Raw genomic sequence first — 288,358 nt, 5'->3', positions numbered from 1 at the left:
CATGTGGTCTGGTCACCTGCCCTGATAGATTCATATCACCCATTACTTACAGGCTCTCTGGAAAGTTCTCAGGAAGGCTCATCAGGTGGGAGATAAGCTTCTCCTAAGATCTATTCTTTTCCCTAACGGCTCATTACCCTGAATGTCAAAGGGAGTTGGACACCTAACCTTTCTGTGCTCCTTTGAAAATCCACACTTTGTTGCCTGATGGCCTAACTTGCACCTATCCTTTTGGTCTTTGCTGAAAGAGCGAGGGACTCCTTCTCCTAAAGTGTGAGGGAAGATGCTATGTATGTGGGATGGGAAAGGTGGAGGTGGATAGCTGTAGTGTAAAACAGGAATGTAATCTGTGACTGTTTATTTTGAGAGTGGGCAGGGGAGACACAGATACTAGTCCATATTAGCCATGGGGAAAATAACTCTTGCCTTTGCCTTGTACAGGGCCTGATACAAAACCCCTTGTTGTCAATGATTGAGAGTCTTTTCCTTAACTAGAAAGGACTTTGGATCTGGCTCATTATTAAAAGATGCAAGACTTTGGAGCATACAAGCCATAGTGAGATAAAGAATGATTTGGCCTCTATTTTGTATCTACTAACATGATGAAAACTAATACAGTAGGGGACTGGGTGGTGATGGGAAGTTGACTTGTGGGGAAGTCTTGATCTGATGACGTGCACAAACTGGTCCAACAGATACCATTATCTCTTTAATTATATTGCAACCAATACAATGCAACTCAGTGCTGTATAATAAATCGCTTCACTCACTTTGGTTCATTATCAAATATATTCAAGAGACCAAATAACCAATGTCATTCAAGTTTATTGCTATTAACCAGTAATAATATAGTTCTGGAAAAAGGTTCTGTATGATACCAATCTCCAGGAAGACATCTCATGCAGTCATGTTACATTCACCTGACACAGAAGGTGTACTCCCAAAGTTATACTCCTAAAGCTATCTTTCTATACTCTTTACTTTAGGAGTATAAAACCTTCTGTTTTACTGGCTGGCTGAGAGTCACATCTGACTGCAGAATTGGGGTGCGGGTCCACTGGCTTCCCTACTCCCGCACTGCGGACTCGCTGCGGGAAGCGCACAGTGTGAGAAGGGGATGCTGAATGCTCCAAGGTCAGCCCCAGGAAGGTCGAAGCTGTGGAAGCTTCTTGCCCTGGAGACAGTCTGCTCACAGAGAGGAGGTTCCCCCAGAGTCCTGACTGGCTTCATATGGAGTCGTTCCAGAGCATCGCATCCAGAGCAACTGGTGGTTGAGGTGGGATGGACTGCACCCCATGGATGGAGCATCTGGCAGTAAGTGACAGGGGAGCAGTAAAACAGTAGGTTTATTAGATGACAGGAACATGGTCTAAAACAGAGTTTGTAGGTACAGAGAACAGAACCCCTCAGTCAGGTCCATCTTGGGGGGGCAGGGAGGCTAGAGCCCCATCTGGGCCTCCCTCCATTTCCCCAGCCAGCTCCAAAACTGAAACTCTCTCACCCCTCCTCTCACCTTTTTCTCTTTCCCGGGCCAGGAGGCCACCTGATCTCTTTGTTCTCCAACACCTTCAGTTGGCACCTTTGCAGAGGAGGGGCCCAGGCCATCAGTTGCCAGCAGACAGGGTGTCGGCCATTCTCTGTGCAGACAGCATCACACACCCTTATCCCACGACCTAGATACTTAAGAAATGCCTAGGGGAAACTGAGGCATGCACACAGTATTCAGAGAAAACATTAAGAACATTCCCACTTCGTTGCAATCCTCCAAAACACTTGCAACCACTCCCAGCTTGGTATGGTCTGCAAACTTTATAAGTGTACTCTCTATGCCATGATCTAAATCATTGATGAAGATATTGAAAAGAACTGGACCCAGAACTGATCCCTGTGGGACCCCACTCTTTAAGCCCTTCCAGCATGACTGTGATCATTGAAAACTACTCTCTGGGAATAATTTTCCAACCAGTTATGCACCCACCATACAGTAGCTCCATCTAGATTGTATTTCCCTAGTTTCTTAATGAGAAGGGCATGCGAGACTGTATCAAAAGCCTTACTAAAGTCAAGATATACCACATCTACCACTTCCCCCCATCCACAAGGCTTGTTACCCTGTCAAAGAAAGCTATCAGGTTGGTTTACACAATTTGTTCTTGGCAAATCCATGCTGACTGTTATTTATCACCTTATTAACTTCTAGGTGTTTTCAAATTGATTGCTTCATTATTTGCTCCATTGTCTTTCCGGGTACAGAAGTTAAGCTGACTGGTCTGTAATTCCCCAGATTGTCCTTATTTCCCTTTTTATAGATGGGCACTAGATTTGCCCTTTTCCAGTCTTCTGGGATGTCTCCCGTCTTCCATGACTTTTCAAAGACAATAGTCAATGACTCAGATTATCTCCTTAGTCAGTTTGCCTCTTACCCCTTCTCCCCCAGGGGCCAACTTGAAGGTGGTTCTGACCCACTTGGGACCAGTGCTGAAGGGGCCTGGAGAGTCCCATAAATTGCAATGTGCCACCAGCAGGTTTGATCTTAGCAGCAACTGGATGGCCTGGATCAGACAGGAGGCAGGGAAGGGGTGAAATACCCAGTGAGGGGAATCCCGACAGGGAAAATACAAAAACCAAAGCTGCAGAAACTTCGTTCTGCCATATGCCGCATGTGGGCAGAAATTCCACAAACAATCCAGTACTAGGCACAGCAATGGGATCTGCAACCAGAGTCAAATCAAAATATCTGTCATCAGGTTTCAAATCTCTGTATCCATCTATGATCGTGTGTCCATAAAAACTGGGGCTTCTGGAATATTAAGATATCCTGGGATAAGAAGGAAGGTACTCTCATGGACTGGTAACTAGTTAAAAGATAGGAAACAAAGGGCAGGAATAAACAGTCAGTTTTCAGAATGGAGAGAGGTAAATAGTGGTGTCTCCCAGGGGTCTGTACTGGGCCCAGTCCTATTCAACATATTCAGAAATGATCTGGAAAAGGGGGTAAACAGTGAGGTGGCAACATTTGCAGATTATACAAAATTACTAAAGATAGTTAAGACCCAGGCAGACTGCGAAGAGCTACAAAAGGATTTCACAAAACTGGGTGACTGGGCAACAAAATGGCAAAAGAAATTCAATGCTGATAAATGCAAAGTAATGCACATGGGAAAACATCATCCCAACTATACATAGAAAATAATGGGGTCTAAATTGCCACTCAAGAAAGCTTATGCCCAAATAAATTTGTTTGTCTTTTAGATGCCACATGACTCCTCATTGTTTTGTTTTGTTTTAAATAAGGAAGTGTTATTTACTCCTTCTCATAAGGCAAGAACTAGGGGTCACCAAATGAAAGTAATAGGCAGCAGTTTTCAAACAAAAAAGGGAAGTATTTCTTCACACAACGCACCGTCGACCTGTGAAACTCTTTGCCAGAGGATGTTGTATAGGCCAAGACGATAACAGGGTTCAGGAAAGAACTAGATAAGTTCATGGAGGACAGGTCCATCATTAATGGCTATTAGTCAGGATGAGCAAGGATGGTGTCCCTAGCCTCTGTTTGCCACAAGCTGGGAATGGGAAACAGAGAATGGATAACTTAATGATTACTTGTTCTGTTCATTCCCTCTGGGGCACCTGGCATTGGCCATTGTCAGAAGACAGGATACTGGGCTAGATGGACCTTTGGTCTGATACAATATGGCCATTCTTATGTTCTTATATGGTCATATTTGAATGTGGCCCTTCTCAGACACCAAAGTAAAAATGCACACAACCTCCCAGATAGTTACAGATTCATAGAATTAAAGGCCAGAAAGGAGCAGTATGATTCTCTAGTCTGACCTCCTGCATAATATATGCCATAAATCCTCAACCTGATTAACTGGGGTTCAGTCTAGCACCCTCTTTACTTCAGCATGCTGTGATTCCACTTTCTTTCACCACTGTCAGAGAGACATTCCAGCAGAAGGGCCCTGATCTCTCAGCTTTTAGCACTAGAACCCACCAAGTCTGTCTGTTTTGCTTTTCTTTTTCGTTCGTTTGCTTTTGTGGTTAGTTGAATAATTTTTCAGCAAAAGCTGGCTTTTTCTGGCACAAGGAGCATTTTCCAAGGAGTAAAAAATCTTGGATTAAAAGAAAAAATAACCCCCAAAATATTTATTTTCTGCTTTAAATGATAATACAAAAGGGGGGTCAGTGAGAGAAGGGGGGGTGCAGAATCCCCTTCTCCATTCTGCACTGGGGGGAGCAGTGAGAAAACAGCATAGCCTTGGGGACAAGACTGAAGAGGGGCTTTGGGGGTTGGAAAACATATTTTTTTTCAACTCTGTACCTACATAAATGGCTCGTTTGCACATCGAACTTGCAGGTGCCCTTTGACTTCGCCTCTCTTCTAAAGTCTCCGGGTTTCACTTCAGGGCTGGGCCCCTCAGGCTCCTGGGAAGCAACTGGAGAGTGTCTCCAGGGCACAGAATACAAGAAATTGTTCTCATTACACCTATTCAGCGAAAGGGCGAGTCATTGTGTCACGAGACAATCCCAACAACCCTCTGTGTTTACAAAGGAGCAACAGGAGACAGGAAGACACTGCCCGGTATCACTGTGTGAGAGACTAGACCACAGTGACAAAACCCATCACCAAAGCCAACAGTGGGTTAACATCGTGTTTGTCTCTTAACATGGCCACATTTAAGAAAAGACAGGAATCAACCGGAATTGTCAACACAAAGGCACTGATCTGTGCTCACTTCTTGTTTACAGAATAGAGTAGATGAAATATATAGATTTAGACTGAACCGCCGGAGGATTTGACAAAATCGTTTTATGTTGCATGTTCCGTTATTACTTGCAGGAGCCATTGGTCTGACGCTACCATGGCAGGAAATATAAGCAGTAAGGAAGCACGTAAAGTTGAGTGACAAACGCCCCTGAGGAATGTTATCATTGTTGAAGACAACTAATCTAATCTACCTGCCTACCGGTCTGTCATTTTAAGATCTCTTTTTATTCTTATTGCTCTAACAGCGGGTCTTCCCTCCTTGTCCTGGATCCCCAGAGGCAGCAAGTGGGATCTTTTGGTGAAGGAGTTCCTGGGGATGGCTACACTTGCAGATGTCGAGTGCTGTGAGTTAAACCCGCCTTCGGAGAGCGTAGGAGGGAAAGCGCTGCCGTGTGTTCACACTGTCACCTGCAAGCACGCTGGCGTGGCCACATTTGCGGCACTTGCAATGGCATTGGGCCCGGTGCATTATGGGCAGCTATCCCAGCATGCAAGTGACTGCAACGTGCTTTTCAAATGGGGAGGGTGGGGTGGAGTGTGACAGGGACTGTGTTGTATGTATGTGGGGGGAGAGAGAGTGGGTTTTTTGGGGGGCAGAGAGCATGTCAGCATGCTGTCTTGTAAATTCAGACAGCAGCAGACCCTGCCTCTCTCTCTCTCACACAGCATTCTGCACTAATGATTGCTTTGTCTCAGAGTAGATAAACAGCCGGGTGTCAGAAATGGAGTTTTCAAAGGGCACATCCACATTCCTACAGCTGATTCCAAACAATGACCAGAGTGGCCACTTGACTTAAGGGGATTATGGGTCATTTCCGGAGTCTGATCAGAGCGCAGTAATGCAACACCTCATTCACACTGATGCCCAGGCATTTCAGCCAAGGCACAGCAGGAGTTAATCTTCTCGCGGAGGTGGAGAACCAGGAGTGCTGTAGCCTTGGAGTCAGAGCACTCTACAAGCCTTGCCTGTGTGGACAAGCTGGGGTGCCGGGGGATGCTTTAATGCGCTCTAACTCCCAAGTGTAGCCAAGCCCACCTGTTCCTTATAAAGAGGGGGATATGCTAATAGGGGTGACCATTTACTGTTTATATCGATCTTTCTCTTTGCCCAGGCTGCAGCCGGATTCACAATCAGCAGCCCCCTGGATCTGTGCAGTGACCAGCCAATCCCCTGAGAACTTTCCCCTTCAACACCTGGGAAAATGAAACTTTGGCTCCATTTCGTTTCCTTTGTAGCAGTCTCGGAAGATATTTTCTTTTACTAGTTTCTCTATAGATAGATGGGGACATAGTATTCTTCCCAAACTATTTTGATATGATTCTTAACATGACTTTATTCCCAGGTGCCCGGTCCCACGTCCAGCTAGTGGAGTCCGGAGAGGATGTGAAAACGCCAGGGGACTCTCTCCGCCTCTCCTGCAAAGCCTTTGGGTTCACCTTCAGCAGTTATCTCATGGACTGGATCCGTCTGGCCCCCGGGAGGGGGCGGGACTTGCTGGCTAGAGCTGCTGCCCAGGGCAGCGCCTACTATGCTGACTCCGTGAAAGGGCGATTTGCCATCTCCAGAGACAATGCCAACAGCCTGGTGCGTTTGCAAATCAGCAGCCTGAGAGCGGAGGACACTGCCCTGTATCCCTGTGTCAGAGACACACAGCCAGGGACCTAGGACAAAAACCGAGTGCTGTAGCCACCGTCTGGAGTTGGCTGGTTGGGGTGCTCAGGGTTTTCAAAACTGTGGAAATCTGAGGAAAGACTCAGATGACATTTAAGCACCAAACCCGCCCCACTGGGGGCACTGGCTGTGTCAATAAAGTAGGGAGCTCGGGGGCTTCGAATCACATAAGGATCTAAGGGTAGTTATTATAAAGCCTGCCTAGAGGTGCCTGGCTCCCAATGGAATTTACAGCCTCGAATTAGGCACCCTGACTCTCAGCCCCACTGTGCCTGAGCCAGAGAATGGACTTCAACAAGGTCCATCTTCTACCTCCCAGGGGAGGGCCCAGCCACTGGGCTAGAAGGTTTCCCGGGGGACTCCTCTTCAAAGAGTTGCAGTTGAAGTTCTTCTACTTGCTTCAGAATGCAAAGAGTCTTTGTGAGGAGAGAGCAAGACAGAGTGTGAATGAGAATGACTGAATAGCCCGGTGACCAGGGTGCTCTTCTTGGATCAAGGGAGGCCCATCTTCAGGTCGCTGTGCTCTAAGGGTTATTTGAATGCTCGATTAGCAGGTTTCAGGCCAGTGTGGTTACTAGAACACTGGGCAGCCTGGGTCTCCGGGGAACCTGGCTTTTCTTCTAACAGCCAACAGACCTCGGGGAAATCAGTTTTCTTCTCTCTGCCTCAGTTTATCCACCTCGAAAAAGGGGACACGAAAGCTCACCGTCCGTTCCCAAATCTCCCTTACAGAGCTGAGTATTTCTGTCACCCAAGGGTGTAATCACTCCTGGGCTGTATTTCACAGACTGGATACATTCAGTGCTTCAGATTACTTTGAACATGCTTCTATCCCCTCAGGGTCTCACACCGTATCATGGCATCTCCCAAAGCCCGGGACAAGGGACCTCGGCGAGAAATGCAATGCCAGCCCCTGGTACTCCATTTTAAGAGCACGGATATGCAAGTCGAGTAATTGTATTCCCTGCTTAAAGCCCTTTGGGTTGGGAACCTGCAGCTCCCGGTGTCTGCAGCGATCGTCCCAACCCTCTAGAGAACTTTTCCCAGCAAACACACTTGATGTTTTGGCTGCATTTTCTTTTCACTGTGACAGCTTTCCGAGGTGTGTATCTCTTCGGGGGGAAATGGAGATACCCTTGTTTTGAAATAACGTGTGGCAATATTGGAATCAGAGCTGTGATCCGTAGCAATATTAACAGAAGCATCAATCCGGTTAGCAGCAGCACTGTCATCTGGATTCTCCATGTGCTTTTACACCCCCCGGGGCTGGGGCTCAGGATCCGCTGGTGGAGTCCGGAGGAGGAGACATTAAGAAGCCCGGACAATCTCTGCGCTCACCTGTACAGGCTCCGGCTTTGATTTAAGCTCCCGGGAAGGGAGTGGAGTGGGTCTCCGTGATTTTCTTTGATGGGAGTAAGGAATATCACGCCGCTTCTGTCAAAGGATGATTCACCACCTCCAGGGACAACTCCCCAAACCTGGCCGATTTAGACATGAGCAGCCTGAAGCCAGAGGACACGACCTGGTTACTGTGCAGCGTCGCAGTGAGTGAAACCCGGTCTGAGCTGAGACAAAAACCCGTCCCCTGCATTGACATGAGGCTGTTACTCTTGGTGGCGCTCAAGGTCTGCAAGTTACAATGAGCCCAGCGAGGACAAAGGGAAGTAAACAAAGAAATCAGGGGGTTCATGTCATGTTCTTTCTCACGGGGAATTGCCCAGCAAGCCAGATAAGAATCCAGATGTTTAATCACAGACGTTAATAGGTTTATAAAGACTCCTTCCACCTCCCCTCCCCCTTCCCCCAATACATTGTCTTTGCCCTCCTCTCCAAAAAAGGACAAATCCAGTGATGTTCTGGCTCTGTGTAGCATCCTCCCTCCTATGACCTACAGACCCGGCGCCCTCCTTTGTGTAACCTTTGCAGTGACTGACAGCAGCGCTGGGGGGACAGTCAGACAGAGAGACCTGACTCTGTTGGGTCTTAGAATGAAGTCAGGGCCAAATGCTCCGACTCGCATTTGTGCAAAAGGAATGGGAATGGAGTATGAATCGGAATGGAAGAGGAATATCCATGGGAACAGAAATGGGACGGTGAGCATGAAAGAGAACAGGAAGGTGAGTGTGACTGGAAGTGGAAATGGGAGTGTGTGAGTGAACAGAAGGGGATGTAAACAGGAATGGGAGTGTTCATGGGAGTGGGAAAAGAAATACCTGTTTCAGCGTGAATGGTTACAGGGGTCTGAATGTAAGTGGGAACGGAAATATTTTATTATTAAGTAGTAGTCGAATGTCTGAATATTACATCATACAAAATCTAAAACATAAAAAGGAGAACGCTTCTGCCTGCAGTTCATTACTTATTAATAATTAACTAAGTAGATGATTATGCTGATGATGATTAGCGGTGGCGGAGTTGGTGGTGGTGGGATCCTAGCGCCTGGGGTCTCCAATCATAGTCTAGGATCCCCTATTCCTAGGCACGGTACGAACACAGACCATAACACCTCTCTCTACCCCGCGGAGTTTACAATTCGAGCATAAATGGGAAGTGGAGTGTGAATGGGAGTGGGAGTGTGAACACGGATATAAATATCAGCCGGGCATAATAATCTTCCTCCACTGTCTACTGAATCCTCCCTCTACTCCCTCCCTAAAGCAAAACTCCCAGACACGCCTCTCTAGGCACACAAATGTCAGGGAGGCTCCTCTGCAAAACCTTAACTCTTTCTTCAGACCCCCACCCCCAGCTTCTCCCACCCGCACACACAGCCGGGCCCCCAGACCTCGTCCAAAGTGCATCATTTCAATGTAGCCGGTCACTGCTGGGAAGGGAAAGGGGCTTCCCTCCCAAATCCCTCCCAGTGGCAGGGGAAATCTTCTGTCTCCAGGGGGTGGCCCAGCCCTATGGATCCCTGGGACACGACCCCTCCCCAGACACTGACTCCCCAGACCGGACATTGCATGGCCCCTGTGCGTGTGCAACGGGGCTCCAGAGCTGAGTCCCCCCAATCCCCAATATCACCTCAGAATAGCCAGACCCTCAGTTCCCATGAGAGGAAATACAGTCCCTGCAGGGAGCTGTTCATTCCTCCCAGGGTCCAAAAGTGTCAGGAGGACCCCAGAGCCCTGCGCCCGGCGCTGCACAGACACACAGGACGGGACACTCTGACCCCTGCAGCAGGAGCCCGGGGGCGAGTCAATCCGATCACTGACAGAAGGAGCGTTTGTCTCTTATAAAGCGGGGCATGCAAATGAGGGAGACAGATTCCTCTTTAAATCTGAGCCTCTCTCTGCCCAGGCTGCACCCGGAGACACAATCCGCAGCCCCTGGGTCGGTGCAGTCACCAGCCAGTCCCCTGAGAACTTTCCCCTCCAGCACCCGGGAAAATGGGATTTTTGCTCCTTGTCATTGTCGCTGTAGCAGCTTTGGAAGGTATTTTCCTCCTCTGAAGACCTGGCCGAGTTAGAAGAATATTGTGTTACCGCTGTTCTTATACCGATATTAATGGCCTGTCTTTATTCCCAGGTGTCCGGTCCCAGACGCTGGTGGAGTCCGGAGGGGGCGTGAAGAAGCCCGGAGACTCTCCCCGCCTCTCCTGCAAAGCCTCCGGGTTCACCTTCAGCAGCTACGCGATGAGCTGGGTCCGCCAGGCTCCCGGGAAGGGACTGGAATGGGTCGCTTATATAAGCACCGGTGGGAGTAGTACTTACTACCTCGATGCAGTGAAAGGGCGATTCACCATCTCCAGGGATAACGGCAAGAGTGAGCTGTATCTGCAGATGACCGGCCTGAAGCCCGAGGACACCGCCCGCTATTACTGTGCGAGAGACACAGTGACACCAAACCGGTTTGTGATCGTACAAAAACCCAGGCTGCGGAATCGCCCTTCTCCCGGCGGCCGCGCGGGGGCAGCAGCGACACCCCCCGCTTCGGGCTCGGGCAGGAGACCCGGCCCCCGGGGGAACGGGACACAAACCTCCCGCCAGTTTAAACCTTCCTTTCCCGGGCAATGTGTCTCCCCTTCCTACCCAGAGCCCCGCTGATCCTGGGGTTCAGGGATCCCTCTCTTCATCTGTGAACCCCAATCCGGAGTGAGTCCTGTTCTGAATCACTCTCCGCTCGCAGACCTGGCACCTTGGCTCTCCCTGGCCCACCTCGGTGTCAGACTCACAGGCCAGCGTCGGTCAGTGTAAAGGGGACAAGCGCGTTGGGGTTCGCATCAGACCCAACGGATGGAGCAAATTGTCCCTGGGGCCAAATCCTCCGCTAGTGTAAAGTCACCGCAACTGCTTTCACTAAACTCGAGTTACTCCTGATTTACACCAGGGATGTTTATGACATTAATGCAGTGGAAGGTAATTAGTTAATTATAACCGATGTGGGGCCCCTCCCCGTGGCATCTCTGCCCTTCACAAACGTTTATTGCCTTTATCCCCACAACGCCACCGTGAGGCCGGGGAACTATCACAGCCCCAGGTTCAAAACGTGGGACTGAAGCAGAGAGAGATGTAGGTTGGGATATGGCAATGGGCCCTTCAGAGTCCCGGCGGGGCTGTGGGGCAGACAGGCCGGCTCCCCGTTTTGTGCTGCCCCAAGCAGAAAAAATTTTGGCTGCTCCCCCTTTTTTTGGCTTTTACAAGTTTGCACTTTGCAATTTTTTTTTTGTTTTGACTGTTTAAATTTTTAAAAAATGAAAACAGAATTTGTAGTTAGTGAAATAAAACAATTTCCTACTAGTGTACTCATTAACACCAGCACCCCAGCTCCACTCCTCCCCTTGGAGCCACCAAAGCCTGGCGAAAATGGAGAGATGGCCCAGCTGCTGCTTCCCCCATCCCCTGGGCCAGTGACCCTGCCAAAGAAGGAAATTCAGCTGGTTTGGCAAATCTATGCTGGCTAATCCTCCTCATCCACCAGGTGCTTACAAATACATTTTCAGTAATTTGTTCCAGTCCCTTTCCAGGGATCAAGGTTTGGCTGACTGGCCTATAGTGCCCTGGTGCTTCACTGGTCCCTTTCCTAAAGATGGCATATGTCAAACCTTTCTCCATTCCTCTGGCACCTAACTGGAGGGAAGGAGCAACTGGTCCAGGGGCATCCAAAGCCAGGCCCCTGCAGTTGCTCATTTAAGACCCACAAAAGGGTATCCGGCCATGCACCTCCAGCCAAACTCCACCGGCATGGAGCCCCATGGAGCCCCCAGGGCTCAGAGGGCAGAGCTGAGTCCCGCAGCACCAGAACAGCCAGGGAACATGGATGGTGCCCAGAGCTTGGTGGCGGGCTGGTGTCAAAATACCCGGGTCCCGATGCTGGACCAATCCCAGGCGAGTTGGCCCGGAGGGGGGTGGGAAGCAGCTTTGGACCGGTCAGTCCTGAGTTCAGGGGCAGCTCTGTGCACCAGGCCAGCTGTTTGCAGTGAAGTCTGGCTCAGCAAGGCCAGAGGAGGCCACTCAGCCCCGTGCCATGGGTGGCGTCTCCTCCTCTCGGGGGTGGCTCCGGGCCCTGCCCCTCCCTCTGCCTCTGCGGCGGTGGCTCGCTGGCAGGGCCGGCTCTAGGTTTTTTGCCACCCCAAGCATGTAAGCTTGCTTTGCTGGTGCCTAGACATGGTCCTGGGGGCAGAGATCACCCAGCGCCGGAATAAACCCCGCTCCGCTGAGCCTGGGAATGTGGCACCGCTGGGACTTTCCAAAGAGACTCGAGCATTTTTTTCATCCATTTGACAGCTGGAAATCACAGCCCTGGTGTAAACGGTGCAGCTCAGGATCCTGCCCACAGTAAAGTTCCACAATGTCACAGGTTTCAGAGTAACAGCCGTGTTAGTCTGTATTCGCAGAAAGAAAAGGAGGACTTGTGGCACCTTAGAGACTAACCAATTTATTTGAGCATAAGCTTTCGTGAGCTACAGCTCACTTCATGGGACGCAACTTCATGGGATGTCACAGAGTCACCATGGAGATAAAAGACCCCGCCCCTCAGCCCCCGATGACATCACAGCCCAGCACTGGCCCGCAGGGCATTGGGGACAGTCACATGGCTAAGGGCTGTGGACAGGGACACGGTGGGATTTCATGGGGTTGCTCAGGGGGAGGCGGCTCCCGAGGCAGAAGCAGAGGCCCGTGGGTGGGGGGCGGGAGGGGCACGAGGGTCGCAGAGCGCAGCTCCCACTGACTGAGATACGGCCCCGGACTCCCCAAAGTCTCCCCTAGTGTTAGTTTCTAGGTAGGGATGAAGGGTGAGGCCAGTATTAAAACTCAGGGTTGGAATTACATCCTGGGTAAAGTCTGGTTTTGGGGCTCTAAGTCAGGTATTCATGTAGTTTTCCGGTTCAGACATATATGAAGGTGAAGTTTATCCTCAGGGTCACGGTTAGATGGGGAAGCTAGAGGAGGGATAAAGAAGATGCCAGTTTCTCTCCTTATGGTCGAGTAGGAAGCTCCGACTGAGACAAGGGTTAGGTGCCACAGAGACAAAGCGCCGCCTCTTCTCTCAGCCCCACACAAAGGAACTGAGTCCGGGCTAGGAACTGGCGGGTGTCTCTTATAAGGAGCGGGATATGCAAATGAGGGTGAGAGTTTCCAGTTTAAATCTGTCCCTCTCTCTGCCCAGGCTGCACCCGGAGACACAATCCGCAACCCCCCGGGTCTCTGCAGTCACCAGCCAGTCCCCGGAGAACTTTCCCTCCAGCACCCGGGGAAATGAAGCTTGGTTGTACCTGGTTCTCATTGCAGCATCTCCGGAAGGTCCATTCTCCTTTCCATGGGTTGGATGTACTGGGGAGGCGGGGGGTTACAGCGCTATTGCCCGATGTCCTCATATTCCCCATAATTAATTGTTATTCCCAGGTGCCCGGTCCCAGCTGCAGCTGGTGGAGTCCGGAGGGGTGTGAAGAAGCCCAGAGACTCTCTCCGCCTCTCCTGCAAAGCCTCCGGGTTCACCATCAGCAGCTCCGGGATGAACTGGGTCTGACAGGCTCATGGGAAGGAACCGCCAGCATTTACAGCACCAGCATAGACAACAGTGACTCGGTAAAAGGGCGATTCACCGTCTCCAGAGATGACCCCAACAGCCTGTTGTACCTGCAAATGACCGGCCTGAAGCCCGAGGACACCGCCTGGTCTCACTGAGCGAGAGATCCCATATCTCTAGCACAAGGATACACACCGGCATCTTCAGGTTTCAGGCTGCTTGTGTGCAAATGCACCAGGTTACTGGAGGCGTCTCTGGAGATGTTGAATTGCCGTTTCCCTGAGTCCAGGTCATATGGGGTACCTGCACTATCAATGCTGGAGACCCACTCCAGTCCCTTCCCAGGAACATGATGGATCCAATCCAGCCAGTTGCTACTGATGAAGAAGCCGGAGGCTTTGCAGGAGAGGCAGAGTGAGTCTCCGGGCTTTTTCACATCCCCTCCAGACTCCACCAGCTGAACCTTTGACAGAGCCCCTAGGGGGGAAAAAGTATCATGAATCACATCTGGAATTTTCAAAGGGTACAGTCAAGGGGAATTAGATACTCCATTACCTAAGTCCCCTTCAAAAATGTTAATCAACATTCCAGTAGGCCCTGCTCCAAACCCCACTCAGACCATTGGAAGTCCTCCCCTTGCCTTTAGTGACCTTTGCACCAGGCCCATAATGCACAATATTCCGCAGTATTTCCAGAAAATGTCAGAAACCATCATTCCTTTACACGCACTAGACAGAAGAGACAATTCAGCCAAAATATGCTGTTGATGCTGGATAAAGTGCTCATGGTGTCCGGGCATTAGCTGCACAGACCCCTCCTTGTGTCCTAGCCATGCAGGTGTCAAGCTATTAAATGACTTAGGCAGGGCATTAAGGATATGCATTTGCATATCTTTTTTTTTTTATAAGCCATGTTTGAGCTCGAGCCGTCAAGCTATCTTAGGTTTTTATATTGTCCCCATTACTGTAGTGTCTGAGCATCACAATCATTGAAGTATTGAGGGTAACAAGAAAACATTTTACAAATACATTAGAAGCAAGAGGAAGATGAAGGACAGGGAAGGACCACTGCTCAATGAGGAGGGAAACACAGTCACAAGAAAATGCAGCAATTGCCGAAATATTAAATACCATTTTGTTTAGGTTTTCACCAAAAAGGTTATCAGTAATCAGAGGACTAACAGTGAACATCAGTGTAAATGGGGTGGGATCTGAAATAGGCTAAATAGGCTAAAATAGGGAAACAACAAGTTAAGACTTATGTAGACAGGTTAGACGTCCTCAAGTCAGCAGGGCCAGATGAAATACACCAGAGAATACTTAAGTAACTGGCCAAAGAGACCTTAGCCATTAACAATTTATTTCTGAGAACTCTCGCAGGACAGGAGTGATCCCAGAAGACTGGAAGAGGGCAAGTGGTACCTTTCAATAAAAAGCAGAATAAGGGCAACCCAGGAATTATAATCCAAAAATGTAACTTCTGTACCCGGAAAGAATGGAGCAAATAATCAATTTGCAAGCACCCAGAAGATGAGGTGACAACTAGCAGTCAACATGGATTTGTAAAGAACAAATCACGTCAAACCCACCTCATATCCTCCTTTGACAGGGTATCAAAACTAGGGGATGGGGGCGGGGATAGGAACAGTAGATGTGGTACATCTCATCTTTAGTCAGACATTTCATACAGTCTCAGATCGCCTTCTCGTAAGCAAACCAGGGAAATATAGACTGATGATCCTATTATAAGGTAGGTGCAGAACTAGTTAGAAAATGTACTCAGAGAGTAGTTATGAATGATTCACAGTCAAGCTGGAAGGGAATATCGAGTGGGGTCCCACAGGTATCTGTCCTGGGTCCACTTCTATTCAATAGCTGCATAAATGACTTGGATAATGGCAGAGAGAGTACACTTACAAAGTTTGCAGATTATACCAATCTGGGAGGGGTTGCAAGCACTTTAGAGACCAGGATTAGAATTCAGAATTACCTTGACAGACCAAAGACGTGGTCTGAAATACATAGGCTGCCTCCACACTCACTGGCTGTGTAGCTAAACCCAGTAGCAAAAGGCTCTGGCAGGGGGAGGTAACAGTAAATCCCTTCATGACCCCAAATATCAGGCAGTGGGACCCTGAGCATGTGGGCAAGACCCACCAGCCAGACCCTGGGGAAAGAGTTCTCTGTAGTCACTCAGAGCCCTCCCCACCTTCACTGGCCATTGGGGATATTTGCTACGAGCAGTTGTCGATGTGCCTACAATGGCATGTGGCCATCTCCTCATACCACCACCCACCATAAATTTATCAAGCTCAGTCTTGAAAACAGTTGGGTTTTTCTCCCCTTTTTAGTATTAATTCTGACTGAGATTTAATTTAAAAAAAGCCAGCTAAAGGAATGGGACAGATGCTGGGGCATCCATGGGAACGTTGGTGGCTAAAGTGACCCCGCTCAGTTCGATCTCGAAGGGGGGAGAGATGTGATGAAGTGGGACTGTTCTTAATGTTTCCTCTGAATAGTGTGGGGGTGCCTCAGTTTCCCCTATGCAGTTCTTAAGTATCTAAGGGGTGGGGTAAGGGTGTATGATCATTGCAGAGCCCTAGAGGGCAGGTGTGTGCAGGAGTCTGGACACAGAGAATGGCCGACACCCTGTTTCCTGGCAACTGATGGCCTGGGCCCTTCCCCCCTGCAAGGTGAGAGCTAAAGGGTTGGAGAACAAAGGAATCAGGTGACCTCCTGGCCCGCGAAAGGGACAAAGCCCAGAGGAGGAGGGGCTGGAGGGAGTTTCAATTTGGGGCTGGCTGGAGACATGGATTGAAGGGCAGACGTAGTTGTCTGGCTCACTGCCTCCCAAAATGGACCCAGCTGAGGGGTCCCATTCTCTGCACCTACAAGCTCTGTTTTAGACCATGTTCCTGTCGTCTAATAAACCCTCTGTTTTACTGGCTGGCTGAGAGTCCTGTCTGACTGCGAAGTTGGGGTGCAGGACCCTCTGGCTTCCCCAGGAGCCCCGCCTGAGCAGACTTGCTGTGGAAAGTGCACGGAGGGGCAGAGGATGCTGAATGCTCCGAGGTCAGACCCAAGAAGGTGGAAGCTGGGTGAGTTTTGTGTCCTGAAGACAGGCTGCTCACAGGAAGGCAACTGCCCCAGAGTCCTTACTGGCTTCATGCGGATCAGTTCCAGAGCATCGCCCAGGGACTCCGTGACAACTGGTGGCAAAAGTGGGATCTACTGCACCCCGTGGACGGCGCTTTCTGCAGTAAGTGACTGGGGAGCAGTAAAACGAAGGGGGATTGATGGGGACCAGGTGTGCTGAAGTTTCAGAGAGAGACGTTTTCAGGGGGCGGTTAACCCCTGGAAGTGTGTGACCAGAGAGAAGTGTGTGACCTGTTTTGCAGTAACAGAGTCCCCCGGGAGATTGCAGCGAGTGGTCCCAGGGGCGGAGGAGTCTGCAGCTCGACCCTGGCAAAGAGGTGGTGATCTCAAGAAGGGCTGGCACACTAGGGGTTCTCTCTGGAAACCCTGGGGAGCTGAGAGCACACAGGCCTGTGAGTCCACAACAGCTTGGGAAGACCCAGGAAGGTGGAAGCTGAGTGAGCTGTGTGTCCTGCAGACAGGCTGCTCACAGGAAGGCAACTGCCCCAGAGTCTTGACTGGCTTCATAGGGAGCAGTTCCAGAGCATCACCCAGGGACTCTGTGACAAGCGGGTATTGACATGACACACCATGTAATTAAACTGTGGAATCCATTCTCAAGACAAGTCATTGTGGCCAAGAATTTAAGAATGTTCAGAAAAGAACTGGATATTTACATGGGTATAATATTCAGTGTTATAATACAATTGAAAGGGTCATTAAACCTCAGGCATCAAGCTTTAAGCCAGTCTCTATTCTAGATCAGGGGGAGATGTGCGGGACAGACTGGCCCACTTCCGCCTCCAGAGTTCTTACATCTTCCTCTGAAGCGTATTATTGACCATTGCCAGAGAAAAGGTAACAGTCTAAATGCACCTTAGATCTGACAAGTCTGGGACGCATGTCTCCCAACACCCTCTGGTGTCTGTGTGCCTCACAATCAAAGCTCATTTATCAAAGCCTCTGAGCAACCCACCCCGCAGAGCACATGCTGCAAAATGCATCTCTGAAGGAGTGGCTCAGACCCCTCCATTCCCACTCACACGGACTGAATTTTGACCCTTGCAGAACTGAGCCTTTTAACGCACTTGTGGGACAAACTATTGCAGCCACTTAGCTCCTACCTGCCCCAATGCTGTCTACTGCAGCCGGTAGGCAGAGAAAGCCAGATCCACAGCTAGTGTGAATCAGCCCAGCTTTCCTGGAACCAGCGGGCCAGGCGCTCAAATGATGTCAATAGGTGTTAACGTCAGAGGGTGGCCATGCAGCCAGCGTCCATCCGCCAGAGTTCCTTTGAAGTCCATGGGGCAGTGGTAAATCAGCAGAACTGGATTCTTGCCACTTTCCCCCCAATTGAAATACTTTTCTCAGCCTGATCTTGGGTTTCAAAATTTCTATCCTGCAGCCCGGCTCAGTTGTGTGCTGACCAAGCTCCTGTTCCACATTCAGAAGCTGCCACTGGCAGGGAAAGAGGAAGATTGCGCAAGAATTACCCAGCAGTTTGTACAGCAGCCTATGGCTCTCTGGGTTTGTAGCACTGTGCAGAGGTGGGCAAATACCCAGAGAAACGTCCTAGAGCTGGACTGATTAAAGCACTAGAAAAGCTCTGGCGAGGAGTGCTCTGGGTGCAAAGAAAAACATTTGGTCATTCCCCAGGATCCTCTCCTTGTGTGTCAGATGAGAAGCCCACAGTACAAGGAAAATCTGAATTCTAAATTCTCTCCCTTTTGAATGAATATTAAATCCTCTGTGGAACACCATCCCCACGACCTCCACCTTCATACAGAGAAACCCAAATGATACAAATTAAACTAACTAGAAGTATTTCATAAAGCTGTTGGCTCTCCTTGAAATTCCACCTGTCTACTAGTTGTTAGGCTGTTGGATTTGGAGTCAGGAGACAGCGATTTTTTCCCAGCCTCTGTCACTCACCTGTTGCTGGGCCACTCCCTTCCATGACCTGGGCCTCTATTTCTCCGTGCCCCCCTTTCCTTATTTACCGTGGGATTTTCGAAGCCCAGTAAGAGATCGGGATTCTCAATTCTTATTCATTTGGGCAACCACGTCCCTTAGGAGGCTTTGAAAAAAATTTCAGCCTGGTAAGAGCTTTGTGCAAAGGACGGTCTCACAGGGCCAAGGCCTGGCACTCGGCTGGGTCCTCTTGGTGTTATTGCAACACAAACAATATTACCCTGAAACCTTTTCTATCAGTGACACGACGAGCGGAATTCCACCATTCTGAGCTCAAGCTTAAGTTCACTTTTTCTATCTAGATAATTATATAGACCCCATCAACCCTTTATCACAACACCTCAAATATCAATCTTTATATCCCTGAACCCCTGAAACGCGATATCTCCTTTTTACAGGTGGAAACCTGCAGCACTAAGGCCCAGATTTTTCAAGGCTTCTCTGTATTTGATCATGAGATTCAGGCTCCTAAATTGATTAGGCATTGAACCGCTGAATGAAGCAATGACTGACACCTTGAAAACTCTCAGCCTAAACCCCTTGAACTCTCTGGTCTGTCGATGCCTCAAGAATCAGAAAGGCACCTTGTGGGAAGTTCAGAATCAGATGAGTGCCTAACTCCCATAGATTTCAGTAGAAGTTAGGTTCCATCGTGATCTTAAAAATCTGACTAGCTATTTATCTGCTTCTTCATTTGCCTCAATATTTTAATAACCGGGCCCCAATAGATAAAGGCTGGGATTGGGAGATGCCCTGAGATTTAGGTGTCCAAATCGCACTAAAACAACAAAATGAAATCGGTGTTCCTAACTCCTTTAGGTTCCTTTCTTAGTGTCAGAGATTTAAGGGCATAGTCCGAGCTCCTGCAGAACACAGGCCAGAGGATCTTTACCAGTTTGAGACTCTCAGCCTGTCTGATTCTAGGCTAACAATTGACTTCCCATTGCAAATTATACCTGTGCCATAAACTTTCACCCTTGTCACGACACTGATGTTAACCCTTTGAGGTTGAAGTGCCGGTCTCTGTGTGGATTCCTTTCGGCCTGGTGTTCTATTTCAAGCTTCAGTCTGTAAAGGTGTGAATGAAACAAATACAATTATTCTCCTGCAAGTGTACGTGTAAACCAGCCCTCAGTCCAGTGCTTTAACCACAGCCCCATCCGGTTGCTCTTTATACACCACAAACAAACCATGGAATTTCACGGAGGAAGCCATCTGTTTAAAGCCAAGGCCGCTAGAGACACTTTCCAAACTACACCCCTTTCTGGGTCTAGTTCTCTTCATTAATCATCATGCTCTCCTTATGGAGATCTCTTCTCTTCCTCTCTGCTCTCTCAGGTGTGTTCCTGTTCCCTAGAGTTATATCAATAAACAGTTAGGTTATGTATTGTACTATGCACTGGGTACATTACTGGTATCTTCTGTGTTCCCAGGTGTCCGGTGTGATGTGGAGCTGGTGGAGTCCGGCGGTGGATTCAGAAACTCAGGAGAGTCCCTAAAACTTTCTTGCAAAGCCTCCGGGTTCACTTTCAGCAGCTATTGAATGGACTGGGTGCGTCATGCTCCGGGGAAAGGGCTGCAGTGGGCAGCCAGCATTCGGCAGGATGGGGGAGATAGCTACTATACAGACTCGGTCAGAGGGCGAGTCACCATCTGCAGGGACAATCCCAACAACCTGCTGTATCTGCAAATGAGCGGCCTGAAGACACTGCCGGGTATTACTGTGCGAGAGACACACAGTGAGAAGAAATCCATGCACAGCCATGCAAAAACCCCTGGGGCAGCACAGAGAAAGGCTGTCACTCGCTCACCATTAAGAATGAGATTTTTCCAAGCTGCCGAAAGAAGTTATTGGGGGTTCTCAAACATCATTGCACCGCAACCCCTTTCTGACAGCAAAAATTACACTTCCCAGGAGGGGGGACCAAAGGCTCAGTCAACCCGATCCCAGCTACCCCAGGCAGGGAGGCCAAAGATCTTCAACCCTATGCAGGGGGCCTGTAATCTGAACCCTGAGGCTCAGGGATGAAGCCGAAGCCTGAGCACCCCCGGCACAAGGTCGCGGGGCTCAGCCTATGGCTTCAGCCCTGGGATTTGGCCCCATGCCCCTGCAAGTCTAACGACAGCCCTGGCAACCCCATTAAAATGAGGTCGCAACCCACTATGGGGTCCTGAACCACAGTTTGTGAACCGCTGATTTATATGCGCAATTCGCAATTCCAGATCACATTGGTGGCTTTGAAATTCTTAACCTAAGTGGCCAGCTACAAGACAAGTTGGCATTCTTGGTAACACGACATTGCTTAGTTTTTCTGTACATTCATAGGATGCACACAGACATTCCTAGGTACTTAATACATTGAAGGGAACTCCTGGGATTCATACAAGTGAGGGCTGGGTCAGGAGGTCACAAGCATCTAATGTTACCTCCTGTTTGTATATAACACAGACATATAACATCTATCACCTGTTCACTGAATGTTCACATCAAACCTTCTCATTGCTACCATAAGGAGGAGGGATGTGAAGTCAAACTTCCAGATAACAGTAGCAAAAGGCACTTCAGAAAGAGAAATTTCTTATGAATAGGACGACGGATGCATTTTTTGCAGTACAGTGAAAAATCTCTGGAGGAAGTTAGAAAACCAAATCAGCCTTTCAAGAAGCCTCCCTACCCCATGGTTTACAGGAGACAAAAATAACCAAGTTAGAATAGAATCATAGAATCATAGAATAGAATCATAGAATATCAGGGTTGGAAGGGACCCCAGAAGGTCATCTAGTCCAACCCCCTGCTCGAAGCAGGACCAATTCCCAGTTAAATCATCCCAACCAGGGCTTTGTCAAGCCTGACCTTAAAAACCTCTAAGGAAGGAGATTCTACCACCTCCCTAGGTAACGCATTCCAGTGTTTCACCACCCTCTTAGTGAAAAAGTTTTTCCTAATATCCAATCTAAACCTCCCCCACTGCAACTTGAGACCATTACTCCTCGTTCTGTCATCTGATACCATTGAGAACAGTCTAGAGCCATCCTCTTTGGAACCCCCTTTCAGGTAGTTGAAAGCAGCTATCAAATCCCCCCTCATTCTTCTCTTCTGCAGGCTAAACAATCCCAGCTCCCTCAGCCTCTCCTCATAACTCATGTGTTCCAGACCCCTAATCATTTTTGTTGCCCTTCGCTGGACTCTCTCCAATTTATCCACATCCTTCTTGAAGTGTGGGGCCCAAAACTGCACACAGTACTCCAGATGAGGCCTCACCAATGTCGAATAGAGGGGAACGATCACGTCCCTCGATCTGCTCGCTATGCCCCTACTTATACATCCCAAAATGCCATTGGCCTTCTTGGCAACAAGGGCACACTGCTGACTCATATCCAGCTTCTCGTCCACTGTCACCCCTAGGTCCTTTTCTGCAGAACTGCTGCCTAGCCATTCGGTCCCTAGTCTGTAGCTGTGCATTGGGTTCTTCCGTCCTAAGTGCAGGACCCTGCACTTATCCTTATTGAACCTCATCAGATTCCTTTTGGCCCAATCTTCCAATTGGTCTAGGTCCTTCTGTATCCTATCCCTCCCCTCCAGCGTATCTACCACTCCTCCCAGTTTAGTATCATCCGCAAATTTGCTGAGAGTGCAATCCACACCATCCTCCAGATCATTTATGAAGATATTGAATAAAACCGGCCCCAGGACCGACCCTTGGGGCACTCCACTTGATACCGGCTGCCAACTAGACATGGAGCCATTGATCACTACCCGTTGAGCCCGACAATTTAGCCAGCTTTCTACCCACCTTATAGTGCATTCATCCAGCCCATACTTCCTTAACTTGCTGACAAGAATACTATGGGAGACCGTGTCAAAAGCTTTGCTAAAGTCAAGAAACAATACATCCACTGCTTTCCCTTCATCCACAGAACCAGTAATCTCATCATAAAAGGCGATTAGATTAGTCAGGCATGACCTTCCCTTGGTGAATCCATGCTGGCTGTTCCTGATCACTTTCCTCTCATGCAAGTGCTTCAGGATTGATTCTTTGAGGACCTGCTCCATGATTTTTCCAGGGACTGAGGTGAGGCTGACTGGCCTGTAGTTCCCATAAGTTCCCATATGTAGTTACATAAATCTAAAGGAAGAACAGGGGGAAATCGTTTCTGTGTTTACCAAAGGGAAAGACCCACAGGGGGGCAGCAAAGAATCATAATAGCTTAAAAAGAGTTTCTTCCCAAAGACTGAACCTGGGAATAATCACAAGGAATTATTGTCCGCAGCACCAAAGGCTGGAATTTTCAAAGTCAGGGTTTGCCCACCCACATCCCTTTCAAATCAATGGGAATTGAGCATCCAGCGCTCTTTGGAGGTTTTGGAAATCACAGCTCACATACATATTTCTCCAGTGAAGAGGGCTGGTGTTGATACATTCATTGATAGTGGGTTATTTTGGTTTCCTATCTATTGGGTGTTACACTTTGGTAACCCACTATTAGGCGCCTTAACACACAAGTTTACCAATTATCTGTCAGCTCACACTGAAGTCCCCCCTGAGGTCAAAGTGACTTTAGTGTTTTCCTGGATTGGGGCCCAAATTGTGTTAACATGCTCTAGACTCCTCCAGGACTGTGTCCCTCTAAACTCTCAGGACATTTATTTGGAACAGCGGGTGAAGCTGAGGTTTAGTCAAATGATTGAGCAACGCCCACATGCAAATGAAGTAGGAAAACTGACTGATAAAGGCAAGCAGGCGACCCTCACCGAAGAGCCGCCAGCAGAGGAAGGGTTACTGCTTTGCAGCCCGCCAGGTTGTTGTGGAGACTGAAAATGATCTGTCTGGGGTTCTTCTTCTTTTTAGCAGCTTTCCCAGGTAAGTGGATGAACCTACAGGTGTCTGGTTAGGACGGCTGGGCTAGGCTAGGGAAGATGGTTTTAAAGCTAAGACATAGCAGTAGGATTCAGAGATTCTGGATTCAAATTCCTACCTCTGAACAAGTCACAGTGTGGAATTTTAAAGCCCCCTAGTTGATCTGGATACCAAATTTCCATTCATCTTGAATGGGAAGTAGGTGTCCAAATCCCTTAAACAGGGGAATAACTGTACTTCCCTACTTCACAGGAGGGTGGTGCGGATGATTACATACAAGCAGATCAGAAACGGTTGTGAGGAGGGCAACAGAAGGACTTGGAGAAACCTGAGAAGAGGAGGAAAACAATGGCATTAACTGGGGTTTTTATTGTTGTTTGTTGACAGGTGTCAGCTCCCAGATCCAGCTGACCCAGTCTGGGGCAGAAATCAAGAAGCCTGGAGAGTCTGTGAGAGTGACATGTAAAACCTCCGGCTACACCTTTACCAGCTATTACATGAGCTGGGTACGGCAGGCTCCCGGGAAAAGACTGGAGTGGATAGGATACATCTATCCCGGTAATGGTGGCACTAGCTATGCCCAGGCCTTCCAGGGGTGATTCACCATCACCAGGGACACCTCCATGAGCACGGCCTATCTACAGCTGGGCAACCTGAGAACCGACGACACAGCCAGGTATTACTGTGCTCGGGACACAGTGACACAAACCACATCTACAGCAATTCAAAAACCCTCAGTGAGAGAACCCAAGTCTCCGACGAACACTGCAGCCTTTCGTCCCTCCAGAGAGCATTTGCCCATGTAAACAGACAGGGGGTAATTCCTCCCCAAACGTCTTAGGCTCCTAACTCACTTAAACCTCATTGTAAGTAGATTTTTCTTCTGTTTCCTTAGTGGTTTCTCAAAATGTGGATTCGGCTCCTGTGACAATCACCTGTCACAGCAGCAAAACGGTCCTGGGTGAATGCCCTGAGCACCAGGCTACGGGGTATTTGGGGAGGGGTCTTTCAATCTCTCCTGTTCATGCTGTTCCACCGTGACTTAATTAATACTGATTTGGTCTGAAAGAGAATGGGGTGCACTGCAGGTGTCTGTACCCCAAATGTCAATCTGCCCTTGACAGTCGAAGACGTGGCTCAAATCCCAGCTCCCACATCAGGCAGAGGGGAAGAAAATGACCCTGGCTCTACCATGTCCTAGGCAAGTGCTCTAACCACTAGATTAAAAGCTAAGGGAAGCACCACCAACTCCTTCTCTGGCATAAGTGGTTGTGGGGAAGTGGGAGTTAAGTAATAGCTTAGTCACCTAACTCCAGGAGAGGGCCATGAATCCCAACTGGGGTGAGGCACCTAACTCTCTTTCACTGATGGGACTTCGGACCCAACCCCTCCTCAGCATTTCCTAGTGGGTAGGTCAGACAGCTCCCCGCTCAGTGTGTTTTCTTTTGCAGATTCCCTTTATCAAGCCCCTAAGTCTCCTCTACACATGCATCCTTACCTCTAGGGCAGCCCCACCTGCCCAGATGGGAAGTTACAGGAGACTTTTCTGCTCACATCCCTCTGGTGGCCATTTCTCAGCAGCAAGTGTCTCAGCCAGTGTCTTCTCCAGGTTCTCCCACTGGGCCTCCTAGGTCTCAACCCAAGCCCCACAGCTGTTCAGTCCCATTCCAGGGGGTAACTCTGAACCAAAGGTCCTTCCCCATCCGGCTCAGCTTCACTTCAGTTCCTCCTCTTATGAGTGTCGAGGGCCCCTAGGCTCCTCCCACTGGGAGCCCAAGTGCCCTTTAAACTAGCCTTCTACCCTTCATGGCCTTCTAGCTCACTCCCTGGTCCTCACAAACCCTACCTCAGGGCTCCATCTCACTCTACCCCCCCCCATGAGTTCACCCCACTTCCATAGCTCTGCTTTCTGACCACAGCCTGTCCCCAACTAACTAAACCTTCCTCCAGCAACCCTGCCTAGATCCCCTCAATTAGGCCTCTACTGAGCTCCCAGCTCTATTGAAGCAATGCTCACCTCCCTCACCACCACAGCCAGGCTCAGTCTTTCTAATGAAGCCCCATTACACCCAGCTGGGGTCACTGATGAGCTCCTATGTTCCCAGCTCATCAGTGAGGCTGAGGAATAGCTGCAAAGTCATGGGCAAGGCAGATCCCAGCTTGCCTCAAAAGGCCAATCAGCCTGTGACATCTGCCTCCATGTTTAATAGGGCTGGAGGTGCCTAACTCAAGGGGTTGGATTGCACTAGCGGGCAGGGTCTTAAAGTTAGGTAGTCCAAGATTCAGCCACACTCTCCTTTGTGTTCCAAGGCCCTAGAGGGGCAGGTCGGCACTTACATGGATTTTCACAGGATTGATCTCATGGTCCTAAGTGATTTAGGCACACAGGACCCATTGCAAGTCAAATCTCACCATGAACTTTCACCCAAACCCTTTCATTGATTTTCATAGAATCATAGAATATCAGGGTTGGAAGGGACCTCAGAAGGTCATCTAGTCCAATGCTCTGCTCAAAGCAGGACCAATCCCCACTTTTTGCCCCAGATCCCTAAATGGCCCCCTCAAGGATTGAACTCACAACCCTGGGTTTAGCAGACCAATGCTCAAACAATTGAGCTATCCCTCCCCAATCTTTATGATTTCAGTGCCCGTCTGGGTGTGGATCCCACATTCCCAATTCAAAGTGTGTCCTGCTTCAATCTTATTGCACTTTTGGAAGGTGTGAATTCAACAGAGGAGGTCGTTATTTCACTGTAAATTTGTGAGAAGACCAGCCCTGGCCCCAGGGCTTTAACCACAAGCCCATCTTTTCCCTCTGCGTGCTTGAATCAAAATACTGTAAATTCAGCCTTCTGCTTAAAGCCTGAACTCCTAAAGACACTTTACAAATTACCTCCCCTCTTTCTGTAGCCAAGAATCTATTTCTTTTCATCCATCACTATTATCAGGAACTCCTTCTCTGGATTTCTTCTTTTCTTCCCAGTTCCCTGGGGGGTGTTGTTCTTCCATAGAAATATTTCCAGAAAGAGAGTTAGAATGTACTTATTGTGTGTATGCCTTGGGTACATTACTTGCTTGTTTTTGTGTTTGCAGATGTCTAATGCGATGTAGGGCTGGCAAAGGACTCAAAAAGCCCAGGAGACTCCTTAACAGTCTCCTGCAAAGACTCTGGGTTCACTTTCATTGGCTACTGGATGAAACAGGTACCTCAGGCTCCAGGGAACGGGCCGCCGTGGTTAGCTGACATTAAGTAGGATTCAAGTGCAACCTACTATGCAGACTCAGTCAAAGAACAATTCACCATCTCCAGGGAGAATCCCAACTCCCTGCTCTGTTTGCAAATGAGCAGATTGAAGCCACCGCCCTGTATTACTAGGCCAGGGACACAATGAGACTAAATCCGCCCAGCGCAGACAAAATTCCTAGACAAAAACTCGCTCGGTGCTGCACCGGGGAAGTTTTCACTGGCTGATGTTAAGAATAAGATCTCCACGCTCCCTGAGGGAGTTCAACACACACTTTGAGTTTCCAACTCCATTAATTGGCTTTGAAACTTCGCCTAGGTGGCCAGCTGCTAGGCAAGTTCTCATTGTTGGCTATGGCTATAGTTGCTTGCTTTGACTGTTCATTCAGACAGCAGAGAGCAAGATGTCTGTCCATACAGAACAAACTGAACAGGGCTTCTTCGAGTCCCACGCTCCAAACCGAGAAATGAACATCTTGTCCGATCCCCTGCACCACACCTCTTCCGCGGGTTCAGGTAAAACCTCCTTCCTCTGCTGCTGTGACAGGGATGGCTCTGGGATCCTGAGCTGCCAGATTACAGTGGTGACAGACACAAACAAGAGGGAAAGGGAAAGAGAAAGGGAGAGAGATTTTCCATGGTTTAAGATAAATCCCCAGAGTCACTTTCAAAATCTAAATCAGCATTTAAAGAAAAAAACAACGACGGATATTTTCCGGCTGACAAGACACAAAACACTCTCCAACATTAAATAAAAGCGAAAGCAAGGTCCGGGGCAGCAAAATGTCCTGTGTAAGAACAAGGAGAAATTTTTCATAAAAAGTGAACCCGGAAACACTCAAGAGGATTTTTTCCTCTGATACATAAGGCCGGGATTTTCAAAGCCAGGATTTGGTCACAAACCAAAGCTGTGAAAAGATTGGAAAGTAAGTACCTGGCATTCCCAGGGGGTTGTGGAAATCACAGCTCACCTACACATTTCAGCAAAGAAGGGTGCTCATGTTCATAGCTTCAGGTAGTGCTTTTTTTTTTTCATATCCATAGGTTATTTCAGTCTAGTAACCCAATGTCAAGCATCTTAACATTCGGGCTTCCCGTTCATCTCTAAACTTACACTGAAATCCCATTGAGATCAGCATCTTTCATGCTTTCCTGAATGGGGGCATGAATTCCATGCAATGGCCTCACGATTTCCATGATTCTGTCACTCCGGGTTCTGAGGTCGTTTATTTGCCAAGCTCGGTGCAGCTGCGCTTTATTCAAATGCCTTGGCAATGACCACATGCAAATGAAGTCGGGAAACTTCCTGATAAAGGAGAGCGACTGAGCCTCACTGGAAATCTGCCGGGGCAGCCAGCCAGTTCACAGTCGTTGAACCATACAAGGTGGTTGGGTAGAATTGAAATGGCGTGTCTGGGGTTCCTTGTCCTTTTGGCAGCCTTCTCCGGTAAGTGGAGGAAACTGATAGGCAGCGAGCTCGGACAGCAAGTGTAGCAACGGATGGTTTTCTGGTTAAGATAGAATTATTGAGTGACAGTCTTCTGTGTTTGAACCCTGTATCTGTCACATGTGACTTGAAACCAGTCATGGAATGTGAAAAGTTACCTAAGGGATCTGGGTGCTAAATTCCTGTTGGTTTTACTAGGAGCTAGGTGTCAATATCCCTTAGGCATTTGGAAAATCCCAGGCTGAATCTCTGTGTGACTCAGTTTCCTGTCGGTAAAATGGGGTAACAGCACATCCCTACCTCAGCAGGGTGATGTGGGGATAAATTCATATGTACACCAGGAGCTCAGATAATTCTATGGTGGGGGGAGCAATAGAAGGATAAATCCTTCTATGGGAAGAGAAGGGGGGAAAGAGAGAAAAATTCATCATATTTTTCTTCCTTATTGTTATTCCTTCTCAGCTGTCAGGTCCCAGATCCAGCTGACCCAGTCCGGGGCAGAAATCAAGAAGCCAGGAGAGTCTGTGAGGGTGACATGTAAAACCTCCGGCTACACCTTTACCAGCTATTACATGAGCTGGGTACGGCAGGCTCCCGGGAAAGGACTGGAGTGGATAGGATACATCGATCCCAGTGACGGTGAAACTGGCTACGCCCAGGCCTTCCAGGGGCGATTCACCATCACCATGGACACCTCCATGAGCACGGCCTATCTACAGCTGGGCAGCCTGAGAACCGATGACACAGCCACGTATTACTGTGCTCGGGACACAGTGACACAAACCACATCTGGACCAATTCAAAAACCCTCCAGTGAGAGAACCCGGGTCTCCTGCGAACACTGCAGCCCTCAGCCACCCGGGATAACGGTGACCCCTGTGAACAGACTCTGGGTAATTATCCCCTAGTGACTTAGGAGCAGTGAAAGCTAATGGGATTTAGATCCTTAAGTGCCTAAATCACTTTTCAAGCTAGGACTCTGTTCCCGGGACACAGTCAACATTAGCCGGAGGAGAAGGGGACCAGAACAATCACAGCCCTTGGAGAAGCTGGGTGTGCCAGGAAGCGTGTGTTTGCCGCAGGATGGGAGCCGTTACCGGGGGTTGACCCCCTGCCTTCGCCCGCAGCTCCCGGGAGGGAAGGGAGCCCCGGCTATTAGACCCTGTTAGCGAACCTCGCTGGGAGTGAGAGGAGACTAAGGACCCCCCCAACACAGGCGCCTTTAACTCCGTCTGTGGGAGGAGAGGGAGCCCTGGGGAGAGGGGGCTACCCAGGGAGTGCTGAGGAGGGAGGGCACAAGGGGCGGGTGGGCGGCGAGGTCTTTGGGCCCGTGGTGCCTGGACACCAGGAATATTCCTGGCCCGGGGCCCGGCTCCAGCAATGTCTGAGGCCGGGTCTGTCCCTCGGCCCCGACTTCAGCCCCCGGGTGCTCCCGGCGGGTGATTTAAAGTGGCCCCGGGGCCCCCGCCCACCACCGGCAGCGCAGCGGAGCTGAGCGGGGTCCTGCCTGCTCGCTCCACGTGGCTGCCGGCCCCGCCCTGCGGCCCCTGGGTGGGGTGGGGCGGGTCTGTGTCTTTGCACTCTGCTCCCTCCCCAAGCGCCCCTGCAGCCAATAGAAAACCCGGCTCGCCCTGCCTAGGAGCCCCAGATAAGCGCAGTACCCCCCACCCCCTCCCAGAGCCTGCACCCCCACCCCTTTCCCACACACCCTCTCCCACCTCAAACTCCCTCCCAGAGCCTGCACCCTTCCTGCACCCCAGTTCCCTGCCCCCGTCCAGAGCCTGCCCCCCAGACCTCCTCCCCCCTCCCAAACTCCCTCCCAAAGCCTGCACCCTTCCTGCACCCCAGTTCCCTGCCCCTGTCCAGGGCCTGCCCCCCAGACCTCCTCCCCCCCCACCCAAACTCCCTCCCAGAGCCTTAGGCAGGTGGGTGGTGGAGTTTGTGGGGGCCGCGGTTTGGGGGGGCAGGCTCTGGGCGTTCTGAGCACCACCAAAATGTCTACAAACCTGCCGCCCGCCTCCCCTGAGAGGAGGGGTGCTTAAAGAAGGCCAGGTCCCTGTGTGCTGCCCCAGCGAAGAGAGGCAGCCCCGAGAAAGCTCGCACTGACTTTGGGCTCACAGGCCGGGGCTTCCCTTCTTCAGGAGAACACGGACACCTCAGAGGAAAAAGACTTTGATTTCACTGAGCCCTGAAAACTTATGGGGTCAGTGGGACTCAGAGCCACTGAAGGGAAATCCGAGTGAAATAAACACGCGGGCATTTTTAATAGATCTGCTCCATCTCCGTCTTTATGTTCCCCACCACTTCTGTGGGGGGCAGGGCGTCTTGTTTTACCAGTGAGTACCTGAGAATGGTCCCTAACTCCCTTAACAAATAGTCCCCGAGTGGCTAAGTGTTTTCCCCATGAGGAGAGGAGACACAATCTAACCCAGTAAAAGGACATCGGAGGCGAGGAGACAGGAGCCGTCACTGAAATGTCACACTTCTCAGAGCAGCCAGTGGCCGGAATTGTCAATGGAGATGAAGGGAATTAGGTGCCAAAATCCCAATGAAACCAAAGGGGATTTCGGTGTGGGGTTTTCATAACATCCAGCTGCCTCCGCAGTACAAGTCCTGTTTTCCTCTGCCCCTCTGGAAATCACAGCCAGTGTCTGTCTGCTAATGACTCTTTGGGGCTGAGATTTGAAACCCAAAATACCGTTTCGATCAAGGGGACCCAGCTACACTAATCTACTCAGCAGCTCTCAGAAATCCCTGTCTGTTTAAACATCAGTTATACAGCTGTGCGGACACACTGTGGGGGTCTGTCTCACACACCCTAAGGGCGTTCAGGGCCCCATTATGCCGGGTGCCGCACTTCGCCCTGGGGACAGGCAGTCCCAGCGCTGAAGGGTTCACAATCCAAATATACCAGGCAGACACCAGCAGAGGCTCAGAGAGTTAATGTTACACCCCAGGGTGAATCAACAGGTCCACTGGAAAGGCTGGGAGGAGAACCCAGGGCTGTTCTTCAGATCCCTTGTTTACAGATCATGCCTGAGGCCGCCTTGGCCCACGGATATTGTACAAGTATTAGATTTTGGGAAGGGTTTCTGCAGTGTGTGTGTGTGTGTGATTGTAATAGTTGTATCAATGCGCTCCCCAGGCTGGACACAGGTATAGCTGCAGAAATGTGCCTTATACTGGGATATTGCATTTTCCTTCCCACCCAAGAACAGCCACACCAGCTGAAGAAACTTTATACTGATTCATAGACTCAGATTTCAAGGCCAGAAGGGAAGATCTTCATAATTTACTTTGCCCTCCTGTGTAACACTGGTATGTCTGTGTCCATATTAGGGGAGGAGTGTGTTGTACCCCCTGAATTATACCTTTATAGTTCCAATGGTACACCTTTTGTGTGTAGACAAGTGCTAAGAGTCTCAAAGCTGTCTAGGGGATTTAGACTCCAAGGGATAAATATTCAAAGGCACAAATGGCACTTAGGCCCTAACTCAATTGAAAATCAATGTGATTTTGATGCCCAAGCATTTCTACCTTTGAAATAGCCACCTCAAGTCCCCATCGATTTGGAAGGGAACTGGGTATCCAAATCCCTTGGACAGCTCAGGAAAGTTCAGCCTCTAGATCTGTTTTGTGTTTCCCTTTAAATGCTAATTCTTTTCCTTGAATCCCATTTTGAATATTTTACCTAGATAAACTGCAGCTCACAAAAGAATCCGGGCCTTCTCCTGATGTGCTACTGCAAGAGATTTAATTAAAAATAGATTCGGGTGAGTTCTGAGAACCAGAAGAACGGCAGATGCCAGATCCAAGCACAGTTGATGCGTTCTGATTCCCGTTCAGCTCCTTCGAGCTTTTGAGGCGTCTTTGATGTTGAATATGCAAATAAAGTAATTATACTCCCTGTTTGAAGTTTGCAATGGGAGAAAATCACCATCCAAAGGAGTCACCTTGCTGTGCCAGATGGAGGGTGTTGTAGAAACAACCATTAAATATTTGCTACATTTTCTGTCCCTGCTGGCAGCCTTCCCGGGTAAGTGAATTTCAGAGAGATCTGGGGTGTGGAGGAGAAAGGAGAGCCAACAAGAAGGGTACTCAGACTCATGCATTCTTGTCGGGTAACTGCAGGTGTCTGGTCCCAAATCCAACGGGTCCAGCCTGGTGCTGAGATTAAAAAACCTGGAGAGTCAGAGAAGCTGTCCTGTAAACCATCTGGGTACAGCTTTACTAGCCACTTGCTGTCTTGGATTCAACAGGATTAAGCCAAATAATGGAGGAATTGCCTATGCTACAAATATAAAGGATTATTCACCCTCTCCAGAGACAACTCCATCAGCACAGCCTATGTAGAGATCAGTGGGCTCAGAAGTGAAGACACCACCATGTATTACCATGAGAGCAGCACAGCAAAAGGAAACCCAGTCAGAGTCATGTAAAAACGGTCTGCAGAGGAAACCACAATCTCCTGAGCACATGGGAGCCCCTGGGGCAGCTGGAAAGAGGAGTCTGTATTCTATTTATACGAATCATTGCACCCTATAACTGGAAGTGTATCTGCAGACCCCAAAAGTGAACCACAAGCACTGTGGTGTCCTACAAAAAAAGTGATAGTGATTTTGGGTGCCTCTGTTTTTGGTTGCTCAAACTGGGACACGTTAACAGGGACTGATTTATAGAAAGCACCAGGCATCCATTTATGACCGATTTATCTTATTAATTTGCCTGGAGCATTAGGTGATTAGGCTGAGGCCCCAGGATCTTTAGGGGAGGAGATGAAGGAGCACATCAAGTGACTAAGGTTTAAAGCTTTATTAATAAAATAAAGTAAAACAACAGCGGAGAGTGAGGGGTGCTTTTTACGTTACTGAGAGGAAGGAAGAAAGCATTAGCGCCCCAAGCCCTACCCCCCTTTTATACTTACACACACACTACCTGGGGCTGGCCAAGCCCGGGGGTAACGTAAGAAGAAGAGGAGGAAGGGTGGACGGGAGTTTTGTTCTGTGCACAGGATGCCCAGAGTTCGCTGTTGATCTCTGACCTGCCCTCGCTTTTGGGAGGATTTTTAAGACCTGGGTTTTTTGGGGGGGCCTTCCAGTTCAGGGACTTCTGTCCCCCATGCTTTTTGTACCAGTTCAACCCCGTTTTTCGCCGCTTTTCGACGCTTTTTTAAAACACACCTGCTTTAGGGACGCGAGATGGTTATTTTTTCCTTGCTGACCTTTGCCGTTTTACTTCTTTTTGCAGCCCCTGCAGTTTTGTTTAGCTGATTTATTTTTTTTTTACAGCTCTTTGGGGTTGGAATTCAGGCCCCCTTCTTTCTTGGCAGGCAGCCGAGAGTCGGTTGTGTGCTGTGGCCTTGGGCTGGAGTCAGCGTCTTATCTTCCGACCGAGCGTGAGCCTCGAGTTAACCCATTTCTTTTTTCCTTTCTCCCTCTGTGGCCTCTCATAACTGCAAAGGAACCTGTTACTTTACCCTTACACCTTTACCCCTTCTCAAAACGCCTTGCGATGCCTGCGACAGTGTTAGCAACGTACAATGCTGATTTGCCAGTCCAGGGGCCCCTGAGGGATGGGGCCATTGGGTTGTGGCATTCCCCCCCCCACACCCCGAATTAACATTGTGTTGTGAGGAGTCACCGCTTAGGTTTTTACCCACCCTCTGACACAGTGGCGAGGGTGACTGTTGGTTGGTACATAAGCAGCGATATGTTACAAACACAATTGTCATGGTGGCAACAATTGCATCCAGCGGCCGGGAGTGGCTTTGGGCTTTATTAGTAACGTAGCATAACACATTCCCCGGCTGGCATAGATGCCCCATCCAGATGGCTGTGACAAAGGCAGCTTTTTTTCAGATGAAATGCGCATCGCAACACTGCGAAGGAGGGGGCATTTGTCTGGAACACAATTCATTGTTCCCGGCTGTGCGTCAACGGAAGGAAAACACTGGGCGTAATTTATGAAAAATTAAACACAATATAATTAGAAACATTAACACTGCTTTGAATAACACAGGAGCCTTTAGTCCCTCCAGCGAGCATTTGCCCATCTAAACAGACAGGGGGTTATCCCTCCCCAAACGTCTTCGGCTCCTATCTTACTTAAACGTCAGTGTCGGTAGATTTTTCTCCTCTCCAAAGTCAATTCTCAAAATATGAATTAGGCTCCTGTGACACAGTCACCCGTCACAGCAGCAAAACGGTCCTGGGTGAACGCCCTGAGCACCAGGCTACGGGGTATTTGGGGAGGGGTCTTTCAATCTCTCCTGTTCATGCTGTTCCACCGTGATTTAATTAATACTTATTTGGTCTGAAAGAGAAAGGGATGTGCTGGGGGTGTCTGTACCCCAGATGTCACCCTGCCCTTGACAGTGCAAGACCGGGGCTCAAGTCCCTGCTCCCGGATCAGGCAGAGGGTCAGGAAATGATCCTGGCTCTACCATGTCCTAGGTAAGTGCTCTAACCACTAGGCTAAAAGCTAAGGGAAGCACCAACAAATCCTTCTCTGGCACAAGGGGGTTTGGGCGTGTTTCTGAATGTAAATACCTGGGACTAACTCCAGGACAGGGCTGTGAATCCCAGCTGGAGTTAGGCACCTAACTCCCTTTAACAGGTGGTACTTGGACCAAACCCCTCCTCAGCATTTCCGAAGGGGTAGGTCAGGCAGCTCTCCACTCATTGTGCTGGCTTTTGCCAATCCCTGGATCAAACACCTAACTCTCCTCTACAAATGGATCATTTCAGTGTAGCCGGTCACTGCTGCGAAGGGGGCTTCCCTCCCCATGCGATGGGAACCTTCACTCTCCAGCGGGTGGCCCAGAACAATGGATCCCTGGCACAGGACCCCTCTCCAGACATGAAAGCTCATGCTCAAATAAATTGGTTAGTCTCTAAGGTGCCACAAGTACTCCTTTTCTTTTTGCGAATACAGACTAACACGGCTGTTACTCTGAAACCTCTCCAGACACTGACTCCCCTGACTGGAGGTGGAAAGCGGCTCCAGAGCTGAGTCCCCCTAGCCCCCAATATCCCCTCACAGTAGCCAGGCCCTCAGTTCCCATGCGAGGAAATCAAGTCTCTGCAGGGAGCTGTTCATTCCTCCCAGGGTCTGAAAGAGTCAGGAGGACCCCAGCGCCCTGCGCCCGGCGCTGCACAGACACAGAGGACGGGACAGTCTGACTCCTGCCACGAGAGCCCTAGGGCGAGTCAATCCGATCACTGACAGCAGGAGTGTGTGTCTCTTATAAAGCGGGGCATGCAAATGAGGGAGACAGTTTCCTGGTTAAATCTCTGCCTCCCTCTGCCCAGGCTGCACCCGGAGACACAATCCGCAGCCCCTGACTCTGTTCAGTCACCAGCCAGTCCCCTGAGAACTTTCCCCTCCAGCACCCGGGAAAATGGGATTTTTGCTCCTTGTCATTGTCACTCTAGCAGCTTTGGAAGGTATTTTCCTCCTCTGAAGACCTGGCAGAGTTAGAAGAATATTGTGTTACCGCTGTTTTCATACCGACATTAATGGCCTGTCTTTATTCCCAGGTGTCCGGTCCCAGACGCTGGTGGAGTCCGGAGGGGATGTGAAGAAGCCCGGAGACTCTCTCCGCCTCTCCTGCAAAGCCTCCGGGTTCACCTTCAGCAGCGCCTACATGAACTGGGTCCGCCAGGCCCCCGGGAAGGGACTGGAGTGGGTCGCTGTTATATACCCCGGTGGGAGTAGTACATACTACCTCGATGCAGTGAAAGGGCGATTCACCATCTCCAGGGATAACGCCAAGAGTGAGCTGTATCTGCAAATGACCGGCCTGAAGCCCGAGGACACCGCCCGCTATTACTGTGCGAGAGACACAGTGACACCAAACCGGTTTGTGATCGCACAAAAACCCAGGCTGCGGAATCGCCCTTCTCCCGGCGGCCGCGCGGGGGCAGCAGCGACACCCCCCGCTTCGGGCTCGGGCAGGAGACCCGGCCCCCGGGGGAACGGGACACAAACCTCCCGCCAGTTTAACCCTTCCCTTCCCGGACTCTGAATGGCCCATTTCCCTACCCCAGAGATGGAGGCGGGGTGTGGAAATGGGCCATGCAGGGTCCGGGCGGGGCTGGGGGGCAGAGATCACCCGGCGCCGGAATAAACCCCGCTCCGCTGCCCCGGGGGATGGGGCACCGCCGGGACTTTCCAAAGAGACTCGAGCATTTTTTCCATCCATTTGACAGCTGGAAATCACAGCCCTGGTGTGAACGGTGCAACTCAGGATCCTGCCCACAATAAAGTGCCACCATGTCACAGAGTCACCATGGAGATAAACGGCCCCGCCCCTCAACCCCCAATGGCATCACTCAGCCCAGCGCTGGCCCGCCGGGCATTGGGGACAGTCAGCGGGCTAAGGGCTGTGGACAGGGACACGGTAGGATTTCATGGGGTCGCTCAGGGGGAGGCGGCTGCCGAGGGAGAAGCAGAGGCCCGTGGGGCGGAGGGATCTTTAAAAAAGGGAAGAAGGAGGATCCTGGGAACTACAGGCCAGTCAGCCTCACCTCAGTCCCCGGAAAAATCATGGAGCAGGTCCCTAAAGACTCAGTCCTGAAGCACTGACATGAGAGAAAAGTGATCAGGAACAGCCAGCATGGATTCACCAAGGGAAGGTCATGCCTGACTAATCTAATCACCTTCTATGATGAGATTACTGGTTCTGTGGATGAAGGGAAAGCAGTGGATGTATTGTTTCTTGACTTTAGCAAAGCTTTTGACACGGTCTTCCACAGTATTCTTGTCAGCAAGTTAAAGAAGTATGGGCTGGATGAATGCACTATAAGGTGGGTAGAAAGTTGGCTAGATTGTCGGGCTCAACGGGTAGTGATCAATGGCTCCATGTCTAGTTGGCAGCCGGTGTCAAGTGGAGTGCCCCAGGGGTCGGTCCTGGGATCGGTTTTGTTCAATATCTTCACAAATGATCTGGAGGATGGTGTGGATTGCACTCTCAGCAAATTTGCAGATGATACTAAACTGGGAGGAGTGGTAGATACGCTGGAGGGGAGGGATAGGATACAGAGGGACCTAGAGAAATTGGAGGATTAGGCCAAAAGAAATCTGATGACATTCAATGAGGATAAGCGCAGGGTCCTGCACTTAGGACGGAAGAACCCAATGCACAGCTACAGACTAGGGACCGAATGGCTAGGCAGCAGTTCTGCGGAAAAGGACCTAGGGGTGACAGTGGACGAGAAGCTGGATATGAGTCAGCAGTGTGCCCTTGTTGCCAAGAAGGCCAATGGCATTTTGGGATGTATAAGTAGGGGCATAGCGAGCAGATCGAGGGACATGATCGTCCCCCTCTATTCGACATTGGTGAGGCCTCATCTGGAGTACTGTGTCCAGTTTTGGGCCCCACACTACAAGAAGGATGTGGATAAATTGGAAAGAGTCCAGCGAAGGGCAACAAAAATGATTAGGGGTCTGGAACACATGACTTATGAGGAAAGGCTGAGGGAACTGGGATTGTTTAGTCTGCAGAAGAGAAGAATGAGGGGGGATTTGATAGCTGCTTTCAACTACCTGAGAGGTGGTTCCAGAGAGGATGGTTCTAGACTATTCTCAGTGATAGAAGATGACAGGACAAGGAGTAATGGTCTCAAGTTGCAGTGGGGGAGGTTTAGGTTGGATATTAGGAAAAACTTTTTCACTAGGAGGGTGGTGAAACACTGGAATGCGTTACCTAGGGAGGTGGTAGAATCTCCTTCCTTAAAAGTTTTTAAGGTCAGGCTTGACAGAGCCCTAGCTGGGATGATTTAATTGGGGATTGGTCCTGCTTTGAGCAGGGGATTGGACTAGATGACCTCCTGAGGTCCCTTCCAACCCTGATATTCTATGATTCTATGATTCTATGAGAGACAGGGGGGCACAAGGGTCACAGACCGCAGCTCCCACTGAGTGAGATTCACCGTCTCCAGAGATGTTTCAGAGTAACAGCCGTGTTAGTCTGTATTCGCAAAAAGAAAAGGAGTACTTGTGGCACCTTAGAGACTAACCAATTTATTTGAGCATGAGCTTTTGTGAGCTACAGCTCACTTCATTGGATGCATACCGTGGAAACTGCAGCAGAGTTTATATATACACAGAGAATATGAAACAATACCTCCTCCCACCCCACTGTCCTGCTGGTAATAGCTTATCTAAAGTGATCATCAAGTTGGGCCATTTCCAGCACAAATCCAGGTTTTCTCACCCTCCACCCCCCCCCCCCCCCCGACAAATTCACTCTCCTGCTGGTGCTAGCCCATCCAAAGTGACAACTCTCTACACAATGTGCATGATAATCAAGTTGGGCCATTTCCTGCACAAATCCAGGTTCTCTCACCCCCCTCCCAAAACCCACACACACAAACTCACTATCCTGCTGGTAATAGCTCATCCAAAGTGACCACTCTCCCTACAATGTGCATGATAATCAAGGTGGGCCATTTCCAGCACAAATCCAGGTTTTGTGCTGGAAATGGCCCACCTTGATTATCATGCACATTGTGTAGAGAGTTGTCACTTTGGATGGGCTATCACCAGCAGGAGAGTGAATTTGTGTGGGGGGGTGGAGGGTGAGAAAACCTGGATTTGTGCTGGAAATGGCCCAACTTGATGATCACTTTAGATAAGCTATTACCAGCAGGACAGTCGGGTGGGAGGAGATATTGTTTCATATTCTCTGTGTGTATATAAAGTCTGCTGCAGTTTCCACGGCATGCATCCGATGAAGTGAGCTGTAGCTCAGGAAAGCTCATGCTCAAATAAATTGGTTAGTCTCTAAGGTGCCAAAAGTACTACTTTTCTTTTTTCAAATAAATTAGTAACACCCCGAAAGTTAAAGAGACGGTGAAATAATAAATGAGATTAAGACAGAGAATGTCTGCGAATGAAGGCTCGGTTTAGATGACCAATGAATGGTTAGGGAGGTGCCAGCCTAGGAATTCAGTGTCGCTTGGCTGAAGAAGGCACCAAGTGGAAACAACCGGAGGACCCCGGGGGAGCAAACTGGAATCCACCGGACTAACCCAAAGGATGAGAAACCTGATAAGCACCTGACAGCCACCATGGAGCTGTCATGACAGCCAGCATGATGAAGCAGCGCCCATGGACTGGCATAGGAATAAATTCCTATCAAAATAGACTCTGAGGACTGGGAACTTGGAGTCTGGTTCTGCCACCACCCTCCAGGAGCATCGGATGCGCGTCTAACAGGGCCTCCGCTCCAGTCTCCTGTACAGGCCGCCTGGCCAGGACTCTGTCAGGAGCAGCTTTTAGGCTGGTAACTATAACTACTACGCAGAACTTGCATGAATGAATGTATGTATGGATATGTGGATAAATAAGGAATAGTAGTGATCTAACATTGTGTGTTTCTATCTTTTTATTATATTTACAATAAATGCAGCATTTTGCCTTATCCCCATTTACAAGCTCCTGTTGGTCTTATTTTATTAGTGTAACAAAATGGCAGGGCAACAGTCTATTATTCCTATTAAGATTAATGTGATTTATTATATATTTCTATTCCCAGGTGCCCAGTCGCAGATCCAGCCCCTGGACCCCCAAGCTTATGTGCAAAACCCGGAGACTCTCTCCGCCTCTCCTGCAGACCCACTGGGTTCACCCTCAGCAGCTACTTATGAGATGGGTCCGCCAGGCTCCCGAGAAAGCACTGGAGTGCATAGGAGAAATATACCGAACTTCAACTACCGTCAACTACGCACAGCCCTTTAAGGGACAAAAACACACACTCGGGGAAACGAAAACAGTTAAGCACTAACTAGTAGGTGATTTTTACTTGCTTCTCTCAGGCATGAGAGAGTAGTTCCTCCTCCTGTTCCAAGTAAAGTCAATTGTTATTTTGTATTATGACCCGTAGGAGCCAGGGTCATGGACCAGAGCTCTATTGTGCTAGGCGCTGGACAAACACAGATCAAACAGCCCCAGACAGCTTATGAAGTCAATGTAAGACAACAGATGGGAAGAGACACATGGGGGCGGGGACAAGGAACCACTAAGACAATATTGATCAGCGACCCCAGCAAAAGAGCCCCCTAACAGTCAAGTATTTTTCTAGGCTTCATGGGAAAGATGTATTTTAGGGGAGCTTTGAAGGGAAACACTGAGGTAGCTTTGCCCAAGTTCCCCCCTCCCCTCCCCTCCCCTCCCCTCCCAAGGCAAGGGGCAGCCGCGGGGGAAAGCAGAACTGTCCTTGTTTAAAAAGTTAACAAATGGACAAAGGAGGCTCAGGTAGGAAGATGGGAATTGTCACAGTGGATGAGAACAGGCACCGAACGAATCCATTCCCCTGCCTCCTCTAGCGGTAAACACCAGCTGCAGGAACGTTGCAACGGGCAGTTCTGGAATAACCTGATCACAGGAGAATTTTCCTCTGGACCTCTCCATGCTTGTATATTGGTTTCTGCCATAAATCAATTTAATCTGAACAACGCAAAGCCAATGTTATTAATAGTGGCATCTTAGACCAAGACAGAAGGGGGGGGGGGGGAGCATTACAGTGAAACCTAAAGCTAGATCTAAAATTATCAAATGTTAGAACACTTATGAAGATTTTTAAAGGGTTATTCGCCATTGGCCTTTCCCTTATTTTAGCTCATGCGCACAGAGCACCCGCTGGAGTCGCAGGGACATGGTCAATTCTCAGCAAATGTTTGGTGTTCTGAGAAGTCAAGAAAGAGGCACTGGGGACGAACCCCGGAGAGCCATTTGGACCTCAAGCGGCAACATAGATTGCACGGTCATCACTAATGGGGAGGTCTGTCACCTGCCCTAAAGATCATGGGCAGACACAGTTACTGTGGTCGGTGACCCTGTCTGGGCCCAGCTCCGAGCCAGCTGCATGGCCTGCCAGTGGATTGAAAGGGGAGAGTCGTGACGGCCCGCAGCGAGTGATTACAAACATTCTCTAAGGAACGGGCATACCCACAGGTCTTGTAGTAAGAGCGGAACAGCTGAAAGAGAAACAGCTGCCAAATCCAGGTGCGTGTCAATAGCCACTATTGCCACGCGATTAATTTAATCTAGGAGAGGTGTTTTAAGGGCCGCATCACCTCGGTATCTCTGCGTCTCACATTCATGAGCGAATCTTAACGTAGAGAAATAAAATTCCCATTGGACAAACGGGGAAACAGTTTCAATGAAACTTTTCAATGACCTGAGAGCCTAAATCCAATTTTTAGAAGGGGCTTAAATTTCACAGCCTAAATGCCAGAGACAGGGATTAGGGTTTAGGTTCCACAATAATGTAATTACCCCAAACCCGACTCCCTGAGGCTCCTTTGATTTCAGGGGGATTTGGGTCAGGGCGCTACCCCTCCCCCTCCCTCGTCCTTCTCCCAGAACCGGAGGGCAGCTCATGAGATCAGCCGGGGAAGGCGTTTGACGTGTTTAGTGGGGAGCGGGGCATGCAGGCCAGGGAGACAGGGTCCTGTTCAAATCTCTGCCGCTGTCTGCCCAGGCTGCATTAGCAGCACAGAGGCTTTGTTTAAGTTCGTCACCATCTGTGTCGTGCTGTTAAACCGGCCAGGAATCCTCAGGAGGGGAAGGGGGCGGGAAGGGATGGAAGGTTTTTAAACAGTGTTTTTGATTTGGTTTCTCCCCCTTGGTCCGAATTACCCATGGCATCCATACTGCATCACGTCAAGCCCAGATCATGAGAGCAATGCCTCTGCTTGCCCTGACCAGCGGATGTCTGGATTCTGCTGTCAGCCCAGCTCTGCAGCCTGGCGGGAACCAGGTGTTGTCCCCGTGTACCGAGAATTCTTCTTTGCAGCCGAACTAGTCCAACGTGCACTGTGATAACTGGAACCGGAGCAGCCAAACAAATGCCTCATTTTCCAGCTTTGTGGATGAGAGAACTGTAAGTGAAGATTCTAATGATGACCTTAAACCAGCTGCCTCAGGAATCTGCCAAGAACTTTGCTGAAAATATCTTCCTCATCTTAACCAGGGAGGAGCTAAGACGTAACCCACATCTGCCCAACTCTATTCCAGTGACGCTCCTTCTGATCTGACAGCTCCGGCCTTGCCAGTTTCATCTAGAACAATTCACAAACTTGGGACCTAATCCTGTAAACCCTTCATCATTTGATCAGTCCCATTGAAGACTGTCAGGGTTCCCTCCTCACTCTGAACTTTGGGGTACAGATGTGGGGACCTGCATGAAAGTCCCCCAAAGTTTATTTTTACCAGCCTAGGTTAAAACTTTCCCAAGGCACACTTTTTTTCTTGTTCTTGGATGCTATGGCTGCCACCACTAAGTGATTTAGACAAAATTCAGGAAAAGGACCACTTGGAGTTCCTGTTTCCCCAAAATATCCCCCCAAGACCCTTCACCCCCTTTCCTGGGGAGGCTGGAGAATAATATACTAACCAGTTGTTTACAAAGTGAGAACAGATCAAATCCTGGTTCTTAGGAAGCTGAAAATCAATTAGGTTCTTAAAAGAAGAATTTTATTTAAAAAAAAGTAAAAGAATCACACCTGCAAAATTAGGATGGACGATAACTTTTCAGGGTAATAAAAAGATTTAAAACACACAGGATTTTCCTCTCAGCTTAACTTCAAAGTTACAAAAAGAGGAATAAACCTCCCTCTTAGCATAGAGAAAATTCACAAGCTAAACAAAAGATAATCTAACACATTTCCTTGCTTTACTTACAATTTTTGTAATCTTAGAGGCTCATTTCAGGTATGGTTTTAGGAGATGGCTTTTTCTGCCCTGGTCCCTCTCTGTCCGAGAGAACCAGACAAAGAGCACAAACAAAACCTCCCCCCACAGATTTGAAAGGATCTTCTTTCCTTTTTGGTCCTTTTGGTCAGGTGTCAACCAGGTTATTTGAGCTTCTTAACCCCTTACAGGTAAAGGAGGGATTTTAGGCTACCCTTAGCTGTAGGTTTATGACAAAGACAATGGGACTATTTGCATGTCTATGTACCACTTTTGTGGTAAGAGTTTCAGGAGTCCGTTCTGTTCCTATAAAGGAAGTTGAATCTCCCATTTAAATGCAATGTTTGGGTACAATACCATAATGCAGTTTAGGATTCAGCTCTTCTTAAGATTTGTCTTTTAATAAGTCATACATACGCTGAAATGACTCTTCACCCAACTCCCATATTCCATATAAACAGACTGAAATTCTACATATTTGGAGGGAAAGTGAGTAGTTAAGCATGTTGATGCTTGTATATACAAACACCCATTTCATCCCTGTACTGGAAAATATAGCTGAACTTAATTTTTGTATGGAATTTGAAAAAAGTTTAACAGCCCTGATTGTTTTCTGTGGTAATCAGTGTGAACCTGGAAAAATTACATGCCTTCTAAGAGAAAAGAATCAGTCCACATTTACTGGGAAAAAAAATTCCTTCCAACTGGTGTTCAGAAGAGTGCTACAAGACACATACATGACCTCATGAGCAGAGGGCGGAGAGGATACCCTCCCACATTATGACCAGCAATAATAATAAGAATAAAATCTCAAAGAGGCAGAGGTTCACAGATTTGCAAACCTAAAAAGCTGTGTTATGCTTTAAACCACCTCAGCCCATGCCAGGTTTATGAACATTAGAAAGTTAACTGGAAAGGAACACTGCAGCCCATTAACCTGAATGTGGGCCAGCCAGTCTGCCCTCACAGACTAAAGGTGCAGTCACACCTGAACAGCTCAGAATTAACTTTGCTCTTTTAGGCTACATGGAGAGTCCTGTCACTGGCTCCATGTCTGTTGTTACATAAAATAAAACTCCAGATAAAGATAAAAAAGATAAAACTCCAGTGGGGCCTGGTGCTGGCACAGAGGGTCTCAGGTAAGTGGTGTGATTTTTCAGAATCTCTTTTGGGAGTAGTCATGCAGGTGAAATAGCTGGTACTTATGATTATGCTATTTCTATGCATGTGTATTCATCTTGGTATCTGAAGTTATGAAAATTAGCTATGTTTACTACATGTTTGCTCCTGTGGTAACGCCCACAAGATATTGATCCAGCACATGAAGGGAAAGTTGAATGGACACTGAGCTCACAATGAACCCTGAAAAATGCCTGTCTACACTTAATGGACTTTTGGTGAATGTTCTCATTAGAATATGGGTGGGGGTGATGGACATGTAACTTTCCCATGTGACTCCAAACACCATCTTTCACAGTGAGAACAGATTTCCCTTTACTTGCCCCTTGGCAGAAGCTAAAAGGCCCTGGCCTCGAAACCTCCCCATTTTACCTCTTTTCTGCTCCACCCTCTGAAACCTCTGGACTATGAGCATATACTAATGGGAGCATTCTAACCAAGGGACTGAGGACTTGAAGGTAATCTGGAGCCTTCATATTTCCTTGACCCATTGTGGGGCATTGCACTCCACATGATTTTATAAAAAATATGCTAATGAGTATGAATATAATGTAAGTGGAATATGCTTCCTGCAAAAGGTCTCTTGTAAGGTATCATTACAAAGCTTATAATCTACAGAGTGTGGTCATCCTATTTGTCTAAATGCATCACTCTTCAGAATTGTGCTTCAATTTAAAATGGTATCCTGGATAGAGATGGGTTTAAACAAATTCTTACATGCTTTCATGAATCAAGGCCTAACAAATTGTACTAGGGTCCCCCTGAAATCATTTCCATCCTTGAAAATCATCCACAGACCTGCCATCTCCCTTAAGCAATTTGGAACATCCCAACCCTGCACTGCTATGGGATTTTACATTACAGTCTTTGCAACAGATTTCCCACACTTATATATTACTAAGCTGTGTGCCTGAGTGCACTGTATCTTACCTGAGAAACAACAGGTCCTCCACCAATTAGAGAGTGTGAGACTGAGATTTTCAAAGGAACCCAAAGTTGTGAAGTTCCAGCTCCCTTGGGATTTGAGTATTTGCCTTGCTTAAGACCTTTTAAAAAATCCACCCTGCTGCATAAACACAGCCGCAAGGCAGAGCTTTTAAGGTCTATGTATTGTTGTTTTTGTATTATTTTATCCAGCATTTCCACAGAAACGTTAGTTTGACATTTTTATCTATATTATTGCCTATTTATAGTGGGTGTTGAAAATAATAGGAATGGTAATACTAAGAAGAAGAGTGATAGAACACTTCTATGCAACTGAATTGTTTTATTCATATCATTAGTCCCACTCAAAGCAAGGCAAGTACTCTCAGTTGCAGAGGCCTATAAACACCTCCAGGATTATAACCCTAACCTGTAGATTCTTTCAGGGTGCCGACTGTCCATTCTTACTGTATGACTTAGCCCAGAAGTCCGAATAACTGAATTCTGCTAAAACATTCTAAGCAGGCTAGGCGGGGATCCACACCCAACTCTCATTCATTTTAAGGTAGTAATCTAATAATAATTCTGTCTCGTAGTACAGCATTGCAAGGAAGAATTTCAAACATAGGGGCTGGAATTAGGGGTTCTGGCTTGAAGGTGGTTCCTTTATATACAGAGTTTACAGTTTGGCTCAATGTCTCCCAGCACCCCCACTATAAAAACTGTTCCAGCACCCCTGGTTTCAAATGAATATTTGCTCCCCATGTAAGATCTGATCCGATGTCAATCGCAGTCAAGGCCACATCCCCTCTGATTTCAGGGAGGCTTGGGTCCGAACGTTACACACATTCCCCCTTCCTTCTCCTGGAATTGGAGGGCAAGACATTTGATTGCTCAGGGAAGGAGTTTGTGTCTCTTATAAGGAGCGGGATATCCAAATAGGGGTGACACTTTCCTGTTTAAATCTGTCCCTCTCTCTGTCCAGGCTGCACTTAGAGAAACCATCCACAGCCCCCTGGGTCTGTGCAGTTACCAGCTGATCCCCTGAGACCTTTTCCCTCCAACTCCAGGGAAAATGAGACTTTGGCTCCATTTAGTGTTCCTTGTAGCAGCTCGGGAAGGTATCTTCTCCCCTGGGAACCATTGGCAGGGCAAGGGAGCAGTCTATTATCGCTATTACTATCAATATGATTTACAATATCTTTCTATTCCCAGGTGCCTGGTCGCAGATCCAGATCCCAGAGTCCCAAACTTATGTGCAAAAGTCTGGAGACTCCCTCCGCCTTTCCTGCAAACCCACCGGGTTTCTCCTTCAGCAGCTACAGGATGAGCTGGGTCAGACAGGCCCCTGGGAAGGGACTGGAGTGGATCAGGGAAATACACTCAACTTCTACTACCATCAACTATGCACAGACCTTCAAGGGACGTTTCACCATCTCCAGGAACAACCCCAACAACCTGCTGTATCTGCAAATGACCAGCCTGAAATCCTAGGACACCGGTCAGTATTCCCTGTTCTGTTCATTCCCTCTGGGGCACCTGGCATTGGCCACTGTTGGAAGACAGGACACTGGGCTAGATGGACCTTTGGTATGACCCAGTCTGGCCGTTCTTATGTTCTTAAAATTTGTGGCGGACCGACACTAGGATTTTGTACACCATAATTTTGTTGCTGTTTGCGCAGACCACTGAATGGTGCTTCTTCAGCACATCGTCTGTCCTGAACAATTAAAGACTGAACTGCAGTGCATAAACACATGCGCTAGGGGACTAGATAAAGCTTTGGTTTTGCTTCCTGACTAATTTCAGGATCCTTCCTCTAGACCTGGTGGATCAACCTGAATTCTGCTGTTTAGGATCCTGCCCAAAGAAAAGACCAGACCACAAGAATATCTGGCATACCCACAAGTCTTTGCATTGAGGGGGAACCAAGGTGAAAAGCTGAAATAGAGACAGCTGCCAAATCCAGCTGCCTATTAATAGCCTCTATTCTCCACGTGGCTAATTCAATCTAGGCATTTTAAAGCCCCCCGTCAATGCTGCATTTAGGATTCCTTAGTGAATCTTAAGGTAGAGAAATATAATTCCCATTGTGCAAATCGGGAACAGCTTAAGTGAGCTGGGAGCCCAAGGCCAACTTTCGATAGTGACTTAAATTTAGGAGCCTAAATCCCAGAGACAGTGATTAGGATTTCGGTTCCCAAGTCATTTACAAAAAGAAAAGGAGTACTTGTGGCACCTTAGAGACTAACCAATTTATTTGAGCATGAGCTTTCGTGAGCTACAGCTCACTTCATCAGATGTTTACCGTGGAAACTGCAGCAGACTTTATATACACACAGAGAATATGAAACAATACCTCCTCCCACCCCACTGTCCTGCTGGTAATAGCTTATCTAAAGTGAACAACAGGTGGGCTATTTCCAGCACAAATCCAGGTTTTCTCACCCTCCACCCCCCCACACAAATTCACTCTCCTGCTGGTGCTAGCCCATCCAAAGTGACAACTCTTTGCATAATCAAGTCGGGCTATTTCCTGCATAGATCAAGGTTTTCTCACATCCCCCCACCCCCATACACACACAAACTCACTCTCCTGCTGGTAATAGCTCATCTAAACTGAGCACTCTCCAAGTTTAAATCCAAGTTAAACCAGAACATCTGGGGGGGCGGGGTAGGAAAAAACAAGAAGAAACAGGCTACCTTGCATAATGACTTAGCCACTCCCAGTCTCTATTTAAGCCTAAATTAATAGTATCCAATTTGCAAATGAACTCCAATTCAGCAGTTTCTCGCTGGAGTCTGGATTTGAAGTTTTTTTGTTTTAAGATAGCGACCTTCATGTCTGTGATTGCGTGACCAGAGAGATTGAAGTGTTCTCCAACTGGTTTATGAATGTTATAATTCTTGACATCTGATTTGTGTCCATTTATTCTTTTACGTAGAGACTGTCCAGTTTGACCAATGTACATGGCAGAGGGGCATTGCTGGCACATGATGGCATATATCACATTGGTGGATGTGCAGGTGAACGAGCCTCTGATAGTGTGGCTGATGTTATTAGGCCCTGTGATGGTGTCCCCTGAATAGATATGTGGGCACAATTGGCAACGGGCTTTGTTGCAAGGATAAGTTCCTGGGTTAGTGGTTCTGTTGTGTGGTATGTGGTTGTTGGTGAGTATTTGCTTCAGGTTGCGGGGCTGTCTGTAGGCAAGGACTGGCCTGTCTCTCAAGACTTGTGAGAGTGTTGGGTCATCCTTTAGGATAGGTTGTAGATCCTTAATAATGCATTGGAGGGGTTTTAGTTGGGGGCTGAAGGTGACCGCTAGTGGCGTTCTGTTATTTTCTTTGTTAGGCCTGTCCTGTAGTAGGTAACTTCTGGGAACTCTTCTGGCTCTATCAATCTGTTTCTTTACTTCTGCAGGTGGGTATTGTAGTTGTAAGAAAGCTTGACAGAGATCTTGTAGGTGTTTGTCTCTGTCTGAGGGGTTGGAGCAAATGCGGTTGTATCGCAGAGCTTGGCTGTAGACGATGGATCGTGTGGTGTGGTCAGGGTGAAAGCTGGAGGCATGCAGGTAGGAATAGCGGTCAGTAGGTTTCCGGTATAGGGTGGTGTTTATGTGGCCATTGTTTATTAGCACTGTAGTGTCCAGGAAGTGGATCTCTTGTGTGGACTGGACCAGGCTGAGGTTGGTGGTGGGATGGAAATTGTTGAAATCGTGGTGGAATTCCTCAAGGGCTTCTTTTCCATGGGTCCAGATGATGAAGATGTCATCAATATAGCGCAAGTAGAGTAGGGGCTTTAGGGGACGAGAGCTGAGGAAGCGTTGTTCTAAATCAGCCATAAAAATGTTGGCATACTGTGGGGCCATGCGGGTACCCATAGCAGTGCCGCTGATCTGAAGGTATACATTGTCCCCAAATGTGAAATAGTTATGGGTAAGGACAAAGTCACAAAGTTCAGCCACCAGGTTAGCCGTGACATTATTGGGGATAGTGTTCTTGACGGCTTGTAGTCCATCTTTGTGTGGAATGTTGGTGTAGAGGGCTTCTACATCCATAGTAGCCAGGATGGTGTTATCAGGAAGATCACCGATGGATTGAAGTTTCCTCAGGAAGTCAGTGGTGTCTCGAAGGTAGCTGGGAGTGCTGGTAGCGTAGGGCCTGAGGAGGGAGTCTACATAGCCAGACAATCCTGCTGTCAGGGTGCCAATGCCTGAGATGATGGGGCGCCCAGGATTTCCAGGTTTATGGATCTTGGGTAGTAGATAGAATATCCCAGGTCGGGGTTCCAGGGGTGTGTCTGTGCGGATTTGATCTTGTGCTTTTTCAGGAAGTTTCTTGAGCAAATCCGACTCCCTGGGGCTCCTCTGCCAATTCTCGCTGAATAATCTGTGTTGCTGAAAGACAGCACAGCCCCACTGCAGGGGTCATTCTGCACTGAAGATGATGGTGATGATTGAAAGGACTGCAGCTTCCTTTCTTGCTTTCTCTCTTTTCTGCTCACTCCATTCTTCCTCAGTTTCTGCTTTGACAGCCCATTTCCGAAGCTATTCAGGACCGGGTTCCCAAATTGTGCTGGACTCCACACAAACACGTGGGACCGGATCCGATGTAGCTCCAAGCCACTCAAAAATCCCCTGGGGTTTCAATGGGATTTGCGTCAGAGCGCTACACACATTTACCCCCCTCTCCTGGAATCGGAGGGGAGGAAATGAGATCAGCAAGGGAAGGAGTTTGTGTGTGTTATAATGGGCGGGATATGCAAATCAGGGGGACAGTTTCCTGTTTAAATCTGATCCTCCCTCTGCCCAGGCTGCACCCAGAGAGACAATTCGCAGCCCCCTGGGTCTGTGCAGTGACCAGCCAGTCCCCTGAGAACTTTCCCCTCCAGCACCAGGGAAAATGAGATTTTGGCTCCAGTTAGTGTTCCTTGCAGGGGCTTTGGAAGGTATTTCCTCCCCTCACACCCATTGGCGGGGCACGGGAACAGTCTATTGTTGCTCTTAATACTAATGATAATTACATTATGTTTCTATTCCCAGGTGTCCGGTCCCAGGTGCAGCTGGTGGAGTCGGGAGGGGATGTGAAAAAGCCCGGAGACTCTCTCCGCCTCTCCTGCAAAGCCTCCGGCTTCGCCTTCAGCAGCTACTGGATGCAATGGGTCAGACAGGGCCCTGGGAAGGGACTGGTGTGGATCGGGGAAATAAACCCAACTTCAACTACCGTCAACTATGCACAGCCCTTCAAGGGACGCTTCACCATCTCCAGGGACAACCCCAACAACCTGCTGTATCTGCAGATGACCGGCCTGAAATCCGAGGACACCGCCCGGTATCACTGTGCTAGGCACATAGTGAGCAGAAAGCTATTAAGCAGGGAGCAAAAACCGAGCTGAAATGGTAACAACTCTGCCAACACTCTGCAGAGGGCAGCAGTGAATTAAAATTAAATACTGTTATAGTAAATTATTTAAGGAGTCAGTATTAAAGGGCATGTTTGTGCACATATCAGCATGTAAGTATTTAGGGATTTCTATGTGTTTTAGTAACATGAGACAAATATTCTTTCAGATCTTGAATAGCCACGGGCATTACTGAGAATTTAGTGTGAAGTTAAATCCATGGCACTATGAATTGTGCTGAAATGGATAAGGTGTCCTGCACAGAGATGGGGTTAAGCAAATGCCTAAGCGCTTCCCTGAATGAAGGCCTAAGAAATTGGTCTAGGGTCTAGATGAAATCACTAATTAATTTGCATCCTTGAAAATCATCCCCTGCCCTACTATCTCCCTTAAACTCTTTGGAATATCCCAACCCCAGACTGCTGTGGGAGTTTACATAACAATATTTGCAAGAGATTGCCCACACTTAAATATTGCTGAGCTGGGCCTCTGAGCGCCCTGTACCCCGCCTGAGAAACAGTAGGTCCTCAACCCATTAGAGAGTTTCCTCCCGGTTTTCAAAGGAACTCAAAGCTGTGAGGTTTCCAACTCCCATGGGATTTGAGAATTTAAACTGCTTAAGTTAAGACCCTTTAAAAACTCCCCCCATATCAGAATGCATAAACACAGGGGCGGGGCTGAGCTTCTCAGGTCTGTGTATTATTGTTATTTTTTACCCAGCGTTCCCACGGAGACTTTCATTTAGCTTGCTGACACTTTTATCTGTATAATTCCCTATGTACAGTGGGGGTTGAAAACAATATTGACACCACCACGATGACGACGAGGAGTGATACAACACTTCTGGGCAACTGAGTTTCTTACAGTTAGCCCCACTCAGAGCAGTGGGAGTTACTGTGTCAATCACAGTTACACACGGGCGTACAGACACCTGCCGGGTTATACTCCTAGGCTGGAGGTTCTTTCAGGGTACCGCCTGTCCATTTTCACTACATGATTTAGCAGAGTTTAGCTCTGAGCTACAACAGTCAAAGCAGGCTGGGGGTACCCACACCCAACTCCCATTCGTTTTAAGGTGCTAATCTAATCATAATTCTGTCTTGTCGTCCAGCAGTGCAAAAAAGAGTTTCAAACATAGGTGGTGAAACTAGAGGTGCTGCTCCAAGCCTGGCTTGAAGTGGTTTCCATCACATACAGGGTTTCCAGTTTGGTTCAATGTCTCTCAGCATCCGCACTATGCAAATTGTTCCAGAACCCCTGCTTTCAAAGGCTTGCCTCCTTCTTAGAGAAGAAGAAAAAGACGGTATCAGACATTAGTAATAGTACTAACCCCTAGCATTTATAGAGAGATTTCCATCAGGAGCTCTCAGAGCACTTCACAAAGGAGGGTCAGGTCAGGGTCTCTGTCCCATCTTTACGGAGAGAAGTGACGTATCCAAGCAACCCTGCAGACCAAAGAAGAAACAGCCCATATCCCATGGCCCAGTCTAGTGCTCTGTGCTCTAGGACACAGTGGCAAGGAACTCACAAACTGAGAACAGACAGAGCTCAGTGGCAGGTGAACAATCAATGGTGCATTTTGTCTGTCAGAGGCAGTGAGCATCCCTGGAGAGATCAGAGAGATTCTAACTCTCCTTCTCCAGCTGAATATATTCTTCCTCCGAACCCGTCTCCCGGTGGCCTGAGTTTAATGAGGGTTGCGGTCTGTTGTGTGTTTTTTAAAGAGGGAAGATGCAAATTCAGTGTCTCGGGGCCCAGCATAAAATGGTGTCTCCTGGTTGGCAGAGTATGAAAAGAGAGCAGGCCAAGATCTTGGCATCTTTGCAGTAACCGTCAGAAACTCCTCCAGCGTCAGCAGCAGGATAATGTGACTGAATCTTCTCTTTGCCCTACCAGCCCTTCTAGGTAATTCTCCCCTCCCTCGCCCCCAACATTGGCTGGAGACTCCAGGGAAGGTTATACATTCCTTCCCCAACCCAAAGTGCAGTGAAGTGAATGGGCATCTTTCCAATGGCTTCTGTGAGCTTTGGCTCAGGTCTTGTATTAACATGATTCTTAATAGCCTTTTTCCTTCTTCTTTTCCCCCTAGATGTGCAGTCCCAGGTTCTTCTGGTGGAGTCTGGAGGTGGAATTCAGAAGCCGGGGGGATCTCTCCTCGTCTCCTGCAAAGCCTCCGGGTTCACCTTCAGCAGTTACCACGTGAGCTGGGTCTGTCAGGCGCCCGGGAAGGGCCTGGAGTGGGGCTCACGGATATACAACCCTGCTAATAGCTACTGCATGTTTGACAGCGATGCGGTTAAAGGGCCATTCACCATCTCCAGAGACGACTCCAGCAGCCTGGTGTATCTGCAGATGACCAGACTGAAAGCAGAGGACACCGCCCGGTATCACGGTGTGAGAGACACAGCGATCAGGACCAACTGTAGTGAATACAGAAACCCCCTCCTCGAATCCAACCAGCTCCCAGCGCCCGCAGAGACCAGCAGACACAGACACAGCAGAGCAGTTTAGACACCAAGAAACCGCCAATAATGGATCTGGGCTTCAGTCATCTCAAAATGCGCCTTGGCAATTAAAGACTCACTGTGCTGAGAGAATAGAGAGGACTTTACTTCGTGGTTGGCAATGCAGAACTAGAATCCATCTCAGTTGCTATTGATCATTAGCTTTCTGCCCTTCGACCTGCCTTGTGAACATGAACTAAGAGGAAGAAATGCCAGAGACATTATTTAAAGAGTCTGTTTGCCAGAAGCTGGGAATGGGTGACAGGGGATGGGTCACTGGATGATTCCCTGTTCTGTTCATTCCCTCTGGAGCACCTGGAATTGGCCACTGTCGGGAGACGGGACACTGGGCTAGATGGACCTTTGGTCTAACCCAGTCTGGCCGCTCTTATGTTCTTAACGCTCGTGGTGGAACCTCCCTAAAATTTTACACACCATAATTTCATCACGATTTGCACAGACCTGCAGACCGCTGAATGGTCTTTTGCAGCGCATTGTCTGCCCTGAACAATTAAAGTCTGAACTGTAATGCACAAGCACATGAGCTGAGGGACTAGTTAAAGGTTTGGTTTTGCTTCCAGAGTAATTCCAGGATTCTTCCTATACACCTGGTGGATCAACCTGAATCCAGCTGTTTAGGATCCTGCCCAAAGAAAAAACCAAACCACAAGAATATCTGGCATACCCACAAGTCTTTGCAGTAAGGGGGAACCAAGGTGAAAAGCTGAAATAGAGACAGCTGCCAAATCCAGTTGCCTATTAATAGCCTCTATTCTCCACTTGGCTAATTCAAAGTCGGTATTTTAAGGCCCTCATCAACACTGCATTTAGGATTCATTAGTGAATCTTAAAGTAGAGAAATATAATTCCTGTCGGGTAAATCTGGAACAGCTTAAGTGAGCTGGGAGCCCAAGTCCAGCTCTTGACAGTGACTTAAATTCAGAGCCTAAATCCCAGAGACAGTGATTAGGATTTAGGTTCCCAAATCATTTAGTTACCCCAACCCGACTCCATGGGGCTCCTCTGCCAATTCTCGCTGAATAATCTGTGTTGCATAAAGACATCACAGCCCCACTCCCTCAGTGCCCCACTGACGCTGCAGGGGTCATTCTGCACTGAAGATGATGGTGATGATTCAAAGGACTGCAGCTTCCTCAGCTCCCTGAGTCTGATCCTCAGCTCCCTGAGTCTGTGCAGTGACCAGCCAGTCCCCTGAGAACTTTCCCCTCCAGCACCAGGGAAAATGAGATTTTGGCTCCAGTTAGTGTTCCTTGCAGTGGCTTTGGAAGGTATTTTCTCCCCTCATACGCATTGACGGGGCAGGGGAACAGTCTATTATTGCTCTGAATATTAATGTGATGTATAATATCTTTCTATTCCCAGGTGCCCTGTCCCAGGTGCAGCTGGTGGAGTCCGGAGGGGATGTGAAGAAGCCCGGAGACTCTCTCCGCCTCTCCTGCAAAGCCTCCGGGTTCTCCTTCAGCAGCTATCACATGAGCTGAGTCCAACGGGCTCCCAGAAAGGGGCTGGAGTGGGTCTTACTCATTTATTATGATGGGAGGCAACGGTATTACGCAGACTCAGTGAAAGGCCGATCCACCATCTCCAGAAACAACCCCAACAACCTGCTGTATCTGCAAATGACCGGCCTGAGGGCCGAGGACACTGCCCCGTATCACTGTGCGGGAGCCACAGGGCAGGGAAGCCGATCTGAGCTCAGACGAAAACCTGCCCTGGCTGTCTAAGGACAAAAAGAACGAGGAGGACTTGTGGCACCTAAGAGACTAACCAATGTATTTGAGCATAAGCTTTCCTGGGCTAAAACCCACTATCTCCGATGCATGGAGTGGAAAATACAGTATATTGACACACAGAGAACATGAGAAAGTAGGTGTTGCCATACTCTCCGCTGGGGGCGCTGCAGCTCCGTATCTCGCAGCGCAGAGACAGTGAGCATGAAAACTCCAAACCTCAGCGTCCTTTCCGTGGCTCTCGCACACACAAATGCAGACACAGACACACCGCACTGTAAGGAAAGGGTCAGGACTCCAATTTCCCTTCCCCCAATACACTCCCTGCTCCTCACTGCGCTGTTCCCCGCCTTTCCTCACCCCACTCCACCTCCTAATACCCCAGATTGAGAGAACCAACATTAAAGTGTATGAAAAAATATTATTTACCCCCCCAACTCCTTTAACAGCCAGGCTGAGGATTTCCAAGCTGCCCTACAGATATGGACACATCATTCCAATTATAATCCTTCAGGGATTTTAGAAAACTGCAGCCTCTGGGATTCAGGAGACTCAAGTCCCTGCTCTAGTGAGTCTTGTATTACTGATAGTGAGTGCAACAACCTTGCAACTCCCACCTCCCCTTGGGAGCTTCGCCCTTAATCTATAAATTCAGAGACCCATCCCTAAAAAGTTCATCTTACATAACTACACTTTTACAAAACAATCTCTGCAAAGGGTCACCCATCCCTAAAGGAAACGGAGCCTGGCATCTGAGCGCACTGCCTCTCACCTGGGAGATAACACCCACTGCCTGACTGAGCAGCGTCCCGCACCATGGAGACTCTTGGGCTGCGACTCTCACAACAACAGAGGGGATCCTGACCCACACATTGCCCTATTTAAGGTGCTGGCAGAATAATAATAAATAACAATTCGGTCTTCTAGTCCGTCATTGATAGAAAGAGTTTAATAGACTTTCTCCAATTCTCCAAGAAGAAGTTTTCAGACATGAGCAGTAATAACAACCCCTATCTATTCTGTAGTGGCTTTCATTCGTAGACCTCAAAGCACGGACAAAGGAGGCTGAATATCATTTCCCCCACACTTCAGAGACATACAAATTCAGGCATCGGGAGTGTAATTTCTTGCCCAAGTCACCCATCAGACGAGTAACAAAGTCAGGAATAAACCGCTGGATTCTCGAGTACCAGGATAATGTTCCCACCACACAAGATCATGCTGCTCCAAGGGTCTCACAAGAACAGAGGGAGAAGCAGACAGAACTTAGTGGAAGCTTCAAGCTGTCAGGGGATAGGAGGGAAGGTTCTCTCATGGATCAGTAACTGGCTAAAAGACAGGAAACAAAGGGTAGGAATAAATGGTCAGTTTTCAGAATGGGAAGGGGTAAATAGTGATGTCCCCCAGGGCTCTGTACTGAGCCCAGTTCTATTCAGCACATTCATAAATGTTCTGGAAAAGGGGGTAAACAGTGAGGTGGCAACCTTTGCAGATGGTACAAAACTACTCAAGATAGTTAAGACCCAGGCAGACTGCGAAGAGCTACAAAAGCAGTGGATATCTATATCCTAACAGGTGGAGGTGGCAGAAAAGAAAAAAAACGGTCGCTGTTGGAGCGGATACCAGAAGGGACAACCTCAGACCTCACCCTACTACTGGGGGCAGCCCAAGGCCCCAGCTACCCCCGAGGAACCCTCCAGCCACCTTATCATCCCGCCACAACATTCTCCAGCAACCCGCCTCGCCCCAGTGATCCATCAGCTGGACGATGTTTTAAATGTAATGAGCCGGGGCATGTGAAGGCCAACTGCCCCAAGAACCCCAACAGATTACAGTTCATTGCACCGAAATCACACCAGAGGTCCTCAGGCCCAGATACAGCGTATGCAGCGACAGCAGATCAAGGAGCTGTGCACTAGCTACACGCCGACATTCTCAGTCCCCCCAGGACTGACTGAACGGGCATACCACTCCATTGACACAGGGAATGCTCACCCAATTAGGGTCCAGCCTTACCGGGTGTCTCCTCAAGCTAAAAGTGCCATAGAACGGGAGATCCAGGACATGCTACAGATGTGTGTAATCCGCCCCTCTGGAAGTGCATGGGCATCTCCAGTGGTTCTAGCTCCCAAACCAGATGGGGAAATACGTTTTTGCGTGGACTATCGTAAGCTAAATGCTGTAACTCGCCCAGACAACTATCCAATGCCACGCACAGATGAACGGACGGGCCCAGTTCATCTCTACCTTGGACTTAACCAAGGCGTACTGGCAGGTACCGCTAGATGAATCTGCCAAGGAAAAGTCAGCCTTCACCACACATGTCGGGCTGTATGAATTTAATGTACTCCCTTTCGGGCTGTGAAATGCACCCGCCACCTTCCAAAGACTTGTAGATGGTCTCCTAGCGGGATTAGGAGAATATGCAGTCACCTACCTTGACGATGTGGCCATATTTTTGGATTCCTGGGCAGAACACCTGGAACATCTACAAAATGTCTTCGAGCGCATAAGGGAGGCAGGACTAACTGTTAAGACTAAGAAGTGTCAAATAGACCTAAACAGAATGACTTACCTTGAACACCAGGTGGGTCAAGGAACTATCAGCCCCCTACAGGCCAAAGTGGATGCTATCCAAAAGTGGCCTGTCCCAAAGTCAAAGAAACAGGTTCAATCCTTCTTAGGCTTGGCCGGTTATTACAGACGATTTGTACCGCAATACAGCCAAATTGCCGCCCCACTGACAGACCTAACCAAAAAGAAACAGCCAAATGCTGTTCAGTGGACCAAAAAGTGTCAGAAGGCCTTTAACAAGCTTAAAGCGGCACTCATGTCTGACCCTGTACTAAGGGCCCCAGACTTTGACAAACCGTTCCTAGTAACCACAGATGCGTCCGAGCGTGGTGTGGGAGCAGTTTTAATGCAGAAAGGACCTGATCAAGAATTCCACCCTGTAGTGTTTCTCAGCAAAAAACTGTCTGAGAGGGAAAGCAACTGGTCAGTCACTGAAAAAGAATGTTATGCCATTGTCTACGCTCTGGAAAAGCTACGCCCATATGTTTGGGGACGGCGTTTCCACCTGCAAACCGACCATGCTGCACTGAAGTGGCTTCACACCGTCAAGGAAACTAACAAAAAACTTCTTCGGTGGAGTTTAGCTCTCCAAGATTTTGATTTCCACATCCAACACATCTCAGGAGCTTCTAACAAAGTGGCTGATGCACTCTCCTGTGAAAGTTTCCCAGAATCAACTGGTTAAAATCGTCCTTGAGATGTGGAAAATATTGTTAGTCTTTATGTACTTGGTAGTATATTTAGAGATGCATGTGTCTTATTAACTCTGTTTTTCCTAGAGCTCCAGGAAGAAATCCCAGCCAGTGTTTCACCCTAGCTGAGATTTGGGGGGCGTGTCATAAATATAAAGGGAAGGGTAAATCCCTTTGAAATCCCTCCTGGCCAGGGGAAAGCTCCTCTGACCTGTAAAGGGTTAAGAAGCTAAAGGTAACCTCGCTGGCACCTGACCAAAATGACCAATGAGGAGACAAGATACTTTCAAAAGCTGGGAGGAGGGAGAGAAACAAAGGGTCTGTGTCTGTCTGTATGCTGGTTTCTGCCGGGGATAGACCAGGAATGGAGTCTTAGAACTTTTAGTAAGTAATCTAGCTAGGTATGTGTTAGATTATGATTTCTTTAAATGGCTGAGAAAAGAATTGTGCTGAATAGAATAACTATTTCTGTCTGTGTATCTTTTTTGTAACTTAAGGTTTTGCCTAGAGGGGTTCTCTATGTTTTTGAATCTAATTACCCTGTAAGATATCTACCATCCTTATTTTACAGGGGGGATTTCTTCATTTCTCTTTACATCTATTTTTATTAAAAGTCTTCTTGTAAGAAACTGAATGCTTTTTCATTGTTCTCAAATCCAAGGGTTTGGGTCTGTGGTCACCTATGCAAATTGGTGAGGCTTTTTATCCAACATTTCCCAGGAAAGGGGGGGTGCAAGTGTTGGGAGGATTGTTCATTGTTCTTAAGATCCAAGGGTCTGGGTCTGTAGTCACCTAGGCAAATTGGTGAGGCTTTTTACCAAACCTTGTCCAGGAAGTGGGGTGCAAGGTTTTGGGAAGTATTTTGGGGGGAAGGACGCGTCCAAACAGCTCTTCCCCAGTAACCAGTATTAGTTTGGTGGTGGTAGCGGCCAGTCCAAGGACAACGGGTGAAATATTTTGTACCTTGGGGAAGTTTTGACCTAAGCTGGTAAAGATAAGCTTAGGAGGTTTTTCATGCAGGTCCCCACATCTGTACCCTAGAGTTCAGCGTGGGGGAGGAACCTTGACAGTGATTGTAATAGTTGTACCAATATGCTCCCCAGACTGGACACAGTTATAGCTGCAGAAATGTGCCTTATACTGGGATTTTGCATTTTCCTTCCCACCCAAGAACAGCCACACTAGCTGAAGGAACTTTATATTGATTCATAGACTCAGATTTCAAGGCCAGGAGGGAAGATCTTCATAACTTACTTTGCCCTCCTGTGTAACACTGGTATGTCTGTGTCCATATTAGGGGAGGAGTGTGTTGTACCCCCTGAATTATACCTTTATAGTTCCAATGATACACCTTTTATGTGTAGACAAGTGCTAAGATTCTCAAAGCTGTCTAGGGGATTTAGACTCCAAGGGATAAATATTCAAAGGCACAAATGGCACTTAGGCACTAACTCAGTTGTAAATCAATGTGATTTTGATGCCCAAGTGTCACGGAGTCCCTGGGCGATGCTCTGGAACTGCTCCCCATGAAGTCAGTCAGGACTCTGGGGTAGTCGCCTTTCTGTGAGCAGCCTGTCTTCAGGACACACAGCTCACACAGCTTCCACCTTCCTGGGTCTGACCTCAGAGCATTCAGCATCCTCTGCCCCTCCGTGCGCTTCCCCCAGCGAGTCCGCTCAGGCGGGGCTCCTGGGGAAGCCAGAGGGTCCTGCACCCCAACTTCGCAGTCAGACGTGACTCTCAGCCAGCCAGTAAAACAGAAGGTTTATTAGATGACAGGAACATGGTCTAACACAGAGCTTGCAGGTGCAGAGAACGGGACCCCTCAGCTGGGTCCATTCTGGGGGGCAGTGAGCCAGACAACCACGTCTGCACTTCACTCCATGTCCCAGCCAGCCCCAAACTGAAAACCCCCTCCAGCCCCTCCTCCTCTGGGCTTTGTTCCTTTCCCGGGCCAGGTGGTCACCTGATTCCTTTGTTCTCCAACCCTTTAGCTCTCACCTTGCAGGGGGGAAGGGCCCAGGCCATCAGTTGCCAGGAAACAGGGTGTCGGCCATTCTCTGTGTCCAGACTCCTGCACACACCTGCCCTCTAGGGCTCTGCAATGATCATACACCCTTACCCCACCCCCTTGATACTTAAGAACTGCCTAGGGGAAACTGAGGCACCCCCCCCACTATTCAGAGGAAACATTAAGAACAGTCCCACTTCGTCACATCATGTGTGTGCAGGAGTCTGGACACAGAGAATGGCCGACACCCTGTTTCCTGGCCACTGATGGCCTGGGCCCTCCCCCGCAAGGTGAGAGCTGAAGGGTTGGAGAACAAAGGAATCCGGTGACCACCTGGCCCGGGAAAGGAACAAAGCCCAGAGGAGGAGGGGCTGGAGGGGGTTTCAGTTTGGGGCTGGCTGGGACATGGAGTGAAGTGCAGACGTGGTTGTCTGGCTCACTACCCCCCAAAATGGACCCAGCTGAGGGGTCCCGTTCTCTGCACCTGCAAGCTCTGTTTTAGACCATGTTCCTGTCGTCTAATAAACCTTCTGTTTTACTGGCTGGCTGAGAGTCACGTCTGACTGCGAAGTTGGGGTGCAGGACCCTCTGGCTTCCCCAGGAGCCCCGCCTGAGCGGACTCGCTGTGGGAAGCGCACGGAGAGGCAGAGGATGCTGAATGCTCCGAGGTCAGACCCAGGAAGGTGGAAGCTGTAACTCAGTTGTAAATCAATGTGATTTTGATGCCCAAGCATTTGTAGCTTTGAAATAGCCACCTCAAGTCCCCATCGATTTGAAAGGGAACTGCGTATCCAAATCCCTTGGACAGCTCAGGAAAGTTCAGCCTCTAGATCCGTTTTGTGTTTCCCTTTAAATGCTAATTCTTTTCCTTGAATCCCATTTTGAATATTTTACCTAAATAAACTGCAGCTCACAATAGAATCGGGGCCTTCTCCTGATGTGGTACTGCAAGAGATTTAATTAAAAATAAATTAGGATGAGGTCTGAGAACCAGAAGAACGGCAGATGCCAGATCCAAGCACAGTTAATGCGTTCTGATTCCTGTTCAGCTCCTTGGAGCTTTTGAGGAGTCTTTGATGTTGAATATGCAAATAAAGAAATTATACTCCCTGTTTAAACTTTGCAATGGGAGAAAATCACCATCAAAAGGAGTCACCTTGCTTTGCCAGGTGGAGGGTGTTGTAGAAACAACCATTAAATATTTGCTACATTTTCTGTTCCTGCTGGCAGCCTTCCCGGGTAAGTGAATTTCAGAGAGATCTGGGGTGTGCAGGAGAAAGGAGAGCCAACAAGAAGGGTACTCAGACTCATGCATTCTTGTCCCATAACTGCAGGTGTCTGGTCCCAAATCCAACGGGTCCAGCCTGGTGCTGAGATTAAAAAACCTGGAGAGTCAGAGAAGCTGTCCTGTAAACCATCTGGGTACAGCTTTACTAGCCAGTTGCTCTCTTGGATTCAACAGGATTAACCCAAATAATGGAGGAATTGGCTATGCCTACAAATATAAAGGGCGATTCACTCTCTCCAGAGACAACTCCATCAGTACAGCCTATGTAGAGATCAGTGGACTCAGAAGTGAAGACACCACCATGTATTACCATGAGAGCAGCACAGCAAAAGGAAACCCAGTCAGAGTCATGGAAAAACGGTCTGCAGAGGAAACCACAATCTCCTGAGCACATGGGAGCCCCTGGGGCAGCAGGAAACAGGAGTCTGTATTCTATTTATACTACTCATTGCACCCTATAACTGGAAATGTATCTGCACACCCCAAAAGTGAAACACAAGCACTGTGGTTTCCTACCAAAAAGTGACTTAATAGGGACTGATTTATAGAAAGCACCAGGCATCCATTGTGACAGATTTATGTTATTAATTTGCCTGGAGCATTAGGTGATTAGGCTGAGGCTGCAGGATCGTTAGGAGAGGAGATGAAGGAGCACACCAAGTGACTAAGGTTTAAAGCTTTATTAATAAAATAAAGTAAAACAACAGCGGAGAGTGAGGGTGCTTTTTACGTTACTTAGAGGAAGGAAGGAAACGTTAGTGCCCCAAGCCCTACCCCCCTTTTATACTTACACACACACTACCTGGGGCTGGCCAAGCCGGGGGGTAACCTAAGAAGAAGAGGGGGAAGGGTGGACGGGAGTTTTGTTCTGTGCACAGGCTGCCCAGAGTTTGCTGTTGATCTCTGACCTGCCCTGGCTTTTGGGAGGATAAAAATCCTGGGTTTTTTGGGCGGCCTTCCGTTCAGGGACTTCTGTCCCCCATGCTTTTTGTACCAGTTCAACCCCGCTTTTTGCTGCTTTTCGCCACTTTTTTTAAAACACACCTGCTTTAGGGACGCGAGACGGCTTTTTTTTTCCTTGCTGACCTTTTGCAGCCCCTGCACTTTTGTTTAGCTGATTTTTTTTACAGCTCTTTGGGGTTGGAATTCAGGCCCCCGTCTTTCTTGGCAGGCAGCCGAGAGTCGGTTGTGTGCTGTGGCCTTGGGCTGGAGTCAGCGTCTTATCTTTGGATCTAGATGGAGCATCGAGTTAACCCATTTCTTTTTTCCTTTCTCCCTCTACGGCCTCTCATAACTGCAAAGGAACCTGTTACTTTACCCTTACACCTTTAACCCTTCTCAAAATGCCTTGTGATGCCTGTGACAGCATTAGCAACGTACAATGCTGATTTGCCTTCCAGGGGTCCCCCTGAGGGATGGGGCCATTGGGTTGTGGCATTCCCCCCCCCACCCGGAATTAACATTGTGTTGTGAGGAGTCACCACTTAGGTTTTTACCCTCCCTCTGACACAGTGGCGAGGGTGACTGTTTGTTTTTTACATAAGCAGCAATATATTACAAACACAATTGTTATGGTGGCAACAATTGCATCCAGCGGCGGGGAGTGGCTTTTGACTTTATTAGTAACGTAGCATAACACATTCCCCGTTTGGCATAGATGCCCCATCCAGATGGCTGTGACAAAGGCAACTTTTTCAGATGAAATGTGCATCGCACAATGTGAAGGAGGGGGCATTTGTTTGGAACACAATTCATTGTTCCCGGCTGTGCGTCAACGGAAGGAAAACACTGGGTGTAATTTATGAAAAAATTAAACACAATATAATTAGAAACATTAACACTGCTTTGAATAACACAGGAGCCTTTAGTCCCTCCAGCGAGAATTTGCCCATCTAAACAGACAGGGGGTTATTCCTCCCCAAACCTCTTCGGCTCCTATCTTACTTAAACGTCACTGTCAGTAGATTTTTCTCCTCTCCAAAGTCAATTCTCAAAATATGAATTAGGCTCCTGTGACACAGTCGCCCGTCACACCAGCAAAACGGTCCTGGGTGAACGCCCTGAGCACCAGGCTACGGGGTATTTGGGGAGGGGTCTTTCAATCTCTCCTGTTCATGCTGTTCCACCGTGACTTAATACTGATTTGGTCTGAAAGAGAAAGGGATGTGCTGGGGGTGTCTGTACCCCAAATGTCACCCTGCCCTTGACAGTGCAAGACCGGGGCTCAAGTCCCTGCTCCCGGATCAGGCAGAGGGTCAGGAAATGATCCTGGCTCTACCATGTCCTAGGCAAGTGCTCTAACCACTAGGCTAAAAGCTAAGGGAAGCACCAACAAATCCTTCTCTGGCACAAGGGGGTTTGGGCGTGTTTCTGAATGTAAATACCTGGGACTAACTCCAGGACAGGGCTGTGAATCCCAGCTGGAGTTAGGCACCTAACTCCCTTTAACAGGTGGTACTTAGGACCAAACCCCTCCTCAGCATTTCCGAAGGGGTAGGTCAGGCAGCTCTCCACTCATTGTGCTGGCTTTTGCCAATTCCTGGATCAAGCACCTAACTCTCCTCTACAAATGGATCATTTCAGTGTAGCCGGTCACTGCTGCGAAGGGGGCTTCCCTCCCCATGCGATGGGAACCTTTCCTCTCCAGCGGGTGGCCCAGAACAATGGATCCCTGGCACAGGACCCCTCTCCAGACACTGTCTCCCCTGACCGGACGTGGAAAGGGGCTCCAGAGCTGAGTCCCCGCAGTCCCCAAATCCCCTCACAATAGCCAGGCCCTCAGTTCCCATGCGAGGAAATACAGTCCCTGCAGGGAGCTGTTCATTCCTCCCAGGGTCTGAAAGTGTCAGGAGGACCCCAGCGCCCTGTGCCCGGCGCTGCACAGACACTCCGGACGGGACACTCTGACTCCCGCAGCCGGAGCCCTGGGGCGAGTCAATCTGATCACTGGCAGCAGGAGTGTGTGTCTCTTATAAAGCGGGGCATGCAAATGAGGGAGACAGTTTCCTCTTTAAATCTGAGCCTCCCTCTGCCCAGGCTGCACCGGAGACACAATCCGCAGCCCCTGGCTCTGTGCAGTCACCAGCCAGTCCCCTGAGAACTTTCCCCTCCAGCACCCGGGAAAATGGGATTTTTGTTCCTTGTCATTGTCTCTGTAGCAGCTTTGGAAGGTATTTTCCTCCTCTGAAGACCTGGCAGAGTAAGAAGAATATTGTGTTACCGCTGTTTTATACCGATATTAATGGCCTGTCTTTATTCCCAGGTGTCCGGTCCCAGACGCTGGTGGAGTCCGGAGGGGGCGTGAAGAAGCCCGGAGACTCTCTCCGCCTCTCCTGCAAAGCCTCCGGGTTCACCTTCAGCAGCTACTGGATGAGCTGGGTCCGCCAGGCTCCCGGGAAGGGGCTGGAGTGGGTCGCTTATATAAGCTACGATGGGAGTAGTATAGGCTACCTCGATGCAGTGAAAGGGCGATTCACCATCTCCAGGGATAACGCCAAGAGTGAGCTGTATCTGCAGATGACCGTCCTGAAGCCCGAGGACACCGCCCGCTATTACTGTGCGAGTTACACAGTGACACCAAACCGGTTTGTGATCGCACAAAAACCCAGGCTGCGGAATCGCCCTTCTCCCGGCGGCCGCGCGGGGGCAGCAGCGACACCCCCCGCTTCGGGCTCGGGCAGGAGACCCGGCACCCGGGGGAACGGGACACAAACCTCCCGCCAGTTTAACCCTTCCGTTCCCGGGCAATGTGTCTCCCCTTCCTGCCCAGAGCCCCGCTGAGTGCAGAGATCCCTCGCTTCATCTGTGAACCCCAATCCGGAGTGAGTCCTGTTCTGAGTCGCTCTCCCCTCGCAGACCCGGTACGTTGGATCCCGCGGGGCCCGTCTCGGTGTCAGACTCACAGGCCAGCGTCTCTCAGTGTAAAGGGGACTAGCGCGTTGGGGTTTGCATCAGACCCAACGGGTGGAGAGAATTGCTCCGGGGGCCAAATCCTCCGCTAGTGTAAAGTCACCGCAACTGCTTTCACTCGACTGGAGTTACTCCTGTTTTACACCAGGGAGGCTCTGGCCCTTTCAGCAAACTGGGATGTTTATCCCATTAATGCAGTGGAAGGTGATTAGCTCGTTATAACCGATGTGAGGCCCCCAGGGCCAGTGCAGGGATATTTTGCGCCCCAGGCGAAACTTCCACCTTGCAACCCTCCTCCCCCTCCCCCTCCACTGTGCCCCCCACCTCCAAAAAGTAGTAAACTTAGCATTATATACAGCCTCCCAGAACGGGTAACGGCTCTTGTATTGTTTCTTTTTTACCTTTAAGGCGTTTCAGTTGTTTGCCATCGCCTCTCATGGTGTCCCATTCAAAGTCTTCCTACTGTGCAAAGCTAAACAACTGAGCCTTGCATTGCATCACCGGCCAAGTTAGCTGGGTGACAAATCCCCCTTGCCCCAAAGGGCCATTATCCCCTGGAGACTAATTTCTACTCCAAGTCTGTAAAGCAGACTTTTAAGGTAAATACACAATATTACCCATGCACACATCTCACAGAGATTCTCACTCTTGGCAACTTAGCAGCCTTGTGCAGATCCCTTCCACGTTTCTCTTTGTGGGTCAGTGCCCTGTAAGACACGTGTGGGGTGCAGTGAGTTTGTCAGGCCTGCGGTGACAGCTGTTTGTGAAGATCGGGGGGCCCTTTGCCAAGGGGAGCTGGTGTCACAGTGGGCTTGGGGTGGCTGACAGTATGGGGCAGGGCACTGAGGCTGGTGGGGCAGGTAACACTCACTGGGCTGGGGGGCAGGCAGTGCCGGGATAGGGCAGGGGCAGGTACCTGTCAGTCTCCAGCACTCAGGCCGTGCCAGGGCCAGCAGCCTCTTCACCTCGGAGTCTCCTCCCTTGTCCGGGGGCCACCCCTCCTCTCAGGCTCCCCGGCCCCCCGAGAGGACGCAGGTGGGGGGTGCCGCTGAGGAGGAGACACAAGGGGCTGGGCTTGGCTGGGGCCCCGCACCTGCCGGCTGAGAGCAGCAGGAACCAGGCACTGCTCGGGGGGAGCCGGGTGGGCCGAGCCCAGGGCACCTACGCTCCCCGCCTGCCCCTGCTGCTGCGGAGGCTGCTGCTGCCCTGGGCTTGGGCCGCCCGGCTCCCCCTGAGCAGTGCCTGGTTCCTGCTGCTCTCGGCCAGCAGATGTGGGGCCCCAGCTGAGCCCGGCCCCTTGTGTCTCCTCCGTGGAGGCGCCCCCAGCCCTTGTCCTCCAGGCGGCCGTGGTGGCAGTGGCCAGGGAGCCTGAGAGAAGGGGTGGCCCCTGGGCAAGCGGAGGAGACTCCGAGGTGAAGAGGCTGCTGGCCCTGGCACGGCCCGAGCGCTGGAGACTGACAGGTACCTGCCCCTCAGCAATAGTGTTAAAAAATATTTGGGCACCGCTTTTTGGCGCCCCCAAATCTTGGCACCCTAGACAGCTGCCTAGTTCACCTAGTGGTTACACCGGCCCTGGAGCCCCTCACCGGGGCATCTCCGCCCTTCACACGCGGTTATTGCCTTTATCCCCCCAACGCTGCCGGGAGGCCGGGGAACGATCACAGCCCCTGGTTCGGGGCGGGGGACTGAGGCAGAGAGAGATGGAGGCCGGGGTGTGGAAATGGGCCATTCAGGGTCCGGGCGGGGGGCTGGGGGGCAGAGATCACCCGGTGCCGGAATAAACCCCGCTCCGCTGCGCCGGGGGATGTGGCCCCGCTGGGACTTTCCGAAGCGGCTCCTGGGTTGTTTTCACCAACTGCCCTGTGGAAATCCCGGCCCGGACCCTCCGCTGGTGTCAGTGGGTGGAGCTGAGACATCCCAACCCCCAGTAAAGTGCCCCCATGTCACAGAGTCACCATGGAGATAAAAGGCCCCGCCCCTCCGCCCCCGATGGCCTCACTCAGCCCAGCGCTGGCCCGCAGGGCATTGGGGACAGTCACGTGACTACGGGCTGTGGACAGGAACACGGTGGGATTTCATGGGGTCACTCAGGGGGAGGCAGCTGCTGAGGGAGAAGCAGAGGCCCGTGGGTGGGGGGTCAGGGGGGCACTAGGATCACAGAACGCAGCTCCCACTGAATGAGATTTGGCTCCAGACTCCCCAAAGTCTTGTGTGACATTCCCATCCCGCATTAGCTGTCAGCCAATTGTCACTGTCAGGTTTCCCATGGCTACAAAACGCTGAACCTGCTTCCCCTTGTCCTCAGAGAGTTTCTCAGATTCTGGTCCTGCTGCCAAATACTCTTGTCCCCCACAGTCTAACCCAAAGGCAACGAGGAATAAGGGAAGCTTTTCCCTGACCCAAGAACACACTGTGTCTGGCCAGGGAAGGATGTCTTGGGATTTGAGATCATTTTACTTCTCCCTTAGGTAAAAGCGCAAACATGATCCCCCAGCCCAGACACCTCACAACACAGGATAAGGGGCTCGCTGAGTCCTCTTCTTCAAGAGTGAGGATAAAGCAAAGGACAGGAGCTTGTGTCTTATAAGGAAGGGGCTATTCAGATAGGTCGAGAAATTTCCTGTTTAAATCTGTCCCTCTCTCTGCCCAGGCAGCATCTGGAGACACAGTCCACAGCCCACTGGGTCTGTGCAGTGACCGGCCAATCCCCTGAGAACTTTCCCCTCCAGCAGCGGGGAAAATGAGACTTTGGCTGCATTTGGTTTTCATTCTAGCAGCTTTGGAAGGTATTCACCACTCTTAAATGCATTGCAGAGAAAGGGGAGATATTGTATTCTTGTTCTCAGTACCATTTCTAAACATGTCCTTATTCCAAGGTGCCCGGTCCCAGGTCCGGCTGGTGGAGCCCGGAGGGGATGTGAAAAAGCCTGAAGACCCTCTCCGCCTCTTCTGCAAAGCCTCTGGGGTCACCTTCAGTGATTATGACATGAGTTGGGTCTGTCAGGCTCCTGGAAAGGGCCTGGAGTGGGTTGCCCACATTCAAGTCATCTCTACGTACGACGCTGATTCCGTCAAAGGTTGATTCACCATCTCCAGAGACAATCCCAACAACATGGTTTATTTGCAAATGAGCAACTTGAAGACTGAGGACACCATCCGGTATTGCTGTGCAAGGCGCACAGGGAACCAAAACCTACAAATGATAATACAGAAACACCAGCTGTTTCAGGAATGGAATCAGCCCCTTATCCCATGGGCTGCAAAGGACTGCAGATCATAAACAATACCCCACTGGGCACAGGAATAGGAAGGGTCACCAGGCCATGAATAAAGTCAGGTTTATGAATATAATTCCCAGACAATATTCCATCTTATTGCCCATCGCTCCATAGTGGGTGTGATCTCTGATCAAGTATCAGACAATGTATTAAACTAAAGAGAGACCCTCACAGCCTTTGCTCGATTTTTCTGGCCACCCACCTGAACCCAGCGCTCCATACACCTACCCAGGCCCCACACACTCTCTGCTTCCTGGCTTAAACCCCTTCAGGTCAATCTAGTATATGCAAAGTTGACAGCTCCCACTTCTTGATTAAATACTGACAGTAGCAGCTCAGACAAAAGACCTGACTCACTGGAGACTCCCTTCCCACCCCACCACCATGCTCTTTGCATTATGAAACTTCATTTGACTGACTGGACTCTCACATCGAGTTTTTGAACAGACAGTTGAACTACACTTTAGAGGACAGAGCCCTGAGGTAAGTGGGGAAGCAGGATACCGGGAGGAAGCACGAGCAGGAGCGTGTGAGAGGGGAGGGCTCCTGCCTCATATTGAGAACAAGGGGCGATTAGCGGGTTATCTCAAGTGCCTATATACAAATGCACAAAGCCTGGGAAACAAGCAGGGAGAACTGGAGGTCCTGCAAAGTCAGGGAATTATGATGTGATTGGAATAACTGAGACTTGGTGGGATAACTCGCATGACTGGAGTACTGTCATGGATGGGTATAAACTGTTCAGGAAGGACAGGGAGGCCAGAAAAGGTGGGGGAGTTGCACTGTATGTAAGGGAGCAGTATGACTGCTCAGAGCTCCGGTATGAAACTGCAGAAAAACCTGATAGTCTCTGGATTAAGTTTAGAAGCCTGAGCAACAAGGGTGATGTCTTGGTGGGAGTCTGCTATAGACCACCAGACCAGGGGGATGAGGTGGACGAGGCTTTCTTCCGGCAAGTCGCAGAAGCTACTAGATCGCACGCCCTGGTTCTCATGGGCGACTTCAATCATCCTGATATCTGCTGGGAGAGCAATACAGCGGTGCACAGACAATCCAGGAAGTTTTTGGAAAGCGTAGGGGTCAATTTCCTGGTGCAAGTGCTGGAGGAACCAACTAGGGGCGGAGCTCTTCTTGACCTGCTGCTCACAAACCGGGAAGAATTAGTAGGGGAAGCAAAAGTGGATGGGAATCTGGGATGCAGTGACCATGAGATGGTCGAGTTCAGGATCCTGACAGAAGAAAGAAAGGAAAGCAGCAGAATATGGACCCTGTACTTCAGAAAAGCAGACTTTGACTCCCTCACTGAGCTGATGGGCAAGATCCCCTGGGAGAATAACATGAAGGGGAAAGAAGTCCAGGAGAGCTGGCTGTATTTTAAAGAATCCTTATTGAGGTTACAGGGACAAACCATCCCGATGTGTAGAAAGAATAGTAAATACAGCAGGCGACCAGCTTGGCTTAACAGTGAAATCCTTGCTGATCTTAAACACAAAAAATAGGCTTACAAGAAGTGGAAGATTGAACAAATGACCAGGGATGAGTATATAAATATTGCTCGGGCATGTAGGAATGGAATCAGGAAGGCTAAATCACACCTGGAGTTGCAGCTAGCGAGGGATGTTAAGAGTAACAAGAAGGGTTTCTTCAGGTATGTTGGCAATAAGAAGAAAGCCAAGGAAATTGTGGGCCCCTTACTAAATGAGGGAGGCAACCTAGTGACAGAGGATGTGTAAAAAGCTAACGAACTCAATGCTTTTTTTGCCTCTGTCTTCACGAACAAGGTCAGCTCCCAGACTACTGCACTGGGCAGCACAGCATGGGGAGGAGGTAGCCAGCCCTCTGTGAAGGAAGAAGTGGTTAGGGACTATTTTGAAAAACTGGACGTGCACAAGTCCATGGGGCCAGATGCGTTGCATCCGAGAGTGCTAAAGGAATTGGCGGATGTGATTGCAGAGCCATTGGCCATTATCTTTGAAAACTCTTGGTGATCGGGGGAAGTCCCGGAAGATTGGAAAAAGGCTAATGTAGTACCCATCTTTAAAAAAGGGAAGAAGGAGGATCCTGGGAACTACAGGCCGGTCAGCCTCACCTCAGTCCCTGGAAAAATCATGGAGCATGTCCTCAAGGAATCAATTCTGAAGCACTTAGAGGAGAGGAAAGTGATCAGGAACTGTCAGCATGGATTCACCAAGGGAGAGTCATACCTGACTAATCTAATTGCCTTCTATGACGAGATAACTGGTTCTGTGGATGAAAGGAAAGCAGTGAATTACAATGAAATACTGTTATAGTAAACTATTTAAAGGATAAGTATTAAAGGGCATGTTTGTGCACTTTAGAGCAGCAGGTAAATATTTAGGGATTTTTATGTTTATTAATAATATGAGAAAAATATTCTGTCAGGTCTTGTACAGCCAATGACACTATGGAGAATAAAATGTAAAGTTAAATCAATGGGGACTAAGAGTTGTGCTTAAATGTAAAAGGTGTCCTGCACAGAGATGGGGTTAAGCAAATGCTTAAGTGCTTTCCTGAATTGAGACCTAAGAAATTGTTCTAGGGTCTAGATGAAAAATACTTGAAAATTATCCATTGAGCTCCTATGTCCATTAAATTATTTGGAATATGCCCAGCCCAGACTGCTGTGGGATTTTACACAGCAATCTTTGCAACAAATGCCCGCACTGAAATATTGCTGAGCTGGGCATCTGAGAGCACTGTATCTCACCTGAGAAACAACATGTCCTCAACCATTACAGAGTGTGCCAGGGGTTTTCAAAGGAACCCAAAGTTGTGAGGTTTCCAACTCCCATGGGAAGTGAGTGTTTACATGGCTTCAGACCCTTTAAAAACTCCACCCTGTGTCAGAATGCAGAAACACAAGGGCAGGGCTCAACTTCTCAGGTCTATGTATTTTTGTTATTTGCTATTATTTTATTCATACATTTTATCCAGCATTCCCATAGAGACTTTCTCTTAGTTTTTTGACATTTTTCTCAACATTATTCCCTATGTACAGTGGGTGTTGAAAATAATATTGACACTAATACGAAGAAGAAGAAGAAGAAGAAGACGAGTGATATGACACTTCTGGGAAACTGAAAGTTTTTATTCATACAATTAGCCCCACTCAGAGCAATGGGGGTACTGTGTCAATCACAGTTACACACGCTTACAAATACCTGCAGGTTTATAATCCTAGGCTGGAGATTCTTTCAGGGTACCGCCTGTCCATTTTCACTACATGATTTAGCAGAGTTTAGCTCTTTGGGACTTCTGGGCCACAACAGTCAAAGCAGGCTGGGGGTGCCCACACCCATCTCCCATTCATTTTAAGGTGCTAATCTAATCATAATTCTGTCTTGTCGTCCAGCAGTGCAAAAAAGAGTTTCAAACATAGGTGGTGGAACTAGGGGTGCTGCTCCAAGCCTGGCTTGGAGTGGTTTCCATCATATACAGGGTGTCCAGTTTGGCTTAATGGCTCTCAGCATCCGCATTATACAAATTGTTCCAGAACCCCTCCTTTCAAAGGCTTGCCTTCTTCTTCTTACAGAAACAGAAAAAGACGGTTTCAGACATTAGTAATAGTACTAACCCCTAGCATTTATAGAGAGATTTCCAACAGGAGGTCTCAGAGCACTTCACAAAGGAGGGTCAGGTCAGGGTCTCTGTCCCATCTTTACAGAGAGAAGTGACGGATCCAAGCAACCCAGCAGACCAAGGAAGAAACAGCCCGTATCCCATGGCCCAGTCTCGTGCTCTGTGTGCTAGGTCACAGTGGCAAGAAACTCACAAACTGAGAACAGACAGAGCTCAGTGGCAGGTGAACAATCAATGGTGCATTTTGTCTGTCAGAGGCAGCAAGCATCCCTGAAGGGATCAGAGAGATTCTAACTCTCCTTCTCCAGCTGAATATCTTCTTCCTCCGAACCCGTCTCCCAGAGGCCTGAGTTTAATGAGGGTTGCGGTTGTGTGTTTTTTTAAAGAGGGAAGATGCAAATTCAGTGTCTCGGGGCCCTGCATAAATCTGGTGTCTTCTGGATGGCAGAGTATGAAAAGGGAGCAGGCCAAGATAGAATATCATAGAATATAAGGGTTGGAAGGGACCCCAGAAGGTCATCTAGTCCAACCCCCTGCTCGAAGCAGGACCAATTCCCAGTTAAATCATCCCAGCCAGGGCTTTGTCAAGCCTGACCTTAAAAACCTCTAAGGAAGGAGATTCTACCACCTCCCTAGGTAACGCATTCCAGTGTTTCACCACCCTCTTAGTGAAAAAGTTTTTCCTAATATCCAATCTAAACCTCCCCCACTGCAGCTTGAGACCATTACTCCTCGTTCTGTCATCTGATACCATTGAGAACAGTCTAGAGCCATCCTCTTTGGAACCCCCTTTCAGGTAGTTGAAAGCAGCTATCAAATCCCCTCTCATTCTTCGCTTCTGCAGGCTAAACAATCCCAGCTCCCTCAGCCTCTCCTCATAACTCATGTGTTCCAGACCCCTAATCATTTTTGTTGCCCTTCGCTGGACTCTCTCCAATTTATCCACATCCTTCTTGTAGTGTGGGGCCCAAAACTGGACACAGTACTCCAGATGAGGCCTCACTAATGTCGAATAGAGGGGAACGATCACGTCCCTCGATCTGCTCGCTATGCCCCTACTTATACATCCCAAAATGCCATTGGCCTTCTTGGCAACAAGGGCACACTGTTGACTCATATCCAGCTTCTCATCCACTGTCACCCCTAGGTCCTTTTCCGCAGAACTGCTGCCTAGCCATTCGGTCCCTAGTCTGTAGCTGTGCATTGGGTTCTTCCGTCCTAAGTGCAGGACCCTGCACTTATCCTTATTGAACCTCATCAGATTTCTTTTGGCCCAATCCTCCAATTTGTCTAGGTCCTTCTGTATCCTATCCCTCCCCTCCAGCGTATCTACCACTCCTCCCAGTTTAGTATCATCCGCAAATTTGCTGAGAGTGCAATCCACACCATCCTCCAGATCATTTATGAAGATATTGAACAAAACCGGCCCCAGGACCGACCCTTGGGGCACTCCACTTGATACCGGCTGCCAACTAGACATGGAGCCATTGATAACTACCCATTGAGCCCGACAATCTAGCCAGCTTTCTACCCACCTTGTAGTGCATTCATCCAGCCCATACTTCCTTAACTTGCTGACAAGAATACTGTGGGAGACCGTGTCAAAAGCTTTGCTAAAGTCAAGAAACAATACATCCACTGCTTTCCCTTCATCCACAGAACCAGTAATCTCATCATAGAAGGCGATTAGATTAGTCAGGCATGACCTTCCCTTGGTGAATCCATGCTGGCTGTTCCTGATCACTTTCCTCTCATGCAAGTGCTTCAGGATTGATTCTTTGAGGACCTGCTCCATGATTTTTCCAGGGACTGAAGTGAGGCTGACTGGCCTGTAGTTCCCAGGATCCTCCTTCTTCCCTTTTTTAAAGATTGGCACTACATTAGCCTTTTTCCAGTCATCCGGGACTTCCCCCGTTCGCCACGAGTTTTCAAAGATAATGGCCAATGGCTCTGCAATCACAGCCGCCAGTTCCTTCAGCACTCTCGGATGCAACTCGTCCGGCCCCATGGACTTGTGCACGTCCAGCTTTTCTAAATAGTCCCTAACCACCTCTATCTCCACAGAGGGCTGGCCATCTCTTCCCCATTTTGTGATGCCCAGCGTAGCAGTCTGGGAGCTGACCTTGTTAGTGAAAACAGAGGCAAAAAAAGCATTGAGTACATTAGCTTTTTCCACATCCTCTGTCACTAGGTTGCCTCCCTCATTCAGTAAGGGGCCCACACATTCCTTGGCTTTCTTCTTGTTGCCAACATACCTGAAGAAACCCTTCTTGTTACTCTTGACATCTCTGGCTAGCTGCAGCTCCAGGTGCGATTTGGCCCTCCTGATAACATTCCTACATGCCCGAGCAATATTTTTATACTCTTCCCTGGTCATATGTCCAACCTTCCACTTCTTGTAAGCTTCTTTTTTATGTTTAAGATCCGCTAAGATTTCACCATTAAGCCAAGCTGGTCGCCTGCCATATTTACTATTCTTTCGACTCATCGGGATGGTTTGTCCCTGTAACCTCAACAGGGATTCCTTGAAATACAGCCAGCTCTCCTGGACTCCTTTCCCCTTCAAGTTAGTCCCCCAGGGGATCCTGGCCATCCGTTCCCTGAGGGAGTCGAAGTCTGCTTTCCTGAAGTCCAGGGTCCGTATCCTGCTGCTTACCTTTGTTCCCTGCGTCAGGATCCTGAACTCAACCAACTCATGGTCACTGCCTCCCAGATTCCCATCCACTTTTGCTTCCCCCACTAATTCTACCCGGTTTGTGAGCAGCAGGTCAAGAAAAGCGCCCCCCCCTAGTTGGCTCCTCTAGCACTTGCGCCAGGAAATTGTCCCCTACGCTTTCCAAAAACTTCCTGGATTGTCTATGCACCGCTGTATTGCTCTCCCAGCAGATATCAGGAAAATTAAAGTCACCCATGAGAATCAGGGCATGCGATCCAGTAGCTTCCGTGAGCTGCCGGAAGCAAGCCTCATCTACCTCATCCCCCTGGTCCGGTGGTCTATAGCAGACTCCCACCACTACATCACTCTTGTTGCACACACTTCTAAACTTAATCCAGAGACACTCAGGTTTTTCTGCAGTTTCGTACCGGAGCTCTGAGCAGTCATACTGCTCCCTTACATACAGTGCTACTCCCCCACCTTTTCTGCCCTGCCTGTCCTTCCTGAACAGTTTATAACCATCCATGACAGTACTCCAGTCATGTGAGTTATCCCACCAAGTCTCTGTTATTCCAATCACGTCATAGTTCATAGATCTTGGCATCTTTGCAGTAACCATCAGAAACCCCTCCAGTGTCAGCAGCAGGATATTGTGGCTGAATCTTCTCTTTGCCCTAGCAGCCCTTCCAGGTAATTCTCCCCTCCCTCGCCCCCAACATTGGCTGGAGACTCCAGGGAAGGTTGGACATTCCTTCCCCAACCCAAAGCACAGTGAAGTGAATGGGCATCTTTCCAACGGCTTCTGTGAGCTTTGGCTCAGGTCTTGTATTAATGTGATTCTTAATAGCCTTTTTCCTTCTTTTCCCCCTAGATGTGCAGTCCCAGGTTCTTCTGGTGGAGTCCGTTGGTGGAATTCAGAAGCCGGGGGGATCTCTCCCCCTCTCCTGCAAAGCCTCCGGGTTCACCTTCAGCAACTACCACATGAGCTGGGTCCGTCAGGCGCCCGGGAAGGGCCTGGAGTGGGGCTCACGGATATACAACCCTGCTAATAGCCACTGTATGTTTTACAGCAATGCGGTTAAAGGGCCATTCATTCTTCAGATGACCAGCTTGAAAGCGGAGGACACCGCCCGGTATCACGGTGCGAGAGACACAGCGATCAGAAACCAACTGCCGTGAATACAGAAACCTCCTCCTCGAATCCAACCAGCTCCCAGCGCCCGCAGAGACCAGCAGACACAGACACAGCAGAGCAGTTTAGACACCAAGAAACCGCCCATAATGTATCCGGGCTTCAGTCATCTCAAAATGCGCCTTGGCAATTAAAGACTCACTATGTTGAGAGAATAGAGAGGACTTTACTTCGTGGTTGGCAATGCAGAGCTAGAATCCATCTCAGTTGCTATTGATCATTAGCTTTCTGCTCTTCGACCTGCCTTGTGAACATGAACTAAGAGGAAAAAATTGCAGAGACATTATTTAAAGAGTCTGTTTGCCAGAAGCTGGGAATGGGCAACAGGGGATGGGTCACTTGATGATTCCCTGTTCTGTTCATTCCCTCTGGGGCACTTGGCATTGGCCACTGTTGGGAGACAGGACACTGGGCTAGCTGGACCTTTGGTCTAACCCATTATGGCCATTCTTATCTTCTTAACGCTCGTGGTGGAACCTCCCTAAAATTTTACACCCCCAGGGCTGTCCTATTCAACATATTCATAAATGTTCTGGAAAAAGGGGTAAACAGTGAGGTGGCAACATTTGCAGATGGTACAAAACTATTCAAGATAGTTAAGAGCCAGGCGGACTGCGAAGAGCTACAAAAGCAGTGGTAACCCCCTGGTCAATCGCGATCAACTGGTAGATCCTAGAGGATTGCAATCTCCGGCAGCACAGCGGGTTGCCGCTAAGACAGGCTCCCTGCCTGCCTCGGCCCCACGCCACTCCCAGAAGTGGCCAGCACGGCCCGTGGCCCAGGTGGTGGGGGGGCAGGGGGAATCTCCCTCCGCACACTGCTCCTACCTGCAAGCACCACCCCCGCAGCTCCCATTTGTCGGGAATGGGGAGCTGTGGCCAATGGGAGCTGCAGGGACAGTGCTTGCAGAGAGGCAACATGCGGAGCCATGTGCCACCCCCTTCAGCCCCACCCCAGGGGCCACAGGAGTTTGTTGGCCATTTCCAGGAGTAGTGTGGGGCTCACGTAGGCAGGGAGCCTGCCTTAGCCGCTGGGGGTAAATGCTGCCTGGCAGGAGGCCACACTCCCAGCCCCAGCCCTGAGCTCCCTCCTGGAGCCAGCACCCCATGCCCCAGGTGTGGGCAAACTACAGCCCAGGGGCCGCATCCGGCCCTACAGACATTTTAATCTGGCCATTGAGCTCCTGCCAGGAAATGGGGTGAGCCATGGCTTCATGCGGCTCCCGGAAGCAGCAGCATGTTCCCCCTCCGGCCCCCATGAGTAGAGGTAGCCAGGGGGTTCCACACACTGCCCCTGCTCCAAGCAGTGCCCCTGCATCTCCCATTGGCTCCCATATGCCCACCACCTGCATGGATGGGGCAGCGTGCAGAGCCACCTGGCTGCACCTCTGCTTGGGAGATGGAGACAGGCCATGCCGCTGCTGCTGGGAGATGCTTGAGGTAAGCACCGCCTGGAGCCTGCACCCCTGACCGCCTCCAGCACCCCAACCCCCTGCCCCATCCCAGATACCCCTCCCACCCTCCAAACACCTCAGACCCACCCTCCTGCAACACAGAGCCTGCACCCCAAACTGTAGCCCTCACCCCCCCTCCCACACCCTGAACTCCTAATTTCTGGCCCCACCCCAGAGCCCAGCACCTACAGCCGGAGCACTCAACCCCTCCTGCATCCCAACCCCAATTTCATGAGCATTCGTGGCCCATCATACAATTTCCATACCCAAATATGGGCCCGGGACAAAATATTTGCCCACCCCTGCCATACCCCTCGTGCACCCCAAGCTCCGGCCCTAACTCTGCTTTCCATGTCCCATCCTCAGGCTCAAAGGGTACTGACTGGTGCTTTGATGAGCCAATGTCCTTACTAATCTTCTGCAAGATCCTTCATTCTTTACTCCCACCACCTGTCCCAGTTAAATCAATGGGGTCACACACACGGGGAATAAAGCCCGCAGGATTTCATTATTTCATGCCCGCATACGGATCTGCACGGGAATACTTCGCTAGTCTTATTGCTCACCGGGGTGTGTCATTCAATCAGAATTGCTGAGTCTCTGTAGGAATCATCCTCATTAGCTCTTGCTCTATGATAACTCCCCTCCCTGTTTTGCAAACACCTGCACAGAAATTTCAAGCCATCGTGGCAGAATTGTCGTGACTCAGTTGCGTGCACACAGGGCATCCTCCAGCGAACACGGGACTAACCAGGCGGTGGTTCTGGGTTTGTTCGTTTGTTTCTCTGACTTTCATGGGCTTCCCATCAGTCTGTAGCAGGGCTGGAGTATTTACGGCGCACTGCCCACAACAACGCAGCGTGACTCAAGTTACCCAGCTCAGAAACCAGTCACATTTCCCATGGTAAGGAGAATCCACCCGGTGTGTGGCTGGAAATGTTCCCGTGAGGTACTGAAAACACCCCCGGTCATTGCCATGATTTTAGGAGCAGGACCAGGCGAAGAGACATTCCTCCGTTTTAGGCCCTCTCATGGCCACATCCCATGGCATCTGGGGACCTCCTGATCTTTCATGAGTTTGTCCTCACAAGAGCGCTGTAAGGCAGGAAAGGGCTGGAGTGTCCAAGGTGCGGGTGGGGGCCTGAAACACAAGTGGACACGTCACACTTGCTCAGGGCAACCCAGGGAGTCTGTGGAGGAAAAGGGGGATGGATCCCCATACCCCTAACTCCACCCTGGATCCCTAACCACTGACATCTGACTGCAGCTCCCTGAATCACCAAACCGAGGTTTTCAGAGGCCGCTCTTAGGGAGCTTGTCTCTCTTATAAGGAGGGGGATATGCAAATAGGAGTGACAGGTTCCTGTTTAAATCTGTCCCTCTCAGTGCCCGGCCTGCAGCCGGAGGGACAATCCGCAGCCCCTGGATCTCTGCAGTTACCAGCCAAAAGTCTGAAAACTTTCCCCAACAACAACGTGGAAAATGACACTTTGGCTCCATTTGGTTTTCTTTGCAGCGGCTCTGGAAGGTAATTTATCTCAGATTAATACACAGGAGGGGTCGGGTATCTGGGACTATTGCGGCTGATATCGATGTGGGTGGGACACTTCTTTCTTCTGTCGTCTCCCACCGACTGATGTACAAAGTGCCCAGTATGGCTGGTTCTCCCACTGTTCCCTGTTCACTTGCCATTGAACCAGGGGCTAATGACTGGTTTCATGTGGTGACTGAGCTTTAATTCCAATCTGCCATTTCCCTTCTCCCCCAGGGGCCCGCTCGCAGGTGGTTCTGACCCAGTCGGGGCCAGCGCTGAAGAAGCCCGGAGAGTCCCAGAAACTGCAATGTGCCACCAGCGGGTTCACTCTGAGCAGCACCTGGATGGGCTGGATCCGACAGGAGCCGGGACAGGGGCTGGAGTGGCTGGCTTGGTATTACAGCGAGGGAAGCAAGTGCTACGCCTCCTCGGTCCAGGGCCGGTTCACAGCCTCCAAGGACAGCACCAACTTCTCCCTGCAAATGACCGGCCTGAGAGCGGAGGACACCGCCGTGTATTCCTGCGCCAGACACACAGCGAGGGGAAGCGAGTCTGAGCTCGGACAAAAACCTCCCCCTGCAGTAACAGCGCGACGTGTCCGCTGCTGAGGGCGCGAACCAGCCCCCGACTGCCCGGGACAGGCGATGAGAGCAGCCCGGAGAAAGTCTCCCAGGCTAAAAATACTTGCAGACTGGTGCAGTTTCAGAATCGGTTTCACTCACTCCCCCTGGAACTCCTCTGAGCATCAGACAGGGTGCTGGAAAGATTTATTCTCTCTCCCTTTTTCTTCGATTCCAGACACACACACAAAACAGTGATGCATGCAGAAAAATACACAAAGACACATAAGCACATACAGGCAATAACTGCTGCACAAAAACGCAAACAGAGACAGCATGGAAACACGCATACAAACACATAAATATACACAATCACTCAAAAAACAAACACACACCTGAACACAAAAAGCAAACTCAAAGACACAAACAAACTCTTCCTTACACCAATATATACACATAAACACACACACAAACAGATTAGTCTTTTAACATGCAGAAAACTCTAACACAAACACATATAAACACAAACACACAAAAAGCTGTCCCGTTGAAGTCATGCACTAGACTCATGGGACCTGGGTTCTGTTCTTACCTCTACCAGGGAATTACTGGGTGACCTTGGGCCTCTCACTTTACCGCCGCCTCCCCAGTCGCAGGATAAGGTCTGGTCGTTTTAAGGTTAAGATAAGTGCAACTGTGTCTTAGTGGGTCACAACTGAAAATGCCAAATACAGGATGAACTGCTGAGAAATAGGGCAAACACAACCCAAAACTGGTGGTTATTCTTTTATAAGATACACCAAAGCAGCCACAAAAGTAAATTCCTGGTTCACCACAGTGGCTAACAAGAAAACATAAAGGCAGTTTCCTCAGGCATCCCAGCTCTTATATCACCACCAAAAACACTAGGTTCAGAGATGAGTGTTTTTTTACAACCAGTCTCATCAAATAATAGGTTCTTCTCATCCCAAAGGACCAGCCACACACCCAGGTCAATACACAACTTTGATCTTACCCCAAAATCATGCTGATGCCAATCTATTAGTTTCTCAAATCTGAAAGAAAGAAAGAAAGAAAGAAAGAAAGAAAGAAAGAAAGAAAGAAAGAAAGAAAGAAAGAAAGAAAGAAAGAAAGAAAGAAAGAAAGAAAGGTGAGAGTTACAATTGGTTAAAGGAATCAATGACATCCAGTAATGGCAAGGTTCGTGGTTCAGGCTTGTAGCAGTGATGGAGTAAACTGCTGTCTTAAGTCAAGTCCCTGGAGGACACCCACAGCTGGGATGGGTCATTCAGTCCTTTGTTCAGAGCTTCAGTTTGTAGCAAAGTCCCTCCAGAGGGAAGAAGCAGGACTGAAGACCAAATGGAGAAGATGCAGCTGCCGTTTATAGCCATTTGCCATGCGGCCTGTGCCTCCTTTTTTTCAAACACAAGCTGCCCAGCACGTGGCTGGGAAGCCTCAGGGCTAGTCTACACTGGCAACGTTACAATGCTGCCTTGGCAGCGCTTTATTGCGGCTTGTGCGGTCACGGCACAGCGCTGGGGGGGAGCGCTCCCAGGGCTCTAAAAAACCCACCTTCACGAGAAACCCCTGAGCAAGAAAGTTGCAGGGCTGTGAAGTGCCAGTGTAGACAAGCCCTTAGAGTTCTGACCTTGGGCATGTCCCTGCCTGCCTTGCTGAGTCACAAGGTGCATCTGCCTTCTCTCAATGGGTCAGTTGTATCGCTGAGGGTCCTTCATGGGCCATCCAGCAGGCTAGGCAGTGCTGATGCCAAACTGTCTGGGGTGTCACCAGAAGCATTGCACAAGTTTGAAATACAGACATAGCTATAACTCATAAGACAAAGGTGATACAAACATATAAAGAAGATCATCATACCTCCCAAATTGTAACTTTTTTGTAGATATCTTACATGGCATATCTGGCTGTGACTGGTATCCCAGTGAGGGATAGCTATGGTCACTCCACTGGGGTGAACTGCAAAGAAAGGGGCAGACAATCCCCATAAAGCAGGAGGATATTCCAATACTGATAACTTCACATACAAAAATGATACCTGTATATATAGCCTAATTATAATCAGCAAATCATAACCTTTTCATAGGTTTCAGAGGAACAGCCGTGTTAGTCTGTATTCGCAAAAAGAAAAGGAGTACTTGTGGCACCTTAGAGACTAACCAATTTATTTGAGCATGAGCTTTCGTGAGCTACAGCTCACTTCATCAGATGTTTACCGTGGAAACTGCAGCAGACTTTATATACACACAGAAATCATGAAACAATACCTCCTCCCACCCCACTGTCCTGCTGGTAATAGCTTATCTAAAGTGATCAACAGGTGGGCCATTTCCAGCACAAATCCAGGTTTTCTCACCCTCCACCCCCCCACACAAATTCACTCTCCTGCTGGTGCTAGCCCATCCAAAGTGACAACTCTTTACATAATCAAGTCGGGCTATTTCCTGCATAGATCAAGGTTTTCTCACATCCCCCCCACCCCCATACACACACAAACTCACTCTCCTGCTGGTAATAGCTCATCTAAACTGACCATTCTCCAGGTTTAAATCCAAGTTAAACCAGAACATCTGGGGGGGGGGGGGGTAGGAAAAAACAAGAGGAAACAGGCTACCTTGCATAATGACTTAGCCACTCCCAGTCTCTATTTAAGCCTAAATTAATAGTATCCAATTTGCAAATGAATTCCAATTCAGCAGTTTCTCGCTGGAGTCTGGATTTGAAGTTTTTTTGTTTTAAGATAGCGACCTTCATGTCTGTGATTGCGTGACCAGAGAGATTGAAGTGTTCTCCGACTGGTTTATGAATGTTATAATTCTTGACATCTGATTTGTGTCCATTTATTCTTTTACGTAGAGACTGTCCAGTTTGACCAATGTACATGGCAGAGGGGCATTGCTGGCACATGATGGCATAGATCACATTGGTGGATGTGCAGGTGAACGAGCCTCTGATAGTGTGGCTGATGTTATTAGGCCCTGTGATGGTGTCCCCTGAATAGATATGTGGGCACAATTGGCAACGGGCTTTGTTGCAAGGATAAGTTCCTGGGTTAGTGGTTCTGTTGTGTGGTATGTGGTTGTTGGTGAGTATTTGCTTCAGGTTGCGGGGCTGTCTGTAGGCAAGGACTGGCCTGTCTCCCAAGACTTGTGAGAGTGTTGGGTCATCCTTTAGGATAGGTTGTAGATCCTTAATAATGCGTTGGAGGGGTTTTAGTTGGGGGCTGAAGGTGACGGCTAGTGGCGTTCTGTTATTTTCTTTGTTAGGCCTGTCCTGTAGTAGGTAACTTCTGGGAACTCTTCTGGCTCTATCAATCTGTTTCTTTACTTCTGCAGGTGGGTATTGTAGTTGTAAGAAAGCTTGACAGAGATCTTGTAGGTGTTTGTCTCTGTCTGAGGGGTTGGAGCAAATGCGGTTGTATCGCAGAGCTTGGCTGTAGACGATGGATCGTGTGGTGTGGTCAGGGTGAAAGCTGGAGGCATGCAGGTAGGAATAGCGGTCAGTAGGTTTACGGTATAGGGTGGTGTTTATGTGGCCATTGTTTATTAGCACTGTAGTGTCCAGGAAGTGGATCTCTTGTGTGGACTGGACCAGGCTGAGGTTGGTGGTGGGATGGAAATTGTTGAAATCATGGTGGAATTCCTCAAGGGCTTCTTTTCCATGGGTCCAGATGATGAAGATGTCATCAATATAGCGCAAGTAGAGTAGGGGCTTTAGGGGACGAGAGTTGAGGAAGCGTTGTTCTAAATCAGCCATAAAAATGTTGGCATACTGTGGGGCCATGCGGGTACCCATAGCAGTGCCGCTGATCTGAAGGTATACATTGTCCCCAAATGTGAAATAGTTATGGGTAAGGACAAAGTCACAAAGTTCAAAGTCACACTCTCACAAGTCTTGGGAGACAGGCCAGTCCTTGCCTACAGACAGCCCCGCAACCTGAAGCAAATACTCACCAACAACCACATACCACACAACAGAACCACTAACCCAGGAACTTATCCTTGCAACAAAGCCCGTTGCCAATTGTGCCCACATATCTATTCAGGGGACACCATCACAGGGCCTAATAACATCAGCCACACTATCAGAGGCTCGTTCACCTGCACATCCACCAATGTGATCTATGCCATCATGTGCCAGCAATGCCCCTCTGCCATGTACATTGGTCAAACTGGACAGTCTCTACGTAAAAGAATAAATGGACACAAATCAGATGTCAAGAATTATAACATTCATAAACCAGTCGGAGAACACTTCAATCTCTCTGGTCACGCAATCACAGACATGAAGGTCGCTATCTTAAAACAAAAAAACTTCAAATCCAGACTCCAGCGAGAAACTGCTGAATTGGAATTCATTTGCAAATTGGATACTATTAATTTAGGCTTAAATAGAGACTGGGAGTGGCTAAGTCATTATGCAAGGTAGCCTGTTTCCTCTTGTTTTTTCCTACCCCCCCCCCCAGATGTTCTGGTTTAACTTGGATTTAAACCTGGAGAATGGTCAGTTTAGATGAGCTATTACCAGCAGGAGAGTGAGTTTGTGTGTGTATGGGGGTGGGGGGGATGTGAGAAAACCTTGATCTATGCAGGAAATAGCCCGACTTGATTATGTAAAGAGTTGTCACTTTGGATGGGCTAGCACCAGCAGGAGAGTGAATTTGTGTGGGGGGGTGGAGGGTAAGAAAACCTGGATTTGTGCTGGAAATGGCCCACCTGATGATCACTTTAGATAAGCTATTACCAGCAGGACAGTGGGGTGGGAGGAGGTATTGTTTCATGATTTCTGTGTGTATATAAAGTCTGCTGCAGTTTCCACGGTAAACATCTGATGAAGTGAGCTGTAGCTCACGAAAGCTCATGCTCAAATAAATTGGTTAGTCTCTAAGGTGCCACAAGTACTCCTAACCTTTTCATAGACACCTCACTCGACAACCTTTATACAAAATTTGCTGCAAATATATACCAGTAGTTGCAACAACGATCCAAATGGTCCTATTCTAATCAGAGAATGTCACAATAAATGTTCAGGTCAGGGTTCGAATTTATCATTAGGGTGAGGACTAGGTCTGGGAGTCAGGGAAGGGGATACAGAAGATGTGACTTTGACCGACATAAATTCAGCAAGGAACCTTAGATGTAATCATGCTCGGAGCCCTGCTGTGAGAAGGTCGTCCGTTTCCTCGTGTTGGGCAGGCAGGGGTTGGTGGAGTCCGGAGGGATTGTGAGAGACTACAATGTGGGGATTTGACTCCCACTTGTCCTGCATTTTATTACGCCCTCGGTGTCTATGGGTATGAACTAGTACATGGTCACCAGGCCTGAGGAGAGCCCCACTGGACTTGCGATCCTAAGTCCTTTTCCTGCTTTGGGCTGTGTCTTTAGTTGTATTGAGAGCAACTTCACAGGCTATCTTCAGCCTGTCATGGTGACCTTTGACCCAACCATCCAAACTGTTCACCTCATCCTTAGAAAAGCCTTCTTGATGCTTCTCTGGGAACGCCCTTAAGTTAGCCACCTGCGCAGGCATCAGCCCCTGGCGTGCTGCTTGAACTGGAACCGGCAGTCTCTCACCACGTCTTTCTCGAGGAAAGGGAACTCATCCTCCCTGCTCCCTCCTTGTCACCCGCAGCTCATTTCCATTCTCCTCAAATGTTACCTTCACCTGAGGAACCACTCCCGCAGGCCAATGTACCTCTGCAGTGCTGTTTTGAGGATGCAACTCCACAGCCTTCAAACTTGAGTTTAGAAGACTCACTGGTCCTCTTCCTTTGATGACATTAGTCAGACATTGCCTGGCTGGAGCCCATTTGGTAGGTTTACCCCAGATGTAGGCTCTACAAGAGCTCCATATCTATTGGTATTTCCTGGTACCTAGCAGTGTTAATCAAGGATCTTCCCTCTCTGAGAAGGAACAACACTCTTCTCTTATCTGCCCACTTTAACATTTCCAATCTGCCCCGCAGGGCCCAGTCAATGGTTTTGTCTCTCTGCTCGAGCCAGTACTCGACTCAGCACAGCATTCTTCTCGGGGTGCCCATGGCAATTTATCCTCCTGGTTCCTTCTACCGGCAACAGTAGCTCCTTCAGCTCACTAAGGATGTTCATCCCTAGAATCCCTGGGACTCCTTCTCCCACATGGCTCCCTTCACAGGCTTTGTCTTTCAGGATGAAGATGCATTTCCCTGGCAGAGTCTGACCCATGTAGTCTATGTCTGCTTTAACGCATCCCACCACTGGGATTGCCGGTCCATTAACTACTGTTAGACATAGAAACTGTGTGCTGTGCATAGTCAGCTCCTTGTCTTTCAAATAATTTTGAAAATGCGACTCAGTCATGGTGGTGACTTCTGAGCCAGTATCTAACAAACATCTGCTTTCCACCCCTGCTATACATACTTCAGCAGTTAGACAGTCTCCAAATGCTCACTTACGGAAGTCACTAGATATGCTGGCACTGCCGGTGTTCCTTTCAACACTGTATGCAGAGTGATTTTCCACCAACCACAGGCCGAGGAATCCTTCTGCCGCTGCTTGGGCTTCTACTGTAGATGGACCACTTGCTCCTGGTGCCCCATTGGTTTCCAGTGCCTGGGACTCTCTTCTCCTTCTCAGTGGACATTCTCGGCTAGTATGCCCTGGCCTTTCACAAGGGTAACAAGTGTGCCTTCCCTGCTCATCCTGCAGTGGGGGTCTTCAGGATCCTGGTGTCCTTGGTACTTTGGCATTTTAGTGGAGATTTTTCCTTTTATCACCTCAGTCATCACTTTCAGCTGTTGGACTGTCAGTTTTTGGACAGCTTCACTTAATCTTTCCAGTGTTAACTGTGTTTGGGGCAGGGTCTTTTCCCCAGCACTTGCATTCACTAGGCCCCCACTTTGTGTACAGGACTTCGGCTTGGCCGTCTCTGCCACAGGAACTTCCTCTTCTTCCGACCACATAATGGCATCCAGCCTGAGTTAATGGAACTTCTGACTGGGCTCTTCCTTAAACCTCCTTCTAATTTCACGGTGGAAGGAATCATCCTGGAGCCCCAGCACCAACTGCTCTTTCAGAACCGTATCTGGGTCTGGAACTCGTCGAGGGTCTCACCCCTCCACTTTTCTCATTCCCTCCTGGAGCTCATATGCATATGGTCAGACAGTTTCACCAGGCTCCTGCTTGCTCTCAAATAATGCCTTAGTCTGGTTCCAATAGGGACCTTTGTGACAGATTAAGTTACCAATCTGCCTGAGGGGTCAGGTGATCAGGCTGAGGCCACAGGATTGTTAGGGGAGGAGATGACAGAGGACACCAAGTGATTAAGTTTAAAGCTTTATTAATAAAATAATGTAAAATAACAGCGGAGAGTACTAGGGGTTCCCCATGTTACTCAGAGGAAGGAAGGAAGGAAGCATTAATGCCCCAGCCCTAATCCACTTTCATACTCACACATGCACTACCCGAGGCTGGCCACGCCCGGGTGTAACGTACGAAGAAGCGGGGGGAGAGGTGGACGGGAATTGTGTCCTGCGCACATGTCGTCCAGGGTCCGCTGTTGATCGCCAACTTGCTTAAGCTCTTGGGAAGGTTTTAAGTCCTGGGTTCTTCTGGGGGCGTTTCATCCAGGGATCTTTGTCCGCTGTGCTCTTTGTATCAGCCCAAACCAGCCTTCCAAGTCTTCCTTGGCTTCCCAAAAAACACTTCAGCTTCAGGGTTGTTATGTTCCCATTCACTGACCTTTGCCTTCTCACTAGTTTTTGCAATCCCCTGCAGTCTTTTTCAGTTTACTGCTCTGTTCTCACAGCTGGTTGGGGTTGGAATCCAGGCCGCCATCTTTTTTGGCATCAGAGAGTCTGCTTGGGTGCATTGGCCTTGAGTGGCTGGGGTCAGCTTCTTTTCTTCAGCCCGATTAGGATCGCCAGGTTAACCCGTGCCTTTCTCCCTTCCTCCCCTTTTGGCCTCTCACAACCTGCACAGGAATCTTTCACTCCACACTCACGCCTTCAACCCCTCCCAAAATCCTTTCCCATGCATATACCTATATAGGTGTCAGCAATATACAATGCTGCTGCTTACCCAGAAGACCTCATGGGGGGCAATTTTATAGTGACTGGGACATTCCCATGAGGCTATTTTATTGTGACTTTGACATCTTGTCTCCGTACACTTCTAGGAGGAGTTCAAATACCTTTTCCACATCTTTCTTGTCTGCCATTGCCATGAGCTTAACCATGGCCTTGGCCCTGGCCCTTCAGGTGTTCCTCTATGAAGCCCATATGATCCTCTTCAGGTACTCTTTGCACACACAGAGTTGCCTTCACAGACTTGACTCACTCCTCTACTGTAATGTCTCCTGGTCTTGTTGGGAAGCCACCAAATTCTGTGACTTTCTGGTCCCATAGGACATAAATAGTAAGGAGTTTCTGATCTTCTGCTGCCTGATGGTCCATTACTGCCTTAGCCAGTGATAAGGCTTCTCTCTGTTCTGTTCTAGCTCGTTGTAATGCCTCAGCTTGGTCTGATCATCTGCACACAAGTTCAGCAAAGTGGGCCCATAGTTCTTCAATTCCAGCCATAGTCAGTTTCTTGACCAGGCCCGGACAGTGCTGTCAGAACTCAACCAGGAAACCAATGGGGTGGACCCTGTGGATACCATCCTGTTTGTGATGCCAATTATGTAAGTGGGGGAATGATCTAGCTACTGTGGGGAACTTTCCTGGCTTATACACTACCCTGGTGAAATGGGCTAGTGAAAGGATTTGAGTCCTCACTCCAAATACCTTTACCCCCTTAGCTTGGCCCCACTCTGAAGGGCCCAGGCAATTCCAGCTCACACAGAGGATGGGACCCCTCTTGCTGAGTTTACAATCTGAGTGTAAATGGGAAGTGGAATCATAGAATCATAGAATATCAGGGTTGGAAGGGACCCCAGAAGGTCATCTAGTCCAACCCCCTGCTCGAAGCAGGACCAATTCCCGGTTAAATCATCCCAACCAGGGCTTTGTCAAGCCTGACCTTAAAAACCTCTAAGGAAGGAGATTCTACCACCTCCCTAGGTAACGCATTCCAGTGTTTCACCACCCTCCTAGTGAAAAAGTTTTTCCTAATATCCAATCTAAACCTCCCCCAGTGCAACTTGAGTGGAGTGGGAATGGAAATATAAACAGGAATATAAATATCAACCATGCATAATAATCTTCCTTCACTGTTGCCTGAATCCTCCCTCGACTCTCCCCTTAGGAACAACACCCAGACACGCCACTCTTGGCACACGAATGTCAGGGCGGCTTCACTGCAAAACTTAACTCTGTCCTCAGACTCCCCTGCCCCCCCCCCCAGCTTCTCCCACCTGCACCCACAGGCGGGCCCCCAGACCTGGTCCAAAGCACAAGCCAGGCTTGCTCAGATCACTTTCCTAGTGTCATGGATCATTTCAATGTAAACTGGTCACTGCTGGAAAGGGAAGGGAAAGGGGCTTCCCTCCAAAATACCTCCCAGCGCCATGGGAAATCTTCCATCTCCAGCGGGTGGCCCAGCGCAATGAATCCCTGAGACAAGACTTCGCGCCTCCCCCCACCGGACACTGACCCCCCTGACCGGACGTTGCATGGCCCTTATGCTTGTGGAACCGGGCTCCAGAGCTGAGTCCCCCCCAGTCCCCAATATCAGGTCAAAAAAGCCAGACCCTCAGTTCCCATGCGAGGAAATACAGTCCCTGCAGGGAGCTGTTCATTCCTCCCAGGGTCCAAAAGTGTCAGGAGGACCCCAGAGCCCTGTGCCCGGCGCTGCACAGACACTCCGGACGGGACACTCTGACTCCTGCAGCCGGAGCCCTGGGGCGAGTCAATCCGATCACTGACAGCAGGAGAGTGTCTCTTATAAGCGGAGCATGCAAATGAGGAGACAGTTTCCTGGTTAAATGTGAGCCTCCCTCTGCACCCGGAGACACAATCCGCTCCCCCCTGCCTCTGTGCAGTCACCAGCCAGTCCCCTGAGAACTTTCCCCTCCAGCACCCGGGAAAATGGGATTTTTGCTCCTTGTCATTGTCGCTGTAGCAGCTTTGGAAGGTATTTTCCTCCTCTGAAGACCTGGCCGAGTTAGAAGAATATTGTGTTCTCGCTGTTTTTATACCGATATTAATGGCCTGTCTTTATTCCCAGGTGTCCGGTCCCAGACGCTGCTGGAGTCCGGAGGGGGTGTGAAGAAGCCCGGAGACTCTCTCCGCCTCTCCTGCAAAGCCTCCGGGTTCACCTTCAGCAGCTACGGGATGAGCTGGGTCCGCCAGGCTCCCGGGAAGGGGCTGGAGTGGGTCGCCCGTATCAGCACCGGTGGGGATAGTACTTACTACCTCGATGCAGTGAAAGGGCGATTCACCGTCTCCAGGGATGACGCCAAGAGTGAGCTGTATCTGCAAATGACCGGCCTGAAGCCCGAGGACACCGCCCGCTATTACTGTGCGAGTTACACAGTGACACCAAACCGGTTTGTGATCGCACAAAAACCCAGGCTGCGGAATCGCCCTTCTCCCGGCGGCCGCGCGGGGGCAGCAGCGACACCCCCCGCTTCGGGCTCGGGCAGGAGACCCGGCCCCCGGGGGAACGGGACACAAACCTCCCGCCAGTTTAACCCTTCCCTTCCCGGACTCTGAATGGCCCATTTCCCTACCCCAGAGATGGAGGCGGGGTGTGGAAATGGGCCATGCAGGGTCCGGGCGGGGCTGGGGGGCAGAGATCACCCGGCGCCGGAATAAACCCCGCTCCGCTGAGCCCGGGGATGGGGCACCGCCGGGACTTTCCAAAGAGACTCGAGCATTTTTTCCACCCATTTGACAGCTGGAAATCACAGCCCTGGTGTGAACGGTGCAGCTCAGGATCCTGCCCCCAATAAAGGGCCCCCATGTCACAGAGTCACCATGGAGATAAACGGCCCCGCCCCTCAGCCCCCCGATGGCATCACTCAGCCCAGCGCTGGCCCGCAGGGCATTGGGGACAGTCATGGGGCTAAGGACTGTGGACAGGGACACGGTGGGATTTCATGGGGTCGCTCAGGGGGAGGCGGCTGCCGAGGGAGAAGCAGAGGCCTGTGGGGGGGGGGGGGCGCAGGGGGCACGAGGGTCACAGAGCGCAGCTCCCACTGAGTGAGATTCACCATCTCCAGAGACAATCCCAACAACCTGCTGCCTCTGAAAATGACCAGCCTGAAGCCCAGGGGCACCGCCTGGTACCACTCTCGGTTCCCGGGCAATGTGTCTCCCCTTCCTGCCCAGAGCCCCGCTGGGCTGCGGTGCAGAGATCCCTCGCTCCATCTGTGAACTCCAATCCAGAGTGAGTCCTGTTCTGAGTCGCTCTCCCTTCGTACACCTGACACGTTGGCTCTCCCGGGTCCCATCCCTGTGGGTGTGGGAAAGACCCCAGGAATATTCATACCGAGACTCAAGCTATAGACACTAGGTTATTCTTCCGTCCCCTGTCTGGGGGAATAAACAAGGAGTCTTTACACTGGTGCCGGTTCTAGATCCTAGATGGGGAAGAGAAAATTGATCACGGGCTCTTCAGTCTGGCAGACAAAGATTCAACAGGATCCGACGCTGGAAGCTGAAGCTGGACAATGTTCAGCTGGAAAGAAGGTGATTTTTTAAAAAGCCATTGAGGTGAATTAACCATTGGAACAACTGATCAAGAGTCACAGTGGATTCTCCATCACAAGCAACTATCGTCTGTATGATTCTGTGTCTTTTAGAAAATAAAGAAATGCAAAATCCATCGGGGGAGATTTAGGTTAGATATGGGGTGGGGAGGGAGAAGTTTTTAAGGGTACGCATATCTAACTATCCACATTGGAATCGGTTACCTAGGCATGTTGTGAAATCCCCATCACTGGAGGTTTTTAAGAACAGACGAAGAACCAGGGGTGGTCTCGGTATATCTAATCCTGCCTCAGTGCAGGGTTCGGCTAGTTGCCCTCTTGAAGTCCCTCTTCCAGCCCTACCTTTCTTGGATTCTCTGAATTTCTTGTACTCTGTGACTGAAGCAGAAGGCAGTCAGAGTATTTCTCTTTCTTTAGGGACTTTCTCCAGCGCAGGATCCCATTACGGTATTTGTAATGAAGTGAGTCATTGTGGGATCCCATATCTCTAGCACAAGGATACACACCGGGTTCTTCAGGTTTCAGGCTGCTGATGTGCAAATGCACCAGGTTATTGGAGGTGTCTCTGGAGATGGTGAATTGCCCTTTCCCTGAGTCCAGGTAATATGGGGTACCTGCACTATCTATGCTGGAGACCCACTCCAGTCCCTTCCCAGGAACATGACGGATCCAATACAGCCAGTTGCTACTGATGAAGAAGCCGGTGGCCTTGCAGGAGAGGCGAAGAGAGTCTCCGGGCTTTTTCACATCCCCTCCAGACTTCAAAAGCTGGACCTCTGACAGAGCTCCAAGTTGGGGAAAAGTATCGTGAATCACATCTGGAATTTTCAAAGGGTAAAGTCAAGGGGAATTAGATACTCCATTACCTAAGTCCCCTTCAAAAATGTCAATCAACATTCCAGTAGGCCCTGCTCCAAACCCCACTCAGACCAAGGGAATTCCTCCCCTTGCCTTTAGTGACCTTTGCACCAGGCCCATAGAGCATAATATTCCCCAATATCTCCAGAAAATGTCAGAAACCATAATTCCTTTAAAGGCCACTAGACTAAAGAGACAATTCAGCCAAAATATGCTGTTGATGCTGGATAAAGTGCTCATGGTGTCCCGGCATTAGCTGCCCAGACCCCTCCTTGTGTCCTAGCCATGCAGGTGCAGAGCTTTTAAATGACTTAGGCAGGGCATTAAGGATATGCATTTCCATATCTTTTTTCTCTTTTTTTAATAAGCCATGTTTGAGCTCGAGCCCTCAAGCTATCTTAGGTTTTTTTATTGTTCCCAATACTGTAGTGTTTGAGCATCGCAACCATTGAAGTATTCAGTGTAACAAGAAAACATTTTACAAATACATTAGAAGCAAGAGGAAGATGAAGGACAGGGAAGGACCACTGCTCAGTGAGGAGGGAAACACGGTCACAAGAAAATGCAGCAATTGCCCAAATATTAAATGCCATTTTTGTTTAGGTTTTCACCAAAAAGGTTATCAGTAATCAGAGGACTAACAGTGAACATCAGTGTAAATGGGGTAGGATCTGAGGCTAAAATAGGGAAACAACAAGTTAAGAATTACTTAGACAAGTTAGACGTCCTTAAGTCAGCAGGGCCAGATGAAATACACCGGAGAATACTTAAGGGACTGGACAAAGAGATCTTAGGGATTAAAGAATATTTTTGAGAACTCTCGGAGGACAGGAGAGATCCCAGAGGACTGGAAGAGGGCAAGTGGTACCTATCAATAAAAAGCAGATAAGGGCAACCCAGGAATTATAAACCACTCAATTTAACTTCTGTACCCAGAAAGAATGGAGCAAATAATCAATTTGCAAGCATCTAGAAGATAAGGTGACAACTAACAAATCATGTCAAACCTGTTACCCGGGGTTCAACCCAAAACTCTTGGTAACTTTTACTTTGTGTGAGGTGCTGTCAGTTTATAAAAACTTTTCCCCTTATTTATACATTAGTAATAGTATGGCATGTCCCTTAAAGCAAACTTGTTAAGTAAGCAGTTTCAATGGTTAAGCAAGAGGTGGCTTCTGATTATTGATTAACCAGGTGTGGGTTTTTCCAGAGTTTGCAGCCTTGAGGCCCCAATAGACATTCCTGGGGCACATTCTGCTCTTCTGAGATGCATGTATCAGCAACTTCAACACAATTCTTATCACAGGGGGTCAAGCTGCCTTCTCTGTGGCACCCAAAACTCCCCCCCGCCCCGACCTCCAGCTCCTGCTTTGGTCAAGCTTAGAGTGCTGAATGGTCAATTTACAGCCTGCTGACTTGGCTGCTTTTAGCAATAATCCATAGTGGTTTCAGGCACTTTACTGGTTTGCCAAAGTCTCCCCATAGAAAACCTACCTCATACCCTCCTTTGACAGGGTAACAAGATGAGTGGATGGGGGTGGGGACAAGAACAGTAGATGTGGTATATCTCAACTTTAGTCAGACATTTCATACAGTCTCAGATAGCCTTCTCGTCAGCAAACCAGGGAAATATAGACTGATGAACCTATTATAAGGTAGGTGCACAACGAGTTAGAAAATGTACTCAGACAGTAGTTATCAATGATTCACAGTCAAGCTAGGAGGGAATACGGAGAAGTGTCCCAGAAGGATCTGTCCTGGGTCCACTTCTATTGAATAGCTCCATAAATGATTTGGATAATGGCAGAGAGAGTACACTTATAAAGTTTGCAGCTTATACCAATCTGAGAGGGGTTGCAAGCACTTTAGAGACCAGAATTAGAATTCAGAACGAGCTTGACAAATTGGAGACATGGTCTGAAATACATAGGCTGCATCCACACACTCTTTCTGTGTAGCTAAACCCAGCAAGGAAAGGCTCTGACAGGAGGAAGTAGCAGTAAATTCGTTCCCAACCCTAAATATCAGTCAGTTGGACCTTGAGCATATGGGCAAGACCCACCAGCCAGACCCCTGGGAATGAGTTCTCTGTAGTCACTCAGAGCCCTCCCCATCTAGTGTCCCATCACTGGCCATTGGGGATATTTGCTACCAGCAGTTGTCGATGTGCCCATCTCATCATACCATCCCCCTCCACATAAGTTTATCAAGATCAGTCTTGAAACCAGTTCGGTTCCCCCTCCCACCCTTTTAGTTTAATTCTGGCTGAGATTTTCAAAGCCACCTAAAGGCATTTAGATGCCTGGTTTATATTAGGAAGAAAGGCAGTTTTGGAAATCTTAACCCAAGTCATGTGGAAACCTACCCTTATTGTTACCTCCTCTTCCCTCTCTCCAGCCCCTTTGTTTGCTGCCTGGCTTTAAAGGTTTTTGAACTGCCTCAGGCCTCATGAAAATTAAGGAGGGTAACCTCTTTTTTTAAGAGCCAGAGAATTTCTCCTTCTCCGGCACACCCCAAGTAACTTACTTTGTGCCATATTCCTTCATCTGTTCCGGTAGGTTTCTGATTCAAAAATAAATATGTGTTTCATTTTTCTTTCCCTGCTGGCAGCTTTCTCAGGTAAGAACCTCAGAGGCACCTGGGATAAAAGAAGGAAACAAATGCAGCCAAAAGGAATCGTTGATTCTCCAGAGCACTGAAAAACGTGTTTTGCTGAATCATGACCGAGATCTTTAATATTTGTCTATTTGCAGGTGTCTCTTTTCTCAAATCCAGTTAATCCAATCCAGAGCAGAAATTAAAAAGCCAGGAGACTGCAAAACTCTCCTGTAAAGTGTCTAGACACATATACTAGCCACGGTATGGACTGAGCACGGAGGTCTCCAGGGAAAGGACTGGAAAGGGGATTTTCAATTACAAACGGGGCTGGTGACACCACATACTACACAGACCCGGTTAAAGGACCATTCTCCATCTCCAGAGACAACACCCAGAACCTGCTGGGGTAAACAGTGAGGTGGCAAAATTTGCAGATGATACAAAACTACTCAAGATAGTTAAGTCGCAGGCGGACTGCGAAGAGCTATGAGAGCAGTGGTCACCACCCGATCGATCACGATCTCCGGCAGCACACCGCTAAGCCAGACTGCCTTTCTGCCCCGGCCCCACGCCCCTCCCAGAAGTGGCCAGCGTGGCCCCATGGCACCAGGGGTGGGGAGACAGGGTTCTCCCTCTGCATGCTGCTCCTACCTGCAAGCAGCACCCCCACAGCTCCCATTGGCTGGGAATGTAGAGCTGTGACCAATGGGAGCTGCGGGGGTGGTGCTTGCAGAGAGGGGCAGTGCACAGAGCCATGTGCTGCCTGACCCTCCCCAGGGGCCGGAGGGGTGCGTTGGCCCTTTCCAGGAGTGGCGCCGTGCACAGGTAGGCAGGGAGCCTGCCTTAGTGGCAGCCACACTGTGCCACCAACCGTGAGCCTCTGGAGGGAAATGCTGCCTGGTGGGAGGCCGCACCCCAACCCCCAGCCCTGAGCCCCCTCCTGGATCCAGCACCCCATGCCCCAGGTGTGGGCAAACTATGGCCCCGGGGCCACATCTCGCCCTTCAGACATTTTAATCCGGCCCTTGAGCTCCTGCCGGGGAGCGGGGTCTGGGGCTCACCCTCTCCACATGTGCCGTGGCTTCACGTGGCTCCTGGAAGCCGCAGCATGTTCCGGCTCCTATGCATAGGGGCAGCCAGGGGGTTCCACACACTGCCCCTAGCCCAACTGTCACCTCTGCAGCTCCCATTGGCCGGCAACCAGGGGAGCGTGTAGAAGCCGGAGTGGAGACATGCCACTGCTTCCGGGAGCTGCTTGAGGTAAGTGCCACCTGGAGTCTGCACCCCTGATCCCCCTCCTGCCCTCCGAATCCCTCAGTCACAGCCTCATGCACCTCAGAGCCTGCACCCCCCAGCCGGAGCCCTCACCCCTCCACCTGCACCCCAACACCCTGTCCCATCCCGGAGCCCGCTCCCGCACTCTGAACTCTTCATTTCTGGCCCCACCCCAGAGCCCGGCACCTCCAGCCAGACCCCTCACCCCCTCTTGCACCCCAACCCCCAATTTTGTGAGCATTCATGGCCCATCATACAATTTCCATATCCAGATGTGGCCCTCAGGCCAAAAACTTTGACCAGCCCTGCCATACTCCCTCATACACCCTGAACTCCCTCCTGCACCCCAAACCCCAGCCCTGACCCCCTCCCAGAGCCAGCACCATGTACCCCCTCCTGCACCCCAACCCCCGCCCCAGGCTCAGCCCAGAGCCTCCTCCCACACTGTGAACCCTTCAGCCCCAGCCAAGAGCCCACACCCCCTGTCGAACCCCAGCCCCCTACCCCAGCCTTGTGAAAGTGAGTGAGGGTGGGGGAGAGCGAGTGAAGGGGTGGGGAATGGAGTGAGTGGGGTGGGACTTTGGGGAAGGGGTCAGGTGGATCCTGGGTTGCCCTTAAATTCAAAAAGTGATCTTGGGCGTAAAAGGTTGGAGACCCCTGTTCAAAAGCATCTCTCAAATCTAGGTGACTGGGCAATAAAATGGCAGATGAAAGTCTGTGTTGATAAATGCGAAGCAATGCACATTGGAAAGCATAATCCCAACTATGCATAGCAAATGATGGGGCTAAATTAGCTGTTGCTATTCAAGAAAGAGATCCTGGAGTCACTTTGGATAGTTCTCTGAAAACCTCCACTCAATGTGCAGCGGCAGGCAAAAAAGTGAACAGAATGTTGGGAATCATTAAGAAAGGGAGAGATAATGAGAGCGAAAATATCATATTGCCTCTATATAAATCCATGGTACGCCTACATCTTGAATACTGCGTGCGGATGTGGTCGCCCCATCTCAAAAAAGATATATCAAATTGGAAAAGGTTCAGAAAAGGGCAACAAAAATTATTAGGGGAATGTAAAGGTTGCCATATAAGGAGAGATGAATAAGACAGGGACTTTTCATCTTGGAATAGGTCAGCTAAGGGGGGATATGATTGAGGTCTATAAAATTATGACTGATGTGGAGAAAGTAAATAAGGAAGCGTTATTTACTCCTTCTTATAACACAAGAACAAGGGGTCACCAAACGAAATTCATAGGCAGAAGGTTTAAAACAAACAAAAGGAAGGGTTTTTTTCCCACACAATGCACAGTCAACCGGTGGAACTCCTTGCCAGAGGATGTTGTGAAGGTCAAGATTATAACAGGGTTCAAAAAAGAACTAGATCAATTCTATTAGCCAGGATGGCAGGTTGGGCAGGGATTGTGTCCCTAACCTCTGTTTGACAGAAGCTGGGAATGGGCGATGGGGTGGATCACTTGATGATTCTCTGTTCTGTTCATTCCCTCTGGGGCACCTGGCATTGGCCACTGTTGGTAGACAGGTTACTGGGCTATGTGGACCTTTGGTCTGACCCAGTCTGGCCACTCTTATGTTCTTAAGGAATTTTGTCTCTAAGAATTGTAGAGAACACTGCAGAAATTATTCTGTGAGTGGAATTCTTAATCTTCTCCTTTACTCACATCACCCTTTCCCACTACACCCACCTCCAGGAGGCTAAGTTTGCTGAGGGCTGAGGTCCAAGATCTGTGTCTTAGAAAGAGAAGGAGATGTAAATTCAGTGCCCCAGCGCACGATAAAAATCGTGTGATATCTAGGTCCCTGCAGGGAGAGCAGAGAGGACGGACAAGTCCGGGTGTCCGTGCAGATCCCACCATAAACCCTCCAGAGTCAGCAACATAAGACTGTGGCTGAACCTCGCTTTCTTACTAGCAGCCCTTCCAGGTAATTTTATCCCCTTCCTCGCTACATGGACTGGAGACAACGGGGGATGCTGCACATCCCTAACCTGACCCAAAGGGCAGTGAAGTCAACGGGAACCTTTCTGCTGCTTCCAATGGGCTTTGAGCCAGGCCCTGTGTGAATGTGATTCTCATTCTTTCCAGGTGTCCGGTCATAGGTCCAGCTGGTGGAGTCCGGAGTGGGGATTCAAACCCCTGCGGGATCTCTCCGCCTCTCCTGCAAAGCCTCCAGATTCACCTTCAGCAGCTACCATATGAACTGGGTCCGTCAGGCGCCGGGGAAAGGACTGGAGTGGGTCGCACAGATACTCAATCCTACTTATAGTTCAGCAACATATTACAGTGATGCGGTGAAAGGGCGATTCACCATCTCCAGAGACGAGTCCAGCAGCACGGTGTATCTGCAAATGAACAGCCTGAGAGCCAAAGACACCGCCCGGGATCACTGTGCGAGAGACACAGAGATCAGAAACCTCCTGCGGTGAGCACAGAAACCTCCAGCGCGAATCCCCCTCCCTCTCCGTGCCCACAGTCACTGCCAAAACAGAGCCGTTCACACAGACAGGAATCCAGAGTGTGAAGCCTCCAGTCCTTTATCCGGGCTTCACTCCTCTCAAAATTCACTTTGACGATGAAAGACCCACGGTTCCATCAGAACCAAGACCGTCCTTAAACATTCCCTAATGATGCAGAAATAGATTCCTTCTCCAAAGTGTTATTCACACTTAGCTCTCCGTCCTTCACCCTCCTTTCCCAGCAAACTCAGCTGGAGAAGACGGGCAGGAAGCAGGAGCCATGCAGCCAAAGGTGGATGTGAACTAGAATTTTTCACACCGGAATCTTGCCACACTTTGCACTCACCTAAAGAAAGGCCAAATCGTACTTCTTGAACACACTGCTTCATTTCCAAAGTGACTGGGGTTCCTGAATAGCCAATGCCACATTCTGCAGGAAACAGGAAATGGGGGTCACTCGTCCTAAATACACAGGCAGACCGTGGGAATCCTCTTTACAGACTCTACTGGATTCATCTTTAGCCAAACTCCAAGTTTCTTGCACTTGCCCATTCATAATAAAACACCCCGTGTACAGAGAGTGTCTCAGTTTAAGAATTCTCTTTTAAAAAAAGAAGGAATCGTGGTTTTCTAAGCGCACTGAAAGTTAACACCACCTGTGTCAGACAGTCATTCTGCACCTCTGTGTTTCGATACATTTGTTCCAACTGAAATCAAATTCAAGATTACAACAGGGCAGCACACAACCTGTCCCACAAGCCGTGTCACCATGTAGCATCGCATCGTCTTCCTTCCTTCGGCCCACGTCTGCGGAAGACAGACCATTAACTAGGAGCGGCAAAGTGCAGGGGAATCATTTCACATATAAGCTTTGAAAGGGCCAGGCCTGGAATGTCACAAAAGAAAATGTGGAGAGAGCTAATACAGGCTGACTGCTCCCTTCCAGCACAGCTACCCTCACTACACACTTCACCACAGTGACTCAGCTGTGAAGTGATCAATCCTGGTCCATTCAAGTCAAAGGCAAAACTCCCATTGGCTCAATGGGACTGGGATTCTGTCCCCAGTGATGGAAAGATGTGTCAGACTCATAGCACAGGGACAGAACTGTTTGCCTTGCAAAATGAAGGATTTCAGGATCTCTCAATACTTCTGTATGTCGATCTATGAGAGAGAGAGAGAGAGAGAGAGTTTAAAGTGAGGGAGAGGGGACAGTAAAGGGAAGGAGAGAGAGGGAAATGCAGTGGGGCATCAAGGGAATATCCCATACTTTTCTTACTCAGGTAGGTCTATCCATCCTTGTTCTCTATAGGTTAAATTCAACCCTAGGCAGATATGTCAATACAAAGCTTATAGACCACTTAATTCCTCAATATTCAGTTGAAGGGATTCAAGTGGTCCAGAGGGCTGATGGGCCCTCGGAACAGTAGGAAATTTAACCCACAAAATCATAGTGGTTAATAAGTTTTTAATTGTGAAACTAATATACCATTGGAACAATTTATCAGGGTAGTGGTGGATTCTCCATCACTGATAATTTTTAGATTAACATTGGTAGATTTTTTCTAAAAGATCTGCTCTAGGAATTGTTGGTGAAAGTTCTGAGGTGTGTGTTACACAGAAAGTCTGACAAGATGATCACATTTGGGCTTAGAATCTATGAGACCTATTGAGTAAAACTCAGGGAAATATCAGTTATTTGGGATTGATGTTCATGTCTCTCTTATATAGAGCGGTGCACACAAATTATCCCCTTACATTTCCTGTTAAAAGCCAGGGATTCCCCTGACTCTGCAGCTCTGGGGTTCAGAGTCCGCAGCCCGTGTCTGCTCAGAGACCAGCCAAACCCCACCAGAACTCTCCCCACAGTCGGGAACATGGCACTGTGGTTATTTTTCCTTCTCATTGAAACAGCTTTCACAGGTACATCGATTTCCCTCAGGGTTTGTTACAATCTCACTTGGGAGCCAGGGTCTCTACGAATCGCATTGTGTCTATTTTCAGGGGCTTTTTCACAGGCTCAGCTGGTGGAGTCTGGAGTGGGTGTGAAAGAGCCTGGAGACTCTCTCCGCCTCTCCTGCAAAGCCTCCGGCTTCACTTTCAGCGATTACTGAATGAGCTGGGTCAGACAGGCACCTGGGAAGGGACTAGAGTGGAAAGGGGAAATACACCCAACTGCAACTACCAGCAACTACGCACAGCCCTTCAAGGGCCGCTTCACCATCTCCAGAGACAACCCCAACAACCTGGTGTATTTGCAGCTGAGCAGCCTGAGACCTGAGGACACCGTCCTGTACTATTGTTCGAGAATCCCGCAGTGAGCACAAAGCTCGTGCGGACCGGTCAAAAACTGATTTGGAGGTGGGTGCAATCTTCCCAATGGACAGCAGCGGTCAATAGTGCATTACAATTCAAAGATGTCCTAACGCGAGTAACACGGGAAGGAACAGGTCTGAATGACACCTCAACATGAAGAGGGAAGATTTGGAGAAAAGGGCAGTTGACAGGTGTCAAAGTTCCTTCCCCACCCTGAACTCTAGGGTACAGATGTGGGGACCTGCAGGAAAACCCCCTAAGCTTGTTTTTACCAGCTTAGGTTAAAACTTCCCCAGGGTACAAACTATTTTACCTTTTGCCCTTGGACTTTATTGCTGCCACCACCAAGTGTCCAACAAATATATAACCGGGAAAGAGCCCTCTTGGAAACGTCTTTCCCTCCAAAATCCTCCACAAACCCTACACCCTCTTTCCTGGGGAAGGCTTGATAAAAATCCTCACCAATTTGCATAGGTGACCACAGACCCAAACCCTTGGATCTGAGAACAATGAAAAAAATATTCAGTTCTTGAAAAGAAACATTTTAATAGAAGAAACAGTAAAAAGAATCACCTCTGTAAAATCAGGATGGTAAATACCTTACAGGGTAATTAGATTCAAACATAGAGAATCCCTCTAGGCAAAGCCTTAAGTTACAAAAAGACACAAAAACAGGAATCTACATTCCATTCAGCACAGCTTATTTTCTCAGCCATTTAAAGAAAGCAGAATCTAATGCATATCTAGCTAGATTACTTACTAAGTTCTAAGACTTCATTCCTTTTCTGTTCCCAGCAAAAGCATCACCCAGACAGAGCCAGACCCTTTGTTTTTCTCCCTCCTCCCAGCTTTGAAAGTATCTTGTCTCCTCATTGGTCATTTTGGTCAGGTGCCAGCGAGGTTACCTTTAGCTTCTTAACCCTTTACAGATGAAAGGATTCTTCCTCTGGCCAGGAGGGATTTTAAAGGGGTTTACCCTTCCCTTTATATTTATGACACGCCCCCCCCAAATCACAGCTAGGGTGAAACGCTGGCTGGGATTTCTTCCTGAAGCTCTAGGAAAAAACAGAGTTAATAAGACACATGCACCTCTAAATATACTACCAAGTACATAAAGACTAAGAATATTTTCCACATCTCAAGGACGATTTTAACCAGTTGATTCTGGGAAACTTTCACGGGAGAGTGCATCAGCCACTTTGTTAGAAGCTCCTGAGATGTGTTGGATGTTGAAATCAAAATCTTGGAGAGCTAAACTCCACCGAATAAGTTTTTTGTTATTTCCCGTGGTGGTATGAAGCCATTGTAGTGCAGCATGGTCGGTTTGCAGGTGGAAATGCCGTCCCCAAACATATGGGCGTAGCTTTTCCAGAGCATAGACAATGGCGTAACATTCTTTTTCACTGACTGACCAGTTGCTTTCCCTCTCAGACAGCTTCTTGCTGAGAAACACTGCAGGGTGGAATTCTTGATCCGGTCCTTCCTGTATTAAAACTGCTCCCACACCACGCTCGGACGCATCTGTGGTTACTAGGAACCCTTTGTCAAAGTCTGGGGCCCTTAGCACAGGGTAAGACATGAGTGTCGCTTTAAGCTGGTTAAAGGCCTTCTGACACTCTTTGGTCCACTGAATGGCATTTGGCTGTTTCTTTTTGGTTAGGTCTGTCAGTGGGGTAGCGATTTGGCTGTATTGTGGTACAAATCGTCTGTAATATCCGGCCAAGCCTAAGAAAGATTGAACCTGTTTCTTTGACTTTGGGACAGGCCACTTTTGGATAGCATCCACTTTGGCCTGTAGGGGACTGATAGTTCCTTAACCCACCTGGTGTCCAAGGTAAGTCATTCTGTTTAGGTCTATTTGACACTTCTTAGTCTTAACAGTTAGTCCTGCCTCTCTTATGCGCTCGAAAACATTTTGTAGATGTTCCAGGTGTTCTGCCCAGGAATACAAAAATATGGCCAGATCGTCAAGGTAGGTGACTGCATATTCTCCTAATCCCGCTAGGAGACCATCTACAAGTCTTTGGAAGGTGGCGGGTGCATTTCACAGCCCGAAAGGGAGTACATTAAATTCATACAGCCCGACATGTGTGGTGAAGGCTGACTTTTCCTTGGCAGATTCATCTAGTGGTACCTGCCAGTACCCCTTGGTTAAGTCCAAGGTAGAGATGAACTGGGCCCGTCCGTTCATCTGTGCGTGGCATTGGATAGTTGTCTGGGCGAGTTACAGCATTTAGCTTACGATAGTCCATGCAAAAACGTATCTCCCCATCTGGTTTGGGAGCTAGAACCACTGGAGATGCCCATGCACTTCCAGAGGGGCGGATTACACACATCTGTAGCATATCCTGGATCTCCCGTTCTATGGCAGTTTTAGCTTGAGGAGACACCCGGTAAGGCTGGACCCTAATTGGGTGAGCATTACCTGTGTCAATGGAGTGGTATGCCCGTTCGGTCAGTCCTGGGGGGACTGAGAATGTCGGCGTGTAGCTAGTGCACAGCACCTTGATCTGCTGTCGCTGCATACGCTGTATCTGGGCCTGAGGACCTCTGGTGTGATTTCGGTGCAATGAACTGTAATCTGTTGGGGTTCTTGGGGCAGTTGGCCTTCACATGCCCCGGCTCATTACATTACATAAGGTGCTTTTGGGCTGTTAGGCACTATCAGGACAGGATTGTATTCCTATCACCTCCAGAGTAAAGGAAGTGCCTAGAAAATGTAAAAGGAAACTTAGTTTGATAGCATCCTGTCTGGTAAGAACTCACTTATCAATAGCTGGGATGTGAAATCCTCACTTCTGTATTGTTTTGTCATTATAGTTCCCACTTTGCTGTTGTTTGTCTGTATAATCTCTGTCTGGTTCTGTGATTGTTCCTGTCTGCTGTATAATTAATTTTGCTGGGTGTAAACTAATGAAGGTGGTGGGATATAATTGGTTACATAATCATGTTACAATATGTTAGGATTGGTTAGTTAAATTTCAGGAAAATGATTGGTTAAGGTATAGCTAAGCAGAACTCAAGTTTTACTATATAATCTGTAGTCAATGAGGAAGTGAGTGGGTGGGAGTGGGGGTGGGGGTGTGAGATGGGAACAGAGAATGGGGGTAAGGAAATTGGAATCATGTTTTGCTAAAGGGGGAGATGGGAACAGGGAATGGGGGTAAGGAAGTTAGAATCATGTTTGGCTAAGGGTAGGAATGGGAACAGGGACACAGGTGTAAGGCTCTGTGGTGTCAGAGCTGGGAAGGAGGATACTAAGGAAGGAAACTGGAATCATTCTTGCTGGAAGTTCACCCCAATAAACATCTAATTATTTGCACCTTTGGACTTCGGGTATTGTTGCTCTCTGTTCATGTGAGAAGGACCAGGGAAGTAAGTGGGTGAAGGAATAAGCCCCCTAACACCACCCATTTGGCTCCAATCTCCCCCGCCTCGATTACAGTTTTGGGCTTCCCATCTTGGATGTATCTTTCTATTTCCTCAGGAACATCCTCTAAGAACTGCTCAATTTGCATTAGGAAGGGCAAATCTTCTGGAGATTTCACACCTGCTCCTGATATCCAGGCATCCCAATGTTTCACAATGTGGTAGGCATGTCGGGTAAATGACACGTCTGGTTTCCACCTTAGGGCTCTGAGCCGCCGACGGGAATGCTCGGGAGTTAGCCCCATTCTGACTCTCGCCTTGGTTTTAAACCGTTCATACTGGTTCATGTGGTCCTTAGGCATTTCAGCCGCCACCTCAGCTAAGGGTCCACTGAGCTGTGACCTCAGCTTTGTATTGGTCTGTAGAGATGCTGTACCAAGGCAGGCCCTTTCGAAGTTTTCTAAGAAGGCCTCGATATCATCGCCTGCCTTGTAGGTGGGGAACTTCCTGGGATGTGAAGTGGTACCTGGAGAAGGATTGCTATTCTGCTGAGCCTTTGCCTTCTCCATCTCCAGGGTATGCTTCCTCTCTTTTTCCTTCTCAGCATGCTTCCATTAGGCAAGAGTGGCAAATGTGGGTAGCCCAATGTGTAGCAAAGCACAGGATGGACTAAGGCCTAAGGTAATTCAGTGATTTACAGGGTAAGATTATAGGGCTTCTTCTTCAGCTTCTTCTTCTCTTCAGCCCTAAACATCTTTAAAGGTAGCAGTACAGTGTCACCATCCATGTCTGCCTTTAGGTCTGACTGACCCTGACAATATTTGCCCTATCAGAATCCTATCCTCTGTTTGTTGTCTACAGTGTCACCATCATTTTAGTCTTTTTGATTGCAGCGAATCCTGCACCCTGACTTCACATCCTTTATTCCTTCCAACTTCTTCATTGGTCTGGAAATCATTACACCTGACATTACTGGGTCTGGAACTCGTCGAGGATCTCGCCCCTCCACTTTGCTCATTCTCTCCTGGAGCTCATATGCATATGCCCAGACAGTTTCACCAGGCTCCTGCTTGCTCTCAAATAACTCTTTTAGTCTGGTTCCAATAGGTACCTTTGTGAGAGATTAAGTTACCAATCTGCCTGAGGTATCAGGTGATCAGGCTGAGGCCACAGGATCGTTAGGGAAGGAGATGATGGAGGACACCAAGTAACTGAGTTTAAAGCTTTATTAATAAAATAAAGTAAAATAACAGCGGAGAGTGCTGAGGGATTCCCACATCACTCAGAGGAAGGAAGAAAGTGTTAATGTCCCAGCCTTAATCCACTTTCATACTCAGACATGCACTACTCGAGGCTGGCCAAGCCCGGGTGTAACATACGAAGAATCGGGTGGAGAGGTGGATGGGAATTCTGTGCTGTGCACAGGTCATCCAGGGTCCACTGTTGATCTCCAACTTGCTTCAGCTCTCGGGAGGGTTTTAAGTCCTGGGTTCTTCTTGGGGCATTTCGTCCAGGGACCTTTGTCCGCCGTACTCTTTGTATCAGTCCAAACCGGCCTTCCGAGGCTTCCTTGGCTTCCCCAAAACACATCGGCTTCAGGGTTGTTATGTTCCCATTCACTGACCTTTGCATTCTCACTAGTTTTTGCAATCCCCTGCAATCCTGTTCAGTTTACTGCTCTGTTCTCACAGCTGGTTGGAGTTGGAATCCAGGCGCCCATCTTTCTTGGCATCAGAGAGTCTGCTTGGGTGCACTGGCCTTGAGCGGCTGGAGTCAGCTTCTTTTCTTCGGACCTAGCTGGATCGTCAAGTTAACCCGTCCCTTTCTCCCTTCCTCCCCTTTTGGCCTCTTGCAACTTGCAAAGGAATCTTTCACTCCACACTCACACCTTCAACCCCTCCCAAAATCCTTTCCCATGCATATGCCTATATAGGCGTCAGGGATATACCATGCTAATGCTTACTACATGAGCTGGGTCCGCCAGGCTCCCGGGGAGGGACTGGAATGGGTCTCTTTATAAGCACCGCTGGGAGTCCAATATACTACCTTGATTCAGTGAAAGGGCGATTCACCATCTCCAGGGATGACTCCAAGAGTGAGCTGTATCTGCAAATGGCCGGCCTGAAGCCCGAGGACACCGCCCGGTGACACCTTGGGAGAGACACAGTGACACCAAACGGGTTTGTGATCGTACAAAAACCCAGGCTGCGGAATCACCCTTCTCCCGGCGGCCGCGCGGGGGCAGCAGCGACACCCCCCGCTTCGGGCTCGGGCAGGAGACCCGGCACCCGGGGAAATGGGACACAAACCTCCCGCCAGTTTAACCCTTCCATTCCCGGGCAACGTGTCTCCCCTTCCTGCCCAGAGCCCCGCTGGTCCTGGGGTTCAGGGATCCCTCGCTTCATCTGTGAACCCCAATCCGGAGTGAGTCCTGTTCTGAATCACTCTCCTCTCGCAGACCTGGCACCTTGCCTCTCCCGGGCCCACCTCGGTGTCAGACTCACAGGCCAGCGTCGGTCAGTGTAAAGCGGACAAGCGCGTTGGGGTTTGCATCAGATCCAAAGGTTGGAGCCAATTGCTCCTCGGGCCAAATTCTCCGCTAGTGTAAAATCACCGCAACTGCTTTCACGAGACTCAAGTTACTCCTGTTTACACCAGGGATGTTTATGGCATTAATGCAGCGGAAGGTAATTAGTTAATTATAACCCATGTGGGGCCCCTCCCCGTGGCATCTCTGCCCTTCACAAACGTTTATTGCCTTTATCCCCACAATGCTGCCATGAGGCCGGGGAACTATCACAGCCCCAAGTTCAAAAAGTGGGACTGAGGCAGAGAGAGATGGAGGCTGGGATATGGCAATGGGCCATTCAGAGTCCGGGCGGGGTGGTGGGGCAGACAGGGCCGGCTCTCGGTTTTGTGCTGCCCCAAGCAAAAAAATTTTTGGCTGCTCCCCCTTTTTTTGGCTTTTACACGTTTGCACTTTGCAATTTTCTTTTTGTTTTGACTGTTTAAAATTTTAAAAAATGAAAACAGAATTTGTAGTTAGTGAAATAAAACAATTTCCTACTAGTGTACTCATTAACACCAGCACCTCAGCTCCACTCCTCCCCTTGGAGCCACCAAAGCCTGGCGAAAATGGAGAGATGGCCCAGGTGCTGCTTCCCCCATCCCCTGGGCCAGTGACCCTGCCAAAGAAGAAAATTCAGCTGGTCTGGCAAATCCATGCTGGCTAGTCCTCGTCATCCACCAGGAGCTTACAAATGCATTGTTTAGTCATTTGTTCCAGTCCCTTTCCAGGATCGAAGTTGGGCTGACTGGTGCTTCATTGGACCTCTTCCTAAAGATGGCAAATGTCAAATCTTTCTCCAGTCCTCTGGCACCTAACTGGAGGGAAGGAGCAACTGGTCCAGGGGCATCCAAAGCCAGGCCCCTGCAGTTGCTCATTTAAGACCCACAAAAGGGTACCTGGCCATGCACCTTCAGCCAAACTCCACCGGCATGGAGCCCCGTGGAGCCCCCAGAGGGTTCAGAGGGCAGAGCTGAGTCCCGCAGTGCCAGAACAGCCAGGGAGTAGGGATGGTGCCCAGAGCCTGGGGGCAGGCTGGTGTCGAGACACCCGGGTCCTGATGCTGGACCAGTCCCAGGCGAGTTGGCCTGGAGGGGGGTGGGAAGCAGCTTTGGACTGGTCAGTCCAAGTCCAGGGGCAGCTCTGTGTGCCAGGCCAGCTGTTTGCAGTGAAGTCTGGCTCAGCAGGGCTGGAGGAGGTCACTCAGGCCATGCCACCGGTGGCGTCTCCTCTCAGAGGTGGCTCCGGGCTGGCCCCTCCCTCTGCCTCTGCGGCGGTGGCTCGCTGGCAGGGCCGGCTCTAGGTTTTTTGGCACCCCAAGCATGTAAGCTTGCTGGTGCCTAGAGCTGGTCCTGGGGGCAGAGATCACCGAGCACCGGAATAAACCCCACACTGCTGAGCCTGGGGATGTGGCACCGTTGGGACTTTCCAAAGAGACTGGAGCATTTTTCTTCATCCATTTGACAGCTGGAAATCACAGCCCCAGTGTAAACGGTGCAGCTCAGGATCCTGCCCACAATAAAGTTCCACAATGTCACAGAGTCACCATGGAGATAAAAGGCCCCGCCCCTCAGCCCCCGATGACATCACAGCCCAGCGCTGGCCCGCAGGGCATTGGGGACAGTCACGGGGCGAAGGGCTGTGGACAGGGACACGGTGGGATTTCATGGGGTCGCTCAGGGGGAGGCGGCTGCCGAGGGAGAAGCAGAGGCCCGAGGGTGGGGGGCCGGAGGGGCACGAGGGTCGCAGAGCGCAGCTCCCACTGAGTGAGATACGGCCCCGGACTCCCCAAAGTCTCGCCTAGGCTGAGTTTCGAGGTAGGGATGAAGGTTGGGGGCTAATATTAAAACTCAGGTTAGAATTTACATTCAGGGTTAGAACTGCACCCTGGGTAAAGTCCGGATTTGGGGCTCTAAGTCAGGTATTCATGGAGTTTTCCGGTTCAGACATATATGAAGGTGGCGTTTACCCTCAGGGTCACGGTTAGGTGGGGGAGCTAGAGGAGGGATAAAGAAGATGCCAGTTTCTCTCCTTATGGTCGAGTAGGAAGCTCCGACTGAGACAGGGGTTAGGTGCCACAGAGACAAAGCGCCGCCTCTTCTCTCAGCCCCACACAAAGGAACTGAGTCCGGGCTGGGAAATGGCGGGTGTCTCTTATAAGGAGCGGGGCATGCAAATGAGAGTGAGAGTTTCCTGTTTAAATCTGTCCCTCTCTCTGCCCAGGCTGCACCCGGAGACACAATCCGCAGCCCCCAGGGTCTCTGCAGTCACCAGCCAGTCCCCGGAGAACTTTCCCCTTCAGCACCGGGGGAAATGAAGCTTTGGTTGTACCTGGTTCTCATTGCAGCATCTCCGGAAGGTCCATTCTCCCTTTCCATGGACTGGGGAGGCGGGGGGTTATTGTGCTATTTCCCGAGGTCCTCATGTTCCCCATAATTAATTGCTATTCCCAGATGCCCGGTCCCAGCTGCAGCTGGTGGAGTCCGGAGGGGATGTGAAGAAGCCCGGAGACTCTCTCCGCCTCTCCTGCAAAGCCTCCGGGTTCACTTTCAGCAGCGACTGGATGAGCTGGGTCCGACAGACTCCCGGGAAGGGGCTGTAGTGGGTCGCCCAGATTCACGGCTGTAGCATATAGGACAGTGACTCGGTAAAAGGGCGATTCGCCATCTCCAGAGATGACCCCAACAGCCTGCTGTATCTGCAGATGACCGGCCTGAAGCCCGAGGACACCGCCCGGTCTCACTGAGCGAGAGACCCAGCGAGGGGAATCCCGACCGGGCTCACACAAAAACCCGAGCGGCAGAACCGCCCTTCTCCCGTGCGCCGCGCGGGGGCAGCACTTCCAGAGACAGCCCAGCCCTGGGCACAGGAACGGGACCTACAGCCAGAGTGAAAAACAAATCCGCGCTCAGGTTTCAGAGCTCAATATCCATCTATAGAGCCAGAGACTCCTGGGACTGGAGGGGACCTCGGGAGCTCATCTCGTCCTGCCCCCTGCACTCATGGCAGGATTCAGTATTATCTAGACCATCCCTGACAGGTGTTTGTCCAATCTGCTCTTAAAAGTCTTCCCTGATGGAGATTCCACAACCTCCCTGGAAATGGATTCCAGTGCTTAACCACCCTGACAGTTCGGAAGTTTTTCCTAATGTCAAACCTCCCTTGATGAAATATAAGCCCATTGCTTCTTGTCCTATCCACAAAGGTTAAAGAGAATAATTTGTCACCCTCTTCCTTGTACTCCTCCTTTTATGTACTTGCAAACTGTTACCACGTCCCTCCCTGTCGTCTCTTCTGCAGACTAAACAACCTCAGGTTTTTCAATCTTCCCTCATAGGTCATGTTTTCTAGACTTTTACTTATTTTCATTGCTCTTCTCTGGACTTTTTCTAATTTGTCCACCTCTTTTCTGAAACATGGCATCCAGAACTGGACACAATATTTCAGTTGAGGCCTAATCAGCGTGGAGCAGAGCAGGAGAATTAAGTGGCTTCCTTACAACACTCCTGCTAATACATCCCAGAATGATCTTCCTTTTTTTAACAGTGTTACATTGTTGACTCATATCAAGCTTGTGATCCCCTATGACCCCCAGATCCCTTTCCGCAGTTCTCCTTCCTAGGCAGTCATTTCCCATTTTGTATGTGTGCTACTGATTGTTCCTTCCTAAGTGGATTACTTTGCATTTGTCCTTTTTAAATTTCATCTTAATTACTTTGACCATTTCTCCAGTTTCTCCAGATTATTTCAAATTTTAATCCTATCCTCCAAAGTACTTGCAACCCCTCCCAGCTTGGTATCATCCACAAACTTTATAAGTGTACTCTCTATGCCATTTTCTAAATCAGTGTTTCCCAAACTTGGGACGCCGCTTCTTTAGGGAAAGCCCCTGGCGGGCAGGGCCTGTTTGTCCACCTGCTGCGTCCCCAGGTTTGGCCAATCGCAGCTCCCGCTTGCTGCGGTTCGCCGCTGCAGGCAAATGGGGGCTGTGGGAAGCGGCGTGGGCCAAGGGACGTACCGGCTGCCACTTCCCACAGCCCCCATTGGCCTGCAGTGGTGAATCATGGCCAGTGGGAGGCGCGATCGGCTGAACCTGCGGGTGTGGTAGGTAAACAAACCAGCCTGGCCCACCAGGGGCTTTCCCTGCACAAGCATCGCCTCAAGTTTGGGAAACACTGCTCTAAATCATTGATGAAGATATTGAACAGAACCGGACCCAGAACGGATCCCTGTGGGGCCCTTCTCCTTATGCCCTTCCAGCACTACTGTGGACTACTGATAGCTATTCTCTGGGAACTGTTTTACAACCAGTTATGCACCCACCTTATAGTAGTGCCGTCTGTTTGTATAGATATAGGTCTGTTTGTTAGCCTGGGATAGAATTTTGGCTTTGGCTTTTTGATACTCTTCTACTAATACGTGAAAACAAGGGACAAAGACACTGTGATGTTGTTTCTGCCTAGTCAGTTGGATTTGTTAGTACAATGGGAACAGATAAGAGCAGTTAAAGTGACAGGTTTCAGAGTAGCAGCCATGTTAGTCTGTATTCGCAAAAAGAAAAGGAGTACTTGTGGCACCTTAGAGACTAACCAATTTATTTGAGCATAAGCTTTCGTGAGCTACAGCTCACTTCATTGGATGCATTCAGTAGCTCACGAAAGCTTATGCTCAAATAAATTGGTTAGTCTCTAAGGTGCCACAAGTACTCCTTTTCTTTTAGCAGTTAAAGTGTTACTCAGAGCACAATTTAAGATTGCCTCAACCCGTATCTTAAGACAAAATCAAGCAACCAGTCAGGAGGGGCAACGGGGATTGTGTGTGTGTGTGGGGGGGAGGTCTAAAACATGAAAATACCAAAGAAATGCCTGTCCCTGACCGGAGCGCAACCTCACTCCTCACCCCTCCCATGGGGTACAAAAGGGGTGAGATGAAGACACCAGACCCAAAATTGAACATGCCCCTAAACTGTAAGGGGTGGGACTGTGGACGTGCATTGCAGGTATATTTGGGCCTGCTAAGAAGGAGAAGGTGGGAATAGGGGCAATGGGGAACAGGGACACAGGCAAGGGTCAGAGCTGGGAAGGGGGTTATGGGGTAAATGCTCTGCGGTGTCAGAGCTGGGAATGGAACACTGACATGTAGAGCTATGGACATATTTGCTTGGAATTAACCCCAATAAACTTTGCATTGTCTACACTTGGACTTCTGGTCTTTTGCTGCTTGCTGTCTGCATGCCAAGAACCAGGGAAGCGGGAGGGTGGAGGGAAATCCCTCTAACATCTTGGTGCCATGACTAGATGCATCACGTCGGCCAGGTGAGTGGTAGCCAGGTAAGTCCCCCACCCCAACAGTCTGTGCAGCTGCTTGCAGGGGGTTATGATGGGCTCTCATGATGATAGTTGCAGGTCCTTGCAAGCTGGGGTAATGGTTGTGACGTTCCCCTTTGGTGTTATTTGGACCGGTGATCTGCTAGGCCTCTCCAATCCTTGACTCTAGGAGCCAGCCTGACCCTGCTCTGCTGTGAGATCCCCACTCCTGGGCTGTTCATGCTCAGCCTCTGGCATGTCAGCTGTTCCCAGCTACTTGCAACTGAATGACACTAGCCAGTATCTCCAGTCCCAGACACAAGCCTAGGAACCTCGTCTTGCAGTGTCCAGTTATGCCCGCTGAACGCTGCAAGCTTAAATGAGTTCATCAGTTTAACAAAGAAATTGATTTGTACCATGCTTGTTATCCCAAGGGGAGCCTCTGACACACTGCAAACCAAACACACTGCTTCAGGTAGAATAAACAAACAGATTTATTAGCTATAAAGATAGATCTTATGTGATTATAAGTCAAAGCATAACAAGTCGGATTTGGTCAAATGAAATAAAAGCAAAATGCATTCTAAGCTGATCTTCACACTTTCAATGTCCTTAAAAACTTAGATGCTTCTCACCACAGGCTGGCTGGTTACGTTTCAAAGGCTCGCCCCTTTGATCCTTTCAGTCGCTTGGTGTGGTGTCTATAGGTGTAGGTGGAAGAGAAAGAGAGACAGCATGGCAAATGTCTCTCCCTTTTATCATGTCCTTTCTTCCCTCATGGCTTTGCCCCCTCCCCGCTCCCCTTCAGAGTCAGGTGGGCATTACTGAGTCTCTCCAAGCAAGGCTGAGCAATTTCCCTGTGGTGTGGCCTCATGCAGGTGAGTCATCGCGTTGTAGCTCCCTTGCTGGACAATGGCTATTGATGGGTTGATTGACACCCCACTCGGGTGTTGGCTACTTTCCTTGCTGTTGCCTCTGGGGACCTAATGTCTGGCTGATTCCCCAACTTTCAGCATGTTTTAGTGACTACCATACAACACAATTCTCATAACTTCATATGCATTAATGACACACATATATGGATAGAGAAATGACTTTCAGAAGATCATAATCTTTCCCCTGATACCTTACAAGGCATGCTTTATATGTGAGATCACGATTATATGAAAATGAAGAATATGGGGGTTACAATACGCTCCGCCAAGGTATAGAATGTCACACCTCCCCCCTTAGTTCACTGCGAGAGGGTTAGTCACTGACTATCTCAAAGGCAGTTTGTTGTTATGGTTCTCTTGGCATCCAGCCATTAAGGCCATGAGGAAGCGTGCCTCAGTTTCCCCATTCATCCACAGCATACCAGGTTTTTTATGGTTTTCTTTCCCTCCAGTGTTCCCTTCTGTTTGGGCTCTTAATTGAATCATGTTTCTGGCATTTTGATATCTCAGGGTCTGGCAAGATAAGGTTTCAGGGGGATCCTGCACATTGACTGGCCCTTTGGAGAGCGGTCTCCCAATCCCAGGACTGTACATATGCAGAAAATCCAGCTCCCTTTTTTGGGGTTACCTTTTGTTTCCCCCTCCCAGCACTGAGTCCTTCCCTGCCCCCTAGAGGACTGTGATCTGTGCTCTCTGGACTAGGTGTGTTTACCCTTTGATCAGATGCACCTTTTCTCTGTGGCTTTCCCATAACTGCTCCCTGTCTCTCACCACCCTGGGGGAAATCACCCCCACCCCCCGGAGAGTTGGGACATCTGTATTCTGGCAGACTACCACCTGGTAATTTCCTGGTCCCAATTCCTCTGTTATCCCAGGCATTGGAGCTGCATCTTGATTTAAAGAGACAGTTACTTTCCAAAAACTTATCAGAAATAGCATCCTGAAAAATGGGGACCTGGATTGGGGTACCCTCCGCCACCCCTTTCTCTGTCCCTGAGAAGTCAGCTGTGTGACTGCTCCCCTCCAGGAGGTCAGGTACAGAGTTTCTTCTCAAAACCTGGGTCACAGGCTGAGTGCCTGGGTGAACAGATGCTGACCCAGGCATCCTCCTAATGTTGTGGGCATCCTGCCCCAAGTGACTAGTGAGGAGACATCCACCTCATCCCCCTGGTCCGGTGGTCTATAGCAGACTCCCACCACTACATCACTCTTGTTGCACACACTTCTAAACTTAATCCAGAGACACTCAGGTTTTTCTGCAGTTTCGTACCGGAGCTCTGAGCAGTCATACTGCTCCCTTACATACAGTGCTACTCCCCCACCTTTTCTGCCCTGCCTGTCCTTCCTGAACAGTTTATAACCATCCACGACAGTACTCCAGTCATGTGAGTTATCCCACCAAGTCTCTGTTATTCCGATCACGTCATAGTTCCTTGACATCACCAGGACCTCCAGTTCTCCCTGCTTGTTTCCAAGGCTTTGTGCATTTGTATATAAGCACTTGAGATAACCTGTTGATCGCCCCTCATTCCCAGTATGAGGCAGGAGCCCTCCCCTCACAGACATTCCTGCCTGTGCTTCCTCCCGGTATCCCGCTTTCCCACTTACCTCAGGGCTTTGGTCTCCTTCCCCCGGTGAACCTAGTTTAAAGCCCTCCTCACTAGGTTAGCCAGCCTGCTGGCAAAGATGCTCTTCCCTCTCTTCGTAAGATGGAGCCCGTCTCTGCCCAGCACTCCTCCTTCATGGAACACCATCCCATGGTCAAAGAAACCAAAGCCTTCTCTCCGACACCACCTGCGTAGCCATTCGTTGACTTCCACGATTCGACGCTCCCTACCTAGGCCTTTTCCTTCCACGGGGAGGATGGACGAGAACACCACTTGCGCCTCCAACTCCTTTATCCTTCTTCCTAGAGCCACATAGTCCGCAGTGATCCGCTCAAGGTCATTCTTGGCAGTATCATTGGTGCCCACGTGGAGAAGCAGGAAGGGGTAGCGATCCGAGGGCTTGATGAGTCTCGGCAGTCTCTCCGTCACATCGCGAATCTTAGCCCCTGGCAAGCAGCAGACTTCTCGGTTTTCCCGGTCAGGGCGGCAGATAGATGACTCAGTCCCCCGGAGGAGAGAGTCCCCGACCACCACCACCCGCCTTCTCCTCTTGGGAGTGGTGGTCATGGAACCCCCAACCTCAGGACAGCGCATCTCATGCCTTCCAACCAGCGGAGTCTCCTTCTGCTTTCTCGCCCCAGACATATCATCTGGTTCACTCTCCGCAACGATACCTGTGGAGAAAACATGAAAGCGGTTAGTTACCTGTGTCTGTGTTACTGGAACCCGGACATTCCGCTTACCTCTTCTGGAGGTCACATGTTGCCAAGCTTTCTCTTGTGGGTGGAGACCCCTCCCTTCCCCTGTGTAGAATTCCAGCTACAAGATGGAGTTTTGGAGTCACATGGGCAAGTCACATTTCCATGCATGACTCAGAGCTTACAGGTAGCAGCCATGGTTCACATGCTACCTTGAACGTCCTCATGTGAACATCTTATGTGGATTGGAGCCTTCCAAGATCCATTGTCCATCAAGTGCTTCTTGATTGGTCACTTAACTTGCAAATTCCTTTCTAAAGAAGCTGACCAAATGCCTTACTAAGACTATTTAAAATCAAACAAGTACACAGCCAATATTCACAACTTCAAATACAACAATGATCACATGCATACAAATAGGATGAATATATTCAGTAGATCATAACCTTTACATAGATATGTTACATGGCATATGTAGCATAAAACATGTTCCAGTTATGTCATATATACATTCATAAGCATATTTCCATAATGTCTTATGGAGTACATCATCACACCCACAATCTCTGTTATTTTGCCAGGGAACATATTGGCCTTTGGAACCACACTCTGCTTAACCAGAGAGATCTGGGCCCCTGTATCCCTCTGCCCCAAATATTCCCTGCTATCAATTTGGACAGCTGTAACATGCTGCATGTCTGGTTCTGCAGAGGCTAACCTCCCAGAGCCAATACGATAGGTTTCAATTGCTTGGAGGTGGGGGTGGCGGTTCTGTGTTGAGGGCAGCAAAACTAACAGGAGCTATTGGTTGCCTGCTTCCTCCTAGCACAGGGCATCAATTCCTCAGGTGATCAGTGGAATTACACTGATTGCACCTTCTGGGCTGTTCTGCTTTTACAGCAGATTTGGGATGAGGGTTAGAAGGAATGGTTCTGGTCAAGAGAGTGTTTAGGCTCCCAACCCCTTTCTATCTTCCCAGGGGCAAAAAGGGATCCTCCCTTCCCACCAGTTTTAAACTCCTCTTTCTCTGGCCTGCCCTCAGTAGACCCCTGATTCTGTTCAAAGGCATCAGCTAAAAAAGCCATCTCCTCCCCAGACTTCACATCTTTGTCCCACAGACACTGCTTCACCTCAGCCTGACGTGTGCCTAGGAAATGCTCTTGAGCAACAAGGTCCAACATTCCCTCAAAACTTGCCACCCCCTTGCCCCTCACCCATTTCCCAACAAATCTTTCATTTGGTTTACATATTCCCCATTACTCATACCAGTATTGCTCTTAAGGTTCCTAAATTTAACTCTATATGCTTCAGGGGTAATCTGAAAACTTCACAAAAGAGTATCTTTAAATTTACAATAGTCTAAAGCATCTTCACTAGGCATTCCACTGAATATGTTTCGAGTTGTACCAGTTAATTTCACAGCCAGTTAACTCTCTTATCACCAGAGATTTCATGTATCACACACGGCCTGTCGAAGGCCTTCAGGTATTCAGCTCTATTGTCATCCTCACTGTGTGCAGGACATAAGTGTTCCCGTTTGTGGATTTTTGGCATGATGGGAGTCGTTCGGGTCGGGGGGTTCTGGCTCTGCCTCTTTAGCAGGTCCAGGACCTTCTGTGAGCAGCCTCCTCTGGCTGTCTCTTTTCCTTTTCCTTTTCTCTCCAGTTCTGTCAGTGGCAGTCATCTCTGGGGCTCACTCTCCTTTTCTGCAGACTGAAGCCTAAAAAGCTCCAACTTTGCAATCACTTCCCTCATTTTCTTGCTTTTCTGTTCCTACTTCCCTTTCCCGAAATAAGCAAACAGAAAATAACAGAAGTGTGACCCCGTCCTGACTGCTCTTAGCCACTGCACTGAAGACTCACTTAAAATCACAAATATCAGGGCTTAAAGTGTGAACTTCACTCGGAGTAACAAGCAGCACATACACCCTGCTCGCTGTGCCACTGAAACCCCCTCCGTTGCTGTCTGGACGGGGGATCTGCTCGGCCTCTTCAATCTCTGACTCTGAGAGCCGGCCTGACCCTGCTCTGCTGTGAGAACCCCCACTCCTGGGCCCTTCACCCACAGCCCCTGGCATGTCAGCTGCTCCCAGCTACGTGCAAGCCAATATCTCCTCTCCCAGAAACAGCCCTAGGAGCCTCCGTATTGCAGTGTCCAGTTATGCCCACTAGACCCTGCCAGCTTGTATAAATTTGTCAATTTAATAAAGAAATTATTATGTACCAGGCTTGTTCTCTGAAGGGGAGACTCTGACACACTGCAAACCAAACGCACTGCTTCAGGTAGAATAAACAAACAGATTTATTAGCTATAAAGATCGATTTTAAATGATTATAAGTCAAAGCATAACAAGCAGGGAGCTGTTCATTCCTCCCAGGGGTGCAAAAGTATCAGCAGGACCCCAGCGCTCTGTGCCCGGCGCTGCAGAGACACACAGGAAGGGAAGCTCTGACGCCTGCACCCTGAGCCTTGGGGCGAGTCAATCCGACCACTGGCAGCAGGAGTGTGTGTCTCTTATAAAGCGGGGCATGCAAATGAGGAGACAGTTTCCTGGTTAAATCTCTGCCTCTGTCTGCCCAGGCTGCACCCGGAGACACAATCCGCAGCCCCCTGGGTCGGTGCAGTCCCCAGCCAGTCCCCTGAGAACTTTCCCCTCCAGCACCCGGGAAAATGGGATTTTTGCTCCTTGTCATTGTCGCTGTAGCAGCTTTGGAAGGTATTTTCCTCCTCTGAAGACCTGGCCGAGTTAGAAGAATATTGTGTTACCGCTGTTTTTAAACCGATATTAATGGCCTGTCTTTATTCCCAGGTGTCCGGTCCCAGAGGCTGGTGGAGTCCGGAGGGGATGTGAAGAAGCCCAGAGACTCTCTCCGCCTCTCCTGCAAAGCCTCCGGGTTCACCTTCAGCGATTACTACATGAGCTGGGTCCGCCAGGCCCCCGGGAAGGGACTGGAGTGGGTCGCTGTTATATACCCCGGTGGGAGTAGTACATACTACCTCGATGCAGTGAAAGGGCGATTCACCATCTCCAGGGATAACGGCAAGAGTGAGCTGTATCTGCAAATGACCGGCCTGAAGCCCGAGGACACCGCCCGCTATTACTGTGCGAGAGACACAGTGACACCAAACCGGTTTGTGATCGCACAAAAACCCAGGCTGCGGAATCGCCCTTCTCCCGGCGGCCGCGCGGGGGCAGCAGCGACACCCCCCGCTTCGGGCTCGGGCAGGAGACCCGGCCCCCGGGGGAACGGGACACAAACCTCCCGCCAGTTTAACCCTTCCGTTCCCGGGGAATGTGTCTCCCCTTCTTGCCCAGAGCCCCGCTGGGTGCACAGATCCCTCACTTCGTCTGTGAACTCCAATCCGGAGTGAGTCCTGTTCTGAGTCGCTCTCCCCCCGCAGACCCGGTATGTTGGCTCCCGCTGGGCCAGTCTCGGTGTCAGACTCACAGGCCAGCGTCGGTCAGTGTAAAGGGGACAAGCGCGTTGGGGTTCGCATCAGACCCAAGGGATGGAGCGAATTGCCCCTAGGGACAAATCCTCCGCTAGTGTAAAGTCACACAACTGCTTTCACTAGACTCGAGTTACTCCTGATTTACACCAGGGAGGCTCTGGCCCTTTCAGGAAACTGGGATGTTCGTAGAAAAGGAGGACTTGTGGCGCCTTAGAGACTAACCAATTTATCTGAGCATAAGCTTTCCTGAGCTACAGCTCACTTCATCGGACGCATCGGATGAAGTGAGCTGTAGCTCACAAAAGCTTATGCTCAAATAAATGGGTTAGTCTCTAAGGTGCCACAAGTCCTCCTTTTCTTTTTGCGAATACAGACTAACAGGGCTGCTACTTTGAAAGGAATCAGTGACATCCAGTCATGGCAAAGTTCCTGGTTCAGGCTTGTAGCAGTGATGGAGTAATCTGCTGTCTTAAGTCAAGTCTCTGGAGAGCAGCCACAGCCCGGATGGGTCATTCAGTCTTTTGTTCAGAGCTTCCATTTGTAGCAAGGTCCCTCCAGAGGGAAGAAGCAGGACTGAAGACCAAATGGAGAAGATGCAGCTGCCTTTTATAGTCTTTCCATGCGGCCTGTGCTTCCTTTGTTCCAAACACAAGCCCAGCACATGGCTGGGAAGCCTTTAGGGCTTGTCTACATACCTGCTGGATTGGTGGGCAGCGATCCATCCAGCGGGAGGTCTATTTATCGCATCTAGTATAGACGGGATAAATCAACCACTGAGCACTCCACCAGAAGGAAAAGCACAAGCGGAGTCATCGGGAGAGTCTCAGCTGCCGAGTTACCGCAGTGAAGACACCGCGGTAAGTAGATCTGAGGTGATACAAACATATAAACAAGATCATCATCTGTGGCAAATTCTAACATGTTTGCAGATATCTTACAGGGCATATCTGGCTGTGACCAGTGTCCCAGTGGGGGACAGCTCTGGTCACTCCATTAGGGTGAACTGCAAAGAATGGGGCAGACAATCCCCATAAAGCGGGTGGATATTCCCAGGGCTGGTGCGACCAGTAGGTGAACTAGGCGGTCACCTAGGGCGTCAAGATTTGGGGGCACCAAAAAGCGGTGCTCCCCAATTTTTTTACAGTGTTTCATCCTGCTGTCCCCCCACCCCCACCGCGCTTCCCCAAAGTGTCCCCCGGCCCCCACTTGCTGCCCCGGCGCGCTTTCCCAGCCCCAGAAGCGTCCCTGCATCTCTCCTGCAGCCCCACATTGCCTCGGCTCTGCTCTGCTCCTGGCATCAGCTGCTGCCGCAGGGTCCTAGCGCCCCATTTCCACTAGGGCAGGGCAGGTTGCCCTTCCCCCGCCCTTCCCCCTCAGACCTTCCCTTTTCCGGCAGGACCCTCCACCAGCACAGGGCCCCCCCACCCCCACCCGCAGTCACCGCTCCTGCCCCACACTGGGCAAGGGTCACCCCCAGTGAGGGGCAGCAGCAGGGGAGGAGGTGCACAAGTGATGGCAGCCCCCCCCCTCCCAGCTCCCACCACAGGGGAGGCGAGGGGGCTTCCTGGACCTGAGAGGGACCCTAGGAGCATGTGCGTTGACAGTGGTACAGGGTGAGTGTGCTACTGGGGGGGGGACATGGGGGGCCCCTCCCACAGAACTCACTGCTGCCAGCAGAGAGAGGGCTGGGGGGAGTCCTCCGCTCTGGCCCCATCCTTGGGGCAGCCTGTCTGCACCCCAAACTCATCCCCAGCCCTGCCCCACCTGAGAGCCTGCACCCCCAGCCAGAGCCCTCACCCCCCCACACACCCCAAACCTCTGCCCCAGCTCCGAGCCTCTCCCACACCCCAAAGCCCTCATCCCTAACCCCAGCCAGAGCCCTCATCGCCCCACACCCTAACCCTCTGCCCAGCCCTGAGCCTCCTCCCACACCTCTAACCCCTCATCCCCAGCCTCACCCCACAGTCCTCACCCCTCCACCCCCATCCCCTTCCCACACACCCTCTCTGCTGCCAAACTTCCTCCCAGAGCCTGCACCCCAATCTCCTGCCCCAACTCAGAGCCTGCACCCCAGACCTCCTCCCCACATCCAAACTCCCTCCCAGAGCCTTAGGCCGGTGGGGGGCAGAGTTTGGGGGGGCGGGTTCTAGGAACCACCAAAATTTCTACAAACCTGCCACCCCTGCCAGTATCTGGGTTTTAAGCCCTGTTATGCCTGCAACAAGCCTAAGCCTGTGAGTGACCCCCATAGCAGCTGCCTGAAGTGCTTGAGGGAATCAAACATGAAAGACAAGTGTCAGATTTGTAAAAACTTTTGTCCGAGATCGCAGAAGGAGCATGCCATTGGTTTGAGGGCTCTCCTCATGGAGGCTGTGCTCTGCCTATTGCAGGACTGCAGTCTCAGCAGGACTCTAGGCCCAGCACCTTGGCCTCAGTTTGTAGTTCACCCCTGGCACCGGGATCAGTCTGGCACCTCTACCCTTCGCCAGTGTCCAAGAAGCAGTCAAAAAAGTGGCACTCCCTGGCACCAAGCAAAAAGGGTCAAGGGACTTTGGACAAAGGACCTAGTTCAGGCCACCTGCCCGCCACAGAGCCGCATGGGTTTTCTCTCTGATTGGATCCACTAGTCTCCCCAGGGAGCCACCGCTGGCTCCTGGGAGTGGCACGGGATCCAAACTCACTATTGTGCAAATATGAGTGTGTAGGTTGTTGAAATTTGTCATATTAATATTGTCAGTTGTTGTTGTAAGATAGAGTATCCACCAGTCTAATGTTATAACTTTTTATTGATAACAATAATTGGATATTCTAACGGCAGAATAAAATACAGTAGATTTTGATATGAAAGAATGAAGGAAGAAAATATACGTGATTAAAAAGGGTGTATTTCTGAAAGTATTTTGAAAGTTTATAATAAGCGATGGCCTGAGGGGAGGGGAGGGAGAAGGGGGGCGCAAGGTGTAAGTTTCGCCTAGGGTGCAAAATGTCCTTGCACCGGCCCTGGATATTCCAACACTTATAACTTCACATACAAAAATGATACATGCACATAGACAGCATAATCATCATCAGCAAATCATAACCTTTTCATAGACACCTCACTCAACAACCTTTGTACAATATGTGCTGCAAATATATAACAGTGGTTGCAACAATGATCTATAGGGTCATATTTTAATCACACCAAACAATTCATTACACACATTGATATGGGTTCAAAGGAATTATTATCTGCCAGACAGAAGCCCAAATAGTTCCATGTTCACCTCTCAGTTCCCATGTGGGGATAGAAAGCAGGAGAGGTGAAAACACAAACCCTGGCAGCTATCAAAGGGCCCACGGCTGCTGCTCAAATCCCTGTTGGTCAATGTCATAGAGCTGGGTAGTGTCTGTTTAAAGATTTATTCAGCTCCCTGCCCTGTACATTGTCTCACTTGAAATTCTGTGGCCTGCATTGTGCAGGAGGTCAGACTAGATGATCATAATGGTCCCTTCTGACCTAAATGTCTATGAATCTATGAATCTTATTGTCTGAGTATCATTCAGAGTAACTGTCTTTCCAACATTCCCTTAGAAAATTCTCTCTCTCTCTCTCTCTCTCTCCCTCTCCCCCATGTGTGTGAATGAGTTTGGGGATATGAAAGGGAACATGAGTGACAGTGGTAATGGGAATGGAAATCTGTGTTTCAGCGTGAATGGTTATAGTGTCTGAATGGAAGTGGGAATGGAAATATTGTTGTTGTTTTTGTTGTTATCCCTCAATATTACATCGTGGGGATGGTGTGAAACACGTAGCATTCCTATCATACAAGTTCTTTAAACACAGCCAGAAGAAAGAGTCTGTCTACACTTTATAGCCTATTAATAATTAACTAAGTAAATGATCTTGAGGATGATGCTCAGCGGTGATAGATTTGATGCTGATTGTGGGCCTAGTGCCCTGGGTCTCCAGAAGCTGGGAATGGGCGACAGGGGTTGGATCACTCCGTGATTCCCTGTTCTGTTCGTTCCCTCTGGGGCACCTGGCGTTGGCCACTGTCAGGAGACAGGATACTGGGCTAGATGGACCTTTGGTCTGACCCAGTCTGGCCGTTCTTATGTTCTTAATTATAGTCTAGGCTCCCATAGTCCTAGGCACGGTACAAACACAGACCATAAAACCTCTTTCAGTCCCACCAAGTTTACAATCTGAGTGTACACGGGAAATGGAGTGTGACTGGGAATAGAAATATAAACATGAATATAAATATCAGCCGGGCATCATAATCTTCCTTCACTGTAGCCTGAATCCTCCCCACTCCCCACTAAAGAAAAACTCCCGGACACGCTGCTCTCAGCCCCCTAATGTCAGGGAGGCTCCACTGCAAAACCTTAACTGATGAAACAAAGAAGTTGTACTTACGTGCCTGTGCTTAATTTGTGTTTTCAATGATTTACCTTCTAGGAAAATCTGGCATGTCTTGCACCCCCAGAAGGGGCATCTTGCACCCCCAGGGGGTGCGTGCACCCCAGATTAAGAACCACTGATTTAGACCATTCCTGACAGGTGTTTGTCCAGCCTGCTCTTAAAAATCTTCAGTGATGGAGATTCCACAACCTCCCTGGGAAATTTATTCCAGTGCTTAACAACCCTGACAGGAAGTTTTTCCTAATGTCAAACCTCCCTTGATGGAATTTAAGCCCATTGCTTCTTGTCTTATCCTCAGAGGTTAAAGAGAATAATTTGTCACCCTCCTGCTTTTATGTACTTGCAAACTGTTATCACGTCCCCCTCAGTCTTCTCTTCTCTGGATTAAACAAACTAATTTTTTTCAAAAGAAAAGGGATACTTGTGGCACCTTAGAGACTAACCAATGTATTTGAGCATAAGCTTTCGTGAGCTACAGCTCACTTCATCAGATGCATTCAGTGGAAAATACAGTGTGGAGATTTATATACATAGAGAACATGAAACAATGGGTGTTACCATACACACTGTAACCAGAGTGATCACTTAAGGTGAGCTATTACCAGCAGGAGAGCGGGGGTGGGGGGGAACCTTTTGCAGTGATAATCAAGGTGGGCCAATTCCAGCAGTTGACAAGAACGTCTGAGGAACAGTGGGGGGTGAGGGAGGGGAATAGTTTTACTTTGTTTAATGACCCATCCACTACCAGTCTCTATTCAAGCCTAAGTTAATTGTATCCAGTTCGCAAATTAATTCCAATTCAGCAGTCTCTCGTTGGAGTCTGTTTTTGAAGTTTTTTTGTTGAAGAATTGCAACTTTTAGGTCTGTAATTGAGTGACCAAAGAGATTGAGGTGTTCTCCGACTGGTTTTTGAATGTTATAATTTTTGACATCTGATTTGTGTCCATTTATTCTTTTAGGTAGAGACTGTCCAGTTTGACCAATGTACATGGCAGAGGGGCATTGCTGGCACATGATGGCATATATCACATTGGTAGATGTGCAGGTGAACGAGCCTCTGATAGTGTGGCTGATGTGATTAGGCCCTATGATGGTGTCCCCTGAATAGATATGTGGACACAATTGGCAACGGGCTTTGTTGCAAGGATAGGGTCCTGGGTTAGTGGTTCTGTTGTGTGGTGTGTGGTTGCTGGTGAGTATTTGCTTTAGGTTGGGGGGCTGTCTGTAAGCAAGGACTGGCCTGTCTCCCAAGATCTGTGAGAGTGATGGGTCGTCCTTCAGGATAGGTTGTAGATCCTTGATGATGCGCTGGAGAGGTTTAAGTTGGGGACTGAAGGTGATGGCTAGTGGCGTTCTGTTATTTTCTTTGTTGGGCCTGTCCTGTAGTTGGTGACTTCTGGGTACTCTTCTGGCTCTGTCAATCTGTTTCTTCACTTCAGCAGGTAGGTATCGTAGTTGTAAGAATGCTTGATAGAGATCTTGTAGGTGTTTGTCTCTGTCTGAGGGGTTGGAGCAAATGCGGTTGTATCGTAGAGCTTGGCTGTAGACAATGGATCGTGTGGTGTGGTCTGGATGAAAGCTGGAGGCATGTAGGTAAGTATAGTGGTCAGTAGGTTTCCGGTATAGGGTGGTATTTATGTGACCATCGCTTATTAGCACCATAGTGTCCAGGAAGTGGATCTCTTGTGTGGACTGGTCCAGGCTGAGGTTGGTGGTGGGATGGAAATTGTTGAAATCATAGTGGAATTCCTCAAGGGCTTCTTTTCCATGGGTCCAGATGACGAAGATGTCATCAATGTAGTGCAAGTAGAGTAGGGGCATTAGGGGACGAGAGCTGAGGAAATGTTGTTCTAAGTCAGCCACTGTGGATGTAGAAGCCCTCTACACCAACACTCCACACAAAGATGGACTACAAGCCGTCAGGAACACTATCCCCGATAATGTCACAGCAAACCTGGTGGCTGCACTTTGTGACTTGGTCCTCCCCCATAACTTTTTCACATTTGCGGACAATGTATACCTTCAGATCAGCGGCACTGCTATGGGTACCTGCATGGCCCCACAGTATGCCAACAGTTTTATGGCTGATTTAGAAGAACGCTTCCTCAGCTCTCGTCGGTTTTCTGGCCCAAAGAGCATTTTCCAAGGAGACAAAAATCCTGGGTTAAATGGGTAAATAAATAACCCTCCACAATATTCATGTCTGGTTTCAATAACAATACAAAAACCGGGGTCGGTGAGAGAAAGAGAGAGGGGCTGCAGAGTCCACTTCTCCCGTCCGCCACCAGGGGCAGCAATGAGCAAACAGCACCGCACAGCCTTGGGGACAAGACTGAAAGCGGGCACTGGAGGTTGGAAAACATCATTTTCCAACTCTGCACCTACAGAAACTGCTCCTTTGGACATAGGACCCGCCGGTGCCCTTTGACTCCGCCTCACCTGTAAAGTCTCCGGGTTCAACTTCCGCGCTGGGTCCGTCAGGCTCCTGGGTAGTGTCTGCAATGGGTCTCCAGGGTGGAGTACCAAGGAAAGAGTTCTCATGACACCGATTCACCGAAAGGGCGATTCATTGCCGCCGGAGAGAATCCCAACAACCGGCTGTATTTACAAACAAGCAGCCAGAGACCCGAGGATACAGCCTGGTATCACTGTGTGAGAGACTGGATCACAGTGACAAAACCCATCACCAAAACAAACAGTGAGTTCACGCCGTGTTGGGCTCTAAAAATGGCCACATTAAAGAAAAGACGGGAATTAACCCCAATAGTCAATGTTATGTCAAAAGCACTGATTAATGCTTGGTTTTATTTTACAGAATGGAGCAGATGAAATTGTTAGAATTTGATTGTATAAAATCGTTTCATGTTCCCTATTCCATTATTACTTGCAGGAATCATTGGTCTGACACTACCATGGAAGGAAATATGAACAGTGATGAATCACATAAAGTTGTGTGCCAAATGCCTCTGAAGAATGTTATCATTGGTGGAGATATCTATCTAGCTATTTTGTTTTCTTAACACTGTATCTGTTGTCATTGTAGTTTGTTCATTCAAATTATTTATTTTATTCAGTTTTTCAAATCATTTTACTATTTTCCATTTCACTTTTTAAGGTGTTCTTTAAAAATTCCATGTATGTCGGGGGGAGGGATAACTCGGTGGTTTGAGCATTGGCCTGCCAAACCCAGGATTGTGAGTTCAGTCCTTGAGGGGGCCATTTCGGGATTGGTCCTGCTTTGAGCAGGGGGTTGGACTAGAGGAGGTCCCTTCCAACCCTGATATTCTTTGAACCTAACATTTTTGGACTATTTCAGCCAAAACTCACTATGTGGAGAAAGCAAAATTCCCATCAGTAATGCCTATCAATAATATTCTTTAAAGCACGAAACTGACTAAGGAACTTAAGCTCCATTTTCAGCAATGACTTAGGAATTCTGAAGTCTAAGGTCTTGTCTACATGGTCCTGCAGTTCGGACTACAGGGGCATGACTAGCAATGTGCACCAAAGTGCTACACGGTAACTTCCTTGTGTGTGCTCTGCAGGTGTGAACTAAAGATTCCTAGTGAGCAATAGCATAGCCTTCTTCAAGCAGGAATACATTCGTGTGAAGGAGGAACCTTGTAGACTGCACCCACAGCATCCAAAGGGGGAGTTTCAGCACAGACTTTGGTGTGCCCTGTTATTCACAGTCCCCTAGTCCAAACCGAGGGATAGTGTACACATGCCCTTAATCTCAGTGAAAGTCAGTGGGATGTAGGCATCTAAGAGTCAGATATTCAAAGGTATTTAGGTGCTTAAAATGGCAGCTAGACACCTAGTGAGAGTTTCAGAAGCATCTAAGTGCCTAGCTCCTATTGATTTCAATGGCACTTGGATTCCTAGGCATGTCTGTAGAGCCCATTAGGAACCTATCTACACCTTTAGGGGCCTAAATATCCTGAATATTTTGAGCTTATATCACTTTTGAAAGGGGGATTTAGAATGAAAATTTCAAAAGGGCCAAAGTGAGCTAGATTCTGGGAGTTGGGCTTCTATCTCCCTTAGGCGCCTTCAAAATCCCAGCATTACTCGCCTATGTCACATAGCTGTTTTTGAGAATTTTACTCTGTGTATCACAGAATCATAGAATCATAGAAGATTAGGGTTGGAAGAACCCTCAGAAACTCATCTAGTCTAAGCCCCTGTGTGACGTTGCACTCCATATGTTTTATTAAAATATGCTAATGAGTGTGAATATAATGTAACTAGAACATGCTTTATGCAAAAGGTCTCTTTTAAGGTATCGTTACAAAGCTTATAACCTACTGAGTGTGTTCATTCTATTTGTATGTATGTATAATTCTTGTATCTGAAGCTAGAAATATAAAGTATAACTCTGAAGTACTATTGTAATTATGCACAGTGTGGGCCATTAATGGTGGTTTGGAATCTTGCTGGCTCTCATTAACTAGGACAATTGGTTGTAAATGGCTCTGTTTACTTGAAAGCCTTCCTGTGTTCCAGTGACTAAGGCCAGAAAGAATGGAGGCTTGGGGTCTCACAGGATATGTGACCATGTCACCTGGGACTGGAATCCATCTTAAACCTGGTGCTTTTCCATTTCGAAGGAGGGGTGGGGACCCAGAGAGACAAAAGATTCCCACCTTGTGCCGAAGCTATAAAAGTGGGTGAAACAGAACAAAGGGGGCTGCCAGTCATGAGAAATCTCCTAGTTACCACCTGAGCTGGAACTAACAAAAACTGTACCAGGGGAAAGGATTGGGCCCAGTCTAGGAAGGAGTCTAGTCTGTGAAAGAAGCTTATTGGAACAGCTCTGAGGGTGAGATTTACCTGTATTCAGTTTCTTAATGTATTAGGCTTAGACTTGCATGCTTTATTTTGCTTTATTTTATTTGCTTACTTTGTTCTGTCTGTTATTACTTGAAACAACTTAAATCCTACTTTTTATACTTAATAAAATCACTTTTGTTTATTAGTAAACACAGAGTAAGTGATTAATACCTGAGGGAGCAAATAGCTGTGCATATCTGTCTATCAGTGTTATAGAGGATGGACAATTTATGGGTTTACCCTGTATAAGCTTGATACAGAGTAAATCGGATTTATTTGGGTTTGGATTGCATTGAGAACTGAGTGTCCGGGTGCTGGAGATAGGTGAGTTGCTGAGCAATTTTTGGTTAAATTCTGCAGCTTTGGGGGTGTGGATCAGACCTCGGTGTGTGTTGCAGGTGACTAGCGTGTCTGGCTCAACAAGGCAGGGTTCTGGAGTCCCAAACTGGCAGTGGAAAACGGGCTCAGAGGTATTTTCAGCACATCAGGTGACAGTCACAAGGGGATCTCTGTGATCGAACCCATCACACCCTGCTCAAAGCAGGACCAACCCCAACTAAATCATCCCAGCGAAGGCTTTGCCAACCTGGGCCTTAAAAACCTCTAAGGATGGAGATTCCACCATCTCCCTGGGTAACCCATTCCAGTGCTTCACCACCCTCCTAATAAAATAGTTTTTCCAAATATCCAACCTAGGTCTCCCCCACTGCAACTTGAGACCATTGCTCCTTGTTCTGTTATCTGCCACTACTGAGAACAGCCGAACTTCATCCTCTTTGGAATCCCTCCTCAGGTAGCTGAAGGCTGCTATCAAATCCTCCCTCACTCTTCTCTTCTGCAGACTAAATAACCCCAGTTCCCTCAACCTCTCCTCCTAAGTCATGTGCCCCAGCCCCCGAAGCATCTTCATTGCCCTCCGCTGGACTCTCTCCAATTTGTCCACATCCTTTCTGTAGTGGGGGGCCCAAAACTAGATGCAGTACTCCAGATGTGACCTCACCAGTGCCGAATAGAGGGGAATAATCACTTCCCACGATCTGCTGGCAATGCTTCTACTAATGCAATCTAATATGCCGTTAGCCTTCTTGGCAACAAGGTAACACTGTTGACTCATATCCAGCTTCTCGTCCACTGTAATCCCCAGGTCCTTTTTGGCAAAAGTGCCACTTAGCCAGTCGATCCCCAACCTGTAGCAGTGCATGGGATTCTTCCGTCCTAAGTGCAGGACTCTGCACTTGTCCTTGTTGAACCTTATCAGATTTCTTTTGACCCAATCCTCCAATTTGTCTAGCTCGCTCTGGGCCCTATTCCTACCCTCCAGAATATTTACCTCTGCCCCAAGGTTAGTGTCATCCATGAACTTGCTGAGGGTGCAATCCACCCCATCATCAGTATCATTAATGAAGATGTTGAACAAAACGAGCCCCAGGAATGACCGCTGGGACACTCCACTTGATACCATCTGCCAACTAGATATCGAACTGTTGATAACTACCCATTGACCCCAACAATCTAGCCAGCTTTCTATACACCTTATAGTCCATTCATCTAATCCAGTGGTGGGCAAACTTTTTGGCCCAAGGGCCACATCTGGGTGGGGAAATTACATGCAGGAGTGGGGCAGGGGTTGAGGTGCGGGATGTGTGAGGAGGTGCAGTGTGCATGAAGGGGCTCTGGGCAAGAGGTTGGTGCAGAGGAGGGGTGCGGGGTGTATGAGGGGTCTTAGGGCAGGCAGTTGGGGTGCAGGAGGAGTGGGAGATGTAGCAGGGGGCTCAGGGCAGGGGGTTGGGGTGCAGGGGGGAGTGTGACTGGGGGCTCAAGGCAGGGGTTTGGGGTCCAGGCTTTGGCCCGGCACTGCTTACCTCGAGTGGCACTGGGGTGGAAGTGGTGCGCAACGTGCCTAAGGTAGGCTCCCTGCCTGCCCTGGCCTCGCGCCACTCCCGGAAGTGACCAGCATGTCTAGCAGTGGCTCCTGGGGTGGGGTGGGGAGGGTGGCTCTGCTGCACGCTGCCCTCGCCTGTGGGTACCATACTAGAAGCTCCCATTGGCTTCGGTTCCCCCTTCCCGGGAAATAGGAGCTGCGGGGGGGGGGGGTGCCTGCAGGCAAGGTCAGCGCACAGAGCCCTCTGCCTCTCTTCCCCAGGAGTCGCAGGGACATGGTGCCAGCCCTTCCCCGCACTTAGCCCAGCAGCACCATGGGGGTGGCAATCCCTCAGGCTGGATCCAAAGCCCTGAGGGGCCGGATCCTGCCCACGGGCAATAGTTTGCCCATCCCTGATCTAATCCATACTTCTTTAATTTGCTGGCAAGAATACTGTGGGAGATCGTATCAAAAGCTTTGCTAAAGTCAAGGCATATCACGTCCGTGTTTTCCCCATATCCACAGAGCCAGTTATCTCGTGATAGAAGGCAATCAGGTCGGTCAGGCATGACTTGCCCTTGGTGAATCCATGTTGACTGTTCCTGATCACCTTCGTCTCCTCCAAGTGCTTCAAACTGGATTCCTTGAGGACCTGCTCCATGATTTTTCCAGGGACTGAGGTGAGGCTGACTGATCTATCATTCCCTGGATTCTCCTTCTTCCCTTTTTTAAAGATGGTCACTATATTTCCCTTTTACTGCCACTGCGCTGGTTGTGGGCATCCAAAACTTCTGGGTGGTTCTGAAATCTCTGCCTTAGCTCCCCTAGTGCAGTTTTCACTCATTGTTTGAAAAGCACCTGACAAAGGAAGAGAAGCAAGGTTTATCTACCTTTTTCAGCTAGGGGAAAATTAGGTGCCTTTAAAAATTACCCCCACAGATCCTGCCCTCATCCAAGATTTGGTGGGATTTTCAAAGGGGCTGAGAGGATTGGACAAGCCGAGCCTATATCGTTTCCTTTGATACATTGGTGTTTATGTCATTTGAGGCAGTGGCCAGGACTCAGGAGACTTGTGTTCTCTTCCCATTCATATCACTGGTCTCCTGGATGCTCATGGACAAGATCCATCACCTCTCCATACCCAGCAAAGTTTTCATCCACCTATGTACCTATCTCCCATTGACTTTCCTGATGCCCAACTCCTGTCTGTGTCTTTGAAACCCCTCCTCCAGTGTCTATGACAATGACAGTACTGAAAAATCTCAAACAAATGAAATTTTAAAAATGAAGGGAAAAACAAAAAACAAAATGAGAAAAAATCCCATTTCCCCACATCTTTTTCCAACCAGCTCTCAGTTATGTTCTCAGTTAGATAAAAACATAAAACAGTATTGCTTGAAGCTTGCAATGTAACATTCCTTTATTTCTTAGAATGCAGACCCATAAGATGCAAGAACACAAAAACAGAGGGACAAAGCAGGCTCCTCCCTACAACAGAGAGGCATAACTCTATGGTGATGGGCTGAAGAATGACAGCCCTCAAGCCTAAAACAAAGACTCACCAGCAACTACACACCACACAACAAAAACACCAACCCAGGAACCAAACACTGCAACAAACCTCGGTGCCAACTCTGTCCACATATCTATTCAAGGGACACCATCATAGGACCTAACCACATCAGCCACACCATCAGGGGCTCATTCACCTGCACATCTACCAATGTGATATATGCCACCATGTGCCAGCAATGCCCCTCTGCCATGTACATTGGCCAAACTGGACAGTCTCTACGCAAAAGAATAAATGGACACAAATTTGACATCAGGAATTATAACGTTCAGAAACCAGTAGGAGAACACTTCAATCTCCCTGGTCACTCAATAACAGACCTAAAAGTGGCAATTCTTCAACAAAAAAAACTTCAAAAACAGACTTCAACAAGAAACTGCAGAACTGGAATTAATTTAAACTGGACACCAAATTAAGCCTGAATAAAGACTGGGAGTGGATGGGTCACTACAAAAACTAATTTTCCCTCAGTTGATATTCACACCTTCTTTTCAACTGTTGGAAATGGGCGACGTCCACCTTGATTGTATTGGCCTTGTTAATACTACAGAAGTAATCAACCACTGAAAATAGGCCACTTCCACCTTAACTGAATTGGCCTCGTTAGCACTGACCCTCCACTCAGTAAGGCAACTTCCATCTTATTATATATATACCGCTGACTGTATTTTCCACTCCATGCTTCTGTTGAAGTGGGTTTTAGCCCATGAAAGCTTATGCCCAAATAAATGTGTTAGTCTCTAAGGTGCCACAAGGACTCCTCTTTGTTTTTGCTGATACAGTCTAACACGGCTACCACTCTAAAAATTGACAACAGAGGATCCTAATCAGTGGAGAATGAATGTCATTGGCTTCAGTGGGAGTGGAAGAGACCCAGAGCCACTCCAAAGATGTTAAGCTCCTTGCAGAATTTGGGCACTTGTGTTCATGTACGGATGAATGTATGGATGCATGAAGCAGAGTGCTTTACTGAAATGTGTGTCTGGAAAAGAAAACATTTTTCTTAAAGAATGTCTCTTACAATATCAAGATATCATCACATCCGATGAAGTGAGCTGTAGCTCACGAAAGCTTATGCTCAAATAAATTGGTTAGTCTCTAAGGTGCCACAAGTCCTCCTTTTCTTTTTACAGTATCAAGTTTTGTATAAAGAAATGTGTATTAAATGTATGAAAGATTAATACTGAAAAAGTATCCAAGTAAAAGAAAGAAAGAAAGAAAGAAAATGGATGAAGTAAGGTCAATGAGGGGTTCTCAAGGACTCTCCTATTCTCAAGGACTCCAATGGGCCATGTCTAAGAAACTATTTCAGTCCATCTCTATTTTACTATATGCTAAGATTTGTCCTTTAAGGTTCTATGCCTTTTCTGGAAGCAATCAGTTTAAGAATAGCTTTTCTCAGGGACTCATTGACCTCTTTGTTTCTCAGGCTATAGATGACAGGATTGATCATGGGAGTCAGGACTGTGTAGAAGACAGAGAAGAGTTTGTGTAGGATCTTGGGAGTATTAGCTGTTGGAGCCACATAGACAGTAATCAGTGTCCCATAGAAAACTATAACCACAATGAGGTGAGAGGAGCAGGTGGAAAAGGCCTTTTGCCTCCCCGTGGTGGAAGGGATTCTCAGGATGGTGGCGATGATACAAACGTAGGATGTCAGGGTCAGTAGACAGGGCACAATTGTCCCTATGGCAGAGATAGTAAATGTTACCAGTTGAAGAGTCTGGGTGTCATCACAGGACAGCTTAATCATGGGTGAAAAATCACAAAAGAAATGATCAATTTCTTTGGAATTACAGAACGTTAATTGGAAAAAGAAAATATCTACTATGGCACAGCCCACAAGGCTACTTATCCAGGACCCAGCCACCAGTTGGCAACAAACCCTGCCATTCATCAGAGCATCATAACGGAGTGGATTGCATATCGCTAAATACCAATCATAAGGCATTGCCATGAGCAGCAGACATTCTGCAGTTGACATGACACCAAATAAGTATAATTGCAGAATGCAGCCCTTTACAGAAATGGATCTGTCCCCAGTCAGGAGACTGGCCAGCAGCCTGGGCAGGATGGTGGAGGTGTAGCGGGTCTCCAAGCAGGACAAGTTCCCCAGGAAGAAGTACATGGGGATGTGAAGGTGCTGATCAGTCACAACTAGCGCAATAATGAGGATGTTCCCTGCCACAGTCACAATGTAGATCACTAGAAACACGAGGAAGAGAAGGGGCTGCAGCTCAGGGACATTCCCAAATCCTAAAAGGATGAATTTCACGATGGGTGTTTGATTTCTTCCTTCCACTTTCTCCATAATCTGTATCTAGAAAAAGAAAACCATTAAATATTGATGGAGTGCACGCCGTCAGTTTGTGCTGTTGGATACACTAGCAGAAACCTGGAGTAGGTAACCTCATACCACTGCATCTCTCCACTAGAAGAATGAAGTTGTTAATAAACAGAGGAAGACTAATATAATCAAGAGATTGAGCTTCCAATGCAGGTGAACCAAGAGCATGGAACCCTACTGAATTACGGAAATGTCCCCTCTAACTCTCTTATGCTTTCTTGAACGTTAAATAAAGACTTTTAGGCTGGGATTTTGGAATACCTTAATCCTATCAGTGTCATAGCAACAAATCTAGAAGACATAAACAAAATCAAGAGATTGGAAACGAAAGATATTTAGAGTTCAACGACTGGTAGTCTAACCTGCAGTTGGGAGGTGTAATTCCCGGCTTGGGTAGAGGTACATATACTAGCTATGGTCAAGCGAGCAGGATAAAAATAGCAGTGAGAACAGGACAGCACATACAGGGGCTTGGGAGGGCCGCCTGTGGACGTACCTAGGATCTCAGATGGGATTGTGCTCGGGCAGCTCCTCTGTGCTGCCGAGGCCACACTACTATTCTTAGCACAATAGCTCCATCACAGATAATGTGTGTAGGTCACCGGAGCAGGGAATTACACTGCCCAGGTGCAGCATAGACATAACCCAGGAGACACACACCGAACACCAAAGAGGCTGCGGTTCGTATGAAGGTCTGTCCAGCTGTCCTCTATCACAGCAGATTCAAAGAAGAATTTGCACCATTTAATAGATACAGCTGAGAAACAGACAAAGACAAACATTAACCTAAACACAGACCATGGGCTGTTACCGATCTCAATTACGCCAGGGTAAATTGCATCCGCTTTATGTGGATTTACACAAGAGCAACTGAGACTGGAATCCAACCCCATTTAAAGAAATGTAAGTGAAATAGAAACGAAAATTCATCAAGATAGAAATAAGAGAGTCGTTTTTATTCAGAAAGGAGAATGTGCCTGGAGAAAAATTTAAAAAATGGAGAAAACGAAAGAGATAAATAAACAGAATAAGATAAAAATATAGTGTGAGAGAGAAAGAGGAGAGAGACTGAGTTTATTTCTCCAAATTTTTGAGCAATAAAATACAGATCTGTTCAAAGAGAAGTAGCATATACTTTCTGTTAAAGCAAAGGTATCAGAACTAATAAATCTGAAATCTCTTCAGTAGTCGTCCCCTCAATAGCATTCATCACCATAAACTTTTCTGAGACATTTACATGCCCCATTTTGGGTTTATGTCCCACCTTCCATTCCTGTTTTTGGTTGCGTACATTTGGTTGTTAGTCATTTTGAAAAAAAAATATTTGTTTTTAATGTTTGGACCGGGGAAGGTTGTATGCTTGTGTTTTGATAAATTTGGCTGATTTCTTAGAAAAAAGGGAAGGGTTAGGTCAAAAGAATAGAAAGAGAGAGCTTAAAGAAAAGGAGTTTTTAAAAAAGAAAGATTGTTTAGGTTTATTAAGGAGAGAGGTTTTCAAAGAGTAAAGATTGGTTATTAAAGAAAGGACAGATTTTTTTGTTTAGGTTTATTAAGGAGAGAGGGTTTTAAAGGAAAAAAAAAAAGAAGAACAGAAGGAAAGACCTTAATGAAAAGCAGTTTAAAAAATAAAAGATTGGTTAGGGTAGATTTAGTAAGAAGAGTGGTTGGTTATTAAGGAAAGGAAAGATTTTTGGTTAGGTTTACTAAGGAGAGAGGGTTTTAAAGACAAAAGTTTGAAAGAAAGGTTATTATAAAATACAAAAAAATGTAATAAATGAGGAAATATCAAGGTGGCTTGAAATAGGAGCATTTAAAAAGAGTTATTTTGGAAATAAAAAAGGAAAATATAAAGGGAAAAAGAATTAGGCTGAAAGAGAGCACATGCCAGAAAAAAAGGGAATTTTAAAAATTAGGAAGAAAATCTGTATTCAGTGACAAAGGGCTGTGTGAAAGAGATAAAGTATAGAAAACGAGAGAGAGAGAGAGAGATGCTTTTCTGTTCATGAGCAGAACACAGGGCTGCGTGAAAGAGGTAAAGTTTAGAAAACAGCAAGAGAGAGAAACATCTTTTTTTGTTCATCAGCAGAACACATGGCTAGTGAGAGAGGTAAATTATAGAAAGCGGTAGCAAGAGGTAAGCAGCAAGCTTACCCAGTGGCTGTCCCTAGGGAAATGATAACGATACCAGAGGCTGTGAGCCTTGGGAGGAAACCCTGCAATCAGAAGCTGTTCTACAGCCCATCGCCTCCTCCTTCCTCCCTCCCTCCCTCCCTCTCCTCTCCTCCCCTCCCCACCCCTCCTGAGATAAGCCCTGCATGAAAGATATTTCCACAACCTTTTCATATAGTTAAAGTTTTACCGAAAATTGACTTTTAATTTAAGTTTTGTAAAAGAATATACACTTAAAAGATAAGCGTGTTTGAAGAAACATTTCCCCAACACAAAAATAATGAGGAATCCCTGTGGCACCTTAGAGACGAACAAATTTATTTGGGCATAAGCTTTTATGGGCTAACACCCACTTCATCAGATGCATGGAGCTGACAAGAAGGTGTGAGTATCAGCAGAGGGAAAATTACTTTTTGTAGCGACCCATCCATGCCCAGTCTTTTTTTAGGCCTAATTTGATGGTATCTAGCTTGCAAATTAATTCCAGTTTTGCAGTTTCTCTTTGGAGTCTGTTTTTGAAGTTTTTTTGTTGAAGAATTGCCACTTTTCAGTCTGTTATTGAGTGTTCCGGGAGGTTGAAGTGTTCTCCTACTGGTTTTTGAATGTTAGAATTCTTGATGCCTGATTTATGTCCATTTTGCATAGAGACAGTCTGGTTTGGCCAATGTACATGGCCGAGGGGCATCTCTGGCACATGATGGCATATGTCACATTGGTAGATGTGCAGGTGAATGAGCCACTTTAGCTCTGTCACACAGCCCTTTGTCATTCAACACAGGCTTTCCAGCTACTTTTTAAAATCCCTTTTTTTTTCCATCTTGTGCTTTCTTTCAACCTTATTTTTTTTTACCTGGATATGTTCTTCTTTATTAAAAAAATCTCTATTTTAAATGCTCCTCCTTCAATCCACCTTTATATTTTCCTCTTTTATTTCAATTTTGTTTAGTTCTATAATAACCTTTCTTTCAAACCTTTGTCTTTAAAACTCTCTCTCCTTAATAAACCTAACCAAAAATCTTTCCTCTCTTTAATAACCAACCTCTCTCCTTACTAAAGCGAACCAATTCTTATTGTTTTAAACCTCCTTTTCCTTAAGTCATCTCTTTCGATTCTTTCAGATTAACCCTTACTTTTTCTAAAAAAAAATCAGCCAGACGTGTCAAACCACAAGTACAAAACATTCCCCTGTCCAAACATAAAAAAAAATTATATGTTTCAAAATAGCCAAAGGTGTCAAACTGTACACAACTGAAAGCGGGAACGGAGGGCAGTACATTCACCTGAAATGGGGCCTGGAAACAGGGCAGAAAAATATATAGTGGTAAATTCTATCAGGGGTTAACTCCTCTCTTCCTTGCTTTTCCCTTATGCACTTTTTATCTCCTCATTCACTAGTTTATGATGCACCCATAGAAACTATGTCTACACCGGGAATGTTAATGGTACATTGACAATGGTGCAACATAAAGGTATGACAGAAAAATGGAAATCCAGAAAAACACAGAGAGAGAGAGAGACGAGAGAGACTCTTTGTTTTATTTCAAAAATTGTACAAGCAATAAATGTCACATTTGAGGAAAAGAAACAGAGTCTTGTCGTGAAAAAGAAAATACACACACAAGGAGTCAATAAACTAGATACATTCATGGAGGACAGGTCCATCAATGTCTATTAGCCAGAATGGGCACGGATGGTGTCCCTAGCCTCTGTTTGCCAGAAGTTGGGAATGGGCAATAGGGTATGGATCAGTAGATGATTACCTGTTCTGTTCATTCCCTCTGAAGCACCCGGCATTAGCCACTGTCAGAAGACAGGATACTGGACTAGACGGACCTTTGGTCTGACCCACTATGGCCGTTCTTATGTTCTTATGTTTTAAATCTGAAAGCCATTCATTGCTCTTTCTTAGGCATGCTTTTCTATAACTCATCTACCTTCATTTCCTTCCCCCCTGGATTGAACAAGCAATCATACTCTTTCTGACATGGTGGATGCCTGAGCAGGTATTTCTATTTGATAATCAGATTATTTCATTTTAACTGGGCTGCTTTACCTTTCTCACTGATGATCTATTGCCCCTAACCCCAATCTTTCCTTCAGATTTCCCGAGTTAAAATTATAATCTTTGCACTACATTTTCAATTCTCTTCTACTTTTGATAGTCTTCAATAATCTCAGTAAAATGAGCTTTGGGTTCCTACCTGGATGTCTGGATCCTATGGCACTTCTGGGTGTATTTTGCTGTTCTTCCCTTTCACAGAAATGTATGTCTCTCTCGGTTGGTAATTTCTCCTTCACAATAGATGATGTAATCTCCCTTCATATTTCTGCCGGTGGGAATTTGAAATTATTGCATAGAGGAAAGATAATATTTATTTTTAGAAAGGAAAAACAACGGTGCAAGAACAGTCTTATTACTAACCTCAAAGGGGAAGTCATGGAAAACAGCTGGTTCAAAGAGGGAAAATAACGGAGACAGAAGAATTGTTGACCCAAAAGACAAAGCAATTGGAAAAAAGGGAATGTCTCATTTATGTCTCACCAGTCTGGGCTCCCTCTCACACTGTGCTGCTGTGGCAAGATGCAAAACTGCTCCCAGTCCTACACTTCCTCCAACATTCCCACAGGCAGGGATGCACCCAGCTGCAGTTACGTGCAAGCTCTGGCCAGCCACTGCATGAACCAAAAAGAGAGAAGCTGCAGTCAAGATACCAACCAGCTCCGCAGCCTAGGATCCCAGAGCTGGACCGTCCTGCCCTCCTCAAAACACTGACCAGTATGAATGCATTACCTGGTTCGTCTCTCCCTCAACGTGGAGAGGAATATGCACACTTTTAATGATAAAAGTTAGATTTTAAATGATTAGAAGGGATACCAAACAGATCAAAGCAGATTATCTAGCAAATAAACAGAAATGCAACCTAAGCTTAACGCACTAGTTAGATTGACTATGAATGAGCAGTTTCTCACCCTGACCGATCATATCAGCAGTCTGACAGATTCTCAAGGCAAAAGCTGCATTTGCCTTGCAGCTTGAGTTTCTCAGGTTTCCATATACAGGCTAGAAATCTCTTTAACCTGGCTCCAGCACTTCCCCCAGTTCAGTCTTTGTTCCTTAGGTCTCTCCAGGAATCCTCTTGTGTGGCATGATATCGCTCCCTGACTTATATAGCTTTAGCATAGGGTGGGAACCCTTTGTTTCAAAACTCGGTTCCCAGACCAGTTTGAGGAAAAATACAGATGTCCCAAGATGGAGCCCAGTGTCATGTGGTCTGGTCACCTGCCCTGATAGATTCATATCACCCATTACTTACAGGCTCTCTGGAAAGTTCTCAGGAAGGCTCATCAGGTGGGAGATAAGCTTCTCCTAAGATCTATTCTTTTCCCTAACGGCTCATTACCCTGAATGTCAAAGGGAGTTGGACACCTAACCTTTCTGTGCTCCTTTGAAAATCCACACTTTGTTGCCTGATGGCCTAACTTGCACCTATCCTTTTGGTCTTTGCTGAAAGAGCGAGGGACTCCTTCTCCTAAAGTGTGAGGGAAGATGCTATGTATGTGGGATGGGAAAGGTGGAGGTGGATAGCTGTAGTGTAAAACAGGAATGTAATCTGTGACTGTTTATTTTGAGAGTGGGCAGGGGAGACACAGATACTAGTCCATATTAGCCATGGGGAAAATAACTCTTGCCTTTGCCTTGTACAGGGCCTGATACAAAACCCCTTGTTGTCAATGATTGAGAGTCTTTTCCTTAACTAGAAAGGACTTTGGATCTGGCTCATTATTAAAAGATGCAAGACTTTGGAGCATACAAGCCATAGTGAGATAAAGAATGATTTGGCCTCTATTTTGTATCTACTAACATGATGAAAACTAATACAGTAGGGGACTGGGTGGTGATGGGAAGTTGACTTGTGGGGAAGTCTTGATCTGATGACGTGCACAAACTGGTCCAACAGATACCATTATCTCTTTAATTATATTGCAACCAATACAATGCAACTCAGTGCTGTATAATAAATCGCTTCACTCACTTTGGTTCATTATCAAATATATTCAAGAGACCAAATAACCAATGTCATTCAAGTTTATTGCTATTAACCAGTAATAATATAGTTCTGGAAAAAGGTTCTGTATGATACCAATCTCCAGGAAGACATCTCATGCAGTCATGTTACATTCACCTGACACAGAAGGTGTACTCCCAAAGTTATACTCCTAAAGCTATCTTTCTATACTCTTTACTTTAGGAGTATAAAACCTTCTGTTTTACTGGCTGGCTGAGAGTCACATCTGACTGCAGAATTGGGGTGCGGGTCCACTGGCTTCCCTACTCCCGCACTGCGGACTCGCTGCGGGAAGCGCACAGTGTGAGAAGGGGATGCTGAATGCTCCAAGGTCAGCCCCAGGAAGGTCGAAGCTGTGGAAGCTTCTTGCCCTGGAGACAGTCTGCTCACAGAGAGGAGGTTCCCCCAGAGTCCTGACTGGCTTCATATGGAGTCGTTCCAGAGCATCGCATCCAGAGCAACTGGTGGTTGAGGTGGGATGGACTGCACCCCATGGATGGAGCATCTGGCAGTAAGTGACAGGGGAGCAGTAAAACAGTAGGTTTATTAGATGACAGGAACATGGTCTAAAACAGAGTTTGTAGGTACAGAGAACAGAACCCCTCAGTCAGGTCCATCTTGGGGGGGCAGGGAGGCTAGAGCCCCATCTGGGCCTCCCTCCATTTCCCCAGCCAGCTCCAAAACTGAAACTCTCTCACCCCTCCTCTCACCTTTTTCTCTTTCCCGGGCCAGGAGGCCACCTGATCTCTTTGTTCTCCAACACCTTCAGTTGGCACCTTTGCAGAGGAGGGGCCCAGGCCATCAGTTGCCAGCAGACAGGGTGTCGGCCATTCTCTGTGCAGACAGCATCACACACCCTTATCCCACGACCTAGATACTTAAGAAATGCCTAGGGGAAACTGAGGCATGCACACAGTATTCAGAGAAAACATTAAGAACATTCCCACTTCGTTGCAATCCTCCAAAACACTTGCAACCACTCCCAGCTTGGTATGGTCTGCAAACTTTATAAGTGTACTCTCTATGCCATGATCTAAATCATTGATGAAGATATTGAAAAGAACTGGACCCAGAACTGATCCCTGTGGGACCCCACTCTTTAAGCCCTTCCAGCATGACTGTGATCATTGAAAACTACTCTCTGGGAATAATTTTCCAACCAGTTATGCACCCACCATACAGTAGCTCCATCTAGATTGTATTTCCCTAGTTTCTTAATGAGAAGGGCATGCGAGACTGTATCAAAAGCCTTACTAAAGTCAAGATATACCACATCTACCACTTGCCCACATCCACAAGGCTTGTTACCCTGTCAAAGAAAGCTATCAGGTTGGTTTACACAATTTGTACTTGGCAAATCCATGCTGACTGTTATTTATCACCTTATTAACTTCTAGGTGTTTTCAAATTGATTGCTTCATTATTTGCTCCATTGTCTTTCCGGGTACAGAAGTTAAGCTGACTGGTCTGTAATTCCCCAGATTGTCCTTATTTCCCTTTTTATAGATGGGCACTAGATTTGCCCTTTTCCAGTCTTCTGGGATGTCTCCCGTCTTCCATGACTTTTCAAAGACAATAGTCAATGACTCAGATTATCTCCTTAGTCAGTTTGCCTCTTACCCCTTCTCCCCCAGGGGCCAACTTGAAGGTGGTTCTGACCCACTTGGGACCAGTGCTGAAGGGGCCTGGAGAGTCCCATAAATTGCAATGTGCCACCAGCAGGTTTGATCTTAGCAGCAACTGGATGGCCTGGATCAGACAGGAGGCAGGGAAGGGGTGAAATACCCAGTGAGGGGAATCCCGACAGGGAAAATACAAAAACCAAAGCTGCAGAAACTTCCTTCTGCCATATGCCGCATGGGGGCAGAAATTCCACAAACAATCCAGTACTAGGCACAGCAATGGGATCTGCAACCAGAGTCAAATCAAAATATCTGTCATCAGGTTTCAAATCTCTGTATCCATCTATGATCGTGTGTCCATAAAAACTGGGGCTTCTGGAATATTAAGATATCCTGGGATAAGAAGGAAGGTACTCTCATGGACTGGTAACTAGTTAAAAGATAGGAAACAAAGGGCAGGAATAAACAGTCAGTTTTCAGAATGGAGAGAGGTAAATAGTGGTGTCTCCCAGGGGTCTGTACTGGGCCCAGTCCTATTCAACATATTCAGAAATGATCTGGAAAAGGGGGTAAACAGTGAGGTGGCAACATTTGCAGATTATACAAAATTACTAAAGATAGTTAAGACCCAGGCAGACTGCGAAGAGCTACAAAAGGATTTCACAAAACTGGGTGACTGGGCAACAAAATGGCAAAAGAAATTCAATGCTGATAAATGCAAAGTAATGCACATGGGAAAACATCATCCCAACTATACATAGAAAATAATGGGGTCTAAATTGCCACTCAAGAAAGCTTATGCCCAAATAAATTTGTTTGTCTTTTAGATGCCACATGACTCCTCATTGTTTTGTTTTGTTTTAAATAAGGAAGTGTTATTTACTCCTTCTCATAAGGCAAGAACTAGGGGTCACCAAATGAAAGTAATAGGCAGCAGTTTTCAAACAAAAAAGGGAAGTATTTCTTCACACAACGCACCGTCGACCTGTGAAACTCTTTGCCAGAGGATGTTGTATAGGCCAAGACGATAACAGGGTTCAGGAAAGAACTAGATAAGTTCATGGAGGACAGGTCCATCATTAATGGCTATTAGTCAGGATGAGCAAGGATGGTGTCCCTAGCCTCTGTTTGCCACAAGCTGGGAATGGGAAACAGAGAATGGATAACTTAATGATTACTTGTTCTGTTCATTCCCTCTGGGGCACCTGGCATTGGCCATTGTCAGAAGACAGGATACTGGGCTAGATGGACCTTTGGTCTGATACAATATGGCCATTCTTATGTTCTTATATGGTCATATTTGAATGTGGCCCTTCTCAGACACCAAAGTAAAAATGCACACAACCTCCCAGATAGTTACAGATTCATAGAATTAAAGGCCAGAAAGGAGCAGTATGATTCTCTAGTCTGACCTCCTGCATAATATATGCCATAAATCCTCAACCTGATTAACTGGGGTTCAGTCTAGCACCCTCTTTACTTCAGCATGCTGTGATTCCACTTTCTTTCACCACTGTCAGAGAGACATTCCAGCAGAAGGGCCCTGATCTCTCAGCTTTTAGCACTAGAACCCACCAAGTCTGTCTGTTTTGCTTTTCTTTTTCGTTCGTTTGCTTTTGTGGTTAGTTGAATAATTTTTCAGCAAAAGCTGGCTTTTTCTGGCACAAGGAGCATTTTCCAAGGAGTAAAAAATCTTGGATTAAAAGAAAAAATAACCCCCAAAATATTTATTTTCTGCTTTAAATGATAATACAAAAGGGGGGTCAGTGAGAGAAGGGGGGGTGCAGAATCCCCTTCTCCATTCTGCACTGGGGGGAGCAGTGAGAAAACAGCATAGCCTTGGGGACAAGACTGAAGAGGGGCTTTGGGGGTTGGAAAACATATTTTTTTTCAACTCTGTACCTACATAAATGGCTCGTTTGCACATCGAACTTGCAGGTGCCCTTTGACTTCGCCTCTCTTCTAAAGTCTCCGGGTTTCACTTCAGGGCTGGGCCCCTCAGGCTCCTGGGAAGCAACTGGAGAGTGTCTCCAGGGCACAGAATACAAGAAATTGTTCTCATTACACCTATTCAGCGAAAGGGCGAGTCATTGTGTCACGAGACAATCCCAACAACCCTCTGTGTTTACAAAGGAGCAACAGGAGACAGGAAGACACTGCCCGGTATCACTGTGTGAGAGACTAGACCACAGTGACAAAACCCATCACCAAAGCCAACAGTGGGTTAACATCGTGTTTGTCTCTTAACATGGCCACATTTAAGAAAAGACAGGAATCAACCGGAATTGTCAACACAAAGGCACTGATCTGTGCTCACTTCTTGTTTACAGAATAGAGTAGATGAAATATATAGATTTAGACTGAACCGCCGGAGGATTTGACAAAATCGTTTTATGTTGCATGTTCCGTTATTACTTGCAGGAGCCATTGGTCTGACGCTACCATGGCAGGAAATATAAGCAGTAAGGAAGCACGTAAAGTTGAGTGACAAACGCCCCTGAGGAATGTTATCATTGTTGAAGACAACTAATCTAATCTACCTGCCTACCGGTCTGTCATTTTAAGATCTCTTTTTATTCTTATTGCTCTAACAGCGGGTCTTCCCTCCTTGTCCTGGATCCCCAGAGGCAGCAAGTGGGATCTTTTGGTGAAGGAGTTCCTGGGGATGGCTACACTTGCAGATGTCGAGTGCTGTGAGTTAAACCCGCCTTCGGAGAGCGTAGGAGGGAAAGCGCTGCCGTGTGTTCACACTGTCACCTGCAAGCACGCTGGCGTGGCCACATTTGCGGCACTTGCAATGGCATTGGGCCCGGTGCATTATGGGCAGCTATCCCAGCATGCAAGTGACTGCAACGTGCTTTTCAAATGGGGAGGGTGGGGTGGAGTGTGACAGGGACTGTGTTGTATGTATGTGGGGGGAGAGAGAGTGGGTTTTTTGGGGGGCAGAGAGCATGTCAGCATGCTGTCTTGTAAATTCAGACAGCAGCAGACCCTGCCTCTCTCTCTCTCACACAGCATTCTGCACTAATGATTGCTTTGTCTCAGAGTAGATAAACAGCCGGGTGTCAGAAATGGAGTTTTCAAAGGGCACATCCACATTCCTACAGCTGATTCCAAACAATGACCAGAGTGGCCACTTGACTTAAGGGGATTATGGGTCATTTCCGGAGTCTGATCAGAGCGCAGTAATGCAACACCTCATTCACACTGATGCCCAGGCATTTCAGCCAAGGCACAGCAGGAGTTAATCTTCTCGCGGAGGTGGAGAACCAGGAGTGCTGTAGCCTTGGAGTCAGAGCACTCTACAAGCCTTGCCTGTGTGGACAAGCTGGGGTGCCGGGGGATGCTTTAATGCGCTCTAACTCCCAAGTGTAGCCAAGCCCACCTGTTCCTTATAAAGAGGGGGATATGCTAATAGGGGTGACCATTTACTGTTTATATCGATCTTTCTCTTTGCCCAGGCTGCAGCCGGATTCACAATCAGCAGCCCCCTGGATCTGTGCAGTGACCAGCCAATCCCCTGAGAACTTTCCCCTTCAACACCTGGGAAAATGAAACTTTGGCTCCATTTCGTTTCCTTTGTAGCAGTCTCGGAAGATATTTTCTTTTACTAGTTTCTCTATAGATAGATGGGGACATAGTATTCTTCCCAAACTATTTTGATATGATTCTTAACATGACTTTATTCCCAGGTGCCCGGTCCCACGTCCAGCTAGTGGAGTCCGGAGAGGATGTGAAAACGCCAGGGGACTCTCTCCGCCTCTCCTGCAAAGCCTTTGGGTTCACCTTCAGCAGTTATCTCATGGACTGGATCCGTCTGGCCCCCGGGAGGGGGCGGGACTTGCTGGCTAGAGCTGCTGCCCAGTGCTCAGGGTTTTCAAAACTGTGGAAATCTGAGGAAAGACTCAGATGACATTTAAGCACCAAACCCGCCCCACTGGGGGCACTGGCTGTGTCAATAAAGTAGGGAGCCCGGGGGCTTCGAATCACATAAGGGTCTAAGGGTAGTTATTATAATGCCTGCCTAGAGGTGCCTGGCTCCCAATGGAATTTACAGCCTCGAATTAGGCACCCTGACTCTCAGCCCCACTGTGCCTGAGCCAGAGAATGGACTTCAACAAGGTCCATCTTCTACCTCCCAGGGGAGGGCCGAGCCACTGGGCTAGAAGGTTTCCCGGGGGACTCCTCTTCAAAGAGTTGCAGTTGAAGTTCTTCTACTTGCTTCAGAATGCAAAGAGTCTTTGTGAGGAGAGAGCAAGACAGAGTGTGAATGAGAATGACTGAATAGCCCGGTGACCAGGGTGCTCTTCTTGGATCAAGGGAGGCCCATCTTCAGGTCGCTGTGCTCTATGGGTTATTTGAATGCTCGATTAGCAGGTTTCAGGCCAGTGTGGTTACTAGAACACTGGGCAGCCTGGGTCTCCGGGGAACCTGGCTTTTCTTCTAACAGCCAACAGACCTCGGGGAAATCAGTTTTCTTCTCTCTGCCTCAGTTTATCCACCTCGAAAAAGGGGACACGAAAGCTCACCGTCCGTTCCCAAATCTCCCTTACAGAGCTGAGTATTTCTGTCACCCAAGGGTGTAATCACTCCTGGGCTGTATTTCACAGACTGGATACATTCAGTGCTTCAGATTACTTTGAACATGCTTCTATCCCCTCAGGGTCTCACACCGTATCATGGCATCTCCCAAAGCCCGGGACAAGGGACCTCGGCGAGAAATGCAATGCCAGCCCCTGGTACTCCATTTTAAGAGCACGGATATGCAAGTCGAGTAATTGTATTCCCTGCTTAAAGCCCTTTGGGTTGGGAACCTGCAGCTCCCGGTGTCTGCAGCGATCGTCCCAACCCTCTAGAGAACTTTTCCCAGCAAACACACTTGATGTTTTGGCTGCATTTTCTTTTCACTGTGACAGCTTTCCGAGGTGTGTATCTCTTCGGGGGGAAATGGAGATACCCTTGTTTTGAAATAACGTGTGGCAATATTGGAATCAGAGCTGTGATCCGTAGCAATATTAACAGAAGCATCAATCCGGTTAGCAGCAGCACTGTCATCTGGATTCTCCATGTGCTTTTACACCCCCCGGGGCTGGGGCTCAGGATCCGCTGGTGGAGTCCGGAGGAGGAGACATTCAGAAGCCCGGACAATCTCTGCGCTCACCTGTACAGGCTCCGGCTTTGATTTAAGCTCCCGGGAAGGGAGTGGAGTGGGTCTCCGTGATTTTCTTTGATGGGAGTAAGGAATATCACGCCGCTTCTGTCAAAGGATGATTCACCACCTCCAGGGACAACTCCCCAAACCTGGCCGATTTAGACATGAGCAGCCTGAAGCCAGAGGACACGACCTGGTTACTGTGCAGCGTCGCAGTGAGTGAAACCCGGTCTGAGCTGAGACAAAAACCCGTCCCCTGCAATGCCATGAGGCTGTTACTCTTGGTGGCGCTCAAGGTCTGCAAGTTACAATGAGCCCAGCGAGGACAAAGGGAAGTAAACAAAGAAATCAGGGGGTTCATGTCATGTTCTTTCTCACGGGGAATTGCCCAGCAAGCCAGATAAGAATCCAGATGTTTAATCACAGACGTTAATAGGTTTATAAAGACTCCTTCCACCTCCCCTCCCCCTTCCCCCAATACATTGTCTTTGCCCTCCTCTCCAAAAAAGGACAAATCCAGTGATGTTCTGGCTCTGTGTAGCATCCTCCCTCCTATGACCTACAGACCCGGTGCCCTCCTTTGTGTAACCTTTGCAGTGACTGACAGCAGCGCTGGGGGGACAGTCAGACAGAGAGACCTGGCTCTGTTGGGTCTTAGAATGAAGTCAGGGCCAAATGCTCCGACTCGCATTTGTGCAAAAGGAATGGGAATGGGAGTATGAATCGGAATGGAAGAGGACTATCAATGGGAACAGAAATGGGACGGTGAGCATGAAAGAGAACAGGAAGGTGAGTGTGACTGGAAGTGGAAATGGGAGTGTGTGAGTGAACAGGAAGGGGAATATAAACAGGAATGGGAGTGTTCATGGGAGTGGGAAAAGAAATACCTGTTTCAGCGTGAATGGTTACAGGGGTCTGAATGTAAGTGGGAACGGAAATATTTTATTATTAAGTAGTAGCAGTAGTCGAATGTCTGAATATTACATCATACAGAATCTAAAAACATAAAAAGGAGAACGCTTCTGCCTGCACTTCATTGCTTATTAATAATTAACTAAGTAGATGATTATGCTGATGATGATTAGGGGGGAGGGAGTTGGTGGTGGTTGGATCCTAGCGCCTGGGGTCTCCAATCATAGTCTAGGATCCCCTATTCCTAGGCACGGTACAAACACAGACCATAACACCTCTCTCTACCCCGCGGAGTTTACAATTCGAGCATAAATGGGAAGTGGAGTGTGAATGGGAGTGGGAGTGTGAACGCGGATATAAATATCAGCCGGGCATAATAATTTTCCTCCATTGTCTACTGAATCCTCCCTCTACTCCCTCCCTAAAGCAAAACTCCCAGACACGCCTCTCTAGGCACACAAATGTCAGGGAGGCTCCTCTGCAAAACCTTAACTCTTTCTTCAGACCCCCACCCCCAGCTTCTCTCACACACAGCCGGGCCCCCAGACCTCGTCCAAAGTGCATCATTTCAATGTAGCCGGTCACTGCTGGGAAGTGAAAGGGGCTTCCCTCCCAAATCCCTCCCAGTGGCAGGGGAAATCTTCTGTCTCCAGGGGGTGGCCCAGCCCTATGGATCCCTGGGACACGACCCCTCCCCAGACACTGACTCCCCAGACCGGACATTGCATGGCCCCTGTGCGTGTGCAACGGGGCTCCAGAGCTGAGTCCCCCCCAATCCCCAATATCACCTCAGAATAGCCAGACCCTCAGTTCCCGTGTGAGGAAATACAGTCCCTGCAGGGAGCTGTTCATTCCTCCCAGGGGTCCGAAAGTCTAATGAGGATCCCAGCGCCCTGTGCCCGGCGCTGCACAGACACAGAGGACGGGACAGTCTGACTCCTGCCACGAGAGCCCTGGGGCGAGTCAATCCGATCACTGGCAGCAGGAGTGTGTGTCTCTTATAAAGCGGGGCATGCAAATGAGGAGACAGTTTCCTGGTTAAATCTGAGCCTCCCTCTGCCCAGGCTGCACCGGAGACACAATCCGCAGCCCCCTGGCTCTGTGTAGTCACCAGCCAGTCCCCTGAGAACTTTCCCCTCCAGCACCCGGGAAAATGGGATTTTTGCTCCTTGTCATTGTCGCTGTAGCAGCTCTGGAAGGTATTTTCCTCCTCTGAAGACCTGGCCGAGTTAGAAGAATATTGTGTTACCGCTGTTCTTATACCGATATTAATGGCCTGTCTTTATTCCCAGGTGTCCGGTCCCAGACGCTGGTGGAGTCCGGAGGGGATGTGAAGAAGCCCGGAGACTCTCTCCGCCTCTCCTGCAAAGCCTCCGGGTTCACCTTCAGCAGCTACGACATGAGCTGGGTCCGCCAGGCTCCTGGCAAGGGATTAGAATGGGTCGCTGCTATATACACCGGTGGGAGTAGTACTTACTACCTCGATGCAGTGAAAGGGCGATTCACCATCTCCAGGGATAACGCCAAGAGTGAGCTGTATCTGCAAATGACCGGCCTGAAGCCCGAGGACACCGCCCGCTATTACTGTGCGAGAGACACAGTGACACCAAACCGGTTTGTGATCGCACAAAAACCCAGGCTGCGGAATCGCCCTTCTCCCGGCGGCCGCGCGGGGGCAGCAGCGACACCCCCCGCTTCGGGCTCGGGCAGGAGACCCGGCACCCGGGGGAACGGGACACAAACCTCCCGCCAGTTTAACCCTTCCGTTCCCGGGCAATGTGTCTCCCCTTCCTACAAAGAGCCCCGCTGGTCCTGGGGTTCAGAGATCCCTCGCTTCATCTGTGAACCCCAATCCAGAGTGAGTCCTGTTCTGAATCACTCTCCCCTCGCAGACCTGGCACCTTGCCTCTCCCGGGCCCACCTCGGTGTCAGACTCACAGGCCAGCGTCGGTCAGTGTAAAGCGGACAAGCGCGTTGGGGTTTGCATCAGACCCAACGGATGGAGCAAATTGCCCCTGGGGCCAAATCCTTCGCTAGTGTAAAGTCACCGCAAGGGCTTTCACGAGACTCGAGTTACTCCTGATTTACACCAGGGATGTTTATGGCATTAATGCACAGGAAGAGGATTAGTTAATTATAACTGATGTGGGGCCCCTCCCGGTGGCATCTCTGCCCTTCACAAACGTTTATTGCCTTTATCCCCACAACCCCACCCTGAGGCGGGGGAACGATCACAGCCCCAGGTTCAAAACGTGGGACTGAGGCAGAGAGAGATGGAGGCTGGGATATGGCAATGGGCCATTCAGAGTCCGTGCGGGGCTGTGGGGCAGACAGGGCCGGCTCTAGGTTTTGTGCTGCCCCAAGCAGAAAAAAATTTGGCTGCTCCCCCTTTTTTTGGCTTTTACACGTTTGCACTTTGCAATTTTTTTTGTTTTGACTGTTTAAATTTTTAAAAATGAAAACAGAATTTGTAGTTAGTGAAATAAAACAATTTCCTACTAGTGTACTCATTAACACCAGCACTCCAGCTCCACTCCTCCCCTTGGAGCCACCAAAGCCTGGCGAAAATGGAGAGATGGCCCAGCTGCTGCTTCCCCCATCCCCTGGGCCAGTGACCCTGCCAAAGAAGGAAATTCAGCTGGTTTGGCAAATCCATGCTGGCTAATCCTCCTCATGCTGTACTCATTAACACCAACGCCCCAGCAAAGGAGCTTCCACTCCTCCCCTTGGAGCCACCAAAGCCTGGTGAAAATGGAGAGATGGCCCAGCTGCTGCTTCCCCCATCCACTGGGCCAGTGACCCTGCCAAAGAAGGAAATTCTGTTGGTTTGGCAAATCCATGCTGGCTGGTCCTCATCATCCACCAGGAGCTTACAAATGCATTGTTTAGTCATTTGTTCCAGTCCCTTTCCAGGATCAAAGTTGGGCTGACTGGTGCTTCATTGGACCTCTTCCTAAAGATGGTAAATGTCAAACCTTTCTCCAGTCCTCTGGCACCTAACTGGGGGAAAGGAGCAACTGGTCCAGGGGCATCCAAAGCCAGGCCCCTGCAGTTGCTCATTTAAGACCCACAAAAGGGTACCTGGCCATGCACCTTCAGCCAAACTCCACCAGCATGGAGCCCCATGGAGCCCCCAGAGGGCTCAGAGGGCAGAGCTGAGTCCCGCAGTGCCAGAACAGCCAGGGAGCAGGGATGGTGCCCAGAGCCTGGTGGCGGGCTGGTGTCGAGACACCCGGGTCCCCATGCTGGACCAGTCCCAGGCGAGTTGGCCCGGAGGGGGGTGGGAAGCAGCTTTGGACTGGTCAGTCCCGAGTCCAGGGGCAGCTCTGTGTGCCAGGCCAGCTGTTTGCAGTGAAGTCTGGCTCAGCAGGGCCGGAGGAGGTCACTCAGCCCATGCCACGGGTGGCGTCTCCTCCTCTCGGGGGTGGCTCTGGCCCAGCCCCTCCCTCTGCCTCTGCCGCGGTGGCTCACTGGTAGAGCCAGCTAAAGCTTTTTGCAACCCCAAGCATGTAAGCTTGCTGGTGCCTAGAGCTGGTCCTGGGGGCAGAGATCACCCAGTGCCAGAAAAAACCCCACACCACTGAGCCTGGGGATGTGGCACTGTTGGGACTTTCCAAAGAGACTGGAGCATTTTTTTTTCATCCATTTGACAGCTGGAAATCACAGCCCCGGGGTAAACGGTGCAGCTCAGGATCCTGCCCACAATAAAGTTCCACAATGTCACAGAGTCACCATGGAGATGACATCACAGCCCAGCGCTGGCCCGCAGGGCATTGGGGACAGACACGTGGCTAAAGGCTGTGGACAGGGACACGGTGGGATTTCATGGGGTCGCTCAGGGGGAGGCGGCTGCCGAGGGAGAAGCAGAGGCCCGAGGGTGGGGGTCCAGGGGGGCACGAGGGTCGCAGAGCGCAGCTCCCACTGAGTGAGATACGGCCCGGACTCCCCAAAGTCTCGCCTAGTCTTAGTTTCGAGGTAGGGATGAAGGTTGAGGGCTAATATTAAAACTCAGGTTAGAATTTACATTCAGGGTTAGAACTGCATCCTGGGTAAAGTCCGGATTTGGGGCTCTAAGTCAGGTATTCATGGAGTTTTCCGGTTCAGACATATATGAAGGTGGCGTTTACCCTCAGGGTCACGGTTAGGTGGGGGAGCGAGAGGAGGGATAAAGAAGATGCCAGTTTCTCTCCTTATGGTAGAGTAGGAAGCTCCAACTCAGACAGGGGCGGTGCCACAGAAACAAAGCGCCGCCTCTTCTCTCAGCCCCACACAAAGGAACTGAGTCCAGGCTAGGAACTGGCGGGTGTCTCTTATAAGGAGCGGGGCATGCAAATGAGGGTGAGAGTTTCCTGTTTAAATCTGTCCCTCTCTCTGCCCAGGCTGCACCCGGAGACACAATCCGCAGCCCCCCGGGTCTCTGCAGTCACCAGCCAGTCCCCTGAGAACTTTGCCCTCCAGTACCAGGGAAAATGGGGCTTTGGTTGTACCTGGTTCTCATTGCAGCATCTCCGGAAGGTCCATTCTCCTTTCCATAGATTGGATGTACTGGGGAGGTGCGGGATTATTGCCCCAGGCCCTCATGTTCCCCATAATTAATTGTTATTCCCAGATGCCCGGTCCCAGCTGCAGCTGGTGGAGTCCGGAGGGGATGTGAAGAAGCCCGGAGACTCTCCACCTCTCCTGCAAGGCCTCCGGCTTCACTTTCAGCAGCGACTGGATGAGCTGGGTCCGACAGACTCCCGGGAAGGGGCTGGAGTGGGTCGCCCAGATTCACGGCTGTAGCATATACTACAGTGACTCGGTAAAAGGGCGATTCGCCATCTCCAGAGATGACCCCAACAGCCTGTTGTATCTGCAGATGACCGGCCTGAAGCCCGAGGACACCGCCCGGTCTCACTGAGCGAGAGACCCAGCGAGGGGAATCCCGACCGGGCTCACACAAAATGCCATCCACAGCCTCAGAAACAACTCTGACATCATAATCAAAAAGGCTGACAAAGGAGGTGCTGTTGTCATCATGAATAGGTCGGAATATGAACAAGAGGCTGCTCGGCAGCTCTCCAACACGAGTTTCTACAAGCCATTACCCTATGATCCCACTGAGAGTTACCAAAAGCAACTACAGCATTTGCTCAAGAAACTTCCTGAAAAAGCACAAGATCAAATCCGCACAGACACACCCCTGGAACCCCGACCTGGGATATTCTATCTACTACCCAAGATCCATAAACCTGGAAATCCTGGGCGCCCCATCATCTCAGGCATTGGCACCCTGACAGCAGGATTGTCTGGCTATGTAGACTCCCTCCTCAGGCCCTACGCTACCAGCACTCCCAGCTACCTTCGAGACACCACTGACTTCCTGAGGAAACTTCAATCCATCGGTGATCTTCCTGATAACACCATCCTGGCTACTATGGATGTAGAAGCCCTCTACACCAACATTCCACACAAAGATGGACTACAAGCCGTCAAGAACACTATCCCCGATAATGTCACGGCTAACCTGGTGGCTGAACTTTGTGACTTTGTCCTTACCCATAACTATTTCACATTTGGGGACAATGTATACCTTCAGATCAGCGGCACTGCTATGGGTACCCGCATGGCCCCACAGTATGCCAACATTTTTATGGCTGATTTAGAACAACGCTTCCTCAGCTCTCGTCCCCTAAAGCCCCTACTCTACTTGCGCTATATTGATGACATCTTCATCATCTGGACCCATGGAAAAGAAGCCCTTGAGGAATTCCACCATGATTTCAACAATTTCCATCCCACCACCAACCTCAGCCTGGTCCAGTCCACACAAGAGATCCACTTCCTGGACACTACAGTGCTAATAAACAATGGCCACATAAACACCACCCTATACCGTAAACCTACTGACCGCTATTCCTACCTGCATGCCTCCAGCTTTCACCCTGACCACACCACACGATCCATCGTCTACAGCCAAGCTCTGCGATACAACCGCATTTGCTCCAACCCCTCAGACAGAGACAAACACCTACAAGATCTCTGTCAAGCTTTCTTACAACTACAATACCCACCTGCAGAAGTAAAGAAACAGATTGATAGAGCCAGAAGAGTTCCCAGAAGTTACCTACTACAGGACAGGCCTAACAAAGAAAATAACAGAACGCCACTAGCCGTCACCTTCAGCCCCCAACTAAAACCCCTCCAACGCATTATTAAGGATCTACAACCTATCCTAAAGGATGACCCAACACTCTCACAAGTCTTGGGAGACAGGCCAGTCCTTGCCTACAGACAGCCCCGCAACCTGAAGCAAATACTCACCAACAACCACATACCACACAACAGAACCACTAACCCAGGAACTTATCCTTGCAACAAAGCCCGTTGCCAATTGTGCCCACATATCTATTCAGGGGACACCATCACAGGGCCTAATAACATCAGCCACACTATCAGAGGCTCGTTCACCTGCACATCCACCAATGCGATCTATGCCATCATGTGCCAGCAATGCCCCTCTGCCATGTACATTGGTCAAACTGGACAGTCTCTACGTAAAAGAATAAATGGACACAAATCAGATGTCAAGAATTATAACATTCATAAACCAGTCGGAGAACACTTCAATCTCTCTGGTCACGCAATCACAGACATGAAGGTCGCTATCTTAAAACAAAAAAACTTCAAATCCAGACTCCAGCGAGAAACTGCTGAATTGGAATTCATTTGCAAATTGGATACTATTAATTTAGGCTTAAATAGAGACTGGGAGTGGCTAAGTCATTATGCAAGGTAGCCTGTTTCCTCTTGTTTTTTCCTACCCCCCCCCCCCCCAGATGTTCTGGTTTAACTTGGATTTAAACCTGGAGAATGGTCAGTTTAGATGAGCTATTACCAGCAGGAGAGTGAGTTTGTGTGTGTATGGGGGTGGGGGGGATGTGAGAAAACCTTGATCTATGCAGGAAATAGCCCGACTTGATTATGTAAAGAGTTGTCACTTTGGATGGGCTAGCACCAGCAGGAGAGTGAATTTGTGTGGGGGGGTGGAGGGTGAGAAAACCTGGATTTGTGCTGGAAATGGCCCACCTGTTGATCACTTTAGATAAGCTATTACCAGCAGGACAGTGGGGTGGGAGGAGGTATTGTTTCATGATTTCTGTGTGTATATAAAGTCTGCTGCAGTTTCCACGGTAAACATCTGATGAAGTGAGCTGTAGCTCACGAAAGCTCATGCTCAAATAAATTGGTTAGTCTCTAAGGTGCCACAAGTCCTCCTTTTCTTTTTACAAAAACCCGAGCGGCAGAACCGCCCTTCTCCCGTGCGCCGCGCGGGGGCAGCACTTCCAGAGACAGCCCAGCCCTGGGCACAGGAACGGGACCTACAGCCAGAGTGAAAAACAAATCCGCGCTCAGGTTTCAGAGCTCAATATCCATCTATAGAGCCAGAGACTCCTGGGACTGGAGGGGACCTCGGGAGCTCATCTCGTCCCGCCCCCTGCACTCATGGCAGGATTCAGTATAATCTAGACCATCCCTGACAGGTGTTTGTCCAATCTGCTCTTAAAAATCTTCCCTGATGGAGATTCCACAACCTCCCTGGGAAATGGATTCCAGTGCTTAACCACCCTGACAGTTCGGAAGTTTTTCCTAATGTCAAACCTCCCTTGATGCATCTGTTGATAGTCATATCTTGTCACGCCTTTGTTGCCCTTCTCTAGGAACAGGCAGAATCCCACTGAAGATCACCTGAGCCTCGATTTCCTTATGCGTCTTCCCCAGCCTGACATAGTCTCCCTTGATGTGTTCCAGCAAGAATCTATCGGTATCATTTATTCCCACATGAAGGACGATCAGCGGATTCTTTCCCGCTCCCTTTAGGATCCTCTTCAACTAGACTTGAGTTACTCCTGATTTACACTCACTGGGGATCTGGCTATAACCGTGCCTTGGTGAGACACATCTGAGAATACCAAATTCAGGACAAACTGCTGAGAAATAGGGAAAATACACCCTAAAACTGGCAGTTATTATCTCATAAGATATACCAAACCAGCAACAAAAGTAAACTGATGTTTCACCACGCCAGCTGACAAGAAGTCAGAAAAGCAGTTCCCTTAGCTTTTCCAGTGCTTGTATCACCACCAAAACCACTAGACTTAAAGATGAGTGGTTCTTTAAAACAATTTCATCAAATAAAATCCAGATAACGTCACACCCCCAACGTAAAATTGATGCAGGGAGGGGTGTCCCAGGCACTGCTGAATGCATCATGGATCTTCCCATTCTTGGTTCTGTATTACTACAGCTTCTAACCCAAGAGTAGAAGTGTTAGTGTATAACAGAAATCACATAATCATAAAAGATCCGGGTTGGAAGAGACCTCAGGAGGTCATTTAGTCCAATCCCCTGCTCAAAGCAGGACCAACACCAACTAAATCATCCCAGCCAAGACTTTGTCAAGCCGGGCCTTAAAAACCTTTAAGGATGCAGACTCCACCACCTCCCTAGGTAACCCATTCCAGTGCTTCACCACCCTCCTAGTGAAATAGTGTTTCCTTATATCCAACCTAAACCTCCCGCACTGCAACTTGAGACCAATACTCCTTGTTCTGTCATCTGCTACCACTGAGAACAGCCGAGCTCCATCCTCTTTGGAACCCCCCTTCAGGTAGCTGAAGGCTGCTATCAAATCCCTCCTCACTCTTCTCTTCTGCAGACTAAATAACCCCAGTTCCCTCAGCCTCTCCTCGTAAGTCATGTGCCCCAGCCCCTTAATCATTTTCATTGCCATCCACTGGACTCTCTCCAATTTGTCCACATCCTTCTGTACTGGGGGGAACAAAACTGGACATAATACTCCATGTGTGTCCTCACCGAATAGAGGGGAATAATCACTTCCGTCGATCTGTTGGCAATGCTCCTACTAATACAGCCCAACTTGCTGTTGGCCTTCTTGGCAACGAGGGCACGCCGCTGACTGATATCCAGCTTCTCATCCACTGTAATCCCCAGGTATTTCTCTGCAGAACTGCTGCTTAGCTAGTTGGTTCCCACCCTGTAACTGTGCATGGGACTCTTCCTTCTGAAGTACAGGACTCTGCACTTGTCCTTGTTGAACCTCATCAGATTTATTTTGGCCCAATCCTCTAATTTATCTAGGCCACTCTGGACCCTATCTCTATCCTCCAGCATATCTACCTCTCCCCGCAGCTTAGTGTCATCTGAGAACTTGCAGAGGGTGCAATCCATCCCACCATCCAAATCATTGATAAAGATGTTGAACAAAACTGGTCCCAGGACCGACCCCTGGGGCACTCTGCTTGATACCGGCTGCTAACTAGACATCAAGACATTGATCATTACCCACTGAGCCTGACAGTCTAGCCAGCTTTCTATCCACCTTATAGTCCAATCATCCAATCCATACTTTTTTAACTTGCTGGCAAGAATACTGTGGGAGACCATATCAAAAGCTTTGCTAAAGTCAAGATATATCACATCCACTGCTTTCTCCATATTCACAGAGCCAGTTATCTCATTATAGAAGGCAATCAGGTTGGTCAGGCATGACTTACCCTTGGTTAATCCATGTTGACTGTTTCTGATCACCTTCCTCTCCTCCAAGTTCTTCAAAATGGTTTCCTTGAGGACCTGCTCCATGATTTTGCCAGGGACTGAAGTGAGGCTGACCTGTCTGTAGTTCCCCAGGTTCTCTTTCTTCCCTTTTTAAAATATGGGCACTATATTTGCCTTTTTCCAATCGTCTGGGACCTTCCCCTATTGCCACAAATTTTCAAAGAGAATGGCCAATGGCTCTGCAATCACATCAGCCAACTCCCCCAGCACCCTCGGATGCATTAGATCTGGACCCAGGGACTTCTGCATGTCCAGCTTTTCTAAATAGTCCTTAACCTGTTATTTCACCAGTGAGGGCTGCTCACCTACTCCCCATACTGTGTTGCCCAGTGCAGCAGTCTGGGAGCTGACCGTGTTTATGAAGACCGAGGCAAAAAAAGCATTGAGTACTTCAGCTTTTTCCACATCATCTGTCACTGTGTTGCCTCCCCCATTGAGGAAGGGTCCCACACATTCCTTGACCTTCTTCTTGTTGCTAACATACCTGTAGAAACCCTTCTTCTTCCCCTTCACATCTCTTGCTAGCTGCAACTCCAGTTTGCCTTGACCTTCCTGATTACACCCCTGTATTGCTGTAGCAATATTTTCATACTCCTCCCTCTTCATCTGTCCAAATTTCCACTTCTTGTCAGCTTCCTTTTTGCTTTTAAGTTCCCTGAAGATTTCACTGTGAAGCCAAGCTGGTCACCTCCCATATTTGCTATTCTTTCCGCACATCGGGATGGTTTGTTCCTGCGCCTCACTAAGGCTTCTTTAAATGCAGCCAGCTCTCCTGGCCTCCTTTCCCCCTCATATTAGCCTCCCAGGGGATCCTTAAGGGAGTCTAAGTCTGCTTTTCTGAAGTCCAAGGGTCCATATTTTGCTACTCTCCTTTCTTCCTTTTGTGAGGATCCTGAACTCGACCATTTCATGGTCACTGCTGCCTACGTTGCCTCCCACTTCTACTTCCCCTACCAATTCTTCCCTGTTTGTGAGCAGCAGGTCAAGAGGAGCACAGCCCCTAGTCGGTTGCTCCAGCACTTGCACCAGGAAGTTGTCCCCAACACTCTCCACAAACTTCCTGGATTGGCTGTGCACGGCAGTATTGTTCTCCCAGCAGATGTTAGGGTGATTGAAGTCCCCCATTAGTACCAGGGCCTGTAATCTGGAAACTTCACTTAGTTGTCTGAAGAAAGCCCCGTCTACCTCATCCTTCTGATCCAGTGGTCTATAGCACACGCCCACCACGACATCACCCTTGTTGCTCTCGCCTCTAAACTTAACCCAAAGACTCTCAACAGGCTTTTCTCCATTTTCAAACTGGAGCTCTGAGCATACAATGCAACTCCTCCACCTTTCCTCCCCTGCCTGTCCTTCCTGAACAATTTATACCCATCCGTGACACTGCTCCAGTCATGTGAACTGCCCCACCAAGTTTCTGTTATTCCAATCACATCATAGTTCCTTGATTGTGCCAGGACTTCCAATTCTTCCTGCTTGTTTCCCAGGCTTCTTGCTTTCCTGTACATGCACCTAAGATAATTAGCCAAATGGCTTATCAAAATCATGTTTGACTAAAACAGGATGTTTCTTTGTAAGGTTCATTATGGAAGTAATGAGGTGATTGAATTTCTTTACAAACCCAAGGTAAAACTTGGTTAGACCAATAGTAGATTGGATCTGCTCTTGCAGCATGATTCCTGTATGTTTCATGTGATCTTGCCCTAAGCTAATGAAAATAGCTAATTTATTTATACAAGTTCTGGCAAATGTTTGGAACCCAATTCATATCGAGTCAATGTAGATATTAACGTTCTCCAAAGTGTAGTGTAGGAATCTTGGCATTTAGTCATGGAAGCAAGATGGTAACGTGCCTCAGTTTCCCTTTTCATACAGCACATTAGGTCTGCAATGTCTTTTCTCCTGTGTACAGTTTCAAGGCTAGTTACAGGCACTACCTGTGAAATATCCATATCACAAGGTCTTTTAACATAAAGTGTGCTCCTATGTATCACTTCCAACATGTTCAAAGGTTTTTCCAAATGATTAGGCACGTTGTAGATTTTCACAGTTTTTGGTATCAGCAAAACATTAGTCACAAGAGTTAACATGAGCATTAATATGAACATTAAATTAATTACAAGTGTACATTTCCAATCATTTTTGTCATGCCACGCCTTTGGCTCAGTACCATTGGGGTTTTGGCATTTTAGGGTTAACCGGTGGCTTTTATTTGAAAGGTTTAGTCTTTCCCTTCCTCCCTTCCTCCTCTGTTCTCGGGGGGGGGGGGGGGGGGGGGAAGGCAGGTGTCAAAATCTGAGCTCTTTTGTGTAACAGAATCCATTGTCTGGCTGGGTGTGTCCCCTTTTCTAAGGCCTATGGGCAAATCTTTCTCCCCCTGTCTGTCAGGCAATTTGCATCAGCACAGATATTAGTTTGTTGACTGGTTTTCAGATTCTTAACTAATAACAATTCCAAGGCTGGACTCTGTCTTAAAGAGATACCATCCATTTTCACTAGCATGTTAGACCCAAGGTTTTTTTGTCCTTCCACATGGAATCAGATGTTAGGTTCACTAAGAGACCGAAAGATATATCTAAAGTATTTAGAGATGAAATTTTGCCTGCTATCCCCTGTATTCTCAAGAGATTAACTTCACCGCTGTCTTGGTCTGTAGATTCAGCTACGCAGTCTTCTCTCTGAACCTGGGACACAGACTGTTCCCTCAAAGAGTCAACATGATGACATTCCTGTTCCAACTACATTGTTTCCCCAACAGGCTGGCCAAGCTCAGTCACTTGGTTATAGGGCTGTTCAACATCCCAAACAATTTTTATTCCATCTGAGACCTTTTAGGCTATCCACACTGGATTTTTCAAGAGCAAGCTCATGGATCCATACATATCTGAAAGACTCTGGCAGTTAGGAATTGAAACTCCCTTAATCAAATCACTTCCACACCTCTCAGTTACAGCAAACTGCTCACAAAATCTACCATAGCAAAAACTGCCATGAGGATTCTTCTCCTTAGGAGCTCCTTAAAGCAACAATTCCCCTTTATCTTGCTCCATAGACGCATTGCTCTGCTGAGCCACAACCAACTCCTTCTGAATTTCATTTAAACCCAGAATCACCTCTGGCCCATCCAGAGGATTTTTATACAACCTCCTTTCAGGCAAGCTGCTAGACTCCATAGTTAAAAGGTTAGAGGCGCTCTCTTTCCCTTTGCAGCCCTTCTTGCTGGCAACACTGCAAGTTACCAAGCTCAACGCACACAAGCTTTGGAATTATTTCCTTCGTGTTAAAATTTTCCACACTGTCAGTGGGTAGCACAGTCAATTCATCTTCATGCTCTCCTGGTGCCCTGGTCATGATATCAACCTGGTTAAACAAAGTTGCCAAACCCCCAGCAACACACGAGAACAGGCAAAATAGAAGCACCAGAATCGCCTGGTCCCTTGTTAAGACACTAGCTGGACACTATATTATGGCCCTAGCTCCTATCTATCTATCTATCTATCTATCTATCTATCTATCTATCTATCTATCTATCTATCTATCTATCTATCTATCTATCTATTTAATTTATCAAGCTAGCTAGCTATCCCTATTTCTCTAGTTACGGGTGTTCCTCCTTGTCTTGGATCCCCAGCCCCAGACAGTGTGACCTCTCGGGGAAGGAGTTGCTGTTTCTTATAAGGAAGTGGATATGCAAATAAAGGTGTCAGTTTCCTGTTTAAATCTGAGCCTCTCTCTGGCCAGGCTACACCCAGCTTCACAATCCGCGGCCCCCTGTGTCTGTCCAGTTACCAGCCAATCCGGTGAGAACTTTCCCCTCCAGCACCAGGGAAAATGAGGCTTTGGCTCCACTTTGTTCTCATTATAGCAGCTTTGGAAGGTAATTTCTCCCCCTAAATGCATTGCAGCGGCAGAGGAAGATTGCATTATTGCTATGGGTACTCATATAATTTATAACATGGTTTATTCCCAGGTGTCCACTCGCAGATCCAGCTGGTGGAGTCCGGAGGGGATGTGAAAAAGCCCGGAGACTCTCTCCGCCTCTCTTGCAAAGCCTCCGGCTTCACCTTCAGCAGCTTTGGGATGAACTCGGTCCGCCAGGCTCCCGGGAAGGGATTAGAATGGGTCGCTTATATCAGCAGCGGTGGGAGTCTGCATACTACCTCGATTCAGTGAAAGGGCGATTCACCATCTCCAGGGATAACGCCAAGAGTGAGCTGTGTCTGCAAATGACCGGCCTGAAGCCCGAGGACACCGCCCGGTATCACTGTGCGAGAGACAGAGTGGGGGAAGCCGGTCTGAGCTCAGACAAAAGCCTTCCCCTGCAGTAATGAGAGAAGTAGTCTGGTGTTGGGGGTGCCCAAGGCCTCTAAGTGAAAATGAGATCAGTTCTGGGACAGGGGCTAGCAACAACAAACCCTTTTTATTCTTATTATTGTTCCTCCTTCTTAATTTTACCGAAGGTGAAGGAGTTGACACCTTTCCACAAAGACAGAATGTTCTTTTTTGGGACCCTTCCTCTTTCTTTCCTCTGCCGGGGACAAATTCTGAACCCACCGCCAGTCTGCCGGATAGTCACAGATGCATAGACTTCCAAGCCGGAAAGGAGCAGTATGATAAACCAGTTTGACCTCCGGCATAACACAGACCATAGAGCCTCAACCTGGTTCATTCGGGTTCAGTCTAGCGCCCTCTTAGTATCAGCCCAGTCAGTGACACATTCGAGCAGAAAGACCCTGAACTCTCAGATTTGGACACCAGTCTACACCAAGTTAGTTTGTTTGATTGATTGATTTTTCCCCTTTGGTTAGTTGAATACTTTTCCCACCAAGGCTGGCTTTTCTGGTACAAGAAGCATTTTCCTAGGAGAAAACAAATCCTGGGTTAAACGAATAAATAAATAACTCCAAAACTATTCGTTTTCTGGTTTAAATAACAATACAAGAAGGGGGTCAGTGAGAGAAAGAGAGGGAAGGCTGCAGAGGCCCCTTCTCCCGTCCGCCACCAGGGGCAGCAATGAGCAAAGAGCCCAGCCCAGCCTTGGGGACAAGACGGAAAAGGGGCACCAGAGGTTGGGAAACATCATTTTCCAACTCTGCACCTACAGAAACTGCTGCTTTGGACGTAGGACCCGCCGGTGCCCTTTGACTCTGCCTCGCCTGTAAAGTCTCCGGGTTCCACTTCAGCGCTGGGTCCGGTGGAGCGGGTCTCCAGGGCAGAGTACACGGGAAAGAGTTCACACGACACCGATTCAGCGAAACAAGGGCCATTCATTGCCTCCCGAGACAATCCCAACAACCGGCTGTATTTACAAACGAGCAGCCGGAGACCCGAGGACACAGGCCGGAATCACTGTGTGAGAGACTAGACCAGAGTCACAAAGGCCATCACCAAAACCAACGGTGGGTTCACACCGCGTTTGGGTTTTAAAATGGGCAAACCTAAGAAAAGACAGGAATTAACCCCAATAGTCAACGTCATGCCAAAGGCACCGATTTGTGCCCAGTTTTATTTTACAGAATGGAGAAGCTGAAATATTTAGAATTTGATTGAACGTCCCGAGGACTGTATAAAATCATTTCATGTTCTAGATTCCTTTGCTTCTTGCAGGGATCATTGCTCTGGAGCGACCAATGCAGGAAATATAAGCAGTAATGAAGCACATAAAGTTCAGTGACAAATGCCCCTAAGGAATGTTACCATTGTTGGAGACATCTAATCTCTCTCTCTCTCTCTCTCTCTCTCTCTCTCCAATGTGTGTGAATGAGTTTGGGGAGATGAAAGGGAACATGAGTGGTAATGGGAATGGAAATCTGTGTTTCAGCGTGAATGCTTATACTTGTCTGAATGGAAGTGGGAATGGAAATACTTTTGTTCTTTTTGTTGTTATCCCTCAATATTACATCACGGGGATGGTGTGAAAACATGTAGCCTTCCTATCACACAAGTTCTTTAAACACAACCAGGAGAAAACTTCTGTCTGCACTTTATTGCTAATTAATAATTAAGGAAGTAAATGATCTTGAGGATGATGCTCAGCGGTGATAGATTTGGTGCTGGTTGTGGTCCCAGTGCCCAGGGTCTCCAGAAGCCGGGAATGGGCGACAGGGGGTGGATCACTCGCTGATTCCCTGTTCTGTTCGTTCCCTCTGGGGCACCTGGCGTTGGCCACTGCCGGGAGACAGATACTGGACTAGACGGACCTTTGGTCTGACCCAGTCTGGCCGTTTTATGTTCTTAATTATAGTCTAGGATCCCATAGTCCTAGGCAGGGTAAAAACACAGACCATAAAACTTCTCTCAGTCCCACCGAGTTTGCAATCCGAGTGTAAATGGAAAGTGGACTGTGACTGGGAACAGGAATATAAAGAGGAATATAAATATCAGCCGTGGATCATAATCTTCCTTCACGGTTGCCTGATTCCTCCACTCTCCCCTCAAGAAAACTTCTCAGACATGCCACTCTCGGCCCTCTAATGTCAGAGAGGCTCCGCTGCAAAACCTTAACTCTGTCCTCAGACTCCCCCGCCCCCCCCAGCCCAGCTTCTCCCACCTGCACCCACAGGCGGGTCCCCAGACCTGGTCCAAACCACGAGCCAGGCTTGTTAAGGTTACTTTCCTTGTGTCATGGATCATGTCAATGTATCTGGTCACTACTGGGAAGGGAAAGGGGCTTCCCTCCCAAATCCCTCCCAGCGTCATGGGAAATCTACCCGCTCCAGAGGGGGGCCCAGACGAATTGTCACGGAGTGTGGGGGAGTCCAGGCCCTGCACCCCTCTTCCTGGGATCCACTGAGACTCTCAGCCAGCCAGTAAAACAGAAGGTTTATTGGACAACAGGAACACAGTCCAAAACAGAGCTTGTGGGTACAACCAGGACCCCTCAATCACGTCCTTCTGGGGGAGTAGGGAGCTTAGACCCCAGCCCTGGGGTTCCCTGTGTTCCTCTCCCCAGCCCCAAACTGAAACTAAACCCACCCAGCAGGTTCCCTGCTGCAGCCTCCGTCCACATTCCTGGGCAGAGGTGTCACCTCCCCCTCCCCCTCCTGGCTCAGGTGACAGGCTCTCAGGTCTCCCATCCCCAGGGCACATTCCCAGGTCAACACTCCCCCCTCCCTGCTGAGTCACATCGTCACACGAATGGATCCCTGGGACACGACCCCCCGCCACCAGACACTGACCGGACATTGCATATCCCTTGTGCGCGTGGAACGGGGCTTCAGAGCTGATAATCCTCACTCCCCCGCCCCAAAAGCCACAATATCACATTACAATAGTCAGGCCCTTAGTTCCTATGTGAGGAAATACAGTCACTGCAGGGAGCTGTTCATTCCTCCCAGGTGTGCAAAAGTATGAGGGGGACCCCAGCACCCTGCGCCCGGCGCTGCACAGACACTCCGGACGGGACACTCTGACTCCTGCTCCCGGAGCCCTGGGGCGAGTCAATCCGATCACTGGCAGCAGGAGTGTGTGTCTCTTATAAGCAAAGGGGCATGCAAATGAGGAGACAGTTTCCTGGTTAAATCTGAGCCTCTCTCTGCCCAGGCTGCGCCCGGAGACACAATCCGCAGCCCCTGGCTCTGTGCAGTCACCAGCCAGTCCCCTGAGAACTTTCCCCTCCCGCACCCGGGAAAATGGGATTTTTGCTCCTTGTCACTGCCGCTCTAGGAGCTCTGGAAGGTATTTTCCTCCTCTGAAGACCTGGCAGAGTTAGAAGAATATTGTGTTACCGCTGTTTTTATACCGACATTAATGGCCTGTCTTTATTCCCAGGTGTCCGGTCCCAGACGCTGGTGGAGTCCGGAGGGGGTGTGAAGAAGCCCGGAGACTCTCTCCGCCTCTCCTGCAAAGCCTCCGGGTTCACCTTCAGCAGCTACGGGATGAGCTGGGTCCGCCAGGCTCCCGGGAAGGGATAAGAATGGGTTGCTTATATCAGCACCGGTGGGAGTCCTGTATACTACCTCGATGCAGTGAAAGGGCGATTCACCATCTCCAGGGATAACGCCAAGAGTGAGCTGTATCTGCAAATGACCGGCCTGAAGCCCGAGGACACCGCCCGCTATTACTGTGCGAGAGACACAGTGACACCAAACCGGTTTGTGATCGCACAAAAACCCAGGCTGCGGAATCGCCCTTCTCCCGGCGGCCGCGCGGGGGCAGCAGCGACACCCCCCGCTTCGGGCTCGGGCAGGAGACCCGGCACCCGGGCGAACGGGACACAAACCTCCCGCCAGTTTAACCCTTCCGTTCCCGGACTCTGAATGGCCCATTTCCCTACCCCAGAGATGGAGGCGGGGTGTGGAAATGGGCCATGCAGGGTCCGGGCGGGGCTGGGGGGCAGAGATCACCCGGCGCCGGAATAAACCCCGCTCCGCTGAGCCCGGGGATGGGGCACCGCCGGGACTTTCCAAGGAGACTCGAGCATTTTTTCCATCCATTTGACAGCTGGAAATCACAGCCCTGGTGTAAACGGTGCCGCTCAGGATCCTGCCCCCAATAAAGGGCCCCCATGTCACAGAGTCACCATGGAGATAAAAGGCCCCGCCCCTCAGCCCCCGATGGCCTCACTCAGCCCAGCGCTGGCCCGCAGGGCATTGGGGACAGTCAGGGGGCTAAGGGTTGTGGACAGGGACACGGTGGGATTTCATGGGGTCGCTCACGGGGAGGAGGCTGCTGTGGGAGAAGCAGAGGCTCGTGGGAGTGGGGGGGGGGGGGGCAGGGGGCAGGAGGGTCACAGAGCGCAGCTCCCACTGAGTTAGATTCACCATCTCCAGAGATAATCCCAACAACCTGCTGCCTCTGAAAATGACCAGCCTGAAGCCCAGGGGCACCGCCCGGTACCACTCTCGGTTCCCGGACAATGTGTCTCCCCTGCCTGCCCAGAGCCCCGCTGGGCTGCGGTGCAGAGACCCCTCGCTCCATCTGTGAACTCCAATCCGGAGTGAGTCCTGTTCTGAGTCGCTCTCCCCTCGGAGACCTGGCACGTTGGCTCTCCCGGGTCCCATCCCGGTGTGTGTGGGAAAGAGCCCCGGGAATATTCATACCGAGACTCAAGCTATAGCCACTAGGTTATTCTTCCACCCCACGACTGGGGAAATAAGCAAGGAGGCTTTACACTGGTGCCGGTTCTAGATCATAGGTGGGGAAGAGAAATTTGATCACGGGCTCTTCAGTCTGGCAGACAAAGGTACAACAGGATCCGATGCTGGAAGCTGAAGCTAGACAATGTCCAGCTGGAAAGAAGGTGATTTTTTAAAAAGGTGAATTAACCATTGGAACAACTGATCAAGAGTCACTGTGGACTCTCCGTCACAAGCAACTATCATCTCTATGATTCTCTGTCTTTTAGAAAATAAAGAAATGCAAAATCCATCAAGGGAGATTTAGGTTAGATATGGGGTCCGGGGAGGACTTTCTAAGGATAAGCATATTTAACTATCAGCATTGGAACCGGTTACCTAGGGAGGTTGTGAAATCCCCATCACTGGAGGTTTTTAAGAACAGATGAAGAACCAGGGGTGGTCTAGGTATATCTAATCCTGCCTCAGTGCAGGGGGCTCTGGAATCACATCTGGAATTTTCAAAGGGTAAAGTCAAGGGGAATTAGATACCCCATTACCTAAGTCCCCTTCAAAAATGTCAATCAACATTCCAGTAGGCCCTGCTCCAAATCCCACTCAGACCATTGGAAGTCCTCCCCTTGCCTTTAGTGAACTTTGCATCAGGCCCATAAAGCACAATATTCCCCAATATCTCCAAAAAACGTCAGAAACCATCATTCCTTTACAGGCCACTCGACTGAAGAGACAATTCAGCCAAAATATGCTGTTGAAGCTGGATAAAGTGCTCATGTTGTCTCGGCATTAGCTGTCCAGACCCATCCTTGTGTCCTAGCTATGCAAGTGCAGAGCTATTAAAGGACTTACGCACGGCATTAAGGATAAGCATTTGCATATCTTTTTTTTTTTTAAATAAGCCAATTTGGAGCTCGAGCCCTCAAGCAATCTTAGGTATTCATATTGTCCCCATCACTGTACTGTTTGAGCATTTAGGGCAGGGGTGGGCAAATTTTTTGGCCCAAGGGCCACATAGGAGGGCCGGGCAGGGAGGGCTGTGCCTCCCCAAACAGCCAGGCCCCCACCCCCTATCCACCTCCTCCCACCTCTGGCCTCTGACTGCCCCCCTCAGAACCTGCGACCATCCACCCCCCCTCGCTCCTTCTCCCCTGACTGCCCTGAAGCCTATCCACCCCCCTGCCCCCTGACAGGCCTCCTGGGACTCCCACCCCTTATCCAATCCCCCCTGCTCTCTGTCCCCTGACTGTCCCCTGGAACCCTCTGGCCCTTATCCAACCCCCTGGCTCCCTGCGCCCTAACTCTGCCACTCAGAGCAGCAGGAGCTCACAGCCACGCTGCCCATGCTGCCCAGCAGGGGCGGTGGGCCAGAGCCCTTGAGATGCGGTGCACTGGGGCTGCGGGCTAGCCTCCCTGGCTGGGAGCTCAGGGGCCAGATGTAGCCCACAGGCTGTAATTTGCCCACGTCTGATTTAGGGTAACAAGAAAACATTTTACAAATACATTAGAAGCAAGGGGAAGATGAAGGACAGGGAAGGACCACTGCTCAATGAGGAGGGAAACACAGTCACAAGAAAATGCAGGAATTGTCCAAGTATTAAATGCCAATTTGTTCAGGTTTTCTCCAAGGAGGTTAGCAGTTATCAGAGGACTAACAGTGAACATCAGTGTAAATGGGGTAGGATCTGAGCCTAAAATAGGGAAACAACAAGTTAAGAATTACTGAGACAAGTTAGACGTCCTCAAGTCAGCAGGGCCAGATGAAATACACCAGAGAATACTTAAGGAACTGGCCAAATAGATCTTAGCCATTAACAATTATTTTTGAGAACTCTCGGAGAACAGGAGAGATCCCGGAGGACTGGAAGAGGGCAAGTGGTACCTATCAATAAAAAGCAGAATAAGGGCAACCCAGGAATTATAAACCATTTAACTTAACTTCTGTACCCAGAAAGAATGGAGCAAATAATCAATTTGTAAGCACCTAGAAAATAAGGTGACAAAGAACAAATCACGTCAAACCCACCTCATATTCTCCTTTGACAGGGTAACAAGACGAGGGGATGGGGGTGGGTAGAAGAACAGTGGATGTGGTATATCTCCACTTTAGTCAGACATTTCATACAGTCTCAGATCGCCTTCTCATCAGCAAACCAGGGAAATATAGACTGGTGATCCTATTGTAAGGTAGGTGCACAACGAGTTAGAAAATGTTCTCAGAGAGTAGTTATCAACGATTCACAGTCAAGCTGGGAGGGAATACTGAGAAGAGTCCCACAAGGATCTGTCCTGGGCCCACTTCTATTCAATAGCCTCTAAAATGACTTGGATAATGGCAGAGAGAGTACATTACAAAGTTTGCAGAATACCAATCTGGGAGGGGTTGCAAGCACTTCAGAGACCAGGATTAGAATTCAAAATGAGCTTGACAAACCAGAGACATGGTCTGAAATACACAGGCTGCCTCCACACTCACTGTCTGTGTAGCTAAAACCAGCAGCAAAAGGCTCTGGCAGGGGGAGGTAGCAGTAAATTCCTTCCTGACCCCAAATATCAGGCAGTTGGACCTTGAGCCTGTGGGCAAGACCCACCAGCCAGACCCCTGGGAAAGAGTTCTCTGTAGTAACTCTGAGCCCTCCCCACCTAGTGTCCCATCACTGGCCATTGGGGATATTTGCTACCAGCAGTTGTCAATGTGCCTACAATGGCATGTGGCCATCTCATCATCCCACCACCCACCATAAGTTTATCCAGATCAGTCTTGAAACCAGTTTGGTTCCCCCTCCCCACGTTTTAGTTTAATTCTGGCTGAGATTTTCAAAGCCACCTAAAGGCATCTAGATGCCTGGTTTATATTAGGAGGAAAGGCAGTTTTGGAAATCTTAACCCAAGTCATCTGGAAACCTTCCCCTATGGTTACCTCCTCTTCCCTCTCTCCTGCCCCTTTGTTTGCTGCCTGGTTTTAAAGGCTTTTTGAACTACCTCATGCAAATTAAGTAAGGCTACTGCTTTTTTAAGAGCCCGAGAACATCTCCTTCTCGGACACACACCAAATACCCTACTTTGTGCTGTGTATCTTCGTCTGTTCCCTTGGAATTCTGATTCAAAAATAAATACCATGCGTTTCATTTTTCTTTCCCTGCTGGCAGCTTTCTCAGGTCAGAACTTGAGAGGCACCTGGGATAAAAGAAGGAAACAAATGCTGCCAAAATGAATGTTCAGTTCAATCTTTGATTCTCCAGAGAACTGAAGAACCTGCTTAGATGCTTTGCTGAATCACAGACTCGATCTTTAATATTTGTCTATTTGCAGGTGTCTGGTCACAAATCCAGTGCAGCCAGTCCGGAGCAGAAGTTAAACAGCCAGGAGACTCTGCAAAACTCTCCTGTCAAGTGTCTGGCTACACGTACACTAGCCACGGTAGGCACTGGGCACGGAGGTCTGCGGGGAAAGGACTGGAATGGGCGTCTTCAATTACCAACGGGGCGGGTGACACCACATACTACACAGACTCGGTCAAAGGGCGATTCACCATCTCCAGAGACAACACCCAGAACCTGCTGTTCTTGCAAATGGATGGGCTGAAGCCGGAGGACACAGCTGTGTGTTACTGTGCCAGACGGGGTGAACATAGGGTCGGAGAACGTACCCTTGTTCACTCAAAAACTCCTTAGTGGGAGATTCCAGGTCATCTCTCCACCAGATAGCAGCAGTGGCCCACATTAGGAGAGGCCAGGGAAAGACCTAACCACGGCTCAGAATGACACCTGTCCTGTATGCAGGGTCATCTCTTAATGACAGCACTGGTTAAAACACCATTTGTGGGGCTAATGCGAGAATGATTTTCTCTCCCGCTGAAAATTTCAACTCTCTTTTTGTTGAAATTTTCTGCAAAAACTTCAACTTTCTGTCAATGAAAAGGTTTATTTAATTTTGAGGAAAGCAGACACTTTCTGCAAACATCTTGGTTTAGCCAAAACCCCAATTCTCTTAAAGTTTTGATGGAAAGTTTTGGGCCAGGCCTAATTATTTGCCCTTTTTCAATAGAAGGAATCTGCTTCAGTAAGGCAAGGAGTGGACAGACAGACATGTTTAGATTATTCTTACCTCTTCTTCCTACTCCCCCACACCTATCCCTTACTTTGTGTCCTTCCCCTCTTGCATCTTTCCTTTGACCAAGTCCCTGATCCTTCAAGTGGAAGTCAACAGGGCTCCAGAATTTGGAGCATCTTGAAGGGTTGAGATAAAGGCCCTGATTCAGCAAAGCACTCTGCTTCGCATTTCCAGAGGAGTCTAAAGGTCCGTATCCAGGGGGATAAAAGCCCTGTGGCATGACTGTGTCTGTCCTGGATCAGCTGGCTGGGGCCAAGGGGCTAAAAATTGCTGCGTAGACATTCGGGCTGGGGCTGGAGCCTGAGCTCTGGGATCCTCCATCCTCACAGGGTCCCAGAGCTCAGGCCCAGCCCAAGCCTGAATGTGGAAACAGCCATTTTTAGCCGCTTGGCCCCAGCCAGCTGACCCAGGCCAGCAGCGGCTTTATCCCTGTGTAGACAAACCCCAACAGAGTGAGAAACCCAGATCCTATTGAACATAAGAGCTGCCATTATGGTTCAGACCACGGTCCGCATTGCCCAGTTTCCTGTCTGACAGTGGCCTATACCAGAGCTTCAGGGGGAGTGACCATAACAGGACAATTCTGCAGTGCTTCATCCCTGTCTTCCACTCCCAGCTTCAGGTCGTCAGAGGTTTAGGGTCACCGCAAGCATGGGGTTGCATCCCTGAGCATTTCAGCTAATAGCCATTGATGGACTTATCCATGAATTTATCCATTTTTTAACCATGTTAGAGTTTTGGCTATCAAACCATCCTATGGAAATAAGTTCCACAGGTTAGCTATACACTGCATGAAAAAGTACTTCCTCTTCTTTAGTATGAGTGATACAACCAACATTAACGGGTTTAAATAAGTGTTATTTACCCGCCCAACTCCTTCAACAGCCAGGCTGAGGATTTCCAAGCTGCCCTACAGATATGGACACATCATTCCTCTTATAATCCTTCAGGGACTTTAGAAAACCTCCACCTCTGGGATTCAGGAGACTCAAGTCCCTGCTCTAATGAGTCTTTCATTACTGATAGTGAGTGCAACAACCTTGCAACTCCCACGTCCCCTTGGGAGTTTAGCCCTTAATCTATAAATTCCGAGATCCACCCCTAAAAATTTCATCTTGCATAACTACACTCAGATCACAGAAAACATACCCCCAGGGAAAAGAAATACAGAGAGCAGAAGGCAAGGAGAAAAATAAAGCTGAGCTTGCTCGTGTCGCTTGCAATGATCATTCCAGACAGAAGTAGGGAATGGACAGTGACAGCCTTATGTTGACTGGCACCCGACACTGTGTATAACCCGTCTGGTGGACACAAATATTAGCGGGTGTTTGGGTATTTCTCTATGATTCAGTGACATCAGACAAATTTTCACCAGGCCTTATATAGCCCATGGCGCTACTCAGAGATCCAGTGAGCTGATATCTCCCTTAAGGACTCCTGAATACCGCAACCCCAGCTCTCAGCTTTTACAAAACAATCTCTGCAAAGGGTCACCCACCCCTAAAGGAAACAGAGCCTGGCATCTGAGCGCACTGCCTCTCACCTGGGAGATAACACTCACTGCCTGACTGAGCAGCGTCCCGCACCATGGAGACTCTTGGGCTACGATTCTCACAACAACAGAGGGGATCCTGACCCACAAATTGCCACCATTTAAAATTCTGGTAGAATAATAATAAATAATAATTCGGTCTTCTAGTCCGTCATTGATAGAAAGAGTTTAATAGACTTTCTCCAGTTCTCCAAGAAGAAGTTTTCAGACATGAGCAGCAATAACAACCCCTAGCTATTCTGTAGTGGCTTTCATTCATAGACCTCAAAGCACGGACAAAGGAGGCTGAATATCATTTCCCCCACACTTCAGAGACATACAAATTCAGGCATCGGGAGTGTAATTTCTTGCCCAAGGTCACCCATCAGACGAGGGACAAAGTCAGGAATAAACCGCTGGATTCTCGAGTACCAGGCTAACGTGCCCACACAAGATCATGCTGCTCCAAGGGTCTCACAAGAACAGAGGGACAAGCAGACAGAACGTAGTGGAAGCTTTAAGCTGTCAGGGGATAGGAGGGAAGGTTCTCTCATGGATCGGAAACTGGCTAAAAGATAGGAAACAAAGGGTAGGAATAAATGGTCAGTTTTCAGAATGGAAAGGGGTAAATAGTGGTGTCCCCCAGGGGTCTGTAATGGGCCCAGTCCTATTCAACATATTCATAAATGATCTGGAAAAGCGGGCAAACAGTGAGGTGACAACATTTGCAGATGATACAAAACTACTAAAGATAGTTAAGTTGCAGGCGGACTGCAAAGAGCTACAAAAGCAGTGGTCTCCTCCCGGTCGATCGCGATCAACTGGTCGATCCTAGAGGATCTTCCAGTTGATCATGATCTCCAGCAGTGCAGGGGGTTGCCACTAAGACAGACTCCCTGCCTACCTTGGCCCCACGCCGCTCCCAGAAGGGGCCAGCACGGCCTGTGGCCCAGGAGGTGGGGGGGCAGGGGGAATCTCCCTCCGCACACTGCTCCTACCTGCAAGAACCACCCCCACAGCTGCCATTTGTCGGGAATGGGGAGCGTGGCCAACAGGGCAGTGCTTGCAGAGAGGGGCAACATGCGGAGCCATGTGCCGCCCCCTCACCCCCACCCCAGGGGCCACAGGAGTGTGTTGGCCATTTCCAGGAGTAGTGTGGGGCCCAGGTAGGCAGGGAGCCTGCCTTAGCCGCTGGGGGTAAATGCTGCCTGGCAGGAGGCCGCACTCCAAGCCCCAGCCCTGAGCTCCCTCCTGGAGCCAGCACCCCATGCCCCAGGTGAGGGCAAACTATGGCCCCGGGGGCCGCATCCGGCCTACAGACATTTTATCTGGCCATTGAGCTCCTGCCAGGAAATGGGGTGAGCCATGGCTTCATGCGGCTCCTGGAAGCAGCAGCATGTTCCCCATCTGGCCCCCATGAGCAGAGGTAGCCTGAGAGCAGAGGACACCGCCGTGTATTCCTGCGCCAGACACACAGCGAGGGGAAGCGAGTCTGAGCTCAGCCAAAAACCTCCCCCTGCAGTAACAGCACAACGTGTCCGCTGCTGAGGGCGCGAACCAGCCCCCGACCGCCCGGGACAGGCGATGGGAGCAGCCCGGAGAAAGTCTCCCCGGCTACAAATACTTGCAGACTGGTGCAGTTTCAGAATCGGTTTGACTCACTCCCCCTGGAACTCCTCTGAGCATCAGACAGGGTGCTGGAAAGATTTATTCTCTCTCCCTTTTTCTTCGATTCCAGACACACAAACAAAACACTGATGCATACAGAAAAATACACAAACATACACAAGCACATACAGGCAATCACTGCTGCACAAAAACACAAACAGAGACAGCATGCAAACACACATACAAACACATAAATATACACAATCACTCAAAAAGCAAACACACACCTAAACACAAAAAGCAAGCTCAGAGACACAAACAAACGCTTCGTTACACAAATATACACACCTAAACACACACACAAAGAGATTAGTCTTTTAACACAGAGAAAACTCTCACACAAACACATATAAACACAAACACAAAAACAGACACATCCATACAATTACTGTATGAATCGAACATAAAGAGAATGGACCAAATTCTCCTCCCAGCAACATTGCTTTAAATATGAAGTAGCTTCCCTGGGGTAAATATCATTATTCTCAATTTGTGCTGAGTGACAGAGACCAGAGCTTTACCCCGCACTGAGGGAAAAATGAATTCAGTGTAGAGAGATGGTCCACTGCCTTTGCCTACACTTTAATTCCCTCACAGATTGGCAGCTGGCTGCAGAAGCTGTCCCGTTGTAGTCGTGCACTGGACTCATGGGAACTGGGTTCTGTTCTTACCTCTTCCAGGGAATTACTGGGCGACCTTGGGCATGCCACTTTACCCCCGCCCCCCCAGTCGCAGGATAAGGTCTGGTCATTTTAAGGTGAAGATAAGTGCAATTGTGTCTTAGTGGGTCACAACTGAAAATGCCAAAGACAGGATGAACTGCTGAGAAATAGGGCAAACACAACCCAAAACTGGTGGTTATTCTTTTGTAAGATATACCAAAGCAGCCACAAAAGTAAATTCCTGGTTCACCACAGTGGCTAACAAGAAAACATAAAGGCAGTTTCCTCAGGCATCCCAGCTCTTATATCAGCACCAAAAACACTAGGTTCAGAGATGAGTGGTTATTTACAACCCGTCTCATCAAATAATAGGTTCTTCTCATCCCAAAGGACCAGCCACACACCCAGGTCAATACACAACTTTGAACTTACCCCAAAATCATGCTGATGCCAGTCCCTTAGTATCTAAAATCTAAAAGGTTTATTCATAAAGAGAAAGAAAGAAAGAAAGAAAGAAAGAAAGAAAGAAAGAAAGAAAGAAAGAAAGAAAGAAAGAAAGAAAGAAAGAAAGAAAGAAAGAAAGAAAGAAAGAAAGAAAGAAAGAAAGGTGAGAGTTACAATTGGTTAAAGGAATCAATGACATCCAGTAATGGCAAAGTTCGTGGTTCAGGCTTGTAGCAGTGATGGAGTAAACTGCTGGCTTAAGTCAAGTCCCTGGAGGACACCCACAGCTGGGATGGGTCATTCAGTCCTTTGTTCAGAGCTTCAGTTTGTAGCAAAGTCCCTCCAGAGGGAAGAAGCAGGACTGAAGACCAAATGGAGAAGATGCAGCTGCCTTTTATAGTCTTTTGCCATGCGGCCTGTGCTTCCTTTGTTTCAAACACAAGCTGCCCAGCACGTGGTTGGGAAGCCTCAGGGCTAGTCTACACTGGCAACGTTACAATGCTGCCTTGGCAGCGCTTTATTGTGGCTTGTGCGGTCACGGCACAGCACTGGGGGGGAGCGCTCCCAGGGCTCTAAAAAACCCACCTTCACGAGAAACCCCTGAGCAAGAAAGTTGCAGGGCTGTGAAGTACCAGTGTAGACAAGCCCTTAGAGTTCTGACCATGGGCATGTCCCTGCCTGCCTTGCTGAGTCACAAGGTGTATCTGCCTTCTCTCAATGGGTCAGTTGTATTGCTGAGGGTCCTTCATGGGCCATCCAGCAGGCTAGGCAGTGCTGATGCCAAACTGCCTGGGGTTCACCAGAAGCATAGCACAAGTTTGAAATACAGAGATACAGACACATAGCAATAACTCATAAGACAAAGGTGATACAAACATATAAACAAGATCATCATACCTGCCAAATTATAACTTTTTTGCAGATATCTTACATGGCATATCTGGCTGTGACTGGCATCCCAGTGGGGGATAGCTATGGTCACTCCACTAGAGTGAACTGCAAAGAAAGGGGCAGACAATCCCCATAAAGCAGGTGGATATTCCAATATTGATAACTTCACATACAAAAATGATACCTGTATATAGATAGCATAATTCTAATCAGCAAATCATAACTTTTTCATAGACACCTCACTCGACAACCTTGATACAATATTTGCTGCAAATATATAACAGTAGTTGCAACAATGATCCAAATGGTCATATTCTAATCAGAGAATGTCAAAATAAGTGTTCAGGTCTGGGTTCGAATTTATCATGAGGGTGAGGACTAGGTTTGGGAGTCAGGGAAGGGGATACAGAAGATGTGACTTTGTCCGACATAAATTCAGCTACGAATCTCAGACGCAATCATGCTCGGAGCCCTGCTGTGAAAAGGGTGATCTCAACCCTTCTTCCCAATCTTAGTTTGCGCTAGGAAATACAGGGTGTCTCTTATAAGAAGGGGGATATGCAAATGACAGTCAGAGTTTCCTGTTTAAATCTGTCCCTCTCTCTGCCCAGGCTCTACATGGAGAGACAATCCACAGACTCCTGGCTCTATGCAGTTACCAGCCAACCCCCCGGAGAACTTTCTCTGCCAGCACCAGGGAAACGAGGGGTTGGTTACATCTCGTTCTCATTGCGGCAGCTCTAGAAGGTATTTTCTCCCTTTCCTTGTGCTGGGCAGGCAGGGGTTGCTGGAGTCCGGAGGGGTTGTGAGCGACTACTATGTGGGGATTTGACTCCCACTTGCCCTGTATTTTATTACGCCCCCGGTGTCTACGGTTATCAACTAGTACACGGTCACCAGGCCTGAGCAGAGCCCCAGTGGACTTGCGACCCTAAGTCCTTTTCCTCCTTTGCTCCTTGTCTTTTGTTGTATTGAGAGCAACTTCACAGGCTACCTTCAGCCTGTCATGGTGACCTTTGACCCAGTCATCCACACTGTTCACCTCATCCTTAGAAAAGACTTCTTGATGCTTCTCTGGGAACGCCCTTAAGTTAGCCACCTATGCAGGCATCAGCCCCCGGCGTACTGCTTGAACTGGAACTGGCAGTCTCTCACCACGTCTTTCTTGAGGAAAGGGAACTCGTCCTCCCTTTTTCTCACCCGCAGCTCATTTCCATTCTCCTCAAATGTTACCTTCACCCAAGGAACCACTCCCGCAGGCCAATGTACCTCTGCAGTGCTGTTTTGAGGAGGCAACTCCACAGCCTTCAAACTTGAGTTCAGAAGACTCACTGGTCCTCTTCCTTTGATGACATTACTCAGTACATTGGCTGGCTGGAGCCCATTCGGTAGGTTTATCCCAGATGTAGGCTCTACAAGAGGTCCATATCCATTGGTATTTCCTAGGACCCAGCAGTGTTCATCAAGGACCCTCCCTCTCCGAGGAGGAACAACACTCTTCTGTTCTCTGCCCACTTTAACATTTCCAATCTGCCCTGCAGGGCCCAGTCAATGGTTTTGTCTCTCTGCTCGAGCCAGTACTCGACTAAGCACAGCATTCTTCTCGGGGTGCCCATGGCAATTTATCCTCCTGGTTCCTTCTACTGGCAACAGGAGCTCCTTCAGCTCACTAATGATGTTCATCCTTAGAATCCCTGGGACTCCTTCTCCCACATGGCTCCCTTCAGAGGCTTTGTCTTTCAGAATGAAGATGCATTTCCCTGGCAGAGTCTGACCCATGTAGTCTATGTCTGCTTCGAGGCATCCCACCACTGGGATTGCCAGTCCATTAACTACTGTTAGACATAGAAACTGTGTGTTGTGCATGGTCAGCTCCTTGTCTTTCAAATTATTTTGAAATTGCGACTCAGTCATGGTGGTGACTTCTGAGCCAGTATCTAACAAACATCTGCTTTCCACCCCTGCTATACATACTTCAGCAGTTAGACAGTCTCCAAATGCTCACTTACGGAAGTCACTAGATATGCTGGCACTGCCCGTGTCCCTTTCAACACTGCATGCAGAGTGATTTTCCACCAATGACAGGCCGAGGAATCCTTCTGCCGCTGCTTGGGTTTCTACTGTAGATGGACCACTTGCTCCTGGTGCCCCACTGGTTTCCAGTGCCTGGGACTCTCTTCTTCTTCTCAGTGGACATTCTCAGCTAGTATGCCCTGGCCTTTCACAAGGGTAACAAATGTACCTTCCCTGCTCATCCTGCAGTGGGTTTCTTCAGGATCCTGGTGTCCTTGGATACTTTGGCATTTTAGTGGAGGTTTTTCCTTTCATCACCTCAGTCATCACTTTCAGCTGTTGGACTGTCAGTTTTTGGACGGCTTCACTTAATCTTTCCAGCGTTAACTGTGTTTGGGGCAGGGTCTTTTCCCCAGCACTTGCATTCACTTGGCCCCCACTTCTTGTACAGGACTTCGGCTTGGCCCTCTCTGCCACAGGAACTTCCTCTTCTTCTGACTACATAATGGCAGCCAGACTGAGTTAATGGAACTTCTGACTGGCCTCTTCCTTAAACCACCTTTTTAATTTCATGGTGGAAGGAATCATCCTGGAGCCCCAGCACCAACTGCTCTTTCAGAAACATATCTGGGTCTGGAACTCGTCGAGGGTCTCACCCCTCCACTTTGCTCATTCTCTCCTGGAGCTCATATGCATATGGCCAGACAGTTTTACCAGGCTCCTGATTGCTCTCAAATAACTCCTTTCATCTGGTTCCAATAGGTACCTTTGTGAGAGGTTAAGTTACCGATCTGCCTGAGGTGTCAGATGATCAGGCTGAGGCCGCAGAATTGTTAGGGGAGGAGATGACTGAGGACACCAAGTGACTGAGTTTAAAGCTTTATTAATAAAATAAAGTAAAATAATAGCGGAGAGTGCTGGGGCTTCCCCACGTCACTCAGAGGCAGAAAGGAAGCGTTAATGCCCCAGCCTTAATCCACTTTCATACTCAGACATGCACTACCCGAGGCTGGCCAAGCCCGGGTGTAACGTACGAAGAAGCGGGAGGAGATGTGGACGGGAATTCTGTCCTGTACTCAGGTTGTCCAGGGTCCGCTGTTGATCTCCGACTTACTTCAGCTCTCGAGAAGGTTTTAAGTCCTGGATTCTTCTGGGGACATTTCGTCCAGGGACCTTTGTCCCCTTTGCTCTTTGTATCAGTCCAAACCGGCCTTCTGAGGCTTCCTTGGCTTCCCCAAAACACATCGGCTTCAGGGTTGTTATGTTCCCATTCGCTGACCTTTACCTTCTCACTAGTTTTCTCAATCCGCTGCAGTCTTGTTCAGTTTATTGCTCTGTTCTCACAGCTGGTTGGGGTTGTAATCCAGGCCCCCGTCTTTCTTGGCATCAGAGAGTCTGCTTGGGTGCATTGGCCTTGAGTGGCTGGAGTCAACTTCTTTTCTTCGCACCTAGCTGGATCGTCGAGTTAACACATTCCTTTCTCCCTTCCTCCCCTTTTGGCCTCTCACAACCTGCAAAGGCATCTTTCACTCCACACTCACGCCTTCAACCCTTCCCAAAATCCTTTCGCATGCATATGCCTATGTAGGCGGCAGGGATATACAATGCTGGTGCTTACATAAATAGTAGGAGGTTTCTTAGCTTCTGCTGCTTGATGGTCTATTACTGCCTTAGCCAGTGAAAAGGCTTCTCTCTGTTCTGTTCTAGCTTGTTGTAATGCCTCAGTTTGGTCTGATCATCTGCGCACAAGTTCAGCAAAGTGGGCCCATAGTTCTTCAATTCCAGCCATAGTCGGGTTCTTGACCAGGCCTGGACAGTGCTGTCAGAACTCAACCAGGAAACCAGTGGGGTGGACCCTGTGGATAGGATCCTGTTCGTGATGCCAATTATGTAAGCGGGGAATGGTACAGCTACTGTGGGGAACTTTCCTGGCTTATACACTACCCCGGTGAAATGGGCTAGCGAAAGGATTTGAGTCCTCGCTCCCATTACCTTTACCCCCTTAGCTCGGCTCCACTCTGATGGACCCAGGCAATTCCAGCTCACACAGAGGATGGGACTCCCCTTGCCCAGTTTACACTCTGAGTGTAAATGGGAAGTGGAGTGGGAATGGAAATATAAACAGGAATATAAATCTCAACCATGCATAATAATCTTCCTTCACTGTCACCTTAATCCTCCTCAACTCTCCCCTAAAGAAAAACACCAAGAGACGCTGCTCTTGGCACACGAATGTCAGGGAGGCTTCACTGCAAAACTTAACTCTGTCCTCAGACTCCCCACACCGCCCGCCAGCTTCTCTCGCCTGCACCCACAGGCAGGGTCCCAGACCTGCTCCAAAGCACGAGCCAGGCTTGCTCAGATCACGTTCCTAGTGTCATGGATCATTCAATGTAGCCGGTCACTGCCGGGAAGGGAAAGGGATTGCCTCCCAAATCCCTCCCAGCGCCATGGGAAATCTTCTGCCTCCAGCGGGTGGCCCAGCCCAATGGATCCCTGAGACAAGACTTCGCGCCTCCCTCCACCGGACACTGACCCCCTGACCGGATGTTGCATGGACCTTATGCTTGTGGAACCGGGCTCCAGAGCTTAGTCCCCCCAATCCTCAATATCAGGTCAAAAAAGCCAGACCCTCAGTTCCCATGCGAGGAAACACAGTCTCTGCAGGGAGCTGTTCATTCCTCCCATGGTCCGAAAGTGTCAGGAGGACCCCAGTGCCCTGTGCCCGGCGCTGCACAGACACACAGGACGGGACAGTCTGACTCCTGCACCTGGAGGCCTGGGGCGAGTCAATCTGATCACTGACAGCAGGAGCGTTTGTCTCTTATAAAGCGGGGCATGCAAATGAGGGAGACAGTTTCCTGGTTAAAACTCTGCCTCTCTCTGCCCAGGCTGCACACGGAGACACAATCCGCAGCCCCTGGCTCTGTGCAGTCACCAGCCAGTCCCCTGAGAACTTTCCCCTCCAGCACCCGGGAAAATGGGATTTTTGTTCCTTGTCATTGTCGCTGTAGCAGCTTTGGAAGGTATTTTCCTCCTCTGAAGACCTGGCCGAGTTAGAAGAATATTGTGTTCTCGCTGTTTTTATACCGATATTAATGGCCTGTCTTTATTCCCAGGTGTCCGGTCCCAGACGCTGGTGGAGTCCGGAGGGGGTGTGAAGAAGCCCGGAGACTCTCTCCGCCTCTTCTGCAAAGCCTCCGGGTTCACTTTCAGCAGCTACGGGATGAGCTGGGTCCGCCAGGCTCCCGGGAAAGGACTGGAATGGGTCGCTGCTATAAGCACCGGTGGGAGTACTTACTACCTCGATGCAGTGAAAGGGCGATTCACCATCTCCAGGGATAACGCCAAGAGTGAGCTGTATCTGCAAATGACCGGCCTGAAGCCCGAGGACACCGCCCGCTATTACTGTGCGAGTTACACAGTGACACCAAACCGGTTTGTGATCGCACAAAAACCCAGGCTGCGGAATCGCCCTTCTCCCGGCGGCCGCGCGGGGGCAGCAGCGACACCCCCCGCTTCGGGCTCGGGCAGGAGACCCGGCCCCCGGGGGAACGGGACACAAACCTCCCGCCAGTTTAACCCTTCCGTTCCCGGACTCTGAATGGCCCATTTCCCTACCCCAGAGATGGAGGCGGGGTGTGGAAATGGGCCATGCAGGGTGCAGGCGGGGCTGGGGGCAGAGATCACCCGGCGCCGGAATAAACCCCGCTCCGCTGAGCCCGGGGATGGGGCACCGCCGGGACTTTCCAAAGAGACTCGAGCATTTTTTCCATCCATTTGACAGCTGGAAATCACAGCCCTGGTGTGAACGGTGCAACTCAGGATCCTGCCCACAATACAGTGCCCCCATGTCACAGAGTCACCATGGAGATAAAAGCCCCCCTCCCCCAGCCCCGATGGCATCACTCAGCCCAGCGCTGGCCCGCCGGGCATTGGGGGCAGTCGCGTGGCTAAGGGCTGTGGACAGGGACAGGTGGGATTTCATGGGTTCGCTCAGGGGGAGGCGGCTGCCCAGGGAGAAGCAGAGGCCCGTGGGGCGGAGGAATTTTAAAAAAGGGAAGAAGGAGGATCCTGGGAACTACAGGCCAGTCAGCCTCACTTCAGTCCCCGGAAAAATTATGGAGCAGGTCCTCAAAGACTCAGTCCTGAAGCACTGACATGAGAGAAAAGTGATCAGGAACTGTCAGCATGGATTCACCAAGGGACATGCCTGACTAATCTAATCACCTTCTATGATGAGATTACTGGTTCTGTGGATGAAGGGAAAGCAGTGGATGTTTTGTTTCTTGATTTTAGCAAAGCTTTTGACATGGTCTCCCACAGTATTCTTGTGAGCAAGTTAAAGAAGTATGGGCTGGATGAATGCACTATAAGGTGGGTAGAAAGTTGGCTAGATTGTCGGGCTCAACGGGTAGTGATCAATGGCTCCATGTCTAGTTGGCAGCCGGTGTCAAGTGGAGTGCCCCAGGGGTCGGTCCTGGGATCGGTTTTGTTCAATATCTTCATAAATGATCTGGAGGATGGTGTGGATTGCACTCTCAGCAAATTTGCGGATGATACTAAACTGGGAGGAGTGGTAGATACGCTGGAGGGCAGGGATAGGATACAGAGGGACCTAGAGAAATTGGAGGATTAGGCCAAAAGAAATCTGATGAGATTCAATGAGGATAAGTGCAGGGTCCTGCACTTAGGACGGAAGAACCCAATGCACAGCTACAGACTAGGGACCGAATGGCTAGGCAGCAGTTCTGCAGAAAAGTACCTAAGGGTGACAGTGGACGAGAAGCTGGATATGAGTCAGCAGTGCGCCCTTGTTGCCAAGAAGGCCAATGGCATTTTGGGATGTATAAGTAGGGGCATAGCGAGCAGATCAAGGGACGTGATCGTCCCCCTCTATTCGACATTGGTGAGGCCTCATCTGGAGTACTGTGTCCAGTTTTGGGGCCCACACTACAAGAAGGATGTGGAAAAATTGGAGAGAGTCCAGTGGAGGGCAACAAAAATGATTAGAGATCTGGAACACATGACTTATGAGGAGAGGCTGAGGGAACTGGGATTGTTTAGTCTGCAGAAGAGAAGAATGAGGGGGGATTTGATAGCTGCTTTCAACTACCTGAGAGGTGGTTCCAGAGAGGATGGTTCTAGACTATTCTCAGTGGTAGAAGATGACAGGACAAGGAGTAATGGTCTCAAGTTGCAGTGGGGGAGGTTTAGTTTGGATATTAGGAAAAACTTTTTCACTAGGAGGGTGGTGAAACACTGGAATGCGTTACCTAGGGAGGTGGTAGAATCTCCTTCCTTAAAAGTTTTTAAGGTCAGGCTTGACAGAGCCCTAGCTGGGATGATTTAATTGGGGATTGGTCCTGCTTTGAGCAGGCGGTTGGACTAGATGACCTCCTGAGGTCCCTTCCAACCCTGATATTCTATGATTCTATGATTCCTGAAAACACCATCCTGGCCACTATGGATGTAGAAGCCCTCTACACCAACATTCCACACAAAGATGGACTACAAGCCATCAGGAACAGTATCCCCATTAATGTCACGGCAAACCTGGTGGCTGAACTTTGTGACTTTGTCCTCACCCATAACTATTTCACATTTGGGGACAATGTATACCTTCAAACCAGCGGCACTGCTATGGGTACCTGCATGGCCCCACAGGATGCCAACATTTTTATGGCTGACTTAGAACAACGCTTCCTCAGCTCTCATCCCCTAAAGCCCCTACTCTACTTGCACTATATTGATGACATCTTCATCATCTGGACCCATGGAAAAGAAGCCCTGGAGGAATTCTACCATGATTTCAACAATTTCCATCCCACCATCAACCTCAGCCTGGTCCAGTCCACACAAGAGACCCACGACCTGGACGCTACGGTGCTAATAAGCAATGGTCACATAAACACCACCCTATACTCGAAACCTATGGACCGTTATTCCTACCTACATGCCTCCAGCTTTCACCCAGATCACACCACACGATCCATTCTCTACAGCCAAGTTCTACGATACAACCGCATTTGCTCCAACCCCTCAGACAGAGACAAACAACTACAAGATCTCTATCAAGCATTCTTACAACTACAGTACCCAACTGCGGAAGTGAAGAAACAGATTGACAGAGCCAGAAGATTACTAAGAAGACATCTACTACAGGATAGGCCCAACAAAGAAAATAACAGAACGCCACTAGCCATCACCTTCAGCCCCCAATTAAAACCCCTCCAATGAATCATCAAGGATCTACAACCTATCCTGAAGGATGACCCATCACTCTCACAAATCTTGGGAGACAGGCCAGTCCTTGCCTACAGACAGTCCCCCAGCTTGAAGCAAATACTCACCAGCAACCACACACCACACAACAGAACCACTAACCCAGGAACCTATCCTTGCAACAAAGACCATTGCCAACTGTGTCCACGTATCTATTCAGGGGACACCATCATAGGGCCTAATCACATCAGCCACACTATCAGAGGCTCGTTCACCTGCACATCCACCAATGTGATATATGCCATCATGTGCCAGCAATGCCCCTCTGCCATGTACATTGGTCAAACTGGACAGTCTCTACGTAAAAGAATAAATGGACACAAATCAGATGTCAAGAATTATAACATTCATAAACCAGTCGGAGAACACTTCAATCTCTCTGGTCAGTCAATTACAGACCTAAAAGTCACAATATTACAACAAAAAGACTTCAAAAACAGACTCCAACGAGTGACTGCTGAATTGGAATTAATTTGCAAACTGGATACAATTAACTTAGGCTTGAATAGAGACTGGGAGTGGATGGGTCATTACACAAAGTAAAACTATTTCCCCATGTTTACTCCCCCCCCCCCAGCCCCCCCACTGTTCCTCAGACGTTCTTGTCAACTGCTGGAAATGGCCCACCTTGATTAGCACTACAAAAGGTTTTCTTCCCCCCCTCCCCCCCGCTCTCCTGCTGGTATTAGCTCATCTTAAGTGAGCACTCTCCTTACAGTGTGTATGGTGACACCCATTGTTTCATATTTTCTGTGTATACAAGTCTCCCCACCTTATTTTCCACTGAATGCATCCGATGAAGTGATCTGTAGCTCATGAAAGCTTATGCTCAACTAAATGTGTTAGTCTCTAAGGTGCCACAAGTCCTCCTTCTCTTCTCCAAAGTGTTATTCACACTTAGCTCTCCGTCCTTCACCCTCCTTTCCCAGCAAACTAAGCTGGAGAATACAGGCCGGAAGCAGGAGTCAAAGAGCGAAGGTAGAACGTGAACTAGAGTTTTTCACACGGGAATCTTGCCACAGTTTGCACTCACCTAAAGAAAGGACAAATCGTACTTCTTGAACACACTGCTTCATTTCCAAAGTGTCTGGGGTTTCTGAATACCAATGCCACGTTTTGCAGGAAGCAGGAAATGGGAGTCACTCGTCCTAAATTCACAGGCAGAGCGTGGGAATCCTCTTTACAGACTCTAGTGGATTCATCTTTAGCCAAACTCCAAGTTACTTGCACTTGCCCATTCATAATAAAACATCCCGTGTACAGAGAGTGTCTCAGTTAAAGAATTCCCTTTGAAAAAAAGAAGGAATCGTGGTTTTCTGAGAGCACTGAAAGTTAACACCACTGGTGTCTGGTTCATTCCTGTGTCAGACAGTCATTCTGCGCCTCTGTGTTTCGATACATTTGTTCCAACTGAAATCAAATTCAAGATTACAACAGGACAGAACACAACCTGTCCCACAAGCCGTGTCACCATGTAGCATCGCATCATCTTCCTTCCTTCGGCCCACGTCTGCGAAAGACAGACCATTAACTAAGAGGGGAAAAGTTCAGGGGAATCATTTCACATATAAGTTTTGAAAGGGCCAGGCCTAGAATATCACAAAAGAAAGTGTGGAGAGAGCTAATATAGACTGACTGCTCCCTTCCAGCACAGCTGCCCTCACTACACACTTCACCACAGTGACACAGCTGTGAAGTGTTGAATCCTGGTCCATTCAGCTCAAAGGCAAAACTCCCGTTGATGCAATGGGACTGGGATTCCGTCCCCAGTGATGGAAAGATGTGTCAGACTCATAGCACAGGGACAGAACTGTTTGCCTTGCAAAATGAAGGATTTCAGGATCTCTCAATACTTCTGCATGTCGCTCTATGAGAGAGAGAAAGAGAGAGAGAGAGGACAGTAAAGGGAAGGAGAGAGAGGGAAATGCAGTGGGGCATCAAAGGAATATCCCATACTTTTCTTACTCAGGTAGGCCTATCTATCCTTGTTCTCTATAGGTTAAATTCAACCCTAGGCAGATATGTCAATACAAAGTTTATAGACCACTTAATTCCTCAATATTGAGTTGAAGGGATTCAAGTGGTCCAGAGATCTGCCTATGGGCCCTCGGAACAGTAGGAAATTTAACCCACAAAATCATAGTGGTTAATAAGTTTTTAATTGTGAAACGAATGAACCATTGGAACAAGTTATCAGGGTAGTGGTGGATTCTCCGTCACTGATAATTTTTAGATCAACATTGGTAGACATTTTTCTAAAAGATCTGCTCTAGGAATTGTTGGTGGAAGTTCTGAGGTGTGTGTTACACAGAAAATCTGACTAGATGATCACAATGGTCCCTTTTGGGCTTAGAATCTATGAAACCTGTGGAGTAAAACTCAGGGAAATATCAGTTATTTGGGATTGATGTTCATGTCTCTCTTATGTAGAGCGATGCATGCAAATTATCCCCTTACATTTCCTGTTTAAAGCCAGCGATTCCCCTGACCCTGCAGCTCTGGGGTTCAGAGTCCGCAGCCGGTGTCTGCCCAGAGACCAGCCAAACCCCACCAGAACTCTCCCCACAGTCGGGAACATGGCACTGTGGTTATTTTTCCTTCTCATTGAAACAGCTTTCACAGGTACATCGATTTCCCACAGGGTTTGTTACAATCTCACTTGGGAGCCAGGGTCTCTAGGAATCTCATTGTGTCTATTTTCAGGGACTTTTTCACAGTCTCAGCTGGTGGAGTCCGGAGGGGATGTGAAAGAGCCCGGAGACTCTCTCCGCCTCTCCTGCAAAGCCTCCGGCTTCACCTTCAGCGATTACTGAATGAGCTGGGTCAGACAGGGCCCTGGGAAGGGACTGGAGGGGATCGGGGAAATACAGCCAACTGCAACTACCAGCAACTACGCACAGCCCTTCAAGGGCCGCTTCACCATCTCCAGAGACAATCCCCAGAACCTGGTGTATTTGCAGCTGAGCAGCCTGAGACCTGAGGACACCGCCCTGTATTATTGTTGGAGAATCCCGCAGTGAGCACAAAGCTCGTGCGGACCGGACGAAAACTGATTTGGAAGCGGGTGCAATCTTCCCAATGGACAGCAGGGGTCAGTAGTGCATTACAATTCAAAGATGTCCTAACGCCAGTAACACTGGAAGGAACAGGTCTGAATAACACCTCAACATGAAGAGGGAAGATTTGGAGAGAAGGGCAGTTGACAAACAAGGGTGGAAAATGTGGGTAGCCCAATGTGCAGCAAAGCACGGGATGGACTAAGATCTAAGGTAATTCAGTGATTTACAGGGTAAAGATTATAGGGCTTCTTCTTCTTCTTCTTCTTCTTCTTCTTCTTCTTCTTCTTCTTCTTCTTCTTCTTCTTCTTCTTCTTCTTCTCTTCATCCCTAAGCATCTTTACAGGGAGCAGTACAGTGTCACCATCCACGTCTGCCTCTCGGTCTGACGGACCCTGACAGTATTTGCCCTATCGGTATCCTGTCCTCTGTTTGTCGTCTACAGTGTCACCATCATTTCAGTCTCTTTGATTGCAGCGAATCCTGCTCCCTGACTTCACATCCTATACTCCTTCCATCTTCTTCATTGGTCTGGAAATCATGACACCTTACACGGGACATCTTCCAAAGAAATCTCACCTCTACTGCCTCCAGCCTTCTGATCTCCGCTTCTTTCAATGCAGCTGCTTCTAGACCACACCACGTCGTGCTGTTTGCAGACTGCTTTGGTGCATTTTCGCTTGAGTTCCAAATGTCATGTTCGTAGGGCACATAGACAGCACATATTGTGAGACATTTCATATGCATCAGTAAAATAAGATAAATCTTCAGCTGGCCTCGAGCTTTGTCCTCCCCTTAGAGCACCGGCCATAGCAGTTCAGCCAGTGATTCCGGTGTGACACCCAGAGCTGCTATCAGGGGGCTGCAACAATTTGTATCGTGGGGGTGCTGAGAGCCATTGAACCGAACTTTCCCGTGCCTCAGTTTACACGGTTATAAGCACTGGAGAGAATCACGTTTCCTTTCTTTGCCTGAGAGCCATGGCTGGAAAATCACGATGTAAGTGTTGGTGATATTATCAATAGCATCAGCAGAAGCTAAAACAGCACCAGGTGGACAGGACTCTCTGCCTTCCACGTCCCATCCTCAGGCTCAAAGGGCACCGATTGGTGCTTTGATGAGCCAATGTCCTGACTAATCTTCTGCAAGACCCTTTACTCCCACCACCGGGCCCAGGGAAATCAATGGGGTCACACACACGGGGAATAAAGCCCGCAGGATTTGATTATTTCATGCCCGCATACGGATCTGCACAGGAATATTTTGCTAGTCTTGTTGCTCACCGGGGTGTGTCATTAAATCAGAATTGCTGAGTCTCTGTAGGAATCATCCTCATTAGCTCTGGCTCTATGATAACTCCCTTCCCTGTTTTGCAAACACTTGCACGGAAATTTCAAGCCACAGCGGCAGAATTGTCGGGACTCAGGTGTGTGTACACAGGGCGTCCTCCAGCGAACACGGGACTAACCAGCCGGTGGTTCTGGGTGTGTTTGTTTGTTTCTCTGACTTTCATGGGCTTCCCATCAGTCTGTAGCAGGGCTGGAGTATTTACAGCGCACTGCCCACAACAACGTAGCGTGACTCAAGTTACCCAGCTCAGAAACCAGTCACATTTCCCCTGGTAAGGAGAATCCACCCGATGAGTGGCTGGAAATGTTCCCGTGAGGTTCTGAAAACACCCCCGGTCATTGCCATGATCTTAGGAGGCTAAGAGATATTCCTCCATTTTAGGCCGTCTCATGGCCACATCCCATGGCATCTGGGGACCTCCTGGTCTTTCATGAGTTTGTCCTCACAAGAGCTCTGTGAGGGAGGAAAGGGCCGGAGTGTCCGAGGTGCGGGTGGGGGCCTGAAACACAAGGGGACACGTCACACTTGCCCAGGGTAACCCAGGGAGTCTATGGAGGAAAAGGGGGATGGATCCCCATGCCCGTAACTCCAGGCTGGATCCCTACCCACTGACGTCTGACTGCGCCTCCCTGAATCCCCAAACCGAGCTTTTCAGAGGCCGCTCTTAGGGAGCTTGTCTCTCTTATAAGGAGGGGGATATGCAAATAGTAGTGACAGGTTCCTGTTTAAATCTGTCCCTCTCAGTGCCCGGGCTGCAGCCGGAGGGACAATCCGCAGGCCCTGGGTCTCTGCAGTTACCGGCCAAAAGTCTGAAAACTTTCCCCGACAGCAACGCGGAAAATGACACTTTGGCTCCATTTGGTTTTCTTTGTAGCGGCTCTGGAAGGTAATTTATCCCCCGTTAATACACAGGAGGGGTCGGGTATCTGGGACTATTGCGGCCGCTATCGATGTGGGGTGGGACACTTCTTTCTTCTGTCGTCTCCCACCGACTGATGTACAAAGTGCACCGTGTGGCTGGTTCTCCCACTGTTCCCTGTTCACTTTCCACTGAACCCGGGGCTAATGACTGGTTTCATGTGGCGACTGAGCTTTAATTCCAATCTGCCATTTCCCTTCTCCCCCAGGGGCCCGCTCGCAGGTGGTTCTGACCCAGTCGGGGCCAGCGCTGAAGAAGCCCGGAGAGTCCCATAAACTGCAATGTGCCACCAGCGGGTTCACTCTGAGCAGCACCTGGATGGGCTGGATCCGACAGGAGCCGGGACAGGGGCTGGAGTGGCTGGCTTGGTATTACAGCGAGGGAAGCAAGTACTACGCCTCCTCGGTCCAGGGCCGGTTCACAGCCTCCAAGGACAGCACCAACTTCTACCTGCAAATGACCGGCCTGAAGCCCGAGGACACCGCCCGCTATTACTGTGCGAGAGACACAGTGACACCAAACCGGTTTGTGATCGCACAAAAACCCAGGCTGCGGAATCGCCCTTCTCCCGGCGGCCGCGCGGGGGCAGCAGCGACACCCCCCGCTTCGGGCTCGGGCAGGAGACCCGGCCCCCGGGGGAACGGGACACAAACCTCCCGCCAGTTTAACCCTTCCGTTCCCGGACTCTGAATGGCCCATTTCCCTACCCCAGAGATGGAGGCGGGGTGTGGAAATGGGCCATGCAGGGTCCGGGCGGGGCTGGGGGCAGAGATCACCCGGCGCCGGAATAAACCCTGCTCCGCTGCGCCGGGGGATGGGGCACCGTCGGGACTTTCCAAAGAGACTCGAGCATTTTTTCCATCCATTTGACAGCTGGAAATCACAGCCCTGGTGTGAACGGTGCAACTCAGGATCCTGCCCACAATACAGTGCCCCCATGTCACAGAGGCACCATGGAGATAAACGGACCCGCCCCTCAACCCCCAATGGCATCACTCAGCCCAGCGCTGGCCCGCCGGGCATTGGGGACAGTCAGGGGGCTAAGGGCTGTGGACAGGGACACGGTGGGATTTCATGGGGTCGCTCAGGGTGAGGCGGCTGCCGAGGGAGAAGCAGAGGCCGGTGGGGCGGAGGGATCTTTTAAAAAGGGAAGAAGGAGGATCCTGGGAACTACAGGCCAGTCAGCCTCACCTCAGTACCCGGAAAAATCATGGAGCAGGTCCGTAAAGACTCAGTCCTGAAGCACTGACATGAGAGAAAAGTGATCAGGAACAGTCAGCATGGATTCACCAAGGGAAGGTCATGCCTGACTAATCTAATCACCTTCTATGATGAGATTACTGGTTCTGTGGATGAAGGGAAAGCAGTGGATGTATTGTTTCTTGACTTTAGTAAAGCTTTTGACACGGTCTCCCACAGTATTCTTGTCAGCAAGTTAAAGAAGTATGGGCTGGATGAATGCACTATAAGGTGGGTAGAAAGTTGGCTAGATTGTCGGGCTCAACGGGTAGTGATCAATGGCTCCACGTCTAGTTGGCAGCCGGTGGAGTGCCCCAGGGGTCGGTCCTGGGATTGGTTTTGTTCAATATCTTCATAAATGATCTGGAGGATGGTGTGGATTGCACTCTCAGCAAATTTGCAGATGATACTAAACTGGGAGGAGTGGTAGATACGCTGGAGGGGAGGGATAGGATACAGAGGGACCTAGAGAAATTGGAGGATTAGGCCAAAAGAAATCTGATGAGATTCAATGAGGATAAGCGCAGGGTCCTGCACTTAGGACGGAAGAACCCAATGCACAGCTACAGACTAGGGACCGAATGGCTAGGCAGCAGTTCTGCGGAAAAGGACCTAGGGGTGACAGTGGACAAGAAGCTGGATATGAGTCAGCAGTGTGCCCTTGTTGCCAAGAAGGCCAATGGCATTTTGGGATGTATAAGTAGGGGCATAGCGAGCAGATCAAGGGACGTGATCGTCCCCCTCTATTCGACATTGGTGAGGCCTCATCTGAAGTACTGTGTCCAGTTTTGGGCCCCACACTACAAGAAGGATGTGGATAAATTGGAAAGAGTCCAGCGAAGGGCAACAAAAATGATTAGGGGTCTGGAACACATGACTTATGAGGAAAGGCTGAGGGAACTGGGATTGTTTAGTCTGCAGAAGAGAAGAATGAGGGGGGATTTGATAGCTGCTTTCAACTACCTGAGAGGTGGTTCCAGAGAGGATGGTTCTAGACTATTCTCAGTGATAGAAGATGACAGGACAAGGAGTAATGGTCTCAAGTTGCAGTGGGGGAGGTTTAGTTTGGATATTAGGAAAAACTTTTTCACTAGGAGGGTGGTGAAACACTGGAATGCGTTACCTAGGGAGGTGGTAGAATCTCCTTCCTTAAAAGTTTTTAAGGTCAGGCTTGACAGAGCCCTAGCTGGGATGATTTAATTGGGGATTGGTCCTGCTTTGAGCAGGCGGTTGGACTAGATGACCTCCTGAGGTCCCTTCCAACCCTGATATTCTATGATTCTATGAGAGACAGGGGGGCACAAGGGTCACAGAGCGCAGCTCCCACTGAGTGAGATTCACCATCTCCAGAGATGTTTCAGAGTAACAGCCATGTTAGTCTGTATTCGCAAAAAGAAAAGGAGTACTTGTGGCACCTTAGAGACTAACCAATTTATTTGAGCATGAGCTTTTGTGAGCTACAGCTCACTTCATTGGATGCATACCGTGGAAACTGCAGCAGACTTTATATACACACAGAGAATATGAAACAATACCTCCTCCCACCCCACTGTCCTGCTGGTAATAGCTTATCTAAAGTGATCATCAAGTTGGGCCATTTCCAGCACAAATCCAGGTTTTCTCACCCTCCACCCCCCCCCCCCCCCGACAAATTCACTCTCCTGCTGGTGATAGCCCATCCAAAGTGACAACTCTCTACACAATGTGCATGATAATCAAGTTGGGCCATTTCCTGCACAAATCCAGGTTCTCTCACCCCCCTCCCAAAAACCACACACACAAACTCACTATCCTGCTGGTAATAGCTCATCCAAAGTGACCACTCTCCCTACAATGTGCATGATAATCAAGGTGGGCCATTTCCAGCACAAATCCAGGTTTTGTGCTGGAAATGGCCCACCTTGATTATCATGCACATTGTGTAGAGAGTTGTCACTTTGGATGGGCTATCACCAGCAGGAGAGTGAATTTGTGTGGGGGGTGGAGGGTGAGAGAACCTGGATTTGTGCTGGAAATGGCCCAACTTGATGATCACTTTAGATAAGCTATTACCAGCAGGACAGTGGGGTGGGAGGAGATATTGTTTCATATTCTCTGTGTGTATATAAAGTCTGCTGCAGTTTCCACGGTATGCATCTGATGAAGTGAGCTGTAGCTCAGGAAAGCTCATGCTCAAATAAATTGGTTAGTCTCTAAGGTGCCACAAGTACTACTTTTCTTTTTTCAAATAAATTAGTAATACCCCGAAAGTTAAAGAGACGGTGAAATAATAAATGAGATTAAGACAGAGAATGTCTGCGAATGAAGGCTCTGTTTAGATGACCAATGAATGGTTAGGGAGGTGCCAGCCTAGGAATTCAGTGTCGCTTGGCTGAAGAAGGCACCAAGTGGAAACAACCGGAGGACCCCGGGGGAGCAAACTGGAATCCACCGGACTAACCCAAAGGATGAGAAACCTGATAAGCACCTGACAGCCACCATGGAGCTGTCATGACAGCCAGCATGATGAAGCAGCGCCCATGGACTGGCATAGGAATAAATTCCTATCAAAATAGACTCTGAGGACTGGGAACTTGGAGTCTGGTTCTGCCACCACCCTCCAGGAGCATCGGATGCGCGTCTAACAGGGCCTCCGCTCCAGTCTCCTGTACAGGCCGCCTGGCCAGGACTCTGTCAGGAGCAGCTTTTAGGCTGGTAACTATAACTACTATGCAGAACTTGCATGAATGAATGTATGTATGGATATGTGGATAAATAAGGAATAGTAGTGATCTAACATTGTGTGTTTCTATCTTTTTATTATATTTACAATAAATGCAGCATTTTGCCTTATCCCCATTTACAAGCTCCTGTTGGTCTTATTTTATTAGTGTAACAAAATGGCAGGGCAACAGTCTATTATTCCTATTAAGATTAATGTGATTTATTATATATTTCTATTCCCAGGTGCCCAGTCACAGATCCAGCCCCTGGACCCCCAAGCTTATGTGCAAAACCCGGAGACTCTCTCCGCCTCTCCTGCAGACCCACTGGGTTCACCCTCAGCAGCTACTTAAGGAGATGGGTCCACCAGGCTCCCGAGAAAGCACTGGAGTGCATAGGAGAAATATACCGAACTTCAACTACCGTCAACTACGCACAGCCCTTTAAGGGACAAAAACACACACTCGGGGAAACGAAAACAGTTAAGCACTAACTAGTAGGTGATTTTTACTTGCTTCTCTCAGGCATGAGAGAGTAGTTCCTCCTCCTGTTCCAAGTAAAGTCAATTGTTATTTTGTATTATGACCCGTAGGAGCCAGGGTCATGGACCAGAGCTCTATTGTGCTAGGCACAAACACAGACCAAACAGCCCCAGACAGCTTATGAAGTCAGTGTAAGACAACAGATGGGAAGAGACACATGGGGGCGGGGACAAGGAACCACTAAGACAATATTGATCAGCGACCTCAGCAAAAGAGCCCCCTAACAGTCAAGTATTTTTCTAAGCTTCATGGGAAAGATGTATTTTAGGGGAGCTTTGAAGGGAAACACTGAGGTAGCTTTGCCCAAGTTCCCCCCTCCCCTCCCCTCCCCTCCCCTCCCCTCCCCTGCCCTCCCCTCCCCTCCCCTCCCCTCCCCTCCCAAGGCAAGGGGCAGCCGCGGGGGAAAGCAGAACTGTCCTTCTTTAAAAAGTTAACAAATGGACAAAGGAGGCTCAGGTAGGAAGATGGGAATTGTCACAGTGGATGAGAACAGGCACCGAACGAGTCCATTCCCCTGCCTCCTCTAGCGGTAAACACCAGCTGCAGGAACGTTGCAACGGGCAGTTCTGGAATAACCTGAACACAGGAGAATTTTCCTCTGGACCTCTCCATGTTTGTATATTGGTTTCTGCCATAAATCAGTTTAATCTGAACAACGCAAAGCCAATGTTATTAATAGTGGCATCTTAGACCAAGACAGAAGGGGGGGGGGAGCATTACAGTGAAACCTAAAGCTAGATCTAAAATTATCAAATGTTAGAACACTTATGAAGATTTTTAAAGGGTTATTCGCCATTAGCCTTTCCCTTATTTTAGCTCATGCGCACAGAGCACCCGCTGGAGTCGCAGGGACATGGTCAATTCTCAGCAAATGTTTGGTGTTCTGAGAAGTCAAGAAAGAGGCACCGGGAACGAACCCCGGAGAGCCATTTGGACCTCAAGCGGCAACGTAGATTGCACGGTCATCACTAATGGGGAGGTCTGTCACCTGCCCTAAAGTTCATGGGCAGACACAGTTACTGTGGTCGGTGACCCTGTCTGGGCCTAGCTCCGAGCCAGCTGCGTGGCCTGCCAGTGGATTGAAAGGGGAGAGTCGTGACGGCCCGCAGCGAGTGATTACAAACATTCTCTAAGGAACGGGCATACCCACAGGTCTTGTAGTAAGAGCGGAACAGCTGAAAGAGAAACAGCTGCCAAATCCAGGTGCGTGTCAATAGCCACTATTGCCACGCGATTAATTTAATCTAGGAGAGGTGTTTTAAAGCGCGCCTCACCTCGGTATCTCTGCGTCTCACATTCATGAGCGAATCTTAACGTAGAGAAATAAAATTCCCATTGGACAAGCGGGGAAACAGTTTCAATGAAACCTTTCAATGACCTGAGAGCCTAAATCCAATTTTTAGAAGGGGCTTAAATTTCACAGCCTAAATGCCAGAGACAGGGATTAGGGTTTAGGTTCCACAAAAATGTAATTACCCCAAACCCGACTCCCTGAGGCTCCTTTGATTTCAGGGGGATTTGGGTCAGGGCGCTACCCCTCCCCCTCCCTCATCCTTCTCCCAGAGCCGGAGGGCAGCTCATGAGATCAGCCGGGGAAGGCGTTTGACGTGTTTAGTGGGGAGCGGGGCATGCAGGCCAGGGAGACAGGGTCCTGTTCAAATCTCTGCCGCTGTCTGCCCAGGCTGCATTAGCAGCACAGAGGCTTTGTTTAAGTTCGTCACCCTCTGTGTCGTGCTGTTAAACTGGCCAGGAATCCTCAGGAGGGGAAGGGGGCGGGAAGGGATGGAAGGTTTTTAAACAGTGTTTTTGATTCGGTTTCTCCCCCTTGGTCCGAATTACCCATGGCATCCATACTGCATCACGTCAAGGCCAGATCATGAGAGCAATGCCTCTGCTTGCCCTGACCAGCGGATGTCTGGATTCTGCTGTCAGCCCAGCTCTGCAGCCTGGCGGGAACCAGGAGTTGTCCCCGTGTACCGAGAATTCTTCTTTGCAGCCGAACTAGTCCAACGTGCACTGTGATAACTGGAACCGGAGCAGCCAAACAAATGCCTCATTTTCCAGCTTTGTGGATGAGAGAACTGTAAGTGAAGATTCTAATGATGACCTTAAACCAGCTGCCTCAGGAATCTGCCAAGAACTTTGCTGAAAATATCTTCCTCATCTTAACCAGGGAGGAGCTAAGACGTAACCCACATCTGCCCAACTCTATTCGAATGACGCTCCTTCTGATCTGACAGCTCCGGCCTTGCCAGTTTCATCTAGAACAATTCACAAACTTGGGACCTAATCCTGTAAACGCTTCATCATTTGATCAATCCCATTGAAGACTGTCAGGGTTCCCTCCTCACTCTGAACTTTGGGGTACAGATGTGGGGACCTGCATGAAAGTCCCCCAAAGTTTATTTTTACCAGTCTAGGTTAAAAACTTTCCCAAGGCACACTTTTTTTCTTGTTCTTGGATGCTATGGCTGCCGCCACTAAGTGATTTAGACAAAATTCAGGAAAAGGACCACTTGGAGTTCCTGTTTCCCCAAAATATCCCCCCAAGACCCTTCACCCCCTTTCCTGGGGAGGCTGGAGAATAATATACTAACCAGTTGTTTACAAAGTGAGAACAGATCAAATCCTGGTTCTTAGGAAGCTGAAAATCAATTAGGTTCTTAAAAGAAGAATTTTATTTAAAAAAAAGTAAAAGAATCACACCTGCAAAATTAGGATGGACGATAACTTTTCAGGGTAATAAAAAGATTTAAAACACACAGGATTTTCCTCTCAGCTTAACTTCAAAGTTACAAAAAGAGGAATAAACCTCCCTCTTAGCATAGAGAAAATTCACAAGCTAAACAAAAGATAATCTAACACATTTCCTTGCTTTACTTACGATTTTTGTAATCTTAGAGGCTCATTTCAGGTATGGTTTCAGGAGATGGCTTTTTCTGCCCTGGTCCCTCTCTGTCCGAGAGAACCAGACAAAGAGCACAAACAAAACCTCCCCCCACAGATTTGAAAGGATCTTCTTTCCTTTTTGGTCCTTTTGGTCAGGTGTCAACCAGGTTATTTGAGCTTCTTAACCCCTTACAGGTAAAGGAGGGATTTTAGGCTACCCTTAGCTGTAGGTTTATGACAAAGACAATGGGACTATTTGCATGTCTATGTACCACTTTTGTGGTAAGAGTTTCAGGAGTCCGTTCTGTTCCTATAAAGGAAGTTGAATCTCCCATTTAAATGCAATGTTTGGGTACAATACCATAATGCAGTTTAGGATTCAGCTCTACTTAAGATTTGTCTTTTAATAAGTCATACATACGCTGAAATGACTCTTCACCCAACTCCCATATTCCATATAAACAGACTGAAATTCTACATATTTGGAGGGAAAGTGAGTAGTTAAGCATGTTGATGCTTGTATATACAAACACCCATTTCATCCCTGTACTGGAAAATATAGCTGAACTTAATTTTTGTATGGAATTTGAAAAAAGTTTAACAGCCCTGATTGTTTTCTGTGGTAATCAGTGTGAACCTGGAAAAATTACATGCCTTCTAAGAGAAAAGAATCAGTCCACATTTACTGGGGAAAAAAAATTCCTTCCAACTGGTGTTCAGAAGAGTGCTACAAGACACATACATGACCTCATGAGCAGAGGGCGGAGAGGATACCCTCCCACATTATGACCAGCAATAAGAATAAGAATAAAATCTCAAAGAGGCAGAGGTTCACAGATTTGCAAACCTAAAAAGCTGTGTTATGCTTTAAACCACCTCAGCCCATGCCAGGTTTATGAACATTAGAAAGTTAACTGGAAAGGAACACTGCAGCCCATTAACCTGAATGTGGGCCAGCCAGTCTGCCCTCATGGACTAAAGGTGCAGTCACACCTGAACAGCTCAAAATTAACTTTGCCCTTTTAGGCTACATGGAGAGTCCTGTCACTGGCTCCATGTCTGTTGTTACATAAAATAAAACTCCAGATAAAGATAAAAAAGATAAAACTCCAGTGGGGCCTGGTGCTGGCACAGAGGGTCTCAGGTAAGTGGTGTGATTTTTCAGAATCTCTTTTGGGAGTAGTCATGCAGGTGAAATAGCTGGTACTTATGATTATGCTATTTCTATGCATGTCTATTCATCTTGGTATCTGAAGTTATGAAAATTAGCTATGTTTACTACATGTTTGCTCCTGTGGTAACGCCCACAAGATATTGATCCAGCACATGAAGGGAAAGTTGAATGGACACTGAGCTCACAATGAACCCTGAAAAATGCCTGTCTACACTTAATGGACTTTTGGTGAATGTTCTAATAAGAATATGGGTGGGGGTGATGGACATGTAACTTTCCCATGTGACTCCAAACACCATCTTTCACAGTGAGAACAGATTTCCCTTTACTTACCCCTTGGCAGAAGCTAAAAGGCCCTGGCCTCGAAACCTCCCCATTTTACCTCTTTTCTGCTCCACCCTCTGGACTATGAGCATATACTAATGGGAGCATTCTAACCAAGGGACTGAGGACTTGAAGGTAGTCTGGAGCCTTCATATTTCCTTGACCCATTGTGGGGCATTGCACTCCACATGATTTTATAAAAAATATGCTAATGAGTATGAATATAATGTAAGTGGAATATGCTTTCTGCAAAAGGTCTCTTGTAAGGTATCATTACAAAGCTTATAACCTACTGAGTGTGGTCATCCTATTTGTCTAAATGCATCACTCTTCAGAATTGTGCTTCAATTTAAAATGGTATCCTGGATAGAGATGGGTTTAAACAAATTCTTACATGCTTTCATGAATCAAGGCCTAACAAATTGTACTAGGGTTCCCCTGAAATCATTTCCATCCTTGAAAATCATCCACAGACCTGCCATCTCCCTTAAGCAATTTGGAACATCCCAACCCTGCACTGCTATGGGATTTTACATTACAGTCTTTGCAACAGATTTCCCACACTTATATATTACTGAGCTGTGTGCCTGAGTGCACTGTATCTTACCTGAGAAACAACAGGTCCTCCACCAATTAGAGAGTGTGAGACTGAGATTTTCAAAGGAACCCAAAGTTGTGAAGTTCCAGCTCCCTTGGGATTTGAGTGTTTGCCTTGCTTAAGACCTTTTAAAAAATCCACCCTGCGGCATAAACACAGCCGCAAGGCAGAGCTTTTAAGGTCTATGTATTGTTGTTTTTGTATTATTTTATCCAGCATTTCCACAGAAACGTTAGTTTGACATTTTTATCTATATTATTGCCTATTTATAGTGGGTGTTGAAAATAATAGGAATGGTAATACTAAGAAGAAGAGTGATAGAACACTTCTATGCAACTGAATTGTTTTATTCATATCATTAGTCCCACTCAAAGCAAGGCAAGTACTCTCAGTTGCAGAGGCCTATAAACACCTGCAGGATTATAACCCTAATCTGTAGATTCTTTCAGGGTGCCGACTGTCCATTCTTACTGTATGACTTAGCCCAGAAGTCCGAAAAACTGAATTCTGCTAAAACATTCTAAGCAGGCTAGGCGGGGATCCACACCCAACTCTCATTCATTTTAAGGTAGTAATCTAATAATAATTCTGTCTCCTAGTCCAGCATTGCAAGGAAGAATTTCAAACATAGGGGCTGGAATTAGGGGTTCTGGCTTGAAGGTGGTTCCTTTATATACAGAGTTTACAGTTTGGCTCAATGTCTCTCAGCACCCCCACTATAAAAACTGTTCCAGCACCCCTGGTTTCAAATGAATATTTGCTCCCCATGTAAGATCTGATCCGATGTCAATCGCAGTCAAGGCCACATCCCCTCTGATTTCAGGGAGGCTTGGGTCCGAACGTTACACACATTCCCCCTTCCTTCTCCTGGAATTGGAGGGCAAGACATTTGATTGCTCAGGGAAGGAGTTTGTGTCTCTTATAAGGAGCGGGATATCCAAATAGGGGTGACACTTTCCTGTTTAAATCTGTCCCTCTCTCTGTCCAGGCTGCACTTAGAGAAACCATCCACAGCCCCCTGGGTCTGTGCAGTTACCAGCTGATCCCCTGAGACCTTTTCCCTTCAACTCCAGGGAAAATGAGACTTTGGCTCCATTTAGTGTTCCTTGTAGCAGCTCGGAAAGGTATCTTCTCCCCTGGGAACCATTGGCAGGGCAAGGGAGCAGTCTATTATCGCTATTACGATCAATATGATTTACAATATCTTTCTATTCCCAGGTGCCTGGTCGCAGATCCAGATCCCAGAGTCCCAAACTAATGTGCAAAAGTCTGGAGACTCCCTCTGCCTTTCCTGCAAACCCACCGGGTTTCTCCTTCAGCAGCTACAGGATGAGCTGGGTCAGACAGGCCCCTGGGAAGGGACTGGAGTGGATCAGGGAAATACACCCAACTTCTACTACCATCAACTATGCACAGACCTTCAAGGGACGCTTCACCATCTCCAGGAACAACCCCAACAACCTGCTGTATCTGCAAATGGCCAGCCTGAAATGCTAGGACACCGGTCAGTATTCCCTGTTCTGTTCATTCCCTCTGGGGCACCTGGCATTGGCCATTGTTGGAAGACAGGACACTGGGCTAGATGGACCTTTGGTATGATCCAGTCTGGCCGTTCTTATGTTCTTAAAATTTGTGGTGAACCGACACTAGGATTTTGTACACCATAATTTTGTTGCTGTTTGCGCAGACCATTGAATGGTGCTTCTGCAGCACATCGTCTGTCCTGAACAATTAAAGACTGAACTGCAATGCATAAACACATGCGCTGCGGGACTAGATAAAGCTTTGGTTTTGCTTCCTGACTAATTTCAGGATCCTTCCTCTAGACCTGGTGGATCAATCTGAATTCTGCTGTTTAGGATCCTGCCCAAAGAAAAGACCAGACCACAAGAATATCTGGCATACCCACAAGTCTTTGCATTGAGGGGGAACCAAGGTGAAAAGCTGAAATAGAGACAGCTGCCAAATCCAGCTGCCTATTAATAGCCTCTATTCTACACGTGGCTAATTCAATCTAGGCATTTTAAAGCCCCCATCAATGCTGCATTTAGGATTCCTTAGTGAATCTTAAGGTAGAGAAATATAATTCCCATTGTGCAAATTGGGAACAGTTTAAGTGAGCTGGGAGCCCAAGGCCAACTTTCGATAGTAACTTAAATTTAGGAGCCTAAATCCCAGAGACAGTGATTAGGATTTCGGTTCCCAAGTCATTTAGTTATCCCAAATCCGACTCCCTGGGGCTCCTCTGCCAATTCTCGCTGAATAATCTGTGTTGCTGAAAGACAGCACAGCCCCACTGCAGGGGTCATTCTGCACTGAAGATGATGGTGATGATTGAAAGGACTGCAGCTTCCTTTCTTGCTTTCTCTCTTTTCTGCTCACTCCATTCTTCCTCAGTTTCTGCTTTGACAGCCCATTTCCGAAGCTATTCAGGACCGGGTTCCCAAATTGTGCTGGACTCCACACAAACACGTGGGACCGAATCCGATGTAGCTCCAAGCCACTCAAAAATCCCCTGGGGTTTCAGTGGGATTTGGGTCAGAGCGCTGCACACATTTACCCCCCTCTCCTGGAATCGGAGGGCAAGAAATGAGATCAGCAAGGGAAGGAGTTTGTGTGTGTTATAAGGGGCGGGATATGCAAATCAGGGGGACAGTTTCCTGTTTAAATCTGATCCTCCCTCTGCCCAGGCTGCACCCAGAGAGACAATTCGCAGCCCCCTGGGTCTGTGCAGTGACCAGCCAGTCCCCTGAGAACTTTCCCCTCCAGCACCAGGGAAAATGAGATTTTGGCTCCAGTTAGTGTTCCTTGTAGTGGCTTTGGAAGGTATTTCCTCCCCTCACACCCATTGGCGGGGCAGGGGAACAGTCTCTTGTTGCTCTTAATACTAATGATAATTTCATTATGTTTCTATTCTGAGGTGCCCGGTCCCAGGTGCAGCTGGTGGAGTCGGGAGGGGATGTGAAGAAGCCTGGAGACTCTCTTCGCCTCTCCTGCAAAGCCTCCGGCTTCACCTTCAGCAGCTACTGGATGTACTGGGTCAGACAGGCCCCTGGGAAGGGACTGGAGTGGATCGGAGAAATACACCCAACTTCAACTACCATCAACTATGCACAGCCCTTCAAGGGACGCTTCACCATCTCCAGGGACAACCCCAACAACCTGCTGTACCTGCAGATGACCGGCCTGAAATCCGAGGACACCGCCCGGTATTACTGTGCTAGGCACACAGTGAGCAGAAAGCTATTAAGCAGGAAGCAAAAACCGAGCTGAAATGGTAACAACTCTACCAACACTCTGCAGAGGGCAGCAGTGAATTAAAATTAAATACTGTTATAGTAAATTATTTAAGGAGTCAGTATTAAAGGGCATGTTTGTGCACATATCAGCATGTAAGTATTTAGGGATTTCTATGTGTTTTAGTAACATGAGACAAATATTCTTTCAGATCTTGAATAGCCACGGACATTACTGAGAATTAAGTGTGAAGTTAAATCCATGGCACTATGAATTGTGCTGAAATGGATAAGGTGTCCTGCACAGAGATGGGGTTAAGCAAATGCCTAAGTGCTTCCCTGAATGAAGGCCTAAGAAATTGGTCTAGGGTCTAGATGAAATCATGAATTAATTTGCATCTTTGAGAATCATCCCCTGCCCTACTATCTCCCTTAAACTCTTTGGAATATCCCAACCCCAGACTGCTGTGGGATTTTACATAACAATATTTGCAAGAGATTGCCCACACTTAAATATTGCTGAGCTGGGCTCTGAGCGCTCTGTACCCCGCCTGAGAAACAATAGGTCCTCAACCCATTAGAGAGTTTCCTCCCGGTTTTCAAAGGAACCCAAAGCTGTGAGGTTTCCAACTCCCATGGGATTTGAGAATTTAAACTGCTTAAGCCCTGGTCTACACTAGGACTTTAGGTCGAATTTAGCAGCGTTAAATCGATGTAAACCTGCACCCGTCCACACAATGAAGCCCTTTATTTCGACTTAAAGGGCTCTTAAAATCGATTTCCTTACTCCACCCCTGACAAGTGGATTAGCACTTAAATCGACCTTGCCGGCTTGAATTTGGGGTACTGTGGACACAATTCGATGGTATTGGCCTCCGGGAGCTATCCCAGAGTGCTCCATTGTGACCGCTCTGGACAGCACTCTCAACTCAGATGCACTGGCCAGGTAGACAGGAAAAGAACCGCGAACTTTTGAATCTCATTTCCTGTTTGACCAGCATGGCAAGCTGCAGGTGACCATGCAGAGCTCATCAGCACAGGTGACCATGATGGAATCCCAGAATTGCAAAAGAGCTCCAGCATGGACCGAACGGGAGGTATGGGATCTGATTGCTGTTTGGGGAGAGGAATCCGTGCTATCAGAACTCCGTTCCAGTTTTCGAAATGCCAAAACTTTTGTCAAAATCTCCCAGGACATGAAGGACAGAGGCCATAACAGGGACCCGAAGCAGTGCCGCGTGAAACTGAAGGAGCTGAGGCAAGCCTACCAGAAAACCAGAGAGGCGAACGGCCGCTCCGGGTCAGAGCCCCAAACATGCCGCTTCTATGATGAGCTGCATGCCATTTTAGGGGGTTCAGCCACCACTACCCCAGCCGTGTTGTTTGACTCCTTCAATGGAGATGGAGGCAATATGGAAGCAGGTTTTGGGGACGAAGAAGATGATGATGAGGAGGAGGCTGTAGATAGCTCACAGCAAGCAAGCGGAGAAACCGGTTTTCCCGACAGCCAGGAACTGTTTCTCATCCTGGACCTGGAGCCAGTACCCCCCGAACCCACCTAAGGCTGCCTCCTGGACCCAGCAGGCGGAGAAGGGACCTCTGGTGAGTGTACCTTTTAAAATACTATACATGGTTTAAAAGCAAGCATGTGAAAAGATTACTTTGCCCTGGCATTCGCGGTTCTCCTAGATGTAGTCCTAAAGCCTTTGCAAAAGGTTTCTGGGGAGGGCAGCCTTATTGCGTCCTTCATGGTAGGACACTTTACCACTCCAGGCCAGTAACACGTACTCGGGAATCATTGTACAACAAAGCATTGCAGTGTATGTTTGCTGGCATTCAAACAACATCCGTTCTTTATCTCTCTGTGTTATCCTCAGGAGAGTGAGATAACATTCATGGTCACCTGGTTGAAATAAGAAAAGGAGTACTTGTGGCACCTTAGAGACTAACCAATTTATTTGAGCATGAGCTTTCGTGAGCTACAGCTCACTTCATCGGATGCATCCGATGAAGTGAGCTGTAGCTCACGAAAGCTCATGCTCAAATAAATTGGTTAGTCTCTAAGGTGCCACAAGTACTCCTTTTCTTTTTGCGAATACAGACTAACATGGCTGTTACTCTGAAACTGGTTGAAATAGAGTGCTTTTCTTCAGGGGACACTCAGAGGAGCCCATTCCTGCTGGGCTGTTTGCCTGTGGCTAAACAGAAATGTTCCCTGCTGTTAGCCACAGGGAGGGGGGAAGGTTGAGGGGGTAGCCACGCTGTGGGGGGAGGCAAAATGTGACCTTGTAACGAAAGCACATGTGCTATGTATGTAATGTTAACAGCAAGGATTACCCTGAAAGACTGTAGCCACTGTTTTATAAAATGTGTCTTTTTAAATACCGCTGTCCCTTTTTTTTTCTCCACCAGCTGCATGTGTTTCAATGATCACAGGATCTTCTCCTTCCCAGAGCCTAGTGAAGCTTAGAAAGAAAAAAAAAATGCACTCGCGATGAAATGTTCTCCGAGCTCATGCTGTCCTCCCACACTGACAGCACAGACGAATGCGTGGAGGCAAATAATGTCAGAGTGCAGGAAAGCACAAAATGACCGGGAGGAGAGGTGGCGGGCTGAAGAGAGTAAGTGGCGGGCTGAAGAGAGGGCTGAAGCTCAAATGTGGCGGCAGCGTGATGAGAGGAGGCAGGATTCAATGCTGAGGCTGCTGGAGGACCAAACCAGTATGCTCCAGTGTATGGTTGAGCTGCAGCAAAGGCAGCTGGAGCACAGACTGCCACTGCAGCCCCTCTGTAACCAACCGCCCTCCTCCCCAAGTTCCATAGCCTCCACACCCAGATGCCCAAGAACGCGGTGGGGGGGCCTCCGGCCAACCAGCCACTCCACCACAGAGGATTGCCCCAAAAAAAGAAGGCTGTCATTCAATAAATTTTAAAGTTGTAAACTTTTAAAGTGCTGTGCTTAATGTGCTGTGTGGCATTTTCCTTCCCTCCTCCACCACCCCTCCTGGGCTACCTTGGTAGTCATCCCCCTATTTGTGTGATGAATGAATAAAGAATGCATGAATGTGAAGCAACAATGACTTTATTGCCTCTGCAAGCGGTGATTGAAGGGAGGAGGGGCGGGTGGTTAGCTTACAGGGAAGTAGAGTGAACCAAGGGGCGGGGGGTTTCATCAAGGAGAAACAAACAGAACTTTCACACCGTAGCCTGGCCAGTCATGAAACTGGTTTTCAAAGCTTCTCTGATGCGTACCGCGCCCTCCTGTGCTCTTCTAACCGCCCTGGTGTCTGGCTGCGCGTAACCAGCAGCCAGGAGATTTGCCTCAACCTCCCACCCCGCCATAAACGTCTCCCCCTTACTCTCACAGATATTGTGGAGCACACAGCAAGCAGTAATAACAGTGGGAATATTGGTTTCGCTGAGGTCTAAGCGAGTCAGTAAACTGCGCCAGCGTGCCTTTAAACGTCCAAATGCACATTCTACCACCATTCTGCACTTGCTCAGCCTGTAGTTGAATAGCTCCTGACTACTGTCCAGGCTGCCTGTGTACGGCTTCATGAGCCATGGCATTAAGGGGTAGGCTGAGTCCCCAAGGATACATATAGGCATTTCAACATCCCCAACAGTTATTTTCTGGTCTGGGAATAAAGTCCCTTCCTGCAGCTTTTGAAACAGACCAGAGTTCCTGAAGATGCGAGCGTCATGCACCTTTCCTGGCCATCCCACATTGATGTTGGTGAAACGTCCCTTGTGATCCACCAGAGCTTGCAGCACTATCGAAAAGTACCCCTTGCGGTTTATGTACTCTGCGGCTTGGTGCTCCGGTGCCAAGATAGGGATATGGGTTCCGTCTATGGCCCCACCACAGTTAGGGAATCCCATTGCAGCAAAGCCATCCACTATGACCTGCACATTTCCCAGGGTCACTACCCTTGATATCAGCAGATCTTTGATTGCGTGGGCTACTTGCATCACAGCAGCCCCCACAGTAGATTTGCCCACTCCAAATTGATTCCCAACTGACCGGTAGCTGTCTGGCGTTGCAAGCTTCCACAGGGCTATCGCCACTCGCTTCTCAACTGTGAGGGCTGCTCTCATCTTGGTATTCATGCGCCTCAGGGCAGGGGAAAGCAAGTCACAAAGTTCCATGAAAGTGCCCTTACGCATGCGAAAGTTTTGCAGCTACTGGGAATCGTCCCAGACCCGCAACACTATGTGGTCCCACCAGTCTGTGCTTGTTTCCCGAGCCCAGAATCAGCGTTCCACAGCATGAACCTGCCCCATTAGCACCATGATGCATGCATGGGCAGGGCCCATGCTTTCAGAGAAATCTGTGTCCATGTCCTGATCACTCATCTGTCACCTCCTCGCCCGGTATCGCTTTGCCAGGTTCCGGTGCTGCATATACTGCTGGATAATGCGTGTGGTGTTTAATGTGCTCCTAATTGCCAAAGTGAGCTGAGCGGCCTCCATGCTTGCCTTGGTATAGCGTCCGCACAGAAAAAAGGCGCGGAACGATTGTCTGCCATTGCTCTGACGGAGGGAGGGCCGACTGACGACACGGCTTACAGCGTTGGCTTCAGGGAGCTAAAATCAACAAAGGGGGTGTCTTTACATCAAGGAGTATTTCAGGCAGGACTTCACGGAGGGTTCCAATAAGAAATGGTGCACCTAAGTTATTGTTCTTATTGGAACAAGGAGGTTAGCCTGGCCTCTGATTGATACATGGCTAGATTTACCTCGCTGCACCTTCTCTGTGAGTGACTGCAGTGTGACCTAGAGGAATGAGTCCCCTAGACAGGGGAGGGGGGGAAGCAAATGAGTACAAAACAAATCTGGTCTATTTCTTGTTTTGATCCACTCCATCTATCTTTTACATCTTTGGCTGGCAGCAGATGGTGCAGAAGGACTGCATGCCATCCACATCTCATGGCTGCTCGGCAGAAGATGGTACAGTACAACTGCTAGCAATCCTCATCTCTTGCCTGCCTGGCAGAAGATGGTACAGTACGACTGCTAGCAATCTGTATCGCCTGCCTGCTCACCATAAGACGGTTCAATAGGACTGACTGCAGGACTAAAGAGAATGACCTGGTCAAGTCACTCTAAATTAAGTCCCTGCGCCCATGTCTGTCCAGGCGCTCCCAGCCGACGTGGCCAGGAGCACCTCGGACACGACAATGACAGCTACCAGTCGTACTGTACCATCTGCTGCCACAAGGCAAGGGGTTGCTGCTACTGTGTAGCAAAGCCGTACCACGTCTGCCAGCACCCAGGAGACATAGGGTGACGGTTACCTGAGCGGGCTCCATGCTTGCCATGGTATGGCGTCTGCACAGGTAACTCAGGAAAAAAGGCGCGAAACGATTGTCTGCCCTTGCTTTCATGGAGGGAGGGAGGGAATGGGGGCCTGACGATATGTACCCAGAACCACCCGCGACAATCTTTTAGCCCCATCAGGCATTGGGATCTCAACCCAGAATTCCAATGGGCAGCGGAGACTGTGGGAACTGTGGGATAGCTATCCACAGTGCAATGCTCCAGAAGTCGACTCTAGCCTCGGTACTGTGGAAGCACTCTGCCGAGTTAATGCACTTAATGCACTTAGAGCATTTTCTGTGGGGACACACACACTCGAATATATAAAACCGATTTCTAAAAGACCGACTTCTATAAATTCGACCTTATTCCGTAGTGTAGACATACCCTAAGTTAATACCCTTTAAAAACTCCCCCCATATCAGAATGCATAAACACAGGGGCAGGGCTGAGCTTCTCAGGTCTGTGTATTATTGTTATTTTTTACTATTTTACCCAGCGTTCCCATGGCGACTTTCATTTAGCTTGTTGACACTTTTATCTGTATAATTCCCTATGTACAGTGGGGGTTGAAAACAATATTGACACCACCATGACGACGACGAGTGATACAACACTTCTGGGCAACTGAGTTTCTTACAGTTAGCCCCACTCAGAGCAGTGGGAGTTACTGTGTCAATCACAGTTACACACGGGCGTACAGACACCTGCCGGGTTATACTCCTAGGCTGGAGATTCTTTCAGGGTACCGCCTGTCCATTTTCACTACATGATTTAGCAGAGTTTAGCTCTGAGCTACAACAGTCAAAGCAGGCTGGGGGTACCCACACCCAACTCCCATTCGTTTTAAGGTGCTAATCTAATCATAATTCTGTCTTGTCGTCCAGCAGTGCAAAAAAGAGTTTCAAACATAGGTGGTGAAACTAGAGGTGCTGCTCCAAGCCTGGCTTGAAGTGGTTTCCATCACATACAGGGTTTCCAGTTTGGTTCAATGTCTCTCAGCATCCGCACTATGCAAATTGTTCCAGAACCCCTGCTTTCAAAGGCTTGCCTCCTTCTTCTTAGAGAAGAAGAAAAAGACGGTATCAGACATTAGTAATAGTACTAACCCCTAGCATTTATAGAGAGATTTCCATCAGGAGGTCTCAGAGCACTTCACAAAGGAGGGTCAGGGTCTCTATCCCAACTTTACAGAGAGAAGTGACTTATCCAAGCAACCCGGCAGACCAAGGAAGAAACAGCCCGTGTCCCATGGCCCAGTCTAGTACTCTGTGCTCTAGGACACAGTGGCAAGGGACTCACAAACTGAGAACAGACAGAGTTCAGCAGCAGGTGAACAATCAAGGGTGCATTTTGTCTGTCGGAGGCAGCAAGCATCCCTGAAGAGATCACTTCAGAAATGAGCCTATCAGAGAGACTCTAACTCTCCTTCTCCAGCTGAATATCTTCTTCCTCCAAACCCGTCTCCCAGAGACCTGAGTTTAATGAGGGTTGCGGTCTGTTGTGTGTTTTTTAAAGAGGGAAGATGCAAATTCAGTGTCTCGGGGCCCTGCATAAATCTGGTGTCTTCTGGACGGCAGAGTATGAAAAGGGAGCAGGCCAAGGTCTTTTGCAGTTACCGTCAGAAACCCCTCTAGCATCAGCAGCAGGATATCGTGGCTGAATCTTCTCTTTGCCCTAGCAGCCCTTCCAGGTAATTCTCCCCTCCCTCGCCCCCAACATTGGCTGGAGACTCCAGGGAAGGTTTTACATTCCTTCCCCAACCCAAAGCACAGTGAAGTGTCTGGGCATCTTTCCAACGGCTTCTGTGAGCTTTGGATCAGGTCTTGTATTAACATGATTCTTAATAGCCTTTTTCCTTCTTCTTTTCCCCCAAGATGTGCGGTCCCAGGTTCTTCTGGTGGAGTCTGGAGGTGGAATTCAGAAGCTGGGGGGATTTCTCCCCCTCTCCTGCAAAGCCTCCGGGTTCACCTTCAGCAGCTACCACATGAGCTGGGTCCGTCAGGTGCCCGGGAAGGGCCTGGAGTGGGGCTCACGGATATACAACCCTGCTAATAGCCACTGCATGTTTTACAGCAATGCGGTTAAAGGGCCATTCACCATCTCCAGAGACGACTCCAGCAGCCTGGTGTATCTGCAGATGAACAGCCTGAAAGCGAAGGACACCGCCCGGTATCACGGTGTGAGAGACACAGCGATCAGAAACCAACTGCCGTGAATACAGAAACCTCCTCCTCGAATCCAACCAGCTCCCAGCGCCCTCAGAGAGCAGCAGATACAGACACAGCAGAGCAGTTTAGACACCAAGAAACCGCCAGTAATGGATCTGGACTTCAGTCACCTCAAAATGCGCCTTGGCAATTAAAGACTCGCTATGCTGAGAGAATAGAGAGGACTTTTCTGCATTGCCAGCCACTAAGTAATAGAATCCACCTCAGCTGCTATTGATCATTAGCTTTCTGCCCTTCAACCTGCCTTGTGAACATGAACTAAAAGGAAGAAATGCGAGTGTCAAAAACCTACAGCTAAGGGTAGCCTAAAATCCCTCCTTCACCTGTAAGGGTTTAAGAAGCTCAAATAACCTGGTTGGCACCTGAGCAAAAGGGCCAATAAGGAAAGAAGATACTTTCCAATGGGGGCAGGGGTGGGGGAGGTTTTGTTTGTGCTCTCTTTGTTGTTCCCTCTGGTTACTGAGAGAGAGAGACCAAGCCCTTAACCCAGCTCCAAATGAAATGATACATCTAAAATTACAGAAATTGTATGTAATAGCAAGGAAATGTGTTAGATTATCTCTTGTTTTAGCTTGTGAATTTTCCCTATGCTAAGAGGGAGGTTTATTCCTGTTTTTGTAACTTTGAAGCTGAGCCTAGAGGGGAATCCTCTGTGTTTAAATCTTTCTATTACCCTGTATAATTACCTTCCATCCTGATTTTACAGAGGTACTTCTTTTACTTTTTTCTTGATACTAAAGTTCCTCTTTTAAGAACCTGATTGATTTTAGTGCCCTAAAAATAAAGGGTCTGGTCTGTACTTTTCTCAAAGGCAATTGGTTGGTATATTATTCTCAAGTGTCCCCCGGAAAGGGGGTGAACGTGTTTGGGGGGATATTTTGGGGAAATAGAAACTCCAAGTGGTCCTTTTCCTGAATCATTGTCTAAAGGGTTGGTGGCGATACTCTCCAAGGACAAGGGAAGGATTCATGCCTTGGGGCAGTTTTTAACCTAAGCTGGTAGAAATAAGCTTAGAGGGTCTTTCATGTGGGTCCCCACATCTGTACCCCAGAGTTCAGAGTGGGGAGGGAACCGTGACAGCCAGAGACATTATTTAAAGAGCCTGTTTGCCAGATGCTGGGAATGGGTGACAGGGGATGGATCACTGGGTAATGCCCTGTTCTGTTCATTCCCTCTGGGGCACCTGGCATTGGCCAATGTCGGAAGACAGGGCAGTGGGCTCGATGGACCTTTGGTATGACCCAGTCTGGCCGTTCTTATGTTCTAAAAATTCGTGACAGACCCTACCTAGAATTTTGTACACCATAATTTTGTTGCTGTTTGCACAGACCTGCAGACCGCTGAATGGTGCTTCTGCAGCACATTGTCTGTCCTGAACAATTAAAGTCTGAACTGCAATGCATAAACACATGCACTGAGGGACTAGTTAAAGGTTTGGTTTTGCTTCCTGACTAATTTCAGGATTCTTCCTCTAGACCTGGTGGATCAGCCTGAATTCAGCTGTTTAGGATCCTGCCCAAAGAAAAGACCAAACCACAAGAATATCTGGCATACCCACAAGTCTTTGCATTGAGGGGGGAACCAAGGTGAAAAGCTGAAACAGAGACAGCTGCCAAATCCAGCTGCTTATTAATAGCCTCTATTCTCCACGTGGCTAATTCAATCTAGGCATTTTAAGGCCCTCATCAATGATGCATTTAGGATTCATCAGTGTATCTTAAGGTAGAGAATTATAATTCCCATTGTGCAAATCAGGAACAGTTTAAGTGAGCTGGGAGCCCAAGGCCAACTTTCGATAGTGACTTAAATTTAGGAGCCTAAATCCCAGAGACAGTGATTAGGATTTCGGTTCCCGAATCATTTAGTTATCCCAAATCCGACTCCCTGGGGCTCCTCTGCCAATTCTCGCAGAATAATCCATGTTGCTGAAAGACAGCACAGCCCCACTCCCTCAATGCCCCACTAACCCTGCAGGGGTCATTCTGAACTGAAGATGCTGGTGATGATTGAAAGGACTGCAGATTCCTTTCTTGCTTTCTCTCTTTTCTGCTCACTCCATTCTTCCTCTGTTTCTGCTTTGACAGCCCCTTTCTGGAGCCGTTCAGGACCGGGTTCCCAAATTGTGCTGGATTCCACACAAACACGTGGGACCGGATCCCATGTAGCTCCAAGCCACTCAAAAATCCCCTTGGGTTTCAATGGGATTTGGGTCAGAGCGCTACACACATTTACCCCCCTCTCCTGGAATCGGAGGGCAAGAAATGAGATCAGCAAGGGAAGGAGTTTGTGTGTGTTATAAGGGGCGGGATATGCAAACTAGGGGGACAGTTTTCTGTTTAAATCTGAGCCTCCCTCTGCCCAGGCTGCACCCGGAGAGACAATCCGCAGCCCCCTGGGTTTGTGCAGTGACCAGCCATTCCCCTGAGAACTTTCCCCTCCAGCACCAGGGAAAATGAGATTTTGGCTCCAGTTAGTGTTCCTTGTAGGGGCTTTGGAAGGTATTTCCTCCCCTCACACCCATTGGCGGGGCAGGGGAACAGTCTCTTGTTGCTCTTAATACTAATGATAATTTCATTATGTTTCTGTTCCTAGGTGCCCGGTCCCAGGTGCAGCTGGTGGAGTCCGGAGGGGATGTGAAAAAGCCCGGAGACTCTCCGCCTCTTCTGCAAAGCCTCCGGCTTCACCTTCAGCAGCTACTGGATGAGCTGGGTCCGACAGGCCCCTGGGAAGGGACTGGAGTGGATCGGGGAAATACACCCAACTTCAACTACCATCAACTACGCACAACCCTTCAAGGGACGCTTCACCATCTCCAGAGACAACCCCAACAACCTGCTGTATCTGCAGATGACCGGCCTGAAATCCGAGGACACCGCCCGGTATCACTGTGCGACAGACACAGTGCGGGGAAGCCGGTCTGAGCTCAGACAAAAACCTGCCCTCCCTGGCTAAGGGCAAACTCTCCGCTGGCCGGGCTGGAGTTCTACAGCTCGCAGCGGGGAGAGCCGTGAAATTAATTACTCCTCTCCTGAGCTGCCTCTCTGAGGCTCTCTGACACACAAATGCAGACACTGACGAACCGCACTGTGAGAAGAGATCAGCCCGCATCCTTACCTTGTCCCTAATACACTCTGTGCCCCTCACTCCACTGCTCCCCGCCTTCCCTCACCCCCTCCAGCTCCCAATAGCCCAGGCTGAGAGAACCAACAGGAAAATATATGAATGAAAGCGTTATTTAAACGTCCCCCCCCCCCAACAGCCAGGCTGATGGTTTCCAAGCTGCTCTAGAGATACGCACACCTCATTCCTATTATAACCCCTCGGGAGCTTTGGGAAATCTCAGCCCGGGCAGATAGGTTTGAATTCCGGACGGAGCCCAGGAGCGCTCGACAGGGGCTGTCAATATGTGTTCAGGGCTAGATCCACAAAGGGAATTCAGCACCTAACTGCGGCCTTATGTGCCTAAATCTGACATGCCACCGAGACTCTCAAAGCCTGCACCCTGTAGGCACCGAAATCCCTTAGGTGTCTAGCTGGTGGCATGTACTGGGCCAGAGAGAGCAGGAAAGCGATTCACTCGACAGCTCAGTGGTCAGGACACTCTCTGGGATTCAGGAGGAGACTCAAGTCCCTCCGCTCATGAGTCTTTAATTGCTTATAGCAAGTGCAACAGCCTCGCAAGAGCCATGGGAAACAAATGTTCTCACAATTCAGGAGAAGCCTCGTGTGAGCAAGGTCATTCCTACACATATGCTTTGATTCTCTTCCCATTGAAATCAATGGCAGAACTCCTATGGACTCCAGTGGGAGCAAAAACAGACACACAGTTTAACTGTTGTGGTATCCTTCAGGACATAGAGCCAATAAGGGTGCGGTATGATTAATAATGCATGTAATTACTTTGAGAGTTATGGGAATGAACTTTCCAATACATTTATGATTCTTAAAGGGCTGTTTTCATTTGCAGACTTTGTCCATTCCATTGGCCCGAGGAATGTCTAACAAAACTCTACAGGCAAAATAATCATAGAATATGCAGAAATGTGTGTTGTCTGTGTCCACAGATCCTGGGCTCTGGAGATGAGAAAACACCCATTCTCTAATTATGAATTTTACTGAGTATATTTTGGAAGACGACCATAAATGTGGAATTTTCTGTTACACCTTGTGAATTGATTTTGTTAAATGTGTTAAGAACACGCGAGCCATGGCTGGTGTAATGAGCGTATGTGCAACCCTCGTATTTTAAAAAAAGAAATCCAGTCGAAGAGACTTGGAAGCTTGCATGGAAAAACTTACAGAGAAAATCCTAAAATTGACCGAGTGGATGAATTAATTGGGAACAAACCAAAAGACCCAGCAAGCTTGAGGCTGCATTGATTTATTTTCTGTGCATTTCAGAAACCATGAACGTCTTTCAATTTCCAGCTTTCAAGGACTCGCCCGGAAGAACGCTTTCAGTTTTCCCGTGTGGAATTGCTGCATCTCAACTGCACTTCTTTTTCACAAATCTGTTCTTGTCAAAGAAACAGCCCTGTCCCCTTGCGAGCTTAGCCCTGAACATTTCATTTCCTAGAACCCCCGCTCCCGAAAATCCCATCACTACACTCACATTCCAGAAAACATATACCGAGGGAAGAGAAATGGAGAGAGCAGCAGGCAAGGAGAGCAATAAAACCGAGCTTCCTACTGTCGCAGGCAGTGACCATTCCAGCCAGAAGTAGGGAACAGACCGTGATACCCTTAGGTTGACTGAACACTGCACTCTGAATAACCCTTCTGGGGGGAGAAAATAGGAGCGGGTGTGTAGGTATTTCCATATGGTTCAGCAACATGGAACAAATCTCCCCCACCTTATGTAGCCCATGGCGCGGCTCAGAGACCCAGTGAGCTGCTGTCTCCCTTAAGGTGCCTTCAACATCCCAACCCCAGCTCACAGATTTTACAAACCAATGTCTGCGAAGGGTCGCCCACCCCTAAAGGAAACGGAGTCTGGCATCTGAGCGCACTGCCTCTCACCTGGGAGATAACACTCACTGCCTGACTGAGCAGCGTCCCGCACCATGGCGCCTCTTGGGCTACGACTCTCACAACAGCAGAGGGGATCCTGACCCACAAATTCCCACTAACGTTAAGGTGCTGGTATAACAATAATAAATAGAATTCTGTCTTCTCTTCCAGCATTGCTAGAAGGAGTTCAATAAACTTTCTCCAATTCTTCTAGCAGAGCTAACAACACCGAGCTATTCTACAGAGGTTTCCCATACATAGATCTCTAAGCCCCGACAAAGGAAGGTCAATATCATTTCCCCCATTTTATAGACACACAGATTGAGGCACAAAGGGTGTAAGTCTCTTGCCCAAGATCACGCATCATAGGAGTAGCAGAGCCAGGAACAAACCGCCAGATTCTCAAGGACCAGGCTCATGTCCCCCGACAGATCACACTGCTCCAGGGATCTCAGAAGAGCAGAGGGATAAGTAGACAGGATTTAGGGGAAGGTGAACAATCAATAAGGAATTTTCTCTCGAAAAAGCAACTAGCGCAACTGTGAAAAACACTGCAGAAACTATTCTGTGAGTGCAGTTCTGACTCCTCTTTTTCCCAGATAACCCACTACACCCACCTCCAGGAGGCTGAGTTTGCTGAGGTCCAAGAACTGTGTCTTATAAAGAGGAGGAGATGCAAATTCAGTGCCTCGGGGCACTATAGAAACCCTGTGATCTCCGGGACCCTGCAGTGTGAGAAGGGAGGAAGAACAAGTCCGGGTGTCAAGGTGAAGTTCCCACCAGAAAACCCTCCTAAACAGCAACATGCGACTGTGGCTGACCCTCGCTTTCTTACTAGCAGCCCTTCCAGGTAATTTTATCCCCTTCCCCGCTACACGGACTGGAGACACCGGGGGATGCTGCACATCCCTAACCTGACCCAAAGGGCAGTGAAGTCAACGGGAACCTTCCTGCTGCTTCCAATGGGCTCTGAGCCAGGCCCTGTGTGAACGTGATTCTCATTCTTTCCAGGTGTCCGGTCACAGGTCCAGCTGGTGGAGTCCGGAGGAGGGATTCAAACCCCTGGGGGATCTCTCCGCCTCTCCTGCAAAGCCTCCGGATTCACCTTCAGCAGCTACTTCATGAACTGGGTCCGTCAGGCTCCCGGGAAAGGACTGGAGTGGGTCGCACAGATACGCAATCCTGCTAATAATTTAGCAGCATATTACAGTGATGCGGTGAAAGGGCGATTCACCATCTCCAGAGACGAGTCCAGCAGCACGGTGTATCTGCAAATGAACAGCCTGAAAGCCGAAGACACCGCCCGGTATCACTGTGCGAGAGACACAGCGATCAGAAACCTCCTGCGGTTAGCACAGAAACCTCCAGCGCGAATCCCCCTCCCTCTCCGTGCCCACAGTCACCGCCAGAACAGAGCCGTTCAGACAGGAACCCAGAGAGTGTGAAGCCTCCAGTCCTTTATCCGGGCTTCACTCCTCTCAAAATTCACTTTTATTATCAGAGACCCGCGGTTCCGACAGAACCGAGACCGCCTTATACATTCCCTAGGAATACAGAAAGAGATTCCTTCTCCCAAGTGGGATTAACACTTAGCTCTCCGTCCTTCCACCTGCCTTACCAACAAACTCAGCTGGAGGAGACGGGCAGGAAGCAGGAGCCAGGCAGCCAAAGGTGGACCCTGAACTGTAGAATTTTTCACACCGGGATCTTGCCACATTTTGCACTCACCTAACGAAGGCTGAATTGTGCTTCTCGAACACCCTGCTTCATTTGCAGAGCGACTGGAGATCCTGAATAGCCAATGCCACGTTCTGAAGGAGGGGGAAATGGGGGTCACTCATCCTACATTCATAGGCAGACCGTGGGAATTCCCTGTACAGAGTCTAGTGGATTGATCTTTAGCCAAACGCCAAGTTTCTTGCTAATGCCCATCCATAATAAAATACCCCTTGTACAGAGATGGTCTCATTTTAAGAATTCCCTTTTAAAAAAAATATCGTGGTTTTCTAAGCACACAAAAAATTCCCACCACTGTTGTCTGGTTACTTCGTGTGTCAGACGGTCATTCCTCACCTCTGTGTTTCAACAAATCTGTTTGTACTGAAATCACATTCAAGATTACAACCGGTCAGAATATCACCTGTCTCACAAGCGGCGTCAAAATGTAGCATCCCATCATTTCCCTTCCTTCGGCCCACTTCTGCACAAGGCAGCCCCTAATTAAGAAAGGGAAAGTGCAGGGGACTCATTTAATCTGAGAGCTTTGAAGGAGCCAGATCTGGAGCATCACAAAAGAGCATTGAGAGCAGGGGTTGGCAACCTATGGCGCGTGTGCCAAACAGGGCTCGCTGCTGCCTGCCGGGTCCCAGCCCCCGGCCCGCTCAGCCCCTGCCGAACCCAGGCCGGGACCCCGGCAGGCAGCAGCGAGCCACTAACAATCCTGCCCGCCCTGGCCTGCTCTTCTCCGCCCCCACCCTCCTCGCTGGGGGGCAGGGTGAAGAAGCTTGGTGCTGCCGGCTACTGCGGCAGGGCAGACGAGCTCTCCCCTCCCCCACCTCTTCCCCCCGCCCTGCTGGGTTCCTGCCCCCCCCCCCGCCGCCCCCGCCGCGTATCAGCCGATGGCCCTTGGAGGGAGGGGGAGAAGCCGAGCAGCAGCGCACTTGCTGCTTCCGGGAGGAGGCGGAGAAGAGGTGGGGACGGGGCCTTGGGGAAGGGATGTGGAATCAGAGCATATCCCTTCCAGGCCCCTGCCGTGAGCCTCACTGGGCACAGGGCTGGGAGCACCCCCATGATCCTAGCCCACACCCACACCCCCAGCCCTCTGCCCCGACCCCTACACTCCCCCACACACACCCCTGCCCTGACCCCTACACCCCCTCACACACTCCCAGCCCCCCCAGCCCCCATGCCCTGTCTCCTGCACCTGCCACACCCCATGCCCTGACTCTTGCACCCTCCACATTCCCACCCCCACCCTGAGCACCAAACAGGAGCTCCTGCATACACACCCCCACGTTCCCACCTGCACCCCTTGCACCAAATGGGAGCTGCCCAGGTAAGCACTCCACACCCAGACCTCCTGCCCCAGCCCTGAGCCCCCTCCCTCATTCTAGCTCTTGGCCAGGCCCTATACCCCAACCCCCAGCCTGCTCCTTCACCCCCAGCCCTGTGCTCAGTGCACTCCCACCCTCAGCTCAGTGCAGAGAGAGAGGAAGAGAATGGGCTAGAACCAGGGAGAAGGTAGGTCCCCACTCTATGTGGGCAGGTCTGGGGTCCCAGCCGCTGGCCCCACTCAGCATGCTGCCGGCCTAGGTGAACGGAACCCCAGGCTGGCAGCGGGCTGAGCAGGCCGGTGGCGTAAGATCAGAATTTTAATTTCATTTTAAATGAAGCTTCTTAAACCTTTTGAAAACCTTGTTTACTTTACATATGACAAGAGTTTAGTTATATAATATATAGACTTCTAGAGAGAGACCTTCTAAACAAATGTTAAAATGTATGACTGGCACGTGAAACCTTAATTTAAAGTGAATAAATGAAGACTCGGCACGCCACTTCTGAAAGGTTGCTGACCCCTGATTTAGGGATACCTCTGGTTACGAGCAAAGCTTTGCAGAGGGCTCTGGGTGTCTTTCTGTGACCCTTACTTGGCTCACACACACACACACAGAGACTAAGTCCTAGACAGCCACCTTTGTGGCTTTTCTGGCCTACCTGAAGGCATCAGAACTATTTGAAAATAAAGTTCAGATCCAGCACTCAACTCACCCAATTCCAGAGCCTATAGTCAATTCTCCACTGAAAACCCAATATGGAGATTTAAAAGGTCTCATACCTTTTACATGGCGCCTTGGGTTTGGAGGGAAATGGCCTGCGGTCCTCTAGTCATGGATGGTATACGGTGGATCCTGGATGAGTCCCCAGATTGTTGTAGAAAACGAGTCACACCATCTGTTTGGTTCAAACAGTCTGAGGTCCTTTTATTTTGAATACAAGCATGCAGGAAGAAGGAGACAGAGATGGCCACACACAGGTGCCACCCTGGTCTCTCTCTGTCCTGCCCCTATAATACCAGTCTTACATAGTTTTTTTACATTAAAGTTAAATGATACATTTCCTTAATTTTTTATCACTCAAGCATTGTTACTAAAGCCTCATAAGGAGCCAAAGTAAACAGTGTCATCATTAGCACTGTGCTGATGCACGTCGTTATTATCAAGACCTGTGGTTTGCTTGTGGCAGCGTTTTGTCTAGGGGCTTTAGCAGGTTTGGCGCGGGGGAGGGGTTTCATATAATGGACAGCTAGGGACTTGAGCTCTGCTAGAGGTTGGCCTAGTTCATTAACTGGGTCAAAATACCACAGCCCCGCATATGCAAATGCTCTTAGCGCAAGCAAAGTCTTACAGGATGCCGGCCTGCAGGCCTCTTGAGTTACCGCTCTTGCCTACACTGCATACAGTGCATAGATCTTGCACAGAGTGGGATGGAGTCAGGTTCAACAGCAAGGTTAACAGCAATTTCCCCCACACCCTCACCCAACGATACATCAATAGGTTTCCCTTCATTAAAACTTGACCATGAAGAACAGCTCAACACATGAGATTTTGACAGTTGGTGGTTTTTAAAACATTCATTAGCCCTAAGCCAATTTCTGAACCCCTTATCACTAAATGCTGGGTCAGTGTGACCTTTGTTTTCTGCATCATTAGAGGAGAAGAAAAGGAAGTAAAAGCAAAATGCTGCATCCTTTGATGGGCTATAGTCTAACCACCTAGACTTTTCATACCAATCAGACTGAAAACTTCTTTGTTTATTCCCTATTTTACTTCTAGAAAACATGCTCAATCTAGGCTGATAAGAACCTCTAGATAATCGAGACAGTGAAGCCTGGCTCAGCAGGGCCGGAGGAGGCCACTCAGGCCATGCCACGGGTGGCGTCTCCTCCTCTCGGGGGTGGCTCCGGCCCGGCCCCTCCCTCTGCCTCTGTGGCGGTGGCTCACTGGTAGAGCCAGCTATAGCTTTTTGCAACCCCAAGCATGTAAGCTTGCTGGTGCCTAGAGCTGGTCCTGGGGGCAGAGATCACCCAGTGCCGGAATAAACCCCGCACCACTGAGCCTGGGGATGTGGCACCGTTGGGACTTTCCAAAGAGACTGGAGCATTTTTCTTCATCCATTTGACAGCTGGAAATCACAGCCCCGGGGTAAACGGTGCAGCTCAGGATCCTGCCCACAGTAAAGTTCCACAATGTCACAGAGTCACCATGGAGATAAAAGGCCCCGCCCCTCAGCCCCCGATGACATCACAGCCCAGCGCTGGCCCGCAGGGCATTGGGGACAGTCACGGGGCGAAGGGCTGTGGACAGGGACACGGTGGGATTTCATGGGGTCGCTCAGGGGGAGGCGGCTGCCGAGGGAGAAGCAGAGGCCCGAGGGTGGGGGGCCGGGGGGGCACGAGAGTCACAGAGCGCAGCTCCCACTGAGTGAGATACGGCCCCGGACTCCCCAAAGTCTCGCCTAGTCTTAGTTTCGAGGTAGGGATGAAGGTTGAGGGCTAATATTAAAACTCAGGTTAGAATTTACATTCAGGGTTAGCACTGCACCCTGGGTAAAGTCCGGATTTGGGGCTCTAAGTCAGGTATTCATGGAGTTTTCCGGTTCAGACATATATGAAGGTGGCGTTTATCCTCAGGGTCACGGTTAGGTGGGGGAGCTAGAGGAGGGATAAAGAAGATGCCAGTTTCTCTCCTTATGGTCGAGTAGGAAGCTCCGACTGAGACAGGGGCGGTGACACAGAGACAAAGCGCCGCCTCTTCTCTCAGCCCCACACAAAGGAACTGAGTTCGGGCTGGGAAATGGCGGGTGTCTCTTATAAGGAGCGGGGCATGCAAATGAGGGTGAGAGTTTCCTGTTTAAATCTGTCCCTCTCTCTGCCCAGGCTGCACCCTGAGACACAATCCGCAGTCCCCTAGGTCTCTGCAGTCACGAACCAGTCCCCTGAGAACTTTCCCCTCCAACCCCAGGGGAAATGAAGCTTTGGTTGTACCTGGTTCTCATTGCAGCATCTCCGGAAGGTCCATTCTCCCTTTCCATGGGTTGGATGTATTGGGGAGGTGCGGGATTATTGCCCGAGGTACTCATGTTCCCCATAATTAATTGTTATTCCCAGGTGCCCGGTCCCAGCTGCAGCTGGTGGAGTCCGGAGGGGGTGTGAAGAAGCCCGGAGACTCTCTCCGCCTCTCCTGCAAAGCCTCCGGCTTCACTTTCAGCAGCGACTGGATGAACTGGGTCCCCCAGGCTCCCGGGAAGGGGCTGGAGTGGGTCGCCCAGATTCACGGCTGTAGCATATAGGACAGTGACTCGGTAAAAGGGCGATTCACCGTCTCCAGAGATGACCCCAACAGCCTGCTGTATCTGCAGATGACCGGCCTGAAGCCCGAGGACACCGCCCGGTCTCACTGTGCGAGAGACCCAGCGAGGGGAATCCCGACCGGGCTCACACAAAAACCCGAGCGGCAGAACCGCCCTTCTCCCGTGCGCCGCGCGGGGGCAGCACTTCCAGAGACAGCCCAGCCCTGGGCACAGGAACGGGACCTACAGCCAGAGTGAAAAACAAATCCGCGCTCAGGTTTCAGAGCTCAATATCCATCTATAGAGCCAGAGACTCCTGGGACTGGAGGGGACCTCGGGAGCTCATCTCGTCCGGCCCCCTGCACTCATGGCAGGATTCAGTATAATCTAGACCATCCCTGACAGGTGTTTGTCCAACCAGCTCTTAAACATCTTCCCTGATGGAGATTCCACAACCTCCCTGGAAATGGATTCCAGTGCTTAACCACCCTGACAGTTCGGAAGTTTTTCCTAATATCAAACCTCCCTTGATGCAATTTAAGCGCATTGCTTCTTGTCCTATCCTCAGAGGTTAAAGAGAATAATTTGTCTCCCTCCTCCTTGTACTCCTCCTTTTACTAACTGTTATCACATCCCAGCAACCAGATGAATGTAACACAAACCTCCCGTCAGTTTTAACCCTGGCGTTAAATGTCTCTCCCGTTCCTTCCCAGAGCCCCGCTGGGTGCAGAGATCCCTCGTTTCATCTGTGAACCCCAATCTGGAGTGAGTCCTGTTCTGAATCCCTCTCCCCTTGGAGACCTGGTGCCTTGGCTCTCTTGGGGCCCGTCTCTGTGTCAGACTCATAGGACCCCTCCTGTCAGTGTAAAGGAGACAAGCACATTGAGGGATTGATCCAGTGCCAATCAGAGACAAGGGGATTCATCCTCTTGCCCTCCTTGGGGTTTGTATCACACCCAACAGATGGAGCGAATTTCTCATGGGGCCAAATCTTCAGCTAGTGTAAAGTATCTGCAACTGCTTTCACTAGACTCCTAGATATTAAGGTCATAAGGGAACATTATGATTATCTAGTCTGACCTCCTGCACAATACTGGCCACAGAATCTCACTCACCCACTCCTGCAATAAATCTCTCACCAATGTCTGAGCTATTGAAGTCCTCAAATCAGAGTTTAAATACTTCTACGTGCAGAGACTCCTCCAGCAAGTGATCCATGCCCCATGCTGCAGAGGAAGGAGGAAAACCCCCAGGGCCTCTTCCAATCTGACCTGGAAGAAAATTCCTTCCTGACCCCCAATATAGTGATCAGCTGAACCCTAAGCATGTGGGCAAGGTTTACCAGCCAGATACCCAGGAAAGAATTCTCTGTAGTAACTCAGATCCCACCCCATTTAACATCCCATCACAGGCCATTGGGCCTATTTACCATGAATGGTTAAAGATCAATTAATTGCCAAAATCATGTTATCCCATCATACCATCTCCTCCATAAACTTATCAAGTTTAATCTTGAAGCCAGATAGGTCTTTTGCCCCCACTGCTTCCCTTGGAAGACTGTTCCAGAACTTCACTCCTCTGATGGTTAGAAACCTTCGACTAATTTCAAGTCTAAACCTCCAGATGGCCAGTTTATATCCATTTGTTCTTGCGTCCACATTGGTACTAAGCTTCAATAATTCCTCTCCCTCCCTGGTATTTATACCTCTGATATCTTTATAGAGAGCAATCCTATCTCCCCGCAGCCTTCTCTTGGTTAGGCTAAACAAGCCAAGCTCCTTGAGTCTCCTTTCATAAGACAGGTTTTCCATTCCTCAGATCATCCTAGTAGCCCTTCTCTGTACCTGTTGCAGTTTGAATTCATCCTTCTTAAACATGGGAGACCAGAACTGCACGCAGTATTCCAGGTGAGGTCTCACCAGTGCCTTGTATAACGGTACTAACACCTCCTGATCTCTACTGGAAATACCTCGCCTAATGCATCCCAAGACCACATTAGCTTTTTTCACAGCCATGTCACATTGGCAGCTCATAGTCATCCTGTGATCAACCAATACTCCAAGGTCCTTCTCCTCCTCCGTTACTTCTAATTGATGCGTCCCCAGCTTATAACTAAAATTCTTGTTATTAATCCCTAAATGCATAACCTTACACTTCTCACTATTAAATTTCATCCTATTACTATTACTCCAGTTTACAAGGTCATCCAGATCCTCCTGTGTGATATCCCGGTCCTTCTGTAAATTGGCAATGCCTTCCAGCTTTGTATCATCTGCAAACTTCATTAGCACACTCCCACTTTTTGTGCCCAGGTCAGTAATAAAAAGATTAAATAAGATTGGTCCCAAAACCGATCCCTGAGGAACTCCACTGGTAACCTCCCTCCAGCCTGACAGTTCACCTTTCATTGTGACCCACTGTAGTCTCCCCTTTAACCAATTCCTTATCCACCTTTCAATTTTCATATTGATCCCCATCTTTTCCAAGTTAACTAATAATTCCCCATGTGGCACCGTATCAAATGCCTTACTGAAAACTAGGTAAATTAAATCCATTGAGTTTCCTTTGTCTAAAAAATCTGTTACTTTCTCAAAGAAGGAGATCAGTTTGGTTTGGCATGCTCTACCTTTTGTAAAACCATGTTGTATTTTGTCCCAATTACCATTAACCTCAATGTCCTTAACTACTTTCTCCTTCAAATTTTTTTTCCAAGACCTTGCAGTTGTCAGACTAACAGTTAGTTGTCAGACTAACAGGCTTGTAGTTATCTGGATCACTTTTCCCCCCTTTCTTAAAAATAGGAACTATGTTAGCAATTCTCCAGTCATACCGTACAACCCCTGAGTTTACAGATTCATTAAAAATTCTTGCTAATGGGCTTGCAATTCTATGTGCCAATTCCTTTAATATTCTTGGATGAAGATTATCTGGGCCCCCCGATTTAGTCCCATTAAATTGTTGAAGTTTTGCTTCTACCTCAGATATGGCAATATCTACCTCCATATCCTCATTTCCATTTGTCATGCTACCATTATTCCTAAGATCCTCATTAGCCTCATTAAAGACTGAGGCAAAGTATTAGTTTAGATATTGGGCCATGCCTAGATTATCCTTAAACTCCACTTCATCCTCAGTGTTTAGCGGTCCCATTTCTTCTTTCTTTGTTTTCTTTTTATATGGCTGTAGACCCTTTTACTATTGGTTTTAATTCCCTTTGCAAGGTCCAACTCTACTTGACTTTTAGCCTTTCTCACTTTATCCCTACATGTTCTGGCTTCAATAAGGTAGCTTTCCTTGCTGATCCATCCCATCTTCCACTCCTTGTAGGCTTTCTGCTTTTTCTTAATCACCTCTCTGAGATGTTTGCTCATCCAGCTTGGTCCTGCCTATGAATTTTTTCCCCTTTCTTGGGATGCAGGCTTCTGATAGCTTCTGCATCTTTGACTTAAAGTAATCCCAGACCTCCTCTGCCTTTAGATCCATAAGTTCTTCAGTCCAACCCACTTTCCTAACTAATTTCCTTAATTTTTCAGTCAGCCCTTTTGAAATCAAAAACTCTAGTTGCAGAGGAATCCATCAGCTATCGCATCTCGGAGAATCTGAGCCCTATTATTACTAGCACTTGTCCTCCAGTCTATATCTGGGAAGTTAAAGTCTCCTATGATCACGCAGTTTCCATTAGTATTTACTTCATTAAAAACATTAAAGAGGGCTCGATCCATATCCACATCGGATCCCGGCGGTCTATAGCACACCCCAAGCACTATCCCAGGGGAGGCTCTCGTAGTTTTCTTCCCCAATGTAATTTTTTTCCCAGACAGACTCTGTCTTATCCATTCCATCGCTTCTTATTTCTTTACATTCTACCTCATCATTGATAGACAATGCTACTCCACCACCTTTGCCTTTATTTCAGTTTTTCCTAAACAGCACATACCCTTCAATACCTGAACTCCAGTCATGACGACTATTCCGCCCTGTTTCTGTTCTCCCTGTAATATCTGGTTTCATTTCCTGCACCAGTAGCTCTAGTTCCTCCATTTTGTTTCCCAGGCTCCTCGCATTGGTGTACAAAGATCTTCATTTTTGCTGTTTGGCCTCGCTCACGTTCTTTACCCGATTAGACACGGACATTCTACTGCCACTCTGACCTATTAGACTGGTACCCACACTGCCCTTCCTCCTTACGTCCATTCTCCTACCCATGGCTGTATCCTTTCTTACTTTGTTGTTTTCTTCCCTCTCAATGTTAAAATACAGCATGGGGATTACCTGGACATCCCCCAACCAACCATCTCCCACAAATTCCTAGTTTAAAGCTCTCTTAATTAGTTGTGCCAGCCTCCATCCTAGAAGTCCATTTCCTTCCCTACTCAGATGAAGTCCACCCCGAGAGACCTGTCCTCTGTCCAGGAAGTCCTCCCAGTGGCCACACATCCCAAAGCGCTCCTTACAGCACCACTGCCTGAGCCATCTGTGGACAGTCATAATCTTGTCACACCATTGTTGCCCTTCTCTAGGAACAGGCAGAATCCCACTGAAGATGACCTGAGCCTCGATTTCCTTAAGCGTCTTCCCCAGCCTGACATAGTCTCCCTTGATATGTTCCAGCGAGAATCTATCGGTATCATTTATTCCCACATGAAGGACGATCAGCGGATTCTTTCCCGCTCCCTTTAGGATCCTCTTCAAGTAGACTTGAGTTACTCCTGATTTACACTCACTGGGGATCTGGCTATAACTGTGCCTTGCTGGGTCACATCTGAGAATACCAAATTCAGGACAAACTACTGAGAAATAGGGAAAATACACCCTAAAACTGGTAGTTATTATCTCATAAGATATACCAAACCAGCAACAAAAGTAAACTGATGTTTCACCACGCCAGCTGACAAGAAGTCAGAAAAGCAGTTCCCTTAGCTTTTCCAGTGCTTGTATCGCCACCAAAACCACTAGACCTAAAGATGAGTGGTTCTTTAAAACAATTTCATCAAATAAAATCCAGATAACGTCACACCCCCAACGTAAAATTGATGCAGAAAGGGGTGTCCCAGGCACTGCTGAATGCATCGTTGGATCTTCCCATTCTTAGTTCTGTATTACTACAGCTTCTAGCCCAAGAGTAGAAGTGTTAGTGTATAACAGAAATCATAGAATCATAAAAGATCCGGGTTGGAAGAGCTCTCAGGAGGTCACCTAGTCCAACCCCCTGCTCAAAGCAGGACCAACACCAACTAAATCATCCCAGCCAAGGCTTTGTCAAGCCGGGCCTTAAAAACCTTTAAGGATGGAGATTCCACCACCTCCCTAGGTAACCCATTCCAGTGCTTCACCACCCTCCTAGTGAAATAGTGTTTCCTTATATCCAACCTAAACCTCCCGCACTGCAACTTGAGACCATTGCTTCTTGTTCTGTCATCTGCCACCACTGAGAACAGCCGAGCTCCATCCCCTTTGGAACCCCCCTTCAGGTAGCTGAAGGCTGCTATCAAATCCCTCCTCACTCTTCTCTTCTGCAGACTAAATAACCCCAGTTCCCTCAGCCTCTCCTCGTAAGTCATGTGCCCCAGCCCCTTAATCATTGTCATTGCCCTCCGCTGTACTCTCTCCAATTTGTCCACATCCCTTCTGTAGTGGGGGGGAACAAAACTGGACATAATACTCCATGTGTGTCCTCACCAGTGCCGAATAGAGGGGAATAATCACTTCCGTCCATCTGTTGGCAATGCTCCTATGAATACAGCCCAACTTGCCGTTGGCTTCTTGGCAACGAGGGCACGCTGCTGACTGATATCCAGCTTCTCATCCACTTTAATCCCCAGGTATTTCTCTGCAGAACTGCTGCTTAGCCAGTTGATCCCCAGCCTGTAACAGTGCATGGGATTCTTCCTTCTGAAGTACAGGACTCTGCACTTGTCCTTGTTGAACCTCATCAGATTTGTTGTGGCCCAATCCTCCAATTTATCTAGGCCACTCTGGACCCTATCTCTACCCTCCAGTGTATCTACCTCTCCCCACAGCTTAGTGTCATCTGAGAACTTGTAGAAGGTGCAATCCATCCCATCATCCAGATCATTGGTAAAGATATTGAACAAAACTGGTCCCAGGACCGACCCCTGGGGCACTCTGCTTGATACCGGCTGCCAACTAGACATCAAGACATTGATCATTACCCACTGAGCCCGACAATCTAGCCAGCTTTCTATCCACCTTATAGTCCATTCATCCAATCCATACTTTTTTAACTTGCTGGCAAGAATACTGTGGGAGACCATATCAAAAGCTTTGCTAAAGTCAAGATATATCACATCCACTGCTTTCCCCATATTCACAGAGCCAGTTATCTCATTATAGAAGGAAATCAGGTTGGTCAGGCATGACTTGCCCTTGGTTAATCCATGTTGACTGTTTCTGATCACCTTCCTCTCCTCCAAGTTCTTCAAAATGGATTCCTTGAGGACCTGCTCCATGATTTTGCCAGGGACTGAAGTGAGGCTGACCTGTCTGTAGTTCCCCGGGTTCTCTTTCTTCCCTTTTTAAAATTTGGGCACTATATTTGCCTTTTTCCAATCGTCTGGGACCTTCCCCTATTGCCACAAATTTTCAAAGAGAATGGCCAATGTCTCTGCAATCACATCAGCCAACTCCCCCAGCACCCTCGGATGCATTGGATCTGGACCCAGGGACTTCTGCATGTCCAGCTTTTCTAAATAGTCCTTAACCTGTTCTTTCACCAGTGAGGGCTGCTCACCTCCTCCCCATACTGTGTTGCCCAGTGCAGCAGTCTGGGAGCTGACCATGTTTGTGAAGACCGAGGCAAAAAAAGCATTGAGTACTTCAGCTTTTTCCACATCATCTGTCACTGTGTTGCCTCCTCCATTCAGGAAGGGTCCCGCACATTCCTTGACCTTCTTCTTGTTGCTAACATACCTGTAGAAACCCTTCTTCTTCCCCTTCACATCCCTTGCTAGCTGCAACTCCAATTGTACCTTGGCCTTCCTGATTACACCCCTGCATGCTCTAGCAATATATTTATACTCCTCCCTCATTGTCTGTCCAAATTTCCACTTCTTGTGAGCTTCCTTTTTGCTTTTAAGTTCCCTGAAGATTTCACTGTGAAGCCAAGCTGGTCACCTGCCATATTTGCTATTCTTTCCGCACATCGGGATGGTTTGTTCCTGCGCCTCACTAAGGCTTCTTTAAATACAGCCAGCTCTCCTGGACTCCTTTCCCCCTCATATTAGCCTCCCAGGGGATCCTTAAGTTCCTTAAGGGAGTCTAAGTCTGCTTTTCTGAAGTCCAGGGTCCGTATTTTGCTACTCTCCTTTCTTCCTTTCGTGAGGATCCTGAACTCGACCATTTCATGGTCACTGCTGCCTACGTTGCCTCCCACTTCTACTTCCCCGACCAATTCTTCCCTGTTTGTGAGCAGCAGGTCAAGAGGAGCACGGCCCCTAGTCGGTTGCTCCAGCACTTGCACCAGGAAGTTGTCCCCAACACTCTCCAAAAACTTCCTGGATTGGCTGTTCACTGCAGTATTGTTCTCCCAGCAGATGTTAGGGTGATTGAAGTCCCCCATTAGTACCAGGGCCTGTAATCTGGAAACTTCACTTAGTTGTCTGAAGAAAGCCTCGTCTACCTCATCCTTCTGATCCAGTGGTCTATAGCACACGCCCACCACGACAACACCCTTGTTGCTCTCGCCTCTAAACTTAACCCAAAGACTCTCAGCAGGCTTTTCTCCATTTTCAAACTGGAGCTCTGAGCATACAATGCAACTCCTCCACCTTTCCTCCCCTGCCTGTCCTTCCTGAACAGTGTATACCCATCCGTGACAGTGCTTCAGTCATGTGAACTGCCCCACCAAGTTTCTGTTATTCCAATCACATCATAGTTCCTTGATTGTGCCAGGACTTCCAATTCTTCCTGCTTGTTTCCCAGGCTTCTTGCTTTCATGTACATGCACCTAAGATAACTAACCAAATGGCTTATCAAAATCATGTTTGACTAAAACAGGATGTTTCTTTGTAAAGTTCATTATGGAAGTAACAAGGTGATTGAATTTCTTTACAAACCCAAGGTAAAACTTGGTTAGACCAATAGTAGATTGGATCTGCTCTTGCAGCATGATTCCTGTATGTTTCATGTGATCTTGCCCTAAGCTAATGAAAATAGCTAATTTATTTATACAAGTTCTGGCAAATGTTTGGAACCCAATTCCTATCGAGTCAACGTAGATATTAATGTTCTCCAAAGTGTAGTGTGGGAATCTTGGCATTTAGTCATGGAAGCAAGATGGTAACATGCCTCAGTTTCCCTTTTCATACAGCACATTAGGTCTGCAATGTCTTTTCTCCTGTGTACAGTTTCAAGGCTAGTTACAGGCACTACCTGTGAAATATCCATATCACAAGGTCTTTTAACATAAAGTGTGCTCTTATGTATCACTTCCAACATGTTCAAAAGTTTTTCCAAATGATTAGGCACGTTGTACATTTTCACAGTTTTTGGTATCTGCAAAACATTAGTCACAAGTGTTAACATGAGCATTAATATGAACATTAAATTAATTACAAGTGTACATTTCCAATCATTTTTGTCATGCCACGCCTTTGGCTGAGTACCATTGGGGTTTTGACATTCTGGGGTTAACCGGTGGCTTTTATTTGAAAGGTTTAGTCTTTCCCTTCCTCCCCTGTTCTGGGGGGGGGGGGGGGGCGGGCAAGGCAGGTGTCAAAATCTGAGCTCTTTTGTGTAACAGAATCCGTTATCTGGCTGGGTGTGTCCTCTTTGCTAAGGCCTATGGGCAAGTCTTTCTCCCCCTGTCTGTCAGGCAATTTGCATCAGCACAGATATTAGTTTGTTGACTGGTTTTCAGATTCTTAACTAATAACAATTCGAAGGCTGGACTCTGTCTTAAAGAGATACCATCCATTTTCAGCAGCATGTTAGACAGAAGGTTCTTTTGTCCTTCCATTACCAACCTCTGCTTCCACATGGAATCAGATGTTAGGTTCACTAAGAGACCGAAAGATATATCTAAAGTATTTAGAGATGAAATTTTGCCTGCTATCCCCTGTATTCTCAAGAGATTAACTTCACCGCTGTCTTGGCCTATAGATTCAGCTACGCAGTCTTCTCTCCGAACCTGAGACACAGACTTTTCCCTCCAAGAGTCAACATGGTGCCATTCCTGTTCCAACAACATTGTTTCCCCAACAGGCTGGCCAAGCTCAGTCACTTGGTTATAGGGCTGTTCAACATCCCAAACAATTTTTATTTCATCTGAGACCTTTTAGGCTATCCACACTGGATTTTCCAAAAGCAAGCTCATGGATCCATACATATCTGAAAGACTCTGGCAGTTAGGAACTGAAACTCCCTTAATCAAATCACTTCCACACCCCTCAGTTACAGCAAACTGCTCACAAAATCTACCATGGCAAAAACTACCATGAGGATTCTTCTCCTTTGGAGCTCCTTTAAGGAACAATTCCCCTTTATCTTGCTCCACAGACGCATTGCTCTGCTGAGCCACAACCAACTCCTTCTGAATTTCATTTAAACCCAGAATCACCTCTGGCCCATCTAGAGGAGTTTTATACAACCCCCTTTCAGGCAAGCTGCTAGACTCCATAGTTAAAAGGTTAGAGGCGCTCTCTTTCCCTTTGCAGCCCTTCTTGCTGGCAACACTGCAAGTTACCAAGCTCAACGCACACAAGCTTTGGAATTATTTCCTTCGTGTTAAAATTTTCCACACTGTCAGTGGGTAGCACAGTCAAATCATCTTCATGCTCTCCTGGTGCCCTGGTCATGATATCAACCTGGTTAAACAGAGTTGCCAAACCCCCAGCAACACATGCGAACAGGCAAAATAGAAGCACCAGAATCGCCTAGTCCCTTGTTAAGACACTAGCTGGACACTATATTATGGCCCTAGCTCCTATCTACCTATCCCCATCCACCCCCTCTATCTATCTATCTATCTATCTATCCTTAATTCTCTAGTTACGGGTCTTCCTCCTTGTCTTGGATCCCCAGCCCCAGACAGTGTGACCGCTCGGGGAAGGAGTTGCTGTTTCTTATAAGGAAGTGGATATGGAAATAAAGGTGTCAGTTTCCTGTTTAAATCTGAGCCTCTCTCTGGCCAGGCTACACCCAGATTCACAATCCGCGGCCCCCTGTGTCTGTCCAGTTACCAGCCAATCCGGTGAGAACTTTCCCCTCCAGCACCAGGGAAAATGAGGCTTTGGCTCCACTTTGTTCTCATTACAGCAGCTTTGGAAGGTAATTTCTCCCCCTAAATGCATTGCAGCGGCAGAGGAAGATTGCATTATTGCTATGCGTCCTCATATAATTTATAACATGGTTTATTCCCAGGTGTCCGCTCGCAGATCCAGCTGGTGGAGTCTGGAGGGGATGTGAAAAAGCCCGGAGACTCTCTCCGCCTCTCCTGCAAAGCCTCCGGCTTCACCTTCAGCAGCTACAAAATGAGCTGGGTCCCCTAGGCTCCCGGAAAGGGGCTCGAGTGGGTCGCTCTTTTAAGCACCGGTGGGAGTACTTACGACCTCGATGCAGTGAAAGGGCGATTCACCATCTCCAGGGATGACGCCAAGAGTGAGCTGTATCTGCAAATGACCGGCCTGAAGTCCGAGGACACCGCCCGCTATTACTGTGCGAGTTACACAGTGACACCAAACCGGTTTGTGATCGCACAAAACCCCAAACTGCGGAATCGCCCTTCTCCCGGCGGCCGCGCGGGGGCAGCAGCGACACCCCCCGCTTCGGGCTCGGGCAGGAGACCCGGCACCCGGGGGAACAGGACACAAACCTCCCGCCAGTTTAACCCTTCCCTTCCCGGACTCTGAATGGCCCATTTCCCTACCCCAGAGATGGAGGGCGGGGTGTGGAAATGGGCCATGCAGGGTCCGGGCGGGGCTGGGGGGCAGAGATCACCCGGCGCCGGAATAAACCCCGCTCCGCTACGCCCGGGGATGGGGCACCTCCGGGACTTTCCAAAGAGACTCGAGCATTTTTTCCATCCATTTGACAGCTGGAAATCACAGACCTGGTGTGAACGGTGCAGCTCAGGATCCTGCCCACAATAAAGTGCCCCCATGTCACAGAGTCACCATGGAGATAAACGGCCCCGCCCCTCAGCCCCCCGATGGCATCACTCAGCCCAGCGCTGGCCCGCAGGGCATTGGGGACAGTCACGTGGCTAAGGGCTGTGGACAGGGACACGGTGGGATTTCATGGGGTCGCTCAGGGGGAGGCGGCTGCCGAGGGAGAAGAAGAGGCCCGTGGGGCAGAGGAATCTTTAAAAAAGGGAAGAAGGAGGATCCTGGGAACTACAGGCCAGTCAGCCTCACCTCAGTCCCCGGAAAAATTATGGAGCAGGTCCTCAAAGACTCAGTCCTGAAGCACTGACATGAGAGAAAAGTGATCAGGAACAGTCAGCATGGATTCACCAAGGGAAGGTCATGCCTGACTAATCTAATCACCTTCTATGATGAGATTACTGGTTCTGTGGATGAAGGGAAAGCAGTGGATGTTTTGTTACTTGACTTTAGCAAAGCTTTTGACCCGGTCTCCCACAGTATTCTTGTGAGCAAGTTAAAGAAGTATGGGCTGGATGAATGCACTATAAGGTGGGTAGAAAGTTGACTAGATTGTCGGGCTCAACGGGTAGTGATCAATGGCTCCATGTCTAGTTGGCAGCCAGTGTCAAGTGGAGTGCACCAGGGATCGGTCCTGGGATCGGTTTTGTTCAATATCTTCATAAATGATCCGTAGGATGGCGTGGATTGCACTCTCAGCAAATTTGCGGATGATACTTAACTGGGAGGAGTGGTAGATACGCTGGAGGGCAGAGATAGGATGCAGAGGGACCTAGACAAATTGGAGGGTTAGTCCAAAAGAAATCTGATGAGATTCAATAAGGATAAGTGCAGGGTCCTGCACTTAGGACGGAAGAACCCAATGCACAGCTACAGACTAGGGACCGAAGGGCTAGGCAGCAGTTCTGCAGAAAAGTACCTAAGGGTGACAGTGGACGAGAAGCTGGATATGAGTCAGCAGTGTGCCCTTGTTGCCAAGAAGGCCAATGACATTTTGGGATGTATAAGTAGGGGCACAGCGAGCAGATCGAGGGACGTGATCGTCCCCCTCTATTTGAGGCCTCATCTGGAGTACTGTGTCCAGTTTTGGGCCCCACACTACAAGCAGGATGTGGAAAAATTGGAGAGAGTCCAGTGGAAGGCAACAAAAATTATTAGAGATCTGGAACACATGACTTATGAGGAGAGGCTGAGGGAACTGGGATTGTTTAGTCTGCAGAAGAGAAGAATGAGGGGGGATTTGATAGCTGCTTTCAACTACCTGAGAGGTGGTTCCAGAGAGGATGGTTCTAGACTATTCTCAGTGGTAGAAGATGACAGGACAAGGAGTAATGGTCTCAAGTTGCAGTGGGTGAGGTTTAGGTTGGATATTAGGAAAAACTTTTTCACTAGGAGGGTGGTGAAACACTGGAATGCGTTACCTAGGGAGGTGGTAGAATCTCCTTCCTTAAAAGTTTTTAAGGTCAGGCTTGACAGAGCCCTAGCTGGGATGATTTAATTGGGGTTTGGTCCTGCTTTGAGCAGGCGGTTGGACTAGATGACCTCCTGAGGTCCCTTCCAACCCTGATATTCTATGATTCTATGATTCCTGAAAACACCATCCTGGCCACTATGGATGTAGAAGCCCTCTACACCCACATTCCACACAAAGATGGACTACAAGCCATCAGGAACAGTATCCCCATTAATGTCACGGCAAACCTGGTGGCTGAACTTTGTGACTTTGTCCTCACCCATAACTATTTCACATTTGGGGACAATGTATACCTTCAAACCAGCGGCACTGCTATGGGTACCCGCATGGCCCCACAGGATGCCAACATTTTTATGGCTGACTTAGAACAACGCTTCCTCAGTTCTTGTCACCTAATGCCCCTACTCTACTTGTGCTATATTGATGACATCTTCATCATCTGGACCCATGGAAAAGAAGCCCTTGAGGAATTCTACCATGATTTCAACAATTTCCATCCCACCATCAACCTCAGCCTGGTCCAGTCCACACAAGAGACCCACGACCTGGACGCTACGGTGCTAATAAGCAATGGTCACATAAACACCACCCTATACTGGAAATCTGCTGACCGTTATTCCTACCTACATGCCTCCACCTTTCACCCAGATCACACCACACGATCCATTCTCTACAGCCAAGTTCTACGATACAACCGCATTTGCTCCAACCCCTCAGACAGAGACAAACAACTACAAGATCTCTATCAAGCATTCTTACAACTACAGTACCCAACTGCAGAAGTGAAGAAACAGATTGACAGAGCCAGAAGATTACTAAGAAGTCATCTACTACAGGATAGGCCCAACAAAGAAAATAACAGAACGCCACTAGCCATCACCTTCAGCCCCCAATTAAAACCCCTCCAATGAATTATCAAGGATCTACAACCTATCCTGAAGGATGACCCATCACTCTCACAAATCTTGGGAGACAGGCCAGTCCTTGCTTACAGACAGTCCCCCAACTTGAAGCAAATACTCACCAGCAACCACACACCACACAACAGAACCACTAACCCAGGAACCTATCCTTGCAACAAAGACCGTTGCCAACTGTGTCCACGTATCTATTCAGGGGACACCATCATAGGGCCTAATCACATCAGCCACACTATCAGAGGCTCGTTCACCTGCACATCCAGCAATGTGATATATGCCATCATGTGCCAGCAATGCCCCTCTGCCATGTACATTGGTCAAACTGGACAGTCTCTACGTAAATGAATAAATGGACACAAATCAGATGTCAAGAATTATAACATTCATAAACCAGTCGGAGAACACTTCAATCTCTCTGGTCATTCAATTACAGACCTAAAAGTCGCAATATTACAACAAAAAGACTTCAAAAACAGACTCCAATGAGTGACTCCTGAATTGGAATTAATTTGCAAACTGGATACAATTAACTTAGGCTTGAATAGAGACTGGGAGTGGATGGGTCATTACACAAAGTAAAACTATTTCCCCATGTTTACTCCCCCCCCCAACCCCCCACTGTTCCTCAGACGTTCTTGTCAACTGCTGGAAATGGCCCACCTTGATTAGCACTACAAAAGGTTTTCTCCCCCCCCTCCTCCCCCTCTCTCCTGCTGGTATTAGCTCATCTTAAGTGAGCACTCTCCTTACAGTGTGTATGGTAACACCCATTGTTTCATGTTTTCAGTGTATACAAATCTCCCCACCTTATTTTCCACTGAATGCATCCGATGAAGTGATCTGTAGCTCATGAAAGCTTATGCTGAAATAAATGTGTTAGTCTCTAAGGTGCCACAAGTCCTCCTTCTCTTCTCCAAAGTGCTATTTACACTTAGCTCTCCGTCCTTCACCCTCCTTTCCCAGCAAACTAAGCTGGAGAAGACAGGCAGGAAGCAGGAGTCAAAGAGCGAAGGTAGAACGTGAACTAGAGTTTTTCACACGGGAATCTTGCCACAGTTTGCACTCACCTAAAGAAAGGACAAATCGTACTTCTTGAACACACTGCTTCATTTCCAAAGTGTCTGGGGTTTCTGAATACCAATGCCACTTTTTGCAGGAAGCAGGAAATGGGAGTCACTCGTCCTAAATTCACAGGCAGAGCGTGGGAATCCTCTTTACAGACTCTAGTGGATTCATCTTTAGCCAAACTCCAAGTTACTTGCACTTGCCCATTCATAATAAAACATCCCGTGTACAGAGAGTGTCTCAGTTAAAGAATTCCCTTTGAAAAAAAAGAAGGAATCATGGTTTTCTGAGCGCACTGAAAGTTAACACCACCGGTGTCTGGTTCATTCCTGTGTCAGACAGTCATTCTGCGCCTCTGTGTTTCGATACATTTGTTCCAACTGAAATCAAATTCAAGATTACAACAGGACAGAACACAACCTGTCCCACAAGCCGTGTCACCATGTAGCATCGCATCATCTTCCTTCCTTCGGCCCACGTCTGCGAAAGACAGACCATTAACTAAGAGGGGAAAAGTTCAGGGGAATCATTTCACATATAAGTTTTGAAAGGGCCAGGCCTAGAATATCACAAAAGAAAGTGTGGAGAAAGCTAATATAGACTGACTGCTCCCTTCCAGCACAGCTGCCCTCACTACACACTTCACCACAGTGACACAGCTGTGAAGTGTTGAATCCTGGTCCATTCAGCTCAAAGGCAAAACTCCCATTGATGCAATGGGACTGGGATTCCGTCCCCAGTGATGGAAAGATGTGTCAGACTCATAGCACAGGGACAGAACTGTTTGCCTTGCAAAATGAAGGATTTCAGGATCTCTCAATACTTCTGCATGTCGCTCTATGAGAGAGAGAAAGAGAGAGAGAGAGAGAGAGAGGACAGCAAAGGGAAGGAGAGAGAGGGAAATGCAGTGGGGCATCAAAGGAATATCCCATACTTTTCTTACTCAGGTAGGCCTATCTATCCTTGTTCTCTATAGGTTAAATTTAACCCTAGGCAGATATGTCAATACAAAATTTATAGACCACTTAATTCCTCAATATTGAGTTGAAGGGATTCAAGTGGTCCAGAGATCTGCCTATGGGCCCTCGGAACAGTAGGAAATTTAACCCACAAAATCATAGTGGTTAATAAGTTTTTAATTGTGAAACGAATGAACCATTGGAACAAGTTATCAGGGTAGTGGTGGATTCTCCGTCACTGATAATTTTTAGATCAACATTGGTAGACTTTTTTCTAAAAGATCTGCTCTAGGAATTGTTGGTGGAAGTTCTGAGGTGTGTTACACAGAAAATCTGACTAGATGATCACAATGGTCCCTTTTGGGCTTAGAATCTATGAAACCTGTGGAGTAAAACTCAGGCAAATATCAGTTATTTGGGATTGGTGTTCATGTCTCTCTTATATAGAGCCATGCATGCAAATTATCCCCATACATTTCCTGTTTAAAGCCAGCGATTCCCCTGACCCTGCAGCTCTGGGGTTCAGAGTCCGCAGCCGGTGTCTGCCCAGAGACCAGCCAAACCCCACCAGAACTCTCCCCACAGTCGGGAACATGGCACTGTGGTTATTTTTCCTTCTCATTGAAACAGCTTTCACAGGTACATCGATTTCCCACAGGGTTTGTTACAATCTCACTTGGGAGCCAGGGTCTCTACGAATCTCATTGTGTCTATTTTCAGGGGCTTTTTCACAGGCTCAGCTGGTGGAGTCCGGAGGGGATGTGAAAGAGCCCGGAGACTCTCTCCGCCTCTCCTGCAAAGCCTCCGGCTTCACCTTCAGCGATTACTGAATGAGCTGGGTCAGACAGGGCCCTGGGAAGGGACTGGAGGGGATCGGGGAAATACAGCCAACTGCAACTACCAGCAACTACGCACAGCCCTTCAAGGGCCGCTTCACCATCTCTAGAGACAATCCCCAGAACCTGGTGTATTTGCAGCTGAGCAGCCTGAGACCTGAGGACACCGTCCTGTATTATTCTTGGAGAATCCCGCAGTGAGCACAAAGCTCGTGCGGACCGGACGAAAACTGATTTGGAGGCGGGTGCAATCTTTCCAATGGACAGCAGGGGTCAGTAGTGCATTACAATTCAAAGATGTCCTAACGCCAGTAACACGGGAAGGAACAGGTCTGAATGACACCTCAACATAGATTCATAGATTCATAGATATTTAGGTCAGAAGGGACCATTTTGATCATCTAGTCTGACCTCCTGCACAATGCAGGCCACAGAATTTCACCCACCACTCCTAAAAAAGACCTCACACCTATATCTGTGCTATTGAAGTCCTCAAATTTTAGTTTGAAGACCTCAAGGAGCAGAGAATCCTCCAGCAAGTGACCCGTGCCCCATGCTACAGAGGAAGGCGAAAAACCTCCAGGGCCTTCCAATCTGCCCTGGAGGAAAATTCCTTCCCGACCCCAGATATGGCGATCAGCTAAACCCTGAGCATATGGGCAAGATTCATCAGCCAGATACTACAGAAAATTCTTTCCCGGGTAACTTGGATCTTACCCCATCTAAAAACCCATCACAGTCCATTGGGCCTATTTACCATGAATATTTAATTACCAAAACCATGTTATCCCATCATACCATCTCCTCCATAAACTTATCGAGTTTAATCTTAAAGCAAGATAGATCTTTTACCCCCACTACTTCCCTCGGAAGGCTATTCCAAAACTTCACTCCTCTGATGGTTAGAAACCTTCGTCTAATTTCTAATCTAAATTTCCTAGTGGCCAGTTTATATCCATTTGTTCTTGTGTCCACATTGGTACTGAGTTTAAATAATTCCTCTCCCTCTCTGGTATTTATCCCTCTGATATATTTATAGAGAGCAATCATATCTCCCCTCAACCTTCTTTTAGTTAGGCTAAACAAGCCAAGCTCCCTGAGTCTCCTTTCATAAGACAAGTTTTCCATTCCTCGGATCATCCTAGTAGCCCTTCTCTGTACCTGTTCCAGTTTGAATTCATCCTTCTTAAACATGGGAGACCAGAACTGCACACAGTATTCCAGGTGAGGTCTCACCAGTGCCTTATATAACGGTACTAAAACCTCCTTATCCCTACTGGAAATACCTCTCCTGATGCATCCCAAGACGACATTAGCTTTTTTCACAGCCATATCACATTGGCAGCTCATAGTCATCCTATGATCAACCAATACTCCAAGGTCCTTTTCCTCCTCCGTTACTTCTAGTTGATGCGTCCCTAGCTTATAACTAAAATTCTTGTTATTAATCCCTAAATGCATGACCTTACACTTCTCACTATTAAATTTCATCCTATTCCTATTACTCCAGTTTACAAGGTCATCCAGATCCTCCTGTAGGGTATCCCTGTCCTTCTCTAAATTAGCAATACCTCCCAGCTTTGTATTATCTGCAAACTTTATTAGCACACTCCCACTTTTTGTGCCCAGGTCAGTAATAAAAAGATTAAATAAGATTGGTCCCAAAACTGATCCTTGAGGAACTCCACTGGTAACCTCCCTCCAACTTGACAGTTCACCTTTCAGTAGGACCCGTTGTAGTCTCCCCTTTAACCAATTCCCTATCCACCTTTCAATTTTCCTATTGATGCCCATCTTATCCAATTTAACTAATAATTCCCCATGTGGCACAGTATCAAACGCCTTACTAAAATCTAAGTAAATTAGATCCACTGCGTTTCCTTTATCTAAAAAATCTGTTACTCTCTCAAAGAAGGAGATCAGGTTGGTTTGGCACGATCTACCTTTTGTAAAACCATGTTGTATTTTGTCCCATTTACCATTGACTTCAATGTCCTTAACTACCTTCTCCTTCAAAATTTTTTCCAAGACCTTGCATACTACAGATGTCAAACTAACAGGCCTATAATTACTTGGATCACTTTTTTTCCCTTTCTTAAAAATAGGAACTAAGAGGGAAGATTTGGAGAGAAGGGCAGTTGACAAACAAGGGTGGAAAATGTGGGTAGCCCAATGTGCAGCAAAGCACGGGATGGACTAAGATCTAAGGTAATTCAGTGATTTACAGGGTAAAGATTATAGGACTTCTTCTTCTTCTTCTTCTTCTTCTTCTTCTGCTTCTTCTTCTTCTTCTTCTTCTTCTTCTTCTCTTCATCCCTAAGCATCTTTACAGGGAGCAGTACAGTGTCACCATCCACGTCTGCCTCTCGGTCTGACGGACCCTGACAGTATTTGCCCTATCCGTATCCTGTCCTCTGTTTGTCGTCTACTGTGTCACCATCATTTCAGTCTCTTTGATTGCAGCGAATCCTGCTCCCTGACTTCACCTCCTATACTCCTTCCATCTTCTTCATTGGTCTGGAAATCATGACACCTTACACGGGACATCTTCCAAAGAAATCTCACCTCTACTGCCTCCAGCCTTCTGATCTCCGCTTCTTTCAATGCAGCTGCTTCTAGACCACACCACGTCGTGCTGTTTGCAGACTGCTTCGGTGCATTTTCGCTTGAGTTCCAAATGTCATGTTCGTAGGGCACACAGACAGCACATATTGTGAGACATTTCATATGCATCAGTAAAATAAGATAAATCTTCAGCTGGCCTCGAGCTTTGTCCTCCCCTTAGAGCACTGGCCATAGCAGTTCAGCCAGTGATTCCGGTGTGACACCCAGAGCTGCTATCAGGGCAAGTTAAGGAAGTATGGGCTGGATGAATGCACCATAAGGTGGGTAGAAAGCTGGCTAAATTGTCGGGCTCAACGGGTAGTGATCAATGGCTCCATGTCTAGTTGGCAGCCGGTATCAAGTGGAGTGCCCCAGGGGTCGGTCCTGGGGCCGGTTTTATTCAATATCTTCATAAATGATCTGGAGGATGGTGTGGATTGCACTCTCAGCAAATTTGCGGATGATACTAAACTGGGAGGAGTGGTAGATACGCTGGAAGGGAGGGATAGGATACAGAAGGACCTAGACCAATTGGAAGATTGGGCCAAAAGGAATCTGATGAGGTTCAATAAGGATAAGTGCAGGGTCCTGCACTTAGGACGGAAGAACCCAATGCACAGCTACAGACTAGGGACCGAATGGCTAGGCAGCAGTTCTGCAGAAAAGGACCTAGGGGTGACAGTGGACGAGAAGCTGGATATGAGTCAGCAGTGTGCCCTTGTTGCCAAGAAGGCCAATGGCATTTTGGGATGTATAAGTAGGGGCATAGCGAGCAGATCGAGGGACGTGATCGTTCCCCTCTATTCGACATTGGTGAGGCCTCATCTGGAGTACTGTGTCCAGTTTTGGGCCCCACACTTCAAGAAGGATGTGGATAAATTGGAGAGAGTCCAGCGAAGGGCAACAAAAATGATTAGGGGACTGGAACACATGAGTTATGAGGAGAGGCTGAGGGAGCTGGGATTGTTTAGCCTGCAGAAGAGAAGAATGAGGGGGGATTTGATAGCTGCTTTCAACTACCTGAAAGGGGGTTCCAAAGAGGATGGCTCTAGACTGTTCTCAATGGTAGCAGATGACAGAACGAGGAGTAATGGTCTCAAGTTGCAGTGGGGGAGGATTAGATTGGATATTAGGAAAAACTTTTTCACTAAGAGGGTGGTGAAACACTGGAATGCGTTACCTAGGGAGGTGTAGAATCTCCTTCCTTAGAGGTTTTTAAGGTCAGGCTTGACAAAGCCCTGGCTGGGATGATTTAACTGGGAATTGGTCCTGCTTTGAGCAGGGGGTTGGACTAGATGACCTTCTGAGGTCCCTTCCAACCCTGATATTCTATGATTCAGGGGGCTGCAACAATTTGTATCGTGGGGGTGCTGAGAGCCATTGAACCGAACTTTCCCGTGCGTCAGTTTACATGGTTATAAGCACTGGAGAGAATCACGTTTCCTTTCTTTGCCTGAGAGCCATGGCTGGAAAATCACGATGTAAGTGTTGGTGATATTATCAATAGCATCAGCAGAAGCTAAAACAGCACCAGGTGGACAGGACTCTCTGCCTTCCACGTCCCATCCTCAGGCTCAAAGGGCACCGATTGGTGCTTTGATGAGCCAATGTCCTGACTAATCTTCTGCAAGACCCTTTATTCTTTACTCCCACCACCGGGCCCAGGGAAATCAATGGGGTCACACACACGGGGAATAAAGCCCGCAGGATTTGATTATTTCATGCCCGCATACGGATCTGCACAGGAATATTTCGCTAGTCTTGTTGCTCACCGGGGTGTGTCATTAAATCAGAATTGCTGAGTCTCTGTAGGAATCATCCTCATTAGCTCTGGCTCTATGATAACTCCCTTCCCTGTTTTGCAAACACTTGCACGGAAATTTCAAGCCACAGCGGCAGAATTGTCGGGACTCAGGTGTGTGTACACAGGGCGTCCTCCAGCGAACACGGGACTAACCAGCCGGTGGTTCTGGGTGTGTTTGTTTGTTTCTCTGACTTTCATGGGCTTCCCATCAGTCTGTAGCAGGGCTGGAGTATTTACAGCGCACTGCCCACAACAACGCAGCGTGACTCAAGTTACCCAGCTCAGAAACCAGTCACATTTCCCATGGTAAGGAGAATCCACCCGATGAATGGCTGGAAATGTTCCCGTGAGGTTCTGAAAACACCCCCGGTCATTGCCATGATCTTAGGAGACTGAGAGATATTCCTCCATTTTAGGCCGTCTCATGGCCACATCCCATGGCATCTGGGGACCTCCTGGTCTTTCATGAGTTTGTCCTCACAAGAGCTCTGTGAGGCAGGAAAGGGCCGGAGTGTCCGAGGTGCGGGTGGGGGCCTGAAACACAAGGGGACACGTCGCACTTGCCCAGGGTAACCCAGGGAGTCTGGGGAGGAAAAGGGGGATGGATCCCCATACCCCTAACTCCAAGCTGGATCCCTAACCACTGACGTCTGACTGCGCCTCCCTGAATCCCCAAACCGAGGTTTTCAGAGGCCGCTCTTAGGGAGCTTGTCTCTCTTATAAGGAGGGGGATATGCAAATAGGAGTGACAGGTTCCTGTTTAAATCTGTCCCTCTCAGTGCCCGGGCTGCAGCCGGAGGGACAATCCGCAGCCCCTGGGTCTCTGCAGTTACCGGCCAAAAGTCTGAAAACTTTCCCCGACAGCAACGCGGAAAATGACACTTTGGCTCCATTTGGTTTTCTTTGCAGCGGCTCTGGAAGGTAATTTATCCCCCGTTAATACACAGGAGGGGTCGGGTATCTGGGACTATTGCGGCTGATATCGATGTGGGGTGGGACACTTCTTTCTTCTGTCGTCTCCCACCGACTGATGTACAAAGTGCCCAGTGTGGCTGGTTCTCCCACTGTTCCCTGTTCACTTGCCATTGAACCCGGGGCCAATGACTGGTTTCATGTGGTGACGGAGCTTTAATTCCAATCTGCCATTTCCCTTCTCCCCCAGGGGCCCGCTCGCAGGTGGTTCTGACCCAGTCGGGGCAGCGCTGAAGAAGCCCGGAGAGTCCCATAAACTGCAATGTGCCACCAGCGGGTTCACTCTGAGCAGCACCTGGATGGGCTGGATCCGACAGGAGCCGGGACAGGGGCTGGAGTGGCTGGCTTGGTATTACAGCGAGGGAAGCAAGTACTACGCCTCCTCGGTCCAGGGCCGGTTCACAGCCTCCAAGGACAGCACCAACTTCTACCTGCAAATGACCGGCCTGAAGCCCGAGGACACCGCCCGCTATTACTGTGCGAGTTACACAGTGACACCAAACCGGTTTGTGATCGCACAAAAACCCAGGCTGCGGAATCGCCCTTCTCCCGGCGGCCGCGCGGGGGCAGCAGCGACACCCCCGCTTCGGGCTCGGGCAGGAGACCCGGCCCCCGGGGGAACGGGACACAAACCTCCCGCCAGTTTAACCCTTCCGTTCCCGGACTCTGAATGGCCCATTTCCCTACCCCAGAGATGGAGGCGGGGTGTGGAAATGGGCCATGCAGGGTCCGGGCGGGGCTGGGGGCAGAGATCACCCGGCGCCGGAATAAACCCCGCTCCGCTGCGCCGGGGGATGGGGCACCGCCGGGACTTTCCAAAGAGACTCGAGCATTTTTTCCATCCATTTGACAGCTGGAAATCACAGCCCTGGTGTGAACGGTGCAGCTCAGGATCCTGCCCACAATAAAGTGCCCCCATGTCACAGAGTCACCATGGAGATAAAAGGCTCCGCCCCTCAACCCCCAATGGCGTCACTCAGCCCAGCGCTGGCCCGCCGGGCATTGGGGACAGTCAGGGGGCTAAGGGCTGTGGACAGGGACACGGTGGGATTTCATGGGCTCGCTCAGGGGGAGGCGGCTGCCGAGGGAGAAGCAGAGGCCGGTGGGGCGGAGGGATCTTTAAAAAAGGGAAGAAGGAGGATCCTGGGAACTACAGGCCAGTCAGCATCACCTCAGTCCCCGGAAAAATCATGGAGCAGGTCCGTAAAGACTCAGTCCTGAAGCACTGACATGAGAGAAAAGTGATCAGGAACTGTCAGCATGGATTCACCAAGGGAAGGTCATGCCTGACTAATCTAATCACCTTCTATGATGAGATTACTGGTTCTGTGGATGAAGGGAAAGCAGTGGATGTATTGTTTCTTGACTTTAGCAAAGCTTTTGACACTGTCTCCCACAGTATTCTTGTGAGCAAGTTAAAGAAGTATGGGCTGGATGAATGCACTATAAGGTGGGTAGAAAGTTGACTAGATTGTCGGGCTCAACGGGTAGTGATCAATGGCTCCATGTCTAGTTGGCAGCCGGTGTCAAGTGGAGTGCCCCAGGGGTCGGTCCTGGGATCGGTTTTGTTCAATATCTTCACAAATGATCTGGAGGATGGTGTGGATTGCACTCTCAGCAAATTTCCAGATGATACTAAACTGGGAGGAGTGGTAGATACGCTGGAGGGGAGTGATAGGATACAGAGGGACCTAGAGAAATTGGAGGATTAGGCCAAAAGAAATCTGATGAGGTTCAATAAGGATAAGCGCAGGGTCCTGCACTTAGGACGGAAGAACCCAATGCACAGCTACAGACTAGGGACCGAATGGCTAGGCAGCAGTTCTGCGGAAAAGGACCTAGGGGTGACAGTGGACGAGAAGCTGGATATGAGTCAGCAGTGTGCCCTTGTTGCCAAGAAGGCCAATGACATTTTGGGATGTATAAGTAGGGGCATAGCGAGCAGATCGAGGGACGTGATCGTCCCCCTCTATTCGACATTGGTGAGGCCTCATCTAGAGTACTGTGTCCAGTTTTGGGCCCCACACTACAAGAAGGATGTGGATAAATTGGAAAGAGTCCAGCGAAGGGCAACAAAAATGATTAGGGGTCTGGAACACATGACTTATGAGGAAAGGCTGAGGGAACTGGGATTGTTTAGTCTGCAGAAGAGAAGAATGAGGGGGGATTTGATAGCTGCTTTCAACTACCTGAGAGGTGGTTCCAGAGAGGATGGTTCTAGACTATTCTCAGTGGTAGAAGATGACAGGACAAGGAGTAATGGTCTCGAGTTGCAGTGGGGGAGGTTTAGGTTGGATATTAGGAAAAACTTTTTCACTAGGAGGGTGGTGAAACACTGGAATGCGTTACCTAGGGAGGTGGTAGAATCTCCTTCCTTAAAAGTTTTTAAGGTTAGGCTTGACAGAGCCCTAGCTGGGATGATTTAATTGGGGATTGGTCCTGCTTTGAGCAGGCGGTTGGACTAGATGACCTCCTGAGGTCCCTTCCAACCCTGATATTCTATGATTCTATGAGAGACAGGGGGGCACAAGGGTCACAGAGCGCAGCTCCCACTGATTGAGATTCACCATCTCCAGAGATGTTTCAGAGTAACAGCCGTGTTAGTCTGTATTCGCAAAAAGAAAAGGAGTACTTGTGGCACCTTAGAGACTAACCAATTTATTTGAGCATGAGCTTTCGTGAGCTACAGCTCACTTCATTGGATTCATACCGTGGAAACTGCAGCAGAGTTTATATACACACAGAGAATATGAAACAATACCTCCTCCCACCCCACTGTCCTGCTGGTAATAGCTTATCTAAAGTGATCATCAAGTTGGGCCATTTCCAGCACAAATCCAGGTTTTCTCACCCTCCACCCCCCCCCCCCCGACAAATTCACTCTCCTGCTGGTGATAGCCCATCCAAAGTGACAACTCTCTACACAATGTGCATGATAATCAAGTTGGGCCATTTCCTGCACAAATCCAGGTTCTCTCACCCCCCTCCCAAAAACCACACACACAAACTCACTATCCTGCTGGTAATAGCTCATCCAAAGTGACCACTCTCCCTACAATGTGCATGATAATCAAGGTGGGCCATTTCCAGCACAAATCCAGGTTTTGTGCTGGAAATGGCCCACCTTGATTATCATGCACATTGTGTAGAGAGTTGTCACTTTGGATGGGCTATCACCAGCAGGAGAGTGAATTTGTGTGGCAGGGTGGAGAGTGAGAAAACCTGGATTTGTGCTGGAAATGGCCCAACTTGATGATCACTTTAGATAAGCTATTACCAGCAGGACAGTGGGGTGGGAGGAGGTATTGTTTCATATTCTCTGTGTGTATATAAAGTCTGCTGCAGTTTCCACGGTATGCATCCGATGAAGTGAGCTGTAGCTCAGGAAAGCTCATGCTCAAATAAATTGGTTAGTCTCTAAGGTGCCACAAGTACTCCTTTTCTTTTTTCAAATAAATTAGTAACACCCCGAAAGTTAAAGAGACGGTGAAATAATAAATGAGATTAAGACAGAGAATGTCTGCGAATGAAGGCTCTGTTTAGATGACCAATGAATGGTTAGGGAGGTGCCAGCCTAGGAATTCAGTGTCGCTTGGCTGAAGAAGGCACCAAGTGGAAACAACCGGAGGACCCCGGGGGAGCAAACTGGAATCCACCGGACTAACCCAAAGGATGAGAAACCTGATAAGCACCTGACAGCCACCATGGAGCTGTCATGACAGCCAGCATGATGAAGCAGCGCCCATGGACTGGCATAGGAATAAATTCCTATCAAAATAGACTCTGAGGACTGGGAACTTGGAGTCTGGTTCTGCCACCACCCTCCAGGAGCATCGGATGCGCGTCTAACAGGGCCTCCGCTCCAGTCTCCTGTACAGGCCGCCTGGCCAGGACTCTGTCAGGAGCAGCTTTTAGGCTGGTAACTATAACTACTACGCAGAACTTGCATGAATGAATGTATGTATGGATATGTGGATAAATAAGGAATAGTAGTGATCTAACATTGTGTGTTTCTATCTTTTTATTATATTTACAATAAATGCAGCATTTTGCCTTATCCCCATTTACAAGCTCCTGTTGGTCTTATTTTATTAGTGTAACAAAATGGCAGGGCAACAGTCTATTATTCCTATTAAGATTAATGTGATTTATTATATATTTCTATTCCCAGGTGCCCAGTCGCAGATCCAGCCCCTGGACCCCCAAGCTTATGTGCAAAACCCGGAGACTCTCTCCGCCTCTCCTGCAGACCCACTGGGTTCACCCTCAGCAGCTACTTAAGGAGATGGGTCCGCCAGGCTCCCGAGAAAGCACTGGAGTGCATAGGAGAAATATACCGAACTTCAACTACCGTCAACTACGCACAGCCCTTTAAGGGACAAAAACACACACTCGGGGAAACGAAAACAGTTAAGCACTAACTAGTAGGTGATTTTTACTTGCTTCTCTCAGGCATGAGAGAGTAGTTCCTCCTCCTGTTCCAAGTAAAGTCAATTGTTATTTTGTATTATGACCCGTAGGAGCCAGGGTCATGGACCAGAGCTCTATTGTGCTAGGCGCTGGACAAACACAGATCAAACAGCCCCAGACAGCTTATGAAGTCAATGTAAGACAACAGATGGGAAGAGACACATGGGGGCGGGGACAAGGAACCACTAAGACAATATTGATCAGCGACCACAGCAAAAGAGCCCCCTAACAGTCAAGTATTTTTCTAGGCTTCATGGGAAAGATGTATTTTAGGGGAGCTTTGAAGGGAAACACTGAGGTAGCTTTGCCCAAGTTCCCCCCTCCCCTCCCCTCCCAAGGCAAGGGGCAGCCGCGGGGGAAAGCAGAACTGTCCTTGTTTAAAAAGTTAACAAATGGACAAAGGAGGCTCAGGTAGGAAGATGGGAATTGTCACAGTGGATGAGAACAGGCACCGAACGAATCCATTCCCCTGCCTCCTCTAGCGGTAAACACCAGCTGCAGGAACGTTGCAACGGGCAGTTCTGGAATAACCTGATCACAGGAGAATTTTCCTCTGGACCTCTCCATGCTTGTATATTGGTTTCTGCCATAAATCAATTTAATCTGAACAACGCAAAGCCAATGTTATTAATTGTGGCATCTTAGACCAAGACAGAAGGGGGGGGGGAGCATTACAGTGAAACCTAAAGCTAGATCTAAAATTATCAAATGTTAGAACACTTATGAAGATTTTTAAAGGGTTATTCGCCATTGGCCTTTCCCTTATTTTAGCTCATGCGCACAGAGCACCCGCTGGAGTCGCAGGGACATGGTCAGTTCTCAGCAAATGTTTGGTGTTCTGAGAGTCAAGAAAGAGGCACCGGGGACGAACCCCGGAGAGCCATTTGGACCTCAAGCGGCAACATAGATTGCACGGTCATCACTAATGGGGAGGTCTGTCACCTGCCCTAAAGATCATGGGCAGACGCAGTTACTGTGGTCGGTGACCCTGTCTGGGCCTAGCTCCAAGCCAGCTGCATGGCCTGCCAGTGGATTGAAAGGGGAGAGTCGTGACGGCCCGCAGCGAGTGATTACAAACATTCTCTAAGGAACGGGCATACCCACAGGTCTTGTAGTAAGAGCGGAACAGATGAAAGAGAAACAGCTGCCAAATCCAGGTGCGTGTCAATAGCCACTATTGCCACGCGATTAATTTAATCTAGGAGAGGTGTTTTAAGGGCCGCATCACCTCGGTATCTCTGCGTCTCACATTCATGAGCGAATCTTAACGTAGAGAAATAAAATTCCCATTGGACAAACGGGGAAACAGTTTCAATGAAACTTTTCAATGACCTGAGAGCCTAAATCCAATTTTTAGAAGGGTCTTAAATTTCACAGCCTAAATGCCAGAGACAGGGATTAGGGTTTAGGTTCCACAATAATGTAATTACCCCAAACCCGACTCCCTGAGGCTCCTTTGATTTCAGGGGGATTTGGGTCAGGGCGCTACCCCTCCCCCTCCCTCGTCCTTCTCCCAGAACCGGAGGGCAGCTCATGAGATCAGCCGGGGAAGGCGTTTGACGTGTTTAGTGGGGAGCGGGGCATGCAGGCCAGGGAGACAGGGTCCTGTTCAAATCTCTGCCACTGTCTGCCCAGGCTGCATTAGCAGCACAGAGGCTTTGTTTAAGTTCGTCACCATCTGTGTCGTGCTGTTAAACTGGCCAGGAATCCTCAGGAGGGGAAGGGGGCGGGAAGGGATGGAAGGTTTTTAAACAGTGTTTTTGATTCGGTTTCTCCCCCTTGGTCCGAATTACCCATGGCATCCATACTGCATCACGTCAAGCCCAGATCATGAGAGCAATGCCTCTGCTTGCCCTGACCAGCGGATGTCTGGATTCTGCTGTCAGCCCAGCTCTGCAGCCTGGCGGGAACCAGGTGTTGTCCCCGTGTACCGAGAATTCTTCTTTGCAGCCGAACTAGTCCAACGTGCACTGTGATAACTGGAACCGGAGCAGCCAAACAAATGCCTCATTTTCCAGCTTTGTGGATGAGAGAACTGTAAGTGAAGATTCTAATGATGACCTTAAACCAGCTGCCTCAGGAATCTGCCAAGAACTTTGCTGAAAATATCTTCCTCATCTTAACCAGGGAGGAGCTAAGACGTAACCCACATCTGCCCAACTCTATTCGAATGACGCTCCTTCTGATCTGACAGTTCCGGCCTTGCCAGTTTCATCTAGAACAATTCACAAACTTGGGACCTAATCCTGTAAACCCTTCATCATTTGATCAATCCCATTGAAGACTGTCAGGGTTCCCTCCTCACTCTGAACTTTGGGGTACAGATGTGGGGACCTGCATGAAAGTCCCCCAAAGTTTATTTTTACCAGTCTAGGTTAAAAACTTTCCCAAGGCACACTTTTTTTCTTGTTCTTGGATGCTATGGCTGCCGCCACTAAGTGATTTAGACAAAATTCAGGAAAAGGACCACTTGGAGTTCCTGTTTCCCCAAAATATCCCCCCAAGACCCTTCACCCCCTTTCCTGGGGAGGCTGGAGAATAATATACTAACCAGTTGTTTACAAAGTGAGAACAGATCAAATCCTGGTTCTTAGGAAGCTGAAAATCAATTAGGTTCTTAAAAGAAGAATTTTATTTAAAAAAAAGTAAAAGAATCACACCTGCAAAATTAGGATGGACGATAACTTTTCAGGGTAATAAAAAGATTTAAAACACACAGGATTTTCCTCTCAGCTTAACTTCAAAGTTACAAAAAGAGGAATAAACCTCCCTCTTAGCATAGAGAAAATTCACAAGCTAAACAAAAGATAATCTAACACATTTCCTTGCTTTACTTACAATTTTTGTAATCTTAGAGGCTCATTTCAGGTATGGTTTCAGGAGATGGCTTTTTCTGCCCTGGTCCCTCTCTGTCCGAGAGAACCAGACAAAGAGCACAAACAAAACCTCCCCCCACAGATTTGAAAGGATCTTCTTTCCTTTTTGGTCCTTTTGGTCAGGTGTCAACCAGGTTATTTGAGCTTCTTAACCCCTTACAGGTAAAGGAGGGATTTTAGGCTACCCTTAGCTGTAGGTTTATGACAAAGACAATGGGACTATTTGCATGTCTATGTACCACTTTTGTGGTAAGAGTTTCAGGAGTCCGTTCTGTTCCTATAAAGGAAGTTGAATCTTCCATTTAAATGCAATGTTTGGGTACAATACCATAATGCAGTTTAGGATTCAGCTCTACTTAAGATTTGTCTTTTAATAAGTCATACATACCCTGAAATGACTCTTCACCCAACTCCCATATTCCATATAAACAGACTGAAATTCTACATATTTGGAGGGAAAGTGAGTAGTTAAGCATGTTGATGCTTGTATATACAAACACCCATTTCATCCCTGTACTGGAAAATATAGCTGAACTTAATTTTTGTATGGAATTTGAAAAAAGTTTAACAGCCCTGATTGTTTTCTGTGGTAATCAGTGTGAACCTGGAAAAATTACATGCCTTCTAAGAGAAAAGAATCAGTCCACATTTACTGGGAAAAAAAAATTCCTTCCAACTGGTGTTCAGAAGAGTGCTACAAGACACATACATGACCTCATGAGCAGAGGGCGGAGAGGATACCCTCCCACATTATGACCAGCAATAATAATAAGAATAAAATCTCAAAGAGGCAGAGGTTCACAGATTTGCAAACCTAAAAAGCTGTGTTATGCTTTAAACCACCTCAGCCCATGCCAGGTTTATGAACATTAGAAAGTTAACTGGAAAGGAACACTGCAGCCCATTAACCTGAATGTGGGCCAGCCAGTCTGCCCTCATGGACTAAAGGTGCAGTCACACCTGAACAGCTCAGAATTAACTTTGCTCTTTTAGGCTACATGGAGAGTCCTGTCACTGGCTCCATGTCTGTTGTTACATAAAATAAAACTCCAGATAAAGATAAAAAAGATAAAACTCCAGTGGGGCCTGGTGCTGGCACAGAGGGTCTCAGGTAAGTGGTGTGATTTTTCAGAATCTCTTTTGGGAGTAGTCATGCAGGTGAAATAGCTGGTACTTATGATTATGCTATTTCTATGCATGTCTATTCATCTTGGTATCTGAAGTTATGAAAATTAGCTATGTTTACTACATGTTTGCTCCTGTGGTAACGCCCACAAGATATTGATCCAGCACATGAAGGGAAAGTTGAATGGACACTGAGCTCACAATGAACCCTGAAAAATGCCTGTCTACACTTAATGGACTTTTGGTGAATGTTCTAATAAGAATATGGGTGGGGGTGATGGACATGTAACTTTCCCATGTGATTCCAAACACCATCTTTCACAGTGAGAACAGATTTCCCTTTACTTGCCCCTTGGCAGAAGCTAAAAGGCCCTGGCCTCGAAACCTCCCCATTTTACCTCTTTTCTGCTCCACCCTCTGGACTATGAGCATATACTAATGGGAGCATTCTAACCAAGGGACTGAGGACTTGAAGGTAGTCTGGAGCCTTCATATTTCCTTGACCCATTGTGGGGCATTGCACTCCACATGATTTTATAAAAAATATGCTAATGAGTATGAATATAATGTAAGTGGAATATGCTTCCTGCAAAAGGTCTCTTGTAAGGTATCATTACAAAGTTTATAATCTACTGAGTGTGGTCATCCTATTTGTCTAAATGCATCACTCTTCAGAATTGTGCTTCAATTTAAAATGGTATCCTGGATAGAGATGGGTTTAAACAAATTCTTACATGCTTTCATGAATCAAGGCCTAACAAATTGTACTAGGGTCCCCCTGAAATCATTTCCATCCTTGAAAATCATCCACAGACCTGCCATCTCCCTTAAGCAATTTGGAACATCCCAACCCTGCACTGCTATGGGATTTTACATTACAGTCTTTGCAACAGATTTCCCACACTTATATATTACTGAGCTGTGTGCCTGAGTGCACTGTATCTTACCTGAGAAACAACAGGTCCTCCACCAATTAGAGAGTGTGAGACTGAGATTTTCAAAGGAACCCAAAGTTGTGAAGTTCCAGCTCCCTTGGGATTTGAGTGTTTGCCTTGCTTAAGACCTTTTAAAAAATCCACCCTGCTGCATAAACACAGCCGCAAGGCAGAGCTTTTAAGGTCTATGTATTGTTGTTTTTGTATTATTTTATCCAGCATTTCCACAGAAACGTTAGTTTGACATTTTTATCTATATTATTGCCTATTTATAGTGGGTGTTGAAAATAATAGGAATGGTAATACTAAGAAGAAGAGTGATAGAACACTTCTATGCAACTGAATTGTTTTATTCATATCTTTAGTCCCACTCAAAGCAAGGCAAGTACTCTCAGTTGCAGAGGCCTATAAACACCTGCAGGATTATAACCCTAACCTATAGATTCTTTCAAGGCGCCGACTGTCCATTCTTACTGTATGACTTAGCCCAGAAGTCCGAAAAACTGAATTCTGCTAAAACATTCTAAGCAGGCTAGGCGGGGATCCACACCCAACTCCCATTCATTTTAAGGTAGTAATCTAATAATAATTCTGTCTCGTAGTCCAGCATTGCAAGGAAGAATTTCAAACATAGGGGCTGGAATTAGGGGTTCTGGCTTGAAGGTGGTTCCTTTATATACAGAGTTTACAGTTTGGCTCAATGTCTCCCAGCACCCCCACTATAAAAACTGTTCCAGCACCCCTGGTTTCAAATGAATATTTGCTCCCCATGTAAGATCTGATCCGATGTCAATCGCAGTCAAGACCACATCCCCTCTGATTTCAGGGAGGCTTGGGTCCGAACGTTACACACATTCCCCCTTCCTTCTCCTGGAATTGGAGGGCAAGACATTTGATTGCTCAGGGAAGGAGTTTGTGTCTCTTATAAGGAGCGGGATATCCAAATAGGGGTGACACTTTCCTGTTTAAATCTGTCCCTCTCTCTGTCCAGGCTGCACTTAGAGAAACCATCCACAGCCCCCTGGGTCTGTGCAGTTACCAGCTGATCCCCTGAGACCTTTTCCCTTCAACTCCAGGGAAAATGAGACTTTGGCTCCATTTAGTGTTCCTTGTAGCAGCTCGGGAAGGTATCTTCTCCCCTGGGAACCATTGGCAGGGCAAGGGAGCAGTCTATTATCGCTATTACTATCAATATGATTTACAATATCTTTCTATTCCCAGGTGCCTGGTCGCAGATCCAGATCCCAGAGTCCCAAACTTATGTGCAAAAGTCTGGAGACTCCCTCCGCCTTTCCTGCAAACCCACCGGGTTTCTCCTTCAGCAGCTACAGGATGAGCTGGGTCAGACAGGCCCCTGGGAAGGGACTGGAGTGGATCAGGGAAATACACCCAACTTCTACTACCATCAACTATGCACAGACCTTCAAGGGACGCTTCACCATCTCCAGGAACAACCCCAACAACCTGCTGTATCTGCAAATGACCAGCCTGAAATCCTAGGACACCGGTCAGTATTCCCTGTTCTGTTCATTCCCTCTGGGGCACCTGGCATTGGCTACTGTTGGAAGACAGGACACTGGGCTAGATGGACCTTTGGTATGATCCAGTCTGGCCGTTCTTATGTTCTTAAAATTTGTGGCGGACCGACACTAGGATTTTGTACACCATAATTTTGTTGCTGTTTGCGCAGACCACTGAATGGTGCTTCTGCAGCACATCGTCTGTCCTGAACAATTAAAGACTGAACTGCAGTGCATAAACACATGCGCTGCGGGACTAGATAAAGCTTTGGTTTTGCTTCCTGACTAATTTCAGGATCCTTCCTCTAGACCTGGTGGATCAACCTGAATTCTGCTGTTTAGGATCCTGCCCAAAGAAAAGACCAGACCACAAGAATATCTGGCATACCCACAAGTCTTTGCATTGAGGGGGAACCAAGGTGAAAAGCTGAAATAGAGACAGCTGCCAAATCCAGCTGCCTATTAATAGCCTCTATTCTCCACGTGGCTAATTCAATCTAGGCATTTTAAGGCCCCCGTCAATGCGGCATTTAGGATTCCTTAGTGAATCTTAAGGTAGAGAAATGTAATTCCCATTGTGCAAATCGGGAACAGTTTAAGTGAGCTGGGAGCCCAAGGCCAACTTTCGATAGTGACTTAAATTTAGGAGCCTAAATCCCAGAGACAGTGATTAGGATTTCGGTTCCCAAGTCATTTAGTTATCCCAAATCCGACTCCCTGGGGCTCCTCTGCCAATTCTCACTGAATAATCTGTGTTGCTGAAAGACAGCACAGCCCCACTGCAGGGGTCATTCTGCACTGAAGATGATGGTGATGATTGAAATGACTGCAGCTTCCTTTCTTGCTTTCTCTCTTTTCTGCTCACTCCATTCTTCCTCAGTTTCTGCTTTGACAGCCCATTTCCGAAGCTATTCAGGACCGGGTTCCCAAATTGTGCTGGACTCCACACAAACACGTGGGACCGGATCCGATGTAGCTCCAAGCCACTCAAAAATCCCCTTGGGATTCAATGGGATTTGGGTCAGAGTGCTACACACATTTACCCCCCTCTCCTGGAATCGGAGGGCAAGAAATGAGATCAGCAAGGGAAGGAGTTTGTGTGTGTTATAATGGGCGGGATATGCAAATCAGGGGGACAGTTTCCTGTTTAAATCTGAGCCTCCCTCTGCCCAGGCTGCACCCAGAGAGACTATTCGCAGCCCCCTGGGTCTGTGCAGTGACCAGCCAGTCCCCTGAGAACTTTCCCCTCCAGCACCAGGGAAAATGAGATTTTGGCTCCAGTTAGTGTTCCTTGTAGTGGCTTTGGAAGGTATTTCCTCCCCTCACACCCATTGGCGGGGCAGGGGAACAGTCTATTGTTGCTCTTAATACTAATGATAATTACATTATGTTTCTATTCCGAGGTGTCCGGTCCCAGGTGCAGCTGGTGGAGTCCGGAGGGGATGTGAAAAAGCCCGGAGACTCTCTCCGCCTCTCCTGCAAAGCCTCTGGCTTCACCTTCAGCAGCTACTGGATGCAATGGGTCAGACAGGCCCCTGGGAAGGGACTGGTGTGGATTGGGGAAATACACCCAACTTCAACTACCATCAACTATGCACAGCCCTTCAAGGGACGCTTCACCATCTCCAGGGACAACCCCAACAACCTGCTGTATCTGCAGATGACCGGCCTGAAATCCGAGGACACCGCCCGGTATTACTGTGCTAGGCACACAGTGAGCAGAAAGCTATTAAGCAGGAAGCAAAAACCGAGCTGAAATGGTAACAACTCTACCTCTGCAGAGGGCAGCAGTGAATTAAAATTAAATACTGTTATAGTAAATTATTTAAGGAGTCAGTATTAAAGGGCATGTTTGTGCACATATCAGCATGTAAGTATTTAGGGATTTCTATGTGTTTTAGTAACATGAGACAAATATTCTTTCAGATCTTGAATAGCCACGGGCATTACTGAGAATTAAGTGTGAAATTAAATCCATGGCACTATGAATTGTGCTGAAATGGATAAGGTGTCCTGCACAGAGATGGGGTTAAGCAAATGCCTAAGCGCTTCCCTGAATGAAGGCCTAAGAAATTGGTCTAGGGTCTAGATGAAATCACTAATTAATTTGCATCCTTGAAAATCGTCCCCTGCCCTACTATCTCCCTTAAACTCTTTGGAATATCCCAACCCCAGACTGCTGTGGGAGTTTACATAACAATATTTGCAAGAGATTGCCCACACTTAAATATTGCTGAGCTGGGCCTCTGAGCGCCCTGTACCCTGCCTGAGAAACAGTAGGTCCTCAACCCATTAGAGAGTTTCCTCCCGGTTTTCAAAGGAACCCAAAGCTGTGAGGTTTCCAACTCCCATGGGATTTGAGAATTTAAACTGCTTAAGTTAAGACCCTTTAAAAACTCCCCCCATATCAGAATGCATAAACACAGGGGCGGGGCTGAGCTTCTCAGGTCTGTGTATTATTGTTATTTTTTACCCAGCGTTCCCACGGAGACTTTCATTTAGCTTGCTGACACTTTTATCTGTATAATTCCCTATGTACAGTGGGGGTTGAAAACAATATTGACACCACCACGACGACGACGAGGAGTGATACAACACTTCTGGGCAACTGAGTTTCTTACAGTTAGCCCCACTCAGAGCAGTGGGAGTTACTGTGTCAATCACAGTTGCACATACGCGTACAAATACCTGCCGGGTTATACTCCTAGGCTGGAGATTCTTTCAGGGTACCGCCTGTCCATTTTCACCATATGATTTAGCAGAGTTTAGCTCTGAGCTACAACAGTCAAAGCAGGCTGGGGGTACCCACACCCATCTCCCATTCGTTTTAAGGTGCTAATCTAATCATAATTCTGTCTTGTCGTCCAGCAGTGCAAGGAAAACTTTCAAACATAGGTGGTGGAACTAGAGGTGCTGCTCCAAGCCTGGCTTGAAGTGGTTTCCATCAGATACAGGGTTTCCAGTTTGGTTCAATGTCTCTCAGCATCTGCACTATGCAAATTGTTCCAGAACCCCTGCTTTCAAAGGCTTGCCTCCTTCTTCTTAGAGAAGAAGAAAAAGACGGTATCAGACATTAGTAATAGTACTAACCCCTAGCATTTATAGAGAGATTTCCATCAGGAGCTCTCAGAGCACTTCACAAAGGAGGGTCAGGTCAGGGTCCCTATCCCATCTTTACGGAGAGAAGTGACGTATCCAAGCAACCCTGCAGACCAAAGAAGAAACAGCCCGTATCCCATGGCCCAGTCTAGCGCTCTGTGCTCTAGGACACAGTGGCAAGGAACTCACAAACTGAGAACAGACAGAGCTCAGTGGCAGGTGAACAATCAATGGTGCATTTTGTCTGTCAGAGGCAGTGAGCATCCCTGGAGAGATCAGAGAGATTCTAACTCTCCTTCTCCAGCTGAATATCTTCTTCCTCCGAACCCGTCTCCCGGTGGCCTGAGTTTAATGAGGGTTGCGGTCTGTTGTGTGTTTTTTAAAGAGGGAAGATGCAAATTCAGTGTCTCGGGGCCCAGCATAAAATGGTGTCTCCTGGTTGGCAGAGTATGAAAAGAGAGCAGGCCAAGATCTTGGCATCTTTGCAGTAACCGTCAGAAACTCCTCCAGCGTCAGCAGCAGGATAATGTGGCTGAATCTTCTCTTTGCCCTACCAGCCCTTCCAGGTAATTCTCCCCTCCCTCGCCCCCAACATTGGCTGGAGACTCCAGGGAAGGTTATACATTCCTTCCCCAACCCAAAGCGCAGTGAAGTGAATGGGCATCTTTCCAATGGCTTCTGTGAGCTTTGGCTCAGGTCTTGTATTAACATGATTCTTAATAGCCTTTTTCCTTCTTCTTTTCCCCCTAGATGTGCAGTCCCAGGTTCTTCTGGTGGAGTCTGGAGGTGGAATTCAGAAGCCGGGGGGATCTCTCCTCGTCTCCTGCAAAGCCTCCGTGTTCACCTTCAGCAGTTACCACGTGAGCTGGGTCTGTCAGGCGCCCGGGAAGGGCCTGGAGTGGGGCTCACGGATATACAACCCTGCTAATAGCTACTGCATGTTTGACAGCGATGCGGTTAAAGGGCCATTCACCATCTCCAGAGACGACTCCAGCAGCCTGGTGTATCTGCAGATGACCAGACTGAAAGCAGAGGACACCGCCCGGTATCACGGTGTGAGAGACACAGAGATCAGGACCAACTGTAGTGAATACAGAAACCCCCTCCTCGAATCCAACCAGCTCCCAGCACCCGCAGAGACCAGCAGACACAGACACAGCAGAGCAGTTTAGACACCAAGAAACCGCCAATAATGGATCTGGGCTTCAGTCATCTCAAAATGCGCCTTGGCAATTAAAGACTCACTGTGCTGAGAGAATAGAGAGGACTTTACTTCGTGGTTGGCAATGCAGAACTAGAATCCATCTCAGTTGCTATTGATCATTAGCTTTCTGCCCTTCGACCTGCCTTGTGAACATGAACTAAGAGGAAGAAATGCCAGAGACATTATTTAAAGAGTCTGTTTGCCAGAAGCTGGGAATGGGTGACAGGGGATGGGTCACTGGATGATTCCCTGTTCTGTTCATTCCCTCTGGAGCACCTGGCATTGGCCACTGTCGGGAGACAGGACACTGGGCTAGATGGACCTTTGGTGTAACCCAGTCTGGCCGCTCTTATGTTCTTAACGCTCGTGGTGGAACCTCCCTAAAATTTTACACACCATAATTTCGTCACGATTTGCACAGACCTGCAGACCGCTGAATGGTCTTTTGCAGCGCATTGTCTGCCCTGAACAATTAAAGTCTGAACTGTAATGCACAAGCACATGAGCTGAGGGACTAGTTAAAGGTTTGGTTTTGCTTCCAGAGTAATTCCAGGATTCTTCCTATACACCTGGTGGATCAGCCTGAATTCAGCTGTTTAGGATCCTGCCCAAAGAAAAAACCAAACCACAAGAATATCTGGCATACCCACAAGTCTTTGCAGTAAGGGGGAACCAAGGTGAAAAGCTGAAATAGAGACAGCTGCCAAATCCGGTTGCCTATTAATAGCCTCTATTCTCCACTTGGCTAATTCAAAGTCGGTATTTTAAGGTCCTCATCAACACTGCATTTAGGATTCATTAGTGAATCTTAAAGTAGAGAAATATAATTCCTGTTGGGTAAATCTGGAACAGCTTAAGTGAGCTGGGAGCCCAAGTCCAGCTCTTGATAGTGACTTAAATTTCAGAGCCTAAATCCCAGAGACAGTGATTAGGATTTAGGTTCCCAAATCATTTAGTTACCCCAACCCGACTCCATGGGGCTCCTCTGCCAATTCTCACTGAATAATCTGTGTTGCATAAAGACATCACAGCCCCACTCCCTCAGTGCCCCACTGATGCTGCAGGGGTCATTCTGCACTGAAGATGATGGTGATGATTCAAAGGACTGCAGCTTCCTTTCTTGCTTTCTCTCTTTTCTGCTCACTCCCTTCGTCCTCTGATTCTGCTTTGACAGCCCCTTTCTGGAGCCATTCAGGACCAAGTTCCCATTGAGCTGGACTCCATACAAACAAATGGGACCTGATCCAATGTAGATCCAAGCCACTCAAAAATCCCCTTGGGTTTCAATGGGATTTGGGTCAGACAGCTACACACATTCCCCCCTCCTGGAATCGGAGGACAAGAAAGGAGATCTCTGCAGGGAAGGAGTTTATTACGAGCGGGATATGTAAACCAGGGTGACAGTTTCCTCTTTAAATCTGTGCCTCTCTCAGCCCAGGCTGCACCCGGAGAGATGGTCCTCAGCTCCCTGAGTCTGTGCAGTGACCAGCCAGTCCCCTGAGAACTTTCCCCTCCAGCACCAGGGAAAATGAGATTTTGGCTCCAGTTAGTGTTCCTTGCAGTGGCTTTGGAAGGTATTTTCTCCCCTCATACGCATTGACGGGGCAGGGGAACAGTCTATTATTGCTCTGAATATTAATGTGATGTATAATATCTTTCTATTCCCAGGTGCCCTGTCCCAGGTGCAGCTGGTGGAGTCCAGAGGGGATGTGAAGAAGCCCGGAGACTCTCTCCGCCTCTCCTGCAAAGCCTCCGGGTTCTCCTTCAGCAGCTATCACATGAGCTGAGTCCAACGGGCTCCCAGAAAGGGGCTGGAGTGGGTCTTACTCATTTATTATGATGGGAGGCAACGGTATTACGCAGACTCAGTGAAAGGCCGATCCACCATCTCCAGAAACAACCCCAACAACCTGCTGTATCTGCAAATGACCGGCCTGAGGGCCGAGGACACTGCCCCGTATCACTGTGCGGGAGCCACAGGGCGGGGAAGCCGATCTGAGCTCAGACGAAAACCTGCCCTGGCTGTCTAAGGACAAAAAGAATGAGGAGGACTTGTGGCACCTAAGAGACTAACCAATGTATTTGAGCATAAGCTTTCGTGGGCTAAAACCCACTATCTCCGATGCATGGAGTGGAAAATACAGTATATTGACACACAGAGAACATGAGAAAGTGGGTGTTGCCATACTCTCCGCTGGGGGCGCTGCAGCTCCGTATCTCGCAGCGCAGAGACAGTGAGCATGAAAACTCCAAACCTCAGCGTCCTTTCCGTGGCTCTCGCACACACAAATGCAGACACAGACACACCGCACTGTAAGGAAAGGGTCAGGCCTCCAATTTCCCTTCCCCCAATACACTCCCTGCTCCTCACTGCGCTGCTCCCCGCCTTTCCTCACCCCACTCCACCTCCTAATACCCCAGACTGAGAGAACCAACATTAAAGTGTATGAAAAAACATTATTTACCCCCCCAACTCCTTTAACAGCCAGGCTGAGGATTTCCAAGCTGTCCTACAGATATGGACACATCATTCCAATTATAATCCTTCAGGGACTTTAGAAAACCGCAGCCTCTGGGATTCAGGAGACTCAAGTCCCTGCTCTAGTGAGTCTTGTATTACTGATAGTGAGTGCAACAACCTTGCAACTCCCACCTCCCCTTGGGAGCTTCGCCCTTAATATATAAATTCAGAGACCCATCCCTAAAAAGTTCATCTTACATAACTACACTTTTACAAAACAATCTCTGCAAAGGGTCACCCATCCCTAAAGGAAACGGAGCCTGGCATCTGAGCGCACTGCCTCTCACCTGGGAGATAACACCCACTGCCTGACTGAGCAGCGTCCCGCACCATGGCGCCTCTTGGGCTACGACTCTCACAACAGCAGAGGGGATCCTGACCCACAAATTCCCACTAACGTTAAGGTGCTGGTATAACAATAATAAATAGAATTCTGTCTTCTCTTCCAGCATTGCTAGAAGGAGTTCAATAAACTTTCTCCAATTCTTCTAGCAGAGCTAACAACACCGAGCTATTCTACAGAGGTTTCCCATACATAGATCTCTAAGCCCCGACAAAGGAAGGTCAATATCATTTCCCCCATTTTATAGACACACAGATTGAGGCACAAAGGGTGTAAGTCTCTTGCCCAAGATCACACCCGCATCATAGGAGTAGCAGAGCCAGGAACAAGCCGCCAGATTCTCAAGGACCAGGCTCATGTCCCCCGACAGATCACACTGCTCCAGGGATCTCAGAAGAGCAGAGGGATAAGTAGACAGGATTTAGGGGAAGGTGAACAATCAATAAGGAATTTTCTCTCGAAAAAGCAACTAGCGCAACTGTGAAAAACACTGCAGAAACTATTCTGTGAGTGCAGTTCTGACTCCTCTTTTTCCCAGATAACCCACTACACCCACCTCCAGGAGGCTGAGTTTGCTGAGGTCCAAGATCTGTGTCTTATAAAGAGGAGGAGATGCAAATTCAGTGCCTCGGGGCACTATAGAAACCCTGTGATCTCCGGGACCCTGCAGTGTGAGAAGGGAGGAAGAACAAGTCCGGGTGTCGAGGTGAAGTTCCCACCAGAAAACCCTCCTAAACAGCAACATGCGACTGTGGCTGACCCTCGCTTTCTTACTAGCAGCCCTTCCAGGTAATTTTATCCCCTTCCCCGCTACACGGACTGGAGACACCGGGGGATGCTGCACATCCCTAACCTGACCCAAAGGGCAGTGAAGTCAACGGGAACCTTCCTGCTGCTTCCAATGGGCTCTGAGCCAGGCCCTGTGTGAATGTGATTCTCATTCTTTCCAGGTGTCCGGTCACAGGTCCAGCTGGTAGAGTCCGGAGGAGGGATTCAAACCCCTGGGGGATCTCTCCGCCTCTCCTGCAAAGCCTCCGGATTCACCTTCAGCAGCTACTTCATGAACTGGGTCCGTCAGGCTCCCGGGAAAGGACTGGAGTGGGTCGCACAGATACGCAATCCTGCTAATAATTTAGCAGCATATTACAGTGATGCGGTGAAAGGGCGATTCACCATCTCCAGAGACGAGTCCAGCAGCACGGTGTATCTGCAAATGAACAGCCTGAAAGCCGAAGACACCGCCCGGTATCACTGTGCGAGAGACACAGCGATCAGAAACCTCCTGCGGTTAGCACAGAAACCTCCAGCGCGAATCCCCCTCCCTCTCCGTGCCCACAGTCACTGCCAAAACAGAGCCGTTCACACAGGAACCCAGAGTGTGAAGCCTCCAGTCCTTTATCCGGGCTTCACTCCTCTCAAAATTCACTTTTATTATCAGAGACCCGCGGTTCCGACAGAACCGAGACCGCCTTGTACATTCCCTAGGAATACAGAAAGAGATTCCTTCTCCCAAGTGGGATTAACACTTAGCTCTCCGTCCTTCCACCTGCCTTACCAACAAACTCAGCTGGAGGAGACGGGCAGGAAGCAGGAGCCAGGCAGCCAAAGGTGGACCCTGAACTGTAGAATTTTTCACACCGGGATCTTGCCACATTTTGCACTCACCTAACGAAGGCTGAATTGTGCTTCTCGAACACCCTGCTTCATTTGCAGAGCGACTGGAGATCCTGAATAGCCAATGCCACGTTCTGAAGGAGGGGGAAATGGGGGTCACTCATCCTACATTCATAGGCAGACCGTGGGAATTCCCTGTACAGAGTCTAGTGGATTGATCTTTAGCCAAACGCCAAGTTTCTTGCTAATGCCCATTCATAATAAAATACCCCTTGTACAGAGATGGTCTCATTTTAAGAATTCCCTTTTAAAAAAATATCGTGGTTTTCTAAGCACACAAAAAATTCCCACCACTGTTGTCTGGTTACTTCGTGTGTCAGACGGTCATTCCTCACCTCTGTGTTTCAACAAATCTGTTTGTACTGAAATCACATTCAAGATTACAACCGGTCAGAATATCACCTGTCTCACAAGCGGCGTCAAAATGTAGCATCCCATCATTTCCCTTCCTTCGGCCCACTTCTGCACAAGGCAGCCCCTAATTAAGAAAGGGAAAGTGCAGGGGACTCATTTAATCTGAGAGCTTTGAAGGAGCCAGATCTGGAGCATCACAAAAGAGCATTGAGAGCAGGGGTTGGCAACCTATGGCGCGTGTGCCAAACAGGGCTCGCTGCTGCCTGCCGGGTCCCAGCCCCCGGCCCGCTCAGCCCCTGCCGAACCCAGGCCGGGACCCCGGCAGGCAGCAGCGAGCCACTAACAATCCTGCCCGCCCTGGCCTGCTCTTCTCCGCCCCCACCCTCCTCGCTGGGGGGCAGGGTGAAGAAGCTTGGTGCTGCCGGCTACTGCGGCAGGGCAGACGAGCTCTCCCCTCCCCCACCTCTTCCCCCGCCCTGCTGGGTTCCTGCCCCCCCCTCCCGGCCGCCCCCGCCGCGTATCAGCCGATGGCCCTTGGAGGGAGAGGGAGAAGCTGAGCAGCAGCCCACTTGCTGCTTCCGGGAGGAGGTGGAGAAGAGGTGGGGACGGGGCCTTGGGGAAGGGATGTGGAATCAGAGCATATCCCTTCCAGGCCCCTGCCGTGAGCCTCACTGGGCACGGGGCTGGGAGCACCCCCATGATCCTAGCCCACACCCACACCCCCAGCCCTCTGCCCCGACCCCTACACTCCCCCCCACACCCCTGCCCTGACCCCTACACCCCCTCACACACTCCCAGCCCCCCCAGCCCCCATGCCCTGTCTCCTGCACCTGCCACACCCCATGCCCTGACTCTTGCACCCTCCACATTCCCACCCCCACCCTGAGCACCAAACAGGAGCTCCTGCATACACACCCCCACGTTCCCACCTGCACCCCTTGCACCAAATGGGAGCTGCCCAGGTAAGCACTCCACACCCAGACCTCCTGCCCCAGCCCTGAGCCCCCTCCCTCATTCTAGCTCTATACCCCAACCGCCAGCCTGCTCCTTCACCCCCAGCCCTGTGCTCAGTGCACTCCCACCCTCAGCTCAGTGCAGAGAGAGAGGAAGAGAATGGGCTAGAACCAGGGAGAAGGTAGGTCCCCACTCTATGTGGGCAGGGCCGGGATCCCAGACCGGCAGTGGGCTGAGCCACTCAGCCCACTGCTGGTCTGGGGTCCCAGCCGCTGGCCCCACTCAGCCTGCTGCCGGCCTAGGTGAACGGAACCCCAGGCTGGCAGCGGGCTGAGCAGGCCGGTGGCGTAAGATCAGAATTTTAATTTCATTTTAAATGAAGCTTCTTAAACCTTTTGAAAACCTTGTTTACTTTACATATGACAAGAGTTTAGTTATATAATATATAGACTTCTAGAGAGAGACCTTCTAAACAAATGTTAAAATGTATTACTGGCACGTGAAACCTTAATTTAAAGTGAATAAATGAAGACTCGGCACGCCACTTCTGAAAGGTTGCTGACCCCTGATTTAGGGATACCTCTGGTTACGAGCAAAGCTTTGCAGAGGGCTCTGGGTGTCTTTCTGTGACCCTTACTTGGCTCACACACACACACAGAGACTAAGTCCTAGACAGCCACCTTTGTGGCTTTTCTGGCCTACCTGAAGGCATCAGAACTATTTGAAAATAAAGTTCAGATCCAGCACTCAATTCACCCAATTCCAGAGCCTATAGTCAATTCTCCACTGAAAACCCAATATGGAGATTTAAAAGGTCTCGTACCTTTTACATGGCGCCTTGGGTTTGGAGGGAAACGGCCTGCAGTCCTCTAGTCATGGATGGTATACGGTGGATCCTGGATGAGTCCCCAGATTGTTGTAGAAAACGGGTCACACCATCTGTTTGGTTCAAACAGTCTGAGGTCCTTTTATTTTGAATACAAGCATGCAGGAAGAAGGAGACAGAGATGGCCACACGCAGGTGCCACCCTGGTCTCTCTCTGTCCTGCCCCTATAATACCAGTCTTACATAGTTTTTTTACATTAAAGTTAAATGATACATTTCCTTAATTTTTTATCACTCAAGCATTGTTAATAAAGCCTCATAAGGAGCCAAAGTAAACAGTGTCATCATTAGCACTGTGCTGATGCACGTCGTTATTATCAAGATCTGTGGTTTGCTTGTGGCAGCGTTTTGTCTAGGGGCTTTAGCAGGTTTGGTGGGGGGGAGGGGTTTCATATAATGGACAGCTAGGGACTTGAGCTCGGCTAGAGGTTGGCCTAGTTCATTATCTGGGTCAAAATACCACAGCCCCGCATATGCAAATGCTCTTAGCGCAAGCAAAGTCTTACAGGATGCCGGCCTGCAGGCCTCTTGAGTTACCGCTCTTGCCTACACTGCATACAGTGCATAGATCTTGCACAGAGTGGGATGGGGTCAGGTTCAACAGCAAGGTTAACAGCAATTTCCCCCACACCCTCACCCAACGATACATCAATAGGTTTCCCTTCATTAAAACTTGACCATGAAGAACAGCTCAACACATGAGATTTTGACAGTTGGTGGTTTTTAAAACATTCATTAGCCCTAAGCCAATTTCTGAACCCCTTATCACTAAATGCTGGGTCAGTGTGACCTTTGTTTTCTGCATCATTAGAGGAGAAGAAAAGGAAGTAAAAGCAAAATGCTGCATCCTTTGATGGGCTATAGTCTAACCACCTAGACTTTTCATACCAATCAGACTGAAAACTTCTTTGTTTATTCCCTATTTTACTTCTAGGAAACATGCTCAATCTAGGCTGATAAGAACCTCTAGATAATCGAGACTGGTTTCAGAGTAACAGCCGTGTTAGTCTGGATTCGCAAAAAGAAAAGGAGTACTTGTGGCACCTTAGAGACTAACCAATTTATTTGAGCATGAGCTTTCGTGAGCTACAGCTCACTTCATCGGATGCATACCGTGGAAACTGCAGCAGACTTTATTTATACACAGAGAATATGAAAAAATACCTCTTCCCACCCCACTGGGTAATAAGCTATTACCAGCAGGACAGTGGGGTGGGAAGAGGTATTTTTTCATATTCTCTGTGTATATATAAAGTCTGCTGCAGTTTCCACGGCATGCATCCGATGAAGTGAGCTGTAGCTCACGAAAGCTCATGCTCAAATAAATTGGTTAGTCTCTAAGGTGCCACAAGTACTCCTTTTCTTTTTATAATCGAGACTGGCATTCTAATCTATTTTTTGTAATATCCCAGACCGGGTCATCAGAGGGAATGTCTGATGGCTTTGAATAGGAGCGACACTGACCTGAGCTAAGGGACGAAGTCTGTTCCTGGTGGTCATTGCTCAGTTCATTGCACGCACTGGAACTGGTGGCGGCATTCTCTTCATGTAAGTTCTTAACCGAGGCGTCCGAGCTATTTGCACTACGATCAGCACGTTCATTATCATTCAGTTTGTCTGCTCCTTTTCTTCTCTTAACAACGAGCCGATCCATAGTTTAAAATTAAAAGGGGGTATCATACAGTTGAATTAAAACGTAAAGCCACGGGCTTGTTATGCTATTTCAGCAGCGTACACGTGACAGAGATTACAAACACTGTAGACACGGCGCTAGGCACGCCTGACGCGGCCCCGTATATAGGTCAAAGAATTTTCTAGAAGAGTAGTCGGAGGGGGAGGGAGGACCAATGGTCATGTGACGCTGCAGTAGTGGGGACGCATGCGGCGAGCGAACGCGGGCTTTCTAGAAATTTCTACCACATCTATACTACGCAATTTGGCGCTTATTGCATAATACAACAATCCATACTTTAAAACTAAAAAAGTGTATCATGCGATTAAATTAAAACACAAAGCCACTTTTTTTTGAGATATTAGGTCAGGGGTGGGCAAACTTTTTGGCCCGAGGGCCACGTCGGGGTTGCAAAATTGCATGGAGGGCGAGGTAGGGAAGGCAGTGCCTCCCCAAACAGCCTGGCCCCCGTCCCCATCTGCCCCCTCCCACTTCCCATCCCCTGACTGCCCCCCTCAGAATCACTGATCCATCCAACCCCCCTATTCCTTTTCCCAATTACCCCCACCAGAGACCCCCCCACCCCTAACCACCCCCGCAAGATCCCACCCCCTATCTAAGCCCCCCTGCTCCTTGTACCCTGACCGCCCCCTCCAGAGACCTGCCACCCCCCGCCCCAACCACCACCACCCCTGGGATCCCACACCCTATCTAAGCACCCCCGTTCCCTGAATGCCCCCACGCCTGACAGACCCTTGGGACTCCCCCACCTATACACCCCCCCCCCATTTCCTGACTGTCCCGCCCCCCCGCCCCAGAACCTCCACCAAGGACAGGCCAAGGAATCCTTCGGCAGCTGCTTGGCCTTCTACTGTAGATGGACCACTTGCTCCTGGTGCCCCATTGGTTTCCAATGCCTGGGACTCTGTTCTCCTTCTCCGTGGACATTCTTGGCAAGTATGCCCTGCCCTTTCACAAGTGTAACAAATGTACCCTCCCTGCTTATCCTTTAGTGGGGTTCTTCAGGATCCTGGTGTCCTTGGATACTTTGGCATTTTAGTGGAGGTTTTCCTTTCATCACCTCAGTCATCACTTTCAGATGTTGGACTGCCAGCTTTTGGACAGCTTCACTTAATCTTTCCAGTGTTAACTGTGTTTGGGGCAAGGTCTTTTCCCCAGCACTTGCATTCACTAGGCCCCCACTTCATTTACAGGACTTCGGCATGGGCGTCTCTGCCACAGGAACTTCCTCTTCTTCCGACCACATAATGACAGCCAGACTCAGTTAATGGAATTTCTTACTGGGCTCTTCCTTAAACCTCCTTTTAATGTCATGGTGGAAGGAATCATCCTGGAGCCCCAGCACCAACTGCTCTTTCAGAACCATATCTGGGTCTGGAACTTGTTGAGAGTCTCGCCTCTCCACTTTGCTCATTCTCTCCTGGAGCTCATATGCATATGCCCAGACAGTTTCACCAGGCTCCTGCTTGCTCTCAAATAACTCCTTTAGTCTGGGTCCAATAGGTACCTTTGTGACAGATTAAGTTACCAATCTGCCTGAGGCGTCAGGTGATCAGCTTGAGGCCGCAGGATCATTAGGCGAGGAGATGACGGAGGACACCAAGTGACTGAGTTTAAAGCTTTATTAATGAAATAAAGTAAAATAACAGAGGAGAGTGCTGGGGGTTCCCCACATCACTCAGAGGAAGGAAGGAAGTATTCATGCCCCAGCCCTAATCCAATTTCATACTCAGACATGCACTACCCGAAGCTGGCCAAGCCCGGGTGTAACGTACGAGGAAGCGGGGGGATCGGTGGATGGGAATTGTGTCCTGTGCACAGGTTGTCCAGGGTCCACTGTTGATCTCAAGCTTGCTTCAGCTCTCAGGAAGGTTTTAAGTCCCGGGTTCTTCTGGGGGGTTTTGCCCAGGGACCTTTGTCCACCGTGCTCTTTCTATCAGTCCAAACCGGCCTTCCAAGGCTTCCTTGGCTTCCCCAAAATACATCAGGGCTTCAGGGTTGTTACGTTCCCATTCGCTCACGTTTGCATTCTCACTAGTTTTTGCAATCCCCTGCAGTCTTGTTCAGTTTACTGCTCTGTTCTCACAGCTGGTTGGGGTTGGAATCCAGACCCCCATCTTTCTTGGCATCAGAGAATCTGCTTGGGTACATTGGCCTTGAGTGGCTGGAGTCAGCTTCTTTTCTTTGGACCTAACTGGATCGTTGAGTGAACCTGTTCCTTTCTCCCTTCCTCCCCTTTTGGCCTCTCGCAACCTGCAAAGGAATCTTTCACTCCACACTCAGGCCTTCAAGCCCTCCCAAAATCCTTTCCCATGCATATGCGTATATAGGCATCAGGGATATACAATGCTGGTGCTTACCCAGGAGACCTCATGGGGGGCAATTTTATCGTGCCTGGGACATTCCCATGAGGCTGTTTTATTGTGACTGTGACACCTTGTCTCCATACACTTCTAGGAGGAGTTCAAATACCTTTTCCACATCTTTCTTGTCTGCCATTGCCATGAGCTTAACCGTGGCCTTGGCCCTGGCCCTTGAGGTGTTCCTCTATGAAGTCCATATGATCCTCTTCAGGTACCCTTCGCACACACAGAGTTGCCTTCACACACTTGACTCACTCTTCTACTGTAATGTCTCCTGGTCTTGTTGGGAAGCCACCAAACTCTGACTTTCTGCTCCCATAGGACATAAATAGTAGGGGGTTTCTGAGCTTCTGCTGCCTGATGGTCTATTACTGCCTTAGCCAGTGATAAGGCTTCTCTCTGTTCTGTTCTAGCTTGTTGTAATGCCTCAGCTTGGTCTGATCATCTGCGCACAAGTTCAGCAAAGTGGGCCCATAGTTCTTCAATTCCAGCCATAGTCGGGTTCTTGACCAGGCGCGGGAATGGACCAGCTACTGTGGGGAAGTTTCCTGGCTTATACACTACCCCCGTGAAATGGGCTAGTGAAAGGATTTGAGACCGCACTCCAACTACCTTTACCCCCTTAGCTCCGCCGCACTCTGAGAGACCCAGGCAATTCCAGCTCACACAGAGGACGGGACCCCCCTTGCTGAGTTTACAATCTGAGTGTAAATGGGAAGTGGAGTGGGAATGGAAATATAAACAGGAATATAAATATCAACTGTGCATAATAATCTTCCTTCACTGTTGCCTGAATCCTCCTCGACTCTTCCCTAAAAGAAAAACGCACAGACACGCTGCTCTTGGCACAATAATATCAGGGAGACTTCACTGCAAAACTTAACTCTGTCCTCAGACTCCCCCCAAGACCAGCTCCTCTCACCTGCACCCACAGGCGGGCCCCCAGACCTGCTCCAAAGCACGAGCCAGGCTTGCTCAGATCACGTTCCTAGTGTCGTGGATCATTTCAATGTAGCCGGTCACTGCCGGGAAGGGAAGGGAAAGGGGCTTCCCTCCTAAATCCCTCCCAGCGTCATGGGAAATCTTCCGTCTCCAGCGGGGGCCCAGCCCAATGGATCCCTGAGACAAGACTTCAGGCATCCCCCATCCCCGACACTGACCCCCTGACCGGACGTTGCATGGCCCTTATGTTTGTGGAACCGGGCTCCAGAGCTGAGTCCCCCCAATCCCCAATATCAGGTCAAAAGGAGAGACCCTCAGTTCCCATGCGAGGAAATACAGTCCCTGCAGGGAGCTGTTCATTCCTCCCAGGGTCCGAAAGTGTCAGGAGGACCCCAGAGCCCTGTGCCCGGCGCTGCACAGACACAAAGGACGGGACACTCTGAATCCTGCAGCCGGAGCCCGAGGCCGAGTCAATCCGATCACTGACAGCAGGAGCGTGTGTCTCTTATAAAGCGGGGCATGCAAATGAGGAGACAGTTTCCTGGTTAAATCTGAGCCTCCCTCTGCCCAGGCTGCACCCGGAGACACAATCCGCAGCCCCCTGGGTCGGTGCAGTCACCAGCCAGTCCCCTGAGAACTTTCCCCTCCAGCACCCGGGAAAATGGGATTTTTGCTCCTTGTCATTGTCACTCTAGCAGCTTTGAAAGGTATTTTCCTCCTCTGAGAACTGGCAGAGTAAGAAGAATATTGTGTTACCGCTGTTCTTATACCGATATTAATGGCCTGTCTTTATTCCCAGGTGTCCGGTCCCAGACGCTGGTGGAGTCCGGAGGGGGTGTGAAGAAGCCCGGAGACTCTCTCCGCCTCTCCTGCAAAGCCTCCGGGTTCACCTTCATCAGCGCCTACATGAACTGGGTCCGCCAGGCTCCCGGGAAGGGATTAGAATGGGTCACTGCTATAAGCTACGATGGGAGTAGTATAGACTACCTCGATGCAGTGAAAGGGCGATTCACCATCTCCAGGGATAACGCCAAGAGTGAGCTGTATCTGCAAATGACCGGCCTGAAGCCCGAGGACACCGCCCGCTATTACTGTGCGGGAGACACACAGTGACACCAAACCGGTTTGTGATCGTACAAAAACCCAGGCTGCGGAATCGCCCTTCTCCCGGCGGCCGCGCGGGGGCAGCAGCGACACTCCCGGCTTCGGGCTCGGGCAGGAGACCCGGCACCCGGGGGAACGGGACACAAACCTCCCGTCAGTTTAACCCTTCCGTTCCCGGACTCTGAATGGCCCATTTCCCTACCCCAGAGATGGAGGCCGGGGTGTGGAAATGGTCCATGCAGGGTCCGGGCGGGGCTGGGGGGGCAGAGATCACCCGGCGCCGGAATAAACCCCGCTCCGCTGAGCCCGGGGATGGGGCACCGCCGGGACTTTCCAAGGAGACTCGAGCATTTTTTCCATCCATTTGACAGCTGGAAATCACAGCCCTGGTGTGAACGGTGCAGCTCAGGATCCTGCCCACCATACAGTGCCCCCATGTCACAGAGGCACCATGGAGATAAAAGGCCCCGCCCCTCAGCCCCCCGATAGCCTCACTCAGCCCAGCGCTGGCCCGCAGGGCATTGGGGACAGTCACGGGGCGAAGGGCTGTGGACAGGGACACGGTGGGATTTCATGGGGTCGCTCAGGGGGAGGTGGCTGCCGAGGGAGAAGCAGAGGCCTGGGGGGGGGGGGGCGCAGGGGGCAGGAGGGTCACAGAGCGCAGCTCCCACTGAGTGAGATTCACCATCTCCAGAGACAATCCCAACAACCCGCTGCCTCTGAAAATGACCAGCCTGAAGCCCAGGGGCACCGCCCGCTACCACTCTCGGTTCCCGGGCAATGTGTCTCCTCTTCCTGCCCAGAGCCCCGCTGGGCTGCGGTGCACAGATCCCTCGCTTCATCTGTGAACTCCAATCCGGAGTGAGTCCTGTTCTGAGTCGCTCTCCCCTCGGAGACCTGGCACGTTGGCTCTCCCGGGTCCCATCCCTGTGCGTGTGGGAAAGACCACCGGAATATTCATACCGAGACTCAAGCTATAGCCACTAGATTATTCTTCCGTCCCCTGGCTGGGGAATAAACAAGGAGTCTTTACACTGGTGGCTGTTGTAGATCCTAGACGGGGAAGAGAAATTTGATCACGGGCTCTTCAGTCTGGCAGACAAAGGTACAACAGGATCCACTGCTGGAGGCTGAAGCTAGACAATGTCCAGCTGGAAAGAAGGTGATTTTTTAAAAAGACATTGAGGTGAATTAACCATTGGAACAACTGATCAAGAGTCACTGTGGACTCTCCGTCACTAGCAAGTGTTGCCTCTATGATTCTGTGTCTTTCAGAAAATAAACTAATGCAAAATCCATCGAGGGAGATTTAGGTTAGATATGGAGTGGGGGGGAGGACTTTCTAAGGATAAGCATATCTAACTATCCGCATTGGAACCGGTTACCTAGGGAGGCTGTGAAATCCCCAGCACCGGAGGTTTTTAAAAACAGATGAAGAACCAGGGGTGGTCTAGGTATATTGAGTCCTGCCTCAGTGCAGGAGGGTCGGCTCGCTGACCTCTTGAACTCCCTCTTCCAGCCCTACCTTTCTAGGATTCTCTGAATTTCTTGTACTGTGTGACTGAAGCAGAAGGCAGTCAGAGTATTTCACTATCTTTAGTGACTTTCTCCAGCGCAGGATCCCATTAGGGTATTCGTAGTGAAGTAGATCACTGTGGGATCCCCCCTCTCTAGCACAAGGATACACACGGGGTTCTTCAGGTTTCAGGCTGCTGATGTGCAAATGCACCAGGTTACTGGAGGCGTCTCTGGAGACGGTGAATTGCCCTTTCCCTGAGTCCAGGTCATAGGGGGTACCTGCACTATCTATGCTGGAGACCCACTCCAGTCCCTTCCCAGGAACATGACAGATCCAATCCAGCCACTTGCTACTGATGAAGAAGCCGGAGGCTTCGCAGGAGAGGTCGAGAGGGTCTCCGGGCTTTTTCACATCTGCTCCAGACTCCACCGGCTGGACCTCTGACAGGAACTTCTGGGCGGAAGTATTGTGAATCACATCTGGAATTTTCAAAGGGTAAAGTCAAGGGGAATTACATACCCCATTACCTAAGTCCCCTTCAAAAATGTCAATCAACATTCCAGTAGGCCCAGCTCCAAATCCCACTCAGACCAATGGATGTCCTCCCCTTGCCTTTTATTGAACTTTGCACCAGGCCCATAAAGCACAATATTCCCCAATATCTCCGGAAAATGTGAGAAACCATAATTCCTTTAAAGGCCACTAGACTGAAGAGACAATTCAGCCAGAATATGCTGTTGATGCTGGATAAAGTGCTCATGGTGTCTAGGCATTAGCTGCCCAGACCCTCCTTGTGTCCAGCCATGCAGGTGCAGACCTATTAAATGACTTAGGGAGGGCATTAAGGATATGCATTGGCTTTTTTTTTTTTTTTTTTTAAATAAGCTATGTTTTGAGCTCTACCCCTCAAGCTATCTTAGGTATTCATATTGTCCCCATTACTGTAGTGTTTGAGCATTTAGGGCAGGGGTGGGCAAACTTTTTGGCCCAAGGGCCACATTGGAGGGCAGGGTAGGGAGGGTTGTGGCTCCCCAAACAGCCCGGTGCCCACCCCCTATCCACCCCCTCCCACTTCCCGCCCCGACTGTCCCGGTCAGAACCCCTGACCCATCCAAGCCCCGTGCTCCTTCTCTGACTGCCCCGAAGCCTATCCACCCCCCCCCCCCCCCACCGTCCCCTGACAGGCCTCGTGGGACTCCCACCTCTTATCCAATCCCCCCTGCTCGCTGTCCTCGACTACCCCCTGGAACCCTCTGCCCCTTATCCATACCCCTGGCTCCCCATCGCCTTCCCATGCCGCTCAGAGTGGCAGGAGCTCTCAGCCACACTGTCCATGCTGCCCAGCTTTTTCAATTTATCAAGATCAGTCGTGAAACCAGTTTTTTCCCCCCCTTTTCAGTATTAATTCTGGCTGAGATTTAATAAAAAGAGCCACCTAAAGGCATTTAGATGCCTGGTTTTTATTAGGAAGAAAGGCAGTTTTGGAAATCTTAACCCAAGTAAACTGGAAACCTTTCCCTATTGTTACCTCCTCTTCCCTCTCTCCTGCCCCTTTGTTTGCTGCCTGGCTTTAAAGACTTTTTGAATTACCTCGTACAAATTAAGTAAGGCTACTGCTTTTTTAAGAGCCAGGGAACATCTCCTTCTCAGACACACACTAAATATCCTACTTTGTGCTGTCTATCTTCATCTGTTCCATTGGAATTCTGATTCAAAAATAAATACCATGTGTTTCATTGTTCACTCCCTGCTGGCAGCGCTCTCAGGTAAGAACTTCAGAGGCACCTGGGATAAAAGAAGGAAACAAATGCAGCCAAAATGAACGTTCAGTTCAATCTTTGATTCTCCGGAGAACTGAAGAACCTGCTTAGATGCTTTGCTGAATCACAGACTCGATCTTTAATATTTGTCTATTTGCAGGTGTCTGGTCACAAATCCAGTGCAGCCAGTCCGGAGCAGAAGTTAAACAGCCAGGAGACTCTGCAAAACTCTCCTGTCAAGTGTCTGGCTACACGTACACTAGCCACGGTAGGCACTGGACACGGAGGTCTGGGGGGAAAGGACTGGAATGGGCGTCTTCAATTACCAACGGGGCGGGTGACACCACATACTACACAGACTCGGTCAAAGGGCGATTCACCATCTCCAGAGACAACACCCAGAACCTGCTGTTCTTGCAAATGGATGGGCTGAAGCCGGAGGACACAGCTGTGTGTTACTGTGCCAGACGGGGTGAACACAGGGTCGGAGAACGTACCCTTGTTCACTCAAAAACTCCTCAGTGGGAGATTCCAGGTCATCTCTCCACCAGATGGCAGCAGTGGCCCACATTAGGAGAGGCCAGGGAAAGACCGAACCACAGCTCAGAATGACACCTGTCCTGTATGCAGGGTCATCTCTTAATGACAGCACTGGATAAAACATCGTTCGTGGGGCTAATGGGAGAATGCTTTTCTCTCCCGCTGAAAATTTCATCTCTCTTTTTATTGAAATTTTCTGCAAAAAATTCAACTTTCTGTTAATGAAAAGGTTTATTTAATACTGAGGAAAGCAGACACTTTCTGGAAACATCTTGGTTTAGCCAAAACCCCAATTCTCTTAAAGTTTTGGGCCAGGCCTAATTATTTGCCCTTTTTCCAATAGAAGGATTCCGCTTCAGTAAGACAAGGAGTGGACAGACAGACATGTTTAGATTATTCTTACCTCTTCTTCCTACTCCCCCACACCTATCCCTTACTTTGTGTCCTTCCCTTCTTGCATCTTTCCTTTGACCAAGTCCCTGATCCTTCAATGGAAGTCAACAGGGCTCCAGAATTTGGAGCATCTTGAAGGGTTGAGATAAAGGCCCTGATTCAGCAAAGCACTCTGCTTCGCATTTCCAGAGAAGTCTAAAGGTCCACATCCAGCGGGATAAAAGCCCTGTGGCATGACTGTGTCTGGCCTAGGTCAGCTGTCTGGGGCCAAGGGACTAAAAATTGCTGTGTAGGAGTAAGGCTGGAGCCTGAGCTCTGGGATCCTCCATCCTCACAGGGTCCCAGATCTCAGGCCCAGCCCAAGCCTGAATGTCTCAACAGCCATTTTTAGTTGCTTGGCCCCAGCCACCTGACCCAGGCCAGCAGTGGCTTTATCCCTATGTAGACAAACCGCAACAGAGTGAGAAACCCAGATCCTATTGAACATAAGAGCTGCCATAATGGTTCAGACCATGGTCCGCATTGCCCAGTATCCTGTCTGACAATGGCCTATACCAGAGCTTCAGGGGGAGTGAACCTAACAGGGCAAGTCTGCAGTGCTTCATCCCTGTCTTCCACTCCCAGCTTCAGGTAGTCAGAGGTTTAGGGTCACCCCAAGCATGGGGTTGCATCCCTGAGCATTTCAGCTAATTGCCATTGATGGACTTATCCACGAATTTATCCATTTTTAAGCAGGTTATCGTTTTGGCTATCAAACCATCCCATGGAAATGAGTTCCACAGGTTAGCTGTGCATTGCATGAAAAAGTACTTCCTCTTCTTTCATATGAAACCTGCTGCTTATTAATTTCATCTTCAGTGCAATGGAATTTGTTGGTGTATCTCCTTTGTGATTTTTCGAAAATCTCAACCACTGCTAAAATTGGTGCTTAAAAAGGTATGTACTAGTCTGTCTTGTCTCTTTAGGGTAGGTTTTTTCAAAGGGGCCAAAGGGAATTAGGCACCCAGTCCAATTATGGGATTTCGGCACCTAGCTGTCCTTGGGTTCCTTGCAAACCCTAATCTTAAATTTTCGGGGGGAGAATTTCAAAGGCCCAAAGTGCATTGAAATTAAAAATCCATGTGAACTGGCTGCTTAGCTCCCATTCATGCCTTTGACAAGGCTCCCTAAACTCCTCACTGCAGGTTCTTCCGAGGGGTGCACACAGCACTTTACACAACGGGGTCTCTGTTTTGGTGAGGGGCCCTGGGCACTATTGTAAAAATAACCATCTGATGCTCTTCCCTCTCCAAATCTTTTGTTACTCCTCATGTAACTTGACTTCGTACTTCATCATTCCATTTTCCCTGCAGCACATGAGAACAGCAGAGACACCTGGTGGGAATTTAGTTCACGAGGAAGTCCAGGCAACAGGGAATTAGACTGGGTCTTTCAAAGGGACTGAGGGAATGCAACACACAGACTGCCTTGAATTTTAGAGAGCGGGACCTTTTGAAAATCCATTCTTAAACCTAAACCATACAAAGATCTAAGCATTTGGGGCTTGATTTCTAAAGAACACCAATGGATTGCACATGGATTGGTCTGTAATCTGCACCAGAAGGGTCTGCAAACGTTCTGTAATGCACTTTAGCATAGTACTATCCTCCATGAATTTATCTAGTTCTTCTTTGAAGTCTATAACAAGGTTCAAAAGAGACCGAGATAAATTCATGGAGGCTAGGTCCATCAATGGCTATTAGCCAGGATGGGCAGGAATGGTGTCCCTAGCCGCTGTTTGCCAGAAGCTGGGAATGGACGACAGGGGATGGATCATTTGATGTTTCCCTGTTCTGTTCATTCCCTCTGGGGCACCTGGCACTGGCCACTGTTGGAAGACAGGACACTGGGCTAGATGGACCATTGGTCTGAACTATTGTGGCCATACTTGTGTTCTTCCTGTTTCAGACAGAAATCAACCCCCTGCAGAGCACATTACTCCACACTGTAGACAAAGCTCCTAGTTAAATTTACTCCTACGAGTAGTCCCATTTAAATTAATGAGATTACTCACATGCGCAAAGTGCAGCACATTCCTAAATCTCTGCAGGACGGAGAGGGAGGATGGTCCAGTGGTTAGAACTCACCTGGAATTTGGGAGACGTTGCTTCAACTCCCCGCTCTGGTAGCGAGTTCCTGTGTGACCTTGAGCAGGTCACTTTAGCTCAGTGCATAGGTGGGGAAACTGAGGCAGGCAGTAGGAATGATACCCCCTATTTCAAAGACGCGCATGCATCACAGACTGTGAGATGATCAGAGTCTACAGTGATGGGGCCATACAAGTAGTGGAGAGAGAAGTTCGTGGCAAACCTCGCTCCCTGGGCCGGACTGCATGGACCTCTCTGAGTTGATCATGCAAGTGCCCAGCCTTACTCCTTCTGAGTGTCTGATTTTATACATTGGAGGGTGGCACAGCCTCCCTATGCAAATGAAGAGGGAGCCCCTTTTCCCTGTTAAAAGGCAGGGACTGGCCCTCAGTGGATGCTCTTTGCAGTAGTCGCTGTGTTCTGTTGCCGCAGGGATCTTGAGAAGAATAGCCATGAACTGTGGGTTCAGTTTTCTCCTCTTGTTGGCAGCTCGCCCAGGGAGGTGAATTTCACTGGGACAAGGAAAGGGGGGAAAGCAGAACTAGTCACAAGAATTCTCACCCTGCTTCTTTCTCCACAGGGGGAAAGGCCCAAATCCAGCTGGTCCAGTCTGGTGCAGAGGTGAAGAAGCCGGGGGAGTCTGTGAAGGGGTCCTGTAAAGGCTCTGGTTGTACATTCACTAACTATGCAATCTCCTGGGTTCAACAGATCCCCGGGAAAGGGCTGTCTGATATCGGCTGGATTAGCACGGATACAGGGGCACCAACCTGCAGGGAGAACTTTCAGGGGAAAGTCACCCTGACTCTGGACAAATCGCTCAGCACAGCCCTTCTGCAAGCGGGCAGCCTGAAGGCTGAAGGCACTGCAGTGTATTATTGGGCCAGATACACACACAGAGAAACCGCATTCGGGGTCGTTCAAAAAAGGGAACTGGATGAAATGTACAGCCAGTGGGATGGCAGGAAGCAGGGGCTTCTGCCCGCAGGGGAACAGTTCTAAGGGCGACGCTGAAGAGCACAAGCCAGAGACATGGAACAGGGTCCGGGTGCTGGGAAATACAAACACAGTCACTGCTTGTATCGCCACCGCGCCCAGCAGCCCCAGAGACGAACGAGGAGCCTTGTGCTCAGCACTGCCCCAAGCCCGCCCCCGGAGCGGGGAAACACTGCAGGGGGGTGCGATGGCGGATTTTCAGTTTCTTTTACCTTGCCAGTGATGAATACAAACAGCCCAGGGGCCAGGGGTTAATACACTGGTTAACAACCCACCGGACAAACACCGCAGATACTGAACAGAAACACGTCCAGAGGGCGGCAGCAGCCTTCCACAAACGCTTTAAAACACGGACTCTTTTCGGAGGGGCAACGGGAGTGAGCGGGGAGCTTGGATGGCACCAGCTTGTGCTGGAGAAAAGCGGTCGGGTGCACAGAGCGGCGCTGAAGACGCTGGAAAGCTGGTCTCTCTCGCCAGCAGCAGCTGGTCCAGGGACAGGGACCGCCCACCGATGTCCTGGGAGCCACACGGCTACAGCAGCGCTGCGAACAATTCACGTTTTATCCGCCTCCGCTCTGCACTGCGGCGCGTATCCTCAGCGCTGCGGAGCCCACGGCCCAGGTGGCTTCTCTCCTCCTGCTGCACCCGGGAGGCAGCGCTCCCGCTCCGGACCCCGAGGCAAAGGGTTCCCATGAACTTTCTCCCGTTACCTGGGGCATTCCGAGCCATCGCAGGAGAAGTAGGGGGCAGCCAATGAAATTGAAAAGGGCAGCGCGTATTGACATGACACACCATGTAACTGAACTGTGGAGTCCATTCTCAAGACAAGTCATCGGGGCCAAGAACTTAAGAATGTTCAGCAAAGGACTGGATATTTACATGGGTATAATATTCGGCGTTATAATACAATTGAAAGGGTCATTAAACCTCAAGCATCAAGGTTCAAGCCAGTCTCTATTCTAGATCAGGGGTGAGATGTGCGGGGGCAGACTGGCCCACTTCCGCCTCCAGAGTTCTTACATCTTCCTCTGAAGCGTATTATTGAGCATTGCCAGAGAAAAGGTAACAGCCTAAATGCACCTTAGATCTGACAAGTCTGGGACGTATGTCTCCCAACACCCTCTGGTGTCTGCGCACCTCACAATCAAAGCTCATTTATCAAAGCCTCTGAGCAACCCACCCCGCAGAGCCCATGCTGCGAAACGCATCTCAGAAGGAGCGGCTCAGACCCCTCCATTCCCACTCACACGGACTGAATTTTGACCCTTGCAGAACTGAGCCTTTTAACGCACTTGTGGGACAAACAATTGCAGCCACTTAGCTCCTACCTGCCCCAATGCCGTCTACTGCAGCCGGTGCCGGTGGGCAGAGAAAGCCAGATCCACAGCTAGTGTGAATCAGCCCAGCTTTCCTGGAACCAGCGGGCCAGGCGCTCAAATGATGTCAACAGGTGTGACTTCATTGAAGTGAACGGGCCAGATACCATTCAGCCTAAATCAGCATTGCCCAGTTAACGTCAGCGGGTGGCCATGCAGCCAGTGTCCATCCACCAGAGTTCCGTTGAAGTCCATGGGGCAGTGGTAAATCAGCAGAACTGGATTCTTGCCACTTTCCCCTCATTGAAATGCTTTTCTCAGCCTGATCTTGTGTTTCAAAATTTCTATCCTACTGCCCGGCTCAGTCGTGTGCTGACCAAGCTCCTGTTCCACATTCAGAAGCTGCCGCTGGCAGGGAAAGAGGAAGATTGCGCAAGAATTACCCAGCAGTTTGTACAGCAGCCTATGGCTCTCTGGGTTTGTAGCACTGTGCAGAGGTGGGCAAATACCCAGAGAAACGGCCTAGAGCTGGACTGATTAAAGCACTAGAAAAGCTCTGGCTCTCAGTGCTCTGGGTGCAAAAGAAAAACAATTGGTCACTTCCCAGGATCCTCTGCTTGTGTGTCAGATGAGAAGACCACAGTACAAGGAAAATCTGAATTCTAAATTCTCTCCCTTTTGAATGAACAGTAAATCCTCTGTGGAACACCATCCCCCGCCCCCACAGAAACCCAAATGATACAAATTAAACTAACTAGAATTATTTCATAAAGCTGTTGGCTTTCCTTGAAATTCCACCTGTCTACTAGTTGTTGGGCTGTTGGATTTGGAGTCAGGAGATAGGGATTTTTTTCCCAGCCTCTGTCACTCACCTGTTGCTGGGCCACTCCCTTCCATGACCTGGGCCTCTATTTCTCCTTGCCCCGCTTTCCTTATTTACAGTGGGATTTTCAAAGCCCAGTAAAAGATCGGGATTCTCAATTCTTATTCATTTGGGCAACCACATCCCTTAGGAGGCTTTGAAAAAAATCTCAGCTTGGTAAGAGCTTTGTGCAAAGGATGGTCTCACAGAGCCGAGGCCTGACACTCGGCTGGATCCTCTTGGTGTTATTGTAACACAAACAATATTACCCTGAAACCTTTTCTATCAGTGACATGACAATTCCACCATTCTGAGCTCAAGCTTAACTTCACTTTTTCTATGTAGATAGTTACATAGACCCCATCAACCCAATATCACAACACCTCAAATATCAATCTATCTTTATATCCCTGAACCCCTGAGACACGATATCTCCTTTTTAGAGGTGGAAACCTGCAGCACTAAGGCTCAGATTTTTCAAGGCATCTCCGTATTTGATCATGAGATTCAGGCTCCTAAATCGATTAGGCATTGAACCACTGAATGAAGCATTGACTGACACCTTGAAAACTCTCAGCCTAAATACCTTGAACTCTCTGGTCTGTAGATGCCTCAAGAATCAGAAAGGCACCTTGTGGGATGTTCAGAATCAGCTGAGTGCCTAACTCCCATAGATTTCAATAGAAGTTAGGTTCCTTCATGGTCTTAAAAATCTGACTAGCTACTTATCTGCTTCTTCATTTTTAATAACCGGGCCCCAATAGATAAAGGCTGGGATTGGGAGATGCCCTGAGATTTAGGTGTCCAAATTGCACTAAAACAACAAAATGAAATCTGTGTTCCTAACTCCTTTAGGTTCCTTTCTTAGAGTCAGAGATTTAAGGGCATAGTCTGAGCTCCTGCAGAACACAGGCCAGAGGATCTTTACCAGTTTGACACTCTCAGCCTGTCTGATTCTAGGCTAACAATTGACTTCCCATTGCAAATTATACCTGTGCCAGAAACTTTCACCCTTATCACGACACTGATGTTAACCCTTTGAGGTTGAAGTGCCAGTCTGTGTGGATTCCTTTCGGCCTGGTGTTCTATTTCAAGCATCAGTTTGTAAAGGTGTGAATGAAACAAATACAATTATTCTCCTGCAAGTGTACGTGTAAACCAGCCCTCAGTCCAGTGCTTTAACCACAGCCCCATCCAGTTTCTCTTTATACACCACAAACAAACCATGCAAATTCACGGAGGAAGCCATCTGTTTAAAGCCAAGGCCGCTAGAGACACTTTCCAAACTACACCCCTTTCTGGGTCTAGTTCTCTTCATTAATCATCATGCTCTTCTTATGGAGATCTCTTCTCTTCCTCTCTGCTCTCTCAGGTGTGTTCCTGTTCCCTAGAGTCATATCAATAAACAGTTAGGTTATGTATTGTACTATGCACTGGGTACATTACTGGTATTTTCTGTGTTCCCAGATGTCTGGTGTGATGTGGAGCTGGTGGAGTCCGGCGGTGGATTCAGAAACTCAGGAGAGTCCCTAAAACTTTCTTGCAAAGCCTCCGGGTTCACTTTCAGCAGCTATTGAATGGACTGGGTGCGTCATGCCCTGGGGAAAGGGCTGCAGTGGGCAGCCAGCATTTGGCAGGATGGGGGAGATAGCTACTATACAGACTCGGTCAGAAGGCGAGTCACCATCTGCAGGGACAATCCCAACAACCTGCTGTATCTGCAAATGAGCGGCCTGAAGACACTGCCCGGTATTACTGTGCGACAGACAGACAGTGAGAAGAAATCCACGCACAGCCATGCAAAAACCCCTGGGACAGCACAGAGAAAGGCTGTCACTCGCTCACCATTAAGAATGAGATTTTTCCAACTGCCTAAAGAAGTTATTGGGGGTTCTCAAACTTCATTGCACCGCAACCCCCTTCTGACAACAAAAATTACACTTCCCAGACGGGGGGACCAAAGCCTCAGCGAATCCGAGCCCAGCTACCCCAGGCAGGGAGGCCAAAGGTCTTCAATCCTATGCAGGGGGCCTGTAATCTGAACCCGGAGGCTCAGGGATGAAACCGAAGCCTGAGCACCCGCGGCACAAGGTCACGGGGCTTGGCCTGTGGCTTCAGCCCTGGGATTTGGCCCCATGCCCCAGCAAGTCTAACGACAGTCCTGGCAACCCCATTAAAATGAGGTCGCAACCCCCTTTGGGGTCCTGAACCACAGTTTGTGAACCACTGACTTATATGCACAATTTGCAATTCCAGGTCACATTGGTGGCTTTGAAATTCTTAACCTAAGTGGCCAACTACAAGACAAGTTGGCATTCTTGGTAACACTTGACATTGCTTAGTTTTTCTGTACATTCATAGGATGCACACAGACATTCCTACGTATTTAATACATTCAAGAGAACTCCTGGGATTCATACAAGTGAGGGCATGGTCATGAGGTCACAAGCATCTAGTGTTACCTCCTGTTTGTATAACACAGATATATAACGTCTATCACCTGTTCACATCAAACCTTCTCATTGCTACCGTAAGGAGGTGGGATGTGAAGTCAAGCTTCCAGATAACAGTAGCGAAAGGCACTTCAGAGAGAGAAATTTCTTATGAATAGGACGATGGATGGATTTTTTGCAATACAGTGAAAAATCTCTGGAAGAAGTTAGAAAACCAAATCAGACTTTAAAGAAACCCCCCTACCCCATGGTTTACAGGAGACAAAAATAACCAAGTTACATAAATCTAAAGGAAGAACAGGGAGAAATCGTTTCTGTGTTTACCAAAGGGACAGACCCACATGGGGGCAGCAAAGAGTCATAATAGCTTTAAAAGAGTTTCTTCCCAAAGACTGAACCTGGGAATAATCACAAGAAATTGTCCGCAGCACCGAAGGCTGGAATTTTCAAAGTCAGGGTTTGCCCACCCACATCCCTTTCAAATCAATGGGAATTGAGCATCCAGCGCTCTTTGGAGGTTTTGGAAATCACAGCTAACATACATATTTCACCAGTGAAGAGGGCTGGTGTTGATACATTCATTGATAGTGGGTTATTTTGGTTTCCTATCCATTGGGTGTTACACTTTGGTAACCCACTATTAGGCGCCTTAACACACAAGTTTACCAATTATCTGTCAGCTCACACTGAAGTCCCCCCTGAGGTCAAAGTGACTTTAGTGTTTTCCTGGATTGGGGCCCAAATTGCGTTAACATGCTCTAGACTCCTCCAGGACTGTGTCCCTCTAAACTCTCAGGTCATTTATCTGTAACGGCGGGTGAAGCTGAGGTTTAGTCAAATTATTTAGCAACTCCCACATGCAAATGAAGTATGAAAACTGACTGATAAAGGCAAGCAGGAGACCCACACGGAAGAGCCGCCAGCAGAGGAAGGGTCATTGCTTTGCAGCCCGCCAGGTTATTGTGGAGAATGGAAATGATCTGTCTGGGGTGGTTCTTCTTTTTAGCAGCTTTCCCAGGTAAGTGGATGAACCTACAGGTGTCTGGTTAGGACGGCTGGGCTAGGCTAGGGAAGATAGCTTTAAAGCTAAGACGTAGCAGTGGGATTCAGAGATTCTGGATTCAAATTCCTACCTCTGAACAAATCACAGTGTGGAATTTTAAAGCCCCCTAGTGGATTTGGATACCCAATTTTCATTCATCTTGAATGGGAAGTAGGTGTCCAAATCCCTTAAACAGGGGGATAACTGTACTTCCCTACCTCACAGGAGGGTGGTGCGGGTGAATTCATTATTACATACAAGCAGATCAGAAATGGTTGAGAGGAGGACAACAGAAGGACTTGGAGAAACCTGGGAAGGAGAGGAAAAGAATGGCATTAACTGGGTTTTTACTGGTTTCAGAGGAACAGCCGTGTTAGTCTGTATTCGCAAAAAGAAAAGGAGTACTTGTGGCACCTTAGAGACTAACCAATTTATTTGAGCATGAGCTTTCGTGAGCTACAGCTCACTTGAAGTGAGCTGTAGCTCACGAAAGCTCATGCTCAAATAAATTGGTTAGTCTCTAAGGTGCCACAAGTACTCCTTTTCTTTTTGGGTTTTTACTGTTGTTTATTTACAGGAGTCAGCTCCCAAATCCAGCTGACCCAGTCTGGGGCAGAAATCAAGAAGCCTGGAGAGTCTGTGAGGGCGACATGTAAAACCTCCGGATACACCTTTACCAGCTATTACATTAACTGGGCACGGCAGGCTCCCGGGAAAGGACCGGAGTGGATAGGATACATCAATCCCAGTAGCGGTGACACTGGCTATGCCCAGGCCTTCCAGGGGCGATTCACCATCACCAGGGACACCTCCATGAGCACGGCCTATCTACGGCTGGGCAGCCTGAGAACCGATGACACAGCCAGGTATTACTGTGCTAGGCACACAGTGACACAAACCACATCTACAGCAATTCAAAAATCCTCAGAGAGAACCCAGGTCTCCGGCCAACACTGGAGCCTTTAGTCCCTCCAGAGAGCATTTGCCAGTGTAAACAGACAGGGGGTAATTCCTCCCCAAATGGCTTAGGCTCCTAACTCACTTAAGCCTCATTGTAAGTAGATTTTTCTCCTCTTTCCAAAGTCACTTCTCAAAATATGAATTCGGCTCCTGTGACACAGTCACCTGTCACAGCAGCAAAACTGCCCTGGGCTAATGGCCTAAGCACCAGACTATGGGGTATTTTGGGGAGGGGTCTTTCAATCTCTTCTGTTGAAGCTGTTCCACTGTGAATAATTTAATACTTATGAGGCCTGAAAAAGAAAGGGGGTGTCTGCACCCTAATATCACCCTCCCTTTGATAATGGAAGATATGTGCTCCAATCCCTGTCCCAATTCAGGCCGGGCTGGGTGGAGCAGGGAGAAGGGATTTAACTGGTTCAGCCATGTCCTAGGCAAGTGCTCTAACCACTAGGCTAAAAGTTAAGGGAAGCACCAACAAATCCTTCTCTGGCATAAGTGGTTGTGGGGAAGTGGCAGTTCAGTAACAGCTTAGGCACCTAACTCCAGGAGAGGGCCATGAATCCCAACCGGGGTGAGGCACCTAACTCTCTTTCACTGGTGGGACTTAGGAGCCAACCCCTCCTCAGCATTTCCTAGTGGGTAGGTCAGACAGCTCCCCGCTCAGTGCGTTTTCTTTTGCAGATTCCCCTTATCAAGCCCCTAAATCTCCTCTAGACATGCATCCTTACCTCTAGGGCAGCCCCACCTGCCCAGATGGAGAGTTACAGGAGACTTTTCCACTCACATCCCTCTGGTGGCCATTTCTCAGCAGCAAGTGTCTCAGGCAGTGTCTTCTCCAGGTTCTCCCACTGGGCCTCCTGGGTCTCAGCCCAAGCCCCACAGCTGTTCAGTCCCATTCCAGGGGGCAACTCTGAACCAAAGGTCTTTCCCCATCCCACTCAGCTTCACTTCAGTTCCTCCTCTTAGGAATGTAGAGGGCCCCTAGGCTCCTCCCACTGAGAGCCCAAGTGCCATTTAAACTAGCCTTCTACCCTTCATGGCCTTCTAGTTCACTCTCTGGTCCTCACAAACCCTACCTCAGGGCTCCATCCCACTCCAGTAGCTCCATTTTCTGGCCACAGCCTGTCCCCAACTAACTAAACCTTCCTCCAGCAACTCCACCTAGATCCCCTCCCTCTAGGCCTCTCCTAAGCTCCCAGCTCTATTGAAGCAATGCTCAACTCCCTCACCACCACAGCTGGGCTCAGTCTTTCTAATGAACCCCCATTACACCCAGCTGGAGTCACTAATGAGCTCCTATGTTTTTTTGAAACAGAAAGAAAGTTTATTGGTAACGCTTACAGAATTACCAAAGGAAACAAAACAACTATGCAACAAAACAATGCAATCAGAAGGTATAACACAGCAGCTTTCAGGAGGGAGAAGTGTTTTGGTGTTTTTTTTTTTTTTTGAAACAGAAAGAAACACTTCTCCCTCCTGAAAGCTGCTGTGTTATACCTTCTGATTGCGTTGTTTTGTTGCATAGTTGTTTTGTTTCCTTTGGTAATTCTGTAAGCGTTACCAATAAACTTTCTTTCTGTTTCAAAAAAAAGAAGCCCCCCCCCCCCCCCGCTCTAGGCCACCAGGTAACTCAGGAGGGTGGAAGACCACGAGTGTCGAGGAAGCCCCCCCGCTCTGGGCCCAGGCTAGCCTGAACACTTCTCCCTCCTGAAAGCTGCTGTGTTATACCTTCTGACTGCGTTGTTTTGTTGCATAGTTGTTTTGTTTCCTTTGGTAATTCTGTAAGTGTTACCAATAAATTTTCTTTCTGTTTCAAAAAAAAAACAAAAAACCTCAGGAGGGTGGAAGACCACGAGTGTCGAGGAAGCCCCCCCGCTCTGGGCCCAGGCTAGCCTGAACACTTCTCCCTCCTGAAAGCTGCTGTGTTATACCTTCTGACTGCGTTGTTTTGTTGCATAGTTGTTTTGTTTCCTTTGGTAATTCTGTAAGTGTTACCAATAAATTTTCTTTCTGTTTCAAAAAAAAAAAAAAAACCTCAGGAGGGTGGAAGACCACGAGTGTCGAGGAAGCCCCCCCGCTCTGGGCCCAGGCTAGCCTGAACACTTCTCCCTCCTGAAAGCTGCTGTGTTATACCTTCTAATTGCGTTGTTTTGTTGCATAGTTGTTTTGGTTTTTTTGGTAATTCTGTAAGCGTTACCAATAAACTTTCTTTCTGTTTCAAAAAAACAAAAAAAACAAAAAAAAAAAACACTTCTCCCTCCTGAAAGCTGCTGTGTTATATCTTCTGATTGTGTTGTTTTGTTGCATAGTTTTGCTTTACTTCTTTGGTGATTCTTTGTAAGTGTTACACAAATAAAATTCTTTTCTGCTTCAAAAAAAAAAAGTCATGGGCCAGGCAGAGCCCAGCTTGCTTCAAAAGGCCCCATCAACCTGTGACATCTGCCCTGTGTTTCATAGGGGATGTGGGGGCCTAACTCACGGGGTGGAATTACACTGGCTGGCATGGTCTTAAGGTCTGGAACTCCAGGCCTCACATTAACTCCCCTTTGTGGGTCAAGCCCCTAACGAGGCAGATGGGCACTTACTGGAATATTCACATGATTGATCTATGGTCTTAAGAGATTTAGGAGCACAGGTCTGATTGTAAATCCAATCTACCCATGAACTTTCACCCAAACCCCTTCATTGATTTGACATCTTTATGATTTCAGTGCCCATCTGGGTGTGGATCCCACATTCCCAATTCAAAGTGTGTCCTGCTTCAATCTTACTGCACTTTTGGAAGGTGTGAATTTAACAGAGGAGGTCGTTATTTCACTGTAAATTTGTGAGAAGACTAGCCCTGGCCCCAGGGCTTTAACCACAAGCCCATCTGGTCCCTCTGCCTGCTTGAAACAAAATACTGTAATTTCAGCCTTCTGCTTAAAGCCTGAGCTCCTAAAGACACTTTACAAACTACCTCCCCTCTTTCTGTAGCCAAGAATCTATTTCTCTTCATCCATCACCATTATCAGGAGCTCCTTCTCTGGATTTCTTCTTTTCCTACCAGTTCCCTGGGGGGTGTTGTTCTTCCATAGAAATATTTCCAGAAAGAGAGTTAGAATGTACTTATTGTATGTATGCCTTGGGTACATTACTTGCATGTTTTTGTGTTTGCAGATGTCTAATGCGATGTAGGGCTGGTAAAGGACTCAAAAAAACCCAGGAGACTCCTTAACAGTCTCCTGCAAAGACTCTGGGTTCACTTTCATTGGCTACTGGATGAAACGGGTACCTCAGGCTCCAGGGAACGGGCCGCCGTGGTTAGCTGACATTAAGTAGGATTCAAGTGAAACGTACTCTGCAGACTCAGTCAAAGGACAATTCACCATCTCCAGGGAGAATCGCAACTCCCTGCTCTGTTTGCAAATGAGCAGATTGAAGCCACCGCCCTGTATTACTGGGCCAGGGACACAATGAGACTAAATCCGCCCAGGTGCAGACAAAATGCCCAGACAAAAACTCGCTCGGTGCTGCACCGGGGAACTTTTCACTGGCTCACGTTAAGAATAAGATTTCCACGCTCCCTGAGGGAGTTCAACGCACACTTTGAGTTTCCAACTCCATTGATTGGCTTTGAAACTTCGCCTAGGTGGCCAACTGCTAGGCAAGTTCTCATTGTTGGCTATGGCTATAGTTGCTTGCTTTGACTGTTCATTCAGACAGCAGAGAGCAAGACGTCTGTCCATACAGAACAAACTGAACAGGGCTTCTTCGAGTCCCGCGCTCCAAACCGAGAAATGAACATCTTGTCCGATCCCCTGCACCACACCTCTTCCGCGGGTTCAGGTAAAACCTCCTTCCTCTGCTGCTGTGACAGGGATGGCTCTGGGATCCTGAGCTGCCAGATTACAGTGGTGACAGACACAAACAAGAGGGAGAGGGAAAGAGAAAGGGAGAGAGATTTTCCATGGTTTAAGATAAATCCCCAGAGTCACTTTCAAAATCTAAATCAGCATTTAAAGAAAAACAACGACGGATATTTT

General features: G+C 48.6%; 1 protein-coding gene and 1 gene segment (V, D, J or C); one reads left to right on the top strand and one right to left on the bottom strand.

Moving 5' to 3' along the window:
- Positions 1 to 27,987: 27,987 nt before the first annotated feature.
- Positions 27,988 to 31,831, top strand: LOC140896795 (immunoglobulin heavy variable 1-69-2-like). The segment is given in 3 exon segments: positions 27,988 to 28,070; positions 28,533 to 28,963; positions 31,766 to 31,831. Coding segments are annotated over 3 exon segments (540 nt in total).
- Positions 31,832 to 132,395: 100,564 nt separating this feature from the next.
- LOC140897296 (olfactory receptor 11A1-like) lies at positions 132,396 to 133,358 on the bottom strand. The gene has a single exon (XM_073309741.1). The coding sequence runs from the start codon at positions 133,356 to 133,358 to the stop codon at positions 132,396 to 132,398; it is 963 nt and encodes a 320-aa protein (XP_073165842.1).
- Between the last annotated feature and the right edge of the window lie 155,000 nt (positions 133,359 to 288,358).

This window comes from Lepidochelys kempii, chromosome 13 (genome assembly GCF_965140265.1).
Source record: "Lepidochelys kempii isolate rLepKem1 chromosome 13, rLepKem1.hap2, whole genome shotgun sequence".
Lineage (NCBI taxonomy): Eukaryota > Metazoa > Chordata > Testudines > Cheloniidae > Lepidochelys > Lepidochelys kempii.
The sequence above is the reverse complement of the archived record's forward strand: the minus strand, read 5'-3'. Positions and strand labels throughout refer to the sequence as shown.

Excerpts from the sequence above, each read along its gene's own strand:
- LOC140897296 (XM_073309741.1), bottom strand. The coding sequence starts at position 133,358 with ATGGAGAAAGTGGAAGGAAGAAATCAAACACCCATCGTGAAATTCATC.